The sequence below is a fragment of the Cricetulus griseus genome, chromosome 5 (genome assembly GCF_003668045.3).
Source record: "Cricetulus griseus strain 17A/GY chromosome 5, alternate assembly CriGri-PICRH-1.0, whole genome shotgun sequence".
NCBI lineage: Eukaryota > Metazoa > Chordata > Mammalia > Rodentia > Cricetidae > Cricetulus > Cricetulus griseus.
Window position 1 is genome coordinate 41,438,607 of NC_048598.1, and position 288,358 is coordinate 41,726,964.

Sequence of the window (288,358 nt, forward strand, 5' to 3'; positions counted from 1 at the left end):
GATAATGCCCTACATTATCTTGTCTACAACCTGATCTTCTGGAATCATTTTTCTCAATTGAGGATCCTTCCTTTCTGATGACTAGCTTGTGTCAAGTTAGCATAAAACTAACCAGCACAGGTGGTGGAACTCACCAGAATCCCAGCACTCTTGAGAACAAAGGATCGCTGGAAATTTAAGGCTGGTCTGGGCTATATAGTGAGTTGGAAGCTAGACAGGACTATACACCTGTCTCAAAAAAAAAAAAAAAGGAAAAAGAAAGAAAGGGAAGGAGGGAGGGAGGGAAGGGGAGTGGAGGGGGAGAAGAAAAGAAGCCAGGGAATTTTCTGGGTATATAAAAAACTAAACTGGAAAGAGGCTGCACACTCAGCTTTCCATTGTTACATCTTTGCTTTCTACTTCCTGTCTGTTTCCCATCCCAGAGCAAGCATTTTTTTTTTGAGCAAAAATTGATAAGTCATCTCTGACTTAAAACTCTTTAATGCCTATGGATACTCTTAGGATAATGGGAAAAAGAACTACTGTTATCAGAGTACTTGGGTGATAGAGTTAGAAGGATTATCAGGAGTCCAGGCCAGTTCAGGCTGTAGAGTGAAAGCCTGACTCAAGAACAAAAACCAGGGCTGGATGGATGGCTCAGGAGGTAAGAGTTCATGTTGCTCTTCTAGAGGATCTTGCATTTCCCAGCATCCACATGGTAGTTTCTCACCATCCATAACTCTAGTGCTGGGAACTGAACCCCGGTCCTTCTGCAAGATCAACAAGTGTTCTTAACCACTGAGCAATCTCTCCATCCCCTATTCCTACCATTTTTTTACCCAACAAATAATTTTCATCCATTAGGTATCAATAAAAACAAATAAAATACCTTAATTGCAATTCCAGGTCATTTTATACTTTTCCTTTTATAAAAGAATATACTTGCTTTATGTGTGAATGTATGTGAACCTGCATGCAGATATATAGCACAAGCACAAGACCATGTGCTTGTCTGCTACCCGAGGAAGCCAGAGAGAATGTCAGATCCCCTGGAGCTGAAATTACAATTGTGCCACCATGTAGATGCTGAGAACTGAACTCAGGTCCTCTGCAAGAGCAGTCATCACTCTTAATGACTGAGCCAGCTCTTTGGTACTGGTGTACTTTTTCTAAGGGTCACATGGCAGTTGTACTTTATGCTTGATATGTGAGGGATTATGTAAGGGACATCTCTACAACTAGAATGCATGCTTCATCAAAAAAGAACCTCCTCGGGCTAACAAAGAATTCTGTAGGTATCTAAAGTTGGCCTCAAATTCATAGCTATTCCCCCTGCCTCAGCCTCCCCAGTGCTAGGTTTGTGGGGAACCTCCCCATGTTCATCCTTACCATTATATTGTTAACCTAATGTTTCCCTATGTTTCTATGGGTGAATGAATAAACCAGTAGATGCAAAATGACTAGAATCATTAATTCTGGTGTAGGTCTTAAACTATCAAAGTTCAGTATTATAAATGTCTCATCACAGCAGTCAAGTTAATGTGCAAAATAATGGCTACTCTGCAACAGGAATTGTCTGTAACTTACAACTACACACTTCTGCGATTACATATGGTAAACTTTCTCTGCATATAGATAAAATCTTACTGAAAGAAGTTGAGTTGTAGTATCTTAGGTTTGAAAACTGCATTTGCAGGAAGATCATCGGAGAAGGCATGATTCACTTCAGTTAAAGAGCTTGCATTCGGAAGTCCGGGCTTGAGAAATAAGTAAACAATGGTGGCCCTTAAAAAAAAAAGATATCAAGTGTTTTCCACGATGCTGTATATTTCCACTCTATTCACCTCGTGTTGCATTCATCAGAATCAACAATTTTATGGCTCAGAAGCACATCACTGCCATCGTTGCTTTAACTGTGAAGAAAGTTTCAGTGACAACATGTCACTGTCGAGGGCAAAGCAAATGTGTGGCTGTAATGTGCACAGTGAAAAGCTTCAGGCAGACTTAAGATTGGAGTTTGGCTCTCTTATGGTCACTCATTCCTTGGCATTTCTGTTGTATACAAAGGTCCTAGAAGTATCAGGTTTGGGAGTGGGAGAAGCATAAGAATCAGGCTTTTATGGATGGTCTTATTGATGTAACATCTCTGTCTCCAGTCATCAAAAAGCATGTACTTGGCTATTTTGCTCCAGTTATGTTTCTAGGATTATATCTGAGTGCCTGGTTCACTCAGGAGGTCAGGAACATGAGTCTGCCTCTGTGAAGTTAGCAGCTCTGGCTCCTGGGCCAGGAGAGAGTCAAAGGGCTAGCATCCTGGCTTCACAGCTCTAGAGTAAACTAGTTTTGTGTCTGTGTCTGGATTTTAGCTTCTTCCCTTTTGAAGCATAGATGAGACATGACATAAGATATATATATATATATATATATATATATATATATATATATATATATGACTTATAGTGATGATCAGAGCATGTGATATGAAAATCACTGTGAATATAAATTGACTGGTGCTACACCGGCCTGTAAATCCATGAAATCTGCATTTAGCTTATTCTCATTCATTGTGAGTTAGTGAATAAGGCACTCCCACTTAACAAGATGATAAACCAAAACAACATGGCTCCGAATACATAATTCCATTTCTGCAGGCATTACTCTAGTACAGGAATAGAAACAAGAGCTGAGGATGTAGCTCATGGTTGAGTGTCTTCCTGGTGTACACAAGGCTGTGGTTTGATCTTTAGCATCATCGAAATCATACCTAGTGGTACACTCCTGTCAATCTTGCCCTCATGCATGGAGGCAGAGGAGTGAGAAGATTAAAGTCATCTCCAGCATCATAGAGCGGTCAAGGCCAGTTAGTGAAGACCTTGTCTAAGCAAAACAAAACAAAACAAAAAATAAACAAAAACTTGTGTGTGTATGCACGCACACATTTTAGTTTGGAGTTTAGTTCAGCGTTTCCCATTCTTGAACCAACACATATTTCCTAGGATGTTAGTGAGAGGCAGGCAGGTAAATGGACATTTAAGTAGATCTTTACAATTCATCATTCACTGTCCAACTAGCCGAGCAAGACAGTGAACACATGTAATCCCAGAATTCAGGAGGCTGGGCCAAGAGGATCACTTTGAGATCTAGGCCATTCTGGGTAACCGTAGCAAGACCTATTGTTAAAAATTAAATGCAAACAACAACAACAAAATCAACAAATCACTATATGCCATTCACTTTCAAAGACTTCAGCACAAACTAAGATGTGAAGCAAAACGATAATTTATAATTCCTGCTACATGCTGAAATGAAGGGAGGTAGGGTGTTTTATCTATGGCAACACTAGCTGCCAGTTAAGTGTAGAAACCACAGCCCTCCGAGATAGTGAATGCAGAAGGAAGTGAGCCAGGAAGGGAGTGGGCAGTAAATATTCTGTATTAGCTGTTAACGCAGTAACACTATGGGATCTGACAGAGCCACATCTTTGATTAAGATTACTATCTATTGGCTCAGTGGCCTCTGTGAAGTTTGGCTCTCTGATAAATTGCTTTTCAGAGGATGCAAGTTTGGTCGGCTGGCACACAATTGCCTTCAACTCCAGCTCTAGGGTCTCTGATACTCCTTTGGCCTTCTCAGGCACACACATGCACATTCCTGCACACAGACATGCAAACATATACATAAATACTAGTAAATTTTTAAAAAGAAAATGTCTGGGTGGTGGTATCCTCCTATGTTAACACTCAAGAGTCAGAGACATGCAGATCTCTGAAAGTTCTAGGCTAGCCTGGTCTATGTATTGCGATCCAGGCCAGTTAGGGTTAAATAGTGGGCCTCATTCTCAAAAATTCATATTATGTGAAATGTTTGGTTAAAAGACCAGTTTCATGGTCATAAATGGTAGGAATCCCCCTAAAGAAAGCTGGGTTTTGGATCAGTTGTCACCATTCCCAAGAATCTAATAAGGTCATGAAGTTTAGAGCTGAGAAATGTTTGAAGAAACTTCTTTAAGCATCAAATCCTCTTACCAACAGTATTTGGCGGCAGGGTTCTCTAGAGGAAAGAGTTGGTGGAATGCACACACACACACACACACACACACACACACACACACACACACACACACACACACAGTGCCTCACACACTGTGGTACAGGTAGTCCAACAATGCCTGCCTACCAATGGAAGGTCCACGAATCCAGCAGTTGTCCTGTCCACAAGACTGGTTGTTTCATCTGCTCTTTGGTATATACAGGGATCCCAGAGAAGGAGGCTCTAATGCTGGTGAATGAATGAACTTGCCAGCAACAGCAAGGGCAAGCAGGCAAAGAGCAAACGCTTCCTTCTTCCACATTCTTTATGTAGGCCTCCACCAGAAGTTGTGACCCAGATTAAAGGTGAATCTTCTCACCTTGAAAGATCTAGATTAAAAGTGGATTTTCCCACTTCAAATGACTAAGAAAAATCTCTCCCAGGTGTCCCCAGTGGCTTGGGCTTTAGTTAACTCCAGATGTAGTCAAGTTGACAACCAAAAATAGCCATCACACCTACAGAGTATCCAACCTTCTGTAACTGAAGCTCTGGCATTCGTGGTCACCCTGCTTTCATGCCCACATAGCCACATGTGGCCATACACACCTGCATGTAATTAAAAATAATAAAAATAACTATGTTTTAAAAAGATCTTCTATATGACATAAGAAATTAACTTAAAAAAATACTACTTTGGGGCTGCTCACAGTAATACACACCTGTATGTAACTCCCAGCACTTGGGAGGCATCAAGATTTCCAAAAATGTGAGGACAGCCTGTTCTACAGAGAGCTGAAGGCTGGCCATGGCTGTACAATGAGATGGTGCTTCAAGAGATGAAACCAGAACAAAAATTGACTTTTCGTTGTGTATGAAGTTTATTTATTAACACATTTATGTATTGGTTAAAAAAAAATCCATCCATGTGCTATGATTGTTTAGTATGGTGAGAATTCTTTTCCAGGATGGGTAGCTAAGATAGGGTCTCACTGGCTAGCCTGGAACTCAGTAGGCGATCTAGGTTGGCCTTACATTTTGAAAGTGCTCTTTCTGAATCTAAGTACTCAGTAGTGGTGTATGTAGGTGTGTGCATCATTACACCTTGTAAAAGAGCTGACTTTGCATTGGCTCTGCCAGGTACTTGATAAATCCTTGATTTCTGATAAGTAGCGTGTATTTCTTCATTTGGATTTTTCACAGCTCTCTTATCTTGGTGCTTATGGGTGGGGACAGAGTGGAGACAGATACTATGTGACCATGGCTGCCTTGAAACTCATTGTGAATTCACAGGGATCCACCTACTTCTGCTTTCTGGGTGCTTCGATTAAAGGTGCATGTCACTATCCCCAGTGTACTGTAACCTTAAAAAAATTAAGAAAGAAGTAATTATTCATCAGAATCAGTCTCTCTTTTTTTTGGCAAAATGATCATTATTATGAAAGAATGCTTTGAACATTAAGTCATGTGAAAACTACCTAGTGCCTAACAGGAAGTCAGTTACTAGAAACAGCTGTTCTCTTTTCTCAAACTCTGTCCTGGCTAGTTTGGTATTGGTGAGTGGATAGTGTGGTAAGAAAGAACTTGCAAAATTGAAGGCTCCTCAAGTCTTTATTTCAGAGCATAAAATACGAAACAGGAAAGACTTCAGAAGGCATTCTGAAGCAAAACGTACTGGCTAAGTGCAGTGTTACATGCACGTAGCCTCCTTATCTCAGATGTCCACAGTCCCACTGTTAATCTCCATTCACACTTCTAAGCCATGCAGACTGCTTAAGCTCCACCCTGCATGTGGAAGGTGATAAAGGGCAGAGCCCTTAAAAGCTTATTTCATGACACTTCTGCTGGTAAGAATTGAGTTCTCATGAGAGAAACACAAGAGGTTGGTGAATCACCTCAATCGATAAAGACGCTTGCCTCTAAGCCCGACAACCCAGAGTTTGACCCCTGACACCAACATGGTGGAATGAGAGAATCGATTCCTGACAGTGGTCCTCTCACAATGTACTCATGCACACAGATAATGACAACACACACACACACACACACACACACACACACACACACACACACACACACACACACACACTATTTTAAAAAGAGAGAAAGAAAGAAAGAGAGAAAGAAAGAAAGGAAGGAAGGAAGGAAGGAAGGAAGGAAGGAAGAAAGAAAGAAAGAAAGAAAGAAAGAAAGAAAGAAAGAAAGAAAGAAAGAAAAGGAGGGAGGGAGGGAGGAAGAAACCCAAGATACTCCTGTCCTTTTTCCCACATCATTTACAAACTAGGAAACAGGTGTCCTCTAGATTCTGAATCTTGATCATGGACTCCTCAACCTCCAGAAGTAAAAGACATAAATTGCTATTTATCCTGGTTAGTTTGTCAACTTAACACAAGCCAGAGTTATCTGAGAAGAAAAATATCGATTGAGAAAATGTTTCTACTAGATGGCATATAGAAAAGTCTATGGGGGAGTTTTCTTGATTAATGATTGGTTTGGGAAGGCCTCATCCAATGGGTGTAGTTCCATGCCTGAGCAAGTAGGTCCTGGGGTGTATAAGGAACCAGGCTGAGAAAGCTGGGGGAATAAACCAATAAGCATTGTTCCTCCATGGCCTCTGTTCCAGTCCCCGTCCTGACTTCCCTTCATGATGGACTACAAACTGTAAACTGAAATAAACCTTTTCCTGCTCAAGTTACTTTTGGTTATGTTTATTTTATCAGTGGGAACCAAACTAGGCTAAAGCACTGTTGTTTTCTAGCTTCTCTGTGGTACTGTCATCACAACTCAGATGGACTAAGAACTACACACCAAGGACCTGGGTTCTTATCTTAACTCCACACTATCGGTTTTAGTATTTGGTCTATCTCCAGTTTTAACTCATTTATCTTTTTAGTATACCACTTTCTTTCCTATCCCAATGTGGAAGTTGACAGAGTAAGTAAAAATCTTGGTATACACCTCTTATCAATAAAGAAATTACTCCATACCTGGGCAGTGGTGGTGCACACCTTTAATCTCAGCACTCGGGAGGCAGAGTCTTTGTGAATTTGAGGCCAGCCTGGTCTACAAAACTACACAGAGAACCCCTGTCTCAAAAAAAAAATAAAAACAAAATAAAAAGAAACAGGGGAAAAAAAGAAAAAAGGAAAAGAAAATATTCTATAATATTCTATACAGTGTTGGATTTTATTGGTGAGTGGTTGGTAGGCTGGAGACATGTTCTCACTCTGAAGCCCAGGTTTGCCTCAAACTTGAAGAAATTCTCCTGCCTCATCCTCCTAAGTGCTAGGATGGCAGATGTAAACCAGCACATCTATCTGTTTGCTGAATTTCTGAATGTGGAAAGGATTTCCCTCCCTTCTTCCTTTCTTCCCTCTTTGCCTTCCTTCCTTCCTTCCTTCCTTCCTTCCTTCCTTCCTTCCTTCCTTCCTTCCTCCCTCCCTCCCTCCCTCCCTCCCTTCCTTCCTTCCTTCCTTCCTCCCTCCCTCCCTCCGTTCCTTCCTTCCTTTCTCTCCCTCCCTCCCTTCCTTCCTCCCTTCCTTCCTTCCTTCCTTCCTTCCTTCCTTCCTTCCTTCCTTCCTTCCTTGCTTTCTCTTTTTTAGAGATAATCTCTCTCTCATGCTGTAACCCAGTCTGGTGTTGAATGCCTGATTCTCCTCCCTCAGTTTTAGGTTTTCAGGTATATTTTCTGGCTGAGGCTATTTCTTTCAGCATGGTATTTATTCCTTCTTAAACAAAACACGACTTAGAAAATTTATTTAATATCAACTTATAAAAAAGAAAATCCCTAAGCACCATTACATTCTTCCCACTTGACAACCAAAGACCTAAAATTTATGCCATACCCGTTCACCATGTTTGTCAATAACTTCTAATCAAATGTAAACTAGACAATATGTGAATTTCATGACTGAGCTATTGAGTTCTTGATTTTTTTGCTATGATTTTTATTGTTTTGAGAAGGCTGTCTCTATACCCATATGTAGTCCCCCAAACAGCTTTACCCTCCCTGAGTTCCAGGATCATAGGTATGCACTACCATGTCAGCTTGGGTTCCTACTGAATTTATATATATCAGATTCTTATTTGAAAATTCATATGAGGATTTCATACCTTTACTACAGGTTAGTTTATAACTTTACTACAAACCGCTCTCTGATCCTATCCCATTAAGCATCATTCACTAAAATAGTAATTTTAATGCATCCCTTACAAGGCTTCCTGTCCATTTTAAGCTTCTCTTTATAGTATCAGAAATATTTATTACAAGTAAATGTGAAGGAATGTTTGTCATTTATGTTGGCAACATGGCCCATCATTGGGAAATGCAGATCTATCCTTTCAATTGTTCATCTAAGCTATTGAATAGCCAGTGTGTCAGACTCTCCTTCCAGGGTAACATGGAGACATAAAGGGAATTTAGAAGTATCACTAGAACTTCCAGAACAGAATGCCTGACTGTCTTGGAGAGGAAAGCCATAAATTTAGGACAAGAACGTTGAGGGGGCTGATTTGAACAAGTGTGAGTAGGATTAGCTAATATACCTGTGAGAGTGGGTTCACTAATGCATAGCAGCAAAACCTAGCCTTTGAGTAATGTTTGTCTCCTATAGAAGAATACAAATGATAAAAATGTGTTGTGTCCATCATATATAAATAGTTCCCAAGTGCCAATAAGACCAGTGACAATAACTGACTGGCACCAAACTAGACCCTCTCAATGTGTCAGTTATTGACTTGATCTGCTGGAGAGGGGGGCCCTGGCAGTGCCACCATGACCTCTTCCAGGGCCATGAACTGGCTGTTTTGGAGCCCATTCCCTATGGTGGGATACCTTGCTCAGCCTTGATATGGGGGGGAGGGGGTTGGTCCTGGCTCAACTTGGTATGCCAAACTTTGTTGACTATAGAAGGAAGGCCTTACCCCAAGTGAGGAGTGGATTGGGGAATTGGAAGGGGAGAGAGGGGAAACTGGGGATGGTATGTAAAATGAAAAATAGTTCTTTTAAATAAAGGAAAGAAAAGAAAGAGAAAGAAGGAAAGAAAGAAAAGAAGAAAGGAAAGAAAGGCTGGTTAGAAACAAGCCAAGCTTGTTATAAGAGAAAAAGAAAAAAAGATCAAGAACAATAAACCAAACCTATAAGTAATATAAACAAGACATTTTACAGAAAATGGCATAAATATGTACAGAAAAGTTACTCTAACTTGTAAAGATAATGCTATCATTTCATACTCATCCACTTATTAAAAATTTAAAAGTTAAAATACTTTGAGGGCAAGGGTCAGTATAAACCTATTTTGTATTAAGTAACTTGTTTATCTAATTTAGTGGTTGTTTATGTGTTTGTTTTTGTAGCCTAGGCTGGCTTCAACCTTACTGGGTAGCTGAGGATGACCTTGAACTCTTCATCTTCCTGCCTCTACCTCCCAAGTAACTGGGATTATAGATTTGTGCAATACCCAGCCCTTGCCTTTTTTAATGTTAGTAAAAGATACTGAAACATCAAAAGGCAATGAGGACTTATGCTTAAACTTATGAAAATACTCTAATTTGGAGGCGCACCATTCATTAGACTTTGCCACAAGAGCAAGCTGTGTCTCTGTCTTATATTTGTTTTTCATATTTTATCCTTAGGATTTGGTATCATTCTTATAACACAGAATGCTTAACATTTGTTGAAGGTGTAATTCACAAAAATCAACTATAGGTCAAAGTAGCCTGACTTCACACATTTTGAATGACAATTCATTATCTCCGTGAAGAGGCTCATCTGTATTTTTCCGTCCTTATTTGAACATGGTAAAAGCTCATAAAATGGAAAATTCCAGATCTTAAGAATGTGTTTATTTAAAGATCATTTCATTAATAAAATCATGCACTTTCAGTAATGTTAGCTATAAATTTATTCCACTGGCATGTTCTATTTCTTAGTTTGTAAGTGGTGGAGAGTAAGCTAGAGATTTAAACTCTGAATGGCACCCGTACATCATATCCCAGCAAGCACTGGGGAGATTGACGCAGGAAAATCTTGAATTTGAGGCCAGCCCACACCACCATAACTCTGTCACAACAAAGAAAACCAAAAACAGATTAGCAGTGACTGTGGAGGTAATGAACTGTAGTACAGCCCCCTATAGTCTCACTCGTAAACTGTTTTGATTTCTTCACTGTGGTAGAGTTGCAGCAGCATTGAGTTGTGTCTCACTTCCTGCCTTGCCTCAGCCCCCACAAAACTTTGCTTAAGCATTTATGGTCTTCGCTCTCTTGTATTTCTGTTAAGAATCTTTTTGTTTGGATGGTTTTGAGAAGTTTCAGACGGTTTGGTACTCACTCCTTAACCCAGCCTCAAACATATGGCAATCCTGTCTCAGCCTCCTGATTTCTGGGATTATAGAATTTTCCACCACTTCTAGCAAATCCAGGTAGGAATCTATGACTTCTCAAGTCTCTACACACACAGAGACCAGCTTGTTTAAACTTGGTTATTGAATGTTTATCCTTTTAGTTTTTTTTTTTTTTTCAGATGCAAGGTCTTGGTATGTTGTCCTAGATGGCAGGGGATTACTCTGTGTACTAGCCTGGCCTTGTACTAGTAGTAATACTCGGCCTCTGCCTCTCTAGGGCTGGGATGACAGCAGATATCACCAAATGTGGCTTAATAGGGGTGTGAAAATACCTTTGAAGCCCAGAAGTCACTGTGATAACTAAATTATCTCCAGTCTTAATTTGCCCGTAGTACATCTTTTCTCAGTGTCCTTCCTCTGAATTAGTATTTCAGATCTTCTGGAGCCATTGGTCAAGAAGTAAAGGGATTTTCTCCTGTAGCTTTTCTTTGACATTAAGAAAACAAAACAAAACAAAACAAAAAACCCAACCCCCCAAAAAACTACATAATAAAAGTCTTACTGGAGTCAAATGTAAATTTCCAGTTTGTTCATTGGTCTATGATACATCTATGAGACATTTGTTTGACGTTACCTAGTGCCCTTTCACCTCCCTCCAACTATCTCAAACTGTCTTCATTCTTTAAAAATTCAATTAAAATGTCAAATTGTTATGTTATTTTAGCATGTTCCCCCTTCTTTTCATACCTTCTTTGATACTGTCAAAGGGTATCCTCAAACTTGTGAGTCAAGAATGACTTTGAACTTCCTGATTCTTCCATCTCCACTTAAATTAATGTTTCTGTGTTAGAGACTGAACCCAAAGCTTTGGCAAGTACCCTACCAACTAAGATACATCCCTAGTCCATCAATAGATTCATTATTAAATGTTTTTTTTTAAAAACTAGATCATGTTATATAGCCTGAACTCCATATGTAGCCCCAGTGGGTCTTCATCAAACCCTTCTTTGATCCTCCTATGTCAGCCTCCTGAGTGCTGAAATTTACAACTATCTGCCACCAGATGTAGTTAACATTCTGTATTAGAGACTAATATAAATGTGTATTGTGGCAATTAACTTTTGGCAGTGACCAGGAAGAATTAAAAGAAGACAGCACCAGGGATAGGTAATTGATCCCCAATCTGTGTGTAAACATAGGCTGCATTAATAGTGAATTCACAGGAATAGAGATGAAAATTTAAGGAAGGTACTAGGATGGCACGAACTAGGGAATGAAGAGAAAGGCAAATGTTATTTTGTATAACTTACCCATTATGCAATAGACTAGACTGTGGGAGAAAAATTCACTTTCAGTTTGTGGAAAACTGAAGGAGTTTCATAACATATGCTACTTGTGGTGGGATATTTGCATGCTGTGTGAAGATGTGTTGCTGTGATTGGTGTAGAAAAAGATGAATGGCCAATAGCTAGAAGGAGGTATAGGTTGGACTTCCTGGCACAGAGAGAACTCTGGGAAGAAGAGAGGCAAGCTTCATCAGGGAGATTAGGAGCAGAAACAGCAGGTGAGGGATGGAAGAACATAGATTAATATAAATATAATATTAATATAATAGTAATATAAATGGGTTAATTTAAGTTTTAAGAGCTTGTGGAACAAGTCTAAGCTAAGCCCAAGCTTTCATAATTAACAAGTCTCCATGTCTTATCATTATTTGTGGGCTGGCAGTCCCAACGAAAAAGTACTACTATAGCTACTTTCTAAGTCAGATCTATAATGCATATCCTGTTCATACATGAAGTTTCATTTGATGCTTTTTTCGTAGTTTGCTTGTTTGCTTTTCTGTTTCTGGAGAATGTCTCACATTGTAAGTCAGGCTATCTTCAAACTCACAGTATAGCCCATGCTGACCTTTAGCTCGCAGTGGTCCTCTTGCTTCAGACCTCCTAAATGCTTGGGTTGTAGGAATGAGCCACCATGACTGACTATATCATGTTTCTTAATTTTAGAGTGTTTTCTTTCTATCAGAACATTTAACCATTATGTCAGGAGTTTCACTAAGTATTCCAAATAAAAGACAGAGAACATTATACTGGATAAAATTATAAAATCCATTATGTAATCATTATAATACAAATAATTACAACAGCTAATTTTCTGTTTCTCTTGTAATTCCATTGCTCAATGGTGACATGAGGTTCAGGAGTTCAAGTTTATTCTTGGCTGTATAGAAAATTTGAGGCTTTTCTCAATTGCCCCCAAAGCAAACTCCAAAAAAAATAATTAAATTTGAATGTACCTAGTCACATACTTTAAAATGTATAAAGCAAAAATTTCCAAAGGTCTAAGGGTAAATATGCAATGTACATTCATAGTAAGAAAATCTAAGGTAACTGCAATAACTGAAAGATTAGAGAGAATTTTAAAAGATAGCAAAGATTTGAAGATTAAAATCAAATTTTACTCTGGAACTCAGTGGCAGCCACCTGTAACCCTCAAGTTGGGAGTCTGAGGTGCCAGGAGCTGGACTTCTAGGCCATCCTGGACTACACAATGAGAACTGCCTCACAACAAAATGTCTTCCAATCTATGACATAAAGAATACAGCACCTAATTATTTGTAGAACACACTGTGGTTTCTAGTCATGAAGAAGCTGTTTTACTTTGTTTTGAGATAGGATCTTGCCGGGTATCTCAGGTTGTCTTGGAGTTTACTATGTGGCCTCGGCTGGCCTCAAACTCATAATGCCTGTTTTAGCCTATTGAGATATAAAGTCATAAGCATGTATCACTATTCCTGGAGTGATATATGGTTAGGTTTCAACCTCTGAGGACTGACTGTAGGCCCTACATATGCTAGACATATACTGTAGCCCAGGCCTTTTTACTTTTTATTTTGAGACAAGTCATCATAAAGTATCTAAGCTGGCCTTGAACTCAGTAGTCCAGTTTGCCACCGAACTTTGGATCCTCCTGCCTTGGCTTCTCTGTTTGCTTATTTGCTTTTGAGACAAGTTCTCCTTCTTTATTCAAAAAGAATTCCAGGTAGAAGCAAAACATCAACAAGGAAACCAGACATTTTACACTCAAGAAATCAGAAATACGTACTGCTTTGGGTGTAAGTCAAATGCTTGAGTGTCTGCTATTTAATACTGTTATGATAGCATATGGGGACATAAAAGATGAAGTGATGAGCCACTGGGAATTTAACAAAATCAACTCTAGACTGGACAAACGTTATATAAAACCAGTAGTGGTGGCACAGCCGGATAGCCTAACATTTGGGAGCTGGAGGCCAGAGGATGTGGAACTCAAGGAAAATCTTGGTTTACCTAGTAAACTGAAGGCCAATTTGGGCCACAAGAGACCCTCTTTCAAAAGACCCAATCCAAACCAAAACAACAATGAGGAGAAGAGAAACTTGACTCCATAATCCACAGTTGGTGATTATCTTTGTATTTTCCACTGCTTAAAAAGCAAACAGGACAATAATGAGACCATAGCAGCAGGATGTGTTAACCTAGAGTGTTAACCTATGGAAACACTAACAGATATTAAGCACTCAATAACTGGTTCTGAGTATTTGGTGCCTGTTTCTCTATGGAGAAATTAATCCTAGTCAACACGTATAAGTTTAAATCATTTTCTGTGCCTTCTCGGTAGACCATAACATGGATGCATTATTGTGCAGAATACCATGTACAGATGGAAATATTAAATTATTCACATTGTAGCACTGGTCATGCCAAGGGTTACCGTGATGCATAGACTGAATCATGGAGACGAGTCTTGTCATGTAGGTACAACATGATTTAGAATAATTGGAGTATGAATGTATTTCTGGCAAGCTAAGGAAACTTTTGGAATCCCCTCCCAACCACACCTAACATGGCACATTTTGAATGATTTTTGACAGTCCCTTTATTTCTGGTTTGTATAGTATAAAGCCAGTGGGTGGTGGGCAGGGGTGGGAAGGGTGGTTTATATTTAGTGGACTGGAGACTCTGCATGTCTTTAATTCCCAGCTCTGTCTAGATTTATTTGATTAGATTTGGGATAAGTTTTTTCTCTTCATTTATTTTTCTTTATCTATTGCTTAGATTCAAATTATGATTATTTAGTGTTTCGATCCTGGCCCAAGCTTGTCTTCCAGATCTCTGTTATCATATTCTTGCTTCATCTTTTCACAATATTCTTGTCCTGGCTTATTCTGTTCTTTCATCCATCTCATCCATCTCTGCTGATGTTTAGCTCCAGGCCCTGCTAGGTACCACCTTCCTCATGGCTTCATCTTTTCCCTGTTACTCTCAGGAGCAACCTCCACTCACTGTATACGCTATACCGGCATCCCTTTCATGACTTCTCATTTGTGACACATTGATTCTGAGACAGAATCCTCTGTTGAATATAAACTTGTTGAAAACAAAGTGTCTCCAGCATCCCACCTTGATGCATTTGGTGCTCGGTGATGTGCTTACACAAATAAATGGGGATAAGGAACTAAAAAGAAGACAAAGTGATTATGCGGTGAGGTAAGTTCATAAGAACACAGGCAGGGGGGACATCACCATCCTTCCTTCCATGAACTCACAGCTCATTAGCTGTGGCCACTGGTAACTATGGAAAATGTGAATGGTTTTTCGAATTTCAGAAGTATAAAAATCTCAAGTTAATCATACTAGTCAGAGTACTCTATATTAACAGAATTCTCTCTCTCTCTCTCTCTCTCTCTCTCTCTCTCTCTCTCTCTCTCTCTGTGTGTGTGTGTGTGTGTGTGTGTGTGTGTGTTTTAAAAGACTTACGTGCAGGCTATGGTTCAAGTAATCCAACAATGGCAGAAAAGCCATGAGATTGGCATTGTCTCGTTAGTGCCACTCTGGTGCTGGAGTCCTTCCTGCAAATTTCTTACAGAGTAACCAGTCTCCAGTCCCCATTGGAACCCTGAAGAAGTGGGCTCTAATGTCAGTGAAGGAACGCCTCAGCAGCAGAATAGATGAACTGCCAGGGAGAGTGAGGGCAAGCAGGCACAAAGCCTAGCTTCCTTCTTCCATGACCTTTTATGTGGGCTGCCACCAGCAGGTGTGGATCGGGTTTCCACTGGGCCTTCCAACCTCAAATGAGCCAGTTAAGAAAATCCCTCAGAGCCACACACAGCTGCTCAGGGTTAGCTGATGACAGATGAAGTCAAGCTGATAGAAAACCCAGATTAGCCATCACATTACCTTAGTTAGGAAATAAGGTGTTTAAGTCCGTGTTTTTCATTTATATTATTCACACAAATACCCTTCTTCATATTTAAGAGAAAAATAATTCTTCATGTAAGCCAGTCTACTAAGGTGGTATGAAATATTTTTTCAATCTTTGGATATGCTTAAGATCATTCATTTAATGCTTCTTTTGCATATTTTTCTTTGATTATGAGTCTTATTTGCAATACTTGCTACATATCGAAAGTAGTTTGTGAGTACAGCCTCTACTTTGCCATATGCCCCTGTGTGTCTGCCTTCCTTTCATTCTCTCATTCCTTCTCCTCCTCCTCTTGTGGTGATATATTATTTATGATTTAATAAAGCTTGCCTGAGGGTTCAGAATGCAGAACTAGCCACAAGCCATAGAGGTGGTGATACACACCTTTAGTTCCAGCAGCCATACTAGCTAGCCATAGAGCCAGGCAGTGGTGGCACACACCTTTAATCCCAGGACTCAAGAGACAGGCAGATGGATCTTTTTTAGTTCAAGGCCACCCTGAGCTACATGAAATTGATCTAGTCCTAAAAAGAAACAGTTCATAGGCCTTTAATCCCAGATATTCAGTCTGGAGTATTTTGGTCTCCGGCCATTTTCAGGCAATTAGTCTCCAGCCATGTTGAGAGCAGGATTGCTTCACCCTGGGTAGTAAGAGCTACTGGCTTGGCTGCTTTGCTTATCTGACCATCAGCTTGAACTCTAATATCTATCTCTGGGCTTTTATTTTTCATGTTACATTCTCTCCCTCTTTATGCTCTCCCAAAATGATCTCACAGTGTAGTCTAGGCTGGCTTTCACCTTGCAATGCCTCTGCCTCTGAGTGCTGGGATTACAGGTGTGTGCTACTATGCTTATGTATTTCTTTAGAAAAAGTAACAATGTAATATCTCCTTAATTATACAAATATTGAAAGAAGACCCCTGTGTTAAAACAAGTGTTCTACATTTGTCCTTTAAAGCTGATTTTTACGGAAAGGTAAAAAAGGACAGAAAATTGAGAGGCTTTTATTAATTACACAAACTCAGAAGAATGAATCTTTTAAGTAGCAATGATTAGCTTGATGGATGGGGTCCAATTAAAATAATTCACACTGGAGTATAAAGTGTCATGCCAGATTGTGAAGTACTTGAACAAAGATGCCCACATTCATCTGAACTCTTGGCTCCGGGGATGAAATTGACATTCAATAATCGTCTGTTGAATCAGTGATGAATGAGTAAATGAGGTGAGAGTGGATTCTCAGAATTGCCACCGATACCACAATTGGAAGGGACATACCCGATAATTAAACACAGCAATAAGCATCAGCTCCAGTCCTTTGACTGGAGTCTCAATTCAGGATGCAGCAGGGCCTGCTTCAGTGAATTTCTCAGTGACTTTATGGACCACAGCTCATCTTAAATAGGCAGAAGCTTTACTTTTACTGTTTCCTCAGCATCTGCTCCCACCTCACTAGTTGCTTAGCGACTGTTGTTTCTACCTAGGCATAATGTGACTTTGGGTCAGTGATGACTCAGAAGGCCACCCCAAAGTGACTCACAAGAATATGCTGCACCTGGGTGATCCATCCTACTGAACCCTTCTCTAGTTCTGATGCCTCCTTAAAAAAATCAGGTGCTATGACCACTGGACAGAACAATTTGTTTATTGCCTATGAAAATTAGCTTACAAAATTCTCACCGTAACATGGAAGTCTTATAGTTTTTGTTAAAAATTCTTAGGATCATTAGGAAACTGTTATCAGCTATCATTTGACACTACTGTCCATCCATTATTCACACAGTCAATCCTGTATTAGGAGCGCACGAGGAAATTCTGTACTTGAGAGAATTCGAGGAAATGATGCAACATATTTAAGAGAGACAAATTTACTTTTTAAAATTGTTTTGCTAGTTTTTTTCTTTTTTCTTTTCTTTTCTTTTTTTTTTCTTTTCTTTTTTTTTTTTTTTTTTGTGTGTGTGTGTGTGTGAGACAGGCGTGCAGCACTGGCCTATAATCCACAATCTGAGATGATTGATCGCTCTGACCTCTGACTCCTGGGTGCTCTTCCTGTGTCAGCCTTGTAAGTGTTGTGGTCTCTGGTGTGTGTCCCCATGTCTGGCTAACAAATTTATATTTACACTAACCAATAAGCAAAGGTTTCTACAGAATCAACCTGTGATAAAACAGTCCCTGAGATCTGAGATGCTGTGTTCATCTAGGATCAACATTACAAGGACTTCAGGCATTTTGGGGAGGGACGTGTGTCACTATCATAGGGTTTGGAATTCTAGGTCTGTTCATCATCTTTGCTGCTGGGATTCCAGTATGCACCACCACACCCACATTCTGAGTATTTTTATGAGTAGTATTAAGCTTTCAGGATATTTATTTTTGGATCAACTATGGACAATGTCCTGCCACCTTAACAACTTCTGCCTCTTCTCACGTATTTATTAGATATAAGCCAACTCAAGCTCCCAACATATTTACGTTTTCTTAATCATATATTTTCCTCTTATATCAGTGGAAGAGATAGCCACCTGACATTTTCTGTGTTCTTGATTTCCTGCCTCTCTTCCTTTACAGGAAGCTCACTTCCTTCTCTCATCTCCCATCTATCCACGGTAAGATATACTCAAATCAATTTCTCATCTAACAGAAGAACATTCCATTCACAGTCCCCTTTATCATCTGCCTTCTTTTCCATTCCCTTCTACTTCACAGAGTGGTATTGTTGGCCCTCTGTCCTCTTCTCTTGAAGTAGCCTAAGAATAGCAGTACTCCAGGAACTCTTATCAAAGGGCCACCAGGGTTTGTTTGCCACCTAAAAAAACAAACAAACAACAACAAAAAACTCCAATATCCTACTTAGTCTCATAAGAAGGGTACGCTTTATGTCATCCCTTCATTGTCTTCTTGAGGCTTCCAAAGAAGAAACATAACCTCACCTCACCTGTGTGAGGTTGTTCTTACCTGTAATCCTAACAATTGGGAGGCTAAGGCATGAGGGTGGCTATGACTTAGCCCCCTAGGCTACATAATAAGTTTGAGGCCAGCCTGGGCTTCATGACAAAAAAAAAAGCCTTTAAAAACCACAGAGATATGGATACTTGGTTTTCATGCAGTAGCATAACCTAAGCAAGTTAATGTCTACCTTTAAAGAAAAACCCAGACTTTTTCTTTTCAAATACCAATTGACATCACATTCAAGGGAAGTTATCCCATGTTTTACTCCTAGTGAAAGCTCATTCTTTCCAGGTTAAAATGAAAGGAAGCATAGCAGGACTAGCTGGTCATGCCAGTATCATTGATTCATCCCTCAAAGACAAAGAACAATTCAGGAGATGGATTTAGGAGAGGATTAGGATCCGGGTAAGTCACAGGGAAAACACTGTTTGAAGGTTGCCTTTGACTTTTGAAGAAATGGTGTCTAAAACTCAGACACATCTTACTAGTGTAAAGGGGTGATAGTAGGGCAGTAATTTACAGCACAACTCTGGAATCTGATGTTCAAGTCCTGGCTTTCCAAGACTGTCACCTGTGGTTGGTTGAAGTCCTCAATACTGGGGCCACAGATGAAGAATATTGTCTATCTTTTGGTTTGTAAGGGGTTCATAGATATGCTATTGATAGATGCACACCTCTGTATCTCTTGTTCTATAGCTCCCTTATTAAGTAGTAATGACTCAAAGTTGTAAATGCACAGTAGAGACATCCCTCTGAGCTCTGGATTAATGTATCAATTGACTGCTGCATAAATGTATCAGAGACTACTCAATTCACCAATTTCATAACTCTGCTCAATGGCTCCTGTTCATTTCAAAGCAGATCTTCATCTGTGCTCCATTTTAATGAATGTCCCACCATTGCCCTAAGTTACACATTGAGGATGAACACACTTTCTTGTCTCCTTCACCCACCCCAAACCAAATCAAATGTTCCATCTTGTCAAATTTCAGGAGGGTCCTAGAGACCATGCTAACTGAAATAGGATGAACGAAGGAGGGAATGTGGAAAGAACCCAGGTTGAGGGAGAAGATGGGTCCATATCATAAGGCCAGTCTTTATCTTTTCTCCTGATGCAGTGGGAAATCATAGCAATGGGATACAGAACTGGCACCAAGTGTGTGATCTGTCAGCAAAAGAGTGGGAAGGACTGAAGTGAGCAGGCAAATTAAGAAGACATCACAATAATGCAGATGAGCTGTGAAAGTGTGTCTGCTTGTGTGTAGTGGAGGAAACCTTTCATTCCAGTATTAGGAACCAGAAGCAGGATCTCTGTGAATGAGGCCAGCATGGTCTACGGGGAATTCCAGGCCAGCCAGGGATACCCAGTGAGACTTTGTCTTAGAAGAAGGAAGAAGAAGGAGAAAGAGGAGGAGGAGGAGGAGGAGGAGGAGGGAGGAGGAGGAGGAGGTGAAGGAGGAGAAGGAGAAGAAGAAGAAGAAGAAGAAGAAGAAGAAGAAGAAGAAGAAGAAGAAGAAGAAGAAGAAGAAGAAGAAAAGAAAAGAAAGAAAGAAAGAAAAAGTGGTCCTGGTTACCAGTTATGTTGTTAGGAACTCCAATGTGAATACATTATAAAAGAAGAGTCACATGATCTATTAATGAATTTATGTGAGATGAAGGACGAAGAGAAGGGTCAAATGTTACATCAACATAAAAGTTTATTTATTGTTTGGTCCTGAGTAACCTGAAATATGGAATTACCATGTGAACAGAGATCGAAAAGAAATATACCTAGAGGACAGATATTAATATTGACTATAAGAACTTTACTTTTGTGGAGCTGAAGGATTGAGACAGAGTCTACATAGCAAAGATGTCCTTGAACTCATGATTCTCCTACTTCCATTTCCCAAATACTGGGATTAGATGATGGACCATGATACATGTCCAGAGTTTACTTTTGTCTTTTTTTTTTTTTTTTTTGAGATTGGGTTTCTCTGTGTAGCTTTGGAGCCTATCCTGGCACTCTCTTTGGAAACCAGGCTGGCCTCGAACTCACAGAGATCCCCCTGCCTCTGCCTCCCAAGTGCTGAGATTAAAGGTGTGTGCCACCAATGCCTGGCTCAGAGTTTACTTTTGAATATGTTGAGTTTGCAGCGTCTATTAGTACTTGAAGTGGGGAACTTGAATATGCTTTACTAGATGGTTCTGGTTATATGAAGAAGATTGGGCCAGAAATATAATTGGGAAAATAACATATGGATCAGATAGAAGATCATGAAATTGGATGCAAAATAAAGGATGGAGAGTTGAAAGAACAAGGAAACAATTCAAAGACTGGCCCCTAGGTACATCACTGTTCTTCATTCTAACAAATGAAATTGGGTGACATACATGGAGAGAAAGCCTGGAAATTTGAATACCAGTATTTCTGGGATGGCTGACAGCTCAGGGGAATGAAAATCAAGCACTGGCTGACCTAGCTCTTGGAAGGAAAACACGGGTGATGTATGCTGCTTAAATTCAGTTGACTTTAGTGGTTGAGCTTAGACTCAAGTTGTAAGACTTGACTCAAGGTAGTTGTCCCAACTACCCAGTACTGGAGTGAGAAGCTTTAAAGATTCACAGTGGCAAACATAGCTTTTTATGTTCATCCTCCTTTGAGATAGATTTTTCTACTTATCTGACTCTAAATTATATATACCTCAGGATAAATTGGAGTTTGATTGCTGTTGTCTCTTACACAATAGCTGACAACAGTAATAGAATAGGGACAATATTTACCAAACACAATTTAATTGAATTGTCTATCATTTGTGCCAGAAGTTCAACCTTTTCAGGTTAAGCACACACACACACACACACACACACACACACACACACACACACACACACACACACACACACAGGTGGATAATATCAGGGAGTAGCCAGGTCTAGCAAATATCTGTGACTCATCATTGATGACAAAACTTGAATTTTTGCCTCATTTGGTTACTTCCGATTCAGAGCAGCTTGTTAGAACACTCCAAAATAAATGCCTTTCTAGTGGAATATCTAGGTGTGCCAGTTTCCTGAGGGCAAAGAACAGCCCAAAGCCAGCTAAGCAAATTAGTGGGAAGTTGTCATTAGTCAGCTATGCCCACTGCAATGAGACTTTATCAATGGATAGCTTGTAATTTTCCTAAACTTTGCAAGGAGATGTGCATAGCTCAATTCTCTACATCCCCAAAACTTGGATAGGAGATAGATACCAAGATCTTTTGCTAAACTCAAAGATTAATTGCTTGATCCTTTCTAAAAACATGCATACTTTTTTGATTTTCCTTTAAAGTGAATTGATTTGAAAAAATAGTTGTAAGATGGTAAATTAGTAATTATAAAATAATACAACTGATAATTACATGATTAAATAATCATAGGTCACTGTCTTAGGGTTTCTATTGCTATTAAGAGACACCATGACTATTACCACTCTTATAAAGGAAAACATTTAATTGGGGCTGTCTCACAGTTCCGATGTTAGTCCCTTGTCCTCATGGCAGGAAGTGTGGTGGCACACAGGCAGATGTGGTGCTGGAGAGGGAGCCAAGAGTTCCATATCTGGATCGGCAGGCAGCAGGAAAAGAGAATGGCATTGGAACATCTCAAATCTCAAAGCCTGCCACCAGTGACATACTTCCTCCAATAAGACCGTACCTACTCCCACAAGGTCACACCTCCTAAGAGTGTCACTCCCCATGAGCACACAGGGGACATTTTCTTTTAAAAATATTTATTTATTTATTTATTTATTTATTTATTTATTTATTTATGTATATGAGTTCTCCATTTACATGTATGCCTGCATGACAGAAGAGGGCATCAAATCCCACTATAGATAGTTGTGAGCCACCATGAAGTTGCTATGAATTGAACTCAGTGCTCCTAACCGCTGAGCCATCTCTTCAGTTCCAGGGCCTTTTTCATTCAAACCACCACAGTCACTTTACTTTATTACATTTTATCTATTTATCTTGTATATGTTTATGGTAACACATGTGCTATAGCACACATATGAGGTCAGATGACAATTTACAGGAGTTGGTTCTCTCCTTCCACCTCATGGGTTCTGAGGATCAAACTTAGATAATCTAGTTAGTCTGATTATCTGGCAAGTACCTTTACCAGATGAACCATCTCACTAGTCTGGGTCTCTTTAATTTTTATTAAAGTAGGTGGCAATATTACTAATGTGAAGTAATTCTATAACCTTTGTTTATAGGACTTATTAAAGTCTAGGTAAATGAGACTTTCTGTGTGTGCATGTGAGTGTGTTGTGTATACAGTGTTTATGTGTATAGTGTATGCTCATGTGTGGGTGGTTCCTATGTGGATATTCTGCTGTATCATTCTTTAATTTATTTCTTTAAGATAGAGTCACTATTATCCCTGGAGCTAGGTTAGTGACTAACAAATCCCAGTGATGATCCCTCCTCTCCTTACAACACTGGAATCACTGGCATGCATGGCCACACCCAGGGGTTTCCATGTGTGCTGAGATTTGAACTCAAGATCTCATGATTGTGGAGCAAGTGCTGTTATCCATGGATCCATCTAGAACATATCTTTACCCATCTCTTACCCCTGGGTGGGTCCACCTCTACAGTCCATCTCTACCCATCTCTTACCCATGGATACATTTCTATACCCCTCCTTAGCTTCTCCATAGGTGTTAGTGAATCTCAGCTTCTTTTTTTTTTTTTTTTGCAGATTTTTTATTTGAATTAGAAACAAGATTGTTTTACATGACAATCCCAGTTCCCTCTCTCTCCTGTCCTCCCCTACCACCGCCCCCCAATTAAAACCCTACCTATCACATATCCCTTCTGCTCCCCCTGGATGGTGAGGCCTTCCATAGGGTGTCACCAGAGTCTATCGTATCTTTTGGGATTGGGCCTAGGCCCACCCCCAGAATCTCAGCTTTTGAGCTTTTATGTAAGAAGTTAATTTCATATTAGTAATAAGTCACTATAGTGCCAATTATAAGACAGAACTACTTTTAAAAAAGTATCTTCAGGCCCAGAAAAATGTCCTACCTAGGTAAAGGAACTTGCCAAACAACACTCTTGCTACTTTCAAGTACCCAGGACAATGCCTGCATGTCCAGTCAATGTGAATTGAATAGACGAGGGAATAAATGAATGCAAGCTCAAGTGATACACAAAATAGAAGTTTATAGATGCTATTAGTTTTTGTTTGCTTTTTTTATTTGAATTACAAACAAGATTGAATTACATGACAATCCCAGTACCCTTCTCCCTCCCTTCCTCCCCTACCACCCCCCCAACTAAAACCCTACCAATCACATATCCTTTCTTCTAATCTACACCTGACTCAACCTTTCTGCTTCCTCATGACCTCTTCATTCTTCCTCTTCTTCCCTTGTCATTCTCATAGCTCCCTTCCCCCTCTTTCCATGTTCTCAATTTGCTCAGGGGATGGTGACCCATTCCCCTTCTCCAGGGGACAAAGTTTGTCTCTTTTAGGGTCCTCCTTGTTTACTACTAGTTTCTCTGGCAGTGTGAATTGTAGGCTGGTAATCCCTTACTAGATGCTATTATTTCTTTCAAAATGTGCTTGAAGTTTCCAAAGCCATGTGAGAGAGGGCTAAAGAGATTGCTCAGTGGTTAATAGGACTTGCTGCTCTTGTAGAGGATCTGTTCCCAGAATGCACAGGGAGGCTCAAAACCATCTGTGACTGATTTCAGGAGATCAGACACTCTCTGCTCTCCTTGGAGGACATCAAGTACACAAGTGATACCCATACACATGTAGGCAAAACATACATACACATTTTTAAGTAAAAATAAATATCATGAAATACTAGAGAGTAAGTAATAGGTTTTTATAGTCACTAAAATTTACAATAATCTTTTAGAGAAATTTTACTTTACATCATCTGTTGCTTACTTTTTCCTGTGTCTCATTCCAAAATATCTCCAAAATTTCATTTTTTCTTCTATTTTACTTCTTTATTTCAGGGACAGGGCTAACGTGGAATTGTCTGTAGGAGTCTCGGGCAGACCATGAATGTACAGTCAGTGCCTCTTGCTTCAGGCTTCTGGGGCCTCATATGATAGGCATGCATCGCTGTGCTCACAGTTCCATTATGAACATACTGCACCAAAAGTGTCTTCAAAATCTCAAGCTTAGCTAGGAGTGGTGGCTCACAAATACAGTCCCAGTGCTGAGGAGGTGCTGACAGGAGGATTACTGTGAGTTTGAGGCCATCCTGGGGTACATGAGACCCAACTCAAAACAAACAAACATTGTGTAACAGATAAATTTCTAACCCGTCTACGCCCTTTCCTTTTCACTCTTACCCTTCCTTCTCTTGACTCAAATTGTTCCCTATATAGTTGGCTTCGAATAAAGAAATATCCTGCCAGATTAGAGGAAATGAGGTTGAGAAATAACCTCATAACTCAAGACAAAATTTGGTAACTTGATTTCTGCTGCCTGACCCTGCTACAGGAAACTTAGGCAAGCTTTCCTGGGTAGGTTTTTTCAAGACTATAGAAGAGGTGAAAGGTTACTTGAGGATGGGGGAAACTTGCAAGCACTAATTTAAGCAAATGATAAGTGTTAATTTCACTGGTGACATATTTCTGATCATAGAGGATAATAAGGAGTGCTTTGCCTTTGGGATGGTTTTCTCAACCCTTTTCAATGGGAAAAATAAGCTAAGAAATCCAGAATGATGAAGCACACAATAAATAATAAAATGCTTGACCAGTACTCTTCTTCTCCTTCTCCTTCTCCTTCTCCTTCTCCTTCTCCTTCTCCTTCTCCTTCTCCTTCTCCTTCTCCTTCTCCTTCTCCTTCTCCTTCTCCTCATCTTCCTCCTCTTTTCTTCTTGGTTCATTCAAAATGTATTGAGCAGCTATAGATACAAAGGCATTAAAATATGGTTAGAGATGAGGTATATGTATAAGTGTGGGAAGCAGTGAAGTTCATTGCATCACAAGAGTGAAAGAAAAATGCTTTAGGAAAACAAGAGCTTGCTTCTGGTGTGCAAGGGAGGAATAGGTGGCCAGTCAGGAAAGGGGACAGAGATGAAAATAGAAGACTTCATTCTGGATTGATGATGGTACTCTGTATGGACCATATTTGTTTCTCCTTTTCCTCTTTCCCCATCTTTGGGCTTAATTAACCAGTAGTACCCAAGATTGTTCAATGTGCTTTTCCTATACATGCTTACATTTCTTCCATATAGTCTTCTACAGAACTAGGTCCTTTTGGTGTTTTAAGAGTTTTTCCCCCAGTTTTTTTCTTTCTGCAGATTTATTTTTTATTTGAATTAGAAACAAGATTGTTTTACATGTCAATTCCAGTTCCCTCTCCCTCCCCTCCTCTCCTACCACTCCCTCCCAACTAAAACCCTACATATCACACATCCTTTCTGCTCCCCCTGGATGGTGAGGTCTTCCATAGGGTGTCATCAGAGTCTGTCGTATTCTTTGTTTCCCCAGTTTTTTAAGGACTCTTGATCTTTTGATCTTGGTACTGAAGAAAAAGTTTCAGTGATGATGAGCATCATTCGAAATTGGTTATGCTCATTGCAAACATGTAAAGAAAGAACTGTGACAGACCAGAGAAAACTAAAGAGACATTGTAATGCATGATTTGGGGGTGGGTGGGTGGGAGGGAAGCACGGAGACAAGGAAGGAGGGAAGTCACATCTCATGTAGTTCACCTGGTATAGTGTTGGCCTCTGTATCCTCCTATTTCTATTCCCCCAAGTGTTGGGATTACAGGCATGTGCCACCATGTTCTGTTATGGTTTATACTTGTATACAAGAACTTGGATACTTAAAATGGGATATTTTAACTGAAAAAAGAGAGGAATGACTATAAAACCAGATAGTCAATAGACTAGCCAAATAAATGTATAATATTCTGGGATTATACAAATTGGTGAGGCTTTAAAGCTCAATTTTAGCCTTAGTTAATAAGTAGTTTTTTTGCTACGTCAGTTCTTTTTATTTTTTTTCCATTAGATGAGCATTCAGGAGAGAACAATTAAGGTTTTGAGAATTACTGACTTGCTGCTATTTATATTCATTAACTTCTAAACACCCAGGGACTGTATGCCTCAGGGAACTAGGTTCATGGTGACCAAGTAGAGTGATAAAAGGTTTAATAAATAAAACTTTCCACTTCTACTTCCCTTGTAGGAAGTTTATTAACATTTACAACCACCATGATGTTAGGAACCAACACTTATTAAAGTCCATTTTGTGAAGAAATACTGCCAGCTCCATGCCAGCTCTTGAGATTGAAGGACCAGTTGGCAGGAAGTGTGAATGAGCTCTGTTCTCAGGTAGATTTGAATTTAGGAGCAACCACAACAGCTGCTACTTTGTGAGAAATCTAAGGTAGCCAGTGCTTTCCAAACATTTCAAGACTTCCTGGAAATTTTGGCAAAATGCATTGCTCCTCTCAAGATATGTTAGCAGTGAGAGTCTTGGCAGTCATGGACAGTGGTCAGGGTTTAATGATAAAGTCTGTTATGTCTATTAAAGCAGAGAAATTATACATAACAGATACAAAGATCTATTGCCATTAAATGTAAAGATGGAAAAAACTTGAGAAAGTCATTGAAGCCTTGATGATTGACCATTGTTTAACTCTCCTCTAGCAAATATGGAAAACAATATAAATCCTGTAGGGTATTATTAAAATCATTTCATTAGATAATTTTAAAAATGCAAAGTATCTTAGCCAGTGCTCTATTGCTGTGAGGAGACATATGACCACAACAACTCTTTTTTTTTTTTTTTTTCTGAGACAGGGTTTCTCTGTGTAGCTTTGGAGCTTATTTTGGCACTCACTCTGGAGACCAGGCTGGCCTCAAACTCACAGAGATCGCCTGGCCCTCTGCCTCTGCCTCCTGAGTGCTGGGATTAAAGGCATGTGCCACCAACGCCCAGCTCACAACAACTCTTATTAAGAAAGCATTTATTTGGGGGCTGTCTTACAGTTTTGGAGGTTTAATCAATTATCCTTAGGATGGGGAGTATGGTGGCACACAGGCAGACACAGTAGCTGAGAGTTCTACATCTGAATCCAAAAACACTAAAATTGGCTTGGTCTTTTGAAACCCCAAAGTCCACCCCCAGTGACACACTTCCTCCAATAAGACTACATTTCCTAATCTCTTCAAATAGGGCCACTCCTTAAGTGTTCAAGCTTATGAAACTTGGGGGGGCCATGATTCAAACCACCAGCACACAAAGCATCTGGGGCTGGAGAGATAACTCAGTGGTAAAGAACATTTGTTTTTCTTCCAGAGATCCCAATTCCATACTCTACACCCACAGTAAGCTGCTCACAACCATCGGTAACTCCAGCTCCATCATAATTCGATGCCTTCTGGCACCTGAAGGCATCTGAATACCTGTGATAGACAGACAGACAGACAGACAGACAGACAGACAGACAGATAGACACACACACACACACACACACACACACACACACACACACACACACACACACACACTAATGAAAACAAAATAAGTCCTAAAAAACACAAAGCATCTTTCAGATATTCTTCCTAATTAATATTAGGTGGTAGATGTAGGAAGCCTTTATAGCCTTTTCCACTTATTTTTACCGCCATACTCAAATAAAGATAGATAAGTTTGTTCAATCGTGGACAGAAACATCCATTCATAGTTTTTAAACAAATAGAAACAAATGACTCAGTGGAAACCTCTGTTTTCATTATTTGCTTCGGTATATAAAATTGTGGGTTCCTAAAGATACCAGATTCTAAATATTTAACCAACGTAGAGCATTTAAATTAGTATTTCCATGCAAGTGTAGAAGCTCAAACTGGGTATTTTACTGCATAATCTTTTCTCCATTTGTACTTCAGAATATAAACCAACCCCTTTCCCTTGGGTGTATTTGTGTGTGTCTATTTATGTCTATGTGGGCTTGAGGGGTTTTCAACTATTTGGCACTTAGCAGATTTTTGTTCCCCAACCAGATGTTCATCAACCACTTACACGAATTTGTACTTAACAAGATTAAACCAAATTTATGAGCAACATTTACAGACACACGACAGGTATTCCTACTATAAAAAAATGTCCCATTAATTTTTTTCCTAAAAAATTAGTTTCCATCTCTGTGGTACTGCATGCATGAAATCTGTGCACTGGGAAGCTACACAAAGAGACAGGAGAGGCTCTTGAGTTTGGAAGTTTGAGGCCAGTCTGGAGAACATCACAATTTCTATTTCTAAAAAAATACAACAGAAAGTATCATAAAAAGAATATTCTCCCCAGGAGAAAAAAGGACTTCTTACTCCTGATGAAAACTAATGGGATCCACTAGGGTTACAAAAGTTGCAGTGCTGGTGGCTTTATATGAAAAGGGTTTCAGAAAAGTTTATTTTATTTTATTTTATTTATTTTTTGCTGTTAAATGTGTGTAGAATTCATCAGCCCAAACTGATCAAATTTCTTTGTTTACACATAATCTCTGGTATAGGTGAAACTTGCACATTTTTCTGGGTAGAGAACAACCTATTTGCTAGATACTTTTTTCTGAATTGTATATATGGCAATGAGAAATCTAGACAGTGAGGGATGCCCATCACAGCTCTCAAAGGAAGGTCATTTCTGGGGTGGAAAGGTCCAGACTTTGCTTGCACTATGGTTTCCAAGATGAAGAAAGATGCATAGCAGCAGAGGTTAACCTCAGAGAAAGAGTGGTTGGAATGGTTGTGTCTAGCTAAATTATCTGAATGTGGCTGGAGGTTTAAAGAAAGATCCAGCACCGGCATGCACACATAAAACACAATAATAATAGCAGCAGCAGCAACAGCAAAAACAACAAATCACAGACACACAAAACTTCCAGCAAAGGATACTATTTTTTTGCTCAGCATGCATACCTTTCAAAGTCAATGAGATTGTGTTATTCCACCGTGTGTGTGTGTGTGTGTGTGTGTGTGTGTGTGTGTGTGTGTGTGTGTGTGTGTTTTAAGGTTTACTTATTTTTATTTTATGTGTATGGTGTTTTGCCTTCATGTATGTCTGTGAGTGACATGCCCACTCAGAGGCCAGAAGAAGTCCCTGGAACTGGAGACATAGATGGTTTCTAGCTATCATGTGAGTACTTGTAGTTGAACCCATGTCCTCTGGAATAGCAACCAGTGGTCTTAACTGCTGAGCCCTCTCCAGCCCCACATGCAGTTTTATTTATGAAAAGACAATTTACTGCTTTTTAGAAATCAATTTTCCCAAAATAAAATCCTCTTGGGTATGATAGTACACATTTTCAGCATTTATGTCTACATTGTATTGGTTTATTTCCTTGTATGCATCTATTTATTTATTTATTTATTTATTTATTTATTTATTTATTTATTTTGCTAGGCACCAAACCCAGGGTCCTGAGTATGCCAAGCAAATATTCTACTACTGAGGTACATTTCTAGAAAAATATGAATTTTACTTAGTTACTTAGATAGGGTCTCCTATAGGCTGTCTTTTAACTCATATTGTAGTAAAAGATGATTTCCCAATAGTATTGGCTACATGTCAGTGTCTTGCTCAGCAATGATCAGAGACATTTCCACCTGCAGTAGATGGGAACAAATCCAGAGACTCACAACTAGATAACATGCAGAAAGTGAGAGACATTGAAACACCTAGTCCTAAATGGGTTATCTCCATCACTCTTCTCCCCCCACAGGGGGGACCTCTGCAGAAGAGGATGTGGAAAGATTTTAAGAGCCAGTGAAGATGCATGATACCAAGGAAACAGTATCTTCCAGACACAATAGGACTGATACACACAGGAACTCACAGAGACTATGAAGGCATATACAGGGTTTGTACAGGTACAAGACAGATGGGGTTCCAGCACTGAGAGGGTGAGGTGGACATGAGCCCCCAACCCCGAAACAAGAAGTTATCTCTATTAACAGTTGCTCACAAAAGAAATATTGGCTTTCTCCAATGGAGTCTCACTGGGTACCAAAACCACACTCAAGACCAAATCTCATGCGCAGCCATAGATGGTCAAATCAAAACAAACCCTATGGTTATTTTGAGATTTTTTTGGTCTCATTATGCTTTAAGAATTTTTTTACTTTATTGATCTTTTGCTTATGTATTATGGTTTCCAATTCTGTGTTTTTATGGGATGTGTGTGTGTGTGTGTGTGTGTGTGTGTGTGTGTGTGTGTGTGTGTGTATTTTCTTTTTAATTTGTTGTTTTTGTTCTATTCTGGTTTGACTTTTTAGTTGCCTGTCTATTGTCTAAAGAAAGAAAGAAGGTGTAGAGTTCAATTGGTAGGGAGTTGGGGAGGACCTAGAAGGAGATAAGAAGGGGAAACTGATCAGAATATAGTATGGAAAATATATTTTCAGTTAAAACATAGGTCAGCTCTCTGAAACAGAGCCTCCCCCACTCCCAGACTTTTATCAATATGATGCCATAATTCCTTCTTTCTCTATCCTGCCTCAGTTTATCACTCTGAGTCTTTGATCCCTTAACCATAAGGATTGTAGAATGTTGAAAATATTTCATAACTTCTTCATAGCTGAACAAGGGCACAGGCATTTCCCTACCAGGGATCAAAAATTTCTACCTGTCTGGTCTAAGGGAGACAAGGGGAGAGCCACAGAGCTGGAGAATCAGAGGCTCATCATCTTATGGGATTTTTTAACAATGTCACATGTTCCCCCAGTGTTGTGTCAGTAGACCAAGGACCATATCTAATTTTGTAAGACAGCTGTACTTGTCATATCTTATGGACAAATGGCAGGACAAAACTCTGGCATCCCAGTCTGTAGGGTATCTGTATCCCATCCCTCATGTGGGAAATCCAGATGCTGGATGTTACTATTTGTTGGAGTTGCATTGTTGTTGTTTTCCTGCATCAGTGTTTCACCATTATGAAGGATGATGAGCAAGGACATCAGAAAGGCAAGAAGCAAAGTTCATTGAGAAGGAAAGAGATAGCTCCCTGCAGCAGAGAGGGGACTTGAGCATGAGTTGCCCTACACTGAACACATTAAGTTATTGGTGGCTCACGTTCTAAGTTGTTCCTGTGACATCTGGCTAGGAATGAATGCGTTGTTAACAAAGCTGTGTATCTTCCTTTAGTTTCTAATCATTGTAATTTAGGCTCACACACATAGATGTAACAAGTACTTAACAAGGAAATTACATTTTCTCTGCTAAGATAATCAAATTCTCTGTTAACTTGAAGGGCATATAAAGGAAAATATTGGAAGATTTACAAAAAGCATAGGGACTCAAAGAGGGTTTTAAAAATTAAGTAACAGTTGAGGGCTAGAAGCATGGCTCTGTGGTTAAGAGCACTTGTTGCTCTTACAGAGGACTTGGGTTTAAATCCCAGGGCCCCATAGTAGCTTTCAGTCATCTGTAACTTCAATTCTAGGGATTCATTCAGGTGCCCTCTTCTGGCCTCCATAAGCTGCAGGTAGATGTGACAAGATCTGCAGGTGGTTTATCCTGTAGGCAGAGAGGAAATTGGAACAGTAGGACAACATAGAATAAAAGGGGAAGAAATTTAAGGATTTATGGCAATCTAAGTAGGATGGTACTTTTTAATCTCAGAACTCTGGAGGCAGAGGCATGGGGTGAGGGTGAATGTCTGCAAGATCAAGACTAGCCTGGCCTACATAGTGAGTTCCAGGCTGGCTACTTGGAATGTCATTTATTATTTATTCATTTCTTTGTTTTGAGACAGGGTTTCCCTGTGTATCCCAAGCTGGTTTCCGATACTTTCCCTTGTACATATGTACCAGGGCTACATAATGAGACCTTGTTCCAACAAACAAACAAACAAACAAACAAACAATAAGAATAATAAGTAACTGGCAGTTCATTCCATGTACTCAGTAAAAAGCTTTTATTGTCTATGTGATATTAGTCATTGAACTAGTTGGTTGTCAGAGAAAAAATGATTGGAAAGTGATGTTTGAAGTTTTCCATTGAGTAAAGACTCATGCATAAACAAGTTATATGATATATGGTGGAACCACCTGCACACATGTGCACATACAAGTGAGCTGACTTTCACAACACCCCAAGAGAATGGCCTGCCCTCCCTCCCTCCCTCCCTCCCTCCCTCCCTCCCTCCCTCCCTCCCTCCCCCTCCCTCCCTCCTTCCCTCCCTTCCTCTCTCTCCCCCCTCTCTCTTTCTTCCTTTTTCTCTTCCCTTCCTCCCTTAACCCTACCCCTTTCTCACATTGGTTTGAAAACTTAGCTGTAAATTGAAGTCACCTGAAGAGCTTAAAAAGTCTTGATAATAAATAGCCTGGTGGTGGTGGTACCCACCTTTAATCCCAGCACTCAGGAGACAGGCAGAGGATCTCTGTGAGTACAAGGCCATCCTGGTCTACATAGTGAGTTCCAGGACAGCTAGGGCTATACCCTGTCTTGAAAAACCTAAATAATAGATAAATAAGTAAACAAACAAACAAACAAATCAAGTATTGATAAAATTGGGAGTGTTTTGAGGTTATGATTATCATGATTGATGTCATCTTAGGATATACAGAAAGGCAGTGTATTTCAAAAAGAAACAAAAGAAAGAGCTAGTAGCCAGGGGAGATGAGGAGAGGAGGGGAGGGGAAGAGAAAAGGAGAAGGAAGGAAGGGACAGACAGACGGACAGAGAGAGAGAGAGAGAGAGAGAGAGAGAGTGCAGTGGTTTTGTTCTCATACCCAGAGATTCATGTATTTGGAATAAGGATTAGAAATCATCTTGTTAATCCCAAGCAGAGGATCTTGGAAATATCACATGAATGATGACTCTTCTTGAAGGTTCTCTGTGGCCCAATAAAAGGAGAATTTTCAGAAGTATTCCCTGGCAACAAAATGCAGATAGGATTATGGGTTTCCTGAAGTGATTTATCCGCTAGGCTTTGCAGTCAGTATGCCTAGGAACCCAATAAAATGTTTTAATGTTTTTGTTTATTTATTTGTTCATTTACTTATTTATTTTGAAGCATTGTTTTTCTACATATCCCAAACTGTTTTCCAACTTGTAAGCCCCCTGCTTCAGTCTCGCAAAGTACTGGGATTACGGATGTGTGACACTGTGTCCTGCTTAATGTTCTTTTAAAAAATCAGAAAAAAAATCAACAAATGTTTAGGTAGAAGCTATAGAAGGTAATATGTTTTGTTTAGTGTTACCAAATAGTTCATACCATTTTTTAATCCATTGTTCCTGCACCCTCATAATGTGCTACAGATAATTAAGTGTGGGCCAGTCACTTCTCATGTGACCCCCAACAAGCTGAGTTAGTTGTTCCTTTGTACTTAGGTACTGTCACAAATTCCTGACACAAAGTCAGTTCCTCAAAATATTTATCCATGAGTCAAAGGTCTATTAAATATAGTAACTTACAAATGTGAGCTATACTTTGGGGCAAAAAGCCTAATGAATTAATAAAAACTGATGGATAACAGTTTGAAACAAAGTTAATTCACCTCTCAAACAACTTATACTTCAAGTAAAAGTAAGACACAGATAGGAAGGATGTAATCTCTCCCTTATAGCTCCTGGTGGATCTGAAAAGACTCTTTTCTGTTAGCTGTTACAATGGACATTTCTCCCTGAAGCCTCAGCAAGCAGACATTATCGTGTGCACTTAGAGATTTGCAGTAACACACGCTGCCTTGGCTTCCCCTATGGCTCATCCTTGGCCTCACATCTAAAGAAATTTCCACGTCAACCAATCGCTCTGAAATCAATGAAAACCTTTGTTCATAAATGCATTCCATGGAGCCATCTGCTCACATTTAAACACGTTATCTCCAGTCTGATCAGAGAGAGGACCTGGCTACTTATTTGTATTTTCCATGAAGCACTAACAGCTTCGACATTTGTGCAAATGCTGGTTCAATTTTAAAAAAGGAGGACAGAGTTATTTTTAAACTAGAGGCTATTTTTAATTTATTCCCTAAAGGGTAATTAAATTAGTTGAAAAAAATTGCCCACCACAATCTTATCCTTTTCTTTTACGTAGCACACTTGAATCTCATTGTTAGTGAGGCCTTCACCTCTCTAGACATTATGCGACCACTTTGTACAGGTCTATATAGCTTTGGATCAAAGATGACCTCCAAGACAACAAACTAAAATTGAGAAGACAAAGACATCCTTCATGGAGCTGAGAGTTTCATGGGTTGTCATAGAAAGAAGAAAATAGTGAAAGAGTCGACCACATCAAATAATAGAAGGAATGCATCAGATGAGGAAGAGATTGGGAAATTGGGAAAGCTTTGTCAGATCTAAAGGACATAATCTGCAGGTTATGGTATTGGCGTACCCTTGTAGCACCTGTACTCCACAGGTGAAGGCAGTGGCATTGAGAGTTCAAGGCTTGGGCTATAGAATGAGACCCTGTCTCAAGTCCTCCTAAATCCCCAAAGGCAATATATTTGTGTGCTGGCATGACAGCTGTTAGGTGAAAACAGAATTTTAACCTTGAGGCTTCAGAGGTAATGTGTAATTTCTCCAGCCTCAGCTCTGGAGGTATTTAGCGTTGGAATGGTGTCTAAAAGCATTTTCCGAAGGGAGATTTAGAGCATGGAATGTGAGCACTGACATTGCCAGTTTAAAAGTAACTACAAGAGACAGTGGTCTTATATTATGTCAATGTCATGAAATGACTCCAACCGAGGCAGGAGACAAGGAAGGGTTCATGGGTAGGGTATTATGAGTCTATAGAGGCTTTGGCTACAAAGTTGTACTTCGTTGAAAACTTCTGGCAAGAGGAAACAATGAGCAATAATGTCAGAATTACTTTTGAAGAAGCAGAATCTAAGTACCCCATCATCTAGTCTGTCAGATCTCATCTCTTAGGCTCAGAATTTCCAACCCATTCAGGAAATGAATAGCTGAATATCAAGTGCAGAGTCTGTCATTTGGAGAAGGGCTCCCCTGCTTCCCCAACACTCCATATCTTCCAAAACACATACCCTGGCAGCTGCAAGCTAGCTTTGCAGAGGAACGGTCTCTAGGGGCTTAAGGATACCTCATGTCAGTGGGATTCTAGTAAAACGTACATTACTTTCAGGAGAGAACAGAGGGTTGTTTCCAAATCTGTGAGCACCATTTCAGAAAAGCTAAAATGGGGAGCATGTTGTCATGGTAAAACTTTACCAGGTACAAAGTTGGATGAAATAGTAAAAGATGGATGGCAGGATTGGTACCCAGAGAAAGGGGCTATGTACAGAAGGCTGCTCCAAACAATGTCATTTCACTGATGGAATGCAGCCAGCTTGGGACCATTTGGCAGGGAAGACATCTGAGAGTAAATTGCCCCTGTGCTTTTGTAGCTTTGCCAGTGCCTCCCATGGGCCAAATCCATCCATTCTCTATGCAGAAACAGGAAATACATTGTGTCTGGAAGTGCATGTTCCAACCTCTTTTGTCCATGGTCAAGGAAAATGTTGCATCCTCAACCCACGGAGAGATAAAGTCCCATTTACAAGCATGTCACTGGAATGATACCAATTTTGCCACATTTTCATTTATATTGTAAAACATTTGTATGACTTGTTTTGGGAACATGCTGAAAATCCCAAGTAATGTCAGAACTGGGGAGGCTGAAGTGGGGAGATCATTAGGTTTGAGGCCAGCCTGGTCTATGCAGCAAAATCATCTCAAAAAAAATTGAAGTCAGGCATGGTAGTACACTCCTATAATCCCACACTCTGGAGGTGGAGACAGGAGGATTGTTGCAAATTTGAGGTCAGTCTGGTCTATACAGCTAGTTTGAGACCAGCCAGGGCTACATAATAATAGCTTGCCTGGTGGCACAGACCTCTAACTCTAGCATTTGGGATGCAGGGACTGGATGCTCACAAGTTAAAGGCCTATCCTAGGTACTTGGTCTGTAACTGATGTGGACTTGAACTGGAAATCCTCTTGTGCTGCCCTCCTGAATTTGGTAGTTACAAGTGTGTACAACTTCACCTGGGTCCAACTAGAGCTTCTAACTGGCCCATGTCCATATGCTCACTCAGCATGCTCACATATTCTCAGTATGCTCAATCAGTCTTGAAGCTCTATGTTTTTATTATGCCCTGAACTCAGTGGGGTGGGGTTTGTCTCATGAGCTAGTAAGGTTCAAATATTGCTTGGGTTTTTGCTCTTTTGGTTTTTGTTCTGTTTTGTTTCTCATTGTTCTCCCTCTCCCTCCTTCCCTCCTTCTTTTATTTATTTCTTGAGAGGATCCCTGTGATGGTTAGTGTTAACTGTCAACAATAGACTCTACTTGTGTTTGGCCTTCGGGCATGTCTATCTTGAGTGCACTGGCTAAGGCAGTAAGGCCTGCCCTCATTCCCTACTCTGGCTGGGACTTGGACTGTGCAAAGGCAGACAGGGAGCTCTTATTTTTGTTCTTCCCTTCCTGTTTCCACACTGGTTGTGAGGACACCAGCTGCCTAAAGCTCCAGTGGCACTAATTTCTCCTCCATGGTGGGCTCTACCTTGAACTGTGAGATGAAACAAACTGCTCTCCTTTACATTGCTTTTGTCAGACTACTTTGTCACAGCAAAGGAAAAAGAAACTAAGTCTCACATGACAATCCTCCTGCTTCAGCTTTCCTGAGTGCCAGGATTATCTAACCAAACCAGATGGAAATAGTGACGTTTCAGTAACTGGCTGGGTCAATACCGATGCTACTGGTTCATGAACAAGGTTTTTGCTTTGTTTTTTGATTTAGCTTGTTTTAGTTTAGCTTTATTTTATGTGTATGAGTATTTGCTTGCACGGATGTGAATTCTATGTATGTCAAATACTCAGGGAGACCAGTAGGTGGTGGATCTCCTGAAACTGGAGGAATGAATGAATGGTTGTGAACCACCATGAGGGAGCTGGGAACCTGGGACCTCTTGATAGAGCATCAGGTGCTCTTAACTGCTGAGTCATCTCTCCAACCCTGAGGACATGGATTTTAAAAAAATTCATCTTGTATATCAGGTGAAATAATAAAACTAGCTTATTGGCTTGAACTATTCTGCTAGTTCATGAGGCACAATGACAGAAAACTGTGAAAGTACTAGAAACAACTCACCTATGAAGCTGTATATAGGGAGGACCTATGAAAATCAGTATATAAGAAAGAATAATCTGCTGGGCATGGGGGTGCACGCCTTCAATCCTGGCACTCTGGAGACAGAGGCAGGTAGAGCTCTGTGAGTTCGAGGTCAGTTGTGGCTACTCAAGGAAACCCTGCTATGAACACCCCCAAAGTATAGTTTTTTATTTAGAATAAATCATGAAAAGTCAAATAAGTTATCCAATAGCACCATGTTTAGCATGCTGAGTGAGAAAAAGTAAAAACAAAAATCAATGACCAGGGAAACTACTTATTTACTTATTCATTTGTGTAATTAGGGTAAAGTCTCACCTTGTATCTCAAATACTCATGATCCTGCTATAGCTTTTTAAAATTTTACGATTATAGGTATATACCACCATGCCCAGTTGTTTCTTATATTTCAATCGAGGTTCTTTTTGTTGTTTTGTTTGCTTTTTTCAGACCTGATCTCACTCTGTAATCTAAGATATCCTGGGCTGTCTACATAGCCCAGGCTAGCTTTGAACTCAGAGATCATCCTGCCTCTGCCTTCTAAATGATGGGATTATCAGAGTAGGCCCCTTCTGTTTTCTTCAGGACCTCATGTAGCCCAGACTGACCTCCCATCTCTAGATAATCACACATGGCCTAGAGTTCCTCGTCTTCTTCTCCAGCCCTAGTATCACAAGAGGACACAACCATCACATACTTTGGGCCCATTTTATTGAACACCACTTAAAGTTATTTCAAGTTTTATAAAGTCACATTATTTTGACACCACCTCCTGATCCAAGTGCAGTGAGTTGTTAAGAACCATCCCATCTGCCAGTACACTTTTGAATTGCCATGTTCTGTTGGCTTAAGAATGAAAAGTAAGTGGGGCGTTGGTGGCGCATGCCTTTAATCCCAGCACTCGGGAGGCAGAGGCAGGCGGATCTCTGTGAGTTCAAGGCCAGCCTGGTCTCCAGAATGAGTGCCAGGATAGGCTCCAAAGCTACACAGAGAAACCCTGTCTTGAAAAACAAAACCAAACAAACAAGCCAAAAAGAACGAAAAGTGATACATTATTGACACTATTCTTCTGTGCCCAATTTCTTCAGTGGTGAATCAACTCACACTCTGCAGAGGAATGAATGAATGAATGAGCATGGGCACTTTGGAACCCTTTTGTGGCCTCATTGTATAGGGCCTCTTGGCTCTGAACCTGGGAGGTTCTTAATTCATATTTCACTTTATTCATTTGGACGGAGAACTTTGCATCTTCTTCCATGGGCCTATGTTTTGGGACATTATTCCTTTTCCCATTCTCCTTTCTCAAAAAGTTGCAGGAGACCCTGTGGCTGAGAAGATGATATTCAGAAAGCAAGCATTTTGGCACCCCAAGAGACCTTGGACTCTTCTGTAACCTGATCCTGTCTCTCCTACAAGCACAGGGATGCTTTCTCTGGAATCCCCTTATTCACACTAAGATAAGAGTTAGAAAAAGCACAGGACTGGCCTTATTATTACCCTGCTTTTTATGGGGATTGTGGCTTCCAAGATAAGGTACATTTACTTCGTCCATTCACTTTCCCTAAGGATGGTTAATTATGATTCAGGTTCTCTCTTCATATTCTAGACTCTTCTCTCTCATGCTGGTCTAGTGGATTGCCTTGGTGTACCTTGGACAATGTGTGCACTTTCTTTTATTTAAGTCTACCATCTGTTCTTCTCCACTTTCACTTAGCTGCTACAGGGATTCTGCCCTTTCTACAGCTTTCATGTGGTATAACTTTAAATATTCCAAGACTCTGTAGGTGTTGAGCAGCTAGAGGTATTTATGTACCAGGTCTTAGTCTTTTAAGTCCTTTCAGAAGGCAGGCCTAATCTAGCTGCTCTCATTGTCGTCTTCTCTCCTTACTTCCTGGCAGGCGTTGTGGATGTAGACATTCTCTCCCTCCGGCACAATAACCAACTAGGTGAAAACAAGCTTTAAGTTCAGAGGTTTGTTGTTGATGTTTGTTACTTAATTTTAAAGTAGAGCTGGGTTTTGACTTTATCTTTGCAAAGCCAGAACTTTCTAACACAGTTGCCAGTGCTTAAAAGTTCGGTAAACAACTCGGTTGCACAATGTGTCCAGATCTCATGTAATGGTACTTATTCCTCTTCACATCTGTCTTCATTTATTAGTCTTAACAATATGCTCCTATGCCCACTGATGACTTTGCTAAGCAGGGTGTATTTTACTGTTCAACCACCAGTACTTTTACAAGGCTAGTTTAGGCTTTATTACCATATACAGTGACTTAACCTCTAACCTAAGCCACCACTCTGGGGCTTTCATGGAGTAGCACATTATATGGAATATGATTTCTATATAAGTGACCAGAGTGGGAATTCTACTTTACACAATTCCTCTGGTCATAGGTCTTTATTTTCAGTTTTCTTCAGTGGTTAGCATCTAAGCTCCTCTTGGGCATTAGCTTTCCATTAGACAGTAGGAGAACAATAACATGGGGAGTTTCAGCCACTAGAAATGGAATAGTGTGGCCCCATTTACTTGCAAAAAGGGATCCACTTACTGCTCCATTCATTTTTCCTAAAAATGGACATTACCCTTCAGAGTTCTATGTATCCCACTCTTGCTGGGCTCACGTTGGGCTATGGTAAAGTACAAAGAATGACTTCTTGTTTTATTATAGAAAACATGTTCCTCTTTGTGACTAGATATTGTCCCCCATTTTTAGTATATAGGAACACATATATTTAATCTTCCCTTTTGGGGTGGGTCAGGTTCTCAGGTAGCTTCCTGAGGGCCTCATACTACAAATGTAGCCCCAGGATGACCTTGAACTTCTGATCCTCTTGCCACCACCTCTGTAGTGTTGGGATTACAAGCATGTGCCAACACCTTGCCTAGTTAGTTTATCTAGTGCTGAGGAATGAACTCCGAGCTTGCACACTAGGCAAGCACTATAGTAATTGAGCTACTTCCCCACCCCTGTAATCTGCTTCCTACAGCAATCATCAAATGAGGATTTACATAATATACTTTGAGGTCACAGTGTGATCCATATTGCATTAATATCTTCTTGGTAATACTCTACTTCAACTTCATTGAATTTAGAAAATTCACACGGAGGACAACCTCAAATAAACAATACTTGAAGATGAGCCATTATCATTCTAACTGACTCCAATAAGATAGGTATCTTTACATTTGATTTTAGCCAAAAGGAGGAGAAGTGATACTATTCTGTGTTTTGGACAAATTAAAATTTTTAAATAGCACTCCATTTTGTGTTTTTATCAGTAAAGAACAAGGTCACACTGATGAAGTGACAAGCATACTAGTTCACCTCAAATTTAGCTGGTAAGTTGCAGACAGATTAGTGAAGATTTATCTGAGGCCAAGTCCCATGGGTTTCCATTCACTCTCCTATGTCTTACAGGAAATAGACACTGCCATTAGAAAGGGGAGCTCTGAGATAATGGACCACAGTATCTTCCTGTAAACAGATGGATTTACCTTCTAGTTATATGAACTATGTGTACAGAGGCCAGAGAGATGATTTAGTGCTAATGAGTGCTTGCAGTTCTTCTAGAGGACCTAATTTTGGTTCCTAATACCCACGTGGGCAGCTCAAAGCCACCTGTAACTGGAGCTTCAATGCATCTGATGCCCTCTTCTGGCAACCCTAACACAAGTAGCGTACCCACAGAGACACACATACATACACCTAAACCAAAATCACTATAAATCTTTAAAAAAAATTATGTGTATGTTGATGGCTTGTGTAGTAGTCTCCATGTCTTTTAGGTGGAAAAGAAACTTAGTTTTCTAGATTCATTATTGATATAATTTTTTTGTTTTCTTTCTCTCCTTTTTTCTTTCCTTCTCTCTTTTTTTTTAGACAGGTTGCCTGTCATGTATTCCAGGTTGGTTTTGAACTTGATATATAGTCAGTATGGTAATTTGAATAAGAATACCCTTCATAGACTCAGATGTTTGAACACTTGCTAATTATATTAGTCAGGGTTCTCTACAGGAACAGAACATTATAAGATAATGGGCATATATATATATATATATATATATATATATATATATATATACATTTTGAGTACATCTTAAATTTTGTATTATTTTAATACTTCTGGAATTAACTAAAAACCAAATGCTGGGTATACCTGTGAGGGAATTTTTTTCTTAAATCATTTAAAATGGGAAGGGAGCTCATTCCACTTAGAGGGATACTCCCTGAGCCAAGACACATGGGGGTGGGCCTAGGCCCTATCCCAAAGGATACGATAGATTCTGATAATACCCTATGGAAGGCCTCACCATCTAGGGGGAGCAGAAAGAATATGTGATAGGTAGGGTTTTAGTTGAGGGGGTAGGGGAGGAAGGGAGGGAGAAAGGGACTGGAATTGTCATGAAAAACAATTTTGTTTCTAATTCAAATAAAAAATCTGCAGAAAAATAAAATAAATAAAAATAAAATGGGAAGACCCACTTTTAGGCTGAATCTTTGAGGTGAGAAGATCTGAAATGTATATATCATTTGTTAATATGATATATTATACCAATATAGAAAATACATTTTTTTTACTTATATAATACATATAATATATTATGTAACTATATGTAATATGACTATATAGGTGGCTTATATAAGCCCTTTATTAAAATGGCTTACAGGCTGTGGTCCAGTTAGTCCAATGCCTATCTACTAATGAAAGTTTCAAGAACCCAGTATTTATTCAGTCTATAAGGCTGGATGTCTCAGCCTTGTCTCAGCTGGATGTCTCTTCATTACACATGGCAATCCCAGGGCTCTAATGCTAGGGAAGGAATGGGCTTATTATAGAGAGCAAGAGCAAGCAAGCACAGAGAGCAAGCTTCCTTCTTGCATGGTCTTTATACAGGCTGCCAGCAGAAGGCTTAGCCTAGATTAAAGGTGGATCTTCCCACCTCAAAAGATATGGGTTGAAGGTTTATCTTCCCACCTCAGAGATCCAGAGTAGAAGTGGGTCTTCCAATTTCAAATGATTTAATTAAGAAAAAAATATTTTTCAAGTATGCTTAGTATTTTGGGTGTTAGTTAATTTCAGATGTACTCAAATTGACATCCAAGAATAGCCATCACAATACCTAATTTTTTGTTTTGTTTTTCAAGACAAGATTTCTCTGTGTAACAGCTCTAGCTGTCCTGGATCTAGCTCTAAAGACCAGGATGGGCTTGAACTCACAGAGATATGACTGTTTCTGCCTTTTGAGTGCTGAGATTAAAGGCATGTGCTGCCACCACCACCCCATTTTCTTGAAAGGAGGGTATGTGTGTTGTACAACCGTGTATAGATGTGTTACAAGCCTTGAATTCTATGCTCACCTTTAGTCCCAGTACTTGGAGGGCAGCAACAGTCAGACTCTGAGAGTTTGAGGCTGAGTGGTCTCTATAACAAGGTCTAGGCCCATCAGGGTTACAAAGTGAGACTCTGTCTCAAAAAGGGGTGAGGGATTTGGATCTTCTTCTGCTTGGATGAAGAAGTTTAATAATTATGGTGTCCTTGGCTATGAGATTAATATAGTTTGACCATTCTGTCACCTTCTTGAAAATAGATCTAATGACATCAAGATTTAAAAATGCCTTGTGTTACCTTTTAAAACCATAAAAATTACCCAAGAAACAGAAATAAGTGAATGAAATTAGTAAATGAGTCCCCTAAACAAAGCACTGAGGGCCAGTGAGATGGTTAGTTGGTGGAGGCACTTGCTGTCAAGCCTGATGGGCAACCTGAGTTCAACTCCTGGGCCCAAAGGAAGAAGAAGAGAACCAACTCCTTCCGGTTATCCTGTGACCTCCATGAACAGCTGTGGGACATGTGCACATCCATGCACACACAGAATAAATAAATGAAACTATAAAATACACCATTGACATATATGCTTTATTTTTTCCTTGCTTCCTATTCAAATTTACAATAGATACTCATGTCTAGCAATAAGCCACACTCATTTCACCAACATCTACTGTAGCCGCAGAAAAGCCTATGGCTCTGGGGATGACAACCCATCAGAGTTGATGCACATGTTGACAGAGAACACAATGTCCAGACTTCAGATCTTAGATAATTTTGCTGAGATGACCAGTTTTGACGCTTTCCTAGTTTTTAATGTTTTTGTCTCTCTGGTTGGTCCCTTTGGATGTCTGTGTAGACTTTTGAAAAACGGCTTACAAGGAGGGAAAAAAATACAGCTCAGTGCTACCCTTCCACATCTACTGATGCTGCAACTCTATGTCGACTGGACTGGAGTTGGAGGGAGGGCACTGACTGGTTCCGGCTATCCAAGAGCAATATGAACAGAAGAGAAGACAGAGCGCAGCAGGCTGTTACTCCACATTGGAATTCCATAGAATTCCAGAACCATGAGCTGATCATTTGGTAACTATAACAATGTTATCAAACACAAACATACAAAGACTTCTTTTCCAAAGTGAGTCTACAAACACAGGGGTTTCCTCCTCTGGGCTGTTTCCATTGGGGAGAACTCTGATTCGGGGGTGGGGGGTGGGGGGGAGTCTAAACAGTGAGTGACGACACAAAGCAAGGGTTTAAAGCCACAGCATCATGTCTTGCATTGCCCTTTCCTTAGGAACTGACTAATTTTATGGCTACAGTGATTCATCCCCACCCTGATGCCTCAGTTTATAAACCACACTTGTAAGACACCACCGCCTTTACAAATTACAGTCTTGGTGACCTCTGCCATTCATCATGGGGCAGTCCCAAAAGAAACATACTGGGCAAGATACAGATCTTTTCAGTCAATCAGAACTTTAATGAAATGCTTATAAAAGGCCAAAAAGAGGCAGGTAACACTTCAGTGATTGTCTGAGGCTGCGGGTGGAATGGAAAGTGATTATGACAAAGTTTGGTTAGCATGTTAATTTACATTTGTAATCCCAGCATTAAGAAACTGATGCAGGAGGATCTCCATGAGTTGGTGCACAGCCTAGGCTACGTAACTAGTTCCTGAGTTCCAGGCCAGCCAAGGGTACTGAGTGAGACCCTGTTTCAAAACAGACAACAAAACAAAACAATAAAAAAAGTAATAACAACCCCCCCAACCCCACAAAACCATAATCAATCAAATAGACAAATAAATAAAAGAGAGTGGTAGAAAGGAAAAAAGACAAAGAGGAAAGCAAGAAAGGAAGAGAGAGTCGTCATAAAATGGAAAAGGGGGACGTCATGTGAGGGTTGGAAGTATCCACTGATGTGTTACAAGCTCCGAATTCTATACTGACAATAGGAAATTGTTAATGCTAAGTTACCCCTCAATGAAAAAAAATGACTGTTCTGTGTCACTGGGAGCAAGACACAGTCCTATCCAAGGTTTAACATGACCTGGCCCCCTGTTCACCTGTGTCCCTCCTTCACTCTCCTGCTCCAGACACTTTCCTCCTCAGGACCTTTATACTGGCTGTTCACTTTGCCTGTGACCTCTGAGGACACTGGCACGTTAGTGCACAGCCACTCCCCACAACCACATAACTAAAACTAATAAAACAGCCGGGTGTAGTGGCACACATCTTTAATCCCAGCACTTGGGAGGATATCTATCTGTGAGTTCAAGGCCAGCCTGATCTACAAAAGTGAGTTCCAGGATAGACAGAACTACATAGTGAGACCCCGTCTCAAAAAACAAAATAAAATAAAAAAATAGTAGCAATAATAATGTAAATCTTAAAAAAAATAAAATTTCAGCCTGGTGGTGGTGATACATGCCTTTAATCCCAGCCCTGGGAGGCAGAGCCAGGAGGATCTTTGTGAGTTCAAGGCCAGCCTGATCTACAGAGCAAGTTCCAGGACCACCGGGGCGGTTACACAGAGAAAAAAAAAGCCATAAATAAATAAATTTCATCTTAATTGGACTTGATGGTTCACACCTGTAATGCTAATACTTGAGGCTGAGTCTGGGCTATGCAGCAAGTTTCAGACTAGCTTGGGCTACAGAATTAGACCCTGCCTTAAAACGTGGAAAGTAATGATAATAATAATAATTTTGCTCTAGTTTTCAGGACACCGGTCCCTTTCTCCCTGCCTCACCCACTTTTCCAGGAGTGTTCTGATATCTTATCTCCTACACACCTAGCTGGGCTTACTCACCTGGACCTAACCACTTGCCTCTGGGCTTAATGCAGATCATCACACCCACACACAGACTCTTTCTGAGCTCCCAGACCTCACCTCAGCCCGCTCTATGCCATGCCCTAAGGGACATACTTCTCTTTGATCTCAGTACAGAGGGTACACACACACACACACACACACACACACACACACACACACACACACACATCCACATACACACACATGCAGTGTGAGTATACATACATGTACATATAAACACACAGAGAGATAGGGAGAAGGGAGACAAAATTGGGCTGAATAGCGGGGCAACCTTTTGGGATGGCTGTGGAGATTCATAATTTGTTGCTAGGCAGGACTGCCCTAAAGAAAGCTCATAACTTTTTAAAAACTTTTATTTATTTATTTTTCAGTTATGTGAACGGTTGTTTGTGGCTATGTGCATATGAGTGCAGGTGTCCACAGTGGCCAGAGGTTTCAGATTCCCCAGGTGCTGATGTGAGTCACCTGATATAGATGTTAGAAGTTAAAGCCAGGTCTTCTGCAAGAGCATTAGATGCTCTTAACCACTGAGCCATCCCTCCAGCCTCCAAAACTTGTAGACATTCATCTTTGTATCTGTCTCCTTTGAGAGCATTTTCAGACTCCACACAAGAGTGGGAGCATGCAATAATCACCTCCAGCCACTGTATTTAAATTGCCATATGTATGTGTTTGGAAGAGAATTTTTCAGCACCATTCACTCCTGCCTGAGTTAGAGCTTGCTCCAGCATCCTTGAGTTCTCAAGGTGACAGAAGCTGAAGAGAACTACCCTAAGGAACTCAGGCCCAGTTTAGGGATGTACAACCACAACCCCAGCATTCTCAGTGCTGAGGCAGGAAGATTACTGCAAGTTGGAGCTCACCCACAGCACGTATTGAGTACTAGGCGAGCCAGCACACACAGTGAGAGCTCACTCCTGCTGCAAACTTGAAAACCTCCTACACATCCCTGTCTTCGGCTTCTTTTCTCTGCAGCATACTTCCTGCCATCTGGCTTACTGCACGTTTTCCTGGTTTATCTTACTAAACACTTTGTTCCTGTCCATCTTCCACCTCCCACTCTTACCAAGGAAGTGAGTTCTGCTACGTTTTAGAACTCGAATGTCTCCCAAAGGTTCTCCAAGGCTTTGAAATATGGTGCTACAAAGAACTGGAGAAACCGCAGGAGGTGGGGCCTAATGAACAGAAGTCAGGTCAACAGTAACAGGCAGACGAAGGGCATACTGGGGCCCTGAAACCTGCCTGCCTCTCTCTTAGCTTCCCACACACTATGAGCTTCACAGTCATCCTCCAGTCCTCAGTCACTAGCTTCCACAGTGATGTACTAGGCTGTGGGTCCAATGCAATAGAGCCAATCGACCACGGACTGAAAAGGCTGCATCCTGTAGACAACATAAGAATTTCTTCTTCATTTATTATTATCTCAGGTATTTGGTCACAGTTTCTTTATTATTATCTCAGGTATTTGGTCACAGTTTCTCAAAGAAATCTTACTAGCAAAATTGCTATGTGATTAATTCCTGTTTGGTCACATCTTTGTCCTTAGTGCTGGCACAGGGCCAAGCATGTAAGGTGTTCAAAAATATACTAGGAGAATAAAAGGAAAAACAAAGCTGTGGTCCCTCATCTGAACCTTTACATAGAGAAAGAACAGGCTGTCCAGGGTATGACACTGGCCCTAGAGGCCTCCTGCTGTGTCACACACTGAGGAAAGGTAGTGGTAGTTGTTGGAAACACCAGTGACTAAGACTTTCTTCCTGTTTTTGGATTCACTTATTCCATCTCATACCTAATGCTCAGGACTGTTTCCCTAGGGAATCAAGCTGCAACCGATACCTGGGGGTGGGGAGAGAGAACAGAGATAAACAGGCTTTCTAGTATGTCTAGTTTGTTTGCCCTCATCTATTATCATCATCGTCGGAGAAATTCTATCTCAGCTCCTCCAGTGTCAGTTCATTGCATAAAGCTGAATGCCTGCTCGATGCCTGGTCCATGGAGAATGGAGTGTTGAAGATTCAGTGGTGACCCCAAAGGTACCATCTTCTCCAGCACCCATCCCTGGGAGGGGTGAGCTGATTGAACCCCATCCCAAAAGTGACAGTCTTGATGGCACAAGGGCAGTTCAGGGGGAGCACCTGACTGTTCTGAAAGAGGTAGAAAGGCTTGCTAGAAGTATGGACATCTGGGATCTAAAGGGTTAATACAGATTGACCAAGAGCAGAGCTATGTTGAGAGGCTATGGGAAGAGACCCCCTCAGAGGGAATTTGGTGGCAGTGTTTGGAGAAATTTTCTGTTGTCACACCTGGAGAGCGCTGTTGAAACCTTTGATGTGAAGACCACCACCATGGGTAGCCTTCTCCCACTCCCCCTCCCACCCCCCCAAAAAAATTTACAGCTCAGTAGAATCCACCCACAGAATTAATTTGTACTAAAACAAAATCATCAATTTGAATGAATACAGGAAATAAAAAGAAATCACAGAAGTTTATTATGCTTGTGTAGGAGAGCATAGCCTAAGGTAGGGACATCTGGGAGAGCCATGTGAGGAGAAGGGGGAGGAGAAGGGAGAGGGGAAGAGAAGGGAACCAGGTGCAGCAACCAGGGATCCGAAAAGAGAGTAGGTGAAAGAGCATGTAACCAAAATGGTTGGATTGTATAGGGAAGGACAATGGAGAAAAGCTCCATGCATGCTGGCTGTGGTAGGTCAAACTGCCCCACCTCAGCAACCAGTATGTTTCTCTCTTCAAGTTTAGTGTGGCTTGCTATATGGGTGCCTAGGAGGGTACAGTCATTATTAGGAGACACAATCTCACAGGAAACTCCCTGATCTTCTGTCTCTTAAAATCTTTTTGCCCTCTCTTCTGCACTGTTCTCCGAGCCTTAGATGTGGGAATTGTTTTGTTTTGGGCTCCACAACTTTACTTTTTAATTGGTTATGATTTTCTGTAATTGCTCTCCATCTGCCTTTCTTGATATGGTATGAGCACTACATTTTTCTGTCTGTAGTTAGGGATGATGGTGGCCCTGTTCATTAGCCCTGTGTAGTTGGTTAGGTTTCTAGTACCAGACATGGTTTTCCTCTTGTTGAGTGAGTCTTAAGTAGAATTAGAGGGCTGTTGGGTATCACCAAGGGACGGCATCCTGGCTGGGTAGGTCACCAAGCTATGCTTATGGGAGAGGGGAGACAGGCAACGGGGGGAGCTTGTAATGTGACCATGACCAACTGCAAAGAGGAATTCTTATGCCAGGTGTTTGGGCCAGCCAATTAGAAAATTTTTTTGTTTTAGTACCTATAACCTTTATTTAGAATTTTATTGCTGAAGTAGGAGGGGATGTGTTTAGGTTACATGAAGTTATCATACCAACCAGGTACCTACTGATAGAAGTCTTGAAATCAAGATACCTAGTGTAAGTAAATCTAATTTGAATTCTTCCAGCGTACTGGAATATTACAGTATGATTTTTATTGCTATTCTAATTTATAACCTCTTAAATGGTATAAATAGAGGTAGTTCATTAACAAAACAAAACAATTCTATCTCCAGATTGGAAGCTGGGTAATGAAATGAGCAGGAAGGATAGACATGCTTGCTCACAAAGGTGTGGGGGGGGGAAGGGAAGAGAGGGAGAGAGAGAGAGAGAGAGAGAGAGAGAGAGAGAGAGAGAGAGAGAGAGAGATTGAGATTTCAGGCTGGCCTCAAGTTCTTCTTCCTCAATCTCCCCAGTGCTGTGATTTGTAGGCATATGTTATCATGTCTGACTTTGACTACTGCTCTAACTTTTTCAGATCTCTCAGTCAACAGCTCCATATAGAGATAACTCTCAGAAAAATATTAGACATTAATCTTTCTAGTGATACAATTTTCTTGTCTATTTGTTTGTTGAGACAGGGTATCATTATATTCCAGGTTGATTTGGAACTCACTGTGTAGACCAGGCTGACCTTGCTCTTGAAGAAATCCTCCTGTCTCATCCTCCCAAATGCTGAGGTCATACTCATCTTCCACTGTGTCCAACTACTGAAATCATTTTCCAGATTATCTGGTACTGATTTTTCTTTCTTTATTTCTTTTTTCTTTTCTTTTCTTTCTTTTTTTTTTTTGATGCAAACTGCACGAGGGTTTATTGTAGTTGTTTAACAAGCTAACCCCATGTTAGCTCAGGCCTTTCATCCACCTGCCATGGCCGATGGCTAGAAAAGACAGCTCGAAACATTTGCATAAAGATCTTATAGGGTAGCATAAGGGGAGTGTCTAGGGGTATGCACAGGCTCAGGATTGGTATGCCTCCAGGCTTGGTATGCCCTGAGTTGATTGGTCAACTGGTTGTTATGGCCCATAGGCCCTCCCAGGGTGGTTGCTATGCTCTGGGCATCATTGCTGTGCACTTGTCTGTAAAGCTCAGAGCCATAAAGCATAGCCTGATACTGATTTTTCAAGAACAATCTGCATTAAAAGTAAATTTGCTTTGCTCGTTCATTTTTTTTTTTGAGGTGTCATCCATTAAAAACACATCTTTTCCTCTAGACCTTCCCCCTATTTCCATGCCTGGGGTTGAATCCAGAGTATAATTGCATGCTAAACATACATTTAATCACTGGGTCTGGTCTCTTCTAAACTTGAAAGAGGCTATTAGATTAATAGATTTAGTCACATAACTTTTCAGAAAGTTCTGTCCTCTATCTTACCCTTAAATCTATTTTCATCCTTGCTAGTTACTCACAAGTATGTGCTCTTGGGCTGCACACTCCCTGTTACAAGGCCGAATGAGCTTTTCTTGTATAAAATAAGGTCTCAAAGTGTGTAGGCTTGAGATGTCATAATGACGGGGAGGAACAACAGACAGACTCCGGTGAAGCCCTGATAAGGCAAAACAGTAAGATCTTGTTTTCTTAAAGAAAGAAGATAATATTTCAGGCTCTGGCTGGGCTGTTTGCTTGCTTTAGAGCAGCAGCTACTTAATCTCTGCTTTATTCTGTTCTTTATGAAATCAGGGTGATGATAGGGTTCATCTTGCATTGGGATTAAAAAAGCTAAACAAATGCCTGTGTGAAGTACTTAAAGCAGTGCCTGGCTTAAAATAAATACTTCATAAACATTTTGCTGTTATACTTTACCTTTTTGCTACTCCACAGAGGTATGCTTAGGAGAGTCAGAGGAGACATTGATGGTTGTTGCTGTCACATGAGCCCACTGGAGTTCTTTAACTGAAGCACAGTTCTTCCATTTCTATGATCTTAAAGAATACTACAATGACTGAAGTGCTGAACTGTGGGGGACGGGATTAATAACAAAGGCTTGTTTAAAATGACATGTGAATTGGATACTTTAATATTGTGGACTTTCTCACTGGCTTACAGCAGCTGACTTATTCAACAGAGTAAATCATCACCTGGTATAGTGGCTGCCTCTTATTTGATACCTAGTATTTCCGTTATTTACACATAGGGAGCACAAACTCTCTAAAGTTAGGAATGTCTGGTGATTTTATGAAGGACAATGATTCAAATAGATTTTGAATGAGGTTTAGAAAAGATGGTCTTCATTTAGGAGAGAATGATCTCATACCTCCTTTCTTTTCTTTTTCCTTTCTTCCTCTGTTTTCTCCTTAATTTTATTCTGGCTAATACTGCCTTTTCAGAATGAGTTTGAAAGTGTCTCTCCACTGTCAATGTACTAGGTTAAGGACTTTAAAAGTTTGTTAGAGTCAAATAGTAAATTGGTTTGAGGTTCTCAAACGATATATTAAAATGTATTTAATGATTAATTTTTTTATTTATCATTTACACTGTTCCTTTAGTTTCCATTTTATTAGTTTCAGCTGGGTTGCTGCTGTTGAGCTTTAAGAGTTATTCTAGTAGGAGCATGGAAGACAGCAGTGCCAACAACAGTTCAGACTGTTCAGGCCTGGCTTAGGAGGTTTCAGAGGGAATCGAGGACTTGAACAGCAATTGGGTTAGAGATCATTCTCGATAGATTTTGCCAAAGAATCTGACTGCCTACTTGTCCCCAGAAGCTGCCTGAGGTAAAAATAAATCTAATGGACTAAGTTTTTAAACAAAGGAAATTTCAAGACAAAATAATGTTGAATCTATTGCATGCTGTTTCATGTTCTAATTAACCTTTCCTTCTACTAATTTTGTGATTTGCTTTTTTCCCCTAAGGTGTCGAGGCATACAATTATGTTGCTTATTTAAAAACTGCCCTTATGTAATGGACTCATCCTTCTGGAACCATAAGCCCAAATAAATTTTCCCATAAGTTGTTTTTGGTCATGGTGTTTTATCACAAGCGAAAAGCAAACTAAGACATAGCCTATGCTGGCCTTGTAATCACAACAACTTCCCTTCATCGACTTCCTTAGGCTAGAATTACCAACATGGGTCACCATACCTGGCTTTATTCTCATTAATCAATCTTTTTGATGAGCAAAGCTTATTGTTCAATCTTGTATGATTAATGTCTGTATTTCCTCTAGCTATTGACTTCAAGTTCTATTTCTTTGTGATCTGATAAAGTAAAATCTCAGTATTTTATATTAATACTTATTAAGATTTTTTAATACCTTAAAATATGATCTCTTTTTAAGAAAGTTCCACTGGGTGGTGGTGGCACACACTTTTATCCCAGCACTTGAGAGGCAGAAGCAGGCAGATCTCTGTGAGTTTGAGGCCAGCCTGGTCTACAGAGTGAGTTCCAGGACAGCAAGGGCTGTTACACAATGAAACCCTATCTCAAAAAAGAAAACAAAAAAGCAAAGAAAGAAAAAAAACATTCCATGGGTTTCTGGTTCTTCAAATAATTTGAAAACTACAGTTTTCATGTGATAGACTATTTTAGGTTTATCTGCATAGTGATGCTTAGTATGGCAACAGTCAAATGACTTAACTATGGAATCAATTATGTGCCCATCAATAGGTGTATATACCTATCTCTGTCTCTGTCTCTGTCTCTGTCTCTGTCTCTCTCTCTCTCTCTCTCTCTCTCTCTCTCTCTCTGTGTGTGTGTGTGTGTGTGTGTGTGTGTGTAAATTATATGTATTGCAATGGAGTTTCACTCAGCCATTAACAAGAATAATATTATGTTGCTCAAAAATAGCTGAAATTGAAGTAATATAAGCTAATCTCACAAAGATATATATGTTTTCTCCCATACATGGAAAATGTTGAGGGAGAGAATTCAAACAAAAGGAAAAGGGAGTAAAATAGGACTATTCAGAATGATGGAAGAGGGAAGGACAGACAGAAGGAGAAGAAAGAGCCATAGAGGGGTGAGTACATTATATGCATGTGGAAATGCCATAATAATTTAAAAATTGTATTTAGAACAATTACTCATGATGAACAGCTCACAAGACTTAAATTTCAAACACGAAAAAGTGTGACAACCCTTGGAAAATTCTAGAGATAATATCATTCAAGTGTGATGCAGGAAATACTTACAGTTCTCAGACAGGAATAATACCATTCTGAACTGAGTACAGGAAAATGTGAGTGTAGAACGAGGTGGCTTTAGAACTAGAAAAGACCAGTCACAATGAACTTTTCCATGTCTTAACAGTAGTGGAAGAGAGCCAGCGAGATGGCTCACTGGGTACAAGTACTTGCTGCCAAGCCCTAGGACTTGAGTCCACTCCTCAGGCCCCACATGGTAGAAGAATAGAAGTGATTCACACAAATTGTCCTCTGACCACCACACAAAGTAAAGATATGTAATAAAAAATAGTAGTGGGAGAATAATTCACCAGGAGGAGTTCATAATTCATGTTTAATAAACAATAAAATTCAATTTCCTCTCCACATATCCAAGCTTTTCTACCTGGATTGGAATCCTTACTAAGTGACATTCTGCATATACATACAAAGCAGCAGCTTCAACAATCTTCTGTCTTGTAACTATGGGTTTTACCACGGACAGGAGATGTGTGTGTGTGTGTGTGTGTGTGTGTGTGTGTGTGTGTGTGTGTGTGTGTAAGTGTTCCGATTTTGAGCTTTCCTTTGGAGCCACCTCCTCCTGTGTAGAGGACAAAAGCCATTGATTTATTTCCGTCTTCATGTTGAAACTGGAACAGGATGAGGTTGTAAGAAGTTCAGGTCATATACCCTTTCACTTTCTTATTTCTTTTGTGAGAATGCCTGATTTCTAATCCCAACAGTCACACTTTGAAGCTTCCCCCCATCAGAGCATATCTGCTTGAAGTCTGGACAGGTCTTTCTGTTCTGTGGCAACATTCAAGCTGTCTATAAAGATAATGACTTGCTTGCACCTTAAACCTGTGCTCCCTTCCCTCCTCCCCCTTCCCTCTCTCCCTCTTTCCTACTCTCCCTCTTTCCTTCTCTCCTTCCTTCCTTCCTTCCTTCCTTCCTTTCTTTCTTTCTTTCTTTCTTTCTTTCTTTCTTTCTTTCTTTCTTTCTTTCTTTTTTTCTTCCAGAATTGTCCCCCACCTCTTCCAAGCCTTTCTGTCCAAGCTTTCTTCATTGCTTTCCACAGTTTAAAAAAACAAAAAAGAAACAACAACAAAGAAGTTGAGGGATGCATGATTGAGTCAATAGCAATGTCAACTGTGTACTAAAACCAGCTTCATTTTCTGTTTTCTCAATTCCAATGGCTGGCTCCAGAGAGTACCACTTCCTGGTCTCTACTGTCTTTCTTCTTGCTGAGGCCAGAAGCACCACTCTTTTGAATCACCATAACATTCCACATGGAGAGTGTAAGAATCCCAAACTATCTGAATGTGGAGGTATGCTTGTGTAGTCCCAGCATTTGTGAGATGGAGGATTACTCCAAGATTGTGGTTGGCTAGAGATATGTAATACAATCCTGTCTCAAACAACAGTAACATGTACTGATATAAAATTAACTTTCAGATACCTAATTTTTAAATCAATGTTATGAATTGCTGAGTTTGCTTGGATAGATTCAGTTTATGGACACAATGAAAAACAAAGGTGTTGGGTTTTTGTTGTTTTGTTTTGTTTGAGATAGGGTTTTACAATGTAGCTCAGGCTGTTCTAGAACTTGCTATGTAGACCAGGCTGGGCTCTACCTCCTGAGCACTGGGATTAAAGGCCTGTACCCCCATACCCAGAAAAGAAATACTTCTTTGGGGCAAACAACTAACTCTGTTAGTTGATCCACTTGTCTACTAGTAGCAAGTGCATTTGACTTCCTGAAATAATGTATGAGCTCTGGCTACAGCTGGTTTTGGCAACGGCACAAGATTAAATATAATGAAATGGTTAGGTGGGTTACAAACTAGCTTCTTTTTTTGCTTGTTTGGTTTTTCAGGAATAATTTAAAATATCCTTAAGGTTCAGAATCTGCCATATACAAATGTAAATGCCCTTACATCTTCCAAAAACAAATGACTCAAAATGCATGAGCACTTTACCTTTTGGGATTCTTGACTCAAGCCTCTAACTAGGGGAAAAACTGAGTACTGACTTCACAGCTTGGCATTTCAATTCTTGGAAATAATGGTCCTCCAATTTCAAAGTGCTTTCCCAAGATAAACTAAGTTTATTTAACAATGAATACATTGTTTCACCTTTGGGACTGATAACAAATACATACAAACATAAATTAATCTCCCCTTTTTCTTCCAGCTGACTTATCAGATTTTGAGTTACCACCTTTTTTAAAGAAAGCTTTTACATGTAAGGAATATATTAGTCATGAAAAGAGTCAGAAATTTAGAATTGTGAAATAACTTCTTCAACACAGAAAATTTGTGGAATTTTGCTAATAAAAAAGAGTCAAAATTGTATTATTAATTGACCTATTCACAACATAAATAGGCCAACAGTACAAAATTTATGTCATAATAAATTTAGGAAAATCTATTAGGTAAGATATTAAATGACTTGATTTTATTTATTTATTTATTTATTTATTTATTTATTTACACAGTGTTTTCCCAGGAAGCCCTGGCTATCCTAGAACTTGCTTTGTATACCAACTGGCCTTGAACTCAGAAATCCACCTGCCTCTGCCTCCTGAGTGGTGGCATCAGAGGTGTGAGCCACCACTGCCCAGCTAAGTCACTTGATTTTTAAAAGGAAAGTAACTTAAAACATTGTAATACTAACAACTTGGCTTGCTTTCTTTGTAAGAACAGGTTAGCTAGAAATTTTTGAAGTTTTGCTAATGTTATATTCTATGTGGTGTGTGTGTGTGTGTGTGTGTGTGTGTGAGAGAGAGAGAGAGAGAGAGAGAGAGAGAGAGAGAGAGAGAGAGAGAGTCATCCTGTAGCGTAGAGTGGTTTCAAATTCATGCCCATACTCTCGTTTTTTTAGCCTTCCAACACAAGCAGTGGTGTTATAAGCATCAGCCACCACCCTTGGCTTGTTTGCTCGATTTAGAAGCCTCTTTTCCTTGCCCTCTCATTCATTCATTAAGTTTCTCGCCTTTCTTGCTTTATTCTACTTCATTACCAATATATTCAAATGATTGAATTATCAAACAACACCCCCCCCCAACTCCCTTAACCTATCTTCTCTGGCCCCTTTATTTGATTGGCAACATGTCTCCATTTTCTGCATTTCTTTAATTTTCCTTTATTCTTGGATGTTATGCCTAGCTTTTTGCTGTCATGGTTCTGTCACATAATGATAGCCTTTCACTCACATGCCTAGGGGATTTCATCTGTCTCCATGTGCTCTTAGGAGCAACAGGTACTACTAATGGAGTCTTCACTTCTTAAGTCACTCTGACCTTGGTAAGGTAAAACTAGCCACACACACTAGCCACTTCTGGTGTCTAGTCTACTTGGGAATGATGAGCTAGACAATTGCTAAGAAACAGCACACTTAAGTAGACCAGGAACTGCAGGACAAGCTGTCCCCGGGGCAGTGGCAAAAGCTACAGATTATTTTCAGACCATTCAAATTCTCAAAGGCACTAACTGGTGTGGTGTAAGGGCAGTTGAGGAATCTCCATGGTAACCATCAGGACCAATAGAAATCTTCTAGAAATAATATCACAATTGCCCAATATATTGGAATTATCTTCAATGGGACGATAATTTTTCTCACTGTCAAAAATCATTTGGCCAGGGATTTTATATTGAAAACTGGAAAGATTGAACTTGCATTGGATATTGATTTCAGTGATTAGAAGTTTTATTTTCTCTGGGTATTCTGAAATGCATTAATGCCTGCTTTCCCTAAATTACCCCTTATCTTCCAGCTCCTTAAGTAGTGGTGGTATTTTCAAAACTCTGTTCTTCTCACTTCTCTTATTTATTTGTTTAATTTTGGCAACATCATCTCAGGTAGCCTAAGCTGGCCTCAAACTTGCTGTATAGAGCCAAGGATGACCTGGAATTTACGATCCCCTTGCTGGCACCTCCTCAATGAAGTACAGCATGCAACACCACTGGTGGTTTTTTTATGGTACTGAAGACTGATCCTAGGGCTTCATTTATACTAGGCACTTACTCTACTAACCCATTTCCCTAGCCATGTTTTTGTTTTCTCACTTTGTGTAATTATTTTTTGTATTACAAAACTATCCATCTATCCTGGGCCTATTTTCCAAACTTCTAAACTAGTGTAATGTTAACTATCTAAAATATCCACCCGCGGGGTTGGTGGCGTGGCTCAGCAAGTAAGGGCATATTTCTCCAAGTCCAAGAACCTGAGTTTGACCCCAGGAACCCGCATGGTAGAAGGGGAAAAACAGCCTGGTTTACACAGTGAGTTCCTCAACAGCCAGGGCAACATAGTGGGAGTGAAGATGATTTCAAAAGAGTTCTTTCTTTTTTAAAAGATAGTCTGGCCAGAGGTCTTTCATCTCCCACTGCACCCCTTGTCGACGTGTTCTCTCCTCCTTCTGCTGCAGTTGCGTGCTTGCAGTCTGGCTGTCTAGACTTTTATCTTTCCAGAGCTGCACCCATGGGCCTGAAGCCCGAGGGACTGCAGGAATGGCCTGTTTACCTTGACAGTTATGTGGACCTCCCTCAGTCCCGTGTCCCTCCCTCCCATGCAGAACAGGGTCCTAGACGTAGCCTGGCACCACTCTAGTCCTCCGTTCTCATCATTTGCCAAGCGTTCAAGGCATTTTGTAGAGGAGCATTTTCTTTGGCCTGTGTGATGTGATTCCTTTTGTGGAACCTGAAGAAGGAAGGAACACAGCACCTCAGGCTCTTGTGCTGAACCAGCAGTGGCCCGTTGTCTTTCAGACATTGGGAGCTGCAGCCTCAGCTGCAGCCTCTCACTCACCATAGGTCTGTCATCTCGCTGCTTAGCTCTGAGCCATCTTCTAATTTCCCCCTTTGACATTAGCATCATTTACCGCCTATATAAGTGAACCACACCTGCCTGTCTCACTGGCGTGTGGCGCGAACAGCAGTTCTCAGTCAGAGAATGCCGCATCCCGCTCCCAGTTCTCCATACTGTGTCTGCCATCTTTCAGGATGAGCTCCACCTAGCCATAATTTCTTTTTTTTGTTGTTGTTGTTGCCTATTTTTGAGACTGTAATTTAATTACAAAGTTTCTCCCTTCCCTTTCCTCCCTCCAAGCGCTCCTATATACACGTCATTTTCCCCACCTTTTTCTTTTTTTGGCCCCCTCCCCCACAGCCACTTCTTTCCTCATCTGTCTAACCCAGAATAGGTGCTTGTGGCGGTGCACACCTAAGCTCCCAGAACTTGAGAGGTAGAGGAGGCAAGAGGACCAGAAGTTCAAAGACCAGTTGACTATGCACACAGTTCAAGGTCAACCTGGGATACGTGAGACTCTGTTTCAACACAAATAAATGAACACAGAAAAAAAATTGGGAGTCTTTGTCTGTTCTGTGTGTTTATTATATGAATTTCTGAACCCAAACAGCTATGCATGCCAGGAACCTGCTTGTCATAATACACAGGCATCCAGTGACAGCTAAGCTGAACTTCAGAGCCAACAGAGGCCGCAGCAACTTTAGCTGGTTATGCAGAAGATGCGGCTCCTCCCAGATCCTTTGGTAATCTCTTCTTTTCATCCCTGCAGTTGGTGGATACCCCCAGGCAATGCCTCTGGGAGCTGACTTTTGCTGAGGGAAGCTAGCCATGACTTGCTGTCTGAGCATGAGTGGCCTCACTGTTATGGAAGTGGTATGGATAAGATGAGCCTTGTGGGTACAGTGGGCTCTGATCAACATCTGAGTGTTTATCCCAAGTCCCCACTATTATGGACTCCTTTGAAGTTTCTCATGGGATTCAACATCATAGAAGATTGTTTACATCAGTTACAGCTGCCTCCTAACCTGAACAGTGCTATTTATATTAGCCTCTACTAGGGAGAATTGCCACAAAATACACAGACACTCTGCTGTGGACCTTCCTTTGGGGAAAGAGAGCTCCCTGTATGCTAGCAAATGCAGTTCCCAATCTGGACAGGTGGCCAGAGTGGATTGTCAAGCTATTTCTTGCCCATGACCTAAGAAAGGCTTCTCGCAGCCGCAACTCTCAACTAATCAAGGACTGTGTTCTGTCTGTCTTGTCCTGTTTCTGGGCACAGTGAATAAGTCTACACATGGAATGCTGGGAGATAGGGTGAGGCTTTTATGCAGGGGGCAGCCACAATGAGGCATTTTGGGGGAATCTTTGAGGTCATTCAGTAACGCCCCTCATTTGTGGATGAAGAATCTGAAGTCTGGAGAAGGTGGTGAGTAGCACCAGGTGACATAGGAGGCTTGGCTTAAGCTTGAGAATAAGGCCTGTTTTTTTGATTTTTTGTTTTTTTGTTTTGTTAAATGTTTGTTTTTTGTCTTCCTGAAAGACAGTATTTCTTCTACTTCACCATTTTCCTGAGCTCACCTCCTGTGAGAATCTCCAAGGCTGGCTTCGTGATTCCAGGACTCTAAGCTCCAGAAGTCACATCTATTTCACTCGCTGGAAAGTAAGAATTACAGTCACATTGGTACTGGGGAAGCTGCTGTGTGGACGATAGTGAGCTATCTATCTGGGGCTTCTACTTCATGTTTTTGTGACAACTGTGGATGTTGCTCTGATGACAGAGTGCTTGCCTAGCATGCAGGAAGCCATGGGGTAGATGCTCAGCCCTGTATAAAATAGGCATGGTGGCACAGGCCTGTCATCCCAACACTCGGGAGGGAGAGACAGGAAATCAAGGAACTCAAGGTGATCCTTGGCTACTTAGTGAGCTTGTGGTTTGTCTAAATAACTTTATTCCTTTAGGTTCAGTTTTCTCGTAAATATGTAAACTGTAGACAGTCACTATATTACACCAAACACCGGATGTGTTTCCTTCTTTTCCTGTTGCCTGTCACTACAACCTTCCATGTTCTTTGTTTACAACATCTGGAAACAAAATTAAGCAAAAATTAGCTAAATATTATAAAGGTACTCATGTCAAGTCACTGTCCTAGATTTATATCTAGGAGGAATCACATATAAGGATCATGTAGTGATTGGAGCCCTTTCTACTTTAGGGTAGACTAAGGGAAGACATTTCGTATTTTATCTTCAGAGGCTATCTTTTGGAAAGAACTCTTAAAGCTGTGTCTTTCCCAATGTTAGCTTTATACTCAGAATCTTGAGTTTGATGACAAAAGGCAGTTGGAATGGAACAGCCCTTCTGGTAAGCAAACAGGACTGGCCAGGATTTCTCTAAGGAGAAATTCCTGTAAGGAACCTGTGTCTTTTGAGAGAACCTGTTGCCATCCTCAGAGAAAATAAACAGACATTGAGAAAGTTGGAACTGGTCCTGTAGTTGGCCCACCTGCAAACACAGTGAACTAGTCCTCTTACATCCGGCTTTGAAAGAGAACTGGGGGAACCGAACTTTATCTTTTCCTGACAACGTTCTGTTTTTGGCAAGCCCACCTCACTGACTGTGCCTTCAGGACCTCCCACGTCTTTCATCAACAAACAAGCCTTTCTGATTTCACCTCCTAATCTAAGCAAAGCTGACACTCAGCTTTGCCATCTCATCCATACATTCATGCATTTATGTTTCTCATCTATGTCATAGCAAACTTAAAAACTGCTTCTCTCACTCTTAAGTTTATTACAATATTCCAGCTTCATCCACCTTCCCAGGAGGGTTACATCTACCAGAAGGGTCTCCATTTGTACAAAGCTCTGCATATACCAAGTGTTCCTGCTGCTTCTGTTAATTTTCAGGCAGTTCATCTTCCTGTTTCATACACATCCCTACTGATGTCCTTGCAAAGCTGCTTCTGCCTCCAGAGAGTCCTTACATAAGTAATTTGTTTGTGGTGACAGGGTCTCACTACATAGCCTGGGCTGTCTTCTAGCTCATAATTGATCAATGGGAACCCAGACATGTATCACCATGCCTAGCCAATATTACAACTAATCAGTGAATTTGGCAGTGTTTTAGTATTACAGTTGATGTACAAATTAATTATAGTTCTATATCCATAAATTTCAAAATGACTACTAAAAGTAGCATCTATATCACCTCCCCAAGTATTTGGGATAAATTTAGTAGGAATTGTATAACATTGCTGTAATGAAACTATAAAATATTGGTGAGATAGATTCTTAATATGTACAGAGATATACCATATTTGTGACTTATAAATCTCAGTATTCTTAAGATGTTCTGTGACCTTCAAATCCCCCAGATCCATGTACAGATTCTCTCCAATCTTAAGTTTAAGAGATTTTTTAAAGCAAACTTACTGAAAGTAGATGTTGACAAGACAATTGTAAATATATGTAGATCTGATTCAAGAGACTTAAGAGAAACAATTCTATAAGTGAAACTTAATTTTTTTTAAAACAGGGTGATCCTATAAACTGTGTATATTCATATGCAAAAAGGAATTTTGACATCTCATTCAAGTTACAAATACTGATTTAAGATGAACTGTGGTCATAAATGCAAAAGCCAAACCATGGAACTCTTAAGAAAAATAAATAAATGAATATAATTGCAATTGTTTGCCTGGAAAATATCTTTTAAGATGAAACAAATAAAGCTAACCAAAGAAGAATGGGAAGTTGAGTTCTTGAAAACATTGCCTTTCCAAGAGACATTTAAAAGAAAATAGATCTATAAGTCCACCCCCCCAAAAAAAACTGCAAGAAAAACACTTTCAACATATATTTTTTAAAGGACTAGTATTCAGAATATATAAAGAATTTCTACACCCTTCACCAATTCATTCAGTCTTGGATGTTTATATTTTGGCCTCTTCTAATTTCTACATTTCAATAATGAAGAAAACCAACTTAACAAAGATGTAGACCAAAGGCACATATTGCACAAAGGCACATATTGCACAAAGAAAGATCAATGAATGGTTAAAAAACACATGAAAACGTATTCTTAGTACTTGGAAACTGAATATTAAAGCAGTTATATGAAATCACTCCACAACCATCACAAAGGCTGAAAATAAAAGGCTGATAATAAAAGGGGCTGGGGCTTCAAATCTGTTACTAGAATGCTTGCCTTGATTTGAATGTCAACATGTAACAATTAAGTGTGTTAACATACAAGCAAACCCATAATCCCAGCACTCTGGAGGTGGAGGCTGGAGGACCTGTAGTTTAAGGCTAGCTTCAGCTACATAAAGCATTCAAGACTAGCCAGGGCTACAGGAGCCCTTGTCTCAAAAATAAATAAATTGAAAAATAAAATCAAAATTATGAAAGTCACAGGCTGACAATAATATAAAACAGATAAAAATCATTCATTCTTGGTAGAGTGTAAAGTAATTCAATCATTTTTTATTTGTTTGCTTGGTTCCTTTTGTTCTTGATTTTACTCTATAGCTTAGGCTAGCCTTGAACTTAGGAATCCTCTTGTCTCTATCTTCCAAGTGTTGGGATTACAGGCATGGGACTACCATGCCATGCCTACCTTGTTAGTTTTGTTTGAAACATGATCTCCCTATTTATCCTTTAAATCAATTTTAAAAGTTGAGGGTTCTGAGGATTTTAAACAAATTTTCCCCTGTGATCTAGGAAATCCATTCTCCAAGTTTTATTCAAGAGAAATTAAAGTATGCATCCACAAATGTTTGCATAAGAAAATTAACAGTAACTTTATCTAGAAGAGCTCAGTCTTAGAAATAGCCTACACTTGCCCCCAATGAAAGACTAGATCAATGAAAATATAATTAATGGATGGCTCCTAAACCATTAGAAGAAAGAAGCTATAGAGTTATGATAATACTGTAACATCACACAGAGTAATACTATTCTGATATGAAAATATCCATCTGAAGCCATAGAATAGGAAAAAAAATCATGTTATAATCATAAAAATCAGAGCCAGGCTGCACCAGGTCAGGAAGACATTGAATACAAAGGACAAAACAGAATTTTCTGGTGCTGTGGACATTCCATGTTTCAACAGGACACAGGACATACAAGTTTACCTATTAAAGTTGTTTTGCTTTGTTTGGGGATGAGATCTCTAGCTTTGGCTGACCATGAATGGCCTTAAGTTTCTAGGGATGTCCTTGGCTTCTGATCCTTCTGCCTTCATCTAATAAATGATGGACTTAGAGTTGTATGTCACTCACCCAGATAATAAGACTTCCCTTCATGTCATCAGGTTTGCCTCTCTTTTCTTCAGGAGAAGATTAATGTAGAACAGAGGTTCTGACTGCACAGTAGAGGTAGATTTAGAGTCTAGCTCAGTGAGTCATGGGAAACACGGGAATCACTCCTTCCTTCATGTGCATTGTTTTCTTACTCTGCTAGTCTGTCATTATACTCTAACCTCAATTCTGACTCAGCAAACTTCCATGACATTGCAAATTATAATTTTCCAATGTTAATCAGGGACAAGTCATCGAGTCTTTATTACTAAGATGCATTTCTTCCTATTCCATAGATTACTGTCATTTTATAGTCCAAGACGTCTTTGATGTGATATTTCTTCTGCCAGACGTCTTAAAGTCACAGACTAACTAATGTGTAATCTGTGGTAAAGAATGTCTTTTATTTTTTTTTTGAACAATTCTTTTATGTCACTTTCTCTTTGATTCAAAGACACACAAAAAGAAATGACTGGCAAGCTTTTTGTTTCCTAGGCTACAATCAAATTCCATTTTAGTACTCTATTGTGTTTTCACTATGGTTTCCATGTAATTATTTGTCTGCTGTCTTGAGAGAGATTGAATGATAATAATAATAAGTAATCTGTAGGCTATAGAAAGTAAGCTCTTAGCAAACAGTATATGAATTCTAATTTACAGTTTAAGCATCTTTTACTTTCTGCAAATATATTTTTAAAATGAGCTAAGGAATTTTCATATTTTTTGTCATGACTTCTGGATGGATACATTGAGAAAACAGGCAATTTCTTTTTCTTACTATGCAATCTTGAACGTGACAGCAAAGTGTAGAAAATTTCAAGTTTTCTGGAGTCCTTCCAGGTCTCTAGTATGGGGCTTGATGCTCTTGTTTGTTTGTTTTTTGAATATGTGGGCAAACCTGGATTCTTTTTATTACACAAAACAAACAAACAAAGTAAAAAATAAAAGGCAACTGAGTGGATTCTAGCATACATACACTCAACTTACTGTGAGAAGACTTCTTGACTTCTTGACTTCTGGCAATTCTTGGCCTTGGGAGTTCAAAGAGGAAAAGTGTACGTCATTGAGTAAAGGCAGGTGTCGATGGACTGAACTAATGACCTTTAGGAGGGATCTGGCTGTGTGTTTGGAGTTGCCTGCAGCTCGATCTCTTGAGAATTGTACGCTTGAGTGCTTGAATGTTCTGGAGTATGTTTTCACTCCAAACCAAGCACGATACTTACATTTTAATATTTAAGCCACTGGGTAGCCAGTGCCTCATGGAACTCTGGTACTGACAGATAAGGCTGGAGAAGGATAGTAGTTCACAGTTTAGCGTCATCCCTTCCCAAGGAGCCTCCCTTGCCTTTGTTTCTTCCCCAGGTCATTCCTTATGTTATGAATATTTACTGACCTATTATATTCATTTGTACAATAATTTGACAGAGCTATAAGCCTTGTAATGCAAAATTCACCCCTGTAATGTATACACCTTGGTGGTTTTGCTGCATTCTTTCTGTACTGTATTCTTTATTGTATAATAAGTATGCAACTATTACAGCCCGATTTTAGAATATTTTAAGCACCCATGAAAGAAAGACTATACCACTTGCCTAGCCCCAAATGATATATCTACAAAACAACCCCTACATCTAAGGCTCAGGGAACATCTTGGAAAAGGAGGGGGAAAAATTGTCGGAGCCAGCAGTGCAGAAGCTCCACTGCAAGACTGTGTAATTTAGATATGACAGGGAAGCTATACACATGAAATCTTAGCAACATGGCTGCTAGAACAATACCAGAAGAATGACAAATACCAGCTGACACAGCAGCATGGATGGGGAAAATCTCATAGAGTCTCATCCCCAGATAAAGACCTACAGACAATTAAAGACAATTGAAAACAGGAGAATAAGTCTTCCCCAGGGATGGGTCTCCTACATTGTTATCCAATCCCAAATGGTCAGCCATATACAAGCAACACTAAATGGACATAGCAGACTCCATTTAAATACTTATTTGCAAATATATGTAACAATGACTAAAGAATAAGAGGTCATGGAATTGAGAAGGGGGGTGGGAGGAGTTGGAGGGAGGACAAGGAGGGGGAAGTGATTTAATTACATTTTAATTAAATAAAATAATTGAACAAGAAACTCCTATCTATTGTAGTCATTCTTCATTGTTCCCCTCTCTCCAGCCTTTTGTAATGAATAATCTAAATTTGGGTTTTATGGATTCACTTTTTTTGTTTTCACTTTTGTTTCTGTTTTTAGTTATTGGAGACAGGATTTCTCTGTGTAACAGCCCTGGCAGTCCTGGAACTCCCTCTATATTCCAGGCTGGCCTTGAACTCAAGAGATTCACCTGCTTCTGTCTCTGGTCTACCACCACCACCTAGTATGAATTCACTTATTGTAGATATTTTTTTATAAATGCAATCAGACCTAGTGTGACATACATCTTTTACTTAACATAATACTTCTAAAATTCATCCATATTGTAGCATGTATCAATACTTTAGTTTTTGATTGCAATAGTTGTATTGTGAAGAATTATATTAACTTGTTACATTCTATTTATTCATCATCATTTGATAAGCATTTGGATTGTTTTCTTTTTATTTTTGTTGTTACAAATAATGTACCTGTGAAATCTTACATGCACGTCTTTGGTAATATGTTTTTCTTTCTTTCAGGTGCTTAGGAATGTAATGTTGGGTCACATAGCAACTTTGTCTAACATTGCAAAGATCTGAAAATCTGCTTTCCAAAGTGGCTGCCTCATTTTCCATACCTGAAATAGTGTATGAAGTTATTAGTTACTACCCATGTTTGTCTACATTTGCTATTGCCTGCCATTTTGTCTGGAGTCATCCCAGCGAGTGTGCAGTGACATCTCATTATCATATTTTCCTTTACTAATGGCCACTAAGGATCCTTTTATTATGTTATTACATGATTGTATACATTCTTTGGAGAGATATCCATTCAAATTATTTGTCACTTGTAAATTCTGCTACTTGAGTCTTCATTATTGAATTTGTAAGATTTCTTTATTATGGATACAAGTCCTATATATAGATATATAATCTACAGATAGACACATTGCCATTTGTAATTATGACCCTCTAATGATAGAGATGATAATTGTATTTTCGAATAGTGTCCCATATTTGTGATCACTGTGTGAACTTTTCCTGAGGAGATGCAAACAGATGTCTACTTGCCCCAGCTAGAACTCCAATGACAGAACAAAGAACCATTCCACAAATATCCAACTTGGCAAACCAGTGAGTTTACTTGGCTTACTTACAAGGCATAGGTGAGGGGTTTCTCACAGGAACATGGGGGACACGAACATAGCTTTACCACAAAAAAGTCCCACTCCAACATGTATGAAAACTTCCTTACAGCAGCACTGGTAGAAGAGACAGGTAAAATATACATTACAGATTTTGAAGCCAAGATATTTTTAAAATATACAGGTTGGTTTAATCTATCAGCTTCCATAACCCATGTCTCTTAGCAGCTACCACTTGTTTATCAGCAATCAAAAAATTCAAAGACAACATAGTAACACAGGACCCAGACTCCCTATGTACTTTGCATATATCCTTTCTATTTTCTCTACCAAGCCTATGTACATTTTTGAACACACTGTAACACGTTTAAAAGATTTTTCTGTTTTGATCTGTCTTTACTGCATATCTGTAATCTTTTTTGTTTGCGTTAGAAAAACCTTAAACCCACCATGCGCCTTAGCTCATGGCATGGTGGCAGGGCTCATGAGGGTGGATTAAGCCCAAAAGCAGTGGCTGGGAGACACCTCTCTGTACCATGGCCTGTGTGGGAGACTGCAGGACGAGGAACTGTGTTTGGTTCTGTTTTTCTGTGTTTGGAACCTTTTCTTAAGCTTTTTCAGGTTTTATGTGGATATACATGGCACCAAGTTGGGCACTATTTGTAGGCAGGGTTTTTTGACAGGACTGCAGGACTCAAAATAAACACATAGAGACAATATTAATGATAAATGCTTGGCCAATAGCTTAGGTTTGTTACTAACTAGTTCTTACAACTTAAATTAACCTCTACTTCTTATTTACACTTTAGCACATGTTGGTACCTTTTTTTTTTATCAATATGGCATATTCATCTTGTTTCTCTCCATGTCTGGCTGGTGACTCCTTGTGTCTCTACCTTTCTTCTTCCCAGTGTCCTCTTAGTTTGGCTCTCCTGCCTAACCTTTCCCTGCCTATCTATTGGCCATTCATCTCTTTTATTAAACCAATCAGAAGGTGTCTTAGAGAAGACACATCTTCACAGTGTTCAAAAGATTATTCCATAACAGGTTTGAAAAGGAAATAGGTAGTATTATGAAGTTGGTTTTACCAGCAGTTCATAAAGATTGATGTGTGAAAGAGTCAGATTAGAAGAGTAGTTTAGAAGTACTGTCAAGATCCTAGGAATGGAGGGTGTCAAGGAGTAGCATATGACAACCAAGTGTCTACTCCATTTATTGAGAGAGGTGACATAGGGTGGAACAATAATAAAAGTTTCAGTGTCAGTCTTACTACATTTGTAGTACCTTTTAGATAAATATGGAGATCTCCAGTAGAGAGGGTGATACATAGGTCTATAGATTCGAATTTTAGAAATGTTTAAAGGTCAATGAAAAGGAAAAGGTGTGGCCTATAAAACTCCATAAAGAGCCAAATTCCTGCATATTTACAGTAAGGTATGGCCTTATAAAAATTACATAGTATGCTAACCATGATCATTTATAAAACTATATTTTATGGAATTATCAGTGAGAGTTTAAGAAAAAATGAAGTATTTCAAAGTAATACATGGTTATTTCATAAAACTACATCAAACTGCAGTAAATAATGTCTATGTTTTTTTTTTAACCAAGAATACTAATTCTTTCTCTTTTTGCATGAATGTTTTATAATTTACTCTGGAGATTTTGTTCATGAGTTTGTGAGTGTTCCGGTGTATTTTATGTATTTTGTTTTACTACACTATTTTTTTATTGTATTATAAACTTTTCATTGAGTAGAAAAGGTTGTAACTTGCTAATGAAATTTTGTAATCACAAATAGGTCACAGAGCCTTGAGTAAGCAATCTGAATTTCTCAATGATGTGAACCAGGCAAATGGAGTGGTTTGTGTCACTCAAAATCCTTGATAGTGGCATTACTGTCATGCTCGTGGCAAGTTGGCAGCCAGCTAGTTTCCTGGTTTCCAAACACCAGTAAATATTTACAAATCTTATTTACCTTTGTTAACTTCTGGAGTACTTGGGAAAAGAAGTCGTCTCTGTCAAGTGATTATTTGTGGGAATGTGAGTAGGGAATCATAACTCATTTCAGACAATAATATTTGGACCTCTGAGGAAACTCCTGACAGTATCTGACTATAGCAAATGGAAGCCAAACTTTGATGTAGGCAAGAGACCCTAATATAGATTTCTGTGGAATTCCAATAGTAGGTGTTTAAAAGGTTTCTTTATTTTATACTGTATGAATCACCTCAATTCATAATTTGTAAGAGAGCTAAGAGATCTCTAGTGTCTGCGTTTACATGTTAGAATGTCTGTACTCTATCCATCATGAATCACCACTCTATTTATTCCACTCTGCCACCACCTCTACTCAATCTCCAGACCTCTCACCAAATAATTCTTGGAGAATAGCCTTGAGTTTCCTATGTAGTGGGAGATGAAACTTGCACTCCAGATCTTCCTATCTCTACCGCCCAAGAGCTGGCATTACAGGTGTGTTACCACACCCCACAAAATTTATATTTCTTGTTACAAATGCTTCTAGGGATAGTAATTAATAGAAGCCTGTAGGGAGACACCCTAGCCCCGCCCAATAGTCCTGGGACAGGTACCAGGTGGACCCGGGACTCGCCCATAAGGGCGTGGTGAAGGAAAGCCGGGGTGAGGAAGGGAGCTTCTTAAGGGGCTGCACGTGGGGACCCTGGCCCCTTTTTGGTTCTGGCCGCGCTTGCTGGGTTCTATAACCTAGCTCTGGCCTGTGTCTTGCCTTGGTGTCTTTTTGAATAAAGAGACATTAATCTTACATGTGGCGCCCAATTATTCAAATGCACTTTGGTGTGACCATAGGAACCAGATCATTTTCCAGAATACTTCTAGGAAAAGAAGTAGGGGGAAACTGTGTCAGAGAAGAATACATCATAAATACAGAATGTTTCCAACCAATTTTTTGTTTTTTTACGATTCAGTTATTTTATTTTATATGTATGACTGTTTTGCCTCTGTCTTATTTAGGGTTTCTATTGCTGTGAAGAGACACCATGACTATGGCAGCTCTTATAAAGGAAAACATTTAATTGAGGTTGCAACTTACAGTTAGGGATTCTATTGTTATAAAGAGGCATCATGACCATGGAAACTATTATAAAGGAAAATATTATTTGAGGTTGTGGCTTACAGTTTCAGAGGTTTAGTCCATTATCATCATGGCAGAGAGCATGGTGGTTTGCAGGCAGACATGGTTCTGGAGAAGGAGTTGCTACATCTTGATACAGGCAACAGGAAATAGACTGAAACATTGGGAAGCTTGAGCATTTATAAGACCTCAAAGCCTACTCCCACAGTAACATATTTCTTCCAACAAGGCCATACTCATTCCAACAAAGCCATACCTCCTAATAGTGCCACTCCCTATGAGCTTATGGGGTCTAACTCATTTAAACTACAACAGCTTCCACGTATTTATGTCCAACATGTATATACCAGATGCCCACAAAAGTTAGAAGAGGGCATAGGATCTCTTGGAACTGGAATTACAAAAAACTACGTCAAGCAGGTGCTACAAAATGAGTCCGCTCCTCTTGACAGACAGCAAGTACTTGCTTTTAATAACTGAGCCATCTCTCTAGCCCCACAAGTGTACTTTAGACATTTTGTCATTGCATTGTTCCAGAATCCCCAGTCTTACACTCCTATAATGCCATCGATTTATAGATTAAAAACATGAAAATCAGAAGTTCAAGATCACCCTTGACTAAAAAGTTAAGTTCAAATCCAGTGTAAGCAAGGTGAGATCCTGTCTCACAAAACAAAAAATAGCAAAAAAGCACACAAGCACAGATAATCTCTATGTAAACATTGCTCAAGTATGACCTTATCAACTACTTGTTGTGAGACACAGTTCCCATTTTCAAAAGGCAGGATGATTTGCTTAGGTTGCTTATTGTGAAGGAAAGTTAGTCATATAACCAAAGCTCTTCCTGCTGTCTCTTTTTCTCAGTTGATTTGATAATGATAGATACAATTGTAAGCTAATGAGATGTACATTTTGGTATCTGCATCAATGACATGAGAAGCATGTTCATGTCTTAAAATACAGATACAGTAGAATAGGAAGTAGAATAAGAAAAGAAGTACTTGAGTCAGTTATATTACTATAAAATAATAAAAAATATCTCAACTGTTATTAGTAATTATTGAGTTAAATGATTAGGGGTCATTTCCTCCCAATTCTGACACTTTCTCCCAATAAACAGAGTAAATAGTTTATTGTTACTGATTCATAGCATAAAGCTGAACCAGGCTATAACCTGCTTATTTTGGGTTTTTGAGATATGGTCTCTCTCAGTAGCCTAGGCTGGCTTTGAGCTCCTTGGGTAGGTAAGCTTGATCTAAAATTACTGAAGGATTATCAAGGTGACTCAGTGGGTAAAGGAACTCACCACGTAGTCTAATTTAATCCCCAGAATTAACACTGTGGAAGGAGAGAACCAAGTTCTCCAAGTTGTCCTCTGACCTTGACACACGTGCCCTGGCATGGTCAGTATTCTCTAAGGATCTTGAGACACTGGAGTAAAACTGTTGCTTTTCCCTCCTTTCAGTCAGCTAGGGATACAGCTAGGGATACCTGTCTTATTTGGCACTTGGGGAAGGCTGCAGAGCTGCTAGCATGTCCTGTTTCTAGCAGATAACACACCTGAATGCCACAACAGTTGTCTTTAAGGTGTTTGCCAAGAAATGGAATCAATGCCTTGAGAGTTTGCGTGAGCCCAGAGATGTAATATTATGTAACTATATGTTTGTAGATTTATTTAGGTTCATTTATTTAGAGAAAGACTCTTACTCTGAAGCCAGTCACAATCTGAACTCATAGAAATCCTCCTGTCTAGTCTTTCTGAGTGCTGGGGTTATTAGTGTGGAACACAACTGGCTTTATATAGACTTTTATTTAAAAAAAAAAAGCAATAGCTACTTGCCATAAGTTGGAAATGATCATTGCTGTGTTTCTCATCAAATAGTGTCCATTTTCTGTTATCCATCACCTCCATGAATGAATGAATCCATCACCTCAGTTCTTAACCTTGTCTCATTATTCATTCAATCACTTACTGAAAGAATGTCCTGAAGACTTAATGAAGTACATGCTGTAACATAGGTGCTGCAATATGCAGGTTCTAACCTAGAGACTAGTCTGCCTTATCCAGAGTTCACACTTCTACTGATCTTCCACACTCATCTGCAAATCTATAGATTTTACTTCTTTTACTTATAGTGGACTCTTACAATTTTCTTTATTCTACTCCAGTCACATAGCTGGGCATGCCATTGTTTCTTATGTAGGCTTTGATGCTTTGAAAAGCAGACAGTGTAATTAGTTCAGAGGCAGCCTGGCTACTACCTTTGAATAAATAACCCTAAATAAACCTTCAAAAATATCAACAGTCAGTGTAATGAGGTAACAGTGGTGTGCTTTTAGTGTATCCTGCTCTCTCAAGCTTAGGGGCAGAAGCAATTGAAGGGGCAGACAGAGAAAATGAAAGCATTATTTCAGAAATGAATTGTGTCAACATTTGATTTCTTTCCATCTGCTTCCTTTGCATTATGCTTATTGCTTACAATTGCTTTTCAAAGAAGAGGACGTCTGCTTGTTAAATTGGAACACAGCAATTGAGGTTTCTATATATATAATGCCTTGAGTGAGAATAGACTCTTATGTTTGAATGCTTGGTCCCCAGTTAATACAACTATTTGGGAAGGATTAGGAGGTGTGGCTTCTTCGGGGTAGGTGTTGCCTTGTTGGAGGAGGTGTGTTACTGGGAGTGGACTTTGAGGTCTAGTATCTCCTCTGTTTCTGACTGTAACTTGGTGATCAGATATGAGTTCTTAATTGCTGGCCCAGAGTCATGCCTGTCTGCTTGCCAACACAGTTCCTGCCATTATTATCATTATCTTGGACTAACTTTCTGAAACTGTTAGCAAGCTCCTAATTAAATAGCTTCTTCTAAAAGTTGCCTTGGTCATGCTGTCTCCTCATAGTTGAACATTAACTAAGATACTGTGAATGAATGCCACTCCATGTGTATGTATTCCCAGGCATCTTTTTTATTATTATTATTTCATGCTGAGAATAGGAAACAAGAACAATGAAAGTTTTCTCCTAAATACGGGACATGGCAATGAATGAGGTGTCAGAGACAAACAGTGTGTCTGGCTTCTAGCTGATTGACATCACTTTTTAGGGAAATGCAGTCGTCTTAAGTGTGTTTCTCTGATACAGCACCTTTTAAACCACGGCATGAAGGAAAGTCTCAGAACACACTCTTGCATCATCAGATATACTTAAAGCTAAAAAGCATGCCCCTTCCCATTTATTCAAATTACCCTATAAACTCAAGCGTGGATGAAAGCCCCCTTTGGAGACCATATTCAGAACAAGGGAGTTAGTTGCAGTGGGCGATTATCCTGAGTGCTGTGTCAGTTCTGTGTGTGGAAGTCTGGGATCCCCAAACAGGATGCTGAGGTTCGAGCAGCTTCCCTGGGGAAAGAGAAACAGTCCTGCTGTTACTCTTTAACCACTCAGAAACCTTGAAGGAACCAGGCAGGGTATTCAGAAACCTAATGAACTATGCTGTACATGTAAATGTTCTTGAAACTTCTTCTCCAAGACAGGGCAGGGTTATTAATATAGCCATCATCTCAAGGGCGTACAAGGTTTTCCACACACAACTTCACTTAATATTTTTAAATTCTTGTGTCTACACCGAACACATTTAGCAGTGATTAATTTATTTGCTGGCTTTCTTGCTTGTTTGGTTTTTGCTGTTTTGAGACAGGATCTTATGTAGTGGAGGCTGGACTTGAACTTAATATATAGTTAAGGATAACCTTGAACTTCTGAACTTCTGTCTCCACAGTTCAAGTGCTGGGACAAGAGTGAGATTTAAAGTTTTTTTTTTTTTTGAGATTTAAAGATTTTTTTAAAAAGTTTTATGTGTATTGGTTTTCTGCCTGCCTGCATGTCTGTGTACCATGGGCATGAGTGGTGGCCACAGAGGCCAGAAGAGGGCACTGGATTCTCTAGAACTGGAGTAACAGATGCTTATGAACTGCATGTCAGTGCTAGGAATCAAACCCAGGTCATCTGGGAGATCAGCCAGTGCTTTTAACCACTGTGCCATCTCTCTAGGCTGAGTGAGATTTTTAATTCAACACAAATACTTTGAAATACCTATGTTCCTAGAATGTGAACATGAGTTGCTCACCAAGTGAGATGCTTTGTCAATCTACACCACATTGACTTGTCATTGAAATCAATGAAATTCCTTTCAATACTTAATGCTTTTGCAGCCTTGGTTGTGTTTTTTATGGCAAATAGATAGTAAATACATACTACTTATGTCACCTTTGGGTATACATATAAATAATTGGGTACAAAATTAGTTAAAAAAAAGTTTTGTTCAGTACAGTTTCCAATCTTTTAGGAAAGACAACCACTAGGTAAACCTGATGAATCTTCATATGTCCCTAGAAAGTGATTGCCAGGATGACTTTAGGAGTAAAAATACCGAATCTATGAAAATTGCTTATAGCTGGACCAAAAGGCCTCTTAAAGCTGGACCAAAGATGAAATAGGCTAGGACTGATTGAGAACTACTTTTACCTACTAATATATAAGGCATGAAATGTATAATAGTACATAAATAGGAGTCTAGCTGCTTCCACTTGAGTGCACAATGGATTAATGCTGGATTGTGAGCATCTGAGGAGGGTCAGAGGGAGTGGCAGAAGAAACAAAGTATATGGCCTCAGGCAAAGCAGCAGCAGTTTCTGGCTTTCATTACTCTACAAAAGGAAATGAGAATGCTCCCTGTGCTTCTCAAGTCTTTTTCTCCACTTTGAATTTTTAGGTTAAAAAGTTTTTCTTTTATGTATGTCCTGACAAACACTTCAAATTCTTCTTTTCCTTCTGTTCCACATCCCTTACCTCATCTCTACCCCTATGGTCCTCAGACATCTGAGCATTTTGGAACCACATTCTATGATCATGTAAGCCTTAGGCAGCTTCCCACATGTTAGGCAAACGTGCAATATGAGCTTACTGTGTGATTTGAATTGCAAAGATGAAAACCTAGTGTGTTTGTTAATATCTCAACTTTTTTTTTTGTCTCAAAGTTCCTACATGAGCACACTGCTTCTTACTATGTGAGTTTCCCTGACTCAATTTCTTTTGAGGCATAGGAGAAATTTCAGTTATCTTGGACAATGATACAGAAACATGTTTGTAAAAGTTGTAGTAAAGTTTTCAGTAGATCTCTATAGCAATACGTTAATTTCCCACAGGCTGTTTGGAAAGTAATTTTGAAAATACAGCAATGTATAGGAGAAAATGAGGCATCTCAGAGGCTGTGACTGAGTTCCACCTGAAGCTGTGTATTCTAAGTTACTTGAGACAATTTTGTTAAGCAAAATTCAGAGATACAGAAAATAGAAAATAAGGGCGAAAGATGTTTAGTAAGCACTTAGATAAGATGATGTGTGTTTTATGGAAACAATTTACTTTTTGGAGAGGCATCATGATTAATGGTGGCTGGCATATACCAATGTCAACATGCAAACTAAACCTTTATTTTGTGGTGTGTGCCATTGGGTTCTCCCCATAGACGGTGTGGTAAAGAACCTTAGAATGAGAAAACCAATTTCAAATTCTATTTATGGCTAAAATAATTAAATTGTGTCGTATTTTTATGCCTACAGATCTCCTGTGTCAATGAGTATGTCAGCAGCATGCATCCATCCTACAGAATCATTGTGGGCATAGATATGAGAACAATGAAACTTCACATATCAGATAGTTCTACAGAAGAACAAAGCCAATAGGATAAATGATAGGCGGGTAGGTAGATAGATGACTGATAGATTAGATAGGGAGATAGAGGGATGAATAGATGGATAGATGATACTAAGTGATTTAATATAGGAATTGATTCTCTGATGTTAAAGTCAGGAAGTTCCACAAATTGCCATTTCCAATCTAGAGAAATGGGAAATCTGGTACAGCAACCCAGTCCATGAGCAAAGGCTTGGGTATCCTGTAGATTAGCTCCTGCCAGGGTGCAAGGTCCCTTAAGCCAAAGGTCTGAGAGCCAGGAACTCCAATGCCTTTTGGTAGGAGAAGGTATGACATAGATCTGGAACAGTAAGTCCATTCCATTCAAAATTCCCTTACCATTTTCGTTTATTGGACATCACCCTGGTAAGGAAGCATCTTTTTCACTTAATCTCTTGATCCAGATGATGTCTGCCTCCTGAGACGCCTTTGCAGACATAACTAGAGGAAGTGTTTGCCAGTGAGCATAGCATTCTACAGCCCAGTCAAATTGACATCAAATTTACCCATATAAGAGTATTTGCTATTAATATTGCCATTAGTGCTTTGTTTATCGTCTTACATGTAAATGTACTTTTACACCCCAAGTAGTTTATGAGATATTGTAGGTCATTATTTATTTTTTACTATCCCTGGGTAAATAGTGTATATAAAGATTTGAATAAGACATGTTGAATATATGAATGAATTTTCATTAAAAGTAAAACTAGGAGGGCTGTGGTAACCCACAAGTAATTTTCACTTTTTTATAAGGAAAATTACAGGACAAAGAAGAGACAAATGCTGTTTTCAATGAGGAGTTGTCTCACAGGGAAGAAAGCAGTCAAACTACTGAAATTCTATGGACCACAAGAATTTAACAATGATTCCAAGATAAAACCTTTGTGGCTCTTCACTTGAGAACGAGGCTGAAATTATGCAGGGAAAGAATGAGCCAAAGCAGAAAAGAATGAAATATGAATCAACTAGAAAAATAAAAACTATAGTAGAAAGTAAGTTCAGCTCAATTCTGGGAAGATAGCTTGCCTCTTACACAAGGTAACTTAATGAAAATTAAAACTGAAGTCATCCTTATATTTAAACTAGTACTGACTCACTATTTAAAGTTAAAGATTCAGAGCATATGAGGTATTGTCATGAAACCATGAGATTAATAAGTACCACTGCTTGTAGAGTTATAAGAAATGCTATTAAAATGTCAATAAAATTCTGACTTAAGTATATTCTTGGGAGAGAGTTTTGCTGTGTATTCCAGGCTGCCTTTGAACTCACAACCACCCTTCTTCCTCAGCCTCCCTAGTGATAGGAATATCAGACATGAGCCACCACACAGGCACAAGTATCGTTACATTCAGATCTAATGAGAATATGCAAGGCTAGGAATAAGGCTGAAGTAGGCTGGCTTTTACATAGTGCCTGTACCATAGTTGGGATGCAATTGCATTTGAAAACATTTACTATTTGGCTTCTGAGATGTGATCATGATGGTATGGTAGGCAAAAAGGAAGAAGGGATAATCTCTAGCTTAAACAACGAAGTCAGAAAGAATAAATATATGTGCCCTGGAAAATAAAATTCAAATCAACAGTCTAAAAATTACAGGTTGGTGTAGGCGAATGAATGACTATGCAGGGGTATCTTGAGAAGGTGGTTTGAGAGGACCCGAGGTGCTTTCCTCAAGGTGATGAAACCCTTTCCAATCCTATAGCTGGTTCTAGGCAATGACCCATGCAAAGGCGCAAGGGCAAATAGTATGCTTGGCTGAAGAGGGACAATTAGATGTTAGCTGAAGTACAGGTTGAGTTAAGGGTTGGAGTGTGGAAAATAATGGGTGACTTATGTGTAGTTGTAGAGTCATAGGCAACTTTTCAGACTTGGAAATTAGAATGGTGGTAAAAATAGGGATCTACAGAGTCTGCGAGTCTATGGAGCAGGAATCTGAGACTAGAAGTCAGCTGGGGGAATAGAGACACATGTTCCTTCTGTAATCTCATGCCTATTTGTCACTTACACATGTCACAGAATGTCCTGTGCATTAAGGAGCAAAACGAAGAATGCCCTAAACACAGTGCTTATGTGGAAGGAGTCACAAATACACAAGGGACTAAGAAAAGAGAAAATTACAAGATAACTTCAATGGAGAAAACAAAAGTGAATAAAGACAGCCAGACAAACAGGCAGATGTAGGGGGCGGGGAGGGGGGAGAGAAAAAGAGAGACTTGTTTTCTTGCTTGTTTTTTTTTTTAGGGTGTCTGGACCTCACTTGCCTCTACCTCCCAAGAGTTAAGAGTACAAGTGTGGATCACCAAGCTCAGCTGTGAGCTATTCTTTTAAATTTGCAGTTAAGGGAAGGTGAATGGGACCTTTATGGATGACATTCCAGTTCAGCTTTGAAGTCATATACTTAGGGATGTAAGGTAAAGAGACAGGGTATGGGCATAGCTGTGAGGACTCAGCAATACAGAAACTGACCAAAATTGGAATTAGGAGAGTTTGCTATGGGTTAGGTGACCAGTTGCAGCAAATTCTTAACACAGAGCGCATTGTCAATCCCACAATGACATGACTTCATAGTTATTTCCTTTTGAAATAATGCCTCATAAAGCCTAGGATGGCCACAGACTTATTGCTGACACTGGCCTTGAACTCTCTGTCTCCTGCCTCTGCCTCTCAAGGCTTGAGATTACAGATGTATGATGGATGTTTCTTAATCAGAGTGATTTTTCTTACTAATGTTGCCACTCTGTAAACCCTAACTCACCAGCTAGGGGTTGAGTATGACCTTTGTTAGGTTTGTAACAAAGGTTCCCTCCACAAAGTTTTGGTGTTGAAGGTGTGGTCTCTAGATAAGGTGTCATTAAGATGATGAGAACATGATGGTTCTGCTATAATCAATGGACTCATAATTTGACAGCAACATTGGACCAGCATCATTATCCTTTATCCCATCCTCCCTCTCTGTCCCTGTCTCTCTGTCTGTCTTTTTCTACCCTACCCTCCCTCCCTCCTTCTCTCTCTGCTTCCTGGTTACCATAAGCTGAGTAGCTCTGCATGCTTCCACCATGAAGTTCTGCCTCACCACAGAGACAACAGAGCCAACTGACTGTGAACTGAAAGGGAAACCTTCTTTCTTTGCAATTCTCTCTTAAGCTGAGAGATGGCTCAGAGGTTAAAAGCACTGCCTGCTCTTCCAGAAGACATAGGTTCAGTTCTCAGCACCCCTATCAGCCATTTGCAACTCTACTCCTAGGGGATCTGAACCTTGACACTCTCTTCTGGCCACCTTGCACACAAGGCATGAAAGTAGTGTGCAACATATGTAGGCAAGACACCTATAAAGAAACAAACAATATTTGGAGCAATTCAAAGCTGTTTCTTTAGGTATTTGTCATAGCAATGGACAGACAATAATACCCCTTCCCAGCTTTAGGGTCATGTAGAGAGTGATGGCCCTAGAAATAGAAAAAGGGAGAAAATGTGATTTAGAAGCTGTTGTGCTGGAGAATCTCCAGTCTCAGTAGAGATGGGATAACAAAGAGAAAATTCATTCAAAATTCATTCATATTGCCTACTAAAAAAATGTAAAAAAGACTCCAAGATTATGAGCTTGTGATCTTAATTACATTAAGGAATTTGGGATAGCATGTATATCCCCCTCCTCCTGGAGCAAATAAATGAATACTGAGCATCTTAAGGACAGTAGGTTTATTTTGGCTTATAGTTTGAAGAGATACAGTCTATCATGAAGGGGGGCACCTTGTGGCAGTGTGTCTGTGCTGGTGACAAGTGACATCTAGTTACATTACATCAGGAAAAAGGAAGCAGAGAAAGGGAGATGTTGGTACTAGGGTGGTTTTCTTATTTTCCCTCTTTTGTTCAGTCTGAACAACCTGTGGAATAATGCTGCTCATACTCATGGTGGGCCTTCCCTCATAGAAAATACTCTCTTAACATGCCAGATGTCTATTCCACTAGTGCCTTAGGCATTTCTGAACCTAATCATATTGATAAAGTTACCATATAATTTGAGGAAGAAGTGAAATGTTGTTTAATATTCATTGCAATTTTTAGATGTCTTAATGTCTACTAAAAAGATAAAGAATGCTCTAGCGAGACAGCTCAGTGGATAAAGACTCCTGCTGCCAAGCTTGAGGACCTGAGTTCAAGTCCCAGGGTCCACATTGTAGAAGTAGATAATCCACTCCATCACATTTCCCACTGGTCTCCACACACATGCTTTGGCATGCACTGACAAAACCCCCAATGACACCACACACTAATAAGTAAGTGTAATATAGAGTTTTATTTTTAAGTTCTGGAATGGGATGTGTGTAGATCAGTATACAACTCATGCTTTAGTTCCTCATTTGTAAAATGAATCTTTCCTTTTCTGGTCTTTTGCTTGCTTCTTTTTGAAGCAGTCTATGTAGCCCTGGCTGTTCTCAAACTCACAGAAATCCTCCTGTTTCTGTTTCCTGAATGCTGGGATTCAAGGTGGGTACTATGATGCCCAGCAAGAGTGTTTTCTTAAGTGACTTCAAGAGTCACTCTCTCCCCTAAATGTGTAAGATGCTGTAAATCAAAGCCATGTTTTTCTGTTTACTGCTTAGCCCTTTCTTTATCTTCTTTGATTTCAAGATAATGGACCCCAAGATGATCATTACATGAATGCAAAATACATTTATAAACAAGGATGATTAGATCTCTTCCCCCTCTCATTTGTACAAGCTTCATGTTTTGGATCTTGTATGTGCTAAGACTGTTTCTTGGTTCAGTGGCTTCACAACTACTTGATTTTATTGCTTTCCCTGTTTTATTGCTATTGCTGTAGGATGTGGCTGGTCTGCTTTCTGCTGTGGTTTCCTCCACTACAATCATTTGTTAAAATGTGCCTTTTGTCCCTCCCAGTTGCAGTCATTTCTCTACAGCATGCTTTTCAGAAATGAATGGAGAGCCCTGCTATCTTCAGCTAGTGCTAGCATGAAAGGGTCTCTTAAAAACCACAATAGGAGAAGCAGTGGCATATCAGATTATGGTAATTGTGATAAGACTTCAAGCCTACTGCCTTATCTTTAAAAATAATGTTTAAGCGAAATTAGAAAACACGGGTTAGCTGTACAACAGGAAGCAGCAGAGGAAAGCAGATTGTATGTTCCATGCAGAGGACAGAGTCCCTGGGGGAAGCACAGTGTATGTTCCATGCAGAGGACAGGGTTCCTGGAGGAAGCACAGTGTATGTTCTGTGCAGAGGAGAGGGTTCTGGAGAAAGCACAGTACAGCTGTTCCTTAACCAGAGAGACACATACTGCTTTTTCCTCTGAAACCTGCTCTTGCAGTAGCCAGGTCTGTTGAGTGGACTTGCTCTGAGTACAAGTTCCCAAATTCTACCTAGAAGATCCCTTGCCTTTCTGTAAGTGACCCAGTTCAGCCATGCACTGGCATGGAGGGAGGGTCTAAAAGAATGTAGAGTATGTGCCTTGTTCATAAAAGCACAAGCCTTAAGGATTCCCACTGCCAACTAACTAGGGCTTGAACTCCAGTTCTCACTCACGACTTTTGTGCCAGGTGATAACTTAATCTTGTAGTAGTCTGTTCATTATTTCTAACAATGAGGGGGTGGCTATGCTAGGGAATTTTCCTCCTCTAGCACCCTCTGCCTTACTCCTTTGAAATATAGTCTCTCCCTGAACCTGGAGAGAGAAGGAAAGAAAAGAGAGAGAGAGAGAGAGAGAGAGAGAGAGAGAGAGAGAGAGAGAGAGAGAGAGAGATTAAGCTAGGCAGGCAGTCAGGAAGCTGCAGCAATTCTTCTATCTCTATCCTCCAAAGCACTGAGGTTTGGGGTACACAGGACCACACGTGGCTTGTTATGGGGGGTGCTAGGATCTGTAGTCAGGTCTTCATGATTCAGTAGCAAACCATCTTCTTCACTGTGCCATCAACTCTCACACTCTACTTTTGGATTCTCTTCAAAGTATGTTTTAAACAACAATGTAAAACTCTTTTGATATATTTGCTTAAAGATCATAAAAATCAAGCAATAACCTTTTCTGTGTCAGCTTTTAAATTTTCTTTGGCAGTTGTAGCTTGTTTTGTTTTGTGTTATAAAATTAATGGTAGTAAGTAACTTACAGTCTTAGAAAGAGTATTTAAAAAAAAAAACATGGTTTGTCATGTCAAATGTTCCCCCTCCCCAGTTTTTTCCCCATAATTTTCAGATAACAAAATTGATTCCAACTATGATTAAACTCTTTACCTGTTTGGGCATAAATTTTCAATGTAAACACCATCTTGAAGATAAAAATCTGAAGTCTTGAGAAGGGTGTGGTGGTACACGTTTGTAATTCCAGGACTTGCATAGCGGAGGTGGAGGATCAGGAGTTCAAGATCAGTCTCAACTCTAGGACCCTGTCTCAACAAACCAAAAACAAACACACAAAACCTTAAGTCATATATATAGTGTAAGTACGTCTATGGATGTATTCAACATTAAGTCTCTAATTCTAAATTGGGTCCGAATTGTGGATCTTATATAAGCTAACTTCCACAGGATAGAATTGCAGTTTACTTCAATGTAGTATTACCCACCTGCTCTGCCCCAATGGGTCTCCTCCCATCCAGGTCCTAGTGCACTTAGCCTGCTTGACAGCACTCCTATTGCTCCCCCTTTTAATATAACTGTCTCTATTCCCATCTAATCTGCTGTCAACAACTTTAGCAATGGTAGTCTCTGCAGAACCTCAAAGATACCAAGGTCACCAACCAGCAGCTTCCAAATTCAGAACATTCTAGATAACTTGGAGCATCTCATTCGAGGTCCAAATCAAGATGTCCGTCAAAACTTTTAAAAACCTGACCTCCAGCATACGTTTTAAAAATTGCCACCAACTCCTCTCCCCATAAACTCTGTTGTATGCTGGAAACCCCTTTGCACTCCCTTACTTCTGACCTCTGTGTTTGTTGTTTCCATTTACCCCCTAAATTCTAACCTTAGCTTAGGGTCCTCATTGGATTTCTGATTTAGCCCTCTTGTCTCTTTGTTCACATCAGTGCTTGACTGTTCGAGGCCCGAGTGCTGGAACTCTCATGCGTGTCTTTCAAATTTCATGGACCAATTTAGTTTTCTTTTCCAACTTTTTTTATTTGAATCAGAAACAGGATTGTTTTACATGTCAATCCCAGTTCCCTTCTCCCACCGTCCTCCCCTACTCCCCCCCAACTAAAACCTTATCTGTCACATGTCTTTTCTGCTCCCCCTGGATGGTGAGGCCTTCCATAGGGTGTCATCAGATTCGTTCGTATCCTTTGGGATAGGGCCTAGGCCCACCCCCATGTGTCTTGGCTCAGGGAGTATTCCTCTATATGGAATGGGCTCCCAAAGTCCACACCTATGCTAGGGATGAATACTGGGCTTCTACAGGAGGTCCCATAGATTTCTGAGGTTTCCTCACAGAAACCCATGTTCCTTGGGTCTTGATCAGTCCCATGCTGGTATTCCAGCTATCAGACTGGGGAGCAAGAGTTCCAGGATGTTCAGGTCAGCTGTTTTTGTGGGTTTCACCAGCCTGGTCTGGACCTCTGTGCTCTTCACTGGTCCTTCACTGCATCTGGGTTCCAGTTCAGTTCGGTGATTAGTTATGGGTGTCTGCTTCTACTTCCACCAGCTGCTGGATGAAGGAATATAAGTCAGTCATCAATCTCATAATCAGGGGAGGGCATTTAAGGTAGCCGCTCCTCCGTTGCTGAGATAGTTAGCTGATGTCATCTTTGTAGATCTCCAGACATTTCCCTAGTGCCTGATTTCTCTGTACACCAAAAATGTCTCCCTCTATTATGATATCTCCATTCTTGTTATCTTCTATTCTTCCCCTGACTCTTTCTGCTCCCTCATGTCCTCCTCACCCCTCTCCTTCTCCCCTTCTCATTCTCCTAGCTCCCTTCCCCCTCTTCCCATGCTCCCAATTTGCTCAGCAGATCTTGACCCTCTCCCCTTCTCCAGGGGACCATGTATGTCTCTCTTAGGGACCTCTATGACCATACTTTCTGGCTTTTTGTCTGGAACATTCCTCACATATTTGGTTTCATCTCCCTAACCTCAGCCAAAATGCCACATCCTTAGAGAGGTTTCACTGGGACACAATAGCTTCAGAAGTCCATCTGGTTCTCTGCCCTCCCATCATCAAAGGTGTAGGTCCATGAAAACATGGAGCTTGTGTATTCTGTTTGCTTTCTCTCCAGTGCCTCCTGGAGTGCTGTTTTGCTTTATTCCTTTGCCCCCATGGACTAAGGAGGATTGTCTATTGATTTAAAGGTTAATCTCTCCCCAGGGGACCAACCATCTGAGCATCCCTTTCCAGTTCCAGTTGATTCATAAAGTTTAACCAATAGTGTGTATTAAGAGAAAGTTTTTAATTTGGTTGTGCTATCAATGGTTTTCTTAATGGGCCCACCTAGAGGAACAAAATAGTTGGGTTTTATTAATCTCTCTCTCTCTCTCTCTCTCTCTCTCTCTCTCTCTGTCTCTGTCTCTGTCTCTCTCTCTCTCTCTCTCTGTGTGTGAGTGTGTGTGTGTGTGTGTTTGTATGATATGTATATGCATGTGCTTGTGTGTATATATGTTCAGGTATGTTGCAGGTGCGTGCCTGGAGGCTAAAGACTAATACCCACTGTCTTCCTTGATCACTTTCCACCTTATATATCTTATTTTTCACCTTATACATTTTAAAAAAGTTTTTCTTTTATTTTGGTCACCTATGTGTGGGTGGCTGTGGAGGTCACAAGAAGACATCAGATTCCTTGGAGCTGGGATAGACAGTTGTTTGCTGCTCAACATGGGTTCTGGGAATCTAACATGGTTTTCTAGAAGAGCAGCAAGTGCTGTTGAGCCATTTCTCCAGCTCCTCGACCTAATCACCATCACCATCATCATCATCATCGTTATTTTGAGACAGGAATTCTTACTAAACTTAGAGCTCACCAGTTCAGCTAGATTAGCTAGCCAGCTAGCCCCAGGAATCTACATATTTCTACTTTTCCATTTCTGTGATTGTAAAGGGAATTGCCATTAATATGGGTGCTAGAGACCAGGACCAGTAACCTCACTTCCTTAGCAAATACTTTAGCAACTGCATCATCTCCCCAGCCCCTCATTCAAATTTGGGGCAAATATGGTTCTTTCATTAAGTAAACATTTCTTTCTTTCTTTTTCTATGTTTGAATTATATTTATTGTCATTAAAATTGTGTTTATTATACTATGTTTATAATAATGGCAATAATGATAGTAATTGTGTGTGTACATGGGTTCCTGTGGAGGGAAGAGAACAACTTTCAGGGGTCAGTCAGTTCTGTCTTTCCACCATAGTGTGGGACCCAAGGATCAAACTCAGGTGGTGGAGCTTGCATGACAAGCCCTTTTACCCACCAAACCATGGGGACAGCCTCCGTTTTCTTTTTTTCCCTAGCCCCTTCTCTCTCTTTTTCTCTTTCTCTGGGACTGGATCTCACTATGTAGCCCTGGAGGGGCTACACCTGCCAATGTAGACCAGACTGACTTTCAACTTACTGAGATCTGTCTGCCTCAGTCTCTGGAGTGCTAAGCATGAAGAATTGTCCCACGACCCACAGTTTTTCTAAAAGAAGTTTTTAGAGTATTTTTATTGGGAGTTATCTCAATTTCACTTCACCCACAAAAATAAACTCAGGATAATTGTGGAATTTAAAGCCATGGGATAAATTAAATGAAATAAAGTCCTGGTATGCGACTATCTTTGTAAGTTGAGTAAAGATAAAATGACTTGTTTTGCTGTGTTTCTAGTGGAAGGAAAATGACATATACATGAAGAATAAAGGAAGAGTTTTCATCTTAGCTGCTGAGGCCTGGTCTTGTATTTGAAAGAGCAAATAGGAAAGTGTTCCTGAGGTTGCAGGCAGAGGCTTTGTAAACACACACATAAGAATGCTATTATTATCTCAGCCCCAGACAACCAATGTGCTAAAGGAAAACCCTGGGTTGACATCTCTCAGGGCTCAGCTACTTGAGAAACATTGGAAATTTACTCAGCAATAATTCTTTCTACCCAGAATTGCCTCAACACAGAGGGCGAGGGGCTTAGACTACACACTGTCGTCAGTACATTTAAATTCCAACAGCGTAAATATTTTCAAAACCCTGAAGAGCGCCTGGAAGTCCTTCCCCTGGCTGAGTAATGGGGTTTGTGCCCATTGTGACAGAGTCACTAAAATTGGACAGACATTTGGCGCAAGAAATTTAGAGGGATCTTGGAGAGCAGAAAACAGCTTGTGGAATTATGGCTGCAAGTGTGTAGAAGGGATCAGGGCAACTTCATTTCTAATCCAGCTGTTTGCCAAAAGTTCTTGAATATGATTTAGCTGCAGCCATATTTTCTATGGTGGATTGCCATATTTATTTTAACTATGTGAATCTTTCTATTTATACCACATAAACTTGCATTTTGTGATAGACTGAAGGATTCAAATCTGCCTTTTATTGTCATGTTTGCTTTAGTTGTCACTGAAAAAGGAACATTTAAGAACTGTAATGATATGAATTGCTAGGCATGGTGGCATGAACCTATGATCCCAGGGACATGGAGGCAGGCGAATTGGGAGTTCAAAGTCACCTTTTGCTAGACAGCTCTGTTTGAGTCTAGCCTAGGCTGCATGAGACCCCTGTCTCATAAAACAAAACAAATAAACTATGAAATGAGATTTAAAAGAATGCATTTGGCCTTGGTTTCTGCTTCAGTTCCTTGCTCCAGGTTTCTGCTTTGAAATCAGGTTTCTGACTTCTCTTCATGATGGACTGTGACTAGGATATGTGTCCAAATAAACCCTTTTCCCACAAGTTGCTTTTGGTCAGAAAGTTTTATCACAGTGCTACAAAGCAAACTAAGAGAAGAAGAAAAGAAAAAAAAGTACTTCATAAAAACATTGATGATATTAATTAGGAGATGAATAGAGGAGTTGTTGGGAGGAAGGGGCACAATGGTGACCATTGCTGATATGTCAGAGTACTACAAGCTTCCTGCCCAGAGTACATAGGATAATGGTGTTTCGTGGATTCTCATGTCATCTGAGATAGGGCTTTTGAGATATGGGTTCAGTATGTACCTTAGGCTGGCCTTGCAGTCACTGATTCCTCTCTTTCTACCTCCCAAGTGCTGGAATTACAGGTGTGAGCTACAAGCAAACTTGTACTATAAGGGATGTAATACCTGTACTTTCTTCACTTCCAACTTATCAAATACTTCAAATTGTATCGCAAACTTGGGATTCTGGCTCATTTGTAATTGTTTCTAAGTCTGAACACATGCTTTCTGTTCTTTGACATGTCTTTCCCGAAGTTTGGAGTTTGGAGAAAAAAGCTTGGGCAGGCTTGACTTTTAAAGTAGCCCAACACTGTTCAACTGCAAAATGTATCTATTTTAGATGAAGGTGTTTGTTTTGAACTTAGCTTTCTAAAGACTTTAAAAATGCTCAACATAGTTCACTATCTTTTCAACTCTGCTCTTAGTCTTTGGGAAAAAAGAGGAAGTAGTGACTGCTTAAGGACAAGCAGCAGTATCACACACACACACACACACACACACACACACACACACACACACACACACACACACACACACACACACACGAAATCTAGGATCAGTTAGGTCACACGTTTTTAAAGCATTTATCATGACTTTAAAGGCTCGATTCTGAAAACTAAACACGTACATTTAGGATGTTGCTCTCCACTAGAAGAGCTCGCCCTGGCTTGAATTCCACCTTAACATCCAGAGTCAGTGAGACCAGCCCACTCCTTAGCTCCGCCTACCAGGGAGAAAAGACTTTCTTGAAGTCGGAACTGTGAGGGGATCCCGCCTGACAGAAAACTAGAGGCACCGAGAAGCCTGAGGACTCTCATTTAACTTTGGGAACTGTAAGCATTTACTCTCCCTGCTTGCTCCCTCTTGCGCTCTCCCCAGCTATCCGTGGGCAGCTCTCGGGGTGGAAGGCAGCCACTCGTGATAAAACCTCACTGCTTTCACTCCTCTGCCTCTGAGAAGGATTCACCGAGTAGGCTTCAGTCCCCTTCTTACCGATGAGGACTCGCTTCCCTGCATCTCAGAGCAGGTTGAAATAAAGGGAGAAATTGTTTCCTTCAGCGGTTGCTGGGAAATTTAGTATTTATAGAGAAGTGAGTTGGCGCGTCTTTGTGTTCCACGTGATGCCACCCAATGATTGCTGAGGACTCCTGCACTTGAGTTGCATGTTCCTTGGCAGTGGAGATGATCAAGAGGTAGTTTGGTGACTCATTTAATTTTTAATTGTTAAAAAAAAGAGTTAAATCAGTGACTTCCTGGGTATCTAATGTGTTGCTGTGTTATGCGACAGGCAATACTGAAAAACTAACCGTGAACTACCAAGCCTTGCTGTTCCCTTAGTCTTTGGGCAACTTACCTGTCCTGATAAGGAGAACAGGTCAAAACTTTTCTTGAAAATACTTTCTCAAGTTGCACGCTTGAATTTTGAGCGTGACTACTGTTTTAGAATTGTGATGCAAAAGAAGGAAGGCAAAAAGGCATTGGATTTTGAAATAATAGCGACCAAATCTGTTTAGGTCTTGAAAACTTATGATGATTTCAGTCTTAAATATATTTTCATCACTTCAAAACCTAGGTTTAAAAAAGTGCCCGGCTTTTGGCTGATGGTGTAGACTGCTTTCAGTGAAGGGATTGGAGAGTGTTAGAGACATGCCCCTTAGAATGGTGATTCTAATGTTATATTTGGGATTCTAGTTTGGGAAAGGGGGGGCTGTATTTTGTTTTGTTTCCCTTTGTTAGGTACATTTGAAATTGCAGCCAAAGAGATTCACAGGGAATTTAATGAAATAACCTATAGAGTTTGAAATTATTTCCCAGGTATGCTGAGAACTTGCTAATGAAGTTGGGGTTTTGATTTTATTGAACTCAGGAAGAGTTGAATTTTAAATTAAGCAATAATTGTGTAATGCACAGAGAAGTATTTAATCTGCCTTTTCTCACAGTTTTACAAACTTTCTCTAAGGAACACATATTTTATGGGAAGAGAAACTTTCATTTTAACAGTGTAAGTTATTTTTATAGCATTTCATATGTATTTTAAATAGGAAAAATAAATAAAATAAAAATAAATAAATAAATAAATAAATAAATAAATATCTTAACCCCTAGTAAAGTTCATGCCCTGTTTTTAACACTTGTCTTTCTCATGCTGTCACTTAGAAAGCAGGGTCCTAAAGCTGATTGTTTGCACATTAATTAACATGTTCCAGGAATAAAAAAAAGAGGAAGACAGAACTTGCATGGTTCCTTTTCCTCCCCTCCTATTTACCACCACACCCCCACCCTACCCCATCATTGCTTGTAAATGATATTTCTTTTACTCCTTTTCTTTCTCATTGATCACTGACTCCTTCAAAACATTTTGAGAACTCTGGAATCCTCCTAGGATAATGTATGTGTGCTCTTCCAGTGCACACAGATCTGAAAGGAAGAAATTCACACATTTCCCAAAGGAATGACTGTTTCCTAGAACTTTGCATTTTCTGATAATTCATCAAAGTTAGGTAGCAAACTATTCCACTTGTAAGTATAGGATTACCTAGCTGTCAATATTCCAGTGTCCACACTGGCATTTGTTCACTAATGTTTAGGAATTCTAAACACCTTAGGGCCATGAGCAGCCCCTTGTCTAGAAAGCAAGTGACCTAGATTCTAGACTCAACCCCAATAATAATCATTCATGAATTATACCTGTCATTTTTTGCAACTTCTGATTAATCTTTTTACTTGACCATAATATACATAATGGAGAAACAGGCGCATTTTTTATTGGATCATGAAGTATATATGTGTATTCTACTTTTACTCTAACATTCTGAGTTATATTTTCCAGATTGATCACAAGTTTTAATATTATTACCTGTTACGAAGGTAATTCACACCCACTGTCAAAATCTTGCTAAATAATAGATTAATGCAAAGAACAAAATAAAAAAAAACACACTTATTCTCCTCTAAGGACTTACTTTTAAATGACTTTCATGCATTTATTTACTTTCTTAGTATTTATTGATTACCTAGCATACATTAGCACATAGAAAAAGAATCTGTGTATTTGTATTAATTTATGCTTTTACACGTTTGCCTTTATAATATATCTGTAGACTCACAAATCCGAGAGTTTGAATTTGGTGACATTTTCTGTGGCACTTTCCCTTGATTTGCACGATTCTATTAAAACACTTTTTATAATTGTGACTGTATATTCATCCACTTTTTCCCCCCCAAATACCATGAGTCTCTATTAGGAGTCGGATACCATTTAGCAGTTAAAGACTATGGCTTTTTCCTGTGAGCTATGTTCGGTCTATGGATATGTTGAATTGACCAATAATAAATTCTTGGATATTTAGATTGATTGCAATTTTCCACATGTAATATAATCTAGAACCATTACATTAATTTTTGTATACCTCATTATGGTTCAGTCTTAAAAGTTCATTTCTAGACTTTAACAAAAATTCCACAACTTTCCAGTAATGAGTTCATAAGTCACCTGTTTACTTAATCGCCTTATATTGTTATTTTTAGCTGTAAAATAGGAATAAAATAATTCAGTATGTTGAGGATCCTCAAAATATTTAACATGCCACAGACTACTCTTTTTCCATTTTGCTTTTGAGACACATGCCCATTCATGAGTAGCTTGAGGTATTGGAGTTTGCCTGTGATAACACTGGATGCTATGAAGAAGAATACAGAATAAGTGGAGAATCCAGTCATTAAGATAACCACTACAGGAGGAGTGCTTACCTTATTTACAATTGCATCTCTTTCTTAAAGAAGTTTGGCAAATTTTCAGAATGTCTACTTAGATGTTTGCATCTTTCAATATGACTTTAACATTTTATCTGAGCTTTAACTTTTAGCATAGCAAATATGAACAGCTATAGTGGGCATCATCAGAGATCTCATGGAATCCTCATGGATTTTGAAGAATGTCAAGGGTTTTAATGATCCAGATAAAATGACGAAGTAGAGGTAGAAATCCTGTAGACTCATATTTCAAGGGTTTGGTTTCAGTATTTCATGGTACTTCCCTTCACAAAGGGTGGGAATGCACAAAAATATGAAAGCAAATCATATTCTCATAGACTCATAGTTCACCCAAATTGAGGAAATTCCAGAGAATTATGAGGAGATGCCCCAAACTTCTGTAGCATCTCTCACAGCTCTGTGGACATCTAGGCTTGCCTAATGTAGAAAAAGTAGGGCAAAGGCTAAGAGCTGGTTATATGATGATTACTAATAAAAGTTTTGTAAAGGAATGCCCATGTTTGTCAATAATGAACATACAATGAACTTAAGCATTGACCAAATCATCATCTTCAACCTCTTGACTATGGAGGCAACAAAGAGTTAGGAAACTGATGTTATTGATTCTAGGGTTTTCAGAGAAGGCAGCAAGCAGGGAAGATAGTCTTCTGATCTTTTGATGCCATTACCTGTGCATGCTTTTGTGCGTGTGTGTGTGTGTGTGTGTGTGTGTGTGTGTGTGTGTGTGTGTGTATGTGTGTTGGGGATGGGGGCTGCAGCTTGTTTTATGCTGCTCTAGATATGTAGGCCTCAGTTATTGTTTTACTGTCTGTGAGTTTTAATACACATGCATAACAATCTTAAATACAGTTTCCTTTTCTTCTCAAACAAATGTAAATAACTCAGTGCTGACCATAAGCAGTTTTGAAAAGTAACACTACCAGTTTAATCACTTAATTAATTCAAATGTCTTTAGAGAAACTCAACCAACACCTGGGGGTGAACTGAGATTAAAAGATAATGGACAACCCTCATCTTTTTCTTCCTGCTCATTAGCACAAGGAGCTGGGAACAATTTGCATTCATTTTCTTAGTCTTCTACTGTTTTGCTTTGCCTTGGAGTCTACAGGCAAATTTAGGACTTTTAGGTAAAAGTAGGTTTTGAGTTGGCAGAAAGTGTCCCTAAGACGTCTAATTCCAGCATTCTTCTCAAATATAGAGAACCCATGTCTGCAAGACTCAACTTGTATTTTCTTATTCATTTTGTTTCTATTTATGAGCTATTTTTCTGATCATTAAGTTAGAAAAAAATAAGAGTTCTATTATTGTCTTCTATTTATGTAGTACTGTGATAGGGAATGTCCTTCTGTGTATGCTTATCTTATTGTTGAATAAAGCACTGTTTGGCCAATGAGGCAGCAAGTTAGGCGGGACTAGGAGTCAAGGAGGATTCTGGGAAATGTAGTAAAGAAGTGGTGATCCAGGCAGGAAGTGATATAGCAAGCTGACTCAGTATATAAGCAAGGACAAGAAGGAAGTTGCCCTTTCCCCCTTCTCTCTTCCTCCCGGTCTCTGCTCTGGAGTCGCCATGTGATCTGCCAGCAAGAGAGGGCACCATCGGAAGGTGTCCTCTATAAGATAAGTCTTATGAAATATATAGATTTATGATAATTAAGACTGAGCTAGCAGATGAGAAATCCTAGTCATTGGCCAAGCAGCATTTGTACCTAATATAAATCTCTGTATGTTACCATAACGTGGTGGCAGGCAGAACTTGAGTGGTCAGACAAAAAGCACCCACGTGGGAGCAGGGCTCGGGTGGCTGCAGCAGAAAGATTTATCATTACAGTACTATATCGCTTATAAAAATGCTACATAATAACTTCATTCATAACTGAGGCTGGTAGCACAGACATGTAATCCCAGCTACTTGGGAAGCCAACACAAGAGGTTAACAATTTCAAGGCACACCTGGGCTACACATTAAGTTCAAGGCCAACCTGGGAAACATAGTGATAGCCTGACTAAAATGTTTATGAAAGTAAAAAAAAAAGGGGAGTGGGGTGGAGCTAGGGATGTAGCTTACTGTGGATCATTTGCTTGTCAAACATTCACTCAACCATAGATTCAGTCCCCAATACTGAAAAAAAAAAACAAACAAACAAGATGAACAGAAAATTCCATTCTTGTCAGTAATAACTATGAATTAGCAGAGCAGTCACTACTGTCTACATTTACAGATGTGAAAAGACAAATTTGGGAAAAATCAAATAACTTCTCTTTCCAAGCACTGTCCATGGCATCATTACTGTGGACTTTGTATATTTCTTTGACCAGCTGATTTGTTCATATTCCCTGTTTTTTGGTGTCCTTTACTTGTGGTGGTCAGCCTCCTCCTACTAGGGTTAATTGAAAAATTGTAAGGGAAGTCTCAGGAAAGTACATTGTTCCAAAGTCCAGTCCCACAGCTGCTCCATTGTTCTGTTCTTGTAACTTGGTTACTGATTGAGAGGACATTACACTAACACCCAGAATGATTGAAAAATTAGCTTCTGATTTGTAATTTCAGGGCTTTGAACTACTTGGTATTTTATACAGGTACATATAGCTTTAAAGGAAATAACTCTGATATTTTATCAGAACTATGAAATAGACATATTTAAAGAGTGTTTTGCTGTGAATCATGATAAGAGATAACTTATTTAACCAAAGGACTTACATCCAAGTTGAAAACAGAAGTTTCCTAGACTATTTGGAGTCTTAAGGTTCCATGCTTGAGTATGCCAGACAGTATAAAGCATTCACATTCATCCTCTGCAGAACAAAAGAAAAAGTTGACTTTCCCTAGCAATCCAGAAGCTTGTAGTAAAGAAGACAGAAACACCTTCTCAAGATTTATAAACCAGTTACAAACTTGTCTTGGTATGCATATGCATGGCTTGGTCTTAAGTAATATGCAATAGCTGAGGCTTGCCTGCTGGGTGCAACTCTGCCTCTGCAAACATTAGGTCAGCAAATAGCTTCTGAATTTCATTCTGTGAGTTGGCACACTTCCGATTTGCCCCATACTTCATGCCCACATCTTTGACAAGATAAGCAAGTTGAATGCAGACCATAAGCAGCAAACTGGTTGCTAACCCCTGGCTGAAAGATATTTCCCTGTTGGATTCATGGATCTGTAATTCCAGAAGACACTGCTTGTCTGGGATAGTCTATGGAAAGGAGAAACCATGTCTTAACATTTTTAGGTTCTGTTATTTATGTAAACAATCAATTTTGTGGATTTTTAACCTGTATTTTATGTGATGATACGCATTAAGAGAAATGATTTAGGCCACTTATGTCAGAATTTATAGGAAATCAACTTGAGGAGAAGTACATCAAGATGTACGCATGCAGAATGATACAGATCATTCTGTATAGACCCTTTCATCTATAATTATGCTCTCTCTCTCTCTCTCTCTCTCTCTCTCTCTCTCTCTCTCTCTCTTGTTTTTGGAGACAGGGTTTCTCTGTGTAGCTTTGGAGCCTATCCTGGCACTTGCTCTAGAGACCAGGCTGGCCTCGAACTCACAGAGATCCGACTGCCTCTGCCTCCCGAGTGCTGGGATTAAAGGCGTGCGCCACCAATGCCCGGCTATAATTATGATCTCTTACTAACCATCAATTACTCATCTAACACAACCTCAAGCAGGTTTCTACCTCCTCTCCTTCAACTATCGTAAAGAAGAAGGAGACGGTTTTAAAAACGGCCAAGTTCATGAACACAGATTAAAGATTAAAACCTGTCATTTTTATAGTTCCTTGGATAGTATTTTACTTTCAGTATACAATGCACATGTCCAAATAGTATCTTCTGAGTATTAGTGGAGTCTTGATTCTCACAAGTAGCAGCCAATACATTTTAGAAAGCTTTGTTATAGCAAAAAGTGTAATTTTAAAATGTTTCTTTAAACTGAGGGTATAGGTGCAAGCCTATAATCCCAAGTTCAAGGCTTATCTACAGAGTGAATTCAAGGCTAGCTTGGTCAACTTAGTGAGGTCATGAGTCAAAGTGAGTAGTAAAACATTCAGGCTGGGACATAGCTCAGTGGTAGTGTGTTCCTGAGAATGTGCAAGGCCCTAGTCCCAAAGCTAAAGAAATATCACAAGGAAAAGGTTTAATTTAAATCTATTAAATGGCTATTATAATCTGTTACTTAATATTTATTTTCTAAGACAGCAATAATCAGAGATTTAAATTTAAAATATGTCAACATTTACAATAGTTGCACAGTACTTCCCCTCTCCTTTGCATTGTCTGTAATAATGCCTCTCTCTTGTCAATGACAAATGACAAAATGGTCAACTTAAGAAGATGTGAGGGATGAGAGTCAATGTGTAGGAGGTGAATGGAGTGAAGATAGCATGGTTCACACTGGCTCCTGTCAGAGCATAGCATTTGCAAAGAGACATCTAAAGAACCATAAAATTATTTAGGAAACCAGGGGTTTGGGATAATACCATGGAAACCTGGAAGGATGGTTGGTTGTTCCAGTGGAAATGAAGGTTAAGTATGATGAGGGTGCAGAACTGACCCCTATGTTAGAGAAGGTGGAGGTTGTTCCTCATCTTCACCAGGTGGGTCTCAGTCAACTGATGGAGACAGATGAGAGGAGAAAGTGGAAGTGGAATGGCCATGCCTGAAACCAGAGTGCAGATCTGGGCACGGCAAGCAAAGGATGGTTTCTAGAGGGAGCAAGGACAGGTGGAGACTATAGCAGCATTGCCAACCAGATAATATGATGGAAGCTGATGCTTGATGATCAGGAAAGAAAGTCTTTGCCATCGGAGTAAAGTCATTGGAGAGGTAAGGTTCTCCAATTCGGAGCCATTTATGCCAGGTCTTTCCAGGAGAAGAAAAGCTGCCTCCTCAGTGAGGGACTGTCACATGCAGGGTGGGGGGAGGGGTCCTAAGCTAAGAGAGCATAGGTAGGTAAGATCCTGGAGGGCCAGAAGGAAGCCAAGACACTTCCAGGAGTGGGGTTGCAGGTGACCTGAGTGAGACCTTAGATGCTGCCCTGTTGGTTGAGAGCCTCTTCAGGTTCTGAGGCTGAGAATCTAAAACAACCACTGGCTGGCTGTGTGATTTCTCTGAAGCTGTAGATGTGAAGACACCACATGGTTGATTTTTGTGTCCTCTGTTTTTGGTTTTTCCTTTTCCAAAAAGGAGAACAAAGAAGGGAAGAAGAGGGGAAGGGAGAAAGAAGGCTAGGAAGGATGAGGAAGGAAAGGAAGAAGTTGAAAGCCTTGAAAATGAAGTAATGCATTAAGTAAAACAAAAAACCAAACAGGACCGAACCCTAAACAGAAACACCTCAAATAAAAATACATAGAAATCCAGGAACTTTTAGGACTCCAGTCTTTTTATGCAAGTTAGTTAGTAACTGGCAGGGTGTGTCCCACTTTGGCTTGCTTTCCGGTAGTCTGAAATGGAGCCTTTGTTCTTTTCAAACCCCTGTTGGATTCCATGCCTCTCCCTATCCGTGTTAGGCCTCTTTCTACACTTCATCGGATCTCAATGACTTTTTACCTGTTCCAAGAGGCGACGTCCTGGAATCTGTTTTCTTCACTCCTAATTGGTGGAATTGCTGTTGAAATTGGTTTGAGTTCTGAGTGTTGAACTGTTAACCTTCTTGTGGGCTCCTGCTGGTTCTGTAGTGAAACAAATCTCACTTAGCACATCAGCAGCCGTTTGTTACTCCATGTTCTGAAGAAATTTAAAAATTATTATTATTATTATTATTATTATTATTATTATTATTATTATTATTATTTCAAGAAGGGCATTTTTGGGCTCACTATTTAGACCACCCTGAAACCTGTTTCCTGGTGTTGGGATTACAGGTATGTGCCATCATACCTGGCTCTCAGAGTATTAGTCTATCTGATAAAACATTCTGGAATTTGATTGAACTGATGGAATTCTGCAGTACAGGGTTGGGGGTTAGATCAGCAGAAGCGTGCTTGTCTAGGCTGTGTGAGCCTCTGGAGTTCAACCCTGGTACCCCCAAAAGCAAAGCAACTCAAAGCAAACCAAAATCACTTTATGTCTGAGACAATGACTAATAAAACAACAATTAAAAAAAGTGGTTATTTCTGGAGTCCTACTGCCAGGATGTGCTTTTTCAACCTGACAATTTGTTTTTTAATCTAAAAGTCACTTCCCTTGCTTCATGTTCATTCACTAGAGCCTTGGGAACAGCTGGCTATCGTAAGCAAAATGATGGATTCTTCCCACCCCTGACAAAAACAATATTATTGAAATATTAACTCATATATCTTCAAAGCTAAAAAAAATCATGTTTTTTCTTAAGTTTATTAGCCATTTTTATAAATTCTCTTCCCATAAAAGAGTCTTAGCTCAGAACTAATTAGAGTCTGTCTGAGGGACTCATGCTGGGCAGCATGTTATAGGAGGGGGCACTGAGTCAGAGGCTGTGAGATTGCTCCTGGCTGTTCTGTGAGTAGTTGCACTGCCCCATCTTAGGAAGGACTCCCTCTCCTTTCCTTCTGCTCCCTTCCCTCCTGCTGTCATGACAGGTCATGAAATGGAAAGTCACTGTGTGCTTCCCTCCTTGTTCTGCCCATGTCTCTCAGGTTATGGCTTAGTTACAGTCAGCCAACTTCCTCACCTGCAAAATGAAGGGGAGTGGCAAACATTATTTTTGTTGACTTTATATTTTAAAAGCACCAGGAGAAGCTCAACTAGACCCTTACAGATTTGACTATTGCCTTTGGTGCAGCCTTCTAGATCATGTACAAAGGTTGAGGAAATACACATTTGATGTTTGGAGGAAATGATAGAGATTCTGATTCACCCGATCCAACCCATTGTTGTATAATCCCAAATATTCAAGTCATTATGGTGCCAGCAGAGGACAGCGGCACAGAGAGAATGCATTTTCTGTCATTGTGTCCTTCATAGTTCTGTCCTCAAAAAGATTGCATCACATTTAGAACAACATTCATGTGTGCCTCAGAGGCACCAGGTCACACTTAGCATTATTTAATATTTATAGACCACCACAGTCTAAGTCCATTTATTTAAATTTATCCAGGATCTTAGAATGTGAAATAAGGGTTCAAGGTCACAATTCTCTTCTCAGATGTAAGAAGTTTTAGGTACTGTGAATGGCATCTTCTTTTGAAATGAGAAACAAACCCAGCCTTTTGCATGATGAAAGGGTCTGTAAAGACAAAATTTGCTTTTGGTTGTGGCCTCTGGTATAAAGAAGGAGCAATGAGTGTAGAGCCGCCCCCCTGACTTGGCTCCGTTTGGCTGTCCCTTAGGCTTCAGCTTATAAATGCACAGTGATGGCTGGCATGATAAAAGCATTTCCTCCAAGTTGAAAATTTTACGACTCTAATAGCCCAAATGGCCACTTGCTTAGGTGAAGGGATGGAAAATAACAGCCAACCTCCATGTCAAGGGAAGAACACAAGAAAGCTTGCTGGGGACTGAGGACGGTGTTGCTCTGTAATTCACAGGGGAACTGGCAGGCCTGTTTGCCCACTCTGAAATGGGAAGCTTCCTCTGGTTGTTTGCTTCCTAGTAGCAAGGCGGTGTAGGAAATGCTACAGTGAAGCATTAAGTAGTGTGTGTTCATCAATATGGAATGCCTGGGTGTGCATGGCAGCTTGCTGGATGGCAGGACAGATGGCTGGCTGCCCTGATGGAAAAGGGGCTGTGCTGCCTTCTAACCAACAGTCTGGCTCAGTGCAGGTCTCAAAACAGCTAAGCTTCTCCAGTTCATTGTATGTCTCTGTTCTTGAGTAATACCTTGATGTTCACAGTTATTTCTTCATTGCTGAATTCGGGACTGCTATGCCTATGTTACTGAATTGTGCTTTGAAGAGATTATTAGAATAAGAGCAGTTAGATAGGCTGTAATATGAGAATATAATAGGAGAACACCCTCAACAGAAAATTTAAACACACAGAGACACATGGCAAGTACACGAAGAGGGAGAGAGATGGGGGGCCTGGGTGAGGAGACAGCCACCTTAAACAAGGACGGGATGCTGAAGCCCAACATGCAATGTTCTGGCTTTAGACTTCCACTTTCTAGAACTGTAAGAAAATGAATGTTACAAAGCTGCAGTATTACTTTTTCTTCTCTTCTCTTTTTTCCTTTAAGGAAAATAGGACATTTCTATCATGTTACTTTCTTGCTAAGGCTTTTAAATAGCTATATTTCTTTACATGTAACTTCCAAATTTTGTGAGCATATGTGTGTATATAGATATTGCTTGTGTACAACATCTGTGCTCTCGTGCTCTGGTGATCTCTCTCTCTCTCTCTCTCTCTCTCTCTCTCTCTCTCTCTCTCTGTGTGTGTGTGTGTGTGTGTGTGTGTGTGTGTGTGTGTATGTGTGTGTGTGTGTGTGTGTGTGTGTTTAGGTTAGAGTGCAACTTGGGAGCACTGGTTTTCTTCTTTCTACCATGTGGGTCCCAGTATTGAACTCAAGTCATTGGTCTTGGCAGCAAGTGCCTTTTTACACTGAGTCATCTTGCTTGCCCTTTAGTATCTTATTTGCCATGTCACAATGATGTAGAAGGAAAGAATTAATAACTATGAGGCAGGTCACAATTCTAGGGTTGGCTTAGTACTGTTTATGCTCCATATTTTACATAATATGGATTTAGAGCTTGAGTTGTTGTTTAGACCAGTTATTCCGTCTTCTAAATCTAGTTTGTTTTAATCTCAAACATGTTAATAATAATTACTATCTTGTTAAGAAAAGTAAATGAGATAGAATGTGTTACATTATTTAACAAAATATCTGGGAAATGGTTAACAAGTGTGTTTTAATTCTTTCTTTCTTTCTTTTGTTGGTTTGTCAAAACAGGGTTTTTCCATGTAGCTCTGGCTGGCCTCGAACTCACAGAGATCCTCCTGCCTCTGCCTCCCTGAGTGTGTATTAATCTTATTGTAACTTGTTATACCATGTTCTGTTGATATCCATGAGAGGTCTGCTCTTTTTTGAAGGGACACTGAGGAGGGAGGATCTGGGGGAGAGGGGAGGGAGGAAGAAGGCTGGAAGGAGAGGAGAGAGGGAAAACTGTAGTAGGGGTATATTGTATGAGAGAAGAAAAAAAAAAGAAAAAGAAAGATCAGCACACAGAAAATCAGTTCAAGATATTTAAGTCAACATCAAATGAAATCAGTTTGATCAATCACAGATCTATCATAAAAGTCAAGTTTAATATGGAAAAATTAGTGCTGAAACTAGCAAGTGCTGATATATGGAGCAGTTTGTCATTCTAGATTTCTATGAATAGGGAGTTCTCTTAGCTAATTCTCAGCATATGGCTTCATCTGTCTTATGGGTGGTTTCCCCCATATAACATGAAAAGTCCTCATTTTCTTACTCACTCTTTCAACAAGAGTAGTTATATAATCATTCCTGGTCCAACTAGAGAACTAGGGGAAGGAAGCAGAGTGTCCCTCATGCTGTTCGGAGTTAGGGCCACCACCGTGTAATGAAGTACAGCGTTTGTGCTGAGCTAGCAGATACATCAAGAGGGCTTTTCTCATAGAGCATTTCTGCAGAACTCGGAGTGGCGGGCAGGCAGCGCCAGGGAGTCTTTAGCAGCGAGCCTTTACCTCATGGAAACATTTCTCTTCCCCCTTCTGGTGTATCTTTGTAGTTTGTGCTTCTCTGAAGTCCCATTTGAAGCCATTAGACTCTGTTCCTTCTCTGAAACTCTGGCATGGGTTCCTTATACAGTTGTGCTCCTTATGCGGTTATGTGGTTGTGCTCCTTATATGGTTGTGCCCTGTGTGCAGTTGTGGGTTTAGAGTGAGCTTTTAGAAAGGAAGGCACACGTGGGAGGTGAGGAAAAAGCTGAGAGACATAACAGAGAAAGAGGAAAACAAAGTCAGTTCTAAAGGACGGGCATGGGTTCCAGCACATGGCACCAGGACCTCACTGTGACATGCTGGGCAGGTTCTGTAGTTACGTGCACAGTACCAGTCTTTCTCCTTCTTTTGGGCTACCAACCAGCTCCCAAATCATGGCACAGAGACTAATTAGTTAGAAGTTCATGGCCTAGCTTTGGCTCATTTCTGGCTAGCTCTTTGAACTTAAATTAACCTGCTTCTGTTTATCTACCTTTTGCCTTGGGCTTTTTACTTTTCTTTCTGTACATCTTTCTTTCACTGCTTCTCATGTCTGGCATCTTGCCCTGGGCATCTCACTCTTTCTTTCCTTCTCTCATTGTTCCTTAGTGTAGATCTCTCCTATTTATTCTCTCTGCCTGGCAGCCCTGCCTATCCCTCTCTTGCCTATCTATTGGCCATTCAGCTTTTTATTAGACCAATCAGGTGCCTTAGGCAGGCAAGATGAAACAGACACAACACATCTCTACATAATTGAACAAATGCAACACAAACAAATGTCACACCCCTTTACACAGTTAATGTAGTATTCTGCAGCATAAACAAAGGTAGCACATCTTTGCCTAGTTAAAATAATCTTCCACAACATACCTGGACTGAGAAACTCACCTAGTTAATAACCTGTGCCTGAGTCTGTGGGTGTGTACATTTATGTTTCCTAGTGAACAAGGAACTTCTCAGGCTTTCTGTGCTAAAGTGATGTGGCTTGGGGTGGGAGGAGCTTTCTTATTCAGGTCTTATACATTTAACTACTTTTTTGTTGTTTGTGTTGAGAAAGGGTTTCTTTGGAAGGCTGACCTGGAAGTTGCCATGTAGACCAGGCTGGCTTCTGACTCAGTGATCCTCCTGCCTCTGTCTCCAGAATGCTGAGATTAAAGGCGTGTGCTACCTTGCCTACTGCATTTATCTATTTTAATTCCTTTTTGTTCTTCACTTTTCTCTGCCTGTGTGTGATAGAAGGCTTTGCTTAGCTTTAGTTAAAAAAGAAAAGCATCATCAAACTATTCAGGAACAGAACTCGAGTCATGCCTGAGTGGGTATGCTTGTCTGGGAAGGATGCTGAAGGGACACAGGGCCAAGGGCTTTTGTTTCCAGAACACCTGTTTATTCAGCATAATGGGCAAAATTGTGGCTCTAGCATCAGACAAACCAGTGGCCCAATGTTTTTACTTTTTAAAATCCTAGTGGATTAGAACTGTAAGCACTGCATATTTTCTATTAGAACCTGATTGTTGACCATAAAAAAAAGCACACGAGCCTTGTAAGAATTGCTCAACCAACTGGCTGACTGCGAACTTCGAAGGACTCTCCATAAAGCCAAACACCTCTCACAGAGTTGAGGCAGTTTTAGAAAAACATCAATTTTATAAACAACAATACATTATTTTATTCGCTTCTTTTCCTTGTGGTTGGCATTTACATACATTTGCTCATTTTATCCTCCCTACGAGTCTGTGAGGTGGAGGGGCCACTTCCTCATTTTATACGATGGAATGAATAGAGGGTTGGAATGGAAAAATGGGAGAGCGAGCAAGCTCTGCTTGCCTTTGGCTGTGAAGGTGGCACTATGTTGTGAAAGCTCATGCCACTGCCTAGGAAATGTAATCCCTTTCCTTCTGGTGACCAGATGCCACAGCTTTAATTCTAGCCATCTTCTCCCTTTGTTACATCACCCCCTGCAGAGAGACAGAAGCACCCCAGGCTAGCCTTGTAGTTTTTATTCACTTTTTTCTGAGAAGCCCGTGTAGCTTTGACGTGACTAAATGGGCTTTCGTCAGATCCTACGGTATTAATCACTCATTGAAAGCCAACAGTTGCATGGCACAGGCAAGTGTGTGTTGGGAAGTGTATTGAAATTCTCCTCCTATCATGAGTATTCTGGAGGTTTCTAAGTATAGGGCATGGGAGACAAATGGAAAAACAAGACAAAAAAAAACACCCCAGAACCAAACCACGAGCTTCATATCTCTTACTGCAGACTTGCCAGATAGTCTTCACTCAGGAAGACTGGTTATTTAGCCTCATTTGAAGAAATGGAGAAAGCCTTCTGTTTCATGAAAACTCATTATAACAGTTGTGCAACTTAGTTGTAGTAAGATTTCCAGGCCTGAGCTAATTGTGGGGGGTAAAGGCATTTTCTGTGTGTTTAATATGGAGAGTTGGGCAGAGATGTCTTAATACCACAGAAACCTAAAGTATCTGCTGCTGTTACTGTCAGTGACAGGAGGGGAAAAGTGGTGAGTAGAAGCTGCTTCCTAACTGGAACTGAAAGGGGAGTCACTGACAGTAATGACCTATGATTTTTGTCCTGAGGGAAAGTGACCATACACTAACCTGATTCCCTTGGGACAGCTTTGTTATTTCCTGGAATGAAAATTGTACATATCAGCGAGGTCTATTGACATTTCTTTTTTTGAGATAGGGTCTCACTATGTAGCCCTGGCTGACCTTAAACTCACAGATGCACCTTTCTTTGCTCTCAGAGTGCTTAGATTAAGGGCATGCAGCACCACTGCCCCCATAACATGCACTGGATTTTAAAATAAACTAGACATAATTAAGATAAGAAATCCTTAAAGTGTTACACAGTGTCCTGTAGGCCTCTTACTAAGTTTTCCCCTTTGTATATAGCTAAAGCACACTATCAAAGACAGGACAATGACATTGATGTAGCATTTTAAGTATACTGTAACACTAAAGTATTACAGACTTTATTCAGATTTTATGATCCTTAGTATTATTCAGTCTGAAAGCCATTGACTTTTGACTGGTGGTCAAATCCATGTACATACCATTGAGAGAGTTTCTTACAATGTGCTTGTCATTTATTTATTTGTTTTTCAGTCGTGCATGTGTTCATTTTTACTTTTGCATTTTGGGGTTTTTATTAGCATATACAATCATGTGTTTCACTGCTGCATTTTCAAGCATGTTTATGGTGTGTTTTGATTTCATTCACTCTTCATTACCTTCTGTTGTTCTTTCCCGATTCTACTCATCCCTTTAGTTTTGCTGGCTAGTGTGCATACTCCCTTGTACTTTGATATTTTATTGTTTTGGGCTTTTTCTGTGAACCAACGGTTTTCACTAGAGTTACTTATAGGAGCATGGGTAAAGGGTTATTTATAGAAGCATGGGCAACCGACCAGTGCCTACACCACTCAAGAAAACGTCTCCTTCCTCTAGCACTCACTAGGTGCCTGTAGGTTTTCAGAGAGGAGCTGAGCCTCATGAACCCCACCCCACTCCATGACAAGATGTTGCCTGTCCTGATCTTGTGCATGTCCTGTATAGATGGTCACAGATGCTGAGAACTCAAGAGGATGACGACCATGTCATGCCCCAAAGACAGCCTTCTACCCCTTTTTCTGGCTCTTGCATTCTTTCCATCCTCTGTTCTGCAATGTTCCCTGAGCCTTTGGAAAAGGTGATATGGATGGCCGAGCATTCAATAATGCTTTATTAGCACTTTGACCAGTTGTGAATCTATACAGTTCCCTCTACTCATAGAAAAATGAAGCTACTTGATCATAGTTGACACCAGCACCATCTATAGGCATAAACCTACATATTGGTAAGGCGCTTTGACAAGCCATCATACCATCATGTCTATATATGAAACCAAACCACCATGCTGCCATCCCCAGCAAGACCTGTGACCTCACCAACCACTCACTGGCTTTTGATCATGTTTACAGTACCAGACATGAATTCCTTCCTAGGGAGCAGACCTCAAGTCCAATTAGAAAGTAACTGGTTACCCCAGAAGAGTCATGGCACTATTGCACCATCTTCCTTGCAGGTTGGTAATACAGCCTGTAGGGTCCACAATGGAGTGAGGTTCCCTGCCAGCCCAAGAGTCTGCATAGTACATTTAAAGCTATGAAAACTAACTAGCTGGGAGGAAGAAGTTTCCAGCTCAGATCCAGTTTGAGTTCTCTTCGTCCTGTATCTAAATATGTGGTGCCTTAAGCAATAGGTTTTATGATTTAGTTCTGGTGGGTAACCAACAGAAGATAAATAGTCTCAGGGTTCTCTCTGACCAGGCTGACCTTGAACCTTTAAGTCTCCTGATCAGCCTACCAAGTGCTGGGATTACAGAAATGCGACAACTCATCTGGTTTCACATTTATTGTTAATAGAAATAGAGTTGGGCTTCCATCTGTCATTGTGGTTTCTGTTTATCTTCATCTCATCTTTTTATTTACTTATTTTATTATTCTGCTCCCTGAACTATATAGCTATATTCTGGTGATCATTTTTTGGGGGGGGGTTGGTCTGGTGATCCATTTAAATTATTTTGTTAGTATTTCAATGATATTTGAGTGAGTTTGTTGGTAGTTCTAGGAATTAAGCTATATGTATTAATTTGTTACAGTCTTCCTTGTATGACTAGTAACTTGTTTTTGTAAAACAGTCTGTCCATGTACTTGCAATTCTTCTTCAGTTCTTATTTGTGCTATTGTTTTCCAGTATATCATATCTTCATGTGTTATAAATCCAGGGCTATAGCATTGTAATGTTTCTATAAAGCTCATGACTTTTAAAAAATGTAGAGATAAAACTAAAATTATATACTATTTGACATTAATCTACATTTTACTGAGGCTTGTATTCTTAGTTTATTCCTATGGATTCAGACTATTTGGTGTTTTTTCCATGCTCTAATATTGCTATGTTTATCATTTCCCTTTCTGTATTATAAATTTCATATATACATATGAAATCTACACACACACACACACAGAGACTCTTTAAATGAGCTCAGTGTAATTGTATCATTTTTATGGTATAAAGATAAAGAGAAGAAAATACGTTTATTTATCTTTAAAAGTTTAACTTTATGGGTGCTCTCTGTTTCTTTGTGTGGATTTGAGTTATTCTACTGTCAATTCTTTTCAACTGGAAGAACTTTCTTTACTATTTCCTGTCTCCCCACTCTCCCCCCTCCCTCCCTCCCTCCCTCCCTCCCTTCATCCCTCCCTCCCTTCATCCCTCCCTCCCTGTTCTGACCCCAAGGCCTCATGCATGTTAGGCAAGTGTCCTAATGCTAAGCTGCATTTCCTGTCCTTCAACATTTTACAATTATTTTTAAGTTAGCATGCAAAGTAATGATTTTCATCATAATATCTTCATTCATTGAGTCGGTATACTTTGGTCCCATTATTCTCCTTCCCACTATTCCCTCTCAGCTGGTTCCTTTTTCTCCATCATCAAATGCTCCCCTTTGCTTTCCTATTATATGTATTCTGTCACCCTCTTTGTTTCTCACCTCCCTGAAGTCTCTTCCTTCCCTTTTCCTGATAAACATTCTAGTTTCTTGACACTAAACACACTTATATCACATACATAGACACAGACACATAGACACACACAGAGAGAAAAACACAATTTTAGGTTTAGTAAGGTTCTGCATCTTTTACTGTTTTTTTTTTTATCTCAACAAATTCTTCCAGTGTTTACTGCTGTGGTGATGTCGGTTCATATTTGTTCATATTTCTGGAAGATAGTTTGCTGGCTATGATGCCCAGTGTATAGTTTGATTCTTTCAGTACTTTGCACGTGTGGTCCCATTTCCTTCAGGATGCTGTTGGTTCTGATGAGAAGCTGCTTATTGACCTGCGATTATCTCATGCATGAATAGCTGTTATTTTCTTCATTTAAATTTATCCTTTATAATTCTGAATTTCAACCTTTTGGCTATTTGTCTAGGAATCAGTCTTCTTTGTGTTTATCCCACTTGGAGGAGCTTTATTGATGTTTTAAATCAAAATTGGAAATTTCAGTCAATATTTGTTGCTATTTTTTTCTTTTTTCTCATTGGAACTTTTCATTGTATGATTCATACTGCTTTTGCTGTCTTTTTCCATTATTTACTTATTTGTTTGTTTTTAAATTCTTGTTATTTTTACTACTACATTTATTTGTCTAGTGTATTTATGTGTGTGTTTTTCAAGGAGCCTGTGTGGAGAATGTCAGAGGACAATGTTCAGGAGTAGGTTCCTCCTTTCACTATATGGGCCTTGGGGATCAAACTCAGGTCCTCAAGCTTGGTGGTAGTCACCTTTACCAGATGAACTCTCTCACTTTCCCTCTTCTGATGAATTCTGAAAATGATTCTAGAATGCCCCAAAAGGTATAAATTGTATATTGTGGTGTCTTTTGATTCTGGTATTACCTATGGATAAGTTATTGAGACTGTTGATTTGATTTAGTGACTTCAATTTATTCACAGATGTGTTCTATAGTGCTCAGGCTCAGGCATATTTTGCTCAGGTCTTCCCCTCCCCACCCCCATTCTTGATTTTACCTTCTATGTTGTTTGCCCAGGGTTCTTTCTGGGTTACCACTGCTTACTTGTCAGCCAGTGTTTGGGCAAAGATTTACTTAAGCGTCTTAAATGAGTACGTCTCTGCTCTGATGTCTGCCTTGCCTGTGGCTTGAAGAGTGCTTTCTAAGTTCATCCAGATTCTAAGGCCCTGCCTACTTTTTCTTCTCCGCTTAGGACACTCACATAGCATATTTTGCTCACACTCTTGGCACTTCAGGAGTAGGCTGGACCTTACCAACGTCTCTCTTAACCAACGTCTGTTTTGTTGGAGGTTTTACCTGGAGCCTCACACATAGCTCTGGTGGTCATTTTTAATTTTCTAGATGGTCTATTGTCTTGTCCTGGATAGTGTGGATCTCATGCTAGTATGAGACTTATCTGGTGCTTGCTTCTATGATCTTCGGTTTCTCTAACAACTTCTGGGGTGTGGAATTTTCCATGTTTTGTCCAGCCCTGATCAGCAGGGCAGCAGAGCTGTGCATTCTCAAGGCTGCCCTGCTTCCTAGTTAGAACTTCATGATGAGGAACTGGGGAGGGTAGGAGCAACGCCTTTCTAAAATGCCCCAGACCTCCATTGTTCCTGGTTCTCAGTATCCTGTAAAAAGGCTGTTCATTTGTCCTACATTCTTTCATTAGTTTCAAGGTTCTTAAATGATGTGACATTTCTGCCTTCTCAATTTTTCTGCAGCAAGAAAATTTTCAAATTCTCGTATCTGCTGTTCTAGAAGTTGGTCTAGCTCGATATTCAGCTCTCAAGTGGAAGCTTTGACCAAGAGCCTAGAATGTTTTTGTTAAGTTTCAAAATACTAAAAGTGGATTATTTTATACTCTATATATTGTGTGTGGGTTTTTTGTTTGTTTGTTTAGCTGGTTGATTGATTTCTTTTTTCAGTCTGATTTTGAGACAGGGTCCTATGTAGCACAAACTGACTTCAAACTCATGTAGCTGAAGATGACCTTGGCCTACTGGTCCTCCTGTGTTTGTCTCCCCAGTACCAGGTTACAGATGTGCATTTCCAGTTTATTTGTTTCTGGGGATTGGATTATAGATTTGATGTGATTAACTATTTGATTTCCCACCTTGACTTCCCCTGAGTGATGGGCTTGGAGCCTGTGGTAGTAAGCTGAATGAACCGTGATTTATAAGTTTCTTTGTGTCAGGGCATTTTACCACAGCAAAAGAAGTGAAAACAGAGATGAAATAGCAGATCAAGGAAAGGGAGGAGGAAAGAAGTCAGTGACCACACCTTTCCCTTCCTGCAATAGGCTCTGGCTTCCACTCTAAATGGACTTGGCATCTAAATCTATGAGTTCATTTTTGTTTATTGCAAAAGTTAACAGAAATCATCTAAGGCAGCCTGACGTTTTATTAGGGCAGGAAAAAGTTTAGACCTGGGTGGAATTAAAGAAGAGAAAAAAAAAGGAAGTTGTTCTAGTACTAAAGGATTAATGCTATGAGTCACGTTCGCCTAATATCCATTTATCCTGTAGTTCTTAACCTTGTAGAGGAGGGGACAAAGAGAAATCGGGGAGAATTTAGTAATATTATTTGGATCTAAGCACGTTGTATACATGTATGAAATTGCCAAAGAATAATACAAAAATTTAAGAAAGAATATTGTCTGTATAAATTAACTTGTTAATTATCTCAAACACATTTCCTGCCTTTGACTTGAGTACCCTGGAAGTCTCTGTCCAGGTCTGGCTGGAGGATGTGGTTTTGGCTGATATTAGGATGGTGAACACAGTAGTTATGAATGGAGTTACTGGATATGAAAAGAGGAAATAAAATTGCTGACATCAGGCTTTGGTCCCCAGCAACAGATTTCCTCAAAGTGAGTAGTCATCCCACTTCTTGTGGAATTTTACTTGTTCCTCTTTTTATTTTTTAAAGTAGAGAATCATTTATAGAATGTCTTGCTATTTAAATATACTTAGGCATGAACAAGAGGAACACTGAAAAAGCATTAGTGTGAGAACTTCCTTCACGAACACACTTGGCATCATTCCTAGTTCTGTCCGTCATACAGCTGTCCATTAAACACTTCTTTATCTTGAACCTGCTGTGTTGTAGGTACCATGTACACAGAATAGTTGCACGGACAAGATCAACATGGTCACTGACTTTATACGTCTGTCTTTAGTTCCTGAAGGGAAGCAGTCATGTTGGAAGGGGCATGAAGGGCTTGAAGAAGTCTAAAACACAAACAGAATCAAACATACTCTGATAGCCACAGAGAGTTTCTCTGCGGCAGTGATGTTGAAGCTGAGCTCCACATCTTGGAACTAGTTTAGCTGGTATACAAGTGTGGTTTGCAGAGGCCTCCAGGATCTGGCCCTGCTTGTTTTCTAACCTCACCATCAACCACTTTTGCTTTGGTTTTTATTTACCAGCCACAGGACTCCTCTCACTTCCTCTAAATGCCTGCTGAGAACATGGTATTCTAAGCCCACTCCTTCACCCTTTGTGGCCAGCCCCTTTCCAGAACCTAGCTTTAGGAGATTCTTGCTTTTTCCTCTTGCATTATTTATTTTCTGATTGTTCTGTGGAATATGAGTTCCGACAGAGATGACCTGCTTTCTCAATTGTCACTTTACTTCTGGGACTTTGGAATATGATTGCTATATAGTAGCTGAGTGTTCTATTTGCATATTTGTTAAATAAGTGGATGGATAGAAGAGGTAGGTTATAGCTTTGCATCCAAGAGAACAGCCTGCATTTGATGAAAGGAAAGAAAACTTGTATCATAAATAAAAAAGAGGAGAGAAATGGGGTGAGGCTGAGGAAGTAGATGAAAATCTAATCTTGAAGGCTTCTTTTAGATCAGTGTTTGTCAAACTGTGTTGTCATGAAATCAATTGGGTGGGCTGCTCTTAGCATTTAATCAGATGGAGACATACAAATAGTGTTCTTTGTTCTCAGTGGAAGTACCACATTAAGGCTGCTTCCATTTACATCATATATGTTTATGTGCACATGTATGTTATAGCATGGTAGAAAAATGTTTTTCTGTTTTAGCTTGCAGTAAATAAGTATGAAAGACTCATTGACTGGAGGTAGCAAAGAATGTAGTGTTGCATGACACCCCGTGTTTCTGTTACTAAAAGCAGTATCACTTCTTAGGATTGATGGCTTTTGTTAGAAAGGCACCTTGAAATCTACCTCCTTTGTGAAAATATTCAAGGGGCCCTTCACCAAAGGACACAATCCTCAGAAGTGGTAATGCTTTTAGTGACATGGAATCATGGGGTGTCACACAGAACTATATTCCTTGCTACCTCTACAATTTCTAGGTTTCTGGGAGGCATGAGTTCTGTCTTGTTCACTGCACCCTAGTGCCTAGCAATGACATAGCTGTTGCACAAATGAACAGACAGAGAATGTTTATACTTTTCTAAAGCTGCAGTTTGTGAGTGGGAATCACTATAGAAGTCTGCTGGCCACACACATGCTAGGCAAACATTCTACCACTGAACTTCTTCACAACCCACCTACAGTTTTTAACCGAAAAAATTTTTGGTGAGAATAGCAGTCATGACCCTCTTTATTTTCATAGATTTCAGTATGGATCCTGTCCACTATAACAACAGAAACTCCAGTAAGACAAAAAAAAGTATCCAAACAAAACAAAAAGCACATAAAAACATGGAGTGTGTTTTGTGTTAGCTACCTATTCCTAGGCATGTTGCCTGCCCTGGAGCATAGCTGATACACCCAGTGACATTCTATGGAGAAAACTAAGTTTCCCTCTCCTAGAAGGTATCAATCACAAATAACATCTTGGCTTGGTGTAGAACTCTGTATCTATTTCCCCTTCTCAGTGCTGGGATTTTGTCTTGTTTGTACTCATGCAGGTGTTTTGCAGTTTGTCACAGTCTCTGTGAGTTCATAAGTGTTCATTTGTCTTTTTGTATCTGGAAGACACTGTTTCCTTAGTCATCCACCACCTTTGGCTCTTACAACCATTTCCCTTCCTCTTCCACATATATCCCCATGCCTTAAGTATTTGATGAAGGCATCCCAGTGAGGGCTGAGTTCCCCGAAGTCTTTCATTCTCTGAACATTGTCCAGGTGTGGGTCTCTGTGCTAATTATCATCTATTACAAGAAGATACTTCTCTGATGAGGGTTCGTGATACAATCTTCTGTGGCTATAGTAACATGTCATTAGGAGTCATTTTATTGCTATGTTCATTTAGCAGAATAATAACAGAAAGTTTTCCTTTTGGGTCCATGAATTATTTAGTCTCAGGTTCTTTTCCACTTTTGCGGTGCAGGTATGGGTTCCTTCTTAGAGAGTGGGTCTCAAGTCCAACTAAAAACAGTGGTTGGTTACTTCCAAAACATTTGTGTCACAGTTGGACCAGTATGTCTTGCAGGCAGGTCACTGTTATAAGTTTCAGGGTTTGTAGATGAATGATGATTACTTTTCTGTTCTGGTAATATATATAGCACTTTCCAGTACCATTAATGCTAGTCGGTAGGTGTGAAGCCTCTAGTTTAGGAGCCAGTTCAATTTCTCTATATGTTACAATGTGTTATACATAAGGACATATTCCATCTTCACTATGTAAATATACTTTGAACACACAGAAATATCAATACAGAAGCATTGATTATAATGGCAGGTAAATTATGTTGATCATGTTTTATTTGTTTTGGCATTGATTATTACTTTAAATTTTAATTATGTGTTTTTGTTGCTATGGCCATATGTGCACATTTAAGTACAGGTGCTTGGAAAGACCAGAAGACAGTGTTGGACCCTTCAAGCTGAATTTACAGGTGGTTATGAGGTACCCTGTGTGCTGCTGGAAATTGCAAAAGCAGAGGACCAGAGAGCTTTTAACTGCTAAATCATCTCACCAGTCCCTGTTGGCTTTTATTTAATTATACTTTTTAAGAAAATTTGGCTAAGTTTCCCAAGCTGTCCTGAAATTCACTGTGTGGCACAGGTTGACTTAGAACTACAGATTGTACTGCCTCAACATTTTTGGTGCTATTATTACACGTGTATATTACTATACCTGGGTGTTACTACGGGCTCCTTTAAATAAGATATAATAGCAACAGCTTCCAACATCTTGGTAATGGTAAATGCTAAGTAGGATTCTATCAACTAATGAATTTGTAACACAAGAAATACATATCCATAACATAAATACAAGAGTCACAAATTATCCCATGGTGGATAATTTTGCCTGTGTCTTTTAATGAGGTCATTCCTTCAAGAGTACTTAGAGGCAAGGCAGAGGCATAGCATAACACAACAGAGACATAATCCTGATGGTATGTTTGTAATATGTAGATAATCAAGAAAAGTAATAAGAAGGAAAAGAGAAGCATGAATCAACATTGACTAGCAGAGTGTGATAGAGTTGCAGTTTACATGTAGTTTGTCCCTTCCAAACCTGAGGTTGGTTAGTTTGCTTTTTTATTGCTATGGTAAAGACCATGGGCAAAAGCAGCCAGAGGAGAAAACAGTTTATTTGGCCTCCAAATCCATGTTACAGCTCATCCAGGGCAGGACTTCAAGGCAGGAGACCAGAGGGAGGAGCTGAGGCAGAAGCCTAATATTCTGAACATTCTGACATTAGCTGTCTTAGTTAGGGCTTCTATTGCTGTGAAGAGACACCATGACAATGGCAACTGTTACAAAGGAAAACATTTCCTTGGGGCTGGCTTATAGTTCAGAGGTTCAGTTCATTATCCTCATGGCAGTATATGAAAGACATGTGCTGGAGACAGAGCAGAGACTCCTAAATCTTGATCAGCAGACAGCAGGTCTGAGACACTGGATGTAGCTTGAGCAAAGGAAACCCCAAAGCGCATCCCCATACTGGCACCCTTCCTCCCACAAGGCTACACCTACTCTAACAAGGCCACACCTCCTAATAGTGCCACTCCCTTTGGGTGCCGTTTTCTTTCCAACCTCCACATCAACAATTGCATTTATCTTCTTTTTTAAGTTTAAACACAGTGTTTCTTGTAGCCCAGGATGACTTCAAACTGCATAATAGCAGATGACCTGGAATTCTTGATTTTACCGTATTTACCTCCCAAGTGTTGGGGTTATAGGCATGTGCCACTGCATCTGGCCTTTGAAAACTAAATGTCACTATGATCTTTGGCAGGGTCAAACATTAAAACTGTACCATACCATAGAGCTACTTGATGATAGGCTGATGAGCTCATTTACCATTAGTTTTTTGTTTTGTTTTGTTTTGTTGGGGAGAGAAAGTTGAGACAAAGTCTTATGAGGCACAGATTGGACTTGTACACTTGATGCTCTTGCCTCTATCTCTGGGTGCTAGAAATGTGTGTTCTGCCATTCCTGGCAAACTTTTTAAGTATGAAATAGGGCAATGTAAAACAAAACAAACAAAATGACTGAAGCCTCTCTGCAGCGTGGCTGGAGAATCCTGAGACTTACATCTTCCTATCCTCAATGTGGCTGGAGAATGAATGCCTCCTATCCTCAATGTCAGCTCTGAGACCTTGTTCCTGTTTTATATATTTCTCATGAGTCCTGGGATTTAAGGTCTGTGATCCAAAGTGCTGAGATCATCTTTGTGTGAGCCGTTTCTCTTTAGGACTGGATATATTTCGTGTAGCTCAGTGTGTTCTTCAACTAACAGAGATCCATCTACCTCTTAATCCTAAATTCTGGGATTAAAGATGTGTGCATGGCTTCTATGGCTTGTGGCTGACTTTGCTTTCTGAATCCTCAGGCAAACTTTAATGAATCATAAATAATATATAACCACACTTTCCTATTGTGAATTTGTGTAATTCTGACCAACTGAAAAAAAAATAACATGCACTATTTTAATATATATGACATAATAATTTTGAAAGAACTTTTTTCTTTTCAGTTATGCTATGAATGTGTTTGTGCTAGTGAGTATAGATACCTATGGTCAGAAGAGGCCATCCTATGTCTTGTAGCTGGAGTTCCTGGTGGTTGAGAGATGCCTCATGTGGGTCCTGGGAAGTGGACTTGGGTCTTCTGCAAGAGCACTACAGTGCTGTTACGTGCTGGACCATCTTTCCAGTCCCTCAAAAATCATTTTAAATTTCTGAAATTCAATAAATGGCTCATCATATACTTAACAAATAGAAGCAAACCAAAACAGCAACAACAAAAAACTTTTAAAAAAATTGAACAAATAAATATTGAAGTTAAATAGTAGTATCAAAATATGTTTAGCCTTCTCCTACAAGGTGTGTGTATAATTTAGTCACATAGACAGAGAGGTACTGATCTTCTCTACTATACTTTCATTTCCTATGGTATCTTCTCAGCATCCTTTAAGTCTTGGAACAGAGTCCAGAATGGAACTTAATGATGATGATTGTTTGTTTCATAGGCTTTAAAGAAGCTAGGGGGACCAGAGAAGACCTGGGAAGCGTGTGAATCTCTGCAGCTGGGGCCAAAATGTCATTCATAGATCCTTATCAGCACATTATAGTAAGTGTTGTATTCTTTCTGGGAGGGAAGCTTATGTGTTTCGTGTGTGTGTGTGTGTGTGTGTGTGTGTGTGTGTGTGTGTGTGTGTATGTATACACACATCTGTGCTTGCATGTGTGTGTTTCGTGTGGATGTGCACACATGTGTGTGCATATTTCTAGTGCTACTATTATACTCATAAACATCATGTTGTATGCTAGCCTCTGGTGTATTACAAAACAAACTTATGTCTTTTGGCTGCTGTAAATCTTCAGAAAAAAGGCCTTAGGATAAAAGATAACCAAAATATCTGTAACAACAACAAAATTCATGGAACAAGAAAAATATTAGCACTTCACATTTGTCAAAGAGCATAGTTGTATGTGACTTTGCAAACAAAAGCCAAATGAATTTCTGAGTTCAGAGCTGTATGTTGGTATGCATCTCCAAGAAAAACACTTCTATAAACTTTCACTTAGCTGGAGATGCTGGACAAATTCTTCTATGGTTGGATAATTTTTAGTGAAGAGTTTACTAATTCAAAAATTATTCATTGTGATTTTCTGTATTTCATGAAGACATATAGTCTCTCTTTTGATTAAAAACAAATCAAACTAAAAAACAGCAAGAACAACAAAAGAAAGGAGAGCTTTTCTGGCTGAAAAATTCAGCATATGAAATTCCCTTAGGGTGCAATGGACTGGAGATAGAGTTTGTGAGTATTGATGAATAATCTATGGCCTCATTTTCACTTAAGGAATTGCTATTGTCTTATTCATTCTTCCCTAGTTAGCCTTTCTTTCCATGGCTGGATTAGAAATTAATATATTGTAGTTCTTGTAATGCTTGCTTTCTTCCTTCTGACTCACCCAAAACTGAATTTGTCCCTTCCTTCACAGTAAAACTTCTCAACAGTGTATGTCTTGTGCCAAACTCAGTGGAACTCCAGCTTTCTCCCTCCCCAGCTCTGCTGGCCATTCCCTCCTCAAATTCTTCTGAGAGTTCTTTAGTTTTCATTCCTTTGGTTACTTCTTAATTTTCTTTTATAACTCTCTCTCTCTCTTTCTCTCTCTCTCTCTCTCTCTCTCTCTCTCTCTCTCTCTCTCTCTCTCTCTCTCTCCCAACCCTTTCCTCTCATTTCCCCCTTCTCCTAGAGATGCATTGCTAAGCTAAGCTTGGCACAGTCTTACCTATGTATTCCATCCAGGAACCATCATCCAAATAAAAATATCCATTATTAATAAACCCAAAGATTGGTTTATAGTCTCTTATAGTCCATAAATCTCTTCAAAGAAAACTGGTATGTCTAATATCATAGGTGCATCTTGCTTCCCTCCAGCCCCCACATTTCTCTAAACATCTGGCTTCAAAACTATGTTTCAGAAATTCATTCATGTTGTTGTGACTAGAATCGCACATGTGTATATTGTCATTTATTGAGTAGATTGTTCCAGTACCAACCTGCCCTTGTTACAAAGATTTGAAATGTATATATATGATATCATGAAATTCTGTATTTCTTCTCCAAGACTAAAGATGATTATTGATAATTTTTACTCTTGGATCTTCATATAAATTTTGGAGTCAGATTGTTAACTCATATGAATATGTGCGTATGCTAGCACACGCACGCGCGCGCACGTGCGCGTGCACACACACACACCCCTTCACTCCTGTAATGATTTTATGGATCAATTATCAGTTAAGATAGAATTGATATGACAATACTGAAGTTCCCAATCTGTTAACAACCCACAAACCTAACTCAAAATTTATTCAAATCATTTTAATTTACTCAGTAATACATTGTAGTTTCTTTAAGAATTCTTATATATATGTACATATATATATATATACATATACAAAATTCTTATATATACTGATGTGTATATATGTGTATATATATAAACTGATGTATATACATGTATACAAATTCTTATATGTACACAAATATATGTATTTCTTGATATTTTAGTGTTATTGTAAAAGTGTTTATAAATTTTATTTTTTAATTAGTTTTTGTGGTGATTTAAATGAGAATGGCCCTCATAGGCCCATATGTTTGAATGTGGAACTGTTTAGGAAGAATCTGTAGGGGTGACATTGTTGGAGGAGGTGTGTCACTTGGAGTGAGGGTGGAGGTCTCAAAAGCTCAGACTAGGCCTAGAGTCTTTGTCTCTGTACAATGTGTGTTTGCCTACCACCATGCTTCGTGACATGATGATAATGGACTTTTGTGAACACTGCTAGTTTTCCTATTTTGGTCACTGAGTGTTAAATATTCTGTTGTTTGTAAACCATACACTTTAGCCCATAAGTTTTGAAATGTCATATTTTAGTATAAATTTTTAATTTTCACTGTGATTTATCCTTTGATACATAGAGCATGTAAATATATCCTTCTTAATTTTAAAACATTTGGTAATTCTTTAGCCATTGATATACTCCAAGTGTTTAGAATATACTCCATAAGATTTTTATTTCAAAGACAGTGTTTCTCTATGTAGCCCTGACTGTCCTGGAACTCACGTTATAAAACAGAGCTCTGCCGACCTCTGACTCCCTATATTCCTTAAGATCTTAAAACAAGTTTACATGTGGTTATCATCTAGCACATTATCTGTTTTGATAAACAAGTCACATGTAAAGTATGTTTCATATCTAAATTTTACTTTATGAATTGTAAGTTGTGATTTTTTTGGCACATATAACTTTGAATTATTTATATATGTTCTTGTGGATTAGTATTGTATTATTACCTATGATAATAATTTTGTTTTGATTTTTAGTTCATCTTTTATTAGTATAACTCTTGCTTGTTAACATAGTCTGTATTTTTCCTTTTATATTTAAAGTATTTATCTTTTAAAAAGCAAATAATCAAGGTTTCGTTAAAAATGCTTGTGGAATAATCTTTGTTTTTTCCAAAACAATAGTTTATTTTTTTGATTACTTTCTACATTAGCAAACTGCTTTTAAATTCATTTTGCCTGGGCGTTGGTGGTGCATGCCTTTAATCCCAGCACTTGGGAGGCAGAGGTAGGCTGATTTCTGTGAGTTCGAGACCAGCCTTGTCTACAAGAGCTAGTTCCAGGACAGCCTCCAAAGCCACAGAGAAACCCTGTCTCAAAAACCTGGAAAAAATGAATTATTTTAATTTTTAATTATGTGTGTATGTGAACTTGAGTGCAGGTGCCCATAGAAACACCACATAAACAAATGTAACACATTTTAAGTTAATTTTCCTTGCCAGGCAGTGGTGATGCACGCCTTTAATGCCAGCAATCGGGAGAAAGAGGCAGGTGGATCTCTGAGTTTGAGGCCAGCTCAAGGGAGTTCCGATTCCCCCTGCCTCTATGGGCACCTGCATTCTTTTATGTTGCATGTGTTTAGCTCTGTAAAGCTGTATTACTTAGCCCATCTAAAACACCTCATTGGTCTAATAAAGAGCTTTATGGCTGATAGCTAGGCAGCAGAGAGAATAGGTGGGCCTGGCAGGCAGAGAGAATAAAAAATAGAGTGAGGAATAAGAAAAGGAAGAGAGGAGGACACCAGGGGCCAGGCATCCAGCCACCAAGCAACCCAGCCATCCAACCAGTGTTGTAGTAAGAAAGAATATAGAATAAAGACAGGGGAAAAGCCCAGAGGCAAAAACGTAGTTAAAGAGAAATGGGATAATTTTTTAGAAAAGCTGGCTAGAAACAAGCCAAGCTAAGGTCAGACATTGTTCAGTAAGAATAAGTCTCCATATGTTTATTTGGAAGCTAGGTGGCAGGCTCACAAAGAGTTAAAACAATGATAATGACGTACTACAGGATGATGCCATGAGTTCAAGGTTAGCTTGGACTACAAAGTGAGATCCAGGACAGTCTGGGCTACAGTGTGAGTTTCTGTGTCAAAGAAAAAAAAATTATGAAGGTTTCCGTGCTTTTATTGAGAAGATAAATTATACTCTTGTACTTTTTTTCTACTGAATATTAACAATAGAGGGCCACTGCCCACATCCACAAAAATAAAGGCTAGCCTTTATTAGAGACAATCAATCACATGGATGTACTAACATGACCTATTATAAGGAAGTCTGAAATATGGACAGGTATTTTTCCAGGTCATTATAGTAACATAGGAAAACAAAAAACTTACAGTTCTGAGTACCAGTTCTAAGATTTAGTATTCTGTTGGTAGTGTTAGTATTCCCAGTTACGTGCTCAGGGGCATTGGCTCTGCCTCATCTGGAATGCAGAGTATAAATAGTATCCTCCGTGGTGTCTGCCTCACAGGGTTCTCATAAATAATACATTACTGTGTGCACTACGTGATTTCTTTTAAAATGGAAATTCAAAAAAAAAAAAAAAAAACACCCAGCAGGATATTTCTGGGACTTCAGAAAGTAGGCAAATGGATATGAACATGACTAATTGTAGTTACCAAAGCATAGGACTATACCCAAATATTAATAATGAGACTTTTATGGCAAATAGTTTAATTTTGAACACTTAATACAATCTAGATAAGAGAGAAAGAGGAAGGCTAGTGTATTGGGTCTCTTCAGCAAACACAGCCTGTAGGAGTGATTGACTAACTAATGACAATACTGAGTCTACATGATTGCAAAGACTGAGAAGCCTTATCACTTGCCTTCTCAAGATGGAGACACTGTAGAAGACATGGAGGTATAGTAATTCAGTGTTATAACAAAGGTCTTAATTTAATTTCCTGCTGCTATGATAAACCACTGTAAGAAAAGTAAGTTAAAGGAGAAAGGGCTTGTTTGCCTTCTAATTCTCGGTTAACAGTTCCTGATTATGGGAAATTAAATTGGAGAAAACTGAAGCACAGCTTGTCACATCCACGACCAAGAGCAGAGAGAATGAATACATGCTTGTTTTTCCTTATTAATTTTTTTCCACTTGTACACAGTTCAGGACCCTGAGCCTAGGGGTAGTAGAAGGGAATGGCACCACCCACAGTAGGTGGGTCTTCCCATTCAATTAACATAATCAAGAGAATCCCCACCGGCACATCCATAGGTCAACCTGATCTAGACAGTCCCTCACAGAGCCTCTCCTCCCAAGTGAGTCTAGTGTGTCAGGTTGACAATTAAGGTTAGCTGTCATAAGGCTTGAGAATGAGATGAGCTGTTGGTGTGAATCCTAGGCTAAGAACTACTCTTAAATGAGATGAGTCTTCTCAGCTCAGGTAGTAAGACAAGAAAAAGAAGTCAACCTCTATCTTCTGTTCAAGTTCTGTCAACAGGTTAGGTGATGGATGTCCTAGGGTGGTCTACTTTAGGGAGTCTACCAATTCAAATTAGAAATCACATTAAATCGACTGCCACAGGGTCCATTCAAGTTGATGGTTCTCCCTTCATGCCCATGTCTACCTACCCGCAAGCCTCCTTTTAGTGGCAAAGTGCAGAAATTACAATTAATATTCATATTTCTGCTTTTATATCATAGAGCATATTTCAGAAATTCATAGATTATAAAGATTTTTAAAAATTAATTTACTTTACTTTTAACTATGAGTGTCTGTGTGGGTATGTGCATTTAAATTAAAGTATCCAAGATGGTCAAGGGTGTCAGATCACCTGGAGCTGGAGTTAAAGGCGGTTGCAAGCCACTTGATGTCAGTCCTGGGAACCAAACTCTGGTCCTCTGTAAGAGCAGAAAGTCTTCTTAACTATTGAACCGTCTGTCTAGGCTGAGGCTCAAATTTCTATCTGGTTCTTTGTACAGTTTCATCCAGTTTTGTGGGTTCCATTCCATGTGGTTGTATTCCTATGGACTTCCACTTGTGATTTTTTTTTTAAAAGGATTCATATAGTATGGCTATTAAATGGGTAGGACCTTCCTTGGTTCTTTGTCTTGGTGTCATACTTCTTCATGCCACTAATCACTTCAGAATTTGTGCTGCTCACGCTGAAGAAATCTAACTGTAGAATTATTCCTTGAGGACGGTTTGCCTCTGTCAGATGCTGTTGTATCTCTAACAGTTCCCTCTGAGATTAAAACATTCCATCCAGCAGGGAAGCTCCTTAAGCCCATAGGTAAACAACTCAAAATAGCTTCAGGAAGTCTCTGAAACTGACCAGATTCACTAGGCCCCTCCCTGCCAGAGTAAGCAATGAAAACTACAAAGAAGACTGTAAGGGCAGAGTAGCTGCCCGGAGGAAGTGGAAATTAGTTCATCTGCCTGGAAGAGGCTCAGACCAACTGAAAGGACACTGTCCAGATTCACTTGGCCCCTCCCTGCTAGAGTAAGCAATAGACACTGAAAACGCTCTCAGATAAGCTAGCCTGCAAAAAAGGGTGAGACCAGACCGGCTGCCTAAAAGGAGGTTTAAGACCAGTCACTTGGAAAGGACAGTCTTCAACGTGTTGTGCTGCCTGCAGTGCACTCCAGGTTCCCAGCTTTTGCTGGTCACCCTTGCTGGAGTGGGCTTTGGTGATGTGGCTGTCTTTGATTCATTTCTGCTCTTGTAAGTAACCCCCTGGTCATATTCCTGTAAGTAACCCCAGTAAAACTCGTTGATTCACCAAGTTGGTCTATGGTGGCGTCTGTCATAGTCTCCCTATCTGGAGTGAGTAGATATGTGTTACATCTCGCCAGGAAACGTCTTATCACACAACAGATGCCTAGAGAGATTGACAGTCTGGGATACAGTTAATCTCAGTTCCAGGGTGCTTGTTTTCTGGATGACCTGGATTGCGTTCAAATGGACTGCCAGTATATGGGAAGGCTTTGTATGTTATCCCTATGGTACCCGTTGTCTAGTTTCTGTTTGTTTCATGTTATGAAACAGTCTGATATAGCCTTGGCTAGCTTCGGATTCACTGTGTAGCTGTGACAGATATTGAACTCAAAGCTTCCTGTTTCTGGCTCTCAAGTGCTGGGATTTTTTTTTAACTGAGCTTTTCTCCTTCAACTATCACATTCATTGTTCACATTAATTAGCTTGGCATGGTATTTCCAACCATCCAGACAACACACATTGCTCATAGACATTTACCTGTCTTCTATTAGCCTCCTCACAGGCCCTTGCCAGTCCCCAGTTATCACTGGTATTTTTAGTGTCGCCTTGTAAGGGAGAATGTGTGCTACCATTAGAGGGAGACAATGCTGATCCTTCTTTTACAGAGAGAAAAAAAACGCTAGAACAATGTCCGCACTAGTTACTTGTCTTACAGTGAAACTGCACATCAGGAAGTGAAACTGAAAATAACTAAGAAAGGAGAGGGTGATATTAGGGCAGAGGTGTGATTCTTTTTTTTTTTTTTCCTTTTTTGAACAGCTCTGAGCTCATTTGGAGTTGCTAGTTGCTGATCAAGGATCACGATTTCTCTGCTCCGTAGTAAGATTCTGTGACCCAAACCATACCAACAGCCATTATTATCTTTAAAGTACCAGTACCCTTTAACTGGTTTTGGTTAAAGTTAAAAAGTGGCATCTAGGTAGAGGAAAAAATCTCTGTTTACATATGGAATCTACCTTCTCTTCCACCTGATTAGTTCTAGGATAGTTGCTTTAGATCTTTTAGCAGAAATTTAAATGCAGTCAATCCATCAGACTGGCTTCATCTAAGTTGGTTGTCTTTTTCAATGTTAATCATCTTAGTTACCGGTGTCAACACAATTGTACAGAATCAACTGAGTACACTGTCTTTATTTTTTTCTATTGTTTGGTAAATTTTAATTCACTATGGAAAAGATTAAGGATGAGGACAGATACTCAAAGTAAGGTAATTCTACACCTGCAGGCAAGGCTTAGTCTCGGTGACTAAGTCAGAAGATCGGGCTTAGATTTGACATCTCAATAGAAAGGCAGCATCTTTTTCTGCCAGCTACCGCCTAGCACTGTCCTGAGTCACTGGTTTCTCTTGGAGAATGTTAGTTGTGAAGTAGGTGTCATTTCATTTGTCGGCTTCCCCGAGCCACAAGCAGCTGTCTATCATCCGAGTCAGAACCGAGCCCAGACTAAGCTTGGGGCTGGAGAGATGGTTCAGTTGGTAAGAGCACTTGTTGCTCTTCTAGAGTACCTGTGTTTGGTTCCCAGAATTCAGCCAGGGAAGCTTGCAACCACCTGTGACTCCAGTTCCAGGGATCCAACCCCCTCTTCTGGCATCTCTGACTACCCCCAGATACATGATATATACTCATATATACATATAAGTATAAAATAAATCATTTAAGATACTAAAGCCTAACAATTTATAGTAATAAACACATATAAACATACACATACATATATACATATATACATACTACTTTCAGTTTTTTGAGACAGGGTTCCTCTGTGTAGCTTTGGAGCCAGTCCTGAAACTAACTAACTTTGTAAACCAGGCTGGCCATGAGCTCAGAGATCTGTCTGCCTCTGCCTGTGCTGGGATTAAAGGCATGTGCCATTACTACTCTGCACAATACATATTATTTTTATAAGGTCTATTATTTATGAGGATGCTGCTTTGTTGTTAATAATAGGGACTTTGGGAAGACTGAGAAGCAGTATCTAGTAGAATGTCTTCAATGTGACCCACTCAACAAGTCCTTGTAATGATAAAGTTTTTCTTCTGTGCTTTATTAAGAAACATTTGATGTTAGTATACATGAACCAACTTAGAAGTGTAATGTAGAGATAGATAAAAATATTGCTCACAAGTTTCGTATTACAGGGGAATTTTCGACTGAATATTCATATGCTATTTCATGTTCAAAGACATAGATAAGCATAGATTTTTGACAGGTAAGCAAGTTTGTATGTAAGAATTATTTATGTGTGATCTTTCTTTCCCTCCCTCCCTCCCTCCTTTCTTTTTTGCTGTCTCTCTTTGTTTCTGACATAGAAGCCCATGAAGACTAGCCTATCTAAAGGTCACTTTGTAGCTAGTGCTACTTGTTCCTTTCACAAGTTACCATACTATTGTGGTTACTGCCCCACAGGAAATCCTGGTCAGGTTGTTTCAGTTTAGTTCACCTTTGATATTTTAGTGCCCCTTTAATATTGTTTATGCTTTTCTGAATCTTTTGCCTATACATGAACAATTTTGAGTCAATTATTCTTGCAAAATAAGTTTACATAATTTTAGGAATGTGTTGAGTCTCTAAATTCAGGATTATTTTTGTGCAAATTTCTGCTGGTCCACGCCCCCCCAGAGGAAAGGTCTCATTGTGTAGCCCAAATTGGCCTCTAACTTGCTGCCTGTCCTTGAAGCTCTGGTGTTTTGGGTTAGTACCACTGTACCTCATACTGTTTTAATGACATGGCATTTTAAATCTAAGTCTATATTTTATTTAAGTTACGTTAGGCTATTGTACAGTGTGCTTCTTATGGAATTGCCATGCTCACCAATCATTATTCTTTCTTCTCACTTGTTCTCCTTTCTCACTACTCCATCCTCTTCCCCTTGCCCAACCCTCCCTGATTCTCTTTTTGCTACAGACAGCCCCTCCTCTGCTTTCATGCCACAGCTATCCCTTTACCCTTGCCTTTCTCCCATTTCTGCAATATCCCTTCTTCCCGTGTTGTGACCGTTTGTCTAAATTTATGACTTAAACACAAAGAGAGACAAAAGCAAAGATCTATGTATACATCTACACATAAAATTTTAAGCCTAAATTATGCATAAGACAAAAAATATTTTCCTGTTAAGTCTGGCTTATTTTATGTGACTAAAGGCTTCGAGTTCCATCTGTTGTCTTGCAAGTACCATGACCTGTGACTCATTTTTAGACGTAGTTTAAATTTGCTAATATTTTGTTGAGTAATTTTGCCTCTATGGTCATGTGAACATTAGTCTATAATATTCTTTTGTTATAATATTTTTGTCTGGCTTTGAAATTAGAATAATGCTGGCAGCCAGTGATGAATCAAGAAGTATTCCATCTGTTTCTGTCCTCTGAAAAAAAAATTGAAACGTAACTGTTATGTTAAACCATTAGTAGAATTCACACAAGAACCCCTGTGAATTCGGTGCTTTCTCTTAGGGAAAGTGGTCAGTTCTTGACTCAATTTATTTAGCAAATGTAGGCTTGTTGAGAATTTTTATTATTTGTGGGGCTTTTGGTAGATGGTTCAATGAATTGTTCCACTTTATCTATTTTATCAATTTTGGATCAGAGAGATTTTCATAAATTCTTTTCCTTGTCATTTTGTTGTCCGTGAAATCATAGTATTTTTGCCTTTTGATTTCTGAAAGAAAATAACCCATTTCCTCATTTCGGAAATGCTCTGGTTAAAGGTTTATTGATTTCATGCTATTCTATTTTATTTATTTACTTTTTTTGAGACAGGGTCTTACTATGTAGTCCTAGCTGGCCTGGAATTCACTATATAGACCAGGTTTGCCTTGAACTCACAGAGATCTTGCCTCAGCTCCTGGGTGTTGAGATTAAAGACATGCAACACCATACCCAGCCTGATCTTTTCAAAGAATGAAGATTGGTGTCATTGCTTTCCCTGTATTCATTCTGTATTTGCAACATTATTGACTTATGCTCTATTTTTGCTATTTCCTGCTTATTTTGTATTTTAACTTGTTCTTTTTTGTGTTTCTTAAGATAAGGCTTAGTTTATTCATTTTGGATTTTTCTTTTTTTTCCTATTCAAATAATTGGATGGTATAATTTTTTCTCTAATCACTGGTTCCATTGCATTCCACAAATTTTCTTAAGTTGTATTCTCATTTTCCTTTAATTCCACATATTTGTGACTTTCTCTTATTATTTCTTTGACTCAACTATTTGTGAACTCACAAAATTGTGAAAATGGACATTTCTCTTCTGCCTGCCAGTTCCCAAATAACCACTCAAAGGCTTATATTAATGACAAATTCTCATCCAGTAGTTCAGGCTATTAACTAGCTCTTACATTTAAGTTAACCCATTATTAATTAATAGGTTATTGATCTGTGTATTACCATGTGGCTCGTGGATTTACCTGTCTTTTAGTATCTTGCATCCCTGGGGGCTGACTGGTGTCTCTCTCAACTCTGCCCTTGTTTACCCCAGTTCTCAATTTGATTGCCCTGCCTAACTTTATCCTGCCTTGTTATAGGCCAAATAGCTTTTTTTAAAAAATTAACCAATGAGAGTAATACATATTCACAGTATATAGCAAAGTTGATTATCTCTGTGCATTTGGGGTACTATAAATCTGTTTTCGTTTTTTATTGTATTTAATTTCATGTGTTATGAAGACATTGCTTTGTTTCTATATTTTAAATAAGTTAAGGTGTGCTTGTTGTTCACTGCATGGTTTATTTTGGTGAATGTGCCATGGGAGACTGAGAAGTATGCAGGTCCTGACGGCAGGTGATGTCATTTGTTGATGTTTATTATATGCAGTTAATTGAGTGAGCTCTGAGGTAATTGTGTGTTTACCACTTTTGTGCTTACTGCACAAAAATCTATTAAAAATCTCCAGCTGCAATAACAGATATTTCTAGTTTTTCTTGCTGTTATATATATTACATTTTGCCTCATGTATTCATGTTATATTATTTGACCCATACATATTAAAGATTATTATATCATCTTGACATTCTCAGAAGAACTCCAGTAGCACAAGAAAATTCCTAAGAATTGGCCTAGTACATTAAGTTCTTGCTCTGCAAACATGTGGGTGGCTCTGAGTTTAAGCCTAGTGTTCATATGAACTGGGCTCTGCAGAGGCACATGTCTGTAACTCTGGTATGGGGGTGGGAGGTGGAGGATGAGTGGTGGAGACTGGCGCATCCTGAGGGTTCACCAGCCATCCTTTCTAGCCAAATGAATAGTTCAGGTTCACAGTAGGGGAAAACACCATATACAGGCCTTTGTCTTCCACAGGTGCAGGTCTTGGTAAATGCACCCTTATACAGACATACATGAGCACTCGCATGCACACACATAAATTTAAATGTAGATTTCAGATAGGAGAGACATGTGGTACTTGTCTTCTTCAGTCTGGTTTATTTCATATAACATAATTATTTCAGTTTGACCTGTTTTCCAGCAAATGTCATTACTTCAAATGAATGCCCAAATAAAACTTTTTTTATGTGTGTGTAAAACATTTTATTTACTCGTTCATCCCCTCCCTCATGTGGAGGGCATGAAGAACTCATGCGGGAGGAGGAAAGGGGTAATAGTATGTATGTGACATGAGAACAAACGGAAAGATGTTGGTACAGAAAGGACAGGGACCAGGCTAAGGATCGTGGAGCAGGAAGAGGGCTGTGGGAGAGAGGAATATACTAATAGAGTATATTGACGTGTTAATAAGAATGCCATGAGGAAACACATTATTTTGTGGATTTATTAGATTAAGTGATTTAATCCCTTCAACTGCCTAAAATGAGATGGTGGAGGTACCCAGGCCTATAGTCATAGTTACTCCAGACCCTTAGGCTGGAGGACCAGGACTCAAGTTCATGATGAGCCTGAGATGACTAGAGACCCATCTGGGCCATGTGAGACCCTGTTAATTGATATGAGTCTGTTCTGTTTGTATTTTATGCCTTTCACCTTTAAATTATCACTACTTCATGGTATTGACATTACCTCAGCTTTGTAAATATTAGTTTTTAACAAGGTGTTTGAGTGACTTGCCTGAATATATGTATGAGCCATCTCCCCCGACCCCAGTTCTGGAGTTACATGCGGTTGTAAACTGCCATATGGGTCTTAGGAATTGCAACAGACACTCTTGAGTGCCCAGGCATCCCTCCAGCCCCAAGCTTCTTTATTAAGCACTAGAGTTCTTAATCTTGCCAGACAGGTGTATCAACATTAACTGAAGTAGACTCCAGTAAGCTTGAAACAAGCAAGAAAAAAAAAATCTGTGAGCTTTAAATATTTTGCTGTTTTTTTTTTCCCCCCGATTGCTCTTAAAACTGTAAATTCCTACTTCCCTGTTTGTTTTAGTGGGTAAAGTTCTTTGCTATCTGGTTTTCATTTAGGCAAGGTGTGTAATAACCCTCCTCCCTGTTAATTTTATTATGCATGTGCAGACTTTCAGGCTATCGGAAACATAACACTCTCAGGCATAGCTTTAAACAAATGCATTTGAGTCAATAGAAGTAGTTCATATATAACTGCCTTGGGTCAGAGGCATTTTGACAACTGCCTCAGGAATGCTATGTAGAAGAAGGCATTCGGTTGCTTTTGAGCAGCTGTAAGAGGTGAACAAGCCTGAGTGATGTAAGCTTCTTGCTCTGGGTTCACCTCCATAAGCCACAACTTCCTAGTCAGAGTACAAAGCCCAATTGTGTGCTAGATGGTGCAGTCCTGATTTACATTTCCCCGCCAAGTAGTCAAGAGAGTCTCATTCTCACCCTCAAGCTGTAGTGACAGCATAAGGAAAGAGCTACACTCCTCAATGATTCTGTGGTGGGAGAGAAAAGAGAGTTGAGAGAGGACCAAATCTAGCGTCACAAGATGTTTCTGGTATGTGTGCACTGAGCATATTTTTAATCTCTCAGTGAAACAATGAGATGCCATTGAGAATGCTTATTTTATGTTTCTTATAATTTTATTTCTAGGTGGAACACCAGTATTCTCATAAATTCACAGTAGTGGTTCTAAGTGCCACCAAAGTAACCAAGGGGACCTTTGGTGATATGCGTGAGTACTTGATTTCTTGTGCGGTTGGCGATGGGGATCGTGGCTCAGGAGGTGGGGGGCTTCCTGTTCAGTTGTTTGATTCCTTGACAAGCCAGGTGTGTCCTCTCCTTAACTGTGATTGTCTGTGAATGATAGCAGTTTGAATCATTCTCATGCTGTTTGTCATCTGTCAGAATAGCCACTGACTTTTTGGCTTTAGCCGAGAGTAACTGCAGTCAGTCAAGATGGCAATCTCGTGACATGGCTCTGTGGAATCCCAAGTACTATTTCATCCTATTTGGGAAGAGTGCTGAGTCAGGATGCCAAACAGACTGCCTCTGTGAGGTATTGTGCTTATAGGATTAAAAAGTGCAGTGCGTGGAATTCTTCTGCCTCTGAGTGTGTTTATTATGTATGGGATAGCTATAGAAACTGGTGCAGGACAGCAGCCCTAGGATCATGTTGCATTAACTTGTTGGCTGCCTTCTCCCTGCTCAACAGTGCTTTTCCTTATTCTTCTGAGAAGTCCAAAGCTCACAGGTGTGGAGTGCAAAGAAACATATATAAATATGATAGTGAGCATTGCCATAGTCTGGGAACAGGCGGCGGAACTCTCTGAAGTGTTGGAGAGAGAACAAAACTCTAATTTAAAACGGCGGGATACAGGGCAGCATCCTGCTGCTTGTTAGAGAAGCACATCTCCTGTGTTGTTTTGCCTCTGCTCTCACACCACTCTCTGCAGATTTCTGGCACCAGGTGAGTGGGATTTTCACCACCAGCAAGTAAGCAATTGATTCTGAAGCAGAAATCAGCAGTGTGTCCTCCAACTCAATTCAATGGGACACGGTCAGCCTGAAGCTACTTTTAGATTATACAGGTTGAACACTGAGTTTCTAAGACTTCTCTCTTCTCCCCACTTGCAAGCAAGTTTCGAGCTCCATCTTTTTAACTCTGGCTCTCTCTTGCTAACTCATTAGTGACTGGTGCTCCCTTAGCTGTCTCCCAGCATTCAGTTCATTTGCCCAGATAGTGGCTCACAGAGGTTAAGGAAATAGTTAGCTTTATTACTTTATTATGGAGATATTTGTAAGGCATTTAAATGAGGGATACAGCTGGGCATGGTGGTGTATGCCTTTAATCCCAGAACTGGGGAGGGAGGCAGAGGCAGAGGCAGGAGAATCTCTGTGAGTTCAAAGCCAGCCTGTTCTACATTGTGAGTTCCAGGACAGCCGGGGATATGTAGAGAAACTGTCCGAGAGAGAGAGAGAGAGAGAGAGAGAGAGAGAGAGAGAGAGAGAGAGAGAGAGAGAGACAGAGAGACAGACAGAGACAGAGAGAGACAGAGACAGAGAGACAGACAGAGACAGAGACAGAGAGACAGACAGAGAGACAGACAGAGACAGAGACAGAGAGACAGACAGAGAGACAGACAGAGAGACAGACAGATACACAGATGACCCCGGCACATGGAAGAGGGGAGAGGATGCAGTCTCTCTCACTTGCCTAGACCTCATCCTCTGGGAACCTCTCTAATCCAGCTCTAGTTCAGCAGTCTGATGGATGGTGTTTCTAGTCCAGTCCTTTGAGATTTTTTTAGAGACTCCATCATGTGTCCTGCCGATAGAACTAGAACCAGAAAGACCTGCCTGGATATCATTGTCCCTCCAGGGTGTGAGGCAAGTCTCTTTTGCAATCATCTGGGTCTTGATCTGCCTGGAGGGTAGGACATTCTAGTTTTTATGGCTGGTCTTAGAGAGGGGGTCATGATCCAGGAACCATGGAGAAGAACTGTTTGTGCTTGATCAGAGCACATCTGTAGAGTGACGCTGCATGGTGGTGAGAGCGTGGAGGAATCTTGGGCAGAAGGAGTCTTGGGAGGAGACTGGCTAGAATAGGTCCAAAACTGCTAATGAATAGGGAACACAGGTATGAGCTAGATGGGCATGCTAGGCTAGGACAGCAAGCACTAGGAAGATAGACCCTGGGAGGGAGGTTACTGTCTGCACAATAGGGAGAACTGGATGGTGTGAAAGTGCCTAGTCACAGGACTGAGTTCTCACTCAAAATGTTCCGACAACAATGGATTAGATGTTTAAAAATAATTGAATAGTTTAGAGGAGAATGAGGAAATACTTTTGTTTTTGTTTTTAAAGAATAGGAAGGACTTGAACTAGCTTGACATATTGTTGGTAAAGCCAAGGGAGAGGGGAATGTTACATACTACGAAAGGAGGAGAGGTCTGAGCCACTAGTGACTGCAGAAGGACCAGGAGGTTGGTGGATGCTAGGATTAAGGAGAATGAGACTTGCATTGATGGCATTAGTAGAGCTGAGCATAGCAATGGCAATTTCTTTAGAACTAGGCAGAATCACTGGTTGATTGAATGTTATGCTTTTGCCTGCCCTGCCTAATGTCTCTTGTCAGTGTTGTCCTTTTATTCTTATTTTGCTTTTTGTAATTCTTTGCCCTTTTGTCACCTTAAAACACAATTTTCAGTGAAAAAGGAAAGCGCAGATAGCAGGTACACTGCAGTGCCAACACACACTTTGTCTGCTATCAGCAATCATACCCTGGAGAGACTCTTGGCCGACCCAGAACCCTGAGTCAAAAAGGCCTAGGAGTGGAACAGGTCAACTGTTAGATGAAAAGATCCTTCTTCCTTCTATTAAACACTGTGCCAATAACCTGCCAGCCATGCAAACAATCAACCTGATTTGACTCGTGCAAACATAGCCATTGTCTCTTAGACAAAGCAGCAGCAGTCTTCTGTATCACTGCTGATTCTATTGCGTAGAAAATGGGTGTGGCTATGCTTAGGATGCAGCTCAGACTCACTGTATATTTTTGTATAGCTGTGTGTTCTCTGATAGTCCACACTAATAGTACAGACTCCTCTGAGATTATAGACTCTGCTAGTCTCACCTGGTATAGACTGGATTCCTTTGGAACCTGAGATGATCATCTATTGTGTTTACTCCAGGAACTAGACTAGTGAGAATAATGCTATGTTGATTTCTGTGCCCACAGTGGATGTGTCACAGATTAGACCACTGGACTCCAGATGTGCCCTTTTAAAGTGAAGGGCCCATGAGAACAATGGCCACTGGATATAAGTGAAAGGCCAGAGTTAAGGCTCAATGGTCAAGTGTTTTGTTTCAGTGTCCCCAAGACCTGGAAGACCCAGAGAGTGGAAGTCCCTCTAGTCTGTTTGTTTTATTTTCTGTATCTGAGTGTTTTGCCTATAGGTGTGTGTGTGTGTGTGTGTGTGTGTGTGTGTGTGTGTGTGTGTGTGTGTGTGTAAGTAAGAAGAGGAGTTTTGTTCCCTGAAACTGGAGTCGAAGATGGTTGTGAGTCACCATGTGGGTGCTGGGAACCCAGTTTGCAAGAGCAGCAAATGCTTGTAACTGCTGAGAATCTTTCAGGCCCCACCCTATTCCAATTTTATGCTGCCTGTGTTTATTTAACAGGTAAATTTCCATAAAGCTCTGCATGTTGGTGAAGAAGAATGATGGCTAGCATTTTTAGTCTATGATTTTATTTGTGGGGTGGGGTATCATTGCTAGCTTCTAGGATCAGTTAATGATGCTACAGAAGTAGGAATACACAGGAAGAGGGAATAGAGAGGCCTAAAAACAAACAAACTTCATGGCAAGTTTGCCTAAAAAGGGAAAGCTATAGACAGGGCCACCATCTTACTTTTGAGATGCTGTAAGAGGCTACAGTGAGGAAAGATGTCGGAGCCTTGTCTCAGGTGATGAAGTTGAGCTATCTAGATTACTAAGTAAGCTAGATTTGTCATGTTTGCTTGCAACAACTCCTGGGAGACAGACAAATATGGGAAACTATAAGAGTATTTGAAAATCATAAAACTATTACAAACATCTAAGACCCAGAAAGTCATGACAGCAGAACCCTATACGCCGTTCTGTTTTCTAGGGTCTATATTTAAAAATGAATTTCCATTGAATTCTCCATATGGGTGAAGAAGAGGGAGAGAAGGATGATGTACTGCTTTTGTATGGTGGTCTTTCTTAATACCAGCTGTTTCCGTATTCTAATATACTTTGTTTTAGATAATACTAAGTTCATACTTATCTTTATTTTATTTACTGATAAATTATCCCATTCTTTTTTTTTTTCACTTTTTGTTCTTTTCAAGAAAGGATTTCTCTGTGTAGCCTTCTCTGCCCTGAAACTCACTCTATAGAGCAAGCTGGCCTCATCCTCACTGAGATTCACCTGCCTCTGCCTTGGTGGTGGGATTACAGGTATATGTCAGCACATCCTACTCCAAACTGACATTTTAATCATAACCCCTCTTCCTTTGGGGCCTTTTGCCTCTGGGCCAGCCAAGAACAAGATAGTCGTCATTCTCTTCCAGGCATGGCTGCTGAGGTTAGAAGAATTAAATGTTAATGCTACTGTGTATTGTCTATACCTCACATCCCAGTGCCAGCCACATTTTGTGATACTGCAGTCAAGGTTGATACAGAGCAGTTTGAAGTTCAAATTTGCACCTGGCTAAAGATCATTGCCACATACTGATTTCTAAAATGAGAAGTTTTTGCGTTAAACTGATGCACTCTTACTTTTGAGGTCACAGTCAGTTATTTTAGATGTGACATGTAACAGGCAGCATTCATGCACAGGTTAGGAGCTAAGTGATGGTGAGTGTGATACACAGTTGGGCTTTGTTCCTTTACTTTGCTAACACAGTGTGTGCATATGAGTGATGGCCACAATGATGGCTGCATTTCAGCCAGCAAGAGTTTTCCTTGTGTCTATGACCCTGATGGTGAACTAATTTTGTAACCAAACTACTAGCTGATGGGCAACTGTTGGAGTTGCTACACTGAGTCTTGCTCCTTAGTTTTAAAAAGTGCCAGGGAATATTGTAAGTCATGTGATAATGGAGTCTTGTGTTTAGATCTAGGTAAAGCCATTCTCTGAGAAGTGATCAGGCATTGAGTATATTGGAATTTGTTCAAGGGATCTCAAAAATCGATATTGATATTTTAATATGTAAGTATTATGGATATTTGTAGAGGAGACCTTTCTGGTTGTTTTTGAGGCGGTCTTACTATGCAGCCTTGGCTGGCCTTGAACTCATCACAGGAATATTCCTGACTCAGCCTCTTGAGTGCTTGGATTCCAGGTATATTACACCACACCCAACTCTGAAGGCTTTTCTCAGCCCCTTTATTAGACATTGAGCATGTTCCTCTGCAGAGTGTATCCCACAAGTATTAGAGCTTCTAAATATACTCATAGGATTGTAGGTAGACTTTTCTTCATTGTTCAGGAGCTGACAGAGCTTTAAGAGGACATTTAAAAGATCAAAACACTTTGAGAGAGAGATGAACTCACAGTTACTAAGCTGATTTTTATAAGATTACATTATAGCTGGGTGGTGGTGGCACAGGCCTTTTATCCCATCACTCAGGAGGCAGAAGCAGGCAGATCTCTGTGAGTTTGAGACCAACCTGGTCTACAGGAGCTAGTTCCAGGAGAGCCTCCAAAGCCATAGAGAAACCCAGTCTTGAAAAACCAAAAAAAAAAAAAAAAAAGATTATGTTATATAATACCTTAAGGGACTCTTTGATGATTTTAACAACCTCAAACTTTTATTTTTCCATAGTGTCTTTACATATGGGAAAACATTATTTTCTTTCCAATGAGGATATAGCAACTCTGAGTTCCTAGTTTTTAAGTAGCTATTCTGCTTGCAGGTTTGGGCTTGAACCAATCTCCTAAAACATGTTAGTGGGGTCCTACTATACGTGTGATCACCAGCAAATCTTATTAAAACTACAGATCCTGGTTCAGTAGTTTCATAAGGGAGATGAAGTTTTAGCATCTAAGTGATGTGGGAATCCAGGATCCCTTGAGTCCTTTCAGGAAGCAGGGTCTGGGGGATGCTTCTGTTTGTCTCACTCATCCTGAGGCACACAGCTTCCATATTCTAGAGTGGAGCAATGGTCCAAGTGCTTTCAGTTCATACTGGTTTTCCTTTTGAAAATAAATACCAAAGATACCTTACTACCTTTATGTTATTGTCCAATTCATATAGAGACTGCCTAATTATGTGACTCAACAACATTTTCACCATGAAGACTGACAGAAGCAAACACAAAGGCTTTAATCCCGTGTCACAGTTACATTCTTCAATCCTGAAGTTTGTTATACTGGAATCATGATTAAACCACATTACTATCAGTGAAATGAAGTGTTTCCTTTCATTGTTCCAAAGACTTCAGTACTTACTCAGAGTCAAGTGATCACACTTTTGTCAGGTATTCACAAAAACCACCCTACCTCTGGTATGTGAAAGACTCCTAGTGTTGAATGTTCACTCATCGGTAATTTGTGGTTACATTACATTTGTCAGGTACATTCTCTGCTTTAAACTGCTACAACATTATAGAAATTATTTTATTTACTTGGGCAAGTAGCTGTGTTTGAGACAAGGCAATAAGAGTATGTCGACCATGTCAAGTTTAGATAAATCTTTGCTATCATGGTTTTTACATATTGTTAGAGCATATAAAAAGTGCAAAGTCAAGTTCACTGTCAAAATGCAAATATTCTTAAAGATTTATTTATTTGTATGTATGAGTGAGAATGTCTGCTTCTAGAGGCTAGAAGCGGGTATCAGGTGTCCTCCTCTGTTTATTCCACCTCTTACATCAGGGGCTCTCTTAGAACCTGAGAGCTTAAATTTTCTTGTTTAGCTGAAAGCCAGTAAGCCCTAGTGATCATCTCCCATCTCTGCCCCTCTTGATGACAGAGTTACAGATGTGTGCAGGATACCTGGTTGGTTATATGGTGCTGGTCTACACTCAGTCCTCTGGATTTCTCAGAGGGTGAAAGAGCTGAGGTGCCTTTTTAGTGCTGTGGAAGAGTTTTTAAGTGCTTTAGACAACATGCCTTCAAATGGAAATTCATGACATCCTTTGTACTAGCTTATAGCCTTGAGAAACGAGATACTGCAACTCCACTTCTGTCTTCAAGGGAGATAGGCATTTAAAGAGGGATCAGCAACAATTGTGACTTATTACTTAATTAATGCAGAGCAAACAACTATGACATTTCAGACATGACTATCAGAATTCCTTTACAATTTGGTTTTGGCTACATGTCTATGTATAAAGTAACATGGTATGCATAAAATATATGCAAATACTCAGTTATTTTTGAATCATACTGTATGTATATTTTACAATCAATCATTCTTAACACATTACTGTGTAGTGGTGTGGCTATTTATGTTCACATCCAGGGAAAACAAACACTCACTTAACACATTTCTAAATCATGTCAGATTTGACTCTGAGCCTGTTCTGGTCAATTTGACACAATCTGGGGTTACCTGAGAACCACTGGACAGACGATTCTGGGTCATATTACAAAGCTGACTAAGCAAGGTGTTGTGATCAAGCCAGCAAGCAGCATTCTGCTATGGCCTCTGCTTCTATTCCCACCTCTAGATTCCTGCCATGACTTTCCTTTGTGATGCACTATAGTAGAAAACTTCTTCCTCAACTTGTTTTTGCTCTGTTGGTGTTGTATCATAGCAATAAAAAGAAAACTTAAGACCAAGCCCTAGCTCACTAGAGGTGAGGGGAGTGTGGATGATCTGTCTTTTTCTAAAAAACTGCAAGAATTCTAGATTTTTAGAATTGCCTGTGCCGTACGAGGAAGGCCTGCTACAAGCATTGGTGGTGAGCACCATTGACTTCCAATCTTCAGTTCCATGTTTTTATGGATCCCGCCCTTCGACTTTTGACAAGAAATGGGATGCCCCCTAGGGAAGACTTCTCTATAGTCCACCCAGCAGCAGAGGGAACTTTTGAACATTTGAGGGTAATGATGCTGAGTCCAGATCCATGGCAACCCTGCAGTCATTAGGCCTCACACAGTGGATGAGAAGCATAAGTTTCCAATGCTTTAGAATGTGAGGAAATTTAAACTGCTGTGAATTTCAAGAGAGAGTGCCATCTTTTTTACAGCTCCCTCCCCCTTTTTAAAAAGAAAATCTCTGTGTGTGTGTGTATGTGTGTGTTCATGTTCATGTTTGTTGATGTGTTGTGTGTATGCCATAGCATGTGTGGAGTCATGGGTGACCATAAGTGTCAGTTATTCCCTCCCACCTTGTTTGATAGTCTTTTGTTCATTGCTTCAGACCCAGGCTAGCTGACCTTCTCTCTTTAAGAAAGAAATGCTCTCAAACATCCTCAGAACAAAAAAACCTGTTTCGAGTAGTGTGTGTCCTGGGTTTCTTCCACTTTTCTTTTTGGAGATAAATTTGTGTTCTTAATTTCTCTGTTGAGGGATCTTTGGGTTCTTCTTCTTCAACTTGAGAGAAAGAAATAGAAGGGCATTTTCCTTTATATGCTTCTTACACAAACATGCTACCTCCATGACAGGCTTCTTCATTGGCCTGTTAAGCTGGATCACTTGCTTTTTTTTTTTTTTTTTAAATTAGTGCATAGCCCTGAGTCTGGTCCACAACTAAGATATTAAGTAATACTGGGAAAATAAATCAAGTTGATCAGTTGTTCTTCCTGAATAATGTTCCCTTTACTTCCTCAATGAGGAGAGAATTGAAAAAATAGTTTTATGTTTCTTCCCACCTACCCTCACAGATTATAAATGTCTCTGTTATTTCTGCTACAACTTATTAGAATTTTTCTGAGGTACATTCTACAGAAATCTTTATTAACAATTCTGTACATTTATTATGGAGTTTCAGATCTTATTCTTTGTGACTGGTAATGCTGCTTCCCATTTGTGGCTCCAAAATGTGTATTTGGTAATTTGTTTCTCTAGGGTCAGCCTTTAGGTGAGTTTTAAGTTTACTAATGTCTTTGGAATGTTCTTGAGTCCACCCAAAAGTTTAAAGGGCTCTAAATCTAATGAAATTATTTCCCAGTGGTCATTTCATAGAAGATAATTTCAAGATGAGTCAAGTGTCCCATAACATGTTTATCTCATATGTCTTCACTCTATGTGACAATGAAGAGAATGTGCTAGGAGTGGAGAAGTACCAAGTGCAAAAGTGGAATGTTTTCCTCATCCATTTAGAATGTCACATCCTATGTCGGTTATCAGATGGCTTTATGAGTACATTGAGATGTTTTCCTCCATACTTAAATTTTTAAGAATTTTTTGTTTGTTTGAGTGAATGTAGGTCTTAACAGTTGAGTTAAGAATACCATTGTGAGTTTCAACAATGTTGGCTGGGTGGAATTTCACCCAGTTTATGGAATTTCACCTCATTCATTCAGTAGAATGAATTGAGGTATATTACAACAGTATAGGTGTATATAGATGGCAGCAAAGAGAAAAGTTTATTAGCAGTCCCAGTGGGGACACTCTGCACATGTGCTGCTTTGCAAGTTGCCTCTGCCGTTTCCTTGCTAATCATCCTTGTCACTTCCATCTTTATCTTTATATTCTTGCTTTTATTTTGATCTATACTTTGAAATGCTAATGTTCTATCAAGTGGGGACAAAGCTTATTTCTCCAATCTTTCCAGTTGAGTTATACTCTGTCTTCTTTGCATGTGCTGAGTGCATTCTTTGTGCTGGAGAAGCTTACTCTGCCTCTCTATCTGGAAGGCTGTGATTCAAATGTAAAGGAATTAAATTAAAAATAAGTTTCAATGTTTAAATTTCCAAAGAAAAATACTTTCTCTTTTTGTTTGTTTGCTGTTTTTCAAGACAGGGTTTCTCTGTAACTTTGGAGCCTGTCCTGAAACTCACTCTGCAGACCAGGCTGACATCAAACTCACAGAGATCCACCTGCCTCTGCCTTCAGAGTGCTGGGATTAAAGACGTGCAACACCATGGCCATCGGAAAGTACTTAAAGTTTCTGTGTCAAACAAAATCACCTTTCTGCTGTAAAATTTTGAACATTTGTATGAAAAAATCTATCATACTATTTTATTAGACCTTAATGTTTCAAATTTTCCTGAATGTAAAACTGCTATTTTTAATTATATAGGGACTGGAATGACTAATTAAATGCAATTACGATGTAGTTGGAATATCACTGAACATTACATCTTCATCCTTAGAAGTACTTTTCTGTTTTACACTTCCTTCGATATATCAAAACACTTCAAAGTTTTTTCTTTGTCTGTTTTTGTTTTCTGGCCCAGATGGTCTTGAACTCTATGTGACTGAGGATGATCTTGAACATTGAACATCTTGTCATTCTGTTCCTACCTCTCAAGTGTTGGGTGCATCTGGCTTCAGTGAAATGAATTCCAGATAAAATTCAGATGTAAAATGTAATAGCAGCAATGGAATTTTGACATTAGAAAAGAAGTATTAAGGAAGCACCACCCAGCAGCTTTCTTCCACTTATGTCCTCAGCAGTAAATGCCAAGTATCTTCCTGTAGTCAGTGCTTGCCTGGTACCTTGAGAAAAAAAATAAGAGAAACGCCCTGTCTGTGGCACTGAATTGGGTTTTCTACTGAGGAGCAAGCTTTGCCGTGAGGCTGGAGCCAGGACTTGTGTGTGTTGCTCAGGTTCAAGTGTCCCCTCATTGTTATCCACATCAATGACTGATAGTTACATCTTCCCCCCAGGTTCCTTATGAAGATAACATGAAATGATGGCATAATGGGCACAACACAAGGATTTGTTAAACACCAAAGGGGCCCAACAAAGTTTTCAGGATTTTATACTTCCTTTGTTCATTTCTGTGGCTCTGTGGAGAATGATGGGTTTTATTGTTACTGTTTGTTTTGTTCTTTTGAGATGTGGTCTCAGGTAGCCAATATTGGGTCCATACAATGGGGATTATTAGAGTTTAAGTGGGGATCGAACTCAGGCCTCTGGGTATGCTGGGCAGACAGAGCAATACCTCCTGTCTTGTTTTTATTTTAATTTTAGAAATTAATCATTTCTTTAAGGTGTTGAGCTGATAGTCCAACTACTATGTTTGGGGCCAGAACTCAGGCCTGTCTACTGTGCTTTGGGTTCTTTTGGCAGGTTTGCCTTGGAGTGGTTTCTGCCTTTCTGGGAACATGGGGTAGGCTTGTGCTGCTTGGTGAAAGGTCTTGGAGTAAGTACCAGGGAGGCTGCTTGAGACAGGATAATGTCAGTGGGCACTTGACTGTGGAATGGATGTAGGAGCATTATATTTAGGAAAAAGGGTTCAGGAAAAGTTTTAAAAATGAAATTGACCTAATATATCTAAATGATTTCATTTAGGGACATTAGCTTATTTTGTGATTTTTTTTCTTTTTTGCTAACACATAAATATCAGATAGAAGGGATTGCTTTATCCCAATGCATTGGTTCTAAATTAATGAATGAGGTTTCCCTCTCAAGGCTCATCACATCATGTTTAAAACACTTTCGTTGAAATTGAAGGTTCTATTTCAGGTGATTCCTCCTAGCATCCTGCAGGTAGAGGAAAGGACCAGCAGTCCAGAACATAGAATTATCCAATTCAGGCATCAGTATGGCATCAGTATGGCAAAGCTGAAAACTCTGTTCTAATGAAAAGGCATCATTACTATAAGAGAGTAGGATTCTTAGATATCTGAGTCTGCATAGTTAGAACAAGCAATATAAATAAACTAATAGGTTTTCTAGCACTAGTTAGAACCTTTGCAGTGTTATTCTGTACACGTGTGTGTGTGTGTGTGTGTGTGTGTGTGTGTGTGTGTGTGTGAGGGCATGTGTGTGTAGAGACCAGAAGTCAGGCTTAGGTGTTGTTCACTGGGTGCTGTCCACCTTACTTTAGATATGGAACTTGTATGACGACTTGGGGCTTACTGATTAGGCTAGGCTGGCTGGCTAGTGAGCTCCATGGATCCACCCATCTCTACCTCCCCAGAGCTAGCATTACAAGCCTGTGCCCCAGCATTTTGCATGGGTGCCAGTCATCTAACTTGTCCTCAAGCTTGTACAGGAAGCACTTTGAGCTGTCTTTGCAGACACAAGAGTTACTACAAACATATTTTTGTTCTCTGCAAAATGGTATCACAGAGACCTATGTAAAATGGCCATATAGAAACAACAAAAATTGAGTTCTGTTTGAGATCTACAGTTGACTTTATTTTCTAGCTTCCACACTTCCCCACTTCCTTGGTGTCACCTTTCAGCCCCCAATGGATTCCAGTTCTGAGCCCTTTCTGGAGGGGGGGTGTGGGCTTCTACCTAGAAACACATACCATGACAGGTTCCCGTTCTGTAAGGGATTCTTCAGGGAGACTTGGGATTTGTTTTTCATTCTGTTCTTGGGTTACAGGATTAAATACAAATACACTTGGAAGAAATGGTTGGCACTAATTTATTTTGAAATACAAAGAAAAACATGGACGGGGTAAATTAAGAGAATTGAGGTGTATTACTGACAAGTAGAAAGAGAGTAGGGAACATTAAGCCTGTGTTTCCCCTCTTTCATGATGTGTCTCACTGTTATATAGCCATTATATTCTTCTGATATTTTGGATTTCATACTTTACTGTTGGACTCAATATTGCATCATTCATTGGAGGGTAAGAATTAAATGATCCCTGTCATGATGAAGTTTACAGTGCATTATGGGCAGAAATTACTTAAGATTGGCTTATTTGCTATTTTGAGACTGAGTTAAAGTCTGTTGTTTTCTGTGCATGTATGTTTCTGCTCATGTGTGTGGCATGCATGCATATATGTGCATTAATTCTGTGTGATATAATGTGTGCTTGTGTACACACACACTTGGAGAAACCAGAGGAAGACGCAGGGCATTCTTCTACCAGTGTGCCTTGTTTCTTTGAGGCAGTGAACTTACAGCTTGTGATTTTAGGCTGGCAGCCTGTAACCTCTGGAGACCCCACTCTCTCATCCACACTCTGTCTCTGTCTTGCTTGACTAGGATGCAGGAATGCAAAGGAACACACCAGGCTTTGATGTCAGTCCTGGGATTCAGAGTCCATTCTCATGCCTGGGCAGCAAGTATTATTAACCACTGAGCTATCTCTCCAGCCAAGTTAAAGCCTGTTTCTGAATGATCTTGTTAGACTAAGTAAATGTCTGTGAGTCTAACTACCTTTTTCTTTGTAATGGGAATAGTTATGTCTAATTAGCAACTTGAAATGTTACTGTTTTTCTTGTATGTAGAAAAACATACAAGGGTTTGTTAGGGTTTCTATTGCTGTGGAGACAAGTCACAACCACAGCAACTCTTATAAAGGAAAACATTTAACTGGGACTTGCTTAAAGTTTAGAGGTTTAGTCCATTGTCTTCATGACAGGAAACATGGCAGCATGCAGGCAGACATGGTGCTGGAGAAGAAGCTGAGAGTTCTATATCTTGATTTTCAGGCCACAGAAGGAGGCTATGTGCCACACTGGGGCATAGCTTTAGCATAGGAGACCTCAAAGCCCATGTCCACAGTGACACACTTCTTCCAACAAGGCCACACTTACTCCAATAAGACCACACCTCCTTATAGTGCCACTCCCTATGAACCAAGCATTTAAGCACATGAGTATATGGGGACCATTCCTATCAACTCACCACACAAATGTATGTATACTAAGCCTGTTGGGAACATGGAATTTAGTTTCTGGTTTCTTCTAATAGGAAAGCAGAAGAGTCAATTCCTTGTCTAGGAAAGTATCAGCTAAATAAGAGAGTGTGAAGAGAATACCCCATTCCCAATAGTCTCAACTGTACCATCTTTGGACTCTTATTTTGAACATTCTTAGAACAATAGCAGTGACTCTGGTAACTTTTAACTTTCAACATGGAGAGAAACAATGATGTTCTCAAGTTGAGATACAGTCCTACTATGTTAGAACGAGCAGTCCTGCCCTCGATATGCTTGGGTAGATTGCTTGAAATGTGGGTGTTCTCAGAGTGTGCTTTGGCTCTACTGTTAGTTTGCAAAAGTAGCATTGCAATGTGTGGTACAGGAGGAGTTGCTGACTCTGGGAGAACATGGGTTATTGAGGGACCTTTCTGGTTTGTTTTTATGTCCCACCACATTGAGGCCTGGCTTTGCAAGAAGCGAAGGTTAAAAACTATGCTTCAGAAATACAAGTGTGATGGTGTTATGGAGAGTGCCTTTACATTAGCCACTGCAGGATTATGTTATATCCAAAGCAAAGTGGTGCTTGGTTAACTGGGGTAATGATGGAGTGAGTGGAATTATTACTAAAAATCTAGATGGAATGTTCATTTCTAAGGTGTGAGAACTAAAACTTTGGAGATGGATTGAATATAAAAACCCCGAGATAAAGAAAATATGACTCTACTTTCTAACTCTGGAAGCTGTAAATGATGCGCTACAAAGTCAAATAGTGAAGTCAGGAACAGTGACAAGCTACACATCCACTTTTTGTGTTGTATAAGAAAGAAGGATGGACAGGATGTGGGTTTGGTTTGTGTCAATATAGCAAAGGATTTCCAAGGCAGCAAAATCAGATTTAAGGTCTCATAATGGTGATAGACCAAAGATGTGGCCAAGACAGACAATGTTTTGTTCAAGCCAGAGCCATAAAACAACAGTTAAAGAAAACTTAGAGCTGACTTAGCATGATTGAAAGGGAAAGAATCCTTTCAAAATATCTTACTCAGCAGTGAGGTATATGTGAACCTGTAATCAAAAGCTTTCCCACCTCTCATGTCTATACCACCCTTTCTGGCAGCCTTGGGGGAAAGAAGAAATATACTCTGGATGCCACTTAGACCCTAATCTTTAAGTTTATGACCTGAGATGAATGATATTATTGAATTCTATAGAGAATGAGGAGTCCATATTATGTGTTTAAAATAATTTTAAAGATTTATTTTATTTTTGTGTGTATGTGAGAGTGCACATGTGTTTGGTGTGTGTGTGTGTGTGTGTGTGTGTGTGTGTGTGTGTGTGTGTGTGAGCATGTGAGTACAGGTGAGTTGTGGAACAATCTTTTTGTATACTCTGAAGATTTGTCACTCAAAAAAAAAAAAAGGATTGATTGATAAAAAGCTGAATGGCCAATAGCAAGACAGGATTTCAGGGCAGAGAGGATGCTGGGAAGAAGAAGGGCAGAGATGTGGGAGTCTCCAGCCAGAGGTGGAGAAAGCAGGAAAACAGCATAGGCAGTACAGAGTAAAGGTAATGAAGTCATGAGGCAAAAAGTGAATTAATAGAAATGGGCTAATTTAAATTAGAAGAGCTAGTTGGCAGCAAGCCTATGTTATCAGCTGAGATTTTACAATAAATAAGTCTCTGTGTTGTGATTTGGGAGCTGGCAGGAGGCACAGAAAAATCCTCCTACACAGGTGCTTGTGGAGACCAGAAGAAGGCTTCAGAGCTTTTCAAGATGGAGTCACAAACTGTTGTTTTGTGTGTTGCCTGAAGTGGGTGTTGGAACTGAGAACCAATCTTGTTTCCTCTGCAAGAATAGTACGTGCTTTTAACTGCTGAACAATCACATTACTCCAACCCCGAGTTAAATACTTTTTAAATACTGTAAATAACTCTGAGAACTTGTTTGGAAATTATTCAACATATGTCAATATAAACAAATCTTCTGAATTTAATGGTGGACCTGAAGAATGAGGCCCAGTTTATATACTGTGAGCTTGTTTTTGTTTAAATAAAGATGAAATTAGGCAAAAAGACTCCCTGGTGATAGGAAAGCATGATAGAAGTCACTGTTGTGGAGGGGGAGGGGAGATTCTTAAAGAGTGGTGGTCTGTATTTTGATTTCAGTGATGGTGTCTTGGGTGAAAGTCCAGATTATGAAAATAAGCAGTCTTGCCAATAATAATCTGCTGTGTTTTTGTTGTTCAGATTAAGAAATGAACTAAACTTTTTATTTTTTTTTTATTTTTGAAATTCATGCCTAAGTGGTATTGCTGACCATACTGTCCTAGGGGTTTTGGCAGCCACTTAGTTACCTTAGAACACAAGAACAGAGCAGACTAGCTGTCCTCAAAGCTTCTGGGGATTCCCATGTCTGATGATGTTGCTACTAATGACAAAACTTGTAAAGATATGGCTATATTTGGGAGCATTCATATTTTAAATAAATTCTTACTTAATATTTGGTCTTTCTGGTTTAGGATAGTTGAAAAATATTTAATATCCATTCATGATCTGATATTAATGTAATCTTAACTATAATTAATACAACATACATAATATGATTATATATTAAGTATAATATGATTATAATTAATATAAGATAATATTAATAGATCTCAGGTCCTGAACTGATACTTAAATATTTAGTTTACTATTTAAATAAAATAATTTATTAAAATCTTCAAATATCAGTTCATGATCTCAAACACTTTGTCAACCAGCAGATCTGCTTTACTTTATTCTTGGAGGTGGTTTTCATGGGGCAACTTGAAAATTTACTTAATGGTTGGAGAGAAGCAGTGGTGATTAACTGGATTGTGTTTAATCCAGTGTATGACAGAATAATTCCTGTATAGAAGGCCAAGACATTTGTTACCTTCCTCATGCCAAATGTTTATATGGGTGTTATTATAGCTCTTTTGTTTAGTTTATTCTAATCTTATGTCTTAAGTCCTTGGCTTTTGAAGGCAGAATTTAATGTGTGTTGTGTATAAGAATCACTTGATTATGTTATTAAAAATGAAGATTTCTAAACCAATCTGAAGATTCTGATGGGAGATAAAGGGGCCTGCATTTTCCTTTCCTCTTTTTTTCCCTTCTCCTCCTTCCCTCCCTCCCTTCCTTCCTTCCTCTTTTCATTTCTTCCTTTCTTCCTATGTGGTTCCAGGATGAACTCAGGGCTTTTCACATTTAGACAAGGCCTCAGACATTCCCAGTTCCAGTTTGCATCTTTACCAACCACTTCAGAGGATTCTGGGAAGGTTACTTGATGTTCTGAAACACAAGAAACACACGGTTTTAAGCCCACTGCCACTTAGGGTAAAACTGACTTTGAATTTTTGGGCATCCCTCTTTTTGAGATCTTTGGTTTTTTTTTATTCTTCATTCCCAAATCAGCAAATTACTCATCAATTTTATTTCAAGCTGGGGCTTTAATTGTTCTGGGGTAAGAGGGAAGTGAAAAAGCAATAGATGCTTTTAAAATAGAATTAGGAATTTAGGAGCTGCCCTTGCTCCCTTCATGAATCACATCGGTCTGTTACTTGGATAAAGCTGAGTGACAGATGGAGCTGTTATGACTTCAGGCAGGCACTCCTTAAACTACTGAAGTTTATGAGTAAGTTTCAGAGCCGTGGAATTCTGAAGCCATTTCTGGTACATGTAGCTTCATGTCGTCTTTATGATAATAAAATGGTCTTTATCCTACACCCCCATCATTTTCGTTTGTCAAGATGTAGATAAAAGGATGAGATGCAAGAGAGTTTCTGCCCATACCTATCTTTGCTTCATTGCTTATTCGCTGGAAATAATTTAGGTGAACACTGGTTACTGATTAGTGGCTCAGTATCAACGAATGGCCCTGCAGGTATTAATTTGCAAAGTCATGAAATAGATGTGTGGCATGGGTGGGGGGTTTCTTTTCTTGCCTTTTATTAATTAATTCACTGATTAATTAATTAATTTTTAAATGCATTACTAGGAAATTCCCTAAAGCATTAAGCTAGGTTTTTGCTGTCAAAGTGGACTGATTTTCCTTTTCACAGGTTCCAAGTGTGCCACTGTCCCATTCATTACGATGGGTTATATGGTGTGGACTTGAATTTTAAAAACTCATCCCTTAAAATTTCCTTTCATCCTGGAGTCCCTCCCAGGCCTACCATGTTTCCTGGCCTACATGATTAGCAGAGATGCAGACTACAAGATCAGAGTTTGGAGCTGTTAGTAGTTTTCCGTCTGACAGCTGCTCTCGCTCATCTGTCCATCAACCTTTGACATTTTAACTTGGAAGTCTTTTGCTGGAGAAGCAACAGGAGAAACTCAAAAACATGTCACTCTTGACAAACATTTTAAGCTATTCACTTTGATTTTATTTAAAAATAAATTAAATGCTGGCAAGACAGGGGGTACTATTGAACTGGGTTCTAAGTTTCAAAATGTCTTTTGATATTTTGACATATAAAGGTGGTATTCGTATCTTTAAAATCATTTTCCCTTTTGTTTTGTCTAAGTTAAAATGATTTAAACCAAGGCAAGCACTCAGAGTTTAAACTCACTGGAAATGGTTGTGTTAATAATTGACACTTGCCACTTCTGTTTCCAGGCAACTGTACCTTCTTCTCTTCCCCTGTCTGCTCTGTGGCCTCTCCTTCCTCTTCCTCCTAGACACAGATAAAGGGGTAGAGAGATGACCCAATGGTTAAGAGCACTTGTTGCTCTTACAGAGAACCCAGGTTCAATTCCTAGCACCCACATGGTAGCTTATTACCATTGTTTGCTCCAGTTCTAAGGGATCTGATGCCCTTTTCTGACCTTCATGGACACCAGGCACACATATGGTGGACATACATGCATGCAGGCAAAATGTACATGCACATAAAATAAAATAAAAAGATCTTTGAAGAAAAGACTCAAATATCAAGCCTCAAATAGCAATTCCCCCGCCTACGATTTGACCTGATTTTTGCATAGCCACTTGGTGAGTGAGTTAGGAGTCACCAGTGTGGTGTATCTGCTTGTCTCCCATTTACTTTGGTGTTAAAATTAGGCTATTTGTTTTTGACTCACTTTCATAATTCAAATCTACAGTTTAGGGCTTGGCTCTTTATCAAAGTGAAAATTCTTTTTGACAGGCAATTCCTGGCATACAGTGGGAGGATGAAAGTGTATTGAATGGATGGATGGATGGATGGATAGATGGATGGATGGATGAATAAATGAATGTTTACAATCCATATGCCTCCCCTTCCCATATAGCTTATATTCTAGAGTGGGAATTCCGGTGGGTTCTACTTTATATTCTTTGGGGAAATCTATTTGAAAACACCCTTCCATAAAATGGCCCTGTGTAAAAGGACTGACCCAATGGGGTGATAAACAGTTATGTTCCTTTTTATATTTAGTTTTCTGTGTCATATGAATATTCTCTTTGAGGTCATATATTTACTTAACACTCCACAGAGGAAAGCCTGTTCATCTTGATAATCTTTGGATGCCATGGATGTTCTAAATACATTGATTTGCTTCTGGTTTGGCATCCTAAGCTCTGGAGAACTGTGTAGAGGAAAAGGCGCAAGTTGAGGGGACAGAACCATCCCTGTGCATTTTCCTCATCATGCTTCATGGCTGCCTTGCTGTTTCTTAGCTTCTCTTTCCTGGTCTAGGAAATATAAATGCTGTGCTAGGAAAAGTAAGAAAGTCCAAAATTACAAAGTGGAATTTTAACTGTGCCATCAGAAGCTGCCCTGTGCCCATGTCAGCTAGCCAGTGCACTGAAAACGAAGAGCCCTAGACCACACCTCACCTGCTCATTGCCCTTCTTGGAGACTTGACTGAAATTTTATAAAAGTCCTGGACATTTATATTGTACCTTTGCTTTGAGATTTGCTGTCCTTGCAAATTAAATATAATAAAACAATTCCAAAGGCCATTTCATTTGTGGGTCTTTCTATAGTCATAACAAAAAATAGTACATTTTTTAAGTCTAATGACTAATAGAACAAACTGTGAGCAGTGTTTAAAAGAGTAAGTGAAGAGCATTGATTACATTATTTGATGAGGAAGTTATGGAAAACAAGGTATACATGGACAGTTTTATTTATTTTTAACCATGGAATAATAGCTTTTATATGTGAGCCCTGGATGATGACTTATGCCTTCCTGGCTTTTGCTCCTTTGTTCTTCCTCAGAATTTTTGCTCCCTGTCTTTTAGTATGTAGACATCTATTCAACACACTGGCCCAGTGTTGATGGGGTGCAGACAAGAATTTTGTCTTACTGGACCTGCTCTTACATAAGACTGCCAATTCTATGGCCCTTTCTTTTCATTTATGTTTTTCTCATAATTTTCTTTTGTTTAAAACCTTTGCTCCTCAGGAGTCAGGTTAGCCCTCTTCTTGCAGTCGAAGGAGAGTGAGCAGTGGCACACATACCACTGTTGGTAAGGTGTGCTGTTAGTGACAAGACAGTTATTCCTGGGGGGCTTGGCACAGAACAACTCATTATTAGACGCATTGTAAACAATGTCATTGACCCTCATTCTGTGAGTTTATCAGAGGGTCATAGGTGAAATTCATGAGATCCAGTTGCAGGGCACAGTTCTTATTTCTTCCTCGAACTTGGGCTGTTGTATGGAGAAGGCATCAGTCAGCATTGGTAGCAGGACAGCTCATTTCCTTTTTCTCTGATGGGGCTCTCTCTTGATCCCGATCTTTCAGTACTTGTGCCAGTTGCTTGAGTGATGCCTGTTGCTTGATGTTGGCTGGAAAGATCTTCACATACCCTTATTTTCTTGCCTATCTTTGTCCAGCACTTCTTTCCATGTAAATCAGAGTTTTGTGATCTCTCCCTTATTTCTTAGGGACAAGGGTCACAGCTGATGTAACTAGATGACCCTAGTTCAAGACCTTTCTCTGACACTTAGCTGTAGGATTGAGGATAGATTGCATGACACCTCTCAGTCCCTGTGTATTTCATAGTATGTACTAAAATGTAGTGCTCATGAGATTGTAATGTGGGATTTAGATGAAATAAATGTGTGCTGAAGACAGATACCAAGAACTATCAATTATAGTTATTGGTATTTGTAGCTACTAATTACAATGGCCACATGGGACAGCATGTGTTAAAAAAAAAACAGCAGGTTTTTATTGCCAGATTCTGAAACCATAAAGGGAAGATATGATCCTTGCCTTCAAGGCATTTATGGTCTCATAGTAATAAGGCAGATGTATCATTTCATACATACAAGAAGAGTATAAACAATGTTGTAAGATTATCAAAGGAGTCAGTGGACTCACTTAAGAGAGAATGATCGCTATTTATACTGTTTGAGTCACTTAGTTAGGTATAAATGTAGTGGGAATAATGTAAAACAGTCCTGTTATGTGCAGCTGATTCTTTGTATTTAAAGGAATACACACAGGCGTGACTCAAGTGGACTTTTATGTGACATAGAAAAGACTCTCATATTTGAAGACATCTCACTGTAATTTAAGCAAATACTGTCATAATAAATATAGGCTGACTGGTAGGGATGTTGCCTCTTAGGGCTGCCCTGGGCAACCTGTCTGCAGTGGTACTCCTCTCCCACTGACTTTTGTTACATTCTTTGGTAAGCAAAATAACGAGATGATTCTTCTAATGTAGACAAGTATGGGGATCTTGAGCCTATGATCTTGTTAGCATTGTGGTCCTGTGAGGAGGGTCATGCTATAGAGTTAGGTGAGTGGGGTTCCTGCCATTGTGGGGTAGCCTGATGAAGCAAGATGCTGCCCTGGAGATGCATGAATTTCTGAGTAGACTGCTTTATAAATGATTCCTTCCCATTGATCCACAATGGAGGGACGGACAGACTATGTAAAAAGTGTATAAGCTGTGTTGTTCTGTTTTATGAGATCACACTTTGGTCTATAGTAATACAGACTTACTGGAAATAAACTAACAACTTACATTAACAAAAAGCTGGGGACCATGAGTAACAGGTTTCTCCTCTTCTCTTGTGTTTACCGCACATAGTTGACACTCCAGATCCTTATGTGGAACTCTTCATCTCTACAACCCCTGACAGCAGGAAAAGAACAAGACACTTCAATAATGACATAAACCCTGTGTGGAATGAGACCTTTGAGTTCATTTTGGATCCTAATCAGGAAAATGTTTTGGAGGTAAGTGAATCATCTTGGTGCAGTGGACCATGCTCATTCCTAAGGAGAGAGACACCTTGTTTTTTACCTGCTGTGGTTGACTGTGAACTGGGTGCCCTGCTTGCTCAGCCTCTGGATGGTATGCATGAGTCATGTGAGTGTCCACGTGGAATTTCAGGATGCTTGTACACTTTGGACAACATGTATTTTTTGTTCTAAAGATGATTTTTTTAAACCAGAATATAAATAGTATCAGTTGCTTTTAAGATATATTGACATAGAAGTTTTTCTTTAAAGCAGTTGGTTTTCTGTATTAATGTCTTCTCCATTGGATAGAAACACTTCATTTTTGTAATTAGTGGTCAATTAGAAATATGTAAAATTTATTGCTTTAAATAGAAATGTCATTGAGAAGGAAAAATCAAAGTATTGTTGTGTGTTACATATTGAGACCTCTAGGGGGTATATGTGGAGCTCCATTGTCTAGAATGGACTGTAATTAACAAAACAAAAACAAAAACAGGAGGACCTTAAGGAACTGTGAAATATTATGTACTTTAGATTTTTAAACTTAACTTTCTGAGACAGACTTTTGCTTCCATGTCTGGCTAAATTGGAACCTGCTGTGTAGACCAAGTTGGCCTCAAACTTCAGTTATCAGTCTGCCTTGCCCCTTGACTGTTGGTATGAAAGATTTTATGTAACCTCACCTAGCCAAGAACATTATTTTTTTTAATGTGGCAAGCAGCTTTTTAGTATTTTGGTTTTTAATTTTATGTGTAGAATGTTTTGCCTGCATGTGTGTGTATACACTATGTACATAAAATGCCCCATGGAAGTGAGACAAGGGCATTAAGTTCCCTAGAACAGAAGTTACAGATAGCTGTGGCCCATCATGTGGGTACTGGGAGTTGAACTTAGTTCTTTTTGGAAGATCATCTAGTACTCATAACTGCTGCATCATCACTCTAGTCTGCCATGATAGACATTTTAGAAAAGATTCCTGGAAACTACTTACACTCTGCTTTGCTTTGTAGATCACATTGATGGATGCCAATTACATCATGGATGAAACCCTAGGCACAGCTACATTTCCCGTATCTTCTATGAAGGTGGGAGAGAAGAAAGAAGTCCCCTTTATTTTCAACCAAGTAAGTAGCAGCACAGTCACTTTCCAATCCACGCTCCTTATGCATCGATTCATTTTAGAAAGTTGTGCTTCTTGTTTGGGAACTTCTGTTTCCTTATAGAACGCTTTTCCTTTCATTTTGCTTGCTCTTTTCCTTCCTGTCCTTATCTTGTGCTCTCTTGTTATTCTTTGTGGTGCTGGGCCATGGACCCAGGAACTTATACGGGCTAAGCAAACACCATTGACCTGTATCCACATACTCCCTATGCTAATATTTTATCATTAAATATATAAACCTTGATTGAGGTGATAAATACTTTGAGGCATTAATTTTTCTGTTGTTCCAAGTAATAAAAATGAAATTAAGCCATAGCTTTGGACTCCACTGAAGGATCCATCAATACAAAGCATTTGGATAATAGGATGTTGCAAAATGCAAGCTATTCCAGCATTTTGTGCTACTTTGTTAGAACATGTATTTGCTATTACTATTGTAAACACACATATAATATTGAATATATTTGTATAAACTAAGCATCTCTAAGGAAATAATTCTGTCTCAAATAATTAGGGCCATATCAGAGAAAGGTCAGAAGGGATGGTGTTGGGTTATTCTTATTACCTTTATACTTTCAGATTTGTCACAGTTTGGTAGTCATTTATGAATAAAAACAATAATTGGGAAAATGATTTGTGCAGAACAAACTCATTGCATCCTAATGGATGATAAATGTATGAGAGACAAATTAGAGAATTTATGGTGAGACATGCAATTGACTGGTTAATTCAGCTAAAATGTTGTATCCTGTCCAGGGAAACACCATTTTCACTCATCCTTAGAATGACTTTCAGCTTCCTCTACCTACACAAACCTCTCTCCCTTAACTCTCAGTTGCTCCATGCTGCCTGTCCTATTACAAGCTCAGACGATCTTTTCCTATTTGATCCCCCAGAATAATCCTCAGTATTGTCTGGTACTAGCTTATTTATAGGGCCCAATTTATCAAATTTTATTGGTAATAAAGTTATATAGGCTAAGAGAAATGAAATACTAATTATATATGTCTGCAGGGTCTCTACATGGCTTATGTGTACACAATCGGTGTGAACTAACTTAGAAGTTAAGAACACAAGTTTCTTGAGTGTCCTCATGATCTGATCACCCAGGGAATTTGAGAAACTCCATCTGGGCATTCCTCATGGGCCCTATCCCTGCTCTGGAGGGCATGTCTACCAAGAGTTGTGAGCCTCCCTTCTCTGTGGATACCTTTTAGCTTTATTTCATTCACTCATCCATTTTATAAACATTTATTGAAACTCTACAGTGTACCAGACATTGTGTTTGTACAGGCATATAAGAACAGGAAGTTATTTCCTCAATTATCTTCCTCTGAGGAAGAGGTGCTATTGAAGGTTGTAATGGGAAGAAGGAGTTGGATGTGTGTGTGTGTGTAATAATAAATCACCATGTACTGAGATAAATATCAATGATGTATGTATAGAGTTTAATGAGATGGTGGAATAAAGGAAGTCTGTCATGTGAGAGGAAGCCCCAGGTGATATGAAGAGTTTGAGCAGTGAACATAGTGGTCAACACCTTGACATTGAAGGTAGTCCATTTTGCCTTTGAATTCCTTATTATCTTTTTCATCCTGGAATTTTAGTAGTTCCTTTGTGACTCATCCTATTCATCTGTAAAAACAGAGATAATATCTTATAAGGGATTTATTATGATAACTATCCACATTAAAACACATAATGAATATCATATAAATTTAATTATAACTTGCTATAATTTATTGCATAAATATAAACTATACAACATTTAGATAGTTTAAATATTAATTATTGTGCATTCTACATTAAGTATGCAATAATAATTGAAACACATAAATAATAAACATGCTATATGCATGCATAAATACCATGCTTACAACAGTGGTTGGTACATATTAAGCACTATGGATGGATGTGTTTTGCTTTTGCTGCTGGTATGACTTGAGAAGAGAATAGTGTTTCAAGGGGCAGAGAAATAGTTTCGAGCAAGCATTCTAGACAGAAGCAATTGCAAAAGTGTAGTCTTGAAAGAAGGAAGCAAGATGGGGCAAGTTAAAGGCTTGCCAGGTACGCAGTGTGAGCAGTAGGGCAAAGAGCGCAGAGGTGGCCAGAAACATGTGAAGGTCCTGCCTTGGGTTTTAATAAGAGAGCTTTATAAGCATGGATTAGCCTTTCCAAAACAGGCCTTTTATTTTCAATACCTGATCCAAAAAACTGATTATGAAAGAAAACATTATAGGAAAAAATGCGTTTCCTCTCCTTCTGTCATTTCCTATGGTTAAGTTGTATAACCCAGAGCTCTGAAGAGGCTTTCTACATTCCTGAATTCAAAGTAGGTTATGTAATTGCTTTCCTTAGTGTGTCTGGGAAATAACTAGGCAAAGAGCTTTTGTTCATTCTTTTTCTCACTAGAGTCCCTTGCAGTTTGTATTTGGAGTCAATCCTTTGTGTTGATAAGCTGCAGTGGTCCTTGGGAGAAGGGGAATTGCTGGTTGAGGGAAGAGTCTGTGGCTCTATCTTGGATCATGTGGGAGTGCCCTATGGAAGCCTTCCCTTCCTCTTCACTTCCTGAGATAGGATCTGCCCTAGGTGGGTGGTTTTCTGTCTGTAAAGCTCACAGATGTGTAAGACAGAATGAGCCACCAGGGAATTCTGGGAGAGTGCAGACTTAAATAAACCCTGAAGATGGTTGTAGCAATATGACATAATAAGAAGAGCACTTGGCCTTGGTGAAAAAGTACAAAAATTACAAGCCAAGACATTACTAGTCAAAGTTCCCACCAACTTTTGGCATCTGAAAGTTAATCTGCCTCACCACAAGCCTGTCTATCACCAGGAGCCAGATGGAGAATCAACAAGAACCTCCAGTTAGTTGGGGCTGACTCCCAGGGACAGTTCTGGCCATTTGGGGGTTTGGAGCCTGGAATCTTGTTTGTTTTGACACTGTTCTCCTTCCAGATGTTTGAATTATCATTTGCTTTTCTCTGAGTCTCACTTTCATCCTTAAAATGAGGACTTAGAATGCATTATCTTCTAGCTGCTCTCTAGCTTAGTTCATTTGACTGCATTCCCCCAAAACCTCTCAATTCGTTCACAGATATTAAAAATAAAAACAGCAGGAGTAAAACTTTCATTGGCATATTACAGAATTTCAAAATTCTGACTTGGTCAGTGGAAAGACAAGCTTTAATATGACAAGAATATGAGTTCTTATTGCATGCCTGAAACTTGCTAAGCATTGCAGAGGCACGAAGGTCCATTTTCAAGAAACCAGCAACGTGTTTGAAAAGTATATAGTCATGTGTAAAGTGAGGAGTCATATGTGAGAAGCTTGTGGGTTCCATGTGACTTGCTTCTTGATGGACAAGCAGCAAATGACATGACGGGCAGTGTCCTCATATTCTCGTAAGGATGGTAAAGCGACACTGATGAGCAGATGAATAATCACTCAGCACCAGCTAGTGATAAATATCAGGAAGAAAATTCCACAAAGCAATGTAATGGAGTGGGGCGTGGTGGCACATGCCTGTATTGTGAACGCTAGGGAGGCCGAGGCAGGAAGATAATGATCCTTGGGCCAGTGTGAACTATATAGCCAGATCCTATCTTTAAAAAGTAAAAGAGGGGCTGGAGAGATGTCTCAGTGGGTAAAGGCACCTTCTGCCAAGCCTAACAACCTGGGTTTGACCCAAGGTTCACATGGTGGAGGGAGATAATTAACTTCTCCAAGTTGTACCTTTACCTTTACCTAAAAGTGCTGTGGCATGTATGGGAGACCCCGTGCATACATACACTTGCACACAAAAATAAATAGATAAATTATGGAACAACAGCAACAACAACACCCCCAACTCTCCTGACAGTTCTGACAGATAGCAGTGGGCTTGCAACTGAAGTTTATGGTTCATATAAGCCAGGAAAGAAGGCCTCTCTAAAGCATTCTAAGTCTCATCAATAATTTTTTATAAAGTTTTCAAACGTAAAACATTCAAGTTTTTCTACAGTGAACAAGAACATAACTACCATCATGTTCTGTAGTTAACATTGTCCTGCTGCATGTGTCTCCCATATATTTCTTCATCTCTTTGATCATGCATCAGCTGATCCCTTTGGGTCCATTTATAAACAGATGGTAGACAGCACCATGCTTGACTTCTAGGCACTTTAGTATATCATTGAGTACCATTCAGGATTTATATATGGTCATTTTAAGTGCTGTGTGTCCAGTACAGAAAATATGTGCCTAGGGTTAAAGGAATAAGCCTTTATTAGTTCCTTCGTATTTTACAAATACGGTCACATTCTGTAATTAACATTCTCCTGCTGTGTTTGTCTGTCATCCACTCTCCATCTCTTCACAAATAACCATTGAACACCCAGTAATGTGCACTCTTCGGCTTCTTTCAAACATGAGCAAACAAGAAAGCAGCTTTGTCCTTATGGAGCTAATATTCTGTGTAGTCAACCAGATGGAAAGCAAGGAGAGATGCTTCGGTTAGTGAGAGAAGCAAATGCTACATAAACCAGGGAAAATGAATCAAGGAGTTTGCGTATGTGTGTGGTGAAGAGGGTAGTAAATGACATTCTAGAAAATGTGGCTAAGGGCAGAAGATAGCTGAGGTACGAAGATCCTTCCTATGGTTTCTGTGTATCATCCTAGGGTTCCTGGGCTGGGGATGTGTAGCAGTGTTGGGAGATTGGAGCTGTTAAGAAGTGGGGCTTAGTGGAAGGAAGGTATGTCATTGTGGGTGTTATTCTTGAAAGGGATTGATGCTGGCCATCCTTGGGAGTGAGGCAATTGTTAAATGAACACAACTGGTGCCTCCATACTTTTAGGTTCCCTGTTTTTGACATAACCTCTGAGTATTTCAATTGTTTCCATACCCTCTGCCACGAGACCTTAATGGGGCATCCTCATTTGGACTTTTCACCTCTTAAAGTATCTAAGCTATTCAAACCTGTGTTCTTTATAACATATCTAGCGACCATGGTCATAATAACAGTAAACTGACCAGTGCAGTTTAGAAGCCCAGATTGTCTGGCAAACTAAATAACTGCCAGAAGGAGGATGGCTACAGTATAGAGAAAAAATAAAGATCAGCAAGAGACTAGGTCCAAAAGGGATAGAAGGAAGTACATTGTTAGGAGCGGGTATGTCAAAGGCTCAGCTTGTTTGTTCTTGAAGAAAAGCATGGCCAAGGTTACTTACTCACAGGGTAGAGGACAGTTCTCATCAGAATGACCTTAGGAACTGCCTGAGGGAACCCATCTCCTTGGATGGGCACAAGTACAGGAAGCAGTTTCTAGCAAAGGATAATGAAGAGAGAATTGATGCATGAAAGAAGAACAGATTGAGTGGCTCAGAACCCAGCAGTACGTACATGTGAGATGGAAGAATTGACATAGCATCTTCCAGTTTGAGTAATGAGTCAGAGCAAGTTTGTGCCCAGGTGACAGGAAACTGAAAGCAAAACAAGTCTAGGCTTTTTCCTAAGAAAAGTTTAGTAATGAAAAAGTTACTATGTAAAGATACCAAGTGTTGAGGCCATTATCAAAAAAGTGGATGCCGTAGAGCAGAGCGCTTCCCTGGAAAGTGACTAGAGGAGCAGTGCAGGGTGGCAGACACAAGGAGAGCCTCTGTTATCAGCTCTAATGTGTAAGAGTTGAGTCAAGCAACTTCTTGGTAGGGGTGAGGGCTGCTGAGTTGGAAAACTGGAATTGCTGTTTGGAATTTCTTCCCTAGACTATGACTTATCACGAAACTTCCTCCGGAACACTGTGCTTTGAGGATAAAGTCATCTGTAGAGCTGGGTCCACGATTTTTGGAGCAACTGACACTTCTCAAGTCACAATTGTGTTGTACTGTTGTAGGTAGAGCTTAGCGAGCACCCTATCTGTCACCCAAGAGCAGCTGGGACAGCTTGCAGCTTTTCATCCTAGTCTCAGAGCTAGGGGACTTTGGCTCATGGGAGTTTGTGTTTTGTGACTTGAGTGGTGACATAAACTCATGACACCTCATACCCTCATCTGTGAAGCAGGGTTAGATCTAGTATCTGTCTCTTAGGATTGTGCTCATGGCTAAACAGGATAATACTGAGAGACAGTACATGGCCCAGCAATCACCAGATGCATATTAGATATTCTCATTATAATTGTAACTGATCCAATTCAACTAAATGTGAATCACACACATCATGAAAGTGATTTATCTGAATCTTAAACTTATCTGTCTGCCTTTATTGAAACACAGGTAGAGTTGAATTTAGCCACTATTTGTATGAAAAGTATTCCGACTACTCTAGTCACTCATTCCTGAATTCATCAAATACAGTTTTTAGGTAATATTAGCTAATTTTGGTCCAAAAATATCTAGCACAGGTTCTCAACCTTCCTAATGCTGCAGCCCTTTAATACATTTCCTTATACTGTGGGGACCCCAACAATAAAATTGTTTTTGTTGCGACTTAATAACTGTAATTTTGCTACTGCTATGAATTATAATGTAAATATCTGTGTTTTCTGGTGGTCTTACATGACCCCTGTGAAAGGGTCATTTCACCCCCCAGAGAGTCAGGAACCACAGATTGAGAACGGCTGCTCTAGACCTTACAGAAAGAAGTTAGTTGGATGTGTATAGACAAAGTAGCCCACTGTAAACTAACCATGAAAATGCTACAGTTTGGAAGGCAGTCAGAGAAATTACAGTTCTTTATTTCTCTAGATAAAGTAAGTTTGTTTTGGCCAATGCTGGAGCCTCAGGTTTACACTACATTTTAATTTTCTGTCTTTATTTGGAAGTTAGTATTATTGCTTAGAAATACCCACGTTTCATGCTTCTGTGGCGTTTGTCTAATTTTGGCTGGCGGCTTTCAGCGTTGCTTAGTCATGGTTATGACTTGAAAATTTGCTCTGTGCAAGAGATCGTGGGAAAAGCTTTAAAACAATAGGAGTTTTGAACGAGAGTTCAGAATATTGTTAGTGTCAGGGTAATTTCATTGAAGAACTGTCTTGTGTAAAGTCTGGGACTCTAAGTTAGGTAGGTACAGGAGACAAAGTGGAGTTTGGAGGGAAACCAGCAGGGTTTTCTGGTGTTTCAGTGTGTACAGAAGTGATATGTTTTGCAGTAGTCATAATTTAAAAATTGTGGATACCTTTCTTTCTTTCTTTCTTTCTTTCTTTCTTTCTTTCTTTCTTTCTTAAGTTAACACTGGAGATAGAAACCAGGGCTTAGGCATGTTAGCCAAGGACTTTACCACTGAGCAGTAGCCACAGATGTTTAAAATTTGCTGTGTTCTTTGGTCAGGAATAGGAGAATATTACCATTTCCATTCCACTTTACCGTCAGCCACACAAACAACCAATGCTTTTCAAGGCACCATTTTACTAATCTAAAGTGAGCTGGTCCATTAGGTGCATTCAATGTATTTGATTTATGGTTGCTTTTTCTTAATGTGTTTATTAACATACAATCCTGCACTGATGACATGATGTCATGAAAAGTCTGGGAATCACTGACTAAGTTCTTGTACTGTTTGGTTTTATGTCAACTTGAGAAGAGGGATCCTCAATTAAGAAAACGCCTCCATAAGATAAGGCTGCAGACAACACTGTAGGGCCTTTTCTTAATTAGTGATTGATGAGAGAAGACTCAGCCCATTGTGGGTGAATCTACCCCTGGGCTGGTGGTTCTGGATTCTGTAAGAAAACAGGTTGAGCAAGCCAGAAGGAGCAAATCAGTAAGCAGCACTCCTCCATGGTCTCTGGATCAGCTTCTGCCTCCGGGTTCCTGCCCTGTTTGCCTTCTCCCAGTGATAGACTGTTACCTAGAAGTGAAGCTAAATAAACCATTACTCCACAAGTTGCTTTTGGTCATGGTGTTTCAATACAGCAATAGAAACCCTAACTAAGACAGATGTCAAAATCATCAGTTTCTGTTCAGGGTATAGTATAAGGGTAGGTCAAACGATTCCTGGCTTTAAGATAGAATTCATTTTTTATTTTGGTCTATGAGCATTAGACACTGGGGTGAATCCTCTCATATATCCACAATAGATAACTTTTGAATTACAGGTATTTTAGAATATTCCTGCATTCTTGGTGCCCCTGTCTTAGGCAGTAAATTCTATCAAGGAGGTACAACAAAGTTAGCAATAAGCCATAGTATGCTACCTAGCCACAGGTGTTTGGACAGTTTTATTTATTTTAAAGGCTGAAAAATCTGAGAATTGCTTAGACAATAAAAATGAAGTTTAGTAAAGTTTAACAGACAAAACTAGAGACCAAGGGTTACCAGAGAGAGAAAAGTGGCTTGCTGGCAGTATTCTAAGAAACCTGGGTTATTGTGCAAAAACTACTTATTAACTGGCTCTTCATAATTCCCACTTGTGTCCACATTTGGTAAAAGGTTAAGCTGAGAAATTGTGAGGTCATAGGGAATAAAGAGGTGCAAGTTACAGGGAAAAAGTGTAGTTTCTTCATCTTTAAAAGCTGCTTAGAGTATCCTCTGGATGATAGCTTTCCCGAATTCTTGAGTCATAGAAGAGTCCTGGTAGAGAATACTGATGTTATATTAGGCAAGTTTTATGCATTAGAAATGGTATTTATGAGTGTCCCCTTAATGTGGCTGTGGCCTACTTTGCACTGGCAGAGTTGCAGTCTCCACTCTTCACTCAGCATGCCTGCCTTCCTTGTCAGATTTGTATTTTGTTCTTCCCACTATGGAATTACAGGCAGGGTCTGACAGCACAATTTTTAGTAAAAGTGACTCTTAACTTTCAAATTTTCATTTTGTTATCTTGCATGGGTCATGTGAATATAAATATACTTAAAATATCATTGTCATTCCTTTGACAGAGGTAAACAGTTACCGAGACAATGTGGCAGTCATTTGCCTTTGTTTCTACCTGAGGGAAATAAAGGAGAATGAACAGGTTAGGGACCAGAATTCAAAATTAATTATTTATTGAAGGGAAACAATACAAATATTAAAGTATGGAGGTAGTATGTTATAAAATACTTGAAAAACTCTTCACTGAAAGGGTAGATGGTCAATTTAAAATATTTTACTGTATGGATCTTTTCAGTGCAACAACTAAAACGTACCTCTTTTTTACCAGACACCATATTTGCTGTTTTAGTTTCATTCTTTCAACATATTCAAGACAGTCAATGGCTCAGGTATATTTTAAAAATTATGTTAAAGCCTGAAATGTTCTTCTTTTTAAACCCTAGTTTCTCTACTCCAGTTCCCTTTACTTTGTCTGACTGAACCTGTTCCATGGTAGCTGCAAAAAAATTTCTACACTGTGGAATGCAAAGAAGAGGTTTTTAGTTTCCACAAAAATGCATAATTGGTGCAGCCTGGTTTTTACATTTGTAATTCTTAGAGGAATGGGAGTTCTGACTTGTTTTGGCCCCTTTTTATGAATTATGGGTTTGAGGTACTGCTGGGAGATTTGGCTCCTTTCTTTCTAATACTGTGACCTACAGCATGAAAGCCCTCAATGGAGAGCCATTTGCAGTGTGTGGGAAGAAACTTCAGTCATTGTTTAATGTCTTACAGGAAGCACATATTTTTGTGGCTGTTTTAGTTGAATGACATGTTCCAGGTAAAAGATGTAGAGATTGTGAATATCTGGTTTCCCAACAAGTCTGAACATATTGCACTGTATGTGGAGGTGTGGCAGAGAAAACTTTCTTCGAAGCCTCTGGTCCACTTGGGTAACACAAAGAAGTGAGGGTCTGATCTGTGATGAAAACCATAGCAACACATTCTAAAATGTTAAAGATGACAAAAACATCCTGGGCCTACTCTTTTGCCTTTCCCCTAAGAGCTTTTCCTCTATCTAGGATCAGAATATCTTTTTTTGTTGTTTTTTGTTTTTCGAGACAGGGTTTCTCTGTGTAGCTTTGGAGCTTATCCTGGCACTCGCTCTGGAGACCAGGCTGGCCTCGAACTCACAGAGATCTGCCTGCCTCAGCCTTCCAAGTGCTGGGATTAAAGGCGAGCACCACCAATACCGGGGGGGGGGATCAGAATATCTTAAGAAATGTTGATGAAAATGAACAGAAAAGGTATTCTCCTAGGAACACAAATGCAGCCAAAAACATGACATAACCAATTTCGATTTTATTTATTAAATCAATGGAGCAATGAGGCACTAGCTACTTTCAAGTATTGAATCTTTTAATATGTAAGTTGGTCCAGGACTTGCCAGTTGGAAATTCATCTTTTTATTAAATATTTAGCCTTGTGTGGTATACACTGCAATAGAACCTTGTAAGGTAGTTCATTTCCTGTCCATTTATACATGGAGATTTGGCCCTCTGGAGAGAAATGCATTAAGTCTAATCTCATTTTAGTGGCAACTTTCTTGTTTATTTTTGTTGTTGTTGTTTTGTTTTGTTTTGAAAAGCAGACTATACGCCCAGGAATGGTGGGACATGACTGTAATTCCAAAGCTCTGGGGCTAAAGCAGAGTATTTATCAGTTCTAGGACAGCCTAGGTTGTACAGTGAGACCTTGTGAAAGGCAAGCTTGTTGGTTTAAGATACCTTTATTCAAAAAAATACCAGCCAAATGCAAGCCAGAGCATTCCCAGGGGCAGCAAGGCAGGGAGGCCAGAGAGAAGGGGCAGCAGAAGGGGAAGAGAGCGTCCCATGTGCTTGTGGTTGCTTAAGAGCCCATCCTGAGTCACCTGACCTCACCCTGACCACAGGCACACCTGTGGCCAGCCCTTAGGATGAGTGGTTATGATGTCTCCCTACAATTTCCCTGTTAGTCTAAAAGAGGATTAAAACTTAATAGTGTAAAATATTCCAAAATTAAAAATCATAAACGTGAAATACAAGAAATCTGCTATTGTACATCCTAACTATGTCTATTTCAGCTAAACCCTAAAGTCATCTGAAAGGGTGTCCAACTTGAACACCTCCTTCCAATCCCAACCCTAAACAATGGGAAAGTTATTCCTAACTAGGCTTACACTGCCCTAATAGACAATAATGGGGAATGGGGGCCTAGCATCCTCCAAGTTACTTCCTGCTGAAATGGGACCATGGTAGCCTTGTGGGGTCCTGTGGGAAGAAAATGTTAGTATAGTGAAAGTCTTTAATAGATTATATCCAGTCCATGTTAGATGGGATTTGTTTGATTGAAGATCTAGGTTGAAATCCTCAACTTTATTGAAGTCAGTTCCCGAAGCTCTAGTCAGAGTGTCAGTTGAAATGGAGTAAGTTGGATCCAGTGCAATCTAGGAGGTATGGCCAAATTTCTTTTCCGGAGCTTCCAGGGATTGTTGTCAGGCAGGACTTCATTGTCTGTGTGGTACTCAAACATAAGTGTTAGCAGAGAAATGTTTGCTTGTATATGTATGTTTGCTGGAAAAGGCTATCATGGAAAATAATGATTATGAGACAGTGTACACCTTGAAGGAAAGAGCCAAGAAAGACAAAGACAGTCCCCAAATTCCTCTCTCATTCTGTATTTACATCAATTGGCTTCTTGATATAATACAGAAACTAAAGTTTAGTTAAAAAAACATGCTTGGATTTTAGGGGAGGAAAGCCAAATCCAATCTAAATCCAGCATTGATTTACTTGAATTGGGACTAGGGAATAAGGAGAAATAGATTTAATACGTATTTTGCCCTATGGCACATTCCTTTTGTTTGATGGCTATATCTACCTTCTCTTCTTTAGCATCTACCTATGTAGTATTCTTGGACTTCTGGAGATGAGTTTTCCTGTGAAGATAAAAACAAACACTTCCCTTTCCTTTGGGAGGTTTCTATTTAGTTTATGAGATATACCTCAGTAAATACCTGCCAGTTGTCCTTGTCGAGATGGTTGTCTTTTTCAACTCGAATCTTGATCAACTTTGATGGTATTCAAAGTTTTTCTTCTCCTGTGGAAACAAATGCAACCCCCCTACCCCAATGTTGCCAGGTGAAAAAGGTGAGCTTGTTGGTTTATTCAGAAAAATACCTTTACTCAGAAAAATACCAGCCAAATGCAAGCCAGATTGTGCCCAGGGGCAGCAAGGCAGGGAGGCCAGAGAGAAGGGGCAGCAGAAGGGGAAGGGAGCGTTCCATGTGCTCGTGGTCGCTTAAGAGCCCATCCCGAGTCACCTGACCTCTCCCTGACCACACCTTGACAGGCATGGTCAGGCACACCTGTAGCCAGCCCTTAGGAGGTGTGGTTACGGTGTCTCCCTACAATCTTGTCTCAAATAAACAAGCAAACAAACAATACCCACAGCAGCAATAACTATGAAACAGAAATTGTATCACCTATGTCTGATTAATCTTACTAAATCACCGTGATAGCACTATTCAGCATAAGTATAAAGTCTTTCCCAAGTTCCCATAGGGAACGATTCCAGTTGAAATTTCAAAGTTGGAAATTAGGCATAATGTGCTGAGCTGTGGTCTAGGCACTACTCCCATTAATAGGAGGTAATTATTTTACAGCCCATCACTCTCGATTTATAATGAACCACAATGCATCTGGGCATGTGTAATTCCTATTGTCCTAGAATTTTTAGAGTGTTTTTATCAGCTAAAAAAGTAATGTCTATATATTCTTTCATAAATTAAGATTTATAAAGTTGGGCAGAAAACCATTCTTTGGGTCAGACCATCCTGTGATTTTATCTCTGTTAGTGATTGGATATGTTTTGATGGGATAGGATTGTCTGATGTGCTTCACATCATATGAGCATTCAATGAGTTTCATTGATTACCCATCAATTCCAAATACTCAGCAGTAAATTAGTAGTAGGAACATACTTAAGTTCAGTGCACTGTGAAACATACTTTTATATGGTTATCACTGTCTTTTACTTGTAAAGCCCATACTGAGAATCATCTATGAACTTACTTTAAACCTTGAAAAGCTCCTTTTGTATTCTTTTGTCTTCTCCCCACACCTTAAGCTCCAAAGGTAACAAATCTAATGATCTCTAGCATTTTGATGGTTCTAAACTCACGCCCTTCGAATTTCAAGCAGCATATTGTAGTTTAATTCTATAGTCAAAATTGAGCAGTCTCTCTAATCCCTGTTCTTATGGTAGCTGGTATAATAAAAAAATCATAGCATGGTTTTAAAATTATACAGCACCTTTCAGGACATTTTCCCATTGGTTCTTGTAACAGTCTTAAGGGACATTATTCAGTACTGATGTCTTTCAATAGAGCAGAGATGTACTTTCTGGACAGGTATGTTTTCATGCGTATTTCCTCTGAGAGTATTAGCCACTCCCTTTTAAGTTAAATGAAACTTGTCTGGTTGACAGCATTCAGTTTGGTTGGCTTGAAAGTAACCGTGAGAAAGTAAAATCCAGATTCCTCCCATTGCATTGGTAGCTGTTTCTTGGAGCCTGGACCTGGGTACCCAGTAGACATGGGTGTCCCGTTTCCAGCTGACTTTGTTACACACGTGCACATGTGAACTTCCACCAAGGCTTCTTTAGTTTCTTGGCCGTGGTGGACATTGAATCTGCAACCTTAAACAGCATGCAAACAGTGCTCACAGCAAAAGTGTTACCTTATTTTGTATCTCAGCCATTTTTATGGTTTATTAATAGTAATCATGGAACTGAGTACTTTATTTCTGTGCAGGAAGAAAACCACAAGGCCAAGACATTACTTTTTTCATTAGAGAAACTACCATTCTTTGATAGTTTGATTAATGCATATAATAGATTTTTAAAATTTCACCTCCATCCATTTCCCTCTGTCATCTCCCTATCACTCCTACCAGAACACATTCTTTTTCTTCCTATTTTCATCTTGTTTTCTCACCTGTTTTTGTGGTGCACTGAGTTTAACGAGGGTTGCTTGCATGAGCATGGCTAAGAGTTTATTCACTAGAGCATGGGTAACTTACCAGCGGCTATTGAGAAAATGACTTCCCACCCTCCAGCAACCATTAACTGCTAGGAACTCCTCAGGAAGGAATGGAGTCTAATGACTCCCTCCCTGTCTGTGATAGAATATTGGGGGGTGGTCCACCATGGGAAGATCTTGGACAGTAACCAGAGCTTCTCTGAGTTCATGAGTGCAGTGGCCATGCAGTGCACAGAAGATGGTGTTTCATAACACTCCTTCCTATGCTCTGGCTCTTATAGTCTGTCCAACCCCTTTTCTCTTGTGTTTTCTGAGATGTGGAGAGGGTAATATGGGTGATCCATATTGAGGTGAGCAATCAACATAGTCACTTATTTTCATTACTCTGACCAGTTTGGGTCTCTGCGTTAACTATGGCCCACTGCAAACAGAAGCTTCTCAGATCAAACTATCCAATAGCACTAATCCATAGGTAGAAACAGAAGGCAGTTTGACACTGTGTCGATTTAGTAAAACAACAGTAGTAGATTTTACCCAAGGGCCTATGACCTCCCCAGCTTTTAACCAGGTTTACAGCACCAGGCATGAATTCCCTTCTGTGAACCGTGCCTCAATTTCAATTAGAAAGCAGTTGACTACCATCATAACAGTCACACCACCAATCAGGCAGAGGCAATTCTAATACTAGATAAAATAATTTATCAAGCAGAGCTATCTAATAACTAACAAAAATTGACAAGCGTGTCTGTAAAGAAAGATCTGTGTTTCTTTTTGTTCCTTTTATATTTGCTTAATTTGTCATTCACATTTCATTTTGCTTGTTTGCGTTCTATCAAGAACATCTGTTTTATTACCTCATCTAGTTAATATTTTCCTTTCGTAGGTCACTGAAATGATTCTGGAGATGTCTCTTGAAGTTTGGTAAGTTCATTTGTTTAATCAGATAAAGAACATTGGATGTGATATTGTTAAAGAGAATACCTTATGTGTGAAATAATTCCTAAAGCTTTGAATATGTAACAGCATCATAATAGTCTCCTTTAGCTGTTTACTCACTCATAAAATCCAAAAAGAAGAGTTAATATTCTTTTCTTACTTCTCTAGTAGTTTGGGAGCTGGATAGCAGTTGTCAGGATAAGTGCTTATTTTCAAGGGCTTCCCTTCAAGTAGCATATCTAATCCCATGGATATAATTTCAGTTTTTAATGCCAATTTCCCATTGGTGATTGGTCACTAGCAATGTATAATAATTTCTTCCATAGATGCCACAATACATTATGCTTGGTGTGGTTTTTAGCGGGTATAGGTTTCTGAGAAATTGTTGCTGCCACTATTAATTAGAGTATAAATAAGGGATTCGAATGTCTTGTTTCCTGCATTTATGGTTATCTGGAGTTCTGTTGCTTGAAGTGCTTCTCTTTTCGAGGGAGTCCTTTTTTAGACAGGGGAATTTATTAAGATGCTATCTCTTCAAGAATGTTCCTGGGAATTAAGCACTTTGTGATGTTAGTGGATGTTAGATGGTAAGAGTGTGTGGATGGAGGAACAGGGGAAGAACTACTGATCACTGATGCTTGTAAAGTACTATATCAAAGCCATAAGCAATCTTCTGTATTGAAACGCTTCTGAAAGTCTTCACTGTCCTAATATATAATAGGACTTGGCTACTTTTCTGTTCCCATGATAGAGTACCATAACCAAGGCAACTTACAAAAGAGCCTTTATTTTGGGTTTATGGTTCCAAAGAGTTAGAGTTCATGATGGTGGAGCAGAGGTACCAGATGGCAGGAGACAGAGGCAGTTGCTCAGAGCTTATGTCCCCATCCCTAAGGAGAAAGTAGAGAATACAGTGGAAGTAGCATGAAAACTCAAAACTTTCCCTAGTGACATACATTTCCCAGCATGGCCACACCTTGTAATCTTCCAAACAGACACTAAATGGAAATCAAGTATTCAAGTTCAAGACTTATGAGAGACATCTCATACAAACCGCTCCACAATGTATTGGAGACTGTCTGTTTACTTATTTATTTTACATAAATACCACTTTTTTGAGAAAGTATTTTTCATTTGTTCACTTCTGAATACAGGTTTTGAATCTTTTTTCCCTATGTTTCGAGTTTAGTCTTAGATCATTGCTTGCTATATGTCTGTTTTAAGATAGCCATCATTTTGTGCTATATATATATAGCTCTCTATATTAAAATCTCTATATCTAAAATCTCTATATCTAAAATCTCTGTTTAAGATTGCTTTCTGGGAATGGTTTGAGGGAAGCAGTCAGCATGTATTAGTGAAGCTTTGGGGGACCTTGGAGGCTAAATACTCTTTAAAAAATGCTCCTGGGAACCCTGGCCCATTGACCTCTTTGTTTTCCATAATAGCTCATGCCCAGACCTACGGTTCAGCATGGCTCTGTGTGATCAGGAGAAGGCTTTCAGACAACAGAGGAAAGAGAACATAAAGGAGAACATGAAGAAACTCTTGGGTCCAAAAAAGAGTGAGGGGCTATATTCTACACGTGATGTGAGTTGGCAAATTTTAAATGTCATTAGAGTCTAATGATAACTTTTTAATATTTTCTTCAAATATATCACTCAATATGGACATTATTTCTTCAGCTTTGAGGTAGCATAAGTGGTTCTAAAATGAAAAGACTTTGAGAATGTCATATTTTGGGACTAGTCATCAGGTGTAGTAGTTATTTCTAATTTGACATTAACAACAGTGTTTGTGGCATAGAAAACCTAAGCAGAAAACACGGATAAGTCCCCTAATGCTTTCCATTCACATGTGTGTATGACCTCCTAGTCATGCACTGAATGTGTGTGTGTGTGTGTTTGTGTGTGTGTGTGTGTGTGAGAGAGAGAGAGAGAGAGAGAGAGAGAGAGAGAGAGAGAGAGAGAGAGAGTTTAAAATGGAAATTGGTTCATGTATATTATGGAAGTTGAGAAGTCCTATGATACACTGTCTACAAGGTGGAAATCCAGGGAAGACAGGGATGCAATCAGAGCAGTACACTTGTTAGTATCAATGACCTTGTGAGGCAAAATTACCCAAACTCTGTAGTTCGTGTAAGGGTTTGCAATTAATGTACGTTTTATGGGTTTGAAGAAAAGTGTAATGACCCATGTCTGTAGAACAGGGGGATAGTTTTGTTGTCTTGAACATCCATTGTCTTCCACCTTTCGCATAATCTCTGACATCCACTTACCTTTCTTCTTTCCTCATAGTTTTCCCTATGTTTCCCCATAGTTTCTAGCATCTTACACAGGGGCAGTCAGATAATGTGAAGTCTCTTAGATTAGATTATTTCACATAATAATAATGTAAGTTTTAGCTTGATCCACACTTTCACATGGTTTAGTAGCTTTATTTTCTTTTTAGCACTGAACAGTTTTCTCATTGTGTGTATGCAACACAATTTATATTCTCTAATATAGGTTAAATTTTTCCCTTTGTTTTTATCTTATGTGTTTGGGTGTTTTGTCTGCATGTGTGTCTGTTCACTGCATGCATGTAGCTCCCATAAAGATGAGCGGAGAGCTTCTGATCCCCTGGGATTGGAGTTACAGAGGTTATGAGCTGTTGTGTGAATTCTGGGAATTGAAAACAGGTCCTATGAAAGAGCAGCCAGTGCTTTTAACAGCCCATCTCTCCAGTCCCCAGTACATTATTTTTTTTTAAATAAGGTTTGCAAGTACTAACCCTTTTTAGAAAAACAGCTCACAAGAGGCTTATACAGAAATAAGGTTTTCCTAGCTAGCTTGGTGACATTCCTTAACTGATTTGAGTTGCATATTAAAGGAGGAGATAAAACAATCTTACAAATTTTTCATATTTTGGAGCAGAGAGCTGCAAAATACCATCTAAAATTATCGACTAAGTAGTCAAAAAATGAATTCTGTTTATAGAGAGTTTAGGATAAAACAATTGAGAATAGTTATTGATGTACAATGTTTGAATTTTATTTAACATTTTTCTTTGTTTAGAGTGAATATTTAGTAATATATCTTATATTCTTTTTGGATGATCTGTCCTTTAATTTGTTTTTCTGTCTGTGTATCTACCTACCTACCTACCTACCTACCTTGTATGTATGTATTATGTATGTATGTATGTATGTATGTATGTATGTATGTATGTGTGTATCTCCTATCTATAATCATCTACCTAATGTACCGTATGTCTCTGTATTTCTTTCTTTTCTGCCAGTCTACCTTTATAAATGAAATCTATGTAGATAAATTGCTGCAATGATGAAATATCTTGTTAGTGATAGAACAGCCATTCTTGGCTTATTTTCCTGAGGTTTTCTACCATCTATTTTAAGTTAACATAGTTTTATTTGTTAAATTCACACACACACACACACACACACACACACACACACACACACACACACACACACACACACACACACTGGGTTTAAATGTTATGGCAAATTAAAGACAAATAAGACATAACGACTGAGTAAAGGCACCTGATGAACACCCAGATGCCACAAGTGATGGCAGGTTTCCAGCTGTGTTTTCAGGGAGCCATGAGGTAGGAAGCCAGTTGCTGATGTTGGCATGGCTTCGATTACTGTGGAGCCAACTAACTGTAAGATACAATGCTCCTTATGAGGGATTTCTGCCAGAAAGAAACAAAGAGGCAAAGTGAAGCTCCATTTAAATTTCTATTATAAAAATGCAGAGAGCTAATCCTTTTTTATTGTGTACCATCTTTGTCACCTTGACAGATCTCTTGAAGAATTTATAACAGGTTATTATGTTTGGTTACTAGTATTTGGAGAAACTGCCTTCTTACCATACCACTCAATTTTTGTTTTTTCCTCTCCATTTACTTTTAATATAGATAATAACCTTTCACCAGCAGTTCTGTGACTTCTTTTTGTTTCCCTCTTTTTTTTTTTTTTTTTTTTTTTGCTATTGTTGGACCATTTGAGCCTAGAAATTGTACTTCAAGTTGTTCTGATTTCTGTCCTCTGTCACTGATTGAGACAACTATGTTAGCTTCTGGAGAAGATAAAAGTTGAGATGAGTGGCACTTAAGGCCCCTTAGTGAGTTTAAAGCCTTGTTTGGACAAGTGATATTTAAGCAAATTAAACTAATGATGTGTTAAGTGAACAGATTTGAGTGGAGGATGCTGGAACTGGTGGGAAGGTGGGAGAGGACTGGCCATGCCATGTGGAATGAGCTTGCTGGAATGCAAAGGGCATTCTCTACATTCATGGCCATCTCTACCCCTCAGAAGACTCTGACTCATCATCCCAGGTTCCCTACTTGCTGTTCAGTTATGTCTAACAATTTTATTTTTACTTCAGCTCGCCCATTATTCTATTCACAGCTAATAACTTGGCTCCTAATCAAAGGCAAATTAAAGTCAAGAGATAAGACATCCATAAATCTTTCTCTTCTAACTTTTGGCCCTAAGGTTGACACATGCAGCCTCTGCTTTTCCTTTGTAGTTTCTCTCCTATTTTAATGAGGAGATTTCCTTTTCTTTCAAATGCAGGTTCCACATCAGACACATAGCACAAGCCTGTCTTAGGAACCATAGTATGTTAATTATTCAGTACTTCCAGTCCCCTCCTCATCTTTGTTGTCAGCTTCTGCTTGATATTTTACGTAAAACTATACAATGCTCTTCACAGCCCACTTTGCATCCTTTCATGCTTCAGGCATCTGCCTTAACTGCTCCATCACATCAGTTCCATGACAAATAGATGCCAACAGTGTCTTATTCCACCTTTCCCAGCTGCTGATGACAGATGTCCTCCTGGTTTTTGGAACACTGTCCCTTCACTTCGCAACTTCTGCTTTATCATGGGTTTTTGATTTTCATATATATATATATATATATATATATATATATATATATATATAAAGACCAATAATGGCAGTATGTTATGCATCAATTTTTCATCTTTGATTTCATCACTAATGAGCCTCTCAGTATCTCCATCCCAGCATTCCTAATACTGAAAGAAGCATCACTATTCTCTGTATCTCCTCTTGAGGCTGTCCTGCTCCTTGCCATTGTCTGTCTACCCAGAATTCAGGGTGATCTTTTCAAAACATGAAGTTGATTGCATTAAGCCCTTCTTTGGCACTTAAAAGTACATTTTTTTTCAGAATCTATCATGATTATATATACCTAAAAGTACTTGTATAAATATTCATTTGATGTCTCCTTTCTCTATCAAAATGTAAGTTTGACGAGGACTGTGATGAATTTTGTGCTGTTTACCTGTGTATTTCCAGTATCTTGGCATCGCTCCTAAAATATGGCACTTAGTAAATACATTATGTAAGCCAGATAATAGAATTTGGCAGTGGTTAGCATTGCATTTATGGAGAGATGGAACAGATAGACAGGGAGAAAGGGAAGAGAATGAAGAAAGGGAGGAGGGATAGGGAGACAAAGAGGAATATCAAGATTCCAAAGTAGAGGAACACCAATATCTGGCTGTTAATGAAAAGATGGAAGTTTAAATGAGACGATTAGGCTCTTACAGTAGACACATCCATGGGCCATATTAGTATGGATGTCTGTAGGTCATATTAGTGTGTATGTCCATGGACCATAATAGTGTATATGTCCATGGACCATATTAGTGTGCATGTCCACAGGCCATATTAATATATTAGTCTGAATGTTCAGTGGGCATTTCATATTGGGTTTTCAGAAAAGGAGTTGCTGCTGCTACCCCTGATTGGCATTTCTTAGTGAACAAAAAGTAGTAAGTCTTCCCAGAGAAATAAAATTTGTCTTGATACTTATAAAAGTAGTAATATACTAAGTTTGTTGTGGGTTTCTTTTTTCAATAGATGGATAATGAAGTATAATGCCCTTTCTCTGAAACAGCACTTAAAAATGTGAACTTTATGTATTTGAAGATAGTTTCTAGAATTCTGGTTTGGCTCTCCCCCTTCCCTTCTTCTCAGAAATAATCATCTTAGATATAATCCACACCACAGAATCAATACCATTCATTTCCATAAAAATGTTCTTTGTTATCATGTTAATCTTTGTGTCTCTTAGTCTCCTATTCTCCTGCTCCCTGTAAATATCTTCATTTTGTCATCAGTACATCATAGTCGTCCTCTAAGTATGGGAAAGTGGGTTGTTCCTCTCAAGAACTGTCTTAAGAAAATCATTAAAACAAGTGTTCCACAGCATAAGCATATGTAACACACCTTAAACTAACATTCTACAATACTTGAGCAGTAAAATGGAGATGATATGTCCTTATAGTCAAGGAAATGCACACCAAGGCTGTGATGTATCTAGCAAAGTGTGTGGAGTACATAGTAGTTACTTAACAAAATAGTTCATTATAAACAGTGTTGAGGACTGTTGTACCGTGCGACAATAACTATTAAATGCAATATCTTCACTTTCCTGCCTGGAGAGTAATCCAAATAGTTAAGGATTCTAATAGTCTAAGAGTTTGGATCCTAAATACAATGTCTTTAATTTGAGTAACTTCTCCCTTGGTAAAGGGCTGAGATGGGTCTCCAGGAGCCCATACATCAAGAGAGATGTAACTCATACCAGCACATTGAAAATCAAAACACAGTTCATTTCCTGTAATACTACGTGAAAGTATGTAAGGTATTTCTTGACACATTTATACGCAAATGTTAATGAAGCTATGTCCAAATATAACCTAAAAACTTTTTAACAGCATTTCTTATCTGATTCTCTTCAAGTAACTGCCAGGACTAACAGATGCACACATTGTTACTCTGTTATTTCAGCATGACTCTTCAGAAGATTATCTTAGCATCCAAATTTACTCCTCATGCAGCACACAGAATATGCTGATATTATTTGATGTTGTACATGAGTATGAAATACAGTTTGCCTAGGCATCCAGAATTTCTTCCAATAAATCTCTCCCTTTTCTGTAACAATGCCAAAGGAGAAGGGGTATGGCTTTTAGTGCTCCTTGGACCTTAGTTTGACTCTGGGTTATACTAATTATTAGCTGTCTGTGTATGAAGCCTTTATTGTGGGTGCTTAGCTTAACCCCTTTCAAATGGCTTCTGACCACATGCTTTATTCTTACTGCCCGCTTCAGATCTGTCACCAAATGTTAGTTTCTCCCTGCAAATGTACTCTGAAAGCAAGCTGTTTGCCCAACTGACGGGTTGCTTCTGTCAGCAATGTGAGACTGAAGCAAAGAGCACTACTCTATTTAGACATTTCAGGACATCTGAGGGACCAAATGAAACAATGGTCCTGAAAGCCAGCTATGGACTGCAATGGACTGAAGAGGCACAGAGCTTCACTGTGATGGTTGTTATCATAACTGTTATTTAAAATAATATCAGCTTTCCAGTTGACTTTGATTCTTAATTTTTAAAATGAAACCCTTCTTAAAAGCATGAAATATACAAAATAAAATGAATGAGCATGCAAAAGAAAATTAAATGTCACCAACACGTGAGTAATATATGTTTCTTTATATTGAAGTGAAACGGTTTTTGACCTTCCAGGTGAAACTGGAAATGAATTAATTTGTGCATTATACATTTTTACAATCTCTGTGTTGCTTCATTCCAGGTGCCTGTGGTGGCCATTTTGGGTTCAGGTGGGGGTTTCCGGGCCATGGTGGGATTTTCTGGTGTGATGAAGGCGCTGTATGAATCGGGGATTTTGGACTGTGCTACCTACATTGCTGGTCTTTCTGGCTCCACATGGTGAGTATACATTTTTAACTCATTTTGAATTTTATTTTTCTAAAAGTTTATCATTTATCTGACTCAAACATTTTAGGAAGGTACAATTTACAAAATTGAATCTGAACTTAAAATTATTAAAATCTTTCAGTCTTTTCCCACCGTCAGCTTAATAATGTCTTGCTATAATAAACATTTATATGTAGTTAAAACGTTGACAAAAACTGTAGTTAAGGCTTAAAGTAAAAGAAGGATAGCCAGCTTAAAGATAATTTTAGATAAATGTGACAGTAGCGGAACAGCATACTCCACCCATAATTAATTTAATCTTCCTATAATTTGCTGATTTGGAGTCCTCCAGAAAACATGTCTAGGTCTATATGATTCACTAGGTATTCATCTTCCTCTTTAGGGCAAATGGGAAAAAAATGCAAGATACTGTATTCTACAGAAGAGAAAATGGCTCTCAGTAGCACAGATGCAGGAGGCCTCATTGGCTGCAATCTAACAAAATATTAAACTGGTCCTTTAAGTCTGTTTAGACTCAGCTGAGCTAGATGGATCACTGTAACACCCCATTCATGTCCTGTGAGTTTACTTTTTGTGAATATATATATATATATATATATATATATATATATATATATATATAATTTTCAGAGAGACACTACATATGTTTTGGTGTGTCTAACCCAGACTAGCATATTGAAAATCAAATCAATGGCTGAGCTGTGGGGGCACACACCTTTAATCCAAGCACTCAGGAGGCAGAGGCAGCTTGGTCTACAGAGTGAGTTCCCAGGATAGCTAGGGCTACACAGAGAAACCCTGTCTTGAACCACCTACCCCCCAAAAAACCCGAATCCCTTCAAAGAGAAATAGATAGATGGAAATCAAATAGATGGTCACCTTCCTATGTCTCAAATGAGAGTATTTTCTTTTACAATATGCCTGCCTCTGACCTAGAAGGCTGATTTCGTTACTGAGCCACGGCAAAGTTCATGTGTTCTACTGTTGTAGTTTACATGTTTAGCATCTTTAAAGTGTCTGTGTCATTTCATCCCATGGGGTGGGTGTAAGTTTTCTTTTTTACCTAAAGAAAAAAAATTGACTCACAGGCCCAGTGACTTGTTCATCACTAGACATACCAGCCTTCAGGTCCACATTTGAATTTTTGTTTGTACTAAGTCATCATCTCCTAGAGAGGGTTACATGTATAATATGATGTTAGTACCGTGTTCTAAGCAATTGAGCTAACTAGCCTCTTCTTACATCCTGTATAAGGTTTCCTATGTACCTAATCTAGAGATTTAATTTTTTTTTTACCTAAATGTTTGAACCAGATTGTGTGGTTAAATAACCAATAACCCGGGGCCACATTTGCCACTGTCATTGTACCCTTAACATGATTGATGTCTTCTGAAGATAGGGTGTAGCCTGTCATTATCCTTTCCCTTGAAAGAAGGAGCATGCACCTGCCTGTTGAATGAGTAATATGGTGAAAACACTTGAACCCTTCTGTCCAATCTCTTACTAATAATTTTGCTATTTGCCTCTGTGTGGTTTTGTTTTCTTCACTCAATATTTGTTTGATTCTTTTTGCCCTTTACAAAGTACAGCAAGAGTTCTATTTTCTTACATGCATCCAATAAATGATGTCTAGTTCTTGGGGTAGAATTATGTAATTGTGACATGGATTAGACCTGTAGTCATTTCCTTTGTCATAGATTTGGACAGTTATCTTCTTATATGCTCTTCTCAGTACCTGAGACTATGAAACCTGTGAAATGTAAGAGAGTTTTAAATTTGTACATACTTTCATGTAGACAAGATGTCTACTCTACCTTTCTTTCTTTAAATATTAGCTTCATCATTTTTATTCCAATTCCATGAGTGATCCCCAGTCTTTAAATCTTTCTAATAAATGTTCACTCATAGCCCATTTCACATTTACATTTGTTGGTATTTTCCTTGATTTCTTCTGGTGGAGTTAGGAGCTAAGTGCTGTGACAATCACATATACCTTCCTCCTTTAAGGTTCTGCTTTATCTTTGATTGTTCTGTCCTCTATGTCACCATTAACTACTTACACTGCTTTTCTCTTTGATGCCAGTTCTTCTCCGTTACCTCCCTTTTGCCACATTATCTGTATGGCAAGCTTTAGTGATTTCACAAAATTTTACCACCTGACTACCTGAGCTATAATACCCAGTAGTTTAATTTGTAGAATCCTGAAAACACCAAAATGTGACAAAAGAGGAGGAAGAAAACTAATAGAAACAACAAGAAGGCCTAAGAGAGACAGACAGACAGACAGACAGACAGACAGACAGACAGAGAGATTTAGGTGAAAGATGGGTCCCAGAGGCCAGGTATGGTGAGAGCTCTGAGAAACATCCTAGCCCGAGTTTGGAAAATGTTTGTGGTTTTAATTAGGAATTGTCTAATTAAGTAAATGTCATTTTAGTCATGAAATTACATGAACTGAAAGTAGATATTCAAATATGGCAATGTGAAAATTGAAAAAAAACTGATTAGGTATGAGAAATAGAGTTAATATTTGAGGGCATATGGGGCTTACCTGTTTTGCTTTTCAAATTTAAGAAACTTAGATATTTAGGTAGATGTCAGGGATGAAGGGAATAGCACATAGAGGTAGTTGAAAGATGAAGTAAAATGTCATATGTTATAGATGGGAAAGACAGACAGAGACAGATTGCAAGGAAGAAAGCACTCATGGGAAAATTGCACTGAGATAATAGAAGGGTTGGGGCTGATTCATGTTAATGATTCTCGTTTGACAAAGATAGGTAAGAAAGTAAAAGTTGAGAGGAAGGAATTCAGGAAGACTTGAAAAACAAATTACACTATAGTGTCCTGTAATGTTTCATCTTCTATGGAGACATGGCCATAGTTTGGCATAAGTAAAACAGCACAAATATCTGTATAGTAGCCCAGGACCTCCCAGACAGTTCTCTGCCATCACAAAATTCAGGTTGGACAAAGCTTCTCTTATAACTGTAGCTACCTTTACAGTAATTATTTCTAAAATTATTTTGTAATCTAAATTATTATTAAATCTAAAATTATTATTCCTGTGACTCATTAAGTATAAAGTCAGGAGGCTTGGCATGAGTATGCTAGGAGAGTCATGATGGTAATTCTCTTGCCTAGGCTTTTAACAAAGCTTTCCTCCTCAGAGAAGCTATTATCTTGTCTCACTGGCAGGGACTATACAATATGTAACTTTAATCACCATATTTGTATGAAGTTACCTGCTAAAGAGAGATCAAAGTATCTCCATGTCTACAGACAATATTTATAGTGTCCCACCTATTAAATTGGCTAACAAAATTTGAGATTGAAAATGCTCACAAGTGTGGAGGATTCCTAAAACAATGTGAAGGGTCTTCTCATGTTATCTAGATTCTTGATTGAGAAGGATAACTACTTTGGCACATTTTTGAGTATAAAAAGTCTGAATGTATGAACTTAAGAGTTCTAATTCACTGAGTCCAAGGAGTTAGACACTAATACTTAGAAATCTGCATTGTGGGCTATAGGATTTGAAGATAGGGATTGGATTTAGTAATTTTTTTCCTTCAGGAATATTACAGCATTAAAAAATTTACATTTAAATGGATTTATGTAGAAACAATGAGGTATCTTAATAAGTTGAAAATTATAATTAAGTACTTTCAGATTCTTACATAAATAAATATAAGACCATATCATTCATTGATTTATAGAAGTTCTACCCAGGACACTCTGTTTTAGAAATTTGATTGGTATAATTGAGATCAAAATGAAGACTTATCTGTAGAATTATCACTTGGAGTTCTTTATGTGAGCTTCAGGTGGTTTTTATGCAGAAAACCAATTATATTTTCTTCTGGGTCAAACCAAGGGGACAGAGAAAGCCATTTAATCTTAAAGAGCTACACAGAAAACTAGTTGCTTATTTTCTATTTTTAGCTACCACTAGAGTCCAAATCAAAATCCAGTTAAACATAATGATATCATGGAAAGGATGTCCAACTCACCCTTGTGAATTTTAAGGAATATGTGTTCATAAGGATTGAACAACAAAAGACCATTAACTCTGTGCCAATAAACTAGTCTAGGTTTTGGTGTTTTGTTTTTGTAAACTGGGGATTAAATTCCCAAGCCAAGTACTTCCTGAGAAAAATGAAAAGCAAAGATATAGTGAAATTGAATGAGTTCCCTTCACTTGTTGGAGGACAGAAACAGAGGATAGAAGGTAGCCATTTTCCTTGTGATCAGAAGAGTGCTTGGCTCACATCTATAGGCATGGACACAGTCTGAGATTTTAAGCAAACTGTAAAGACCAAGGAAGAATTTTCTCTTGCAGCAACAATAGGCAAATGTTGAGAGAGATACAAGGGAGGAGGCGAGCCTTTAGATCTTGCTAGTGGCAAGCCTTTGGGAAAAGTACTTGTTACAGTTCATATTGGTTTATTCAAAATTCAGCTAAATTTAGATGAAGAAGTTGTAGTGCAATATAAATAGAATTTGTATAATTATATCTGTCTGTGCACAGAAGGAATGGCAGCTTCCAGTGGCAGAATGACCACATCAAATCCCTTTCACTTGGCCTTAAAAAAATCATTCTGTCTCAACTGATCTCTGATGTGAAGTTTTATTTCCTTGCTTATATTCATTCTGTCTCATTCAGAAAAAGACTTAGTGTTCCTTGTAATAAAATAGACTAACTTGGATACATTAAGTACATAAATGAATGGAAGGAGAAATGTAGTTTGAAGTAAGAAAATGGATGCTATAATGTATAGCCTTTGTGGGCATGTGACACAACTTTGGAGTTAAACTTTCTACAATTCAAAAACATGCAAACTATGTGAGAGATAAATAACACACATTTTAGTAAGTCATAGAGGTAGAAATAAATTATCCTTAGTAATTTGTGTCTACTTTTTTGTTTTATTTGGTTTGGTGTTGGAGATTAACTCAGGACCTCATATATACTATCAAAGTATTCTACCACAGAGCTAAATCCTCAACTATTCTTAGTAATAAAACAATGAATTCCCTTATAAAACTCTCAGAAAGAATGAGCTATCGTCTGGCTGTTTTCAGAGCTGAGCACATGAGAGTCTCTAAAGGATGTTTTATTTTAAAATATTCTGATGCCTTTAAATATAAATGACTATAGCTACATATGCATCTACTGAAGCTTAACAGGGTCTAGAAAAATTGTGTCTTTGTTGATGTGTGTGAATCACAATGTAGGATTTTAGATAATTATCCAAGTATATGGAGACTGTATCTTTCAAGTACTCTGTGCTATACTTTTATAGTTATTTGGTGATTGTACTAACCAGGGTTCTGGTAAGCCTTTTAAATACTTAAATGTACCAGATGTGAGGGGTCAATTATAATTTTGGTTGGTATGATCAAAAAAAAATTTAAGTAGTTTTTTATTGTTTTGTTGTTAAGCTATGTTCTGTTTGTGATCTTGCATTCTCCATTGATAAACTTATTTTTTTTCAACCTATTATTTTTTCCAACTTGTGTTTAAGAAACTCTGAATCCAAAATGCATTTTCATTTATTATACAGTGAAAATAATTTGTTCAGTAAGGACTAAAATATTATAAAATAGTTTTTAAAAATGAAGGTTACACATTCAAGGCTTTGGCAATAGCTTTAGCAGTTCAAGGCTACTCCAAGCTACATAGTGATGTCATAAAGCAAAACAAACAGTGTGGTGGTGTATGTCTTTAATCCCAGCACTTGGGAAGCAGAATCAGGTGGATCTCTGTGAGTTTTGAGGCCAATCGAGTCTACATTGTGAGTTCCAATACAGAAAGAGCTACATAATAGAGAAACCCTGAAAAAAAAACAAGATAAACCAAACAAATAAAAACAAATCAATGAAAATAATAATAAAGCTTACTAGAAGGTAGGGCATGTTTTAAATTCTAATTATTTTTTATTAACTCTGATTATTCGGGCCTATTATTCACTTTACCAACTCTTTCTTAAAAACAAAACAAAATAAACAAACAAAAAACCCAGAGTATTTGCAAGCCATTGTGAGTCTTTAAGACAAGAGATAGGAACATTTAACCAGATAGTGTCTAAAACGAAGCAGGTCTCAGAGTTAGGCTTCCCTTCTTAAGAGAAGATAAGCCATAATGGTATGCATATAGATGAAAACATGTGCTACTTTATGGATTTATTTGGCTAGAGTATAGAGTATCTGCCATTGTATTTTGTTCTGTGCATGTAGTAAGTTGTTGCATATTTCAGGTTATCTACAGACTAAAAATGGTAATAATAAAAATTTATTTTCCTGGAAGCTGGTCAGAATTTATTAATGGAGACAGATGAGTGAAGGATTTCTCTGTAGGAGCTCTTCAGTACTAGATTTTTGGTTTGTAGCAAGGATACCAGAAACAGAATGTTTCTTATCTGGTGATTTGGGGTATCACTTGAAGTGGCCATGTGATACCCATCTGGTGGCCAACAGACTTCATCAACCAGAGAAGCCTTATTTTTCTCTAGAGTGTTTGAATTGAGTTCATAACCTTAAGTTCTACCTTGGGCAAAGTTTTGGATTTTAACTTGTTGGCCATTGCACAATTTTGAAAAGGGAAAAAAACGTAAGGGAAGAAGGGAAAAAGGAAAACATTTGTCCTGAGTTCCGTACATCCACAATAGTGGACAACACAATTTCTCCATGTAGATCAGCATCATGGAAAGTGAGATTATCCAGTTCCTGCCTGCTTTTACATTCAGAAAGGTCAGTTTACACATGACTCAAAAGTTCTGTCATCCTTGTCCAGTAAGTATGATAAGAACAATCATTCCTGGCAGACCAGTGGATTCATAGTCTGGCTATGCTTCCCTGACAACTGTGAGAACTCTTCTCTTCTCTTGTAGACTCATTCTCCCCTAATTTGCTGCCTTCATAGACCAGGTCATTTCTGATTGACGTGCCTGTTTCTTAAATAAATTAATACCTTTAATCAGATGGAGAAGTTAGCCAAACATAACCACCATTCTTTATCTCATGCTGGGGAGTGCCTCCTTTCTTTGGAGACTTCTATGGAATGTCCTTTATCTCTACTAATGATGTTTTGACTTATTTACAGGTACATGTCAACCTTGTACTCTCACCCTGATTTTCCAGAAAAAGGTCCAGAGGAGATTAACGAAGAGCTAATGAAAAATGTTAGCCACAACCCTCTTTTACTTCTCACACCACAAAAAGTGAAAAGATATGTTGAGTCTTTATGGAAGAAGAAAAGTTCTGGTCAACCTGTCACCTTTACTGACATCTTTGGGATGCTTATAGGAGAAACACTAATTCAAAATGTAAGCCATGGTCAAACCAAAATTGTTTTAACTGTAGTGGGCAATATAGATTAATTATGATGTCTGACATCAGAGCAGGTACAAGACATTTTGTACAGTCTACTCCACTCAACTGATTTCTTCAGCAGTGTATCTATTAAACACATATGCCCCGCCAGGCATTATGATTCTTCATTTCAAACTAGTGCTCACCAACTTGTTCAAACCATTGTCAGTTTGACATGTGTGAAGGAACTTTTATATTTTCCTTTTGAAAAAAATTTTCACTGTCCATTCTCCCCTCCCCCCATGAGTGGTGAGCACAAGTACTATTAAAGATAGAAAAAGAGGAGATTTTCTTTCCTCGACAGGAGCATGCACTCCTCTTGGAGGACCTGAGTTCAGTTCCCATCATCAATGTCAGGCAGCTCACAACTGCCTGTAATTCCAGCTTCAGGAGGATTCAACACCTCTGACAGGTACTCCGAGCACCTATACTCATATGCACACGTCCACACACAGACAGATCCACAGATTGCATATTTTAAAAAAATAAATAAAGGTGACAGAGGAATAATCGTAATCTTTGTCTGGTAAGAGTCAAAAAAGGAAATGGGCCACAGGAAACAAATGTACTTGGTATGTCACCTCAGGGTGGCATTTCATCTGAAGATAAAGCAGGGAAGACTGGACAGCCTGAGCCAGGGAATCCAGCTGAGAATTATCTCCCAGCACTAAGGCTGCCAAATCTTCCTCCACTTCAAATGTTGATACAGTCCCCAGAGATTTGACTGTTCCCGAATACAGATGACTTTCTCCACTGAGCTTTATTTTTATTGTCTATTTGAGACCAGAGATTTCCAGAAATACTAGGACTTAATTTTATTTATAGAAGTTCAGATGATTCTCTTGAACATATCATTTCAAATAGCTTTTTATCTATATCCATGCCTATGTATTTTAAAGTCATTTCATTCTTTTTGTGCCTGTGGACAGAGAATGAACACAACCCTGAGTAGTTTGAAGGAAAAGGTCAATGAAGCCCGGTGCCCTTTGCCTCTCTTCACCTGTCTCCATGTCAAACCTGACGTGTCAGAGCTGATGTTTGCTGGTATGTTGTCTCATTTATCAGATCATCCCTTGAAATGGAGATTTCTAATGATGTTCTTTATGTAAAAAGTCTTAAGCAGTTTCAGTTACTAATTATAATATATTTTCTGTAACTCAAGACAGTTTGAAATGGAAAATATAATAAGATAAATTATTTTTTTCTGGTTGGAAAGGATATTCAACAAGACTACATAGTGCCTGTTACTTTAGATCATTGAAATGGAAAGTAAATGGTGAATGCAGTCAGTTGCTGAATGGTCCGTTTTCTGATGACTGCTGACAGTAGGATGCCTGGTGGGCTTTTTTGTTTTGTTTTGTTTTTGTTGTTGTTTTTTGAGACAGGGTTTCTCTTTAGCTTTGGAGACTGTCCTGGAATACACTCTGTAGACCTGGCTGGCATCTGACTCACAGAGATACACCTGCCTCTGCCTCCCAAATTTTGGGATTAAAGGCGTGTGACATCACCACTGGACTGATGCATGATGTTTGTAAGCCATGTTTATACTTGTGGCTGAAAGACAAAATACCATATTTTTAATAATAATGTTCTACTTGTTTCTTTTATGGCTTCAGTCTTTGATTGCTGTGAAAGTGCATTTGTTCCTGTGGAATCCCAGCTACAATCATAATCAACACAGGATATCATTGACTGTTTTTAGGGATACACGACTCAGTAACTTCGTTCACACTGAGCACTTAAAAATCCACCATGGGTTAGCAGATGTAAATCTGCAATGCTTTTGTAATCTACCTCTCTTTTTACCTTGATTATGGCTCTCATGCAAGAATATTTAGTATTTATAAGAAGTGATTTGTTCACTAATACACAAGTATTTGTTAGTGATATGGATTTATTGTGCTTATGGTTTCCAGGAAACGCTATTCACATTTATTATTTTAATCCACTTTCAGTGGAACCTAGGGAGGTAAGTATTTTTAACTTTGATCCACAGAAGAGTGAGTAAAATCTCAGGGACAAGGTGTGATTTGTGTGGTCAGCATGAGTGCAGTTCACAGCAGAACTGAGAACTGACCCTGGAAAGCCTTTGTTCTTTTAATAACTTCATATTGGTTTATCTGGTTCCTGACCTTGTTGGATACAATTTTGTCGGCTCTCAGAGTTACCCCTCTCTCTTGCTGCAGCATTTAGTTCTTGTCTGTAAGAGCTTGCCATTTGTTTGGGAAATTTGCAGTAAGCATTAAAGATATGGAGAAAGGATTCAGCTATTTTAGGGTGAACTGTCATTGACTTCTTGTAGCCTGCATCCCTGCATCTCTTAATAATGTTTTTGACAAATGAATGTAATAAAATTTAGAAAATACTTCAGTGGCAAGCTACAATTAATTTTCTGTGCATTTAAAGAAATTAACATATTCCATGAAAGATGGCGTAAGAAAAATCACTCTTTAAGATCTCTAAGATGAATAGAATTTTGTATATAGAAGTGAATTTAATTACTGGGATGTCAAGAGTTGGAGGGAGGCATGCATTAGGAGTAAACATTATGCCCAACAGCAACAAGGACCACAGCTTTGACCAGGATGTGGTTCATACTGGAGCCTTGAGACTTAATTATATATAAGAAATAAGTGCGGTGATGAAATTGTAACTTCCTCTAACTGTTCTTTTGGAGAAACTTGAAATTTTGAGGGCTGGCTGATACCTTAGCATGAGCATTCTAGTTAGAGTTCAGGGAGGTTGGAGAAATCATCTTTTACCCCACAAGCACTGAGATAAGGGTGAGAAGAACATGAAGGTTCAATTTGTAAGCCTTGGCTTTTATGTTGAAATTTCCCTGGCAGGTCATTTAATCTTGTTTTCCTCACTATTTTAAATATTATTATCTATTACCTTTACCTTGTGGGGGAAGTTCCAATGGCAATTCCTGATTTATGCATAAAACTGACATTTGTAGAAATATAAGTATTTTATTATTGTCACAATTATTATAACCTTTTTCACATTGGCAACTATTTTCTTTGAGCTTTTTGTTGACAACCATTGTCAAGGAAAAGGTAACTAAAATATGAGTAAGTAGTTTTTCTGGAGGCTAATGGCCCAGGTTCCTCTTCGGTTGTAGATCTTGGGTCTGAATGGGTCTGATCTGGAAAGCTGACAATGAGATGCTACACACCATTGACCTTCACTGTTAAGTCTCTGTGATAAGGAGGGTCAAGTTGTGTCTTCCATTGGCTGTGGGAATCTGCTACCCAGATAAGACAATCTGAGTTGCATAGCATGACTGCTCAAGTAGTTTTACTTGAGTAATTAGAAAACAAAATCATAGAAAGAATAGTGAAGACATGTCTTTATTTCTTGAAAATACCTTTTTACAGAACAGAAAGGCTGACACAATCAGTGAATTATTTTCTAGAATGCCAAAGAACCTAATCAACTAATCGAAGTTTTATCAACAATTCTGCTCCACAAATATCAGAGAATGTTTCTCTTCCAGACTCTTGGAACAGCTTTAGACAATTTTTCCTTTGGAAGGTTTTCAGCAAATGAACATTAGTGTTTAAACCATTAAATGTTCTGACTCCTCCACTCTGTTACATTGCTAAGAAGATTTACAACAGCATTTAATATTTCCCAAAGGTGAATAGCTTACACGTAATGAGTATGACTTATGTTTATAGACTAGGCATAATGATAAATTAATCAGTTTTGAGAAACTATCTTGATCTGCATCTCATGTTACCTGCCTTAAATTTCCAAGTTGTTGGGATTATAGATGTACATCACCATGCCTTGTTTTATGCTAAATTTTATGATAGAATCCATAGTTCCAAAACTCATTGCCTTTCTTGTCCTAAACATATAATCACATTGAAGACACAAAACTAAAACCTGGACATATTAATAATGTATACCTGAAATATAATTGTTGGCTGAAGTTTGTAGATAAAATATAGGATAAACTTATATAGCTTTAGTATAGTCATAAAAATACTTTATCTGGGTGATTGGAATAGGATTCAAGTTGAACTTGGGAGTAAAAGGCATCTTTGACTAGGAATATCATGGACATGTATAAAAAAGAGCCAAAAGTCTGTTCTGAGGAGTCACTAACATTCCTTCACTCCCTATTGAGGAGCCTGGGACTTATGCACGTGCTGGGGTAGACCATGTCCATGAGAAAGACTACAGTGCTGAATTAGGAAAACTTGTATCTCCAGCTGTCTTAGTTTTATGATACTAGGAAATAGTTATTGCTTTGAGGCTGGGCAATGAAATTGCTGGGCTAGTGTTTTTGCAAAAGAGTCCTTTGGTGAGAGCCTAGAGAGATGGTTCAGCAGTTAAAGAACACTTGCTGCTCTTGCAGAAGACCTGCATTGGGTTCCAAGTATCCACATAGTGACTCACAAACATCCTTACCTCCTGTTCCACAGGATCTGTGTCTTCTTCTGACCTCTGTGGGCACCAGGCATACACGTGGCACACACACACATACGTGTAGGCAGAACAAACATAAGCATAAAATAATAAATCTCTTAAAATGTTTTTGAAAATTCCTTTGGTAACTTAATTCAGGTAGACAAGAAGGAAAAGTTGTTAGAAGCAGGAACCTTAACTTCCAAGTTCAGTTTGAATCACTGTTATGAAATCTTGAGACTAAGGAGACAGTCTTCAATAACGAGACAAGCAGATAGATGCTCGATGCCAGTACATCTGGAGTCAAACAGAGTTTTCAGCAATCATTGTATCAGCCAATCAATAGAACATTTATCTGGGCTCTGATAGTGTAGTTTCCCAAAATAGCTAAGTTGGAAATGAGTGAAGGTGATGAGTTCTTTTGTTTTGTTTTCTTCAGACAAGGATAGTGGGAGGTGATGATGGAGCATCCCACTGTAGTGCTGAACAGGAAGTGGGGAATGACCAAGTGAGGATGCAGGAGAGAGGCCTAGATTGAAATGTATGAGTCAACAGCTGGAGGGTTGGAGGTGAATAACAGGAGGATGCCTTCAGCAAGGAGCGGAGGGTAGATCTGAGTTTTAAAAAATGTTTGTCATCACCGTATATGAGCCAACAGCGGCAGTTAAGCAGGGATCAATCAAAGTGAAAGGGGAGGAAATTCATGTTAGTTCCCCAGACAGTGTTAGAAATTAAAACACTGGCACAGGAGTTTCTTGACTAGCCTCTGCTTCACTGCAAGTCCTGTCTCACCAATGCCACACTCCTCGGTCTAAAACTGGCCTCTCTCAGATAGAGCATCCTTAGATGTGCCATTCAGCCTGGACTCAAATGAGCCAATGCTATCTCATTGCAATTAGAATTTTACAACTTCCTTTTTGAAAGGCTAGTGTTCTTCCTTGAGTAAACAGTATGGTCCTTGAAGCATGGCCCTTTCTCTAAAAGGATGACAGCATACTTCTTGGACATTCAAACATTTTAGACTTGAAAGTTAAAATTGTGTTCATAATTGATGTAGCTCACTATACCCGTGGAGTCTAATAGACAGCCTGGTATTTCTCCAATGGGCAGTTTCAGCATTCCCAATTGACTGGGATAACTAATGTAGGAAGAGTGCCCCTTGTCCTACATTGAGAGTTCAGTTAAAGTTTTACCACAAGACAATCACAGAAAGGCCAGTGGATTGTGTAGTTCTTTGTACTGTGGTTATTGAATAATATATTTGGGATATATCATTTCAGAAAAAGTAAACTGAGCAAAATAGGGATGGCAGACTATTTGGAGTTGAGAAGGGAATGCATGATGTGGGTGGTTTATAGAGAATCTCTACCAACGACCTCAAGCCAAATGTTAAGAGAAGCCATGTAATTGTAGAAGGGAACAGCAAGTAGAAGATCCTGTGGAAATGACCTTGACTTCCGAGGAATAGCAAGAGGGCTTGTGTGGTTAAGGTGGAATAAAATGTGTAGTAGAAAATTTGATGTGAGGCTGTTTGAAGTGAGCAGATGGAGGGTAGCTGCCTCTCAGTCACAGGATGAGAATGTAGGAGGAGGCTTTCAGCTGATAGTGGCGTTATGTCCTTACTGTTTTCCCAAGTTTACTTTGAGTCCAGTGGGTGGAAATGGGGGTTGGGGAGGGAGTGGTAATTCAGAGGTTGAGATATTTTAGGAAGTCACTGTGGAGATCCTGGGAGAGGGTGCAGCCCTTGTGTAATATGGTGATGATGCCTGTGGTGACGATGACATGTCTGACGTAGCACTTGACTTTTCTTTTTGTCAAGAGAGGCAATCATAAAAGAGAGTTAAAGTAAGAATAGTGCTGTGAACAGTAGTGCTAAGAAAGGAGGCCAAAGGAGTGGTAACTAGGAAAACAAAAGTCAGAACCCAGACATTCTTTTTGGAGTTACTAAAATGTAGACCATCTCATGGGCAGAGCACAGATATTCCAGTGGCTGCTATTAAATGAACTATTAAAATGTGTCATGGCTTCCCCTATACTTCCTTCATTTCTCAATTCACTGGAACCTTAATCTTATAAACCATCTACTGATTTCATTCGTTTGCTGTTAAGATTAGGGACTTAAGACCTGAGAAGATAGGTGATGTTATGAGCACAGTTCGTGACCCACAGCATAGGGTTGGATCCCAGTCAGTCTCCAGGGCTGCTGCTGTGCACTGTACCTGACTGTTCCCGTCTGATCTCAGGGGATTGCTAAGAAATCAGAATAACATCTTTTACATTGTGGTTGGGACTTTAGAATAAATGATTGTTAGAAAACAGTTGAGTAAAGGAACAGAAAATACTTCTTCCCCATTTTGTTGAGGGTTTGATTTATCATAAAGCATTTAATTTCTTTTGTTTCCTTAATGGATTTTATGACTGAGAATTTTTCTGTTTTGCAATTTTAAAGTTAAGATGGACTCTGCAAAAGATGTCAAAGTTTTTAAATAGAAAAAGGTATTCGTTTTGTGCCAATTAGAAGGGATTGTCTTTAATATTGTCTTTTTCATCTTTGTTTTCCCCTCAACCACTACATGGTGTTCTATATGTAGTAGGCATTAGTTAATGTTTTTAATAACTAGCATAATCAGTGAGGTTAATCATAGTGCTATTTGAGTTATTACTAACTATGTGTAACTCTATCATTTTCTTATTAATGAGGGGTCTTATTTCTAAAATACTTTTAGATTGGGTTGAATTTAGTCCATATGAGATCGGCATGGCAAAATACGGTACCTTTATGGCTCCTGACCTATTTGGAAGCAAGTTTTTTATGGGAACGGTTGTGAAAAAATATGAAGAAAATCCCTTGCATTTCCTAATGGGTGAGTGATCAAAAGCTTCCCCCCCTCTGTGTGTGTGTGTGTGTGTGTGAGTGAGTGTGTGTGTGTGTGTCTCATTTTAAATATGGATGTATTTTAAGTTATTCTCTGTTTCTCCTTTCTTTTAGGTGTCTGGGGAAGTGCCTTTTCCATACTGTTCAACAGAGTCTTGGGAGTTTCTGGTTCACAAAATAAAGGTTCTACAATGGAGGAGGAATTAGGTATTGTAAAAAGCTTGCAATTATGAAAAGCTACACTCAAAATCAACTATATTGATAAATGACACATATATGTGGAGAACATTAAGTCTTCATGAGAATTTTAATTCTCAATTTATCAGTAGCTTTGTTGAAACAATCAAAATGTTTCCTAAAAATCATGTCTAAATTATTTAAACACTGTTATGACATTGCAGTTGTGAAATTTACAAAGACCACCCATTGTTCCTAAGAATAGTTTGGACCAGGGCATCTCCTGTTCTTTTCCCCATTATATTTCCAAACACTATTTTTGTTAGTGAGTACTTCTTTTTAGGACAATAAAGGTTGCCTTTTAAAGACTAGGTTTATTAACACATCAACACAGATTTTTGTTTTAGGAATGAATTCATCCTTGTTACTTATCTCCATAGTGATAATTTACTAGAGTTTTGCTAGCTTATCCTATGACACTATTTCAGTTTTTTTTTGTTTTGATTTTTGTTTTTTGGGGTTTTTTTGCAGATAAAGTCATGTCTTGTAAGCTAATACTAATGGCTTTCATTAACTCTAATTCATCCTATAATTTTTAAAAACCAATTCTGTAAATCTTGAAAAGGTACGCTATTGAGGACTAGTTGCTTAGTCATCATTAGACTAGTACTGTAGGAATATGTTTTCCTGAATGAGTAAATTTGACTTAAAAAATGGAGTAGAGCATGCATTCATGACTTTCCCAAAGTCTTGTGATCTGCATCCAATAAGCACTTTGTTTTGATGGACTGTGGGAAGAAGCCATAGAATGCTGAATTACAATTTTTGGACCAAGGATGTAGTTCTGTTGGTAGAGTGTGCTTATTTTCCTGCAAAGTGCTGGATTTGATCCCTAGGAACATAAACCAGGCATGGTGGCACAAAGTTTGTAATCCTAGTACTCAAGAGATAGTGACAGAAGTTGAAGATTATCCCTAGCTACATCCCATGGTGAGAGAACTCCTTGGAACACATGAAATCCTGTCTCAGGAACAAACAAACAAACAAAAATAATGAATGAATGAATTTGGGAACAGTGTATTAGAGATCAGGACTACCAGTCACAGGTCTATTTGGGAACACAGAATTAAAAACAATGAATGTTTTTAATGCTCAATTCATTTTAAGAATATTCTCATGTGTGGCCTTTGGATATCATGGACAATAGCAATTGATATAATGAAGTTTTATACCCATAAATGTAATTGTAACATGGCCTGGAATGTCACACCTGTCATTCTGAGTACTATTTCTCCTGATTTGAGTTGTTGATGGTTATATGTAGTGTGCAAAGATTCATTAATCGTCTCTTTTGGAGTATCATTTGTTCATTTGGTTCATTATTAAGAGAGTGTTGGGAAAGTAATTTTATTATGTCATTAGAACCAACTACTTCTAAATGGACATTAAAAATAAACAGGAAGGCCACTTGTTTCTTGTGGTACTTGCTGTCATTCAAGCATCAGTTGGTTAAGGAGCAGGCAAAGTGGGTACCATCTGGAGCCTGAGGTGGTCTTCAGTGCAGACTCACAAGTTCTTCATGGTTAAACTGTAATTGAAGTGTACAAAGATGAAGGGCTGGCTTCAGGTAGCTCAGTGGTAGAGTCCTTGTCTTTGGATTTGATCCCCTAACACTGTAACAACAACAGTAACAAATAGAGGTTACCCACACAGGGTGGAAGGTCATAAGATTGAACCTAATCTGGGATTCATAGAAAGATCTGGATTAGTCTGGATGGAAGTATAGGGTGAGGTAATCCTGCTTGGTTTATTCTAATCATAGCATCCCAGGTGGGTGTCCTGTTGTCAACCTTTGTTGTGTGGAAGTAACTCAGTCTTTTCTGAGTCACTGGGTCCTTTCTGAATTACGTGAAGATTTTTAAAAAGGGAAAGGAAAGCAGAGAGGAAGCCCACGCTGGGTGGCCTGCTTCCTGTGTTCCTTCTCCTCTGAATAATCCTGATAACTCAAGTTAATTATTTTTTTTCTCCTAAGGCAGGAAGAGAATAGGGCTGAAATTACACATCAGAAGGTGGGCGAGACAGTGGCTACAGGCCAAGGAAAAGGAAGATGCTTTCAGCACAGTGTGCTGAGAAGTCTCCACAGAGAAGTCCCCTTGAGGCCAGCAGTTTGGCTGCTGGCTGTTCCGTGTCAGTCTGAGGGCAATGGATACTGTGTATTTGAGCTCCGCTGGTCAGCAGGAGGCATGTTACCTCAGATTATGTAACGGTTTCCAGAAATGAAACTGAAGAGGTGACTGAGGGGACTTAGGACTTCTGGGGACTGTTGCTTCCTTTGGTTGACTGAGGTCTCCCTATTAAGGGCCACCCACAGTTTTTTTTTTTTTTTAAACTGGTTCTTTTACTCTCTTACCTCAACAATGACTTTAAGATAAACTGGACCCCAGTTAAATAACTTTAAATGAAATTATTTGCTTTCTCAAGGAGATTTATATGTGTTCAATTTTGCTTCTAAAAAGAGCTGTGTGAAGATACAAAATAAGGGTTGAGATATGACCACTTGTGCCCTGAAAACATCCTTATAAAGAAGACAATGCTATTTTCTTAAATTAACATACCAAGTGTAGCCGAAGTAGAACAAAAACCAAAACAACAGTGACAGAGAAAAGGAAATGCTTAATTAAGGAAAGAAAAAACATACACACAGCAACAAAGCCACCAAAGTATGACATCTGGAATGGATCTTGTCTTGCTCTCCCCTCTACTGTGCAACAGAATTACTGCTGCCAAGGTTATAATATGAAAAGAACAACACTATTAGCTTATGGGTAATTTATTGTGTTGAAGTTTGTATTTACAACTAATGCCAGTAAAAATAAAGTTGAAACTCTCTGGCATTTACTAACCTTTCTATTATGTAACCATGCACACACCTGTTCCTTATGTGAGTGTAATAACCATACGGAGAGAAATACCGGCAAGGCATGTACCATACCTCTGCTTTTCTGAACTTACAGCTTCCCAAATGGTTTTGTGAGTGAAACTTCTAAGTTTGGAACTAGTGCCTGGAAATTGAATAAAGAAAAATCATCTTTTCTGTTTGTTACCTAAGAGGAAATGGGGATAGTTCGTATGAGTCAGCAAGAAGTCTGATTTTTTTTCTGCAAATGATGATCACAAGAATAATCACCAGGCTCCACAAATTAGGCACATTTCCCTCAGGAAAATGATGGGTAATGATGGCACTGCTGTCTTCATATTAAGGATGAACAGTGTTCCTTAGTTCTCACGCTGGTCTTGGTATGCTTTAAGGGGACACGCAATTCTTGACATATTGAAAATCAACAGATGTTTTTCAGTGTTGGCAAAAGTCACTTAATTTTTTAATTAAATGAGTGCACTTTCTTCCTGTTCTAGAGACTGGATTGTAGATCACTTGTAGATTTGGGTTTTGTGCTTTATTTGCCATCATAAACACTATTTAAAGATATAATCAGATTATTATTATTTATGTTAAGATAAACTCATGAAAACCCTTTCCTTAAAAACTAGGAATGGATAAACTTAACACTAATTAATTTTTGTTTCCTGGGATATTTTGGTACCCAGTGATGAGTTTTTAAGAACTGGTGAATCCAATGAGTCCCCATTTACAGCACTGATGTGAAGTTCTGTGTAGATCAGTAGTCTGCTTTCTGTGGTTTTGCTCAGATTGTTTTTTTATAGTTAAAAAGAAGGAAAGAAAGAAAGAAGGAAAAGGAAGGAAGGAAGGAAGGAAGGAAGGAAGGAAGGAAGGAAGGAAGACAATGAGGAAGGAAGGAAAGAGGGAAGGAAGACCTAGTCTTACCACATAGCCCTGGTTGGCTTGGAACTCGCGTTGTCAACCAGGCTGGCCATGAACTTACAGAAATCTGCCTGCCTCTGCCTCCTGAGAACTGGAATGAAAGGCATGCACCACTACTCCCTCATCATCATAGTACATCTAGTTGTGAATTTTGATCCCTGAGATGCCTCAATGGTTTTGTCTTCTTCCCACAGAAAACATTACGGCCAAGCACATTGTGAGTAATGACAGCTCTGATAGTGATGATGAGGCCCAAGCACCCAAAGGTAAGAGAGGGAAAGCTTCCGAGTGGATTGTGAGTAGAGGAGGGGAAAGCATGGCCCAACCCCTCTCTGTAGCATCTATGCTGATGAGATTCCAAGTCCTGAAGTGTCAGGATGGAGGCTGTCCAGTGAGAGACAGGACTTTTGCATAGAACGTAAGAGACAGTAGAATCCCATCTTTTCCTTTCTTCTAAAACCTCAAACATATTTGCAGTACAACAGATGAACCTATCTGAGGTGGTGGCAATAGTGAATTCTGTTCTAGCTAGATTAGCAAGCTGGAACTCTTAGTGAGGGAAAGTGGGACTGGGGAATACATTTAGTTAATTTTAAAGTGAATGAAAATATTGCCATTTTTAAGTTGTCACTAAGCCATCTGAAGGGTTTGACTGTCGGCACGTTCCTTAGCCTTCTGTCGTGGTTAGTAACTTAAGTCTCCGGAAGAATGCAATGGTGAAGTGTGTTAAAATTTTGAAGACTTGTTGCACAGTTGACCTTCCAGTATCAAGGATTCCTTTTGCCTTGGGATAAGGCAGCTAGGTCTCAGTTGGTGTGGGTCACAGTAGTTAGTGGCACATTTGGGATGAGGATGAAGGTGAGGAAGACGAAGGTGAGGACCAGAGATACTTGTTGCAGTGTGCTATGGGTTAGTGTGGAAAAATATAGAGATTGTGTATGTTGACAGTAATTTTCCAACAAAACGGTTAATAAAAATGTAGCTAATAGTTCAAAAATAAACAAACAAGAACCAAGCAAACAAACAAAAATCCCAGCTAAGCATTTAGAACTGGAAGAGTCTTTTCTCATTTAGCTATGACTGTGTGGACTTCAGAAGGCAGAACACTGCGGTGACTTCTCCCAGGTGTGAGAAGCATGTTAGGGGAGATGTGTTTTCTCCCCTTTCCAATTATCACTACACAGAGAGATTCCTTTTTCACAGCCCGCCTGCTGTTATTTCTTCACAGGCTGAGTTTAGACAGCACGGAGGGCAGTTAGTTGCCTCACTACAGGATGTAGCTGCACATGGCCATGGCATGGGCAGGAGTGTGCTGTGGCTTGTGAAACCCCTCCTTCAGTGCCATCCAAGCCTTTAGGAGAGCTGAGCCCAGCTAGATTTCAGCACTGGTTTGCTCATTGCCCAGCAGTCCTGCTTATTAGCTGGAGTCCTAGAAAGACCCCACCCTGCAAGAAATAAGTCTTAATTTAAAATTTTTACATTTTACATTTTGTTAGTTGTTCAGACTTGCATTTTGATTTTTTTTCTTATGAAGGAAAACGTTTGATTTTGTGGTGGCATGCTTACAGCTTAGAGGAATAGTCCATTAAATGTGTTTTTACTGAAGGAAGCTTGGTAGCATGAAGGGTATACATGCTATAGGTCTAGCACTTGGAGAACTGGTTAGGGAGGACTGTGAAGCAGACATAGTTGTTCATTACTTATTGAGTAAATTGCTATAGGTGGCCACAAAATTTAGTCACTGCTCAGCACCAGCTGGTTTTTGAGGTTGAGAAGTTCAAAAACTTTGAATTTGCTGTTTTTGTTTTACTTTCATTTTAACTTAGAGGTTGACATTGTGAATACTATTTTTTTAATTAGTTCCCACTGTGCTTTTTAAATAAAGTCATTGTGGTAAAATCTCCTGTCCCATTCTCTCCCAGACAACGTCCCCCACTCTAACTTGTTCCATCTGGGTAGTGCCTGTTACAACTGATGACTTCCATTGCCATGTCATGGTCTCTGTTTACATGACACTTCACTCCCTGGATCACGTCCTCTAGAAGGGATGGTTGTGGGAAGTATTTGGCACTGCAGTATCACATGGGGTAGTTTCACAGCTCTAGAAGTCTTCTCTACCTAACCATCTCTCTCACGGGAGGAAGAATAACTGCCCTGCTCTCTCCATCATTTTGTCTTTTCTGGAATGCTGCAACATTGGAAGCATGTTGTCTGCATCCTTTTTTTTTTTCATTTCTTTCCCTCTATAATAAGCTCTTAAGTTGCCTCCATGTCTGCTTATGGCTTTATGCTTTACATATATTTGTTGGAAGTTATAGAAGCCGAATGTAGATACTCATCTCTCAAAACACACACAGAGGGCTAGAGAGTTAGTTCATCAGTTAAAAGCATTGGATTCTTGTGGCAGCTAGCAGCCATGGGTAACTCCAGTTCCAAGGGATCTGATGCCCTCTTTTGACCTTCTTAAGCAATACAAATACACTGTGCACAGATATTTGTGCAGTCAAAACACCATTAGGATGAAAGCAAAATTAAAACCAAACACCTCAACTCACAGAGTTTTATATAACTGTGCATGTTTAGCCATAGAGTTTCTAGCACTTGGAACAGAAGAGGTTTGAGCAGGGGCTTTTTCATTTTGATGTGAGTATGTTGTGCTGCAAGGTAACACTGCAGTTGGCTGCTGGAAGGCTCTGTGTTCTGAGCTAGAATATAAGGCCAGGCACTTTTCTGAGAACTTCACACTGAGATCCAAATCACATTACTCCTTGAACCATCTTATGAGGTTTCCCAATGAGGAAATGAAGGATGGAAGGGGCTCATATCTAGCACAGAGTGGAGAGAGGCTGGGAACACAGATGGTGAGCATTTCCCAGGAGTTAACATGGGCATGGTTTCAGAGGGGAAAGTCATTGGTGATTACTTCTTTGGAGTCCTGGTGCCTTTTAAAACACTTTATATCGTTTGTTTAAATTACAGGGCTTTAAATCCCCATAAGCAAGGATGAAATAACAGGTCATATGATCAGTGCATGAACATGTTTATTTATTGGCAGCCATTTGGTGGGTCTTTCTGCTGTCCCTTCTAACTTTTTGTAATCCTTGGATGTTTATAAGGCAGGATATGGACACTTAGGAAAAATGGGGAAACATAGATGTTAGCATTAAGTAATACAGGCTGTGTGTGTGTGTGTGTGTGTGTGTGTGTGTGTGTGTGTGTGTGTGTGTGTGTTCAGTGGAGGAGAGCTAGGGAGACGGAGGAAGGAGAAGATTAAAGAGTATTATAGGAAAAATCTAAATAGACTAAGAGGCATCAGTGCGGAATGTAGATTGACGTTGTATATAGGTAAAAGGTAACTATGAACCCTTGAAAACAAACGTGACAGGGCACTTGTTTTATGCAAATAATTGAGTCAAAGCCCCAGAACTTTAGTTTTAATTTTGGTAGTTAACCAAATAGAGTTAATAACAACACCAACACCCTACATTTTGGCCCCCATTTGTGTATTTCCTCTGTGATATATTCCTTTACCTCAGGCACTGAGAATGAAGATGCTGAAAGAGAGTACCAAAATGACAATCAAGCAAGTTGGGTCCATCGGATGCTGATGGCCTTGGTGAGTGACTCAGCGTTATTCAATACCCGAGAAGGACGAGCAGGGAAGGTGCACAACTTCATGTTGGGGTTGAATCTCAACACCTCCTATCCACTGTCTCCTCTGAGAGACCTCAGCTCCCAGGATTCCTTCGATGATGATGAACTCGATGCAGCTGTAGCAGGTATGTTCCAAAGCGGAAGCTGTGGAAGCTAATCTTTATCCTTTGTCAGGCAGAGGTATTTTAATTTCTGTTAACATTTATTTGGACTCAATTTTAACAACATTGACTTGTGAGGGACACCTATTTTTGTTTTGTTGTTTTTATTTTATTTTTGAAGAAAATACAATGGCTAGGAAATTGCCTAGTCATGTTACTATAGAAAATATTCTTTGAACTCCCCAAAATCTTTGTTTTTAAACTGGTCAGGGTTCACTTACAGACAACAGGAAACCTCTTCCGTGTAAAGTAGGGAAGGAGATGCTTACAGAATTGTTCCAAGGATTAGAGAAGCAAGCCCAGGGCTTCCAGGAGTGACTCCAAAAACACCAGAACCATTCCCAAACGCCTCCACAACCGTGCCTGGCAGTGGAAAGAGAAGAAACACAGCTATGTCTCATTTCCTCCTTCCTTTCTCGTGGGTGGGCTCCGTGAAAAAGGCCAGGTCTCCACAGATGGAGCTTTGAGGATGTGGGGAAAGTGCACTAGGCTTGGCGCCCTCTTGTGGTGAGTGAGGGGAGCATGCAGCGCGGGTTGGCGTGGACCAGTCTGCGATGACCATCGAGACAGGTAAACAGTCACTCCTTAAACTGTCACTCATTTTCAGAAAGATTAGGAAACTTTGTGAAGTTGCCTGGTAAGAATCTAGTCACTTTCAGACTTGTCATTAACCAAGACTTGTCATTAACCATTCCTTGTATAGATTGTGTTACATTTGCCTTGGTGATGAATAATATGTAATATATCTTTTTGTGTGGTGATCTTAAATTTTTTCTCAGTCACACTATCATTTTTCCTTAGTTGTACAAATGTAATTTCTTTATCATTTCTGTCTTAGGTAATTGCCAAGATTCTGTAAAACTTTAAAGTAGATATTAGAAACAACACAACCTCCCAAGACTGCCTTTTGTTCATCATGCCTACAAAGTATTTTTTGAAGTTACAACAGGTTTCAGATTTTATCCGTTTTCTGTTTGTTATTTGACTTTAAGGGGGACAAACCCTGAGTTTTGTATTATGTGTATGACCTTAAACTCTAGGCTGTGAGTTACTTTTATTTATGTATTTATAATTCCAGTTGTTGTTATATATATTATTATATAATTCTAATTATTCTAATCATATTAGCTGTAATTGATGTCTGCTTGTGATAAGGTAAATTTTTCTGTGCTAAGAAGGCATTAAAACACTCAATTGGTGGCCCTGGTTTTCTTGGTTTGTGGCACATGGTTGTATTTCTTGATCTCCTATGGCAAGAGCTTCCTTAGAAATGTGTGCTTAATGATGACTGCCGATTGGGCTTAAGCAAATTATGCTCATAGCCTTTAGGTTTATAAAGAGCTTTCAGTGATTTAACATTCTATACAAGGAATAGCAAAGAAAAGAATTGTCTTGTCTTTGTCCCAAACTGCTCAGCAAATCTGGGCTTGAGCCACAGGTCTCTGAGTCTGGCTTCTAAGTTGTCCTCTTTACACACCATCCCCTGTGGTTTTGTTAGTCACTGTTTTGCTGATGTAAGAATGGATGTTTTCTTGGTGAATACTTCATTTCATTTCTTTTTCATTGTCATTTTGCCCAACACAATTCCTTGGGTTTGAGTAGCACACGTGTTCTAACCAGCTCACTCGACACTTAAGAAATTCCTGGCCATTTTGTAGTGTTTAGTATGAATTTGGTTTGCAGGGTTAAGGACTGCAAAACAAAACAAAGATTCCCAGTTATAACTTTCATATTGAACAATACATTTATGTGTACACAAATATCACAAAAACATTGGAGGCCTATCAAACTATGTAATCATTTGTTTGCTTATGTGAAATGCAGATTAAACTTGGTCATCCTGTATTTTTATTAGCCAAATTTGGTGACTATAGGATCTATGCCTTTTTATTGCTCACCCTGTCTGAACAGTTGTTCAGAATCTTCCCCTGGTTTCTTTCCTTTATTTCCTTTCTGCAGTCACACAGAGTTTAGAAGCACTTGTAACGATGCTCGGTCCTCAAGAACATGTTAAATATGACGGTAGCCTTCATAAAGATGAAAAACAATGTTAAATATAACATGTTAAATATAACCATTGTCTTCGTGAAGACTAAAATCACTCAATGGCCTTTCCTCCAAGTGCTGGTTCCTAGAAAGATTGCTGTATTTTGGTTAAAACAACTCTAATAGGGAAGAGAAAATCAGCCATCCATCCGAATTCTGAGGTCAATAGGGGTATAGCTGTATAGTGGCTAAGCTGGGGTTTTCCCTAGCTGTGAGGTTTGGAGAATGATCACTGTGTGTATCACCTTGTTGCATTCCTTTTCTCCGGAAAAAAGACTTCCTTGCCATGAAAAAAGTAGAAACAGCATAAGGAACTATATGTTAATCATCCTAAAATATATACCATATGCCCTAAATACTTACCTTTGAGATTTGTTTTTAGAGATTTTTATTATTTATTTGTGTATTTCTGTGTATGTGTGTCTATGTATGTGTCCAAGGAGGCGAGAGGTAGGTCAGATCCCTGAAGCTGGAACTCCAGGTGTGAATTGCCTGATGTGGGTGCTGGGAATGAAACTTGGGTCCTTTGCAAGAACAATATGTGCTCTTAACCACTGAGCATTTTCTCTAGCCCTGATTTTAAGATGCTCTTGACATGTTCTAACCCAAAGTTGTTTTATGTTAATACTTTTTGCAAAAATGCTTATTCTTAAATTTCAGTAAATACCACCTTAATATTGAGGTTTTAATGTATTTCATGTATTCAACTGAAATACATAGGAGAAAGTTCCAATCAGTTCACTAACCAATTAATGCAAATTTATTGTTTAGATATGACATTGCTAAACATAATTGCACATTAGACTGAATGAACTGAGTTTATTAGTGCCTTTCCAAATGAGGCCTTTAGAAAGATAAATTCTGTCTCCTTCCAGTCATTTACAGGCTCTAGAAAAATCATGTGTTCGATGTGAAAGTTAAAAGATTTATCACAAACTGTGATCGGTTTTTCAAAAGATTTTATTAATTCCTATTTATGGGCAGATGAGATAGCTCCATGTCTAAAGGCACTTACTGTCTGTTTTGTCTGACAACCTAAATGAAATCCCCAAGACCCACATGATAGAACCAATGCCCTCAAGGTTGTCCTTCAACTTAATGGGTTAGCCATGGCAATATGCATGACCTCCTCCCCCCACACACAAAGAAGTAAATAACTGAAATAAATAGTAAAACAAAACTAAAAATATCCTTATGTATTATACAACTGAAATGCCACAGTTAAGATAATCATTATGACCATATCCTATTTAATTGAACGTGTCCTCCATGCCAAAGAAGAAAAGGAAAAGGCTTTGTCTAGTCCACATGTTAATGTTGGGAGAAGCTTATATTTTATTCTATGGCAATCTGCTCATACACACTAAAATTTGAGTGTCTTAAAATAATTGCTTAGTTGAAAATGAGAAAAAGTGAAGCATTTTGTACCTATGACTTCAGCTTTCAGACATTTGAAATGAGATAAATTATAAAGTATTAAAAATCCCCCTAATAGGTTACTGTAAAATAGTTAAATGTCTGTAGAAACAAATTTGGTCATTGGTCACATGACTTATTTCCTGTTTACTTTGTGTTTATAGTGTTTACTGTGACACACTATCTGGAATGAGAAGTTGACATGAGTTAATTCAGGCCAGAGTTCAAAACACAGATATCCAAATATTTGTCTGTTGTAAATTGAATCTATGTGATAGATTCATCAGAGACTCATAAAGTCAGAGGTTCTCAACCTGTGGGTCATAGCCCCTTTGGAGATTGAACAACACTTTCACAGGGGTTACATATCAGATATTCTCTACATCAGATATTTACATTGTGATTCATAACAATAGCAAAATTGCAGTTGTGAAGTAGCAATGAAAATAATTTTATGTTGGGGGGTCTCCACAACATGAAGGACTGTGTTAAACGGTCGCAGCATCAGGAAGGTTGAGAACCACTGGTCTAAGGACCTGTTATCAACTTATAGCACAGTGCTGTTTGTATGCTTGCCAGAGAAGCAGATTAGTTCACTCAGTCACAGGCTTTGGGAGTTTGTATGCTTTCAGTCATGGGAGGATGTTTGCCCTTTGTAGCATGAAACAAACTTTCTACATATTGGTAGTTGTCATATAACAAATTGATCCTAAAAATGCAGATATACTTTTAAAATTATACTTTCAACATCTGACCCTCTCCCTCACAACACTGGGATAGCCTACTGAGTTTAAGTATTACTCTGAGGGCTCAAATATATATTTTCAAAACAGTTTTGACAGCTGAAACCCAGCCAGACCTTTTATTAGTTGGATATTTTGAACAATTATTTGGCATAATCCATATTTTGCTATAAAGTAGAAAGGGATGGTAGCTATTGGAAAGCCTTATACTGGGGATTAAGTGGCCCATCATACAAACTGCTGTTACTCCCAGGCATGGTAAGGCCAACAGGAACATGCTGTTCACTTGGTGATTATTGTAGATGTTGAATCCTGACTTTCTTAAATCTGTTTGATCATGGAAGTCTTAATTTGTGTATGGAACAACTACTGATATTTCATAAACTTATGCAGATGGCAGCACAATGAAGACTCACTTAATGTCAGTTTATCTGGAGCCAGGACAATGATACTCACCCCATGCCAGTTAGGAGCTGATCGACACCATGACATCTCCTCAGAGGCAATCTTGGGCTTAAGAAAGGAAAGGGGAAGGCAACTAGTTTCCTGATCTGTTTTGGTGAACCTCTTAGCTAAAATTAAAAGAGAAAACACTGGGTTTGCAAAGGCAAAGAAAACTCCTTAGGAATTTTTGTACTTTATTGGACTGGAAAAAATGCTGCATTTAAACAGATGCTATTGTTAAAGTGTTTAATGTTGTTAATATTTGATCATGATCAAATCATATTGGTGTGTTGTACCAGAGCTAGAAGGTATTCATTTCAAATGCTGTCAGTGTTTGTGGTTGAATGTCAGTCTCTCTTTGATCTTGGTTTCGACTTCTATATTGTCATTTCTTCAGGACAAGTATTCTGAAACTATTAAATAGATAACCTGAGAAATGAGTGGATGGTTTGCAAGTTCTAAACAACTTCAGTTAGGTAGATCTGTATCTTTATTCTTGTTTCTGCTCAAGGATACCTTCTCAGAACTGGCTCCCCTGATCATGGAGCACATAGATGCTCACTCCTCACCACGTTGTCCTCTGTTACCTCTGCCATAATGATCCTAGATGCACTGGCTTGTCAGTGCATTTACATAGTTGACAGTAGACTCATAGTATCTCTGATAGTTTACTTGGCTTGTTCAGTACCCAGAATTGTGCCCAAATGGGGACACCTAACCCATGGTTATCGAGTGTGTTGTTTGGACTGTATCTTGGGCGCTCATCCCTTGGTACCACAGGCATGCAGCCCAGACAGAGGCAGATGGATCTTTTCACACTCTGCCTCTTCCTGGTTGTTTCATTTTATAGATGACTGTAGTTTGTTTCACCCTCCACTTCTAAATGTCCATTCCTTTGTCTCTCTGCTACAAACATTAAACAAGAGGATGTCTGAAGAAATGTTTTCAAATCAGTAAAGACTCTGTGATGGGAGATAGTATTGAAGACATGAAGGCTAGTGTCAACACTAGGGACTGAGCTAAGTTTTTCCCTTGGCATCTTACTTGATAATTGCTTTTGTTCTGATATCAGAGATGAAGAAACTAAAACTTAAAACTATTAATTTACCTACATTTGTCAGAGTTAAATCCATACCTGAATCTAACAAAGCTCCGGTGGTGGGGCTAACCACATGGAATTCTGCCTCTCAAATTTACAATAACCATTTATATTTCTAAACTAATATCAGAGGACGGTTGAAGTCATTCTTGTCTTGTCTTTCCTTTTTAAAGATCCGGATGAATTTGAACGGATATATGAACCACTAGATGTGAAGAGCAAAAAGATTCACGTTGTAGACAGTGGGCTCACCTTTAACCTGCCTTATCCCTTGATTCTCCGACCTCAGAGAGGTGTGGATCTCATCATCTCCTTTGACTTTTCTGCAAGGCCAAGTGACACAAGCCCTCCTTTCAAGGTACGGAGACTTCAGTAAGGAGACTAGGAACATGACCAAGGAAGGGTACAGCCCACAATTAGCTGGGTCCTCTATATCCATTAAGAATCAAGACAATGCCCCTATGCCAATCTGACCTGGACAGTCACTCAATTAATAACTCCCTTCTTGGGGGACTCCAAGCTGTGTCAGACTGACAGTTCATGCTGACTGTGGCAAGCACTAAGTTTCTAATGTATAGTGGCTATAATAATAAACCTCAGGTATCTGTAAAACCTCACATGTTCAAAACGTGTTGATGTTTTATTTCTTTTGAGGCCGTATTGGTAGTATTCAGACAAGAAAACAAGAGTTGGTGAGATAATATCAAATTATGTGCATTATGGAAGATCAATATGGAAATGTGTTGGTGCTTCCTGGAGTCAGTGAACAGGGAAATTAGTGAACGAAATGGCAGTGAGCACATTCGAAAGACAGGGTGTTCTGATTGGGACAGGCAGATGTGAAGCCTGTTAAGAGGGCCCCGGGGAGAATTTCCAGCAGACAAATGAAATCATGAAATCGGAATCTCAGGATGATTAACCTGAGATGGTGGGTGGAAGGCAAAAGATTAAAACTATGACTTACTGTAACCCCAGCATAGGATAATAAAATCATGTACTGTGCAGCCATGTGTCAAACCTGGTCACCCACGAGGAACAAGGAGGAGGTAGGTTCCAATGATGACTCCAAAGAGGTGATTCTGATGGTGGAAGACACCGTTATTAATGTAAGGAACGGAAGTGCAAAATGTCAAAGCCATAGTTTTATATGAGTCAGAGCTTTACTACTGGGTAAGAGGATACTACCAAGGAGTTTTAGGAGACCACTTTAACACAAATAAAAGGCATTGTGTTTTGCAAGAGTTTTAAAATATTTCATTGTTTATTATTAAGAAGAATATATATTTAGATGATGATGCATGAGCAATTGGAATGTATACCAACCACTTCTGGAAAAGGAAAGAAAGAGAGAGAGACAGAGAGAGAGAGAGAGAGAGAGAGAGAGAGAGAGAGAGAGAGAGAGAGAGAGAGACCTAAGTCCTGTATATGTGGTGCACTCATTCAAATGTGCAATGCACACATCCCTTACGTGGATGCCAGAGCAGGGTGTGAGGTATCACACTCCACCTTATTTCCTCTGAGACAGAGCCTCCAGGTGCACCAGAAACTCATCGTTTTTGCTAGGCTGGATGGTCAGCTAGCTCTCACCTCCTGCCTGTCTGCATTCCCCATTGCTGGGGTCACATGCCTGGATTTTTACATAGGTGCTGGAGAATGAAATCAAGTCCTCATGCTTGCAAACCAAATGCTTTTAATCAGGGAGCCATGCCCCAGAACCCAATTTCTATATTTAAAAGGGGGTGTGTGCGGGGCAGGGGGTTTCTTATGTGTAGAAGTCAGAGGACAACCTTGGGAATTGGCTTTCTCCTTCCTTCATGTGGGTCTATGGGTTCTAACTCAGATCATTAAACCTTTATCCATTTGGCCACCTCACTGGTCCCCTATTCTGTTTTTGATACTAAAATAGAGACACCATTTTTCATTAAAGAGTGGAGTATAAATGTGGGTAGAAATCGTAGCATTGACTGGGCATGTACCTCAGTTGGTAGAGTGCTTGTGGTGCATACAGCTCTAAGTTCAATCCCTAGCACTTCATAAAATCCAGGTTGGTGGTACCTATGCAATCACTGTGCTTGGGAAGTAGAGGGAGGGGGATAGAAGTTTGGATCATACTCAGCTACCTTGAGCTCTAAGCCAGCATGGGTCACATGAACCCTATTTCATAAAGAAGAGGAAAGAAAACAAACAGCCATTTACTTCATTTATTGTTTATTGATACATGTAGCATTTCCTAAGTATAGTTGAATCTCAGGTTTTATTAGGAAGCTATACAGTGGTGAATATCCTGGCTTTTGACAAAGGCAGTGAGAATTGTGTTATCTATGTTGTAATTGGGCTTCCAAGTTAACAATGCCAGTATAAGGGATACTGTTTTCTTTAGAACAGTTAGGACACACTGTAAAGACAAAACAAAGCAAACAAAACAGCAACAACAAAATCCCCCAAAACTGATATAAAGAGTCTCATGATTGCAAACATTATTCCTATTAATTTCTCTAAGAAAAGCAGTCCTATGTTTCATTTAATCAGGTTTCACTTTTATTGCTCATTTAATAATGTAGATACTGACAATATCTGTTTGATTTACCATTGAGGCTTACCTGCCACTAATCCTTGTATCAATGGGAAGAATATTCATAAATAAACAGACTCTCGAGTTTAGGGGGAAGGGTGATTTGGATTTGATTGAGGGGCAAATAAGCTTGGACATAGCAGAACTCAGGGTTCACTACTGGTTATTTTCCGACATTTTATTAAAAGAATATTTTAAGTCATTTTGTCATGACATGTACTACGTTATATCACATTTCATGTATTGCACGTGGGTCTGGTTAGCGCTTTTAGTGTTCTTTAGGTCTGGTTAACTCTTTTAGTGCTCTTTAGCCAGAAAAATGGGTCTACAAAAGGAAAAGAAAGGAGGCAATAAGGGTTTGTGTGGGGGCGACATAGATGTAACAAAGAAAGTTTGAAGTAGGCTGTACATCACGAGTGTTAGAAATAATAGCTTTGCTCTATTTCTCTCCCTATGGGTCATTCTGGGGGAACCACATACAAACCAACCCATGTTTTTCCACTCTAGCCTCATTTATTTGTTGGTATTTAATGCTGCTCTTGGTTTAGAACTTTCCTGCACATGTAATTCACTTCTTAAGTTGGGTCACATCATGGCCAAACCTGTCGAAGTGCTGACTGTGTAGTCACTATTCTACCATGCCAAGTGGAGGAAACTACCTATCCAAGCCAGTTCATGTGACAGATTTGTAGACAGCAATGCACCTTGGCTAATGAGGCAACCTGCAGAGACATATTAATCTGGATGATCTTTGTCCACCATGTCCGAGGAAGACCACACAGCCTAGACTGTAGTACCTGAAGATTTGCTTCTCATGCTGCTTTCTCAGAGTTGCTATTAAAATTACAGAGAAGTGTGTTCTGGAGCCAAAATTTGAGCAGGGTATGAGCAGGGCTGTGTTCGTTCCTAGGATTTGTGACAGAACTCTATTGCCTTCTGGTAATCAGTGGTTGGGTCACCTTAGTCTCTCCCTCAGTGATTTTGTTTCTTTGTTTGTTTGTTTGTTTGTTTGTTTGAGACAAGGTTTTTCTGTGTAGCTCTGGCTGTCCTGGAACCCACTCTGTAGACCAGGCTGGCCTTAAAACTCACAGAGATCCACCTGCCTTGTCTCCCAAGTGCTGGCATTAAAGGTGTCTGCCACCATCACAAGGCTATCTACCTCAGTTTTTACTTAGCCTTTTTATTTGTGTCTCTCTTTGTCTCTTACTAGCAAAACTGTTATAGTACTTGTCCTTTGCCCTATAATTGAGGTTGATTAGAGCAGCTCAAGATCCTTAATTACACTGTGAAGAGCCTTCTTCTGAGCCAGTGGACTGACTTGGTGGCCAGTGCTCTTGCTGCAAAACTTGAAAATCTGGGTTCTAGCTATAGATCCCAGGGTGGAAGGAGCAAAGTAACTTCAGAAAGTTATCCTCTGACCTACACACACACACACACACACACACACACACACACACACACACACATACACCTCAAATGAAAAAAAACAACAAAACAAACAACAGACCATTAATGATAATAGTAACAATAGTGATAATTTTTTTTAAAGATTCCCCATTCTTTTAATAAGGCCACATTCACAGTAGGTGGATAGCTAGGGTGTAGGTTTATACTGTTGGGACCACCATTCAACCTACTATACCCATTTTCATCACTGAGGGTTAGATGTCTTGTGATGAACACATATCTAATATTGATCTCTTCAGGGATGTTTTTGCAGGTGTGTACCCAGCTTTTAATGGAGGGCTAACTGATCTACTGGGCTATTTCCTGCTCTATGAGGCTATTGAAGACTAAGAGCAAGCTCTCTGTAAGAAGAGACTGTAACCATAACCACAAATAATGAATTCTACGTGGGAGTTCTGTCTGTCCCATCTTATATTAGATGCTTTGATAGTTTAATCATTATATTGTTTTGAATACTGCATTATCTACATACTATTAGATCATCTATTTCCCCAATTTTAAAATAAGTTTTAAGTAATGGGAAAATTTTAGGGTAGTAAGAATATATGCTAGGTTTGCATAGAGATGAAAAATCTCATTTTCTATAGTGAAAAACCAGCTTATTGTTTATGTATTTATATAAAGAAATATATTGTGTGCCTAAATTAATTAATTGGCATACATATTCCCTTCTTACTGTGGTCTGGACATATTTCTGTTAAATTGTTTTCAGTTGGGTTTTTGCTTTTAAGTTATGATTTATTACTTAACAATGAGCATGGGCAATTTTGTAATTCCCTAATTCTTTACTCTACAGAAAGCCATGTTTGTAGTTAGTACTGTGTAAACTTACAGTAAGTACATCAGTGCTCGGAACAGCAAAGCATCTTGGGAAACCAAGCAGTAGCTGTTGGATGTTAGAGCATGACCCGCTGCTATCGGATCACCATGATTTTGGAATTAGACCTTTTTTGCTCACTAAAACATTGTTTTTATTTTAATTCTTAACAATTTGGGGCTCCACGCACAGTCTATGTCATTGTTTCGAAGTCTTCCTGAGGAGATAGGAGACAGCCGGAAGGAGACGTTTTTTCCATCCTGTAATCACGGCCTTTGCAGTCACCACTGTTTAATCTTTTCCACATCAGGATCGGAGCAGAAAAGGGAAAGTTTCCATCACTTCCTGATTCCAGTATAACTCTGTCTGACTAAAAATAGCCAGACCTCTACCTCGACGAGTTTCCTTTCCCTCTTTCTCCACACAGCCACACATGGTTTGGTCATCCCCTGACTCATGTTTGTAAACAGTAGAAAGCTGCTTGGCCTTGCCTTCACACACTGCCTCAGTGTATGAGCTTTGGTCTGGCTGTGGTATTGAATAATCATGAATGAATAATCGTGAGTGCTAGACATGAACTAACAAGAGGAGTTCAACTGAACAGGGTGGCTGAGGGAGGAAAAGGCAATGAGAAAAGTGTCCTCAAACTTAAAAAGAGAAGTCTCAAAGTTCATGACTTTTCTTTTTCTTTAGTTTGCTAGAACACTTAGGGTTTATTGCTCTTTTTTTGAGATTCTAATATAATTAAATCATTTCTCCTTCCTTTCTTCCCTCCAAATCCTTCCATATGTCCCTTGATGTTCTCTTCTGAGGCTGAGAGGATAGACCCTGAGGCCTCGACAATACATAAAGAACTACAGGCAATTAAGACTGCTGAGAGTGGGAGATACAGTCTGCCCCAGGGAAGAGCACGCCTATTGGTTCCCCAATACCAAATATTCAGTCATGAAAACATGCATATAAGTAGCGTTGTACATGCCAGGCAGGCTGTATTTAGGAATATACCTATATATACATAAACATGTATACGTGTAAAGTTCATGACTTTTCTGAAACATCAAGAGCAGTGAATTTTGTATGTTCTCTGAAGTTCAGGACCTAGGTTAAAGTACTCCCTTGTTGTCCACAGATTTTCATTCCTCACCTCTAGTCTTCAAAGTTACCCAGTGAAGAAGACAGTGGTAATTAGTTTTATTTTGCAGAGGTTAAAAGTGTATTACTGAGAACTAGGCAGCAGATGAAATATAGGTGAGATGTATTCTGGAGCTGGTTATTTCAGGTCTAGTATATACTTTAGTCTCATGCTATCCTTATCTCACAGTCCCCACAGTGATGATAGTGGTGTCACAGGGTATATTTTAAGGCCACTTCGTGTGACTGGTGCCTGGTGACTGAAGTGTCTAGGCAGTGGTCTTGGAAAGTAGCACATGTTGATTTAAGCCAGACCTGTTACAACCCAGGTATATGGCCATCCTCTGCCTTCCCAAATTGTTAAATTACTTTTTAGTTATGTTTCCCATTGACTTAAAGACATCCAAACTCCAAATGCAGATCCTCTCTTATGAGTAGGACACAGTGAAAGGCTCAGTTGTATTTATTGTGTGAGTTACAAATATGCCAAGGAAGTAGTCTAGGCTTACTGCACAATCTTCTGGAAATGTGTTACTTTTTATAGCACCAATGAGAGTTTTCACTATGAAAGTTCACTTGATGACGGTCTCTCACCTGTCAGGGTCTAGATGCTGTAGTGCTGACAGCCACTAAACTGTGCTCACTGTCTTCCCTCATCTCCAAGTCCATGACTGAGGTAACCCAGTAGTTAAAAAAAAAAAAGGTAATTTTAGTCATTTGCCCCAAACTTTGTCTCTTTAGGAATCTCTCGGGCTGGAGGGATAGCTCAGCCATTAAAGGCTAAGCTCACAACCAAAAATATAGGAATCTCTCTACTATGGTTTCTGTTTTTCTTCCTTTCTTTTCCTTTTGTTTTCTTCACTTTTTTCTTCTATTTATTCTTATTTATTGATTGGATATTTGTATAGCACTTACTGTGTGATAGATGTTAGTCTAAGTACTGTAAAATGCTAATTCATTTCATTCAGATTGTACTCTGTGTTTTACAGTTAAGAATATTGAGCTCAGAAATATTCCCAAGGCTGTAGAACTAACATTTGGACTCAGGCATTGGTCCCAGTCTGAGGTTTTACACCTTGGTGCTATATCACCACTTATTTATTCTGGCCCCAGAGGCTGCATAGAAAAAGAAACAAGGTCCATCTTTTCCTGACACCCTTGCACATTGATTCCCCAGGTTAACTCTCTCTCTCTCTCTCTCTCTCTCTCTCTCTCTGTGTGTGTGTGTGTGTGTGTGTGTGTGTGTGTGTGTGTGTGTCAGTGTGGTATGTATGAACATGCTCATGTTGGATGTATTCATGTGAAAAAGTGATGTACATGCACATATATGTACCTGAGTGTGGAGGCCAGAAGTGGCTATTGGATGTCTTCCTCAGTTGCTGTCTGCCTTATTCTTTGAGATGGGCTTTCTCACTGAACTCACAATTCATTGATCTAATGCATTGAGTCCTGATGTTCTGTTTCCTTTTCATAAGTAGGTGCCAACAAAGCCAATATGTATATATTTAATATATATATTAAAATATGCATAGTTTTATTACAGATTTTAAAAAGTAAACAAAATAAAACATCCTTAAAACCAGTTTACTAGTTATACAAAATTCTATGAAGTGTGCTGTGCTATTATACATACAATAAATGAAGAAACCATCAAGTAGCTAGGAGCATTCACCACCAAAAGCTGTAAAATCTAACTGCGTGGAGTAGCTACTCAAAAACCTACAACTTGCATTGCTTTAAAAAGTATTTTCTCTACAAAGAATCTTACCAGCTATACTTGTTGATACTGAAGTAATGGTGAGCTGCTCTTGAATTTCACATTCTTAGCAAAACAATTTAATTGATACTATTTTTGCACCATGATGGAGATAATAGGTATAAAATCCAGGAACAGGGTGTCTTAGTAAGGGTTTCCATTGCTGGGATGAAACTCTATGACCCAAAGCAACTTTGCAAGAATAGGGTTTATTTCATTTTATGGCTTGTGATCCAGGGAAGTTGGTACAGGATCTCAAGGAAGGAACCTGTAGGCTGGAACTGATGCTGAGGCCATGGAGGAGTGCTGCTTTCTGGCTCGCTCAGCCTGATTTCTTAGTGACCTCAGAACCACTTGCCCAAGGAGTGGCACCTCTCACAGTAGGCTAGAATTTCCTCCACTGTTAAAAAAAAAAAATGTTCTGGCTGTGCAAAGAAACCTTGTCTTGAAACATAAAACTAAAATTTAAAAAAAAAAGAAAGAATATGCTCCCACAAGCCAGTTTTAATGAAGGTGTTTTTAATCATTTGTGGTTCCCTCTTCTCAGATAACTCTAGCTTGTGTCAGTTTGGCAAAACAACAGCACAGACCAACCAAGACACAGGGGGTCCTATTCCTCATTATGAGAGTATTTAACTTGCCAAGGCTTAAAACCCATTCATATAGTTGTAAATATTTTGAGCCCATTTTTTTCCTCTAGCTAATTCATATTCAATTCAGTTCATTAATAAATTCATCAAATGCCTGCTATTTACGAAGCTTGTGTGAAAATTGACATAACAACAGTATTGAGTTTGTTTAGAGAGTCATATTAGCAGATATTGGAGATTTGTACAGCTCCTTAATGCAGTTTTTTTTGGGAGGGTTGTTTGTTTGTTTTGTCTTAGCAACTGATGGCAGATAATAACAGTGAATGTAGAATGATGGACAGACTAGCTGAAGAAATGAAGACTGGCCTTTTCGAAATTCATCTATATCCCCCTTGCAGGAACTTCTACTTGCAGAGAAGTGGGCTAAAATGAACAAGCTCCCCTTTCCAAAGATTGATCCTTATGTGTTTGATCGGGAAGGATTGAAGGAGTGCTATGTTTTTAAACCCAAGAATCCTGATGTGGAGAACGATTGCCCTACCATTATCCACTTTGTTCTGGCCAACATCAACTTCAGAAAGTACAAGGCCCCAGGTAGGTTTCCATGAAATTGAAGTCTGGGTGGCCATGTGGCTGATACTGAGCTGGTTTACACTGACACTGTCCCATGAACTACAACTACAGGGAGTGCTTCTCTTACCTTGATGAACAGTTGTGACCTGAGAGCCCAAGTACTTCCTTCTTTTTTACCCCAAGATTTCGATTCCTCATGATAGAGAAACTGCAAGGTGAATGACAAGCTCAGCAAAAGTTACTAGAGCATTCAATCAGAGGCAGGGGTTTGATAGATGTCCTGTTCACAAAGACTGTTAAATAGTTTGATTTTCACCATTGTGAAACAGCTCTTGTCTTTAAAATAAAATCATGCAAAGCCTCTGGGAATATGAATTGATCACAGAACTTAATGTAATCTTGCTGTGCAGTATGGCTGATCATTTTGGGTTTCCACATTGTATTTTATAGCAAAGGAGAATCTAGCTCAAGCAACGCTTACTGTGTTTTTCCATATCTGGAGGAGAAGGTGGACTTTCGTGCATCCTAAGAGATACCCATTAACAGAAGGAGGATGCTTAAGGGCATTAAATGCTAAATGTTTTTCAGAAGATGCAGTGCTCTATTTTGTGAATGGGAAGAGGCAGACAGATGGGTGAGGGGATACAGAAGAGAAGGTCTTTCTCCTAGGTTTCTCAGAATGATAAAACTAAGTATGGAGTTGTGAGGCATGCCTTATAGGGGAGAATGAAAGCTGCCTGGCATTTTTTCTTTTCAAACGGAAACCTCAGTTTCAAATTGAAACCCTGGTTTCAAACTGAAAGCGACCTAGACAGCTTCCTATTACTGTTAGTTCTCAGGGAGAAACCAAGAGGTTGGTAAGTACAGGGATTTCTGGGCCTAGAAGAGGACTCAGTGTTTTGGTTTGGATTTCCCCAGAAGAAGATTCTCAGGAGAAGATTCAAGTGCAAACAGTTTATTTGTAAGGGAGTGAGGAAGTGATACTGGGCAAGCAGGCAGACAGCAAGACGCATGCTAATAAGCCGGCTACCCCAAGAGGAACATGACCCATCTGGGAAAGTCTAAGGCAGAGCACCCAGACCATGGAGTCACCCTTTCCACCCATATACCAGCAGAAGAGGGAGCTGGGTATCATCCCAACTTGAGTGTGGCTGCCTAGGGCAGACAATTGTTTTTTTTTTGTTGTTGTTTTTTGTTTGTTTGTTTTTGAATCATAGCCTTTCTTTTGACTCTTAGTGCTGTATTCATGGTTGCTTGTGTGTTTTAGAGCTTTGTTTTTTTTTAATTTTCGAGAAGAAGATTCATACTCTTTTTTTGGGAATATAGGTGTTCCAAGGGAAACCAAAGAGGAGAAAGAAATAGCTGACTTTGACATTTTTGATGACCCCGAATCGCCGTTTTCCACCTTCAACTTTCAGTATCCAAATCAAGCATTCAAGAGGCTACATGATCTGATGTACTTCAATACTCTGAACAACATTGACGTGAGTTATCTCCCACAACCGCTAACATGAGCCATCGCTAGCAAACACATGAATTCAGTTAGAAGACAAATAAGTCTTGGGAATAACCATATCCACAACGTGGTCTCTTGTTTTATATGAATTATTTCACTAACCTCCAAAGGAACACTCAGAAGTCACAAATAATGACATCACTGTCTGCAGCTAAGCAGAGTCCACACTTTATATGATTGTTTGGTGGAGTGTGGGTCCATTTTCAGCTCTCCTGATCTATTCATTTCATGATAATAGTTTATGAAAAGAGGGAAGTGTTGGAAAGGCAGTGTACAGGCAAAGAGTGAGCGTGAGTGCCATTCCTGCAGAAGTCTCACTGTTGACTGCATGAAAGCATGCTTTCAAATGTTTTGTAGCTCTTGACACTATTGCCAATACAATAGAGCCTCCTGCAGTTTTAGCCTTTCCCGTGTGCTTTGTGAAAGGGAATTTAGAAGCAAGTCTTTTCCTTCGGTATCAAACATTTCTTATTGATAGCAAACCTGCTGCTAGAAGCCTTTGTCTCTGAGATTGGTTAGTGCTAAGTGAACCATGTCACAATACTGTCGTGTGGTTGAAATCATCAGCTTATGGGCCTAAATCACAGCATCTAACCCATTCTGATCAGTTGTGAAAGCTGAGCTCATTGGCCTGCTTGGATTTTGCATATTAAGAAAGAAAATAGGAAAAGAGAGTGAATCCGAGCCATGCATCATCTCTGATTTTCTGGTCTTTTTGGAGATTATGAATGGCCCTAAAGAACACACAGATGTGCTGTTTCTGCAGAACTTAACTAGATTTTGTGCTAAGGGACAACGGACACATCAGCATGCTTGCTCCTTTAGTTTTCCCTGAGACAGTTAAAGACAAGTCAAATGCAATCATAACATAATGACTATACTACTTTTTAATTAGTACATTTTTGTAATGTGAAAATTTTCCTGATAAACTTCAGTTCCTATACTCTTAAAATTCCTTCTTTTTTTTTTACCCATATTTTCCAGTATGTAATGACTAATACATAACATACTTACCAAAAGTTGCAACACATTATTTCCTTAATTGACATATGCTGAATAGATCTTACACAGGGATGAATATTTAAAATCCTCATGCTTCTGTGGTGACGGTTAAATTTTAAAGAAAAATGAAGCATTGTGGCGCAAGGAACACATAGAACTTGTCAAAATAGAGTTGCATTTTATTTTATTTTAGATGTCGTTTTATGTATGTTTGTGGAAGGGGGTATGTAAGTACAGATGCCCCCAGAGGCCCTAGAAAAAAACCCACTTTTTATCATAAATATTCCTGATAAGTGGTGATGCATACAAAGTAATAAAGTTTTGCTGAGAATATGATGCTGGGAAATGCGTTAGGTTCAGTTACTTAGAGCCACCCACACCATCTGCGTGTGACTTGGACTTGTGCCTAAGCCACTGCACAGGGATCACCAGAGTGGTTTTCAGGTGGCAGAAACCTATAAAACAGGATTCAAAACCTTTCATCAGTTAAAGCTTGAGACTGTTTTCACCCTTGTGGCCAGAGCCACTGTGGCTTAAGGTGTGTCTCCTCAGTTTGTTTTCGGATCTGGTTTTGTTCTTAAAAGGCCACCGTGTATCGAACAGTTGGGAACTTCTGTTGATTGAGTTCCTAGGACGTCCTTTAGGAAGTTTTACCTCTGCTTTGGCTCACTTTTTGACAGAAGTCTGGATTTTTTATTAGCATCAATTTTTCTGTACTTACTCAGTCCTCCCCGAATTCCTTTTCGATGAGCATTGTCTCAGTGCTTTTACAGTTATGGAATTTTGTGGGATTTACATTTTTTTTTCCTTGCTAGAAATGCAAGTTATAGTCACTTAGACTGGTGGACATGTGGTATGTGGTATATGGAGGCTTTGGATTCAGACCAGATTGAGTGTCTAGTCGTCGCTTAGCTGTCTCTTAATTGGATGGCCTTGGATGGGTAGATTGTTTTCTTCTTTTGGAAGGGGAAATAATATAAGATTAGGATAGGGTTTAGTTAAAATAACTTAAGGATTTAGGATATAATAGGCACTCAGGAAATTGCAACAGTTAATATAATGGAGAATTATTAGTTTTCATATTCTCTTTTGCTTGTAATTATAAGTTATAAACTCCATAAAACGGTGACCTACTTATTTTCTGTGTTCTAGGGATAATGACGTAATGCCTAGGACCCAAAGTGAATATGCAATATATTTTTCATGAATTTATTTTTATAAGTCATTGATTGATTGGAGATAACGAGGGTCAGGATAAAGTTGTCACTGGTTGGAGATGGAGCTGTTGGCCATGAAGCCTGTATACAGCACAATTCTGGCTATATAGCATGTACAGTCATAAATCACCACTCTGATGGGGAGCGAACATGTGGTTGGAGGACTCTTGTTCAGTACTTCTCGCCTCACCCTGTTTTCTGTTCTCATTCAGCTATCAATTCAGTTGACAAATTGGGGAAGATTCTATGGGACTATTATTCTTCACTACATTCAGTACATACCAGTATTCGTAAACAATCAGCTTACGTTTTTGTGAGATAATTTACAAAGTGTTTTATTAGTTACTTCTCTTGTTCATAATGACAAAGTGTGTGACAAAAGCAGGAAATATTTCTTTCGCTTCATGAATCAAAGATGTCATCCATCATGGTGGTGAAGTCATGACTGCAGGAACATGAAGCAGCTGATCATACTGCATCCGCAGTCACAAAGCTGTGACAGTGCATGGGATGATGGTACCCACAGAAGTTGCTTCTTCCTACTTCCTCAACTAAACTGCTCAGAGCTGTGCTCATGGATTTATTTCCTGGATGACTCTAGATCTCGACAAGATGACAATCAGTGTTAACCTATCACAGTGTTAAACATTGGGTGTGAATCAGAATGGGGGAGCCGGTTGTGGTGGCACACGCCGGTAGGATTTGCTGAAGGAGGCAGAGGCAGGAGGATCACGAGTTCGAGGCCAGCCTGGGCTACACATTTTTGCCAGGTGTTGGTGGCACATGCCTTTAATCCCAGCACTTGGGAGGCAGAGGCAGGCGGATCTCTGTGAGTTCGAGGCCAGCCTAGTCTTCAGAGCCAGTGCCAGGATAGGCTCCAAAGCTACACAGAGAAACCCTGTCTTGAAAAACCAAACAACAACAACAACAAAGTCAGAATGGGGGAAAGTGTATATCAGAAGTATCAGCAGCTAATTCTTAGTTTAATGGCATTTCATCATTATGATTTCATTGTCTAGGTGCAAGTTAAGGTTTATGACCATTCAAAAGATTATCTGCAATTATATAATAACTGCAACAATCTGCATCCTGTTGCATGTCCTGTCCTGTTTTATTAGTCCTGTAGTGGGGGAAAGACAGTGGTTCCTCCTGCCCAAGTGTTGGAGGGTATCCTAAACAAACGACAGATCAACTAGTTAAAAGCCCATTTGAGCATAGCTCTACACAACATGGAATCCTTCCGAGTAAAGATTCAGAGTGCTAAAATGGACTACACATTGTTTTTTGTTTTTTTTTTTTAATTTCAGGTTTTGTGATACATGGGCAGGTGTATAGAAATATGGTTATTTGAAATGGTTATGGTCTAATTCTGACAGAAACCCAGAGAGGTGTTTGTTTGGAATTTTTTTTCTGCTCTCTGTGTGTAGCATTTCTGTCCTTCTGGATATGGAGCAGGGAATTTTGAAGAGGGAGGTCTTATGGTGTGCCCTCGGATGGGGCAGAGAATTCCTTTGTGAGTGTTTCTAGGAACTGAAAGGTGGTGAGTCATAGCAACATTTTCAGATCTCAGGCATAGACAGAAAGAGTTCTCACTTCTATGCTCCCGTTTAGGGAAGAAGGATGCTAGTTTCTATGGCTTGCCCCGGGGGGGGGGGGGGGGGGCAAGAGGCTGGAAAAGAAACTGGAGACAATGGGACCGGGGCAGGAAAACATGTTGCCAAGGCTTTTTTGAGGCTGTCATTTGAGGGTGTGTTTTCCTACAGCCCTACATCCCCTAACTCACCTGCCTTCAATGTTCTACTCATCTCATCCCATCCCATCTTGTGTGTACATTGGTTGACTGTGTCTTTATTATCAGCTGTGTTGGGCACTGTTTCAGGGTTACAGTGATGCACAAGACCAACAGAATAAAATGCCCAGACTTGCAATCTCATCACTTAGGAAGCTAAGGTAAGAGGATCCTGAATTTGCATCTTGGGCTCCTCAGGGAGACTCTGTTTCAGAAAACAAACAAACAAAAACACACACACACACACACACACACACAAAAAAAAAAAAAAAAAAAAAAAAAACCCAAACCAAAAAAGGAAAAATTTTGAATGCTTAGTATTAACCAAATATTTGCTCCTAAATATTCAACACTTAAGATGAGCCTAAGAAGCATGAAGGATAGACAGATATATGTGCCTGCATGCAATTAGGCAAAATCCAGAAAGTCACAGTTTTGTGCAGCAAAACTTTCTTGTTGGTCTATCTTTGGACCGCTAGCCAGCAAATAACAACCCAGTCACATATTATTAATTGTGAAAGCTTGACTTTAGGCTTTTCCCCAACTAGCTCTTATAACTTAATTGACCCATTTTTTTTTTAATCTATGTTCTATCACGAAGCTTGGTTACTCTTTTTAGTATAGCACATCCAACTTGCTCCAAGTCTGCTGGCGAAATAGTGTACCTAGCTTCTCTGTCTGTCTGTCTCTGTCTGTCTTTGTCTTTCTGTCTCTGTGTCTCTGTGTCTGTCTCCGTGTCTCTGTCTCTGTGTCTGTCTGTCTGTCTGTCTGTCTCTCTCTCTCTCTCTCTCTCTCTCTCTCTCTCTCTCTCTCTCTCTCTCTCTCACACACACACACATACACACACACCAGGAAGTTCTGCCTATTCTCTCCTGCCTAGTTATTGGTGGTTCAGCTTTTTATTATACCAATCATAGCAATACATCTTCACACAGTGTACAAATATCCCACAACAGTTTTGGAGCTGGGACTGGACTGAGATTATAATTCTTCCCCACTCCTTTCTCTATCAACCATTTATCTCCCAAGTTCCACAGTTTCTTTTCTACTCTAGCCAACCAGCTTCCATGCATCTCCCTTTTACCACAACATTCCATCCTTAGCTTTGTCTGGGTATGCATGGAGAAAACTGCCTGCCCCTGCTTATAAAACCATATGTTTTAACTCTGGTTGCATTTCCCCCATGGTTTATCCTGGGCATTTATTAATTTAAGAAATATTTTTTATGTATCTTTCATAGTCACAGTGCTAGGATCGAACACCAAGACTCTCTGTTTTCATGATATTTCAGATCTCATGGGAAAGTCAACATTAGCTAAAAAACTCACAGTGATTTTGATGAAACCATAGCTTTCTCTTGGGACCCTGTTTTACATTGATATTGTAAGCATTCCACTTTTGTCTTTATTCAGTAGTTCATTTGTACACCTCCAGAATTGTTCATTTTGATGGGAGGGAGGAAGAAGTTTAAATTTTTTTCTCATTTTATCTACCCATATTGCTGAAAAATTAAGGAACCTGTTTTTAAAAATCAGGAAGCTTGAATGGTACAGTAAAAAGTAGATAGCATGGATTGTACTTCTGGTGAGCAGTAAGGATGAAGGCAATTCACATGCATGGGATATTGCTAGAATAACCCTGACAGGAAGGATTTGGAATTACATGGAAGGAAAGATATATATATATATATATATATATATATATATATATATATATATTTCATCCTAAGATCACTCCTGGTAAAAATAAGAATTAGAAAGGTACAGATTTGACATAATAGATACACCCAGATATACCATGTGTCGTGCTAGAAGCGTTACAGTTAGCAAGTGATTTCTTACTGAGTATTTTTGTTGTTGTTTGTTTGTTTGTTTGTTTGTTTTTCATGGCAACATCCCACTCCCAGGGTGCATTAGGCTGTGTTCTGAGAGATGTCTATTCAGTGGTTTCATAGTGTTAACATGCCACCTAGTGGTTCAACTTAAACATTCTTATCCCAAATGATTTGGGTTTCTTCAGTTACAAATGTAAACGTTGGCTTTCCTTTTTAAGAAAGTAAAAATTAGGAAAACAAGCAGGGTCCAAATTTTGGTAAACTCACTCATTTGTGATGCCAATACTGCTTTTTTTCTTGTGTTTCTTATAGTGTTAGGGATTGAATACAGGGCCTACAGCCCTGTTTTTCCTCCCTCCCCCACCCGCTCTGTGTGTGTGTGTGTGTGTGTGTGTGTGTGTGTGTGTGTGTGTGTGTGTGTGTGTGTAATTTCACTGCCAACAATTAGCATCAAACAGTGTAGTATTCCCTAGGGTCTTTTCTGTTAATGGTGTTTTTCTCAGGCGCTTCTCTGCACCAAGGAGATACCGTTGGAGGAGCAGAAACCAAATGGCAGCATTGTAACCTGGGAGGCTAGAAAGACGGACAGTTACAAGGAAATACAGTAGGTCATTTGAATAGCAGGATAGATTTCCCGGTTTTCACCAGGCAATAAGCTCGTTTGCTCTCCTATGTTTGTTTCTTATAAGCTTTAGAGCTGTTAAGTTTCAAACCTGGAACAAATGGCTGAGGTGCCTATTTAACATGTCAAAGCCCATCTGGCCACCAACTTTCCTCAGTCCTTACCTGTTACAGGATATGGCTAGCAGACTTCACCCTCTACCAGGAACTTTTCAGCCCAGGGGCTGGGCTGCTCTTCCCCCAGTGGCTCCTTCGTGTGTGTGTGTGTGTGTGTGTGTGTGTGTGTGTGTGTGTGTGTGTGTGTGTGTGTGTGTGTGTGTGTGTGTAACAACCAAATGATCCAATCATTTTGGTTACTGCACTTTTTGTACTTTTCCCCTCTTGACTGCTGCACCCCCCTCCTGTGTCCTACATGGCCCAGCTTAGTCTGGTCATGTCCACTCTGGATCTTCCAGATATCTCTGCCACTGATCAGGCTCTCCCACAAATCTACAATAAACTTTCTCTTCCACCATACCCAGGAGCTGTCCTGCCCTGCCCCGCCCTACCCCACCCTACCCCCCCAGACAAACTGCTGAGTTGCTTATTTAACATATCAAAGGTGACCAGATTGCCAGGTTCTCCCTGCATCCCTCAGCCCCTTCCTGTTACAAGTTGTGGCTGGCATACCCTGCCCCCTATCCTGAACTCTCTAGCACAGGGGGCTGGGCTGCCCTTCCCTATATATTCCAACCATTTTGGTACCCACTTTTTTTTGTACCTTTGGGCCTCCTGGCTGCTGTACCTGGTTCTGCTCTCCCTTCTCCCTCTCCACACATGGCTCAATATATTGTTCACTCTGAACTTTCCCAGATGTCTTTGACTCTGGCTATGCCCTCATACATATCTACAATGAACTTTCTTCTCCACTATAGCCAGGAGCAGTCATGTTCCTTTCCTTTTCCTTTTTCATTCAGTAGCATCCTAACTTTCATCTCACACAGTTTAAAAGCAACCATATGAACACATGTCTGTTACAGGTTCATTATAGGTGTCAGTACTTTATATTGATGGTCTCCAATTCCCAGAAACCCATGATTAATAATTCTCCCCCCATCTTAAGGACAAAGAAATGGGGACTGGAGAGATGGCTCAGTAGTTAGAAGTACTTGCTGTTCTTGTAGATGACCCAGGTTTGGTTCTCAGCACCCAGGTGGCAACTCACCCTTTCTAGAAATATTTGCATGGGATCCAGCTCCCTCTTCTGGACTCCACAGGCACTGCATCCACATGGTGCATGCATGCAGGCAAAATGCTCACATACATAAAACAAAAATAGGTAACATCTTTAAAGAGAATGCAGGCAAAATACTCACAGACATGAAACAAAAATATGTAAAGTCTTTAAAGAGAAATAATCTCAAGAAAGTAGGCTAATTTCCATCTATTTTGCATAGCCTGGATGTGACTGGACTAAGGAGGCCTTTCTTTGACCCGTCTTTTTCAGCAGATCTGAAATACAGAATTAATTATGTCTCCCTGATTCATGGGAAAATGGGCTCTGCATACATCTACTTAAAAGTCTCAGTAATATTTGCGTCTGTTTCCACAAGCAGCAACTGACTCATTTTTCAAAACTATACGAAAGACCCGAATTTTTGTAATAAATCGTTTTGTTGTTTGTTTTGGTAACATGATGACATATTATTTAGTTAGCCACTCTGGAAGAAACCGATGTTCCTGCCAATGGGTGTGATAAGAAGTTGCTGGATGCTGACTACATATGCTCATAACTTAGCCCTCCTATCTGCCTGTTCTAGGCACTAGAGCATACTTTCTCAGTGAGTTTTATTGGGAAAAGCTCTCTGTGTATGCCTCTGTGGCGAGATGAGCCACATGAGACCTGAGTGGGAGGAGAGCTCATGGGTCCTGAGCTCTTTGCACTTGCCAAGGGTTCCTACTTACATTGTAGAGCTGAAAGCATATGGTCAGTGCTTGGAGCTTATATAACAGTCTCTGGAGTGCAGGATGAAGAGCACTTTCTAATAGCCCTGCAACTCACCTCTGCCTCTAGTGACCCAAACATTGTTGACAACTCTTGGAGGAATGGAGATTTCCTGATGTTTTACAGGGCTCTAAAACAGTAGCAGAGTCATAATGTACCCTCCCACTGTTAGACCCCCGGAAAACTCAGGTATCCCGGGTCCCAGGCCACGACTGCGGTCACCCCAATCACCAGGCGGATTCGAGAGCTTGATGCAAACTGCATGAGGCTTTATTGTAATTTAACGAGCTAACCCCATGTTAGCTCGGGTCTTTCACCCACCCGCCATGGTGGATGGCTCGCAAAAGACTCTGAGAAGTCACAGGACCAAGGTCTTATAGGGCAGTGTAAGGGGAGTGTCTAGGGGTACGCACAGGCTCACTATTGGTGTGCCTCCAGCCTTGGAGGGTTTGCCCTGTGTTGATTGGCCAACTGGTTGTTATGGCCCATAGGCCCTCCCAGGGTGGTTGCTATGCTTTGCGTCATTGCTGTGTGCTTGTCCGTAAAGTACACTCAGGGTGGTAAAGCATAGCGTCACCAGCTAACTTCTGATTGGTTCCTTGTCACGAGGCAGGCATCTGACTTTCTAGTGACTAAGACAAGGTCAAACAAGCACGTTTTTGGCCGCTATGACTGCCGAAAGGGGAGCTGGTCCCTTCACCACCCCACTCTCAAAGCCAGCTGGGCAATAATGGCTCTGATTAAATCCTAATTTCATTTTCTCCCCTACAATTCTTATCAAGGTTAATTTCATACCAGGAACAATGTATATTACCTCTGACCTCATTAACTTGGATAAACATGAGATATTCTGGATGGAAAATAGTAATTCATTTTCATGAGGAAAATTCTAAATTTGGTGGTTTTTAGTTTGAGGATGCTTGTTCTCTGTTGATGACAATCAGGGAAATGGAGAATTTCCTGGGGAGTGATGCCTTCTCTCTCCACTAGGGGACATCTTCCTTCTCTGTGGTCTCCTATTCCGTCTTTAACTTCAGAAACACAAATTCTAAATTTCGTGTTTCCTTCCATATTATCACTTCTGAGTGAAGGCTAGATGGAACATAAATTTCCCTTGTTGCAGTGATCTTATTCTTCATCTGGAATGCCCCGGGAGTACTTTTCACAAGAGTGTAATAGTGAGATCTTGCATTGACATGTGGCTGAAAGAATCCTGTTTTTCTCAATAAATTTAAAGACAGGGAGGCTAAGAAAAGAGAACTGGGCTTGTGTCTTCATTCATTGAATGTTTCGGGGATGTATAGCTTTGCTCACCATTTATTTTCCGTGTCCGCTGGCAGGTGATAAAGGATGCCATTGTTGAGAGCATTGAATACAGAAGACAGAACCCATCTCGTTGCTCTGTTTCCCTGAGTAATGTCGAGGCAAGAAAATTCTTCAACAAGGAGTTTCTAAGTAAACCTACGGCGTAGGCTGTGTGCTGGAAAGACCAAGCCATTTGAATTCCACGACGATTGGTGTCAAATGCACATTAGAGACTGGCTAGTACTCAGAGTGTAAGTGATGTAGCTTCCTGTTAAATGGAAGATGGTGTCGGTATGTAATTCTACGCAACTGTCAGTATGACTTTTCTGACAGAAGCATAGGGATATATACTGTATTTTAAACATTCCTCACCCATTTTTTACTTGTACTTATATATATATATATATATATATATATATATATGTATGTATATACATATATATATGTATATGCATATATATATATGTGGTTTTCTTTTTAAAGTATTTAATAGTTCAGCTCAGTCAGCAAGGCTTCCCATTGTGTGTGAATGTTATTCACAAACTAGATTTGTTCATGCCATGATACAACACTATTTTTTATTTAAGTATTCATACATACCATTATGAAATAAATACTTGGATGTACAAATTACCATGAGAGACCTGCATTTTTATTATCTTTTAAAAATCTTTCTTTTTTGAGTATACGGTATATGATGTGTGCATGTTCATGTCTGTGTGCGTTTGATTACAGATACGCTTGGACCATGATGTGTGTGTGTGGAGGTCGGAGGACAACTCTGTGTTAGTCCTTACCTTCTACATTGTTTGAGATGTGATTTCTTTGCTGTTTGTAACTATGTCTGCTAGGCAGCTATCCTTGAGTTTCCAGGGCCTGACCTGTCTCTGCTTCCCATCTTACCTTAGGGGATTACGGATGTACACTGCCAAGGTTGACTTCACCTGGGAACCCAAACATACCTCTTTATGCTTATGTGGTGAACACTCTACCCATCCAATCATCTCCCTGGCCCCTGTTATTCAGATTCACTGATTTCAAGCAATGCAAATGTGAAACTTATAGTGTTCTTAAAGATTTATTTTCAATTTACTTATGTGTGTGTGGGGTATGTGTACATAAATATAGGTACCCATAGAAAGTGTTGGATCCCATGCAGCCAGAGTTATAAGTGGTTGGGAACCACTTAATGTGAATGCTGGGAACTGAACTCCGATCCTCTGAATGAGCAGTATATGCAGTAAACTATTGAAGCCCTCTGAAACTTACATTTTAATTATTTTTTCCTCAAAGGGAAAGTGTATATAATTTGTTCTACAAGTGGTACTAATTTATATTCCTTTGTATAACAATGTATAACAACATCTATTGTAGTACTTTACTTTCCTGATGTTATCCTGGACTCCTTACCCAGCCAGAACAACTGACCCCAGGGCAGTGCTGAGGGCTGTGTCTGGCTTAATTAAGTCAGTACTCCAGGACAGCCTCTACTGCAAGCCCCTGGTTTCAGGAGCAGCTTGACTGCTATGCTTCAGAAGTCACCTTCCAAACGTAAAGTCTTCCTCTACTTCCTCTGCTCTCTGCCAATTTTTCTTTGATTTAACTTTAAGCTCTGTTCCTTTCTTCCCTTTCAGATTCTTTCCTGTGATGAAAGGCAAAAAGCAATAAAGCAAAAGCTGAAAGGTAGATGTTTTTTTAAAGTTGATTTATGCAAAAAGACATACCCGAGTGACATGCTGCAGGGCCTGGGAGGCATGATATTGATTAACACTGGAAAAAGTACCTGACTTGGGGCCTCAAGATGTATTAGCTTCTTTTCTTATCATTATGCAAAATACCTGCTGTAAACAAGTTTAAAGAATGAAGGATTGACTGAGACTCTTGTTGGGTTCTTGGAATACCATGGTGTCAGGAGCATGTCAACTTCATAGGCTTTCATCTCATGGTAGGCAGGTGAGATAAAGGCTCTCAGGACATGATAGAGTTCCCAAGGACACACTTCCAGTGACCTAGTTCATCCATCCAAACTCAACTTCCTAACATTTCCAGAACCTCCAAAAATAGTAACACCAGCTGTAAGTCATCCATTTATGTGAACCCTTTTGTGGGATGTTTTGTATCTGGTCCATAATTAGTTTTATTAACCAACAATAAATAAGGCAAGTATGTCAGAGAGTGATACATAAAGAATGGAAAAGAGATGAGAGGTGTTAGACTTGTGCGACTTTAAAAGGACCTTGGAGAGTCACAATGTAAAAGTGACATGACAGCAAAGATGTGAGCTGTGAACATCCAGGGAAGAACATCCCCCAAGGTGGTTGAGCACAGGCCACTACTCTGTAGTGAAACCTCATGTGCTTTAAAAACCAGTAAGGGACTGCAAGCCCAGTACAGAAAATAATATTTGTTCAAAACTTGCCAATATGGTTCACTTTTAATAAATATTGTGGTGCTGGAGATCACCTCAGGGAATGCTGTTGTTTGTATCTCATTTATTCTTCCAAATATCACTGTGAAGGAACACAACCAGATAGTTATTAAACTTGAATTAATGTCTGAACTGGGGTCCTCTGCTTTGTGAAAGATCACTGTGTGGGAGTCTTGAATCACACACATATACTATACTATATACATAACTACAGGAACTAATGCAACTTTGCCAATTTGTTCATTTATGTATTTCCTAGAAAGCCTACTTTACAAAAAAAAAAAGTTCAACATGATGGCACATTTTTATAAGGCTAATTGTGTACTAGGATAACTGAGATGCTAGTCAAAAGTAACAGCTTCGGTGGTGGTGGTCAGAAACCTCTGGCTACCTGCTAGAACACAGAGCAACACTGTTTCACTTCCAGGGTGTTCTTGCCTGAGATGCACTACCTGAATCTAGTCACACAGAGGTACCAGACAAACCCACACTGGTGAAATGCAGAAGGTAACTCTCAGAACTATTAAGCCAGTGAAGTCAGGGGAAAGTTGAAGAATTTTTTTTTATTATTATTTTGAAAATTCAAGAGATGTGACAACTGAAAACTGTAATTCTGAACTGAATTCTTCCTGCTAATGATGTCAGTGGGACAATCGCTGAAACCTGAGAAGGTCGGAGGCTTCAGTCATAGTCATGTATTAAAGCTAACGTCCTGATTTTAAAAACGTGTTTGAGACAGCATCTCTTTGTGTAGCCCAGGATACCCTCAAATTAATATTGAAGCCATGACTGACTTTGAAGTTGTAATCCTCCCATCTCAGCCTCTACAGGGCAAGGATTACAGGTATATACCACCACACTCTGGTCAGTATCCTGGCTTTGATGGTCATATTGGAGATTTTTGCAGGTTATCTTTAATAAGTATACATTATCCAGAAGATTAGGGTCTGGGCTTAGCAACATGTTTCTAAGAAGGAGAGGGGTAGGGAGAGGCAGGGGGAGAGGAAGAGAGAGAGGGAGAGAGGGGAACAACACCAAATGTCTTTACATCTTAGTTGAAACATCTCTGAGCTTGAAATTAGTTCGAAAATATCACAAGTGGTTCAAAATGTTCCAATATATGTCAGTCAGACGAGTCTCTCAAAATTAAAAGGGATTTACACCAGTGTTCCCTTTGTTCCTATCAGTAGTTTCTTCTTTAACCACTATAAATGGTCAATGTAAATTCTAATTTTTCAATATTGAAAAAAACAAATAAATCACTGAGTAACATTTCTTCAGAATTTCTTTCCATTATTTTCAATAATTTTCTAATAGTTCAAGGTAAGTGTTTTATGACACCCTGGTTGTTTTATGCCTATTTACACATCCAATTAATGTCACCCTTGGCTATATATGTATAAAAACAAGATAAGAAACACCAAACAATAAGTGAACAATAAAATAACAATAAAAATTACAGTGAGGGGGAAAATTGCCCCCCCTCTTTTGGTTGGACTCTAAACAGTGCAGGTCTATGGGTGTTTGTTGTTTCTCATACATGTCAGATGCCATGTTTGGCATGAGTAACTAGTCCTCCTCCAGATTCCCTTCACCAGGTGCTAGCACCCATCCTGCAGATCCCCTCACCAGGTGCTAGCACCTATCCTATAGATTCCATGCTACTCCCTTCATTTCTCTGAAAATTGCTCTGACCTGATGTCATTGTCAAAAACTTCAAAATGTTTTTCAAAGCCTTCTTGGAAACATATAACCATAATTAACTGAAGTAGGATACAGAGTCCACTGTATGTCAAGATGGGGCCATTCTCTGATGTCATTCATGGTCCAGAATTCTCTCAGTTAAGACTTCAATAAATCTTCCTCTTGGACTTATCTCTCTTTTTATTTTATTTTTTATTCTCAGGGTCAACCAAGAATACTCTTAACACATTACTCAGAGAAGAACCTCCAGTTTGGTTTATTTTTTCTTAGTTTGACCTAAGATGGACCAAAGCTCATGCGATGTGATGTTGTGTGTAACAGTTTACAACCTTGTGAAAGAGAAAGAAAAAAAAATGTAACTCATGAAGTAACAAATGATGAACACATTGCTGTTGTAGATTGTTCTTTAAAACCAGGCTATATGGGGAGTTTTCATGATGCCTCAGCCTTTACGCAGAATATTTAAAAGATAAACAGAATTGCAAATGGGATTTAGGAGGCAGGTTATTTCTCTTCCAAATTGAGCTTATTTCTTCCTTTTAGCTTCTACATTTTTCAGTGCATTTTTAACATGACTTTGGGGATTTGGGCCACCAACTCACTGACATATCAGTTTAAGAAGCTATAAAACTTCAAAGTGTTTTTCAAAGTGAATTGTTCATCTGCTGCAACAAGCCAAGACTCATCAGATGAAAAGGAACAAAAACAAACAGGGAATTCTGCCCAGAAATCCAATGACCTGAGTGTGAATTGGGAGCAGATGCAGAGCTCTTTATCAGAAGGTAGACTTCATCTATAACCACCTAAGGAAGAATGTCTTCTCTGACCCCTGTGATCAAACACTTGAGGATTTTTTCTGGCTCCTAGCTTGAGAGGACATAGCCCGTCATAGTGAGACTGCATGGCAGGGTTTGGCTCAGTGGCTTGCAACCATGTCCGTGGTCCAGAAAGCACTGACAAGTCTGCAGCCTCCCAACAGACCACTTTCTCTAATAATCCTTCACCTCAGAAAGGTCCCATAATTACCCCCAGTGCACAGCCATCTAGGAACCCAGTACTTAAACACACAAACCTACTGGAGATATTTCACATACACCATAACCAAGGGCTAGAATCAAGCTTAGAAAAATTCAGTAGGATTATTCTGTGGAGTAAATGTTCATAAGGGAATCTTTCAACACAGAGGTGATGGCATTATTATAGTCATCTCTGAATAGCTTGGTTTGCAAACACATTCTTCACATTGCCTTGCTCTCTTCCAAAATTCCTGGCAGACACAGTCTTTGAATCATGCTCTGTTCAATGATGAATCTGGACACGCTTTCATTCCCTGCTCAGTTTCACAGGTCAGTCACACAAATGGATCGGAATTGAGGTGGCTTGAAAATCACCTCTAGGTCTCTTGTGCCAGTGGAATTAGACACGACACAGTTCCACATAATGAAAATCTCCCTACTGGCTAGATTTGTTCAAAAGTAAAATGAAACCCATAATTAATTCCTTGTCCTGGTGTTTGTCACTTACTTATAGGGTATGACTTCCAGGAATCCATTTACTCGGTGGACAGTAGGGCACAGTTTAGGTGATTTCCTGGTACTTTCCAGCTCAGAATATAAACTTCTTCAGTTCTGTTTGTATTTTAAAGAGAGTGCCTGTTAACACACGATAACAGATCTATGAGGGTGGCATTTCAGCTTAAGCAACTGGCTGGGGAGGAAGCTGTTTTAGATAGACCCGACCCTTTACCTAGCTGCTAAAAATCATCATACAAATTACTTCTGTGACTTGAATAGAGCACTTGCTCTGATCTAAGGGGCGTTTTAGTGACTATAACTCCCCATAATGTTTTAGACTAAGCTAAAAGGACATGAAGAAGGTAACAAGTAAAACGACTTCATATTGAAAAGAATATAAATATCTAGCGGCTGAAGAAGCCCCTCACCCCTACGGCTTATGCAACGTTTGGCTGATTTCTTTCAGCCCCAATCTTTCTTTCTTACCATATCCTGATCATCAATTACACTCTACTCACTCATAATTCACCTATTTGATTTTTCTCTTCTGGCTAGTTTTGAGAGAGAGAGAGAGAGAGAGGGAGAGAGAGAGAGAGAGAGAGAGAGAGAGTTGTGCTATTGTCCTCGAGTATGTGAAGCTTCAAATGCCCCCTCTTTTGAACTGAACATGACTCAGCCCACTTCTGTCACTATGAGTGTACAATAACCTTGCCACACCGGAACTGTATTTCCACACAGGAAATGATAAACCCTTCTTTTCTGATCTCCAGTCAGCCTGTGTGCTCACTCTGTAAGTACCTAGTTTAGGCACTAGCAATTTCGTGATACTACAGGCATAGTGCTGAACTAACATTATAAGCACATCCAAGGACATGGTGACCAATTTATCAGCTCTCGGGAATCATGATAGAATGAATGACATGACTCTATTAGGTATAGTGCTAGGGAAAAATATCACCAATGATTGGTGGTCACAACATGGCAGAAGACGCTACCGTTTCCGGTGTCATTGTAGCTTTTCACCAATCAATCCCCAATCCAGCCTCAAAACTGCTCTCAGAGTGTCCTCTTAGACATGCAGATTGCTTAGCCAGTGAGATGGCTCAGTTGGTAAAAGTACTTGCCCAGCATGGCTGACAACCCACGATGGAAGGAGAGAATAGGCTTAGGAAAAATGCAGGTTTCAGAGCTATGATTTTAGCCTCAGGGTAGAGTACTGCTAAAGTGAAGGTTCTGGATTTTCTCCTCAGGAACAAAACAAAAGATCTATTTTTATTTCTTGTAAAGAAAATTTGATGGCCTTTCATTTATTTAAAAGTTTCCAGTGGATTTTCATTCACCTCAGAAAAAGTCAAACCCCTAAGGAGACACGGTTAGCTTGCTGCTGTCTAACCTCTGCTATTTTTCCATGTTAAGTTTCCTGCCTTCTCTCATCAGCTCTCTCGCCTTCTTGCATTTTGTATTCTATCTTATCACTCTACATCATTTTCTGGTACCTCCTGCTTTTGTTTTTATTGGTCACCCCATCAGCAGTGCTTTTCTCCTCCCCATACCATTGCCCTGAAGATGTTCCTCTAGAGAAAGGCATCTCTTCATTAGTTTTAGAATCTTCCTTCCTGTCTTTCCTTGCTTCCCCGTCTGAGACAGGACTGGGCACACCAGCGTTAACAGTACCCTTTGTTGTTGTTGTTGTTAATTAAATGAGAGAAGATTTTGAAACACATTTAAAATTAGCTGTCTGGCTTGTTTGGTGCAGAAACAAAAGGATTCTGGTCTCGCTGGTTGCCATGGTATCCTCCAAGTTTGTGTTGAGAGTAAATGAACATGCTTCAGAGTCTTCTCTGGTGTTAAACTTTTACATTTCCTGCAAGAAATGCTGCTTTTTTGTTCTGAATACTCATGTCATTATTTTTAAGTGGCAGGAACCTCATCCCATGTAAGTGGGCCTCCATTCCATCGAGGTGGCTTTGCTAGAGCTCCTTGTGGCTTGTGATCAGCTCGCCCACTCGGTTTCCACACCAGCTGTGGTGTACATTTAGTGTCTGTGCTACTCAAGATGTTTAACATTCCAAGTTCTCCCAACATTCAACATTATCAGGGCCTCATTCATCAAAATGAGTTATTGGCAACACAATGAATGTTCTTTGTGTGAATTATAGCAGCCCCTGTTAATTGCCTGAAATCTGCAAACCTGCAGGAAACATTTGCAATAAATTGATCTTTTTCCAGACGTTGCCTTAGTAATAAATAAATCCTCCTGGTGATTAATAAGTACCCCTTTTGATTTTGTTCCTTTTTAATTAAGAAACATGAAGACAGTCAAGAGGAATCCAAAAACCACATCTGGCAAATTACAACAGGAAGCACACAAAACAAGCCTGAGGCCTCTCCGTCTAATCACCAATGTTGAGACCATCTCAGTTGCAAGTGACAGGAACAGAATTCAGATAAGCAGGCAAAGGAGGCATTTCTGAGTTTATGTGATAAGTGCTGCCCAGTCTCTGGTTTGATCGGAAAAGAATGTGGTCCATGCCGTCAGTATCTTTTCCTCCTTCATCACTGGGGTTCCTTGCCTTGGCATCTTTCTAGCAAGCTTACTTCTTCTGTTCATAAAGTGCTAATCTGTCACATCATTCGACAAAGATTTTCTTTCTACCATGGCCTTTCACAGCTGAACCATGAAGTGTCTGCTGTCTACTGGACACACCCACTTATTTTATAAGTGGAGTAGACATTGGGGTGAAGTGGGAGTGTTTTCCCTGAGTACCTACTATGTGCAAGGTATTGTCCTCAAAACTAGTGATAAAATATATGAAAAAGAAATGAGTCCTCCAGTGCTAAAATGTACATTTTTTAGTGGGCTGCAGCATGTAAACTATTTGATCAACAAATATTCAATAATAATTTTGTATTGAAATTATGCCTTGAAAAATATTAACCAGAAAACAGCAATGGAAGTATCTGCAGCTATTTTAATAGGAGAGGTCAGGCAAGGGTGTTTTTAAATAGTCAATAGGTGAGCAGCAATAACATCCAGGTCCATGGATTGTTACGACTTCTTGTTTATACTACAGAGAAATTCAAAATCAAAAATAAGACGACTGAACCCAGAGCCATACATATTCTAAGAACTCTTGCAGTTAGGCAAGACTGGGCACATAAAAACAATTCAGGCCTGGGAAAGAGACATAGTTGGTAGAATACTTGCCTCGAACGCCGGGAGCCAGGCTTCAATCCCAGTACTGTGTCCAGTAAGCAAGGTGACATGCACCTTTAATTCCTGAACTTAAGAGATAGAGGCAAAAGATGAGAAATTTAAGGTTATCCTTAAACTCACTACATGGTGAGTTTTAGGACAGCCTGACCTATATCAGGCACTGTCTCAAAAAGAACATCAAAAATCTCATGGAGAATGTATGATTTCTGCCCCCTTTCTAGGCTCGATAGCATGTACAATACACTTGGATTATCTAGACTGAGCTCTGTATGAATTTCAAGGTCTTTTAAAGCCTTAGAAACTGAATGATCCTGTATTCCTTCTCCAAGTAATTAATTTTTATACTTTTAAACATTCAATATTGTCAAAATGAATGATGCAAGGGGGACACAATTAGCTTGTAGAATAATAATTTATATTACTCAAATTATAGAAGGACATTATAAATAACCTTATCTAGAAAAAGACAAAAGTTTTATTATTTAATGACCCACGTGCCAATATTTGCAAATCCCATTAAGTGACTTTGAAAATGCCTACTGATACAGAGTAATGATTTCTTTTCTAGCCTGTACAATCTGTGATTAGATTAACATCTTTCTGATCAGTAAACATTCTCTAAATGTACTTGGCATAACCTTGGCAGCTAGTGAGACAAATATTTGAAGAGAAAGAACCCTAAGTGTTTCTGACTTGAGCTGGTTGGTAACGGTACTCTTTGATTTAATAAGAACAAAAGAAACACCCACCTGTTACCCTAGAAGAATTTGCTTTTTGTCATTTATGCTTACAAATGCAAAATACTCATAAGAACAGTAAAAGCAGCTAACATTATCAGTTCTCTATAGAATAGACATAGTGGTTACTATAGCTAACATTAGTGGTTCCATATAGTATAGACATCGTGGTTCCCTATAGTACATACATAGTGGTTCCATATAGTACATACATAGTGGTTACTATAACTATCATTAGTGGTTCCATATAGTATACACATAGTGGTCCTTGAAAGCTGCCCATTTCCTCTCCATCAGAGAGCCAATATAGTTTTCACTACTGTACCCCACCCCTACGGTCCTTCTGTTCTGTTCTACTACCCTTAAAATGTGTGAGGTTTCCAAAGAAACTTATTTAATTGCCTAGAACTTAGCATCATCTTGCATCCTGGTTTGTGTCTCTCAGGAGGACAGAGTTTATATTTCCTGCAGAGAAACAAGAAGCTTTGCTTTGTCTGAAGGGAGTTTGGATTTATGCAAGAGAAAGGGATAAATATTTGGAGGAGGTCTGATTGAAATCTAATTGCTGAAGCAAATCCACCCATTTAAATGGCTTCCTGGTGTTTGGTGGGTACTTAAGCTAATTGTATTAAATATTCAAAATTATGAAATGGCAAGGGATAGAACAATTATTTGGACATAGTTTCCCAGGATGGTCATAGGCCACAAGATGTATCCAACAGCCTTTGAAAAGAGATGGAAAAAAAGAAAATGAAGTAAAATTCAAATGATTATTAACTCCCATAGTAACACCAGACATAAAATGTTGCAAGCAAATAGGGTAACATGGCTTGCCCTGAGATAAGAGCTTTGGGTTAAATACAATGCTGGAGTGTCAAGCAAATTGGAAGACCTTTATTTTCCTGTGCGAATTTTCCTCTGAGTAGCTGAAGATGACCCTAATCTTTTAACCCTCCTGCCTTTTCTCCCTAAGTGCTGGGATTACAGGAGTCTGCCACCACACCTGGTGTATGTGGGATCGGGGCTTGAATTAAGGGCTTCCAGAATGGCAGGCAAAGACTCTTCCAATTGAGCTGGATGCCCAGCTCTGAAATTTTCTCTGTAACATCCAGATGCTTCAATATCCTTACAAGATAGCTTGAAAGTAAAAGGTTTTTAAAATGTGCAACACTTAAGTAGGTGTTCAAATGTTAATCATCATCATCTTTTTCCGTTAAGCATCACTTAATCTTAACTAAGTAATTACAGAAGCAAATAAATAGAGCACTTCAGGAGTCCATCCTCCTGGGACTGCCAGGCAGTCTCTGGGAGAGGGAGTCTGTGTCTCACATGTCCATCAGGAAGAAATTCATAGTTTCCCTGTTGTGGTGTATTTGGCCTGCTTTCTCATTCTTGAGATTGCTCTCTTCCCCATGAAGGTAGGTGGTGAAAACAGGTAAGTACATGCAGGCAACCCAACCAAGGAGCCCAGCAAATATGCCCATATTTCCAGAGATTTTCAAGTTCTGAGCATATAGCCATAGTCTCAGACGTGAGCCCTAGTATTAAATAACAATTTGGCTACTCAGAAATACTCAGTAATATTCTAGTCTATTAATCTTATTGCTTGCACATATGGACATATGGACAGCTCTTCCAAATAGTTTTCTTTTCTTTCTGTTTGTTAATTAAACATAGATTTTCTTTCATTACAATTTATTCTGATTATGACTTTCCCTCCCCCAACTCCTCCTAAATTAGTCTTCTTCCCTCTCTCTCTTTCTATCTTCCTTCCTTTCTTCCTTTCTTTCTTGGTTTTTGTTTTTGGAGACAGGGGTGTAGCCCTGTCTGTCCTGTCCTAGAACTCGTTTTGTGGACCAGGTTGGCCTCAACCTCACAGAGACCTGCCGACTGCCTCTGTCTCCTGAGTGCTGGGATTACAGGCATGAACTCCTGATCCTCTTACATCTAACCCCCTACAGTCATTACAGGCATGTGCCACACTAAATACTTTTTTTTTTTTTTAGAATAATGAAAACAGAAGCTCATGAAACTGAGGCTATTTTATGACCTTGGTAGGTTGCCATAAATATTATCTTTTAGGGAACCATGTCTATTGATAATTTTTCATCTTGTTTTAGTCTATGTATTCATGTATGAGAAAGTACATACTTTAATTTCTTCTGTCTTTGGCTCAGTCACTGATTCATGGTAAGAATCTGGCTTTCTAATCAGTGTTGTAAGACACATTAGAGCTCACTGGGTTCAACTTGGGAGATCCTGTTTCAGCTGGGCTTTCCCTGTCACTCTAATCCACATGTCAGACATCAGAGCATCCGATTCTGGTCTGAGTTTTACTGATGTCACTCCAAGTAGCAGTTAGAATGAATCACTGGGAAGATGGCACAAGAAGATTTATCTTCTAAACTAAAAGTTTAAAAGAAACAAAGATCACAAAGTTTTGCTCTCAACCTACAAGCTTGGTTTAAAGCTTCATATTGGATTGACACTTGGGGGTCTGCTTGCAAACCTTTTAAACAATTTATAAATTTAATTGCGCTGAAAAGTGAATTACTCAGTATTTACAGAACTTATGCTTGTTCAGCTCCACGTTTTAGGTGAGTTATTTCAGGCATTTTCCAGAGTCATACTGCATTCCTTTTTCAATCTGATTTCCCCTTGATTAGCAAATCAGTTTTGTGCAACATGCAATGAGTCAGTAGTCTTAGCAGGAGGAGTGTCTCGCCAAAGGATGACAGATATCTAACGTGAATTCCCAGGGTCACTGTGAGGGTTAGCACAGATGAAATCTATAAACATTTAGATCCGAGTCTGGAAGAACCTGAAGCATTGATTCATTCATTTATTCAGTTATAAGTAATTACTATTATTACCATTAGGGATTACTTTGGACTTACGTTTTGTAGTGTCACTGCCCAACAGTAAGTACGGACAAAAAGCAATGTGAACATAACACAGGAACCTAACAAGAAGGATGATTTTTTCACTTAAACCTATACAGTTCTTTGACATATATAAAACTTTCAATCAATTATATTTAAAATCAGTTTCAGAACCTTTTGGATTCATCTGTGACTGAACAGCTGTAATGGTGGCAGGCAATAAGATAGGCATACAGATTATGTATAATTTCATTGCTCATCTTTTTCATCTTTCTCATAGGAGAAAAAGCACAAGAAGCTTGTAATTTAGTGACTCAGGATCACACATCTATAGAATGGTAGAACAGGGTTATAGAAAATATTTTGAAATGAATCGAGGGATATTTGGACACTGTGTAAAGATGTGTTACTGTGATTGGTTTAATAAAGAGCTCAATGGCCAATAATTGGCAGGAGAGAATAGGCGGGACTTCCAGGCAGAGACAGGAAGTGGAAGGAATAAATCTAGGCAACAGGTCTTTGTTAGCAGACACAGAGTAAATCAGACTTGTCGTAGTGAGGAAAGGTAAAAAACCACATGGCAGAACATAGATTAATACAAATAGGTTTGTTTAAGTTCCAAGAGCTAGTAGGGGACAAGCCTAAGCTAAAGGCCAAGGTTTCATAACTAATAATACATCTCTGTGTTGTTATTTGGGGACCGGTGATCAAGAAAGTCTGATTACAATTATACTAGTTTTATAGTATTTTGATCTCCATATTCTCTAATTTGTCTTTAGTTACTTTAGTGCATGGTTTCAATGGTTTGAACCATGATGGTGCTCAATAAATCTTAATGAAGCTCAGACTGAATTCTACTTCCCAGAAGTCAGGATGTACAACCTTTCTGAATCAGTTTATCCATGATGGCTGGGATATCTGGGCTCTGAAGACACACATCCTGGAACTTTTGATACTTTACCTATGGGAGAAAAGTGATTTTCTGTATCCGATTAAAGATTTTTAAGATGGAGTTGTTGTGCTGGCTTATCTAACTAGGTTCCATGCAAACACATGGCTCTATTTTCTTGTCTTTATTTTTATGTGTGTGGGTGTTTTGCGGGCATTTCTGTGCTTCATACGCATGAAGTTCCTGAGGAGGCCAGAAGAGGGCACTGCATCCTCTGGAACTGGAGTTACAGACTTCCAGGTCCCTCTGGAAGAACAGCCTGTGCTCTTAAAGGCTGAGCTGCCCCACCAGTCACACGATGATTTAATTAAATGAAAGAGGAAGATACAAAAGCCAGAGAAGAGAGGAAAGAAGCAGATATCCCTTGATCTTTTGTTGTCTTATGGCTCTAGCTAGAACTTCAAGGACAATATTGAAGAGCTATGGAGAGAGTGGGCAGCCTTGTTTTGTTCCTTATTTTAGAGGAATAGCATTGAATTTCTCTTCATTTAGTTTGATGTTGGCTGTTGGCTTACTGTATATTGTTTTTATTATGTTCAAGTATGTTCCTGTTATTCCTGATCTCTCCAGGACCTTTATCATGAAGGACTGTTGGATTTTGTCAAAGGCTTTTTCAGCATCTAGTGAGATCATCATGTGGTTTTTCTTCTTCAGTTGGTTTATATGGTGGATTACATTCTCGAATGTAAAGATTCTCGAATGTTGAAGCAACCCTGCATCCCAGGGATGAAGCCTACTTGATCATGGTGGATGATTTTTCTGATATGTTCTTGGATTCGATTTGCCAGTATTTTATTTAGTATTTTTTTTAGTATTTTATTTAGTATCATGAGGGATATTGGTTTGTAGTTCTCTTTCTTAGTTGTGTCTTTATGTGGCTTGGGTACCAAGGTAATGGTAGCCTCATAAAAAGAGTTTGTCAATGAACCTTCTGCTTCTATTGTGTGGAACAATTTGAGGAGTATTGGTATTAGCTCTTCTTTGAGCTTCTGGTAGAATTCTGTAGTGAAGCTATCTGGCCCTGGGCTTTTTTTGGCTGGAAGACTTTTGATGACTGCTATTTCCTTAGAGGTTATAGGTCTGTTTAAGTTGCTTATCTGTTCTTGATCCAATTTTGGTAAGTGATATCTGTCTAGAAAATTGTCCATTTCCTTTAAAATTTCAAATTTTGTGGAGTTCAGGTTTTCAAAGTATGACCTGAAGATTCTCTGGATTGCCTCAGTGTCCCCCTTTTCATTTCTGATTTTGTTAATTTGCACGATCCCTCTCTACCTTTTGGTTAATTTGGATAGTGGTTTGTCTATCTTGTTGATTTTCTCGAAGAACCAACTCTTTTTTACATTGATTCTTTGAATTGTTTTCTTTGTTTTGACTTTATTGATTTCTGCCTTCAGTTTGATTATCTCCTGGCATCTACTCCTCCGGGGTGAATTTGCTTCCATTTGTTTTAGAGCTTTCAGCTGTGATGTCAACTCTCTGGTGTGAGTATTCTCTAGTTTCTGCACGTGAGCACTTTGAGCTATGAACTTTCCTCTTAGTACTGCTTTCAAAGTGTCCCATAAGTTTGGGTATGTTGTGTTTTCATTTTCATTGAATTATAGGAAGTCTTTGATTTCTTTCTTTATTTCTTCCTTGACCCAGGAATGGTGCAATTGGGTGTTGTTCAATTTCCATGAGTTGGCAGGTTTTCTGCAATTTGTGTTGTTTTTGAATTCTAACTCTAAAGCATGGTGGTCTGATAAGACACAGGGGGTTATTCCAATTTTTTGTACCTGTTGAGGTTTGCTATGTTGCTGAGTATGTGGTCGATTTTTGAGACAGTTCCATGTGATGCTGAAAAGAAGATCTATTCTTTTGTGTTTGGATAGAAAGTTCTATAAATGTTTGTTAATCCCAATTGGGTCATAACTTCTGTTAGTTCCTTTGTCTCTTTGTTAAGTTTCTGTCTGGTGGTCCTGTCCAGTGGTGAGAGTGGGGTGTTGAAGTCTCCTATTATAACTGTATGAGGTCTTATTCATGATTTGAGTTTTAATAATGTTTCTTTTACAAATGTTGGTGCCTTTGTATTTGGGGCATAGATGTTTAGAATTGAGACTTCTTCCTGATGGATTTTTCCTGTGATGAATATGAAATGACCTTCTTCATCTCTTTTGATTGATTTTAGTTTGAAGTCTAACTTGTTAGATACTAGGATAGCTACCCCAGCTCATTTCTTGGGCCCATTTGGTTGGGGTATCTTATCCCAACCCTTTACTCTGAGGTAATGTCTGTCTTTGAATTCAAGGTGTGTTTCTTGTATGCAGCAGAAGGATGGATTCTGTCTTTGTATCCAATCTGTTAGCCTGTGTCTTTTTATAGGCAAGTTAAGACCATTAATATTGAGGGAAATTAAAGGTCCATTGAGTGCTTATTCTTGTTTGTTTTTGATTTGTTGTTGGTAGTGGTATTGTATGTGGATTTAGCCTGCTTTTTCTTTTGGGTTTTCGCAATTTGGGATTATCTATTGCCTATGTTTTTGTGAGTGTAGTTAATTTCCTTAGGTTGGAGCTTTCCTTCCAGTACTTTCTGTAGGGCTGAATTAGTGGTTACATATTGTTTAAATCTGGTTTTGTCATGGGATATCTTGTTTTCCCCATTTATGGTGATTGAAAGCTTTGCTGGGTATAGTAGTCTGGGCTGGCATCTGTGTTCTCTCAGAGTTTGTAGAATATCTATCCAGGTCCTTCTGGCTTTCAGAGTTTCCATGGAGAAGTCCGGTGTAATTCTGATAGGTTTGCCTTTATATGTTACTTGGCCCATTTCCTTTGCTGCTCTTAATATTCTTTCTTTATTCTGTACATCTGGCGTTTTAATTATTATGTGACAAGGGGACTTTCTTTTGTGGTCCACTCTATTTAGCATTCTGTAGGCTTCTTGTACTTTCATTGGCATGTCTTTCTTTAGGCTGGGAAAGTTTTCTTCTATGATTTTGTTGAATATGTTTTCTGCACCTTTGAGTTGGGTTTCTTCACCGTATTCTATACCTATTACCCTTAGGTTTAGTCTTTTCACGGTGTTCCATATTTCCTGGATATTTTGTGTTAGGGATTTGTTGGACTTAAGATTTTCTTTGCTTGATGAATTTATTTCCTCTAGTTTATCTTCAGCTTCTGAGATTATGTCTTCCATCTCTTGTATTCTGTTAGTTATGCTTGCATCTGTGGTTCCTGATTGTTTACTCAGCTTTTCCACTTCCAGCATTCCCTCAGTTTTTTTTTTTTTATTGTCTCTATTTCAGTTTTCAGGTCCTGAAATGTTTCCTTCAGCTGTTTAATTGTATTTTCTTGGTTTTCCTTGATTTCTGGCATCTTTTGGTTCATCTTTTCTTCCATTACTCTGAAGGATTTTCTGATTTACTCTCTTAGGGTCTCTGTCATCTGTATGAAGTTGTTTTTAAGGTGGCTGTCTTCTGCTTCTTCTGTGTTGGGATGTTCATGTCTTGCTGGTGTAGAGTCCCTAGACTCTGGTGGTGTCATATTGGTTTTCCTGTTGTTGGATGTGTTCTTATATTGTCCTCTTCCCATCTCTTCTTCCAGTGGGTGCAGGTGGTGTCACTTCCTTTCCTGGTGTGTATGGGTCCGGTGTTCTCTTCAGGTGAGTGCAATTGACTCCAATTACTCTGATGGGTCTCAAGGTGGATGCAGACAGGTCTGAGGCATTCACTTTCCAGATGGGAGAGAGTAGGACTGGTGCAGAGATGTCAGCAGACTCTGGGTTGCTTGGTCCTTAGGGGCCGAGTCAACCTGCCTGCAGACCCCTGGGCAGGAGTTCCCAGAGTGGGCAGGGGGAAGTTGTTTTAGTTCCCTAAGTAATTCTAATAGTGCCATAGGAGGCATTTGTCTTGAAACATTAAAAAACCCCACAGACCCATCAATAGGACTAGTAGCAGTTGGTGATTCTGGACTAACTGCAATTTGGAGAGCTTTATTTATGTAGCAGCACACATTTTTTAGGGGTGTTTGTTTACACTGTGTGAAGATGTGTTGATGTGATTGGCTTAATAAAGAGCTTAATGGGCCAATAGCTAGGCAGGAGAGAGAGGTGGTATTTCCAGGGAAAGCGAGGAAGAGGAGGAGGGATAGAGGCTAACAGATTCAGAGCAAGTTGGATGTACCATACAAGAAGGGATAACCAAGCCATGTGGCAGAACATAGATTAAAAAATATTGGTTAATTAAGTTATAAGAGATAGTTGGGAAAAGGCTTAAGTTAAGGACAAACTTTCATAATTAATAAGTCTCCAGGTCACTATTTGAGGGCTGGAGGTCCAAAGATGTTCTGAAGAAAGCTTACTACACTCATTCATCATGAGGGAAACACATGAGAAACACACTTTTTGTAACATCTCTATTTTGTAAGTGTGGAAACATACACATAGAAAAATGGTTCTATTTAACTAGACATTTTGCTTATAATGTAATTCACCTTGAATTGTCAGGTTGTAAAATAAATGAACTTTTATGACCACAGAATTATTTTCAATTTAAAATGTACACCTTTAAAATGTTTTTGCCTACTATTTTTGTTTTCAACTTGCGATTCTGTTTACTGGGGTGTCATTTAGAATATAACTGGTAAAGTAGGCTATAAATGATTAAAGTCTTTATTCATGAAAGGGTAAGAAAGAAGATGCCATTTCACCAAGTGTCCACTGGGTGGCAGTAGCTTATAAGACCAAAGGGATAATTTGTTTTGGTTGCTAAATAGTTAATTTTTGCCTTTCTTTTTTGAAGAAGGTACCAGAGTTGAGTGGGGTGAGGGAGTTTATACTGTATTTAATATCCTTTCAAAATAGAATTTTAACAACTTTGATTTATAACATTCATTCTTTTAAGTAAGAATTTACTTTGAAATGCCTTCTATAAATAAGCTGATCTCCCATACTTAGTTAACATGTGAGTCCAGGAGAAAACTTGTAGAACTCTTTTTGCATCTTTATAGGCAGGCTGTAATAAGAGTGACAAAATGTGGGTGGTGGTATTGCCATGACATTTACCCTCAATCCCCCCAGTGTCTTTAGGAAAAATATTACATGATATGCATTTATTACACTCGATTACACAACCATTTTCTTTCCCACATATTCAAAAACTTTCACGTTAATGACAAAACCTCCCAATCAAGACTTTTTAGTGTGACAATTTGAGATCAGGTCGAAGTTATAAGGTTCTTTTAAAGGAATAATCCAGGTGGGAAAGAAGCTATTTAGAAATTGCTAAGTGAAGGCTTGAATAGCCTTTCTGTAACAGTGTGGTTGATGCATTTGCTAGCTGGAGTCAGTTGACACTGTCAGTGTGAGACCCTAAGGAGAGGTCTCACCTAATCCCAAGTCTCTCTGGCTCACATTCAGCTTACATCTGCTTATCAATAAGGCATTCCCCTTTCTCCTTTGGTCACTGTTTTCTCTGTGCTGTTAGCCCACTAGTCTGGATGCTTCTGAGACATCACCGTGATTTGTCAATGGCTTATCTTCTTCCTATCAGAATGGATGTTTCAGCCACTGGCTCACCAGCTTTGCACACATAAATGTGTTGAGTAGTGCAAGTTAAAATTTACTTTAAATCGACGACAGGAGTCATGGTCCCCCCAATCTTGAGGAAGAAACGACTCTGCTCCAATCACCCAAACTTCAGTGTCAGCAGTTTCACAATTAAGAGTTCTTGCTTTAACTATTGGGCTGAATGTGAACTGAGTTTTTAAGGTATATATGTACTTATATCTGAACTTTGATTCTATTATGTGTGAACTTCAGCACACATTACAAAATAGATGAAAAGTCCCAGAATATTTCCCAGGTTGGGGTAGCTGTCCCACACATCTGAAAGGTGACCTTTGTGGTAGTAATTTTTTAAAATTTATTTTTATCATTTTTAGTTACATGTAGGTATGCATGTCTGCATGTGAGTGTGTGGATGTGAGTGTAGACACCTGAGGAGGCCAGAGACATCAGATCCCCTGTGATGGGGGAGGTCCTTCTGTGTATATGTTTGCTTTATTGGTTGATAAATAAAATCCTGTTGGCCAATAGGGAAGCAAGTTAGGCGGGACTAGGAGTCGAGGAGGATTCTAGGAAATGTAGTAAAGAGAAGTCTTGTGATTGAGGCAGGAAGTGACATAGCAGGGCAATTCAGAACATAAGCAGGGACAATCAGGAAATGCTCTCTTCCTCCTCCTATCTTCTCTGTGGAACCGCCATGTGATCCCAGGTAGAGGATGCAGGCCGCCGGGAGTCCTCCTTAAGATAAGTCTTCATAAATATATAGATTAATGGCTATGGTTGATACTTAAGACAGAGAAATTATATAAGAAATCCTAATCATTGGCCAGCAGCATTGTAACTAATATAAGTCTCTGTGTGTTACTTGGGACCCTAACATGGTGGCTGGCAGAAAGACTTATCGTTACACTACTGGAGTTGGGGTTACAAATGGCCTCACCTGGGTATGGGAAATAGAACATCCATCCTTTGGAAGAGCAGTGAGTGATCTTAGCTGATGAGCCCCCACCCCCACCCCACCAGTTCTTCTATGGAGGTAATTGATTCATAGAAATTTTGTCAAGGATTATCAAGTATGAACAAAAAAGTTAGAACTGTACTAAAGCCTAGCAATGTTTTCATTGAAATGCTACTCTTTCTTTTGAGGGGAAAAAATTGGAAAGAAATGACAAAAGAAAGTCAGTGAGTGATAGGAAACAGGACCAGGTTTGATCAGTCAACTGGGGGAGAGCAATTGAGTGTGAACTCAGTGGTAAACACCCAGTGACCACTCTGTGATTGACTGGTTGATCACACATGTTTCTGTCTGTTAATGTCAGCCATTTATTAAAAAATTAATTTCCTGTAAGGAAAATATCAATGGATATCAGTATGTGTTGACCTTTTCCTTCAGCCAACCATGCTGTCTCATTGTCTGGAACTCGAGAAAAGATAGAATCATGAAAACAATGGTAAGACACTTAGTGGAGTGGTACCTGAGATGTAGCATTGTAGAGTAGTGGTTGTGCTCTAAGCCTACAGGGTTTTCTTTTTTTTTAATTACATGATCCACTGACTTTGATCAAATAACTCATAAACTTTTGGAAAAACAAAACATACACAGAACAAACATTTGGCTAATAAAAAGAGACATAATAAGTCCATGTGTCAAAATGTATAATCTTATAACCCTCAATAGAACTGACACCACAGTCTGAAGAAACTTACCACCTTTTATGATATGTGGAAAACATATTTAAAAGAAATCCTTGTCAAACCCACTTAGTTTTAACATTCTTCTAGAGGCTGGTTATAGTAAAGATAAAATCCAGCAACAAATATCTGATTTTATTTCTTCTAGTGTTTTTTTCCTTGTAATCTAATTCTTCATCCAAGTTTTGTGTCCTGAGTTGCCCTTTTCCATTTGGTGGCCTTGGTATATCCCGAGGCATAGAAATCTGGCAAGAGGAGGAGACAGGCTGTGAGTGTTGAATATCTTCTGAGCAGAAGAACATCCCTCAGAAAGTACAAGAAAGGCAGAATGTTTTTATGTGCAGGATTTCACAGAAAAGAGCAGTAAACACTTGGTGGCTCCAGAGCTCTGTTCTGGAACAGGAAGCAAAGACACCAATGAATGCTGTCTGTTGTCTTAGTGTCACACCAGGGGCAGAATCCAAAGGGATAGATCAGATGCCATGCCTCACACAACCCTTCAAATATCATGAAGGATGAATGTAGCTCCCTAGGCTTGAATTATTTTAAAATTTACCTCAAATTTCTGTACAATGTTATTATTGTTAAAAAACCCCAAGTCCCTCATATCATAAAATGCTATATAACATTGTAAAATAGTTTATTATTCCACTTCCAAATCAGTTTAGTCTTGTCATACCTTATCAATGTAAAATCAATTACACAAACTACAGAGTCACACATGTGACTATACAGTCTTTGTTACTCTATCACTTTCTCTGTGTGTGGTCTCTGCAAATGCCGTGGTCATCAGAGTGTAGATCCACATGAGACAAGAAGGATGTTGGATCAACAGAACTCAGTAACTGGTGTTGGTTCAAATTTCTGGAGTCAGACACAGGGCAGTTTATTTTAGGCATATCTAAGCATAATACAATTTTGGAAAAAATGTTATCTGATGATAACTCAATTCAGTAAGTACATCAAAGCTTAAGATATGATTCCATTGAAACTCTTATCAAAGTCCATATGACCTCTTGCATAAAGATGGGTCCTACTGACTGAGAAACAATGCTCAAGATAGGGTCCAGAGAGAACTGATGGGGGAGGTCCTTCTGGGTATATATTTATCCTATTGGCTACTGAATAAAGTACTGTTGGCCAATGAAGAAGCAAGTTAGGCAGGACTAGGAGTCAAGGAGGATTCTGGGAAATAGTAAAAAGAAGTCTTTTGATACAGGCAGGAAGTGACATAACAGGCAGACTCATATATAAGCAGGGACAGGGAGGAAGTCATCCCTTTTCATTTGCTCTTCCTCCTGGTCTCTGCTCTAGAGTCGCCATGTGATCTACTGGCAAGAGAGGGCACCAGTGGAAGGCGTCCTCGATAAGATAAGTCTAATAAAATATATAGATTTTTGATAATTAAGACTGAGCTAGCAGATGAGAAATCCTAGTCATTGGCCAAGCAGCATTTGTACTTAATATAAGTTTCTGTGTTACTTGGGACCATAATGTGGCGCCAGGCAGAACTTGGGCAGCCTGGAAGAAAGTGCCCATATGGCGGCAGGGCTCAGGAGGATGGAGTAAAGATTTATTGTTACAGAGAACCACTGAGATAAACACAAAATCTGGGGGAGCCAGATGTGGCCTGGCTATACAGATAGTTTACAGGTCAACAGACCATCAACCAGCTCTGCTCCATTTGTAAAGTACATGTGACATCTCCCATAAGGATGGGTTCTATTGACTGAGAAATGATGCTCCAAGATAAAGGTCTAGGGAGGAGGAGTGTGATAAACAAGAGAGACTGGGAGAGTCAGGTGTGGCTGGCCCTATGATAGCACAGGCCACCAGGCTATTAACCACATCTATTTCCAACTCTCTGGGCAGAAAACAGGTTATACATCTCTTTTTCGAAGAGACAACACTGCATGTTTAACATTGCTGTTTCCCTAGTGCTTATCTGTGCATACAAGGATTTCATGCCCTCTACATTTTACCTGGAAGACTCAAATTGGCTTAAAGAAGATAAACACACTCTCTCTAGAAAATGTATGAGTTGGGTGGTTTTGCTGATTTAACTAAGGATCTATGGTTGCTTAGACATCCTGTTTGAATTTTATTTTATATCAGATCTTTCAGGGTCTTAAGGCATTTCATCAGACCCAGCTCCAAATGCAAACCGGTACACATAAAGGGGGGTGGTGGACTTCCCAGTGTCTCTTCTATAAAGGAAGCCATTCTTTAAATTCTCCTCTCATTTTGATGAGTACAGTGTTCATATCTAGACCAAAGATTGGCAAAGAGAACATGAGGTCACTGGCGACTAGATAATCACATGGAGAAAAAGGTTGCAGGGTACTTTGTTGTCATGATTTTTTTTTTCAGGGTTGTTTACTCTCAAAACAGGATTCCCAGCCCTGCCTCCCAAACAATGTTTCTTTCTCTATTTCTCTTAAATGCTGAAGGCCCCTTCAAGGGGGCTGCCAATTTGAGTGATTGAAGTCATAGAACCTCTGTGGTGACTATGCACACAAAGGCTTGCTCCTATGCAGACCAAACTGAGTGATCCAAATGAAGGGAAGTCCCCAGTCACACTTTCTATTTTCACCCTTTGTCTTGATTTCTTTATCTTTGAGCTTTCTTGGTTGTAAACCGGAAAATTACGGTAGCTTAATAGTGGAAAATGGGCCTCGTAATTCCCAGTGTGCATTAATAAAATGACCTTCAAAATCATGCGTGTTAATTTTGGGTTTGCAGTCAGCTTTCTGATAATCAGTGGGAGAGGGAAGGACTTGGGTGTTTAGTGGCAGATCTATCTTTCAGAGAGACAGTGACAGACAGCACAGCGTGCTTGCTGCTCCTTCCAATTTATTGGCCAGGCATAGCTAAATCCTGTTCTATTTCATGCCAAAGCCATTGACTTAATAGGAGAAGGAAGGATAGTTTGGACTCTGAGGAGCAAGCTGGGACACTGTGATGTGATTCTTGCCCTGTGAAACAGATCCAGGTATCTCAGTTCTCAGGTTCCTAATGAAACAGGGGTTCTTACTGTTTGCTGCTGTTAAAAAGAGAAATAGAGGAAGAAAAGATGCATTATTTGTCAGATAATTTTCCTTAAATTTAAAACCAGTAGTAAATGATGACATTGACATTGATTACTCTAATATGGCTCTGAAATACAGACTTTTGTTCACAATTGCACAGATTAGAGGATTTCCTGTTACTGCTATAGTGTTTTAAAGTGACAATTACTGCTCAGATTCGCTGCAAATAATAATAAAAAAAAACAAAAATTACTCAATGTATTACAGTTCCCCACTGAAATAGCTGGGTACATTTGCATACTTTGCCTCTCTAGCCAGTGCGAAATTGCTGCTGAGTTTCTGCTTGCAGTGTTTTCCTTCTCAGAAATGCAGTGACCAAGACCCCCGAGTCTCAGATCAAATCAAATACCTGGGCTTCTCTACTAAATTTTTTTTCCTGCTAATACTGTAGTCTAAGCGAAGGAGAGGAAAAATATACAAAGGAAGTAACAGAAATTGAGCAATCTTGCTTACTATATACACATATACTATATATTATATTAAGTCTGTCAGTTTCATTTTAAGGAATGCTTCCCTGAAAGCAATAATATTTTATAAGTCAGATGAAATTATTGGTAACTTGAAAAATCTAACAAAAACTCTACATGAATCAAGATGTCACTGAACAGGAACTTTCTCTATTAAGTGCTTAGGCTCATCCTAGGTATTGGCAACAGGCTGGAGTGAAATGGATCCTTTTTTACAACTTTAGCAGTTAGCACAGCCAGCAAAACACACAGACTCCTGGATCAGAGACAGAGGAGATTATTTTGTATGCCCCAGAAAGAAGTGTGTTCCCCTGTCCTCCAGTTCCACAGTGGGTGACACTGACAACCTTGAGAAGTACTCCTGAAGATACCGGGGAGCTATGGGAAATCTGCTGACCTTTGCCCAATACAGATGGGATTTCGTCAAGTTCATTGATAAACACATCACTGCCTCATTTCAGAGAGAAATACTCTCTTTTTAAAGTTTTTTTTTAGTATATATATATATATATAAAACCAGTATAAAACAAAACAAAAGCCATCCCAAGTTTGTAAAAGTGTCGCAGACTTACAGAGAATACATGTCAGGAAACACACATACCCACATGCATTTGGTTACAAATGGTGCACATATATCATCATGTATATGTGTGCATATGTAGTATATGAACAAACTTGTTATTTTTCTACAATTTGATTCTCTTAGAAGTTCCATGAAGCAAGCTTCTCCTTCTGTCTTAGGTAGGAAGAAGTCATTTGCACTAAGCTCCTTGCCTAATTCCACAGGTAATGGAGTGAGGCAGATCCAGAACTTCACCTCTGTTCTGCTGAACATTCTATTCTCCTTCTGGATAACCTGCACAGTTATCGCAAGGGCAATAGGGAAACCTAAATGTATCTTTCTTTGATACCATGTTCTAGAAACATGTCACTTTGAGTTTTTCTATCACTCCAAGCAGAATTACAGGGTTTCCCATTGTTGCTCTCTTCATAATCAGCCGCCTTACAGATTAAACCTTGTGCCCTGCCATTCAAACAAGTATGCAAAATGGTGGTCAATGAGGCAATGTAGTTTTTTTTATTCCTTCAATCAAACCAATTGCTAAGTATAATTATAATCTTGGAAGATATAGTTAAAAAGTTGTTGAATTAAATTGAGCTCTGAAAATTGCTCACCTCATGATTCCTTCTGATTACATCTTGGCATAATTCCACCAAGTTTCAATATGTAATTTAGGGATAATGTATAATTGGTATCAGAACCATTGCGGCTTTTCTACATTTAAATGGGAGGTCGATTTTATTAGTAATAACTATAATAATTCTGCTAAATAGGTTGTACGACTTAGCTGCTCATTAGGAAATTATTTTTCAGCAGGAACATCTTACTTTTAAATCTTTAATTCCAATTTTAAATTGGAAATTTATTAACCGAACACAAGTGTTTACTAGAATGAATATATATATATATATATATATATATATATATATATATATATATGGTCCTAATCAGACAATTGTTTCCCCTAGTGTTAAATTCAAGAACTTATTTTTATGAGGTCTTATTTTCAAGTAAAATTTTACCTACAAGAGAAGCACACTAAAAGTACGCAATAAGACTTAGGACCATGGAGCCAAAATACCAAAGAAATAAATGTCTCCTTCAGGTTCATTATAAAACATTTTGTTAATGTGTTTCATAGAGAAACATCTCTTTCAGATTTAAAATTTACTGAAATATCTACAGCAGACATTGTTATCTCCCAGCAGAAAACATTGGTATCAATAGTGAACTGAAGCTAATATACTCTCCTAAAGGGTAAGCTCTTAAAGGGCCTCTGATTGAAGTGAGTTTGGAGATGCGGTGGTTAAGGTACATTTTCACATAGCCCCATTACATGACAAATACAGACTCTGAGAGGTCTAACCATGAAGCAACTTGCTAGTCTTTATCTTTCATATTTCCTTGAGCACAGAGTCTCCTTATTTATTAACCATATTGATATTTGGGTCATCTGAGATCATAACCTTAGGGAGCCTTTATGTTCTCACATACTGATTAAACCATTCTCTTCCTCCTTTCTTCCTCTTCCTCCTTCTTCTTTTCTTTTTCTTATTGTTCTGAGAAAAATTATGAGATTAATTTTATTTTCTGAATTATTTATTTATTTATTTATTTTTGATGCAAACTGCATGAGGCTTTATTGTTTAACGAGCTAACCCCATGTTAGCTCGGGTTTTTCATCCATCCACCAAGGTGGATGGCTACAAAAGACCCTGAATTATTTTTACTACTACTAATTACTACTAATTTACTCTCTCTCTCTCTCTCTCTCTCTCTCTCTCTCTCTCTCTCTCTCTCTCTGTGTGTGTGTGTGTGTGTGTGTTTGTGTACGTGCACTCAAGCACATACACACACATGCTTGCACACTACATCTTGAAGGAGCCTGTTCTCCCCTTTCACCATGTGGCTTGGGGGGAATCAATTTGTCAGACTTGCAGCTTGTTCTTTGCCCACTGAGCCATCTTGCCAGCCCTTAATTCCATCTGAAAGCCTTCATTGAGGATCAGAGCAGACTGCATGCAGTAGCAGTAGCTATAGTAGCCGAAGTGAGCAGCTCTGTATTGCTGAGGGAGTACAGAAACCCAATATGACTCTGAGTTGGCTGAGGGTGCTGGCTACCTCCTGGCTGTGAAAAGAGAGGGTAACACAGTCCATCCTTCACAGGCAATTGCTTGCAGAGCATAACTGGGGCTTATTCCTAGTATGCAGGAAAGGTAAATGTCCTTTACAGAGATCGTTTTCTTTCCTCTGAAACATATAATTCCATTTAAACTAAGATTTTGAAAATGACAAACAGGTGAAGATTGTATAGTCTTTGGTCTCATGTTGTCAATTATTCTAAATGTAATTTGCCATTTTATACATTTGAAATGAGTTCTAACACTTTCCCTGTGCTGTGTTAGTCATCACCCCAAGGTGCTTTATTCCAGATGCAAATGCCATTGATAAGGAAAAGAATCACTTATCCAGGTGAGGAGGAAGTTTGACTCTGTGGTACCTAGCCTGGAAAATGTGGTCCTTCTTTGGGAGGCATGATGGTTAGAGTTCCTGTTGATGAAGACACAGATTCTGCTAAAGAATGCCAGCTGTGTATTCTAGTCCAAGCTCCTGCCGAGGTCTACGTCTGGGTTTGTGGTCCTGATGCAGCTGGGGTCTGGGATGATGTTCATGACTCATGTTAGCGGGGGTGTGGGACGGGGGATGGGGGTGGGGGGTGGGGAGAGAGTTAGGAGGGGTGGGAATTGAGGGTGTTATTGGAACCATGTTGTGCTGGGTCAGCCCTGTCCTTCACTGGCTGGGATGGTTGGTCCTGCCCCTCTCTGGATACTGCTACAGGAGATCTGGCCCCTGAACTCGGGAAAGATGGTTCCACCTTTTACATCTGTGCACCTCACCTGGCCAGCACACTGGAGCTGATCCTGCCACCCCTTGTGGCCTAGGGGTGGCAGGGGTGAGGGAAAGATACCCTCCCCTCTTTGCCCCTTGCTACTTGCAGTGGAGGGAAGAGCTGGCCCTGGGTTCCCGAGAATGAGAGGACTAGTCCTGTTCCTCACCAGCTGCAGCTCATCCTGTTGTGTGGGCTAGCATAGGTGAGCCAACCTTGAGGGAATGAGAGCAGAGAGCTGACCTCACATCCTCCTTGTCTGCCACCTACAGTAATTAGGAGAGAGGGCCCATCACCTTGCTTGGGCAAAACAATAGAGCTGGCCCTGCTGGTGTGAGAGTCTCTGAGGACCTGAGAGTAGAACTGTCCCTGCTCCTTGCTGCAGGTTGAATTGGGTGAGCAAACCAAGGCAGTGCTGGAGAACTCGCCCAGGTAGTGACACTGAGGGAAAGCTGGCAGCCGACCAACCCAGGCCCAGGACCAGGGCTATAAGTTGGCCCACCCCAACATCCACCCCATCTATTAACTCTTGGAGCATGTGAAGGGGACAAACCTACCGATCCAAAACTGCAGGATCTCCACCATGTTTGACAACAGGATATCCAAGAGGAGACCCAGTGAGAGCCTATTATCAGTAGTGTACCAGAAGCCAGAGGCCTCAAACCAGACCAATGACTCCTGGCAATGAATGGGCTAAAGAGTAAACTGTGACTCAGTGGGCCTCACTACAGCTTCCATGATGAGATTCTTTTCTCCCCCTCCCCCACTCTCATTTTGTTTTTGTTTCTGTTTTGCTTGGTTTTTCTTTTAAAGTTGGTTTTGTTTTGGGTAGGTTGCAAGAGCAGAGGGTAGATAGGTGGGGACAAGGAGATAAGAGGGATGGGAATGGTGATGTGAAATCCACAAAGAATCACTAAAAGTTTCAAAAGAAATGTCATCTGTCTATTCTAAACTATGTTCTTGTCAGTCTTCAGTGATAATAAAGGCACCTGCTGTTGTTATGCGCTGTTGCAGAATGTTTTGTTTATACTGTGAAGATGTATCTTTGCCCAAGTGCCTTCTGATTGGTTTAATAAAGAGCTGAATGGCCAATAACTAGGCAGGGACAGGTTAGGTGGAACTTCTGAAGACAGAGAGAACTCTGGGAAGAAGAAAGACAGAGTCAACAGCCAGATACAGAGAGGAGACAAGATGGAAAAGAGGTAATGCCATGTGGCTGAACACAGATTAAAAAGTATGTATTAATTTTAGTTATAAGAGTCAATTGAGACAAACATAAACTAAAGGCCAAGATTTCATAAGTAATAATAAGTCTCCAGGTCATTTTGTGGGCTGGCAATCCAAAGATATTCTGACAAGAAAGCTTGCTACAATGGTCTGAATTGGATTAATAAGATTTATATTCAATAAAATACTTGGCATCTTAGCCATCCCACCTCATGCTAATTTCTTCATAAGATTATTGAGGAAATATGTCCTGATTATGAAGAAATTTCAAGTACTGACCCTATTAAGAAATCCTTAGCCTTCACAAGCATGATAACCAGGTGATAAAAGGAGATTTAGACATTCTTCCATCTGTCTCTTGCTTGGTTTTTTTATATACACAGAAAAGACTCTTTTAAAGATTGAATTTGGAAGTTTATATTGTCTTAAGAAGAATCTTTGCTATCTATTAGAACAAAAATGAATCATGCCATTCCTCTCTTGACTTACTTTAACATGACAAACTTGATTTAATTAATTGCTAGGCAGGTAAGACTCAGAGAAAACAAAAATCAAGGTGAGTAGCTTTAGATCCCAGTGTGAAGTAGTCTGTCTCCAGGTGCCAGAGTACAAATCCCCATTTAAAAGCTTACCAGGAAATTGCCCTAATGATTTCCTGTTGATCTTTCATTGTCAGGGAAACCTTCTGAGAGTATTTCCTCAGTTGTATCTGAAATTCCAGAATACGTGGTGTTAGACTCTTCCCCTAAGGAGATGGTGTCTTCTCAGGTAGATTTTTGGATTCTTTTACAGTTTGACATTATGAAAAATAATGTAGCAAAATTCAGCAGGACATAAGAGTGCTGGGCCCCATGCTATCCTGGTTCATATTCTGGCTGACACCTCCTAATGGTGTGACTGGGGTCATAATCTTTAACTTCTAAACATATCTCATTGACAGCTTTATTACACAAGGCTTTCTGAGGGTTGTGCAGGACAATGCCTGTAGGTGGTAGGTAACTTGTTTAACAGGCACTAGCTCGTTATTGTTTCTATGATAGACAATGAAAATTTAATATATCATCTTACAATTTAAAATCCCTTTTCATAGTTTCATTTGATTGTCATGATATCCCTTATGGTAAGAAGTTCAGAAGTTCTTTCCTGGAAAATAATAATAATAAAGAAATTCAAAGCTTTTGAGATTCAATCACTACCTTGAAGCCTTTTCCTCTTAATACTATCATGTTGGGTATTATTTCAGTATGCTAATCTTGGGGAGCCAGCAACATTTGTACTGCAACACTTGACCATGTCATATCAGTTATCTAGTGAAGTGTTAGTCTTCCTTCTTTTACCTCAGTTCATGTAGCATATGCAATGCATGATGATTAATCACAGAATGCAAAGATGGCATTATCAACATGATACAGAGGACTATAGCTATGGGTTTAAAAGCAAACAGGCAAGAGTAAGTAATTAAGGAGGTCAGGGAATTTGGGGTACAAATACTACTAATGCTGGGTCTGGGCACAATCTTGGGCAGTCCAGTTAAAAACCTTACAACGTGATTGCTGTATCGTTAACAACTGAAAAAAATATCAGCTGAAACTGTAGAACAGTTCACATGGAATTAAAAATGTATATAATACAGGAGACCATATTAGCTAGTGAGTAATTTCCACATCTCTTGAAACAGCCAGCTCCCTGTTTTGCTTTTAGCTTTGTAAATTTCAGTGGAAGTAACAGCCTATATTCTCATATTTAGGTTATCCCATCGCTCATTATAAATTGCCTGCCTTCAACAATTATGGAAGATATTAGGCACAGCAAGACAGGAAGAAAATTGAGTCAGTTCTGCTAAAGGAAATATTTCTGTTTCTATAGCTTTTACTAATGTCACTTTGAGAAATCTAGAGTATATGTTTTTCTGTTCAATTATTAAAGACAATATGCTCATGAGACTAAGTCCATTAGTTTTGAATTTTGTTTCATGCTGTTCTGTATGGGGGAGATGCTGCTCCAATTATCCCGGGCACTATTTGGCCTTTCAATAATTTTTCTTCCTGCTTGTTACACTCTGACAGTGATTTATAAATGCTCTAATACAGTTACTGATTTTTTTGGTGTATTTAAAAATAATTGAAAATGCTAAAGTGATTTCTAGAAAGGTGGTAACTTAAACATAAAATCTATCTTTGTGTTCCATTAAAATTTCTACGTAACTCTGAAGCTAAAGGCACATGCATCTTTAGAAAAGAAAATGCTGTCTTTTTAAAGACGAATAAGACATTTGATAACATATATTAGTCTATTTTAGAAATGCACATGGGAATAGCCATGGAAAACATAATGAATTCAAATTTGGTCCATTAGAATTTTACTCAATAATTTTTCCAAAGAATGATTGCATAAAATTTGTCCTATATGACTGCTGAAATAAAAAAAACACAAAATCAAGGACTCTGGTATCTTTAAAATAAAATCAAAATTACCTGGAAAAGAATTGATGCTTCTTTCTGACCATACTTTGTGATCTTCCTGCTTCCCAGCCATGAAGCCTGAGAGCTATCTAAATGAGCATTTGAAAATTTAGCTGTTGACTTCATGTTGTATCTGAGTAAAGTGTCTAGTAGCCAAGACATTGCTACTAGAATGTCAGATATGACTTTCTAGGGCATTAAGCACCATGCTGTTCAAAATCATTTCTACCTATATTTAGACTGTGGAATCTTGAGAGGCTCTGCAAAAACACTGTTTCTTCATATAGAATAATACACATGATAACTGGTACCAAAGGAGACTAGCTTTGTGAATCACCAATTTGGTTAACAGGTATGTAGACTTAACATGCATGTTAAGTTCAGACAACTGTAGGAAAGTATGGCAGAAAAGACAACACAGCTGCTGAGTGCATCGAAGACTTTCAAGAAGAGGTTACTTAGATGCAGGAAGGTACAAGAAAACCACAAGGGCTAGTGGAGGTGACCCTCAGCTAGCAGCAGCTACTGAATTCTGCCTTTCAGCTTGAGGTGGAAAGAATGAGGGATGATGTGATAGAAAGCATATGGGAGCTACTGGCTTCTCAGAGCCTTCATCTTTTGTATGAATGGTAGCTGAGCATCCTTGCTCTCAACCTGAAAGACAGAGCCTAAGCAGGATAATACAAGCAGTTGAAATAGACAGCTCAAGAAAACAAAAAGAAATTATTGTGTAGATTTTATCCAGAGGCTGGGAGACATTCTGAAGTCAGATTTGGAAGAATAGGCTTTCCAAATGAGGCATCATCTCAGGGTAAGAAGGAACTCTTCCAGGCACTCATGCTCTAGCACATGCATGCCAGCTGGAGTGTAGCAAGTTCCCGGCCTGCCTGAAATACACGGTGAGGTAAGAAGAAAGAAGGTGGGGAGGAGAGGAGGGTAGTGAAGGAGAGAGATATAGAAGGAAGAGTGGAGGGAGGGAGGGAAGGGGGAGAGGGGAAGGAAAAGGGGTGGGAGAGAGAGGGGGAAGGGAAAGAGAAGAAGGAGAGAGGGACACACAGAGAGAGGGGGAGGGAGGGAGGGAGAATTAAAACTTGTAGCTAGCATTAAAAATATAGCATGGAGAAAAATAAAGCTAAAATGTCTCTAACAAAGAAGAAAAACCTATTTAAATGACAATATGGGATTGGGTAGGGAAAGATAAAGTAAGGAAATGTGGTCAGATTTGAGAGAGGCATAGCCCAGTATCAGCACAGGGGCAGGGACAGGAGGAATGCATCTCATGGCAAGGAATGCCCAGGCTTGCCTGGGAGCTGCTACCCAGAGACAGGTGGAGATATGTGTTTTACAACTCCATACCACCTCCAGAACTGACCAACCTCGGTGAAATCTTGGCTTAGACTTTCAGTCTCCAGCTCTGAGAGAGTACATAGTTCCTCTGGAGCCCTCTGGTCCCCCATAGGGCAGCTCTGGAAAACCATCACACACACTGAGTTTAACTACAGCACTCATTAATCTATGCATACTCATTCCTGCTATTTTCTGGTCTTCTTACACATTTCAGTGAGACTGAGTTCATACTGACTCCTTTTCCATTTATGGTTTACAATGAACATTGAGTTGTTTTGTGTTGCCATATATATGTATGTATGTAAGTATGTATGTATATATATTCATGTTAGATTTTTTTCAATTGTAGTTTTATTTTTCTCTGGTCATTATTTCTATCAAGGCTGTTTTTCCCTGGATTAAAAATTGAAAAATGTGTATTTTGCTAAATAGATTTAATTTGTCCAACACAAATTAGCCCTACACAGTTGTGAATATGGCATTTAATTTTTATGCTTATTTCTAAGAATGATTTTCACTGTGCCTTTTGTGAACAACTGTGGGCATTTCTGTCATGAGAAAAGTCTAAGTAGTGTAGAACTAAACTTAAAAGAGACGCAAAGACAAGTCGTGGAGACAATTGAGAGACACACATAGAGACACTTTACTCAGATACAACATGAAGTCAACAGCTAAATTTTCAAATGCTCATTTAGATAGCTCTCAGGCTTCATGGCTGGGAAGCAGGAAGATCACAAGTTTGAGGCAAGACTGGTCTACATTGTGAGTCCAGGCTACAAAGAGAGACCCTGTCTCAAAAAAACAGGCAAAGCTCAACCTTCCTCCTAATAAGACAGAGATATGCCATTCTTTATTTCTGACTAAAGGGAACATTCTGTGTTTGGAAATCAAAAAACTAACTTGGCCCAAGGACCTTGGATCCATTTTCAGAAATTCTCCTTGAGCTCCAGCTCTGTATATGACATCCTACACTGGGGGGTAAAAGGAGCTGACTCCTGTCCTAGTTGCTTTGATGAACATCATGACCAAAGCAACTTGGGGAGACAGAGTGGGTTTATTAGCCTTACATTTCCATGTCACTGTCCATCACTGAAGGAAGTCAGGACAGAAATTCACACAGGAAGGAAAGTGGAGGCAGGAGCTGATCCAGAGGCCATGGAGGGGTGCTGCTTACTGGCTTACTCACATGGCTTGCTTGCTCTGCCTGATTTTTTCTAGAAGCTAGGACTACCAGCCTAGGGATGACCACACCCGAAATGGGCTGAGCCCTCCCCCAACTATCTCTAATTAAGAAAATATCCTACAGGCTTGTCTGCAGCCCAATCTTATACAGACATTTTCTTAGTAAGATTATGTCCTCTCAGACGACTTTAACTTGTGTCAAAATGACATAAAACTAACCAGCAGATTCCCAATACCTGGTGCCTGGTCCCAGTTACTTATCTACCTCTCAGGTAACTTGGCCCATGGCTACCTCTGCATGTGTACAACTCCTGGCTTTTGTTTTGTCCTTTCTATAAGTTGGGATACTTCTGTGGACAAGGCACAGAAGGACTGAGAATTTCTCTTTCCTCAGTTGTGGCCCAAACTAATCCCCCCCCCCGCCCGTCACTCTCTCACACACATATATACACACATTCATTTTCCCTCTTTCTTTTAAAAATATTTTAATTATATATGTCCATGTGTGGGTATTTGAGTGAAGGTCCCCACAGAGGCCAGAAGAGGGCGTCAGATCTCCTAGAGCTGAAGTTACAGGATACTGTGAGCTACCTGGTGTGGTTGCTGGGAACAGAGCTCCTCTCTAGCTGTTGAGACATCTTTTTGTCCTCAATTTAATCTCTTTGTCATTGTGCAGGTGATCATTCAGACCTAGAGCTAGGCCTTACAATCATTCAGTAATAAGATGACATATCTATATTTTACCATGGGAAACTATGGTTTAACTTTCTTACCCAGAACTACAATATGGGATGGAAGTCACGGCATCACTATTATCTTCTGCCCAGAGCAGGAGATAATAAAATTGTCAGAGTTCTTTCTGTGGACTGCTTACAGGTGAGAACAACAAGCAAACGAATATGGCAATTTGAGGTCACTTTCCACAGATAATTAAAAAGAACCACCCAATTGGGAAAGAAGTAAAACTATCAGCTTTGCCCTACTGTACTGCTTCATATTAGCCGTGGTCTGTTTAAACCCCATCCCTTTGCAGCTAGATGCCATTTGGACCTGAAGCAATTTAGCTGTTAGTTTGTCAGATATTGATTGTAGTCAGATTCAAGGATTTTATGCTTTCAAACTAAAAAAAATGGTTATAGTTATTAGATCTCAGATAGATTTACTTCATACAGTTAATCATAAGCTTGAAAATGCCTTTTCATTAGTGTGACATCCTTGAAGAAAAGTATATTGGTTTTTAATATCGACACACACATACTCTAATGGGAAATTTTAAAAAAATCTTTAAATTTTGAGATCAATTACTGCACACAAGGACTGATAGAAGAGTGGACAATTTCACCCTTGAATGGTTTATTGAATCAGTGTTCTTTTAATGTTCTAAATCTAAAATGTTTACAATTAAAGAGAAAAGACTCATTTCTTCTGTAGTTCTAGACCAGTGGTTCTCAACCTTCCTAATGCTGCAACCCTTTGATATAGTTTTGCATATCACAGTAACCTCCAACCATAAAATTATTTTCATTGCTATTCCATAACTTTAACTTTGCTGCTGTTATGAACTGTAATGTAAATATCTGACATGTAGGATATCTGCTATTTGACCCGAGAAAGAGTCATGACCCCATAGCTTGAGAACCACTGTTCTAGACTATAAGCTAAATTTGCTACTAGAGTCTGAAATCACCCATTCATTGCGTCATTCACTTACACCTAACTTCTGCTGTAGATAAAGTTTTGCCTGTTCATCCCATATATGTATCTGTAGGAAAAGCACACACAGTTAATATCATAAGATCTGCTACAACAGTTTTGAAATGACTCTGAGGCATTTGACACTTTTCCAAATCTTAGTATCTGTAATGTTTCTTCCAAGGCACATAGAAATCAGGTCTCTCAGAAATTCTGACAACTGGACCTAGCTGAAAAAGTGTTACTTCATCTTATCTTCCATTCAGATTCACAAAACTTGGCAGACCCAAACCTGACACATTTCTTTGGGAAACAGGCATGTTCATCATAGTTCACTTTTTGCCTTCTTTTTTCAGCAAGGATAAAGATACATTTTGGAAATATATCCTTTACTTTCCTCAGTCACTTTAAAAGATATTTACTATCTAATTTGTATTTTCCTTTTTGTATAGAGGTGTTTGGCATGTCTGTTTATCTGTGTACCATGTGTGTGCCTGGTGCCTTTTGAGGCCAGAAGAGAGCTTTGGCTCCCCTGGACCTGGAGTTACAGCTGTCATGTGCCAGGAATTGAACAGGGCCTTCTGAAAGAGCAGCTAGAACTCCAAGTCTCTTCACCCTCTTCTCACTCACTCTTAGGACATGAGAAAGATAACAAACAACAACATGGAATTTGCATTGTTTTGTGGTGCTATGCCAGAAAATTGTTAATGATTATTATAACTAATTATTATTATTTGTGGTTGGGAAGTGTGACTCAGTTATAAAAACCAAGGCAAGTATGAATCACAGGGAGTAAAATGAACTTCAGTCTTTAGCCCCAGCTCTGACTTTAATTTATGACAGAGTTTTAGACAAATTTTCCTAAGTTTCAACTTTATAATTCCATAAAGAGTTGAATGCACTAATTTCTAAAATCCATTTTAGTTATCATAAGGAAATGATACTCAACAGCCATTCTACTTTATCCAGACAAAGTATTTCTGAACTTGGCATCTGTTAATTTACTTGGTGCATATCAGATGTGTCCTCTGGTAGGTGACAACGCTAAAACTAACTCCTTCCTGGTACAGCTATTGTCTTGCAACCTCAAGTATGTGGCCATAGCTAATAGCAACACTGTTCATGGCTTTTCCTCTGGGTCCAGTTCCAGTGTCTCCTCTCAGTGTCCCTTTTAAGGCTTAGTCACATAGGATAATCAATAGGTGCACAGAAGAGCCATTTTTAATCTTTAAAATAGATTTAACCTTGTATTCTTGTCATTTTAAGTCTTTGCTATATGAATGATAGGAAAGGAGAAATAACAATGGTTTGAAGTTTGCATTGGGTAGGGCATAGATTGCTGGAATTTGCATTGTACTAAAGAGAAATGAAGGCAGGAGGACGTGATGACAGCAGGGGACTTCTATAGTCTTAACAACTCACTACTTTGACAGTTTCTATGAGAGTCCCAGCTGTGACCAAGGAAAACAGGATGGTGTCACTTTGACATTGCTGTTGCCCTAGGGGCAGGGAGTACTAGTGATTCTCATGAAGATAAAATAAATACCATTGAAAAGAGGGATCATTTCACTATTGTGCCAGAACCTTCCAAGTCCCTACTGAGTTGACTGAGGAAAGTCTAGAAATACCATAAAACCATTCCCTTGTGAATTTTCCTCAGTTGTCCTAGAAATGGTCAGAGACAAAAGCTGAAAAATATATCAGAATATGGTTTTCATTTTTATGTCATGTGATTTCATAGTTTTCTACACCTAGTCAAAATAAATGGAAGTCTCTCTCTCTCTCTCTCTCTCTCTCTCTCTCTCTCTCTCTCTCTCTCTCTCTCTCACACACACACACACACACACACACACCACACACACACACACACACACACACACACACACACACACACACACACACACACACACACACACACACACACACACACAGGAGTTTTTGTAAGATGTTCTTAAATCAGAGCCAAGCGCTTACTTTAGGCCAGTGGAGATCATAAATATCTGAAGCTAAACCCTGAGGTAAAGTGGATAAGAGTCACTTAAAAGAGTAGTGAAGAGCCTAACAACGAGAAATGCAATAATGCCATTATGTCACAAGTAACTACATGGTATTACAAACTCCTCAAACGTGGGATAGCCTCTTGAAGAAGATGTAGAAAATCTACTCTTGCAAAGCAATCTACTGAATTCAAGAAATGTACCATAATGGCTCAAATGACAGACGCTAAGTGAATTGTGTGTGATAACATGAGCAGCAGCGTAATTATTTGACAATTTTCTTTGTGATTGTTTCTTACTCCTTGCAAATATTAATTTATACCTGCCTATCTCTTCTTGCAGGTGCTCCCTTTCTTCTTTGCAGTCACAGCAGTAGGAATCCTGCCTTTCTAAGGTATCTTCATGGTTGTTACATATCACATCCTTCCCCACCAGGCACTGCCATAGATGCAGGCTTGCTATTATTCCGTTTCTATCTACAAAACCATGTAGCAGATGGTGAAGTGATTATGACTGGTCATGCTGTACATATGGTTATTAAGTGCCTCCAGCATACCAAGACAATGCCAAGACTTACGATGCCCCTGCAGATACTGCTGGGTTTGTAACCATCACCTTCTTGCCACATTTCCAGACAAAACTGAGGAAAAGTGCATATTATTTCCTACAGAAATTTCTTTATAAAGGTTTATTTTTATTTTTGGTGTTTGTGTGTGTGTTTGTGTGTGTGTGTGTGTGTGTGTGTGTGTGTGTGTGTGTGTGCCTGTGGATGCCTGAAGAGGGAGCTGCAAGAGTCTCTGGAGCTGGAGTTGCAGGCATTTGTAAGACACAGCATGAGGGTTATGGGAACCTAGATCCAGTCCTCTGGGAGAGCAGCAAACACTTGTCAGTTTTTACCTCTCTCTCCAGCTCCTATCAGCTGGACACTTCAACTTCCATTATTGTTCACTGGGTTTATTGATAAACTGAACAATATTAAGCATGCAATTCCTTTAATGAGAGGAAGATATATTAGCTTGGAGAAGGATAGTTTTTAATGTTTGTGAGTTTCCTGATTAACCAACTCAGGAGAAAGAGCCTTGGGCACAAGGTTGCCTCTTGTCCTCTACTCTTCATGTCTTAAATGCAGAATTTAATATCTTTGAAATATAGTTGAGATTAAGTCATTTACTTGCAAGAGGGATATTCTCAGGAGATGTGAAGAAAACTCTTGATGAAATTATTACTTTTAAAAGGATTTTTATGAAGGAAAAGTCATATCTTTTACATTGGTGATTTATAGCCATGTTTATATAAACAAATTATTTGTGCCCTTCACAGACAAATGGATAAATTAATGATGATTCAATTTAAAATCTTGTCCTGAGGTGAGGTATGTGAGATTATGCAAATTGCACCATTTGTGTTCCATAAAAGGGAAGCTAAGAGCAATTTATAATTCCTGGGACAGATATTTTCGTATCCATTTTTCCTCAACAGATATAAGCTTGAAAATCATACTTTCAGTTTTAGTGGAGATTGGCTTATAGCTGCAGGAGATGAAGCTAACTGGAGAAAATTGATAGCAGCATACACATCTGAGGTTTGGTGAAAAAATACCATCGTGTCCATGCAATTGTAATGCATCACTTTTCTTATGGATTTAAAGACTCATCAAACTATGTGGACAAAGATTAACAGAAAAATAAACCTTGTAAATGATGGTTACACATATGTATGTAACAACCATCAGTGAAGAAAAAGGCTATATGAATTTGGAAGAGTGCAAGTATTGGTACATGGGAAGTTACCAGGATACAGGAGAGAGGAGAGAGAGGAGAAAATGATGTAATTTTATTATAATCTCAAAAATAAAATATTAAAAAATTAACTTGGCGGCAGAACTCAGGTGGCTTGCGGAGACCGCCCATGTGGCAGTAGGGCTCGGGCAGCTTTTGGTGGAAAGATTTATCATAACAGATGTCAAATAATAGCAATAAGTAGATGATATGGGATTGTGAAGGTATAAGTGGCACTGAAGAGTCATCTGAAATTACAAAAGTTTTAAAGTTTGTTGCAACTGCAAGATCTTTAGACAAACCAAGATTGTATTATTCCCAGGGAAATTTACTATAAATGTTCTGGAACTCAAGTTTAAATCTTAGTATCTATTTTATGTATTTAAAGTCTTATTACCTGGAAATTGCCAGTCAGTTCTGAAAAGCTATTCTAAGGTCCCATTAGGCTACTAGAAAAGGGAATTGGATGGAATTGGTGAATAATTTGCACTAATGGGGAGATTTTCTGCTGTGGGTTTTTGTTTGTTGTGAAAGTTCTCAGGTAAGTTCCATCAATGAAGAAAAGTGTTTACTTAAATGGTCCTTTCAGGAGAGACAACGAGATTATTCTTTTCACAGTTACCTCGATGTAGTTTCCAGAGGAACCCAAGAGGCTTCACAATGAAGAAGTTGTTCTATTTCTCAAAATCGATGTGGTAGGACCCCCAAAATTCAACTTCACTTGCGTTACCATGTAGACAATTATTAGAAAGTTCTTCTCATTCCAAGTTCCCTTGTGGATCTTAAATATATTCTCTTGAGAAAGGCAGATAAACAAACATGTCCAAACCTAGAAAAACCTAGACATTTAGTGATTCTGATACTGGCTTAATATCTCAAAGAAGTTGAGAGCGGAGGATGAAGCACAGTGGCTGAAGTTTCTATGTTGACCTTATTTATGTGAGGAGGATGATCTTAGTGCTAACCCAGTCCCTCTCCTCCCGCCCTGCCACTCTCCCACTCTCCTGCTCTCCCACCCAACCTCCCTCCTTCCCTCCTTCCCTCCTTCCCTCATCCTCTCTCTCTCTCTCTCTCTCTCTCTCTCTCTCTCTCTCTCTCTCTGTGTGTGTGTGTGTGTTATCTAATCTTCCATATAACAAATGTTTATTATTTATTTTTAGAGATAGATTCTCCTATAATCCAGACTCGCCTCAGACTGGCTGTGGCTCTGAACTCCTCTTACCTCCACCATTCCAGTGTTGATATTACATGTGAATATCACCACAGTTAGCCAATCATCTCCACCTACCTTTGCAAGTAGAGTTCAGAGAACTTTCAGATTCTCCAGCAGTCAAATAGTTGATGTCAGTGTGAGTTTCCTAATCAGAAACATATCCAGCTTCTTCTGACATCCTCTTGGCATCAAATAACCAGGATTAAGGTTAATTAGAGTCAAACTTCAGTAGTTTCTGGTGTGTGTGTGTGTGTGTGTGTGTGTATGTATTTAATCTATAACCTGAATAATGAGGTTACTTGGTGACTTGTCATTCTTGCTCACTAGTAATCAGAGATGGAAAATTATCCAAAAAATGTCAGATAATTTTAGTGACATTAGTTTGGATAGTTGGATAGGGTTTGGGTATTTTTATTAACCATCTAAGTAGGCAGTGTTGCCACCAATCATTTTCTGTAGCTCTGTGGGCAAAAATATCCACACATTCGACCTTTGCCATAAATATTTCTGAGAGCAAAGCACAGAAAGTATGGAAGAAAATCATGGATTTCCCAGCAGCAGTCAGCTAAAGTGTGTTCAAAACAAGTTGATCTAGAATTTCCCCATGTCTGCTGGTTACTAGGTAAAGGCTAATTGGACCTCTTTTGCTGAGAACTACATGTCAGAATATTTACTACATTAGCAACTGTTCTATTCCTCTGAAGAGACACCGTGACCTTGACAAGTCTAATAAAAGAAAGCATTTAATGGAGAGCTTGATTACAGATTCAGAGATTTATTACATTATCACCATGGTGGGGAGCATGGCTGCAAACATGACACTGGAACACTAGTTGAGAGTTAAGTCCTAATCTACAAAGAGAGAGAGAGAGAGATCTCCCTCTCTCATATATATATGAAGCCTCAAAGCCCACCTCCAGTGACATATTTGCTGCAACAAGTCCATACCTCTTAATCCTTCTAATCCTTTAAAGGATTCCACTCCCTGATAACTATACATTCGGATATATGATTCTATGGGGTCCATTCTTATTCTAACCACCACAATCTACTCCCTGACCCCCACAGGCTTGTAGACACATCATAATGCAAATACATTCAATCTAACTTCAAAAGTCCCCATAGTCTATCAGTCTCTACACTACTTAAAACTCAAAAGTTCAAAGTCTCTTTTGATCCTCATTGTTACAATAAATCTTTCCACCAAAAGCTGCTTGAGCCCCACCGCCACGTGGAAGCTTTACGCCAGCCGCCCGCCTGAGTTAGGACCCAAATGAATACACAGAAACTTGTATTAGGTACAAAGCTTCTTGGCCAATGACTAGGATTCTCATCTGCTACCTCAGTCTTAACTATCATAAATCTATATATGTTATAAGACTTATCTTATCGGACGCCTTATTGGCGTCCCTCCTTGCCGGTGGCTCACATCCTGCCGCTGGAGGAGGCAAATGGGAAAAAGGGAGCCCTTCCTGTTTCTCCTTCGCTTAAATATGAATCTCCTTGCTATGCCACTTCCTGCCTGGATCACCACTTCTCTAATACATTTCCCAGAATCTTCTTTGACTCCTAGTTCCTTCTAACTTGCTGTCTCATTGGCCAAACACTATTTTATTTAACAATCAATAAGATAAACATACACAGTACATTCCCCATCACTTCATGGTAATACCTTAACTATAACATCTGTAAAGTCAAAATTAAAATGCAGATCACATACTTGCAGCACACAATAACACAGAATACACATCATTCCAAAAGGAAAGAAAGGGAGCATAAGAAAATTCCAGAACCAAACATGATCTAAACCCAGTAGGAAAACTCCAGATTCTGCATCTCCATGTCTGATATCAAAGTGCTACACCATCAATATGAGGTTATCTTGAAATCTCTGTTCTGCCAGCACAATTAATCCAAGACTCTACAATTTAGCCTCTGACAGATTGTTAGGAGAAGGGCAAAACCCAGCTATATTCTTTGCCAAATATCACAAGAATAGTCTGTAGGCCACTTCATAATTTTCTTCTCCTCTGGAAATTCTTGAGTTGGGCCCCCTAGTTTGTTTAAGTACCTTCAGCACTGTATTCCGTGCTTCTGCTAGGATGTTCTATTAAGCTTGGCTTAAAGTCTCCAACAGCTTCGCTAGTCTAAATCCAAAAATCTTCCATATACCTCCAAAATATAGCATGCTTAGGCCTGTCACAACAATACTCCAGTCTCTGGTACCTTATCTCTTAGTCACTGTTTATTGCTATGAAGAGACACCATGGCCAAGGCAACTCATAAAAGAAAACATTTAATAAGCGGCTTGCTTAACAGATGTTTAATCCATTATAATGGTGGGTAGCTTGACTGCACAAATGTTCTGCAGCAATTGCTGAGAGTTATATCCTAATCCAGAGAGAGAGAAAGAGAGAGAGATAGATACTGGGCCTGGACTTGAGATTTGAAATCTCAAAGCCTACCCCCAGTGACATACTTCCCCAAACAAGGCTACTTCTAATCCTCTCAAAGAATTCCACCAACTCATGGCGACTGTGCATTCAAATCTATGATCTTTGGGGGCCATTCTTATTCAAACCACAGCACTTATATAGCATTTCCCTTCAGCGATACACATAAGAAAAATCATCTTAATCTACTCCCCAAACAGCCAGGATTTACTAAAGCACAAGCTGTTTGTCTTTTTTCTTTTTAGTTTGTATATTCCCTTTTTAAGAGTTTTTTTATTCATTTTACTTAGCAACCTCAGTTCCCCCCTCCTCCCACTGACTGTTCCACCTCCCCCCAAACCACCACCATCCTCTCCTCAGACAGGGTAAGGCCTCCCATGGGGAGTCAACAAAGCCTGGCACATTCAGTTGAGGCAGGACCAAGCCCCTCTCCATAGCATCAGGGCTGAGCAAGACATCCCAACATATGGGATGGGCTTCAAAAAGCCAGCTCATGCACCAGGAATAGATGAATGGATAAAGAATATGTGGTACATTTACATAATGGAGTATTACTCAGCTGTAAAACAAATAATGACATCATGAAATTTATAGGCAAATGGATGGAACTACGAAAACAAAACAAAACAACAACAACACAAAAACATCCTGAGTGGGGTAACCCAGATCCAGAAGGACAGACATGGTATGGGAACAAGCTAAATGTTTTTCTAACTTGAGAACTATTAGCTTGTGTCTAGAAGAAGTTAGAGTACGGTATCATTACTCACCCTGTAGTGCAACCTTGTGGAATAACTGAACAGGCCCTCTGAAGTTCTCATGAGTGTGTGCAGGGTGTCTGAGTCCCTGATAGCAGCAAAAGGATGCTTCTTATTATGATAAATTATGTATTTTCCTAGAAATAGGCATTCACTTTCCATTGGTGTCTATTAGTTGTCAAGAGGCCCTGGACAGTGGTGTGCATTCTGCCATGGTGGTCAGCTCCAGTTAGTTGCCTCCTTGAATTTTCAAAAAGTCATGTTGAATTTGCAAGTCTATCTCTAGGAGATTCTTTCTTGATTACCTATCATTTCAGTAACAAGGGTATGCATTCCTGCAGTGAAACATGGTAAAAACCTTCTGTTCTCAACTATTTCAGTTCTGGGTTTAGCTTCTGGACCATACAAAGGGGAAAGAAGACTTACTAGTAGAAATTTCTGTGTTGAAATTTCAATCAATTGGTAAGCTAATATGTGTCGTCTGTTGGTCTATGAAACAGTGTAGTAACTTGCTTTCTTTAATTTCGTCTGAAATACAGAGTTTAAGTTTGACAAATAGAAGGAATCTAGTGAATAAATAGTGTCCAAGAAATAAGAATTAATCCTAAAGGGCACAGCATTACAGAGGGAGGCTAAATATAGCTCCTGAATATTCCAGTAGAAGCAAAGACTTTCACAACTCAGTACTGAAAACTTGCTAAAGCCCTTTTATTTCTTTTTCATTTAATTCTTTTCTTAAAAGAAAAAAAAAACCTTGTAGTTCTTTCACTGTCAACCACTTTGGAAAATGGGTTTTTTTTTCTCTTTTTTTAAAAAATTGATACGTAGTTTTGCACATCATTATGGGTTCATACCTTCTTCCTTCAAGTACTTACATACACACACAGTGCATACATATGTTCACACAAGTTTAAATCTAGATCCAAAGTCTGCCTTATAGTGTTGTACAGGATCTCCCAGTTCCACCCATTATCTTGCAAAGCCTGTGATTTCAAAGAAAGAAGGGGCTACAGGAGATGAAGAAGAGGTTTAAAGGAACGGGGTGTGCTGGTGAGCAACAGGGGGCAATGGGATACATGAGACATGAAATCAGACAGGGGGACACTGGGTTGAGGAAGGGGAACAATGGGAGCAGGGGACAGGAGTAGGCATGAGGGAAGGTAAGTAGTGGCAAGCAATAAAGATGTCTGTGAAAATACCAACACAAACCCATTTCTTTCTCCACTAAAAAATGTGTAGAAACAGATACATGTGACTGAATTACTGAACATTTCTAAATGTTTACAATACAGTCATATTTCTTTCCAAATACGTTATGATAATAAAATACATTCAGCATAGGTAGTGGAGTCAGTGTATTGCTGGCCTCTGCACTTTGTGCATCCATTCACAGGCATCACTCATTAGTTTTGCACCACAGAACAATTAGAGGAATGCAGGGAGAAGTATTGCTTCATTTGCACCTCCTTTACCTAGGTGGTAGGCTGGAAAGCTGGGCTCCCAGGGTGGTTTTCCTATGTGTAGCATATTTAGCACTGTGGTGCCAGGGTAACCTGACCTCTCTGCTATCCCAAGGTTCCCAAGAACAGTATTCCTAAGAAGCCAACAGAGAAGTTAAAGAATGTATTAGTCTTAGAAATCTCATATCTTTATTTCTACTACATTTTATTGTTTGAGCTTGTCACCTTGAGGTCAAGAGAAATTAAGGAGATTTAGAGTCCACTTCTTTATGAAAGACGTATGTTAAACCAAGGAGAATAGCTCAATGGAATAGGAGAGTGAAGCCATGATTTCTATAAACATATCAACTATGCTCTTCATAAGGGTTTGTTAGTGGCTGCTGGTGAGTGAAGGTGTCATTTTTTTCAGTGATGTGCCACTGATAAATTATACATACTCTATGCTTGTCATATCCATGCTTATGCAAGCAACTCCAATGAAATCAGTGGAATACACACACACACACACACACACACACACACACACACACACACACGGTGGTGGTGGGGAACTAGAAAGAAGTGCTTCAACAGAGCAGGAAGGAGAATAGAGAAGAACAGTGGGGCACAAAAAATGACTAAAAATTATGACTTGCATGTGTGAAACTTGAATTAAAAACAAATTAACCATGGCAGAACTATTCTTTCTCTTTTTTTTCTTGGCAGAATTTTTATTTCTTTAGTACATAGCAGGGTTTTGAGTAACATGACCATCTGTCTTTTCTTTCTATAAATGAATGTATATTAGTGTGTGTGTGTGTGGGGGGTCAGAGTATAACTTAGTGGCATTAGTTCTCTAATTCTACCTTTACATGGGTTCTGAGGATCAAATTCAGGCCACCCAAGGCTTGTATGGCAAGTGCCTTTACCTGATGGTTCATCTCACATGTCCCTCCCATGCATTAAAAAGTATAATAACAGAACATTAATTTGGCTTATATTTCAATATTCATGGAATACTTGGATTTCTTGGTTGGATTCAACCTTCCAGCCAACCTAAGGCTCCTGGATTCATTTGCCTCCTCAAATAGCACTGGCTGCAGTTGTCAGTTTCAAGCAAAATAGAAGCAAACCAACCAGCACTCCCCAGCAACTGTGATGATGGCCTCTTTTTTTTTTTTTTTTTCTGTACTGATTAAACAGCCATATGCATGGCCATGATTCATAAGGCAGCACCACATCTGACAGCTTTGATTTAGGAATAGACTTATTTTGTAACTTAACAATAGGTCTTTAGATAGCTTGGGGACAAGAATCTGTGATTGGAAGTTTAAGAAGTATACCTCTGTGGAGCTCAGTTGTGATATATCGGGGACTCACCAGGAGCGCTAACGTATCCTGTAGTCATTGAAAGGAGAGTCACATTTTTGGAAACAGATGGCAGAATTGATGCTAAGTTTATGTGGAAACTCATCTGTGTTGAATAATGAGACAAAGTTTTATAATGAAGAGAATACAAAGAAGAACTGGTGACTAAATATGGGGTTACTGGTATCTTGAATTGCAAGTAAAGTGAGAAAAAATGAGACAGAGATGTATAGGGAGAGGCTACAGAGAAAGCATTAGCAAAGAGGAGCTACCTCCAATCATTCTGAAGTGAGATAAGGTAGGATTTTACTAATAAATGAAAAGAGTTTAACTAAAAAGGCCCCCAGACACAGAGAAATGTAGACAAAGGAACAGAGACATATATATCAGACATGTAAATGATCAGATAGCCTTCTCTCATTCATGTAAGACATACATATGAGAATAGAGACATGGGAGGCTTATCTATCTACTTTAGGCACTTTCTGTAATAAAGTAATATTGAAAGGTATTTCAGGAAGAGAGATGTACCAACCTGGATAAAATACACTGAGACATAGCCCACAGACAGACATTCCTGAACTGTTCTTTCTGATAATGATATACCTACCCTGGAGTTGTTTTTTTTTTTTTTTTACGATTTTGTATTAAAGCAATTTAGAACTGTATTTAATTTTAGAATCTTCTGAAAATATTGCCTCTAGGCATTTGCTTCACAAGCTATATTAAAGTCATCAGAAGGTAAGTTTTGACTCATGGACCAGGGAGATTCCTCACTTTTCACTTTTAGTAATAACTTGAGTGGATATCACCATTAGCTAGCAATTATTTGAATGGTTTAATACACATTAAAACTGTAGGAATGGTTGCTAATGTCCCGTTTCAGTAGGGTGTTAATGATTGTACATGCCATAAGGCATCCACATAATCTAATTCCTCTACATTGGTTCAGGCACTGCAAGCATTTTTAGTGGAAGAGGATATAAAAAATGAATTATTCTATCAAAAATTATGCATTTAATCTTTCATGAAACTTTGTTATTTAAGGATAGACTTTAAATACTATTTTCATGTATAAGTAAAGAGTTCAATATCAATATTTTTCTAAAACAATTGAAAATGTTTACATTTTCTTTAACACAAAACAAAGCATTGCTAATCTGACATTCTGGTTTCTGCTAATTCATTTCATGATCATAGTGCATGAAAGTTGCCTTCTAAGATGTATGTCATGAATACATAGAGATAAGGAGCATATCATAGATTATTAGTAGAATGTTTATTGTGGATAAAAAAGATTACAAGTTATTGTAAAGGAGACAAACATTTTTAATGCTGTCAGAACAGAAAAGTTAAATGTATTTGATATTGTGGGATAGTTTAAATCATATACATTGCAAAGACAATTATCAAAATGTCAAATGGTATTAATTTTTAGGACACTATATGTTGTTGAACGATTTTTTGAAAGTTCTATTTTCTCAACTTGTTACTAAATGACACATTATCAGATTATAATGTGAAATTCCAGATTATCATAAGACAGAAACTATCATGTAATTGGTAGAAGGCTTAGATAAAGTGTGGACTATCAAAGCCCTAAATCTTATGAATTACAATGAGCCAAAATTGAGGTTTGAAACATCAAGACACCCAAGGTAAGACATTTCCAAGATATTATCAGTGGATTTTGGCTTTTTGATAGGCTTGTTCATTCTCCCTTTGGATGATGGAACAATATCTCTTGTTTAACTAATAAGATTTAGAAATAAGACAGACTGTGACTTACAAAGAAATTTTATGAACTAGACTGACTCTCTTATTTTGTTATCTTAGCTCTTCATCAAGTCATAGGGCTTCATGAAGTCATAGTACATACTGCTTCATAGAGGGGAGTGACCTGTCCTGGAGGCAGATCCAGCAGCCCCAGTCAAACCTTCAGATAATTGCAATGCTGATTCAACATTTTGATTGCTCCCCTCATAAAAATCAACTTGCCTCATAAAACATACCCAGATAAAATAACTAATGGCTTTGTGATGTCACCCTTGAGGTCATGATCCAAAGAAACAGATTATAAGTATATGTACTACTCAAATGTGTCTTTCACTGCCAAGTTGTGCATAGATTTTCTGGATTGTCTAACGAATTTAAGCACAAATGGGTATTATACTTGTAATTCTAATAGTAAATGTCTGGATGACATTGTGATTAGTACTGGATGATTCTGAGTCTCAATTACATTATTTTTACATTTATGAGATTAGCAAATGTATTTAGATGATCTCTTTAATATTTTTTAGGTATAATAATATATGCATATTTCTGAATCTGTGAGAGTATGAGTATTAGTTTAATCAGGTCCAATGTTGTAATCTGAATATGGAAAATGTCTGTGTATTTACTAACCTTAATAAGTTCTTATTTTGTATTTAGGATCACTTAACAGATAGATAATAAAGTGTTTAAAAATAGATTTAACAACCTGGATTGTACTGGCTTCAGTTTATTATTGACATTCCTATTATAGAAGATAAGTTGCACGATATATGGCTTATTGATCAGAAATAAGGAAAAGATGAGCTACGAGCTATTCTATTCTAGAGGCACATTTAAATCACCAAGAGAGTTTTAAAATACTGATCCTGGAACTTCACCTCATACCAGCTAAATCAGAATTTCTGGTAATAGAACAAGGGGATTAGGAACAGTTTTTTTTTTTTTTTTGTACTTTACATTCAATTGCAATTTATGGACAATGAAGAGGATTGCTAACACTCATGGGCAGTAGTTACCACACGGGAGCCATTTGGAATGGAAATACTGGTCCAGGCTATACAGAGTGCATGGGCAGGAGGAGCTGGTCCCCAATGGCAGATCTAGCTCTAGCTTCCATAGAATTCTCCACACTAGTCTCCGTAGAATAGTTTCCATTTAATCAGAATATGAAGGCTAAAAGTTACAGGTGAGATTTTCAGGACTGATAGTTTGTGCCGTATCAAAGCATGAGTGGCATGTGGCCTGATTTTTGATAGGCAGCCATGAAATTTTAATAACTTTGCAAATACTATTAGAAGCAAATCCTTCATGTTGCAAAAATTAAGCACACTGAAAATTTATATTTTAATAAGCTAGAAAAGAATCTTCCATAAAACAATAAATATAAAAGGAAAATAAGTTATACCCATACAATTATGTGTGTGGGTATTCTGATTGCATGTATGTGCACCATGTATGTGCTCAGTGACTGCAGTATACACACAAAGGATGGAAGAAAATCAACTGCTGAAAGTTGATCTCTGGCTTCTATATGTGGCACATGGACACACACACACACACACACATACACAGAGGATGGAAGGAAATCCACTGCTGAAAGTTGATCTCTGGCTTCTATATGCATGCTGTGGCACATGGGCACCTACACACACACACACACACACACACACACACACACACACACACACACACACACACCCTCTCCCTCCACAGAGAGTGATGGAGACAGAGAGAATGACAGACAGACAGACACAAATGGAATAACATTTAAAAAAAGTAACATACAACTGGACACATACAATGACCCCTAGATTCCTAGTCCTTTATAGCCTTCACTTCCATCTCTTGTCCACCCAAGAAAGTCAGATATGCTATAGTGATCAGCAATGGAGTGTGCCCAGCCTCTGCTGTTATCCTCTTCCTTCTTCTAACAGCAGCTTTTTTTTTTTTTTTTTTAAGGAATGACAGCATACTTGATACATTACATGACAGCATCTTTTCCATTATAAACACTTCTACTCTGCCTGCCTTTGGATCTCTGCCTACTGCAGAGATGGTGGCTGAGTTCCTTCTTAAAGCAAATTCCAAATGAATAGCCTGTTTGTTTTTAGTTAGTTTTTGATTATTTACATCATATAGCATGTAAACTTTATGGGTGTTCACATGAGAAATTTCTGTTTATGCTTACATGTTTTGAAAATCAGTAATATCGGCAAGCTAGTTCCTGATATCAAGCTTAGCTAGCTGTCAGAAGTGAGATGCAGAGCTCCTCTGCCTTTATGGTATTTCATATTTGATTTGTTTTTCAATGAACACATAATAAAAGGTATGTGTATAGAAACTAAATCACCTCAAGTTCCAGGTCATTTTAGTGACTATCTTTAGTCAGTTTTCCACCACTTTGATAAAATGCATGAGATAGCTCCCAAGCAAAGGTTCACTTTTGTTCAAAGTTTCAAATGTTTCAGTCCATGGCTATGCCACCGTTTTGTGCCTGTGGCTGTACCAGTACATCCTGGTAGAGAGCACAGTAAAGGATCCACAAGGCAGGAACCAGGGTCCCTCATATGCCCTGGAGGGACACTTCCCCAGCAACCTAACTTCCTTCTTCTAGGCCCCATGACCTAATGGTTTCTCCACCTACCAGCAATGCACAGAACAGAACAAAACAGCAACTCTAGAGGATATTTAGATCCAAATTATGGTCATCATTATGTTTAATGTCAAAAGGAAAATTCTCTACACATAAAAAAGATGAATATCTGTAATTGCATGAGACATGCGTGTGTGAATGCTATCCCTATATAAGGATGCTTAGTTGATTAGGCTTTTCATTTTCTCAATTATTATTTAAAATAGTTTCTTCTTTTGCATGTCTGAAAAGTTTTATTCTAATAGGTATTTCTTAAATATGAAAAATAAGTGGAATTGAGAAATACATTTTTAATTATAAAAATGATTAATGAGTGTGAACCATTGGAGGACTCCCTGATTCAATAGTCTCCATTATTCAGCCATAACTCAAATAACCATTATCATTCCAGGATGAGAAAAAAATCCCCTCAGATTAATAAACATAAATCTTCATGGTCATCAATTTTCCCTGATGTTTCTTTAACAAAGGCCAGAAAGATTAGATTTTTGAAGAGAGCATCGCTCATTTCTGTCAACATCTGATTATTTATCTGTCTAAGTTAAACAAAAACCTTAGCTATGACAAAGACTAAACTTTGAATAAATCTGCAACCTGCCATTACGCAGCAGAGAGGGAGTGGAGGTATGCACACAGGACCAGTGTCTCTCAGCTGAGCCTGGAGCTGCTCTTCCTAGGTGAAGCAGAGGCTAAGCAGCTAGCCAAGGAAATAGGCTTTAATCTCATTTGGATGCAGTGCCTTTCTGATCATGCAGACCTGCTTCATTTCCCTTGGATTTTCTCTGACTTTCTCATCCATAGCAAGTGAGATAACTACCAGGGTCAGAGGCAGCCACATGGGAAAGAAAAATGGCCTTCAAAAACAGTTCTTACTTTCTCTCCTTTGTCACATTTTTTTTTTAATATTCATAGTGCCGGTGTGGGTTAAGCAACATGCATACACACATGCACACTCACACATACACATATACAATACTTTTATTTTTAAAAACACAGCCTATAGAATTCTCTCCATACTATATTTTGAATATTTTAATATAATACCTTTATTCACTGTTAGAGATTTTCATACATCCATACAATGTATTCTGCTTATATTTACCCACCCCTCCATTTAGTCCCTCCCAGATCTATTCCTCACTTTTTAAACTGAAGTTACATCTGTGCTGCCCAAATACTTAGTGTTCAATACATGTGAGTACAAGAAAAGACCTTATTTCCTTTATTGTTAAAATTATAATAAGCTTTTAATTCACAAGGTATTTTTAATATTATTGTTTTCCCTACTATTTTATAAGCTTCATACACACATATAGAGAGATATGTTTTCATATAAAAAAGTTTAATAGGAGTTACCTTTCCTAGGGGATAATGTCTTTTCCAGAAGCAATAGCTGGCCAAATAAAAAGCCCAGAGCCAAGTATAGACTACTTCCCTCTGGAGTTGTTGATCAGGAGAGGTACAGAAGACCCACCAGACAACACAAGTATTCGTTATTGCTCTTGGTCTCCCATTAGAACTTGGTGGTCAGACCCTGCTGTTGAAAACACCATACACTTTAGTCACAGGACATGGGGAAATCAAGTTGGTACTAATCAGGAAATTGTGTGCACGTGTGCACACGCCTGTGCGTGGGTGCGTGGGTGCGTGGGTGCGTGCGTGCGTGTGTGCATGTGTGTGTGTGTGTGTGTGTGTGTGTGTGTGTGTGTGTGTGTGTATGTATCATGTTTCTGGTGTGTTGAGGTCAGAGGACAAGTTGTGGCAGTTGGTCCTCCTATCTTGTGTGAACTGGGGATTGACCTCAGGTAGTCAGGCTTGGCACTAAGGGGCTTTGCCTGCTAAACCATCTTGCTGTTCCTGCCCCTTTTAATAGAAAGTATGTGTGTGTTGCTTAACCCAACCAGCACTACAAATATGAAAACAAATGTGGCAGAGAAGAGAAAGTAAGATCTGAGTCTGAAGAACATTTTTATTTTCTGAGTGATTGATTCTAAAATTAAAAAAAAATAATTCAGAAGTAGGAAGGGATTATTAAAAGATATTCAAGTATAATGGAAATAAATTGATGCATAGAAAAAATAAGTGGAATGATATAGAAACATAATATGGGACCCATGTTCCCACTGAGTAATCTTTGTATATGGGATAGGAATAAAATTATTTAAGGAAGGAACTGGAGAGGTGGCTCAGTGGTTACGATTGTTTACTGCTTTTGCAAAGGACCAGCATTTGGTTTCCAGAACCCACATCTGGCAGCTCACGTCTTTCTGTAACTCTAGCTCTGGGGCATCTCTAGCCTCCAAGGGTACCCCCATACATGAGCATATTCACACAGAGACACAAAGACAAGAATATACATAAAAGGCAAAGAAATCTTTTCAAATGTTAGGTGAGTTCTGTTCTCTTCCCATGATCTTTGTTACAGTACACATGGTGGGTGCCTATAAATCTATGCACAAACTATAAACTTACTATCTGAGGACAGAAAGAACATTTCCAAGTTATGTACTTCCTGAAAATTGCTTCCACACTATGAGGGATGCTCATTACTTTGTATGTCACTTGTTTTCATGTACTCCAAATTCCCTCAATACCTTCACCTGGCCCCACAGTTCTGTTGTAAAAATACTTTCATTTGGTCACTTTGGAGTTAGTTCCTTATTCATTCACTCAAGAAATTTGATATTCTAAAGGACCAATTGCCAATCCCATTTCTTTGCAGTGTCGTTGAGACATGGAATAGTGATTATCACTCATGGAAGCTAATTGTTATTGCTTAAATATTTGACTTCTGTGTGCTATAGTCATTCTTTCACACTTACAAATGGAAAAATGATAATTAAATTAACCAGAAGCATGGGTCTAGTGTAAAGTTTCCAAGTGTTACTAGAAAATTGCAGTGCTTTCCTGTGATGTGTGTTGCACTGCTTCTAAAGTTCACTTTTAGTAATTTTTTAGATCTTTTTAAAAATTTATTCTTGTAATGATAAATCTTTCTACCAGAAGCACAAGTCCTGCCACCATATGGGCGCCCAAAATAACACACAGAGACTTATATTAGGTACAAAGATGCTTGCCAATGACTAGGATTTCTTATATGCTAGCTCAGTCTTAATTATCAACCATAACTATTAATCTATATATTTTATAAAGACTTATTGATGATGCCGGCAGTATGCATCCTCTTCCTGGGATCACATGGCAAACTCCACAGAGAAGAGAGGCGGAGGAAGAGAGCAATATCCTGCTTGTCCCTGCTTATATTCTGAGTCTGCCTGCTATGTCACTTCCTGACTGGATCATAAGACTTCTCTTTACTATATTTCCCAGAATCCTCCTTGCCTCCTAGTCCTGCCTAGCTTGCTTCCCTATTGGCTAACAGTACTTCATTTATCAACCAACAAGACAAACATATATACAGAAGGATATCCCCCATCATATCCTATTTAATTTTTATTCATTTTATGTACAACTACAGTTCCCCATCCTTCCCTTACTTCTCCTTCCCTCTCCCCCTCAACCCATCCCCATCCACTCCTCAGAAAGGATAAGGCCTTTCATGGGGAGTCAACAAAGCCTGGCACATTCAGTTCAGGTAGAACCAAGCCCCCTCCAGCCCCCTCCCCCAGATTGAGGATGAGCAAGGCATCCCATCATATGGAATGGACTTCAAAAAGCCAACTCGTCCACTAGGGATAGATCCTGATCCCACTGCCAGGGATCCCACAAACAGTTCAGGCTACAAAACTGTGGCCAGTATGCAGAGAGCCTGGTTTGTTCCCATGCAGGCTCTCCAACTGTTGGTCTAGAGCCTGTGAGCTCCCATAAGTTTGGGTCAACTGTTTCTGTGGGTTTCCCTATTATGATGCCGTTTGATTTACAAATGAGAAACCAGTGTCAGTACAAACATGATGGGACCAGCCCTCAGTTGACAGCCTGGAAGATAATCCTCTTCTTTCCCTATCCAGCTTCCTGTGCTTCCTGTGCTAGGCTGGTTCAAAGTACCAGTTGGAAGGAGGAGACAACCGAGCAACTTCTTCCCTGTATCCTCTAGAGTTTCAGGTCCTCCTCTACATGGCACTAGAGCTAAAGGAGGATGACACTAAGGTATGCTAGCTTCCCATGATGGCCTTGGGATGTAGGAGTAGGGTGGAGTACATGGAACCAAAAGATCTGAAAGGGAGGGGAGGTTTCCTACATATTATTTTAAATCAATTCTTTCTATATCATCTTCAATGGGTTGGTGGAGAAATGAGCCTGGAGAGATAACTAGGTAACTGGTAACTAGGTGTCAGAATGTGGGCTACATGGAGAGAGAGAGAGAGAGGGGGGGGAGAGACAGAGACAGAGACAGAGACAGAGACAGAGACAGAGAGATGATCTTGGAAGGTTGTAGTCTCATACTTTTTCTCCTAGTGAAAAGTCAAAGATCTTGGTTTGTGCCAGTTTTTAAGAGTATCTGAGTTAGTTTGCAGTTAATGAATGCCTTTCTTTCCTTTTGTTATCTATTTCCCATATGATGGTTAATTCTGGGCTAACATCTGAGTACTTATTGTCTATGATGGAAAAACAAACAAAAAGAAACAAAAAATGGAAAAGCCCCAAATGATCAAATGGTTGTACACTATCAACAAGAAAGGGCTCAGGTACAGTGTCAATGCCTGCTATACCAGGACAGTGTCTTCACTGATAATATTGGTGGTTTGTAGGAGTCTATTGGCAATCAAGTAATTTGGCCCTTATTTTTGCTCTGAGCATCAAGCAAAGATAGTTTCACTGTTTGAGGAGAATGTCTGAAATTCTGCTTTGGAGTCATTCAGCATGGGGTTCCTGGCAAGAAGTGCAGCTCCTTAGGAGGGCATAGGCTGGGGAGATCTGCAGGCAACCATGGTGGTAGAGCCAGTGGTGGATGTGGAATGTTCTGGACTTCATGGCATGAAACACCAGATAGCTACAAATTACACCCAAATCACTTTCATGCCCATTACAATGGCAAAGAAACCGAGTCTTCTGTACTACATGTGGGGTGATCAGACAGCTACTTCACTTAGAAGTTGAAGATTAAATGATATTTTTTTACAGATAAATATAAACATTTTGGTGCAATTATCTTTGGGTCACTATCTTTGTTATGTATAAACCAAGGAACGTATTTAAAATAAAACATTTGTATATTAGGACACAAGACATACAAAAATGATTTAGCATTTTTACTACTGTCGACTCACTTAGATGATAGAATATGCTGTCATTTTCCTCGGGAGCTTTTAAGAAGAAAAATACCTAAATTTTTCTCTGGTAAACTATTTCAAAAGGATCCTATCCAATCTCTCTGAAGTGGTAGATGTATTATCTCACTTCTGCCAGAGAGATCCCCGAGTCCCCTTTCAAACGCTCTTAGTCAGTTTGGCTTATGGCTTTGTCAGAGTACCTGCAGGATTGCTATTGACCTGTTTCTTTAGCTAACTCACTGCTGAGACATTCTGCAAGCCAGACTTGTTCTTTCAGTTAAATGGCAGGCAGACACAGTCAACAGCAGCACTGTACCATGAGGTCAATCTGTCTTTCATTGGCTGGGCTTGCTAGTATAGGTATTCTCTGATTTAGAAGCTACTGGAAGCTCTTTGATAAATTAAAAGCCATATATATTTAATTGACACTTAGAGTGAATTGGCCTCTGAATTAGTAGTGAAAGGACATTTTTAAATGAATTTTTTTTTCTGAAAAGAAAAAAAAGAACTGTTTAGGCTGTGTTGAAAATGACTTGGGGACTGAGAGGTAGATATCAGTGGATAAAGTGCTGCTGAGCAAGCCTGAGGACTAGAACTTGGGTTTCTGGAATGCATATAAAAGCCTAGTGGCTCTGTGGGCCACCTGCTGTTTTGTGCTCTGGAGGCAGACTCAAGAAATCCTGGGGGCAAGCCAGCTCTCTAGATTAGCAGAATGGGCAGATTGCAGGTTCAGTGAGAGGTGCTAGCTCAATAAACACAGGGAGAGTGATTGAAGAAGGCATTCAACATTGGTCTCGGTCTCTACACACACCTGTACATACGTGCATGTGCACACAGGCATACTCACAAAGATGAGAACATGCATATATACACACATCACACACACAGATTAGTTAGAAAAAGACTCCACAAATAAAAGTGAATGCTGAGAAGATATTTTTAATATGAAGCTAAAAATAAAGGATAAAAGAAATTTATTCCCTTCCCCACACACATTATTGGTACTTCTGAGTCAAGCACCAACTGGGCAAGTTACTTTTTTTTTTTATTAATTTCTTGTTATTGTGTGTGTATTTATAATGCTTGTGCAGGGGTCACAGGACAGCTTCATGAAACTGGTTCACTCCTCTCATCTTTATGTGCAGTCTGAGGATCCAACTCAGCCCATCAAGCTTACACAGCAAGGGCTTTTACCTACCTAAATCTCACTGGCCCTATTTCAGAAAAATAAAGCAACTTGTTAAATGATAATTTTCATGTCAAAGTCATAGCCTATTCTTCATGACTGGTTTATCTCTCTCAATTAAAAGAGGCAAGCCTGTTCCTAGTAACAACCTTTAAAGGTATGTATTTCGAGATGAAGATAGGCAAATGGATCACGTCACATTAAAAGGCTATGACAGACTCTGAAGACCCCTATGGAAGGCCTCACTCTCTCTGGGGAGCAGAAAAGGTGTGGGATAGGTGGGGGGGGGGAGCAGGGGAGGAGGGGAGGGAAAGGGAACTGGGATTGGCATGTAAAACAATCTTGTTTCTAATTCAAATAAAAAAATAAAGGAAAAAAAGAAGCCCTCTACAGGAAACCAAGCAACAGAATGAAGAAACAATGTAAGAGAATTGAGAAAATATTTACAAGCCACATATGTGCTAAGGGATTGACTTCCAAAGTGCATGAGTAGCTTTGCAATTCAACAGCACACATACGTAGTAACCAAGTGGAAAGAGGGGCAGAGGCTTAGAGACTTCTCGAAAGAAGATATAGAATAAATAGCAGGAGTATGAGAAGATGCCCAGAGCCACTGATAATCAGGGCAGTGACAGGACTATCACCTCACACCTGAGAGCATGACTGCTGCCAAAACACAAGACTATTGGTGAGGAAATGGAGAAATTGGGAGACTTGAACCCCCTAGTTGATGTGCAAAAGGATGCAGCTACTATGGAAAGTTCTACAGGGTTTCCTTAACAAATTAAAGCTTTTATCCAGCAAATTCACGGATCTTCTTTAAAAGAATCGAGAATCAGGATCTGGAGGAGATCAATCCGATGCCATGTTTAAGATGAAATTGTTGTGAAGATCCAAGATGTGTAAATAACCTTAAAGTGACAGAGCCCCAAAGAAAATGTGCCATACAACACATAGAAGAATTCTATCAAACGAGACAACAGAGATGAATTACGATGAGCGAACGATGCAGGCAAAAGTAGACACTGTTTGAAGCCACACACATGAGGAATTCCATCACAGCAGTCAAAGAATCCACAGGATGCAGTGGTGGTGGCAAGGGCTGAGGAAGGGATGAAAATAGTTTATTGCTACTAAAGCAAGCAGAGAGTTTTCTATTGGAGAAGACCAACTAGAGATCTGCTTTCAGCACTGAGCCTACATGCAACAACACAGCATTTTACACTTAAAAACTTTGGAATGTAGATCTCATGTTTTGTTCTCAGCACAATAAAGTGAAAACATGAAAAAGCCTCTGCTACTCTGTCATGCGTTCGAAGGCACAGTTTTTGGTTCAAGGATTAGATGATTAGCTATCAGTTTGAATTGTGTGTTTCCTTTAATGAGAAATGACATTTAAACACAGCCCCTGAGAACAATGCTGCCGCTGAGCCCAGCAAATCAATGCTAATAGAAGAGGAGCAGAAAATGTAAGTACTCGACTGTTCTGCCCTGAATGTCCTCTCAACGGACAAGAATTCTTCCCCACACTCCCCTCTTCATCAGTGCTGCAGAAAGCCTTAAGTGAACAAAAGGGGGAATTCTGCACAACTGCTTTCTTCCCACGTAGCTTCCATCCACCATTGGTAACTGGAGAAAATACAGGGCTCCCAGGCATGCTTACAGCACCGACACCGACCCCTTATGTGGCATCTTCACTGACGTGTCTGATAGTGCATCAGGCTATGTGTGCGAGAGGAGGACTTTTGCTTGGAGCACTAAGGAAAGGCTAGTATACAGTGCTGCAGGAGATTGCCTGTGAATCTAACTGCAACAGTAGCTTTTATTAACGTCAGAGCCTTTCTGGAGGAGGCTCCTGGGGAGAGCGGTTTATCACCTCAACAAGGGATAGACTGCAGCAGGAATTTGACCATTGAAATATTATACTATTTTCAAATTATGATATATAGAACCCTATGTATATGGTGCGTATCCATATTATTTCATGCACCTCTATGGATATATGCACACATAATGCATACACGCTTACATGCAGGCACATATGCATACATAGAGAAGAAGAGAACAAGAGATAGAAACCTGTTACCTTGTTTTTAGGAATTAGCTCATGACATTAAAACTTGCGATCTAAAATCTAAAGCCTACAGAGAAGACCTATATGCTGGACTCAGAACAGTTGTATATTAAGTTCAGGAATGGGAGAATTCCCTCCTCAAAGACACACACACACACACACACACACACACACACACACACACACACACACACGATACTAATTTTACAGAAACAATGAGAGGAATATTTGAGAAAATATTTGGTAATGTGACTGAGCTGGGTTAGTGCATTGAATTAGCCATCATAGCTTGCTTGTGTCATGCCATGGAAGGAGACTGGAGGATGTTATCTCCCCTTGGCAGCATCAGTCCTCAGTTATACCTCCTTAGCTACTCACAGTCGTCGTTGTCTTCTTGGTTGTGCTTCCCTAGATGTTTCAGAGTGTGGTTTCATGAGCGCCGGTTCAATCTGCTTACCGCATAGTAGAATCACAGAAGGACTCTCTGACATCATCTGTTCACACGTGTGTAGCAGCCATTCCCTAAAGGAGACAACCCATGGGTGAAGTGATGGCCTAGAGCAGTGTGACTTCTTGGTGTCTGATGGACCACAAACCCACAAACATTGCCTTCCCTGGCTTTGAAACTCTTTCCCCACCTACAAAACTGCTTCCCATTCCACATGTGGATAACTTGTTCACTGTTTTGTCTACCTTGCTAATTGTCATGGGTGTTCACACCTTAGCATTTCAAATTTATAGACATAATTATACAGGGTTATTGTTCTTTGCTGATTTTATAAATCTTGCCCCTTCTCTTGTGGAACTATTAAGGCTAAGAAGAAAGAACATGTGGTTTGTTATTTAAATCATATTGTTTTAGAAGATCTTGAACTGCAAAGGCAATGATAATTCTCTGCAGAGCTGATTACTTTTGTAAGTATTTGTCTTCTGAAAAGATTTCTCCCCAGGACTGGATAAACAGCTGCACCCCCGAAGAACACTCACTGCTCCTGCAGAGGACCTGGGTTTAGTTCTCAGCACCCACAGAGGACAACTCTCAACACACTGGGACTCCAGTTTTGGGCCTTCTGACCTTTTTCTGAGGACACCCGCAGAGAAGGAGTCTCTCAAGCTTAGAGTTCATTTTTGTCCCAGGGTTCTGGAACTTACAATTACAGACAGTTCTTTACATGCCCACTAGATGTCACCATTGACCAGTGCACTATGACTGACTTGCTGCAGCCTTCAAACAGGTGTTTCTAATGACTTGATCCCTAAAATAGGGACTGGTGGGAAAGATGTCAGTAGACAAAGATCATAGCATGATTTTGAGAGGGAAGTAAGAACTCTCCTCAGTGCGAGATAAATCACACCCACCCTGCCAGTATTTCCCCCTCCCCAAACCCTGTGGAGGAAACAGGGGCTCTTGTCCGTTCTGGAAGCTTCTAACCTGAGCTCTGCACTAAGAACATGAGGTCCCTGAGAAAGTTTCGAGTGTGTGTGTGTGTGTGTGTGTGTGTATGTGTGTGTGTGTGTGTGTGTGTGTGTGTGTGTGTGTGTGTGTGTGTGTATGTTCTGTGGGTGTGCACACATTGTGCACGTAGGCAAGCAGTTAACATTGGGTGGGGAAGCATACTCAAGCCTTCCTCTTTGCGTCATAGGTGATTTACTATTGGAGCCACTAGTCAGCATCGCTAACTAAAAATTTTAATTCGTCTTCAATTTCCTTACCTGTGTAATGAGTTTTAAATAAATAAGCCCTCTCACTTTTAAAGTATAGTATCTCTAAACAGTTCCTTTAGTAGATCATAACTTTCTTGTATCATCTCCCAGAACTCATTCTGGAGTCCAGCACTCCACACCCCTCTTCGTGCACGCGGCTGAGAACGTCCCCTTCTGTGGCCATTGTTATTTCTACACTCTGAACAGTGTTAACAACGCAAAATGAGCTGGGCAACTTTGTTCTGCTTTGTGTTCTATTTGTGACAATTGTATTGACTTACTTTAAATAAAAGTTTTAATAATCTAGAGTTTAGATTTTAGACTAGAACTAGTATACAGCGGTTCTCAGTCTTTGCTTCAAGACCTTTTTGAGGGTTGAATAACCCTTTCACATGGGTCACCTAAATCATTGGAAAACACAGATATTTACATTACAATTCACAACAGTAGCAAAATTACAGTTTTGAAGCAGCAACAAATGTAATCTTGTGGGCGGGGGTCACCACAGCATGAAGAACCATATTAAAGGGTTGCAGCATTAGGAATCTTGAGAAGCACTGATCAAGTATAACTTGCCTTGTCATACAAGGAAATCTATTATTTGATGTTACCATAATCACACCAAAATTTAAGTTTACTCCCTCAGATATTCTTCTCCTAACCCAAAGTTCTTCCCCCTTAGGTCTTAGCTTTTGGTTACTTCAAGTTCTTGGTTCATGTAACAGTCTCAGCAGGCAGAGAAAATGGTGTTAGCTTTAGGCTCCCACCTTAAAAATCACACTTTTCTTGAAAAAATAGTTAATATTTACCCTAAAACATTTAAATGCCCATAATCTTTATGGCAAGTTGAGGTATTTTAAAAGTCTCATTAACATTTTTATATAAATTGTCTATTTAATTTCTAAGGATTCTTTGGGAAACAGTAAAGCTAAGGGAACAAGAGTTCATAGTGGCTGGGGTTGCAGAGATGGCTCAGTGGCTAGCAGCACTTGCTGCCCCTGAAGGGGACCCTAATTATGTTCCCAGCACCCACCTCTGTTTCTCCAGCTCCAATGAGTTTCAGGCCTTCTGCTGGTCTCTGCAGGTATCTGCATTCTTGTACACGCCCCCCCCCCCCAAACACAAAGTCATAATACACACACACAGAGAATACACCCCTTAAAAAATAAAATAAATATTAAAATATAAATAACACACAGTGGCCCAGAGAGGCGACAAGACAACCAGACTTTTCTAAAGGGGGGGCTACTTTTAGGGAATTTTTGCTCTTTGAATCAAAACATGTCACATTTGTATTGATTTGCTTTTGTAGTCATGGTATTTCTTTCTCTGCGACAAAATGCCTGGGAAAACAAATCTATAAGGAGTTTTTCTTGGCTCACGGTCTCCGAGATTTTAGTCCACAGTGGTTTGGCTCTCTTGCTTTGTGCCTTCGGTAGTATAATATATCATAAGCTATGGTTCCACTCAAGGTGGCCAGAAAACAAAAGAGAGGAACGGGTACATCCCTAATATCCCAACTTCCTCCTACTGAGTGCGCTTTCTGAAGGTTCCACACAGTCCCAGTAGTGCCATTGTCTGGAAGCCACACCAGTATTATGTGAGCTGCAGAAGGACAGTTCCGATCCAGACTTCAGCAGCCACCAAGTACATACACTCCATTCTTCTTCTGCACAAGAATGGACTGGGGATTCATGTGGTGTGAAGTCGGGATCAGGGAGTGAATGGATGGTGTCAACACTGGAATGAGATTAAAAAAAGAAAATTCAGCAGAAGTGAATTTGAGTAAGAAAGGGCAAGGAAACTGTTACTGCTTCCTGTCTCGCTTTGTTGAGGCCTTCTGTGAGCTGTTTGGATTTGAGTGTTACCGCAAGGCTCATTTCGATTATGTTGAGATCCCAGACACACAGAGAGCTGCTATCCGAGGCACACGCGTGCAGAAGTATGGCATGTGCTTATTGGAAACATCAGTCTTGCATCCGACACACATCAGCAGTATGGCTCTCTAATAAAAACTTTTGATTCCCCATGAAATTCATATTCTTCGAGCTTCTATATGAGTTGCAGTTCCTTCTACAGAATTTCTTGGCAATTCCAGAAGATCGGGGACATTCCTGGGACTGTGTTCAGCTTGGAAAGAAATAAAGCAGACCTACAGCTTCTCTCCGATGGCCCTTTGGCAACCCCGTTGCCACCCTTTCAAGGGGTTAAGAGAAAGCCCAGGCTGGAAATGGAGCAGCAATTACATACCGACTGGGAAAAGTGCCAGTTGTTCCTGGTCTCTGACCCTCTCTACAAGGTCCCAGCTGGTGTGCATTTGAAATTTATACCTTCATCATACTTCATATTTGACATTGTTTTGCATTTTTCCAAAGAACATTTAAATACCTCCCTTCCCTTGGATATTATCTCTACATTAGACCTACATTGCTAGGGCAGGGATTATTAACTATGTTTTACACATGGAAATCTAGTGTAAAAACAAGGCAAGAATTTGTGTAAAGGTCACACAAAACTCAGTGGAAACCTGTGTTTCCTGTCATCACAGTCCATGAATGCTCAGATGCAGAAAGCGCTGTCTGTTTTAAAAACACAACCTTCATCTCATGGCTGAGAGTGTAAGGCACCAAGGCCTATGAGTTCCAAATTAGAAACAAAATTGTTCTCCCCCTCCTACACCTGTTATGCCAGATACTCCCAGCCCCCACCACGTGTGCCTTGAAGAAAACTCCAGGGAAGTTAGAGTCAAATGATGAATTAGTTGTTTCTGCAAAATGAGTAGTGAAATGTGTGATGGGATTTTGAGCTCAGCTTCCAAGTTCCTCGTTTAAATAGAAACTCCAGGACCATTATTCAGAGTGGCATGAAGCATCACAAATTCTGATCTGCACGAGATGCAAATTTAGAATTTCCCCAAGTGTGATTTTTATGAGTGTTTTATGAAAAAATAAACGATTCTATGTTCAAACTAGACAAAGTCGTTTATGAAAGGGCCTGTCCCAGCATCTCTTACCTGACAACCTTGCTGGGCATCTGAGCTGATTAAAGAGAACAGTATCATTCTAATGTGTTTTCTCACAGAGTTCCCTCTCTGCCACTCCAATTATACCGTATGGAAAGCTATATTAAAGAGAAAAATGCTGCGATCCCTCTAGAATTCTTTTATTCTCCTAAGCCTTAATTATCACAATTTTAAATATTTCCTCATAACATTAAACCAAGTGAGCTGCGAAAAATCTTCATGCCCATAAATTGTTTAAGATTTAAAACATATGGATATTTGCACATTTCTTGATCAACTAAGGAAAATTAAGCAAGGGAATGTAATCAACACCGTGTGTTTATAAGTCACAAGTGGCCCAAGCTAAAACAACTAAAAACATGGCAGGGTCCTAGTTGAGGAAAAGGACTCTGAGAAAAATTGAAAGGTGCAAGGTCACAGAAAAATATAATTTCGTCAACCGTCCTCAGCCGAGAGACCGCATCTTGAACAATCAGAAATCCTGATGGGCCTGCTCATTCCACAGCTGCTCTCTCAGGCTGCAATCGCATTTCCCTGGGTACTCACAAGGCCGGCTGGCCGGGAGCTTACACTTCCTTCTACAGCTTGCTTAGCACTGATTTCAGAAGCAAATCGAAGCTGTCCACACCCAGATAAAATGCTTCACCTACAGCTTTGGAAAGGGAAGCTTTAACCCTTATTTCTTCGGGACACTTAGAGAGAAACAAAGGGGTAGTGCCTCCCAAGTTCCATACTGGGTGGGGGTGACTCCGCACCCCTTTCTAGGACTTTGGGTTTTTCAGAGGAGGTTCATGTACAGTGAATTTTCCTTTCTGCCTCACAAGAAGTTGTGAACAAGGTTGGGGTCACGACCTCTTTCCACAAGATGAACAATGACTTGTGCAGGAGAACATGGATTATTGATATTTAAAAGGCCTGGAAGCCACGAGGGGTCTCTTGCCATTTATCGATTTGTTTTATTCCTATAATGAGGAGTAGTCTATTTTGTGAAATGAGGCTCCATACTTTAGTTTTTCTTTTCTTTGTGGGTTTACGACTTTATTAATCTCTCCCTTTCCTCCCTCCAAGCCCTCCCTTATACCACATGACTCCTTCAAATTTATGCCTTGTTCTTTATTTAATTGTTGTTATATACATGCATATGTTTATAGACACATATTCCTAAATACAGAAATAAAACCTGCTCAGTTAGTGTAATGCTGTTTGTATGTATGTTTTGGGGGGGGGGGCGCTGATGATTTAGTGTTGGGTAACTAGTTGGTATGCTCTTCCTTGGGGAAGACCATTCCTCCTGATTGAAGTGTCTCTTAGTTGCCTGTAGTTCTTTGTGGAGGGTTGAGCACTCAGGGGCTTTCTGCAACCTACTTTGGCATGTCTGTTGTTCTTGTTCAGCTCATGCTCCAGCAGTTATGTTCATGAGATAATACGGTTGCAGCTTCTGACATTACTAGGAGACATGGTCTCACAGGAAGCTCCCCGCTCTTTTGGGTCTTACAATCTTTCTACTCCCTGCTCTGTAATGGATCCAGAGTCTTACGTGCCCGAGTTGTGTAGTAGATGTGTCCCATTGGGGCTGGGCTCCACAGCTTTGCATTTTGATTGGTTGTGGCTCTTGTAATGGCTTCCATCTGTTGCAAAGAGAAGTTTCCTTGCTGAGTGAAAAGAATAACACTGGCCTGTAGGTTTAAGGACAAATGTTTATTATTATTATTATTATTATTATCATTATCATTATTATTATTAATATTATCATATTTGTGAAGTGGTGGTTTTAGGTTCTACACTGAGGTCCATGACTTCATTAGCCCTGGTAGTTGGATATATAAGTATATACATATACATACATATATGTATGCAACAGCAATTAATAAAAAAAGAGGCCATGAATTAGAAGAGAGAAAGAAAGGGTTCTCAGGAGAGTTTGGAGGGAGGAAATGAGAGGAGGGAGGATGTAATTATATCATGAATTGAAAAGAAGTAAATTATGCTTAGTTTTCCAGTACCAGGCATGGTTTTCCTCTTGTTGAATGGGTTTAAGTCCAATTAGAGATCTTTGGTTACTACCAAGGAATGCTGCCATTATTAGCCCATTTATCATGACACGTTATTTATTGCTATGACAATTATTCTAATTTTTAAAATATTAAGCATATTGAATGATTGCTGTTATTGAATTTTGATACATACCTTGGGTTACTAATATTTATTTCCCTTCTTCTGTTATTTAAGTATAGGGCTGGAGAGATGGCTTAATGGCTTAGAATACTTACTGCTCTTATAGAGGATCTGGGTTTGGTTCCCAGCACCCACATCAAATAGCTTACAACTCCTGTAGCTCTAGCTATACAGGATTCACAAAACCTTCTTCTGGCATTTGCAGATACACACACACAAGTGCACACACACACACACACACACACACACACACACACTTTTATTTTAAAGTATTTAGAAATAATCACGATGTTTGTTGTCATGTGTTAAAACAACTGCATTTCTCAGCACTTCACTTGAAGTTTATATTTTTGACATGTTAATTGGATTTACTTTGTTGT

General features: G+C 39.3%; 1 protein-coding gene across 1 annotated transcript; it reads left to right on the forward strand.

Moving 5' to 3' along the window:
• Positions 1-87,315: 87,315 nt before the first annotated feature.
• Positions 87,316-222,208, forward strand: Pla2g4a (phospholipase A2 group IVA). Its single transcript, XM_027417414.2, has 18 exons — positions 87,316-87,446; positions 114,011-114,111; positions 127,610-127,691; positions 149,268-149,416; positions 150,433-150,546; positions 165,312-165,349; positions 166,813-166,954; positions 173,007-173,143; positions 180,258-180,480; positions 181,456-181,570; positions 187,672-187,809; positions 187,935-188,027; positions 192,033-192,104; positions 195,375-195,617; positions 201,575-201,759; positions 210,133-210,328; positions 211,634-211,791; positions 221,611-222,208. The coding sequence occupies exons 2-18, from the start codon at positions 114,079-114,081 to the stop codon at positions 221,740-221,742; spliced, it is 2,250 nt and encodes a 749-aa protein (XP_027273215.1). The 5' UTR covers positions 87,316-87,446; positions 114,011-114,078; the 3' UTR covers positions 221,743-222,208.
• Positions 222,209-288,358: the final 66,150 nt, after the last annotated feature.

What these genes read in the sequence shown, in the direction of transcription:
- Pla2g4a (XM_027417414.2), top strand. Translation starts at nt 114,079, where the DNA reads ATGTCATTCATAGATCCTTATCAGCACATTATA. An exon ending in GGGGACCTTTGGTGATATGC is followed by an intron (nt 127,692 to 149,267) that starts GTGAGTACTTGA and finishes TACCGCACATAG; the next exon opens with TTGACACTCCAGATCCTTAT. An exon ending in TACAATGGAGGAGGAATTAG is followed by an intron (nt 188,028 to 192,032) that starts GTATTGTAAAAA and finishes TTCTTCCCACAG; the next exon opens with AAAACATTACGGCCAAGCAC.